The sequence below is a fragment of the Pezoporus flaviventris genome, unplaced genomic scaffold (genome assembly GCF_033815535.1).
Source record: "Pezoporus flaviventris isolate CSIRO_AGI_PZ_B2104156 unplaced genomic scaffold, CSIRO_AGI_Pfla_v1 ptg000025l, whole genome shotgun sequence".
Taxonomy (NCBI): domain Eukaryota; kingdom Metazoa; phylum Chordata; class Aves; order Psittaciformes; family Psittacidae; genus Pezoporus; species Pezoporus flaviventris.
The window spans coordinates 33,655,565-33,908,794 of record NW_026892573.1 but is presented as its reverse complement, the minus strand read 5'-3'; the positions used below and the strand labels follow the sequence as shown (position 1 = coordinate 33,908,794).

General features: G+C 49.3%; 4 protein-coding genes and 3 non-coding genes across 13 annotated transcripts; 6 read left to right on the top strand and 1 right to left on the bottom strand.

The window, feature by feature from the left end:
- The first annotated feature begins 6,808 nt into the window (after positions 1-6,808).
- Positions 6,809-13,530, top strand: RPS3 (ribosomal protein S3). Its single transcript, XM_061458155.1, has 7 exons — positions 6,809-6,965; positions 8,091-8,221; positions 8,452-8,545; positions 9,711-9,805; positions 10,429-10,616; positions 11,963-12,159; positions 13,462-13,530. Exons 1-6 carry the CDS (start codon positions 6,936-6,938, stop codon positions 12,154-12,156), a joined length of 732 nt encoding a protein of 243 aa, XP_061314139.1. The 5' UTR covers positions 6,809-6,935; the 3' UTR covers positions 12,157-12,159; positions 13,462-13,530.
- On the top strand, positions 9,964-10,110 carry LOC133271785 (small nucleolar RNA SNORD15). Its single transcript, XR_009744254.1, has one exon. It is a non-coding gene; the product is annotated as a small nucleolar RNA SNORD15 (small nucleolar RNA).
- LOC133271784 (small nucleolar RNA SNORD15) lies at positions 11,366-11,513 on the top strand. Its single transcript, XR_009744253.1, has one exon. It is a non-coding gene; the product is annotated as a small nucleolar RNA SNORD15 (small nucleolar RNA).
- LOC133271786 (small nucleolar RNA SNORD15) lies at positions 12,363-12,500 on the top strand. The gene has a single exon (XR_009744255.1). It is a non-coding gene; the product is annotated as a small nucleolar RNA SNORD15 (small nucleolar RNA).
- Positions 13,531-15,990: 2,460 nt separating the features above from the next.
- On the bottom strand, positions 15,991-23,217 carry SERPINH1 (serpin family H member 1). Its single transcript, XM_061458097.1, has 5 exons — positions 23,075-23,217; positions 19,363-19,976; positions 19,089-19,187; positions 18,457-18,689; positions 15,991-18,296 (listed from the first exon to the last, which is right to left on the bottom strand). Exons 2-5 carry the CDS (start codon positions 19,943-19,945, stop codon positions 17,994-17,996), a joined length of 1,218 nt encoding a protein of 405 aa, XP_061314081.1. The 5' UTR covers positions 19,946-19,976; positions 23,075-23,217; the 3' UTR covers positions 15,991-17,993.
- Positions 23,218-61,511: 38,294 nt separating this feature from the next.
- Positions 61,512-225,085, top strand: GDPD5 (glycerophosphodiester phosphodiesterase domain containing 5). Of its 7 annotated transcripts, none has more exons than XM_061458128.1 (17): positions 61,512-61,593; positions 119,714-119,888; positions 178,673-178,776; positions 183,268-183,361; positions 184,077-184,136; positions 187,568-187,666; positions 188,825-188,918; positions 192,980-193,125; positions 204,260-204,342; positions 207,409-207,559; positions 208,347-208,565; positions 210,262-210,419; positions 212,896-213,043; positions 216,600-216,682; positions 219,808-219,822; positions 223,456-223,583; positions 224,667-225,085. In XM_061458128.1, the coding sequence occupies exons 2-17, from the start codon at positions 119,772-119,774 to the stop codon at positions 224,780-224,782; spliced, it is 1,815 nt and encodes a 604-aa protein (XP_061314112.1). In that variant the 5' UTR covers positions 61,512-61,593; positions 119,714-119,771; the 3' UTR covers positions 224,783-225,085. The 7 variants fall into 7 exon arrangements, with proteins under 7 accessions (XP_061314112.1, XP_061314113.1, XP_061314114.1 ...); XM_061458129.1 differs by lacking the exon at positions 61,512-61,593 and adding an exon at positions 63,934-64,045; XM_061458130.1 differs by lacking the exon at positions 61,512-61,593 and adding an exon at positions 64,365-64,448.
- A 6,925-nt stretch (positions 225,086-232,010) lies between these two features.
- On the top strand, positions 232,011-242,260 carry KLHL35 (kelch like family member 35). The gene is made up of 7 exons (XM_061458095.1): positions 232,011-232,454; positions 234,323-235,213; positions 237,276-237,460; positions 238,008-238,126; positions 238,602-238,790; positions 239,406-239,594; positions 240,990-242,260. Exons 2-7 carry the CDS (start codon positions 234,324-234,326, stop codon positions 241,176-241,178), a joined length of 1,761 nt encoding a protein of 586 aa, XP_061314079.1. The 5' UTR covers positions 232,011-232,454; position 234,323; the 3' UTR covers positions 241,179-242,260.
- The last annotated feature ends 10,970 nt before the right edge of the window (positions 242,261-253,230 follow it).

The following is a 253,230-nucleotide window of genomic DNA, read 5'->3' as shown; positions in this document are numbered from 1 at the left end:
TCCTGGCCTTGGTTCCCCATGTTCCTGCCAAGCCAAGGAACAGTGAACCCTGTGTGTGAGGTGTTTGCAAAGGGCCTTTAAACGTGGCTCTGAGTCCTGCTCCTCCCAAGTGTTTTCCCACTCCATCCCACCCCGCTCTTACAGCTTCCTCGTGCTGCTCCAGGTGGGAAGGGGCTCACCAAGCAGGGTTAGGGCTCCCCGTGAGGCCGAAGGGGCAGGAGATGTTCCTCAGGGGCTTTTCCAAGCTGCTGGAGAGTCGGGAGTCGCTCCAGGAGCACCAGACGATGCAGTTCAACTCGAACGGGAGCAGCTGCTCCAAGTGCAGCAATAAACTCTGATCCTCCAGCCCGTGCATTAAACCTCCCATCAGAGGCAGGCTTTACACATGCTTTACAACCAGGGGCTTGCAATCCATCATATCTCTACTTGAATTACATTCCAGGAGCAGTCTCCATTCGTTTAATGCAGCGTCTCTCATCCGGTCCATCTCTGCCCCGGGTTGCATTTTCCACTGGTGATTGCTGGGCACATTCATTACCTCTGTGCTGTGCCTGGTGCTGGTGCTGGTTGTAGGGGTGGGGATTGGATGGACTTCCTTGCCTGGGAGCTTTGGATGGGGGTTTGGCTCTTGGGAGCGGGGCACAGGCAGCCTGTGCCTCGGAGGATGGCGATGGTCCAGGCCATGCAGGCAGCAGCATCCTGCAGATACAAGGCTGGGAATGTGCATTAAGCTGCTGTGTCTTGTGCCCTCATCCTGGATAGGCAGAGCTGATGGAGACAAGTCTGAATGATGTGTCCTATGGGGCCAAGCTGAGAGAGCTGGGCTGGGTGAGCCTGGAGAAGAGAAGGCTCCTGAAGGGGAGACCTGAGAGCAGCTCCAGTGCCTGAAGAGGCTGCAGGAAAGCTGGAGAGGGGTTTGGGACAAGGGCCTGTAGGGCCAGGCCAAGGGGAATGGCTTTAACCTGCCAGAGGGGAGACTGAGCTGAGCTCTTAGGCAGAAGCTCTTCCCTGTGAGGGTGCTGAGGCGCTGGCACAGGGTGCCCAGAGAAGCTGTGGCTGCCCAGAAGAGTTTCTGCCCTTGGCTTCCTGTATCTGTGATCCTGGTTCCCTCCTCTGGTCCTGGCAGGGCCGTGATGCAGCTCCCAGCCCGCAGCAGGGCCTCAGCTTGGGCTGAGATTCCTGCTCCAAGCTCTGTTTCCCATAGCAGACACCCTCCCCTGGGAGCATCCCATTGCAGGGGAGCTTCCTCACTGCTGGGAAATGTGGCTGGGAGCTGACTGGCATGAACTGCATTTCTTTTCCCCCTCCTTTATATGGATGGTTTGGTTGTTCCTGTAAGAGTGAGCAGCAGCTTTCCTGCTGCTGGGGGCAGCTCTGTCCTAGCAGAGACCATCTCAGTCTCCTCCTTGCCATTCCCATTCCTCAGGCCTGTGGGTGATCTGCTGAGCCCATAGTGGCCCTTGGCCTGGCATCATAGATGCAGGAGTCCCTGCCCTGACAGCACAGGGTTGTGGTACATCATCCTGCTTGGGAATAGCCTTGGGAATCCTATCCCTAGGACCATCTATCAGCCTCAGTCAGAAGCTTTATTTGCAGACAGATCCCTTGAGCAGCAACCTTTCCTCCATCTCCTGCTGCCCGTAGCTGCAGGGGGAACAGCTCATCTGCTGTGAAAGGGGTGATTTCAGAGGCAGGAATGACATTCCTCTAACACCCCAGAAAGCTTTTTGGGGAAGGAGGTGCATCCTCAGAGACAGAGCTTGGAAGAGAGGCCATAGTGAGGACTCAAGGGGCTCTCTGAGGGTAGATGGAGACAAGGTCTGTGCTGAGCCTGTCAAAATCCCCCCATAGCATGGCCCCAAAGGCTCTCACAGGGTCAGAATCAGAAGGAATGGGATGCTGCAGTCCCATCCTGGTGGGTACCAACTTTGTATCCCCAAATCCCACGGTTGTCTGAGCTCCAGGGATCACAGGGATGAAGCTTGACCTCACCTCCCTGCCTGCCATGGAATTCAGTTCGCATCTTGCTCCTTGTGCAGGAGGAAGAGGCTGGATCGGGATGCAGCAGCCCTGCCTCACTAGGGAATGGCTGTGTTGGTGCAGTGGGAAGGGCAGGTCCTGTGTTTGTGCCTGTACCCATGGGTCCTGGTGTGGTTGGGGTGACCCTCAGGCTGTTCCCTGATGCTTCATTCCCTTGCAGAGCCCCCACAGTCCTTAGGTAGTACAGGATCTCCCTTGGGATGATTTTGCCATGTGAAAACAGCAGCAGCAATGACACCTGGGGACATTCCCAGCCAGGACATTTGCTCCTAATGCCCTTTCACTGTTAGCCACAGCAAACACAGGGTATCCCAAAATCCAGCATTCCTGCAAGCCAGGAAAGCCGCTCTCTTCCCTGGCCCCTTCACTGCAAAGGGCTGCCAGCCCCTCCTGGATGCTCTGAACGGGAGCCAGATTCCCGGGGAGAAAACACTGGGATGTGGGTTTAATTGAGCCTGTGCAATGGCCTTGGGCTGCCATAAACCATGTTGCTGTCTGGGCAATGAAAGGGGCTGCGGGGAGGCAGGACAGCTCCTGATTCCCAAACCTGCTCCAAGCTGGCATTCCCACAGCGAGGAAACCTGCTGCTAACCCCACGGCACCTGCAGTGAGGACACAGGGGTTCCCTGGTGCCACCAAATGCCATGTCAGGGGGTAATATCCCCACTTCTTTGCCTTTGCTGCAGCAATCCCAGAGGGTTTTCCATCCACTTGGAACAAAGGGAACCTCTGTCTGGCCCCACAAACCTGAGCGACAGCCACCTACCATGGGATTTATGGATACTCCTGCAGATCCAAGCCTTACTGGGGCCGGGAGGCCATTGGGATCCTTTGATTTTCCAGACTTGATTTGAGCTCTCCGAGGTGAGGGATATAGGCACATCCCAGCTTTTGGGGATGCTGCCGGTCTCCCTTTCAGCAGGGATGGAGCAGGGAGGAATTCATCCCCTTCTGGCTGCAAACAGCATCTCGGAGCATCACCATGTATCCCTGGGAGCCGGCTGGAGCCAGGGATGGATGGAGCGGAGCGGAGGGAGGAATCCCACATTGCTATTTGTGGAAGGGACTGAAACGTTCCCGGCTCCAGAGGCTGCAGTTTGGAGCCCACTGGCTTAGCTGGGCCATGTCTGGGGAGGGGGGGGGGAACAGGGACATTCCCCTGCTGCCTAACGCCACCGAGGTCCCTGCTTTGTACCAGGGTGCAGCTTGACCCCGGCTCTGGGTGTCGATGCTGACCCTGAAACGCTGATACAACACATAGTTTCTCCTTAATAGGGCATGGAAAAGGGGATGCACGTCAAGGCCAGGCTTTTTTGCTCATGTTGTGCCTTTCCCTGTCTTTATGTGATCCAGAAATACATTGGTTGAGCCTCTCCTGGGTAAACTTAGCCTAAAAATACGAGGTGATCTTGGGCCAGATACTTCCTGCTCTGCAAGTATCGTGGTCCCAGGCTGGAAACCAGCAAGCAGAGTGGGGTTTGTGGAGGTTAGAAGGGTCTTTCCTTCAGAACGGTTTGAGATCCTGGTTAATCTGTTCAGATCCCTGCACAGAGACATCCCCAGCTCCTGGCCTCATGGGCTGCTGTGACCTCAAATGCAGCTGTCCCCTCACTGTAATGATAGGACAAGGGGGAATGGGTTTAAACTTAAATAAGGGAGATTTAGGTTGGATGTAAGGCAGAAGCTCTTCCCTGGGAGGGTGCTGAGGCGCTGGCACAGGGTGCCCAGAGAAGCTGTGGCTGCCCCATCCCTGGCAGTGTTCAAGGCCAGGTTGGACACAGGGGCTTGGAGCAAGCTGCTCTAGTGGAAGGGGTCCCTGCCCATGGCAGGGGTTGGGGCTGGATGGGCTTTAAGGTCCCTTCAACCCAAACCATTCCATGATTTTATGATCCAACCTGGCACGGTGCTGGGACCGTGGGTTCCCCAAGTGCCACCCCAAACCTCACCATCTCCATGGTCTTTTGAGCAAGGTGTTCCTCCCTAGCCCCATCCCCAGCCCCATCCCCATGCCCCTGCCCTCTCTTCGGTGCTCACAGGCTGCTGTGGAGCTGGGCTGGGACAGGGAAAGAGCAGGGCTTTAAATAACCTCCTCCAGAATATATATGTGTTTGTGTTGGATGGTTCCTGGGAGCTGGTTGACAGCCGGGCTCCAGGAACAGCAGGATGGGCCAGGGAAGGGGGGAAGGAGGGAGGGAGCTCCTCATAGCCTCTGTTGCAAGGGAAGTGTGGTCCTGCACCATGCTGGAGGAAAAAGGGAAGCTTTCCTTGGAGATGAGATGTCTCCTGCTTGCTTTGGGTCTCGGCGATGGGCTGGGGAAAGGTCACACACTGTTGCTGTGTTGGTCAGTCCTATGGGCCATCCAGATGGATTAAGGATGTTTGAGGTACATCCCTGGCCTGTTTGCTTTACTGTCTCCTCATAATGTGGCTACTCCATCCCCTTTTCCTACCTGCTTTCCTCCTGGGCATCCTTCCGAGCTTCCACAGCTCCATGCAGCCCAAAGCTCCTCTGGAGGATGAGGCTCAGGGGGTCCCTCTGAGGGGTGAGTTCAGAAAACGAGATGAGCAGCAACCTGCAGGCTGAAATGGGGGCACAGAAATTCGGGTGCCTTACACCCAGGTCGATTTATTGCAAATATAGACCTAGATGAAGCCTTAAGTGGTGATTTCTACAGCATTGAGAAGGATCAGCATCTATTCCACCATCTGGACATGAGCTGGTTTTGTCTCATCATGCCCAGGGATGCAGATGGAGAAGAGCACCAGGAGCCCACAGAGTGCTTAAGCAAGTATTAAACCAGCCCAGTCTGAGCCCTAGACCCTCAGGGCTCCTTAAATCCATCCCTGGTCAGCCTGGCTCCAGCCTGGCCACAGCCACAGTCCCTGGGGAAGAGATGGGAAGAGATTGATGGAGTTGTGGCTCCTAATTTTGGCCAAGAGGAATTTTCCATTGGGAACAGCACTGATGGGGTCTACAGGCAGTAACTGGCACTTGAGGAGCATGGGGGTAAAAGGAGAGAGAAGGATGGGGCCACCACTGGGGTTGGTGTGTTTTGGCAGCCCAATAGTGGGAGCAAAGGACAGCAGGAACAACAGGAGCTGGAGAGGGAGATGGGGGTGAGGAACAGAGTGTCCCTTCCCTCTGGAGAGATCACAGGGAGGTTGAAGGGTGGATGGTGTGGGAATGGCCAGCTTGGATCAGCCCAGAGAGGGGAAGGAGTTGCTTGAGGGAAGGATATGATGGTTGGACTCACTCCAAGTGCAAGAAGAGCGTTCAGAGGGGACACTAAATGTGTCTGCTCCATGGGCTGCTCCAGACAGGCTCTGTCTCACCGGTGCTCCACCAGCCCTCAAATCCTGGATGAATGAATCCCTGGGGAAGAGAAGAATGAAACGAAGCTTTCCCCACCCTGGCAACCGTCTCCACTGACATCTAGTGGCAAAACAAGGTGAGGAGGGAAGCTGTGTCCTCAGACGCTGCTTGCCTCTCCATTGCTCCCGTAGGCAATACCGGGCTGGGTGTTTGAAGATGCGTTTTACCGGTGCTGTACTGGTTATACTGGAATCCCCTGCGTGGTTTGCCTGGCTGCATCTCAGTGTGGCTGGAAAACACGAGCCCCAAAACCCCATCCTTGGTGTTAATGGGGTCCTGGTGGGGTTTAGACAAAGAGATAGCAGGAGGCAAAGCTCAGCGGGGGTGTGGATGTGGCCATCCCATTCAAGAGAGACATTAAACGGCTGGACCATGGATTCAGAGCTGGTGGTGGAGGTCCCAGTGCCCTCTGTCCTTCCCTCAAGGGCTGGGACCAGCTCCAGAGCAGAGCCATGCTGTTCCCAAAGCAATTCCGATTGCTTCCCAGCATGTTTAGGAGGACCTTCTCTTTGCTCATCAACTCCGCGTGGCCTGAGCAGTCCAGCCCAAAACCAGAGGTGGTGGCCAGGCCATCAGTGCCACCACCAGTGGCAATGCCCCTTGGTGGGACATGGTGGCCATCAACCTTCTAATGTCATAGAATCATAGAACAGTTGGGGTTGGAAAGGACCTTAAGATCATCCAGTTCCAACCCCCCTGCCACGGGCAGGGACACCTCACACTAAACCATGGCACCCAAGGCTCTGTCCAACCTGGCCTTGAACACTGCCAGGGATGGAGCATTCACAGCTTCCCTGGGCAACCCATTCCAGTGCCTCAGCACCCTCACAGGGAAGAGCTTCTTCCTTAGATCCAATCTAAACTTCCCCTGTTTCAGTCTGAACCCATCACCCCTTGTCCTATCACTGCAGTCCCTGATGAAGAGTCCCTCCCCAGCATCCTTGTAGCCCCCTTCACACACTGGAAGCTGCTCTGAGGTCTCCACGCAGCTTCTCTTCTCCAGGCTCAACAGCCCCAATGTTCTCAGCCTGGCTCCATACAGGAGCTGCTCCAGCCCCTGCTCATCCCCGTGGCCTCCTCTGGGTTCTGGGCTCAAAACACCGGGGATTGCCCCAGCCCGGGGCCGGACGTTGCCCTTGGCCCCGCTGAGCCTCATGAGGTAGCGGCCCCAGTTCGGACCCCTGAGGGACACCACTTACTACCGTTGTCCATGCAGACACCGAGCCCTCCATATCGCTCCCGTTTATCACCCTGCGCCCGTTTATACCGGTTTAGAGCCGGTTTAACGCCGCCTGTGTGCGTTCACACCGGCCTGGTAGAGCCGGACCCCCCCCTACGGCAGCGATAGGGTTAACCCCCCCCAACATGGCGGCGCTCCGGTGCACCAGGAAGACTACATTTCCCATCGGCCCCCGCCCGCCGTCCCACGTGACCCAGGCTGGCCAATGGAGAGCGGCGGAAGGCCGCTATAGCCCGCCCCCGGGGCCCGCTCCCTCCTTTCCGCCGGGCGGCGCGGCTCAAGATGGCGGTGCAGATCTCCAAGAAGCGCAAGGTGAGGGCGGCTGCCCGGGCTCGCCGCGGCTGCCTGGCGCCTCCATAGCGGCGGGGTCTGGTCGGGGGCGGCCGCGGGCCTCGCCGGGGCGGCGGCGTGGGTGGGGATGGCGGCCGATGCGGGAGGATGGCGGCGGATGCGGCGCGGAGGCCCCGCGGGGAACATGGCGGCGGAGGGAGGCCGTGCGCGGGTGCCGGTGTGAGGGGGTTCAGCCGCCGTGCCCCACACGGGGGGGGGCTTGAGCGGGGCTCTGGGCTTGTGGGCACAGCGCAGGCAGGCCGGGGTGGGGTTGGGGGCTGGGGGGCTCCCTTAGCTTTCCCTGTTCCGTAGTGGGAAGCGTTGGGAGTTAGGGACCCCCGGCTTTTATGGGTCAGAGGAGCCGGGAGAGTGCGGGGCTGTGCCGGTTCTGGAGAGGGAGGGAGGGAGGCCTTGGAAGCGCGAGGGCCCTGTGGGGCTGGTGGAGGGACGGACCCTTTTAGTTCTTTATTTATACGGAATCAAAGCACCATTGCAGGACACGGCAGTGAGGTGTGATGTCAGCCTTCAGCGTGAAGCGTGGCTGTAGCGAGGCAGTGGGGTAGGTTACTGCTGGACTCAGAATCCCGGACTGGTTTGGGTTGGAAGGGAACTTAAAGCTCCTCCAGCTCCAACCCCTGCCATGGGCAGGGACCCCTTCCACTGGAGCAGCTTGCTCCAAGCCCCTGTGTCCAACCTGGCCTTGAACACTGCCAGGGATGGGGCAGCCACAGCTTCTCTGGGCACCCTGTGCCAGCGCCTCAGCACCCTCACAGGGAAGAGTTTCTGCCTTATCTCCAACCTGAACTTCCCCTGTTTCAGTCTGAACCCATCACCCCTTGTCCTGTCACTCCAGTCCCTGATGAAGAGTCCCTCTCCAGCATCCTTGTAACCCTCTTCAGATACTGGAAGAAGTGACTTGTCTATGGGAATTTCAGGGAAAATGCTTTTATTTCTCCCCTCTGCTGCTTCCTTTCCACTGGGGGAGAGGCAGCTGGTCTGCAGGATGATCCCATGGATGGATGAATTGCTCCCAAACTCCAAATGGGAAGATGTTGTGTTCAGGCTGAGCACTTGAAAAGAGCTTGACTTGATCTGTTTGGTTTTCAGTTTGTCGCTGACGGCATCTTCAAAGCTGAGCTGAATGAGTTCCTGACTCGTGAACTGGCTGAAGATGGGTACTCGGGAGTTGAAGTCCGGGTCACTCCAACCAGGACCGAGATCATCATACTTGCCACCAGGTAACTGAGATCCTGCTGTTGACACATGGGTCCTGTGCAAGGCACTGTAGGGGACGTTGCTGCAGTCTGGAGCTTAAAGTGATCACTGGGAAGCAGATCCTGAAGTGATCTGTAGTGCTACAGGAGTGTTGCAACCCCTGGACTTATATGCCCAGTGTGGAAGCTCTTTGGGATGGTTACAGGCTCTGACTTGGAGACTTTTCTCAGGCATTCTGTCCTTTCTTTCCCAGAACTCAGAATGTCCTGGGAGAGAAGGGCCGCCGCATCCGGGAGCTGACAGCTGTCGTGCAGAAGAGGTTTGGATTCCCTGAAGGAAGCGTTGAGGTAAAACTGTCTCTCTTGTAGCAGTGTTAAGCGGGTTGTGCAGTTTGCTTTGTGCAGTGTCTGGATGGTGTCAGCTGAAAGGGGGGTTGACTTAAAGGTAACTTGGATGGTGTTTTACGTGCTCTCACAAATGCTTTGTTGGTTGGGGTGCTTTGAGTGCTGTCACTTTGGCTGGGTTTCTCTGATTTCCCAGCAAGGGTGCAGATAAAGCCTTCTAAATTTACCTCTAAATACGTTACAGAATGTTGTTGTCCCAGTATTGAGGTGAGAACTAGTCTAACAGCATAATGTTTGATGGTTGTGTGTTACCATCACCCTTACTGAATTCATAATGCTTTTGTCTTTATACTGTTCTGGTGCAGAAGTATCTCTGAGATTTGAGTATGATACTGTAATAAAATAGACTTTAAAGTGACACCAGACCATTGACTGGTCTTCTAATGTCTGAAGTTTGGTGCTCTTACCAATACTTTCCTCTAACACGGATTAGTGGCAGGGGGGAATGTGTTGTCTGGCGTGGTGCTCACATTTATTCCTGCTGGGCCAGCGTTGCTGGATCACATTATGCAGTGAACGTTGCTGATTATCTCCAGCAATTGCTTAAATAGACTGTATGGCACAAACCCTCACAGAGCACATCATGATTTGTCAGCTCTAGGAGTATCGTGTGCATGAGTTTGCGTGTTTACTTCTTGTGAAGTACCCGATTTTGGGCTCTTGGAGATGTTGGATTAAATACACCTCACGCTCAAAGCTGTCAAAAGTCAAACTATTTCTGGAGTTGGCTTTTAAACCTGAAGCAGACTTATGTAATTGAGGTGTTGTAAGAACTGTGCTTGTGATTGTCTGGATACCTCTGCCCCACAATCCCACGTGTTTTGGAGCTGTTTGAATCAGCAGCTCTTTGACCCTGAACCATGGTGGTTTAAATAGTCCCCTGACTTTCAGTGGAGTCTTGCTGGTGTGTCTCAGCTCTGCCAGGAGTAGGCGACTGGCACCAAAGGAGTTAAGGGTGTGTAGATCCAAGGATTAAGCTGTGGAAAGACTAACTGAACTGGGTGTAGAGGATGGAGGAACAGAGTAGTATGAAGCTCTCCTGTGTTACGAATTAAAAGTATCTTGAGATAACAGCCCTGTTTCTGAGTTTACTTCTCTTCCTTTGTAGCTCTATGCAGAGAAGGTGGCCACGAGAGGTCTGTGTGCAATCGCTCAGGCAGAGTCCCTGCGGTACAAGCTTCTGGGAGGCTTAGCAGTGCGTCGGTGAGTGGAGCAGGCCGAGCGTGATGGCACAGTGAGGAAGTGTGCCTAAAGCTTGCAGTTACTTATTTGTGGATAAATGGGTGGAGGAGTGAAACACAATCGCAAGCCTTCTGGCTGAATTATGGTGCAGGTGACACTTGGCCTTGCTGCTTAGATCCCTTCGGTGATGATAAGATGACGAGTCAGAAGCGGGTGCCTCTTGATGTGGTATCTCTGCAGCGTCATGTTCTGTGATGCTGCATGTGGTTCTTCAGCAGGAGCATCCTGTCATCAGTGGTTGATTTAGAGGCATTTGTCTGAGAAGGGATGGGAAGCTGCACTCCTGATGTGGCTGTATTAGCTGCCTCAGCAGTGCAGCTTTTCATGTGTCACTAAAAACATGCTTGTCACTGTTCCCACAACCTTACAGGGACCGTAAGTCAGAAGAGCTGTGTTTGACAGTGCTAAAACAATGTGAAGAGTTTTGCTGCTTTGTGTAGCAGTGGCAGAACTTGGGGTGCAGAGGGTTACATTCAGAAGGCTTTCTACCAACAAAAGTAGAAGTGCCATTGCCTGTGCTTGAAACTGGCATAAAACAGCTCCGTGGAGCCGTTTGGACTTGGCCTGTTGCTCTCTGCCTGCAGAGCCTGCTATGGTGTCCTCCGCTTCATCATGGAGAGCGGTGCCAAGGGCTGCGAGGTGGTGGTGTCTGGCAAGCTCCGAGGTCAGCGAGCCAAGTCCATGAAGTTTGTGGATGGTTTGATGATCCACAGTGGAGACCCAGTGAACTACTACGTCGACACAGCCGTGCGTCACGTCCTTCTCCGGCAGGGTGAGTGCATGGCGTGCAGATCCCTTTTGTAGCCGTGGTGGTTCCTTGTGTTGGACTTCAGAACCAGAAGATGTCAGCTGCTGGTATCCCATGCCTGCAGGTTGGAGGTTTCCCTCTCACCTGCGGGGTGGGAGCTCGCATGGTTTTGATGCACCACTGATCTGGCAGAGCAGTTCAGTTGTGTTCATTGTTCAGACTCCAAAAACCTACTGTTTTCCTGGCCTTTTGCAACTAAGCTCGTGGTGTGGAGTTTGCACATGACATCTGAAGTGGAACTTAATGTAATTGCATTTGTGTTTGGGGATGGGAAATGGAGAAGTGGCCTTCAGCAGGCAAACAGGCTTGGGTATTCATCCCACATCCACTTTTGTAGTGGTGGAGTTTGAATGTTTCCAGTTGAGCACGTGGCTTTAGCTTTTTCACATAGTGTCACTTGTATCCTGTGGCCTCTGAGGCTGGTAGTAGGACAGCTTACATGAAACACAGGTTGACTGAACTTGAACTGTTGGCAGTTTGAATTCTGGCTTTCTTGGCTCCTAGGGGTAGGCAGACAGAACATGGGAGCCACAAGACCAAATGCAGACAGTCTTCCCCTATAGCTGTGCCCTGGCGAGTCTTCCCAGCTCAACCAGCCAGGCTTGCTTACCCTTGTCCTTCCACCTGGTAAAACACACAACTAATGCATCTTAGTTTGATTTGTTGCTTAATTGATGTAGGGGTAATAGCACAGACAAAGCTCTTCACCTTCCCTTCAGTGATGATCCGATGACGAGTCAGAAGGGATGTCCTTGTGTCATTGCAGCCTGTTCAGTGCCACGTTCTGTGGTGCTGGGCTGAGGCTGCCTTGGGCAGGATGTCCTGTTCATTGGATGATTTTGAGGCATTTGTCTGAGAAGGGATGCAAAAACCCTCAGTGCAGCTTCCTATAGGAAAGTGAGTTACCCCAGGGAGGACAGGGTTTAAACCAGGGCAGGCATGACTGAGGGATAGGGCATGTTTTCATCCTAGTCCCAGGCTGAAGTTAGCAAAGGCAATGAACTAGATAAAGATAAAACATGCTGATTTAAATTCAGAGTAATGGGATTTCTAGGCTTTAGCACATTCAAGGCCAGGTTGGACAGGGCTTGGGGCCACCTGGTCCAGTGGATGGTGTCCCTGCCTGTGGTAGGAGGTTAGGACTAGATGATCTGAAGGTCCTTTCCATCCCAAGCCATTTTATGGTTTGTGTTAATCATCTTGCATCTTAGTGTTGTCAGGATGGTTTTGGTGCAGAAAGCATGTTTTGTGGGGTTTGTCCCTGCTGAATGGGTGCTTGATATTTTGTATTGTCCCGTCACTCTTTACAGGAGTACTGGGAATCAAAGTAAAGATTATGTTGCCCTGGGACCCAAGTGGAAAGATTGGCCCCAAAAAGCCTCTTCCAGACCATGTCAGCATCGTGGAACCCAAAGAAGAGATCTTGCCCACCACCCCCATTTCAGAGCAGAAAGGTGGCAAACCAGAACAGCCAGCCATGCCTCAGCCAGTTCCCACTGCCTGAGGGGTAAGTGCCTCTCTCTGTGTGGTGGGAGGCAGGTTTGGGGAGGGTCCATGTGGAAAGGGTGTCATGTCACCCAAGAAAGGCTGCTGGGGGGAAAAAGGTGCTGCCTTGAACCAGGCAGAGTGTTCAGCTGGACTCGGTTTAGAGCATTGCCCTGCATGAAGAGGGCATGGTTTAAGGCAGGCTGCAAACCAGCTAAGCACACCCTTCAGTGAAGATGAGATGACGAGTCTGAAAGGAAATATCCTTGTGCAAGTGCCCTGTTTTCACGTTGCGTCCTGCAGCATGAATTTGGGGACCTTGGGTCGCAATTTGATTGACTTAGAGGCATTTGTCTGAGAAGGGTTCAGTGTCTCGGGTGCTTTCATGTTATGCCACTGCTACCAATGTGCAGTTGACAGCACAGGGTATCTGTCCCGAACTGGATCCCGTGGGGGGTATACTTGGAAGCCAGTAACATTGAGCACAATGCTTAGGCTAGTTTTGTAAGTAAATAATGGCAAGTTTGAAACCCTCTCTGAATGAGGAGCTTCTAAGATGGAAATAGATAGCTTGAAATTGTCTTAAGAGCTGCTCTGAGTTGTTCCCAGTGAACATGTGCAGTTTGCTGGCTTTCTCTGAAAGCAGCAGGAAGGAGAGGGCCTAAGGTTGCTTCCAGGTTCCTCAGCTGCTGTTGAAAGCAAGGCTGTGGTGGTCTCTGACTGAATGAGGAGCTCGTCTTCATTTTAAACCCCTGATGAAGAGTCCCTCTCTGGTGTCCTTACAGGCCCCCTCCCAATATCTGATGGGAGCCTACAGAGATGCTGGAGAGGGACTCTTCATCAGGCACTGCAGTGATAGGACAGGGGGTGATGGGTTCAAACTGAAACGGGGGAGATTTAGGTTGGAGATAAGGCAAGAATTTCTTCCGTGTGAGGGTGCTGAGGCGCTGGCACAGGGTGCCCAGAGAAGCTGTGGCTGCCCCATCCCTGGCAGTGCTCAAGGCCAGGTTGGACACAGGGGCTTGGAGCAAGCTGCTCTATGGAAGGGGTCCCTGCCCGTGGCAGGGGTTGGAGCTGGAGGAGCTTTAAGGTCCCTTTTAACCCCTGTGATTCTATGAAGCTGGCTTTGTGTGAACAGGCAGAGTTCAGGGAGTTTGCAGGGCTCCTGTGGGGAAAAGGGGATCATTGGCTGAAATGCAGGAAGTGAGAGATTGGAAATCATGGAACAAACATGGAATCGTGTTTGTTCAGTGTTTGGGGTAGGAGAATGGTTACGGGAAATAGCTTGCCACCATCTCACTCAGTATTCTGTTTTTTGTTGTAGGGTTTGTAACATCTGCAACCAGAAGCTTGACTGTCCTGAAAACATCTCTTAATAAAATCACAAAAGACAGTGTTTGTGGAGCTCCTTTACTTGTTTTCCAAGATGTATTCCAGGAAAGCCTTGCTCCGCCTTTGGTATGGAAGGAATTCTGTTGCATTTCTTCCGGGTCGTGTTACCCTTTTGGAGTGAACTTAGGAGATCCTGATCTAAAAGTGGGGACAAAATGCTGATGTCTGGTAGAGCTGGAGCCAAGCAGGCTGGTATTAAGAGGGTCATCAATAACATGAACTAGAGTAGTGCTTCGAACTCTTCCCTTCCATACCAGTCCCTTACTCCGAGGTTTCCAGAAGGGGGAACTTCTTTAGCAGTGTCCAAAGTGGTGGTTTACACCTTTGTGGCTTCAATGTAAGTGTAAACTGAAGTGTTACTGTATTCTGCTGAATGCTTTTTGCACCCCTGTACATCCATTTATTTCCCTTGGCACTGAAAGGATGTTCAGTGTGCGACTTTCAGGCCTATAGACCACACAGGAACCTTATGGCTCCTGTTAGGGTCAAGTAACCTTTGCTGGTAGAGATGGGGAGTGAGACAAACTCCTGAGTAGGTGTTTTTACACAATAGCTGGGGAGAAGTGAGTGTACACTCCTGAGTTTCAAACCTATCCTAAGCTTTGAGATGGAAATAGATTGAAGCAGTTGGGAAAACACTTGTCTTCCTTTGAGGCTTCTCACAGTATTAATAACTGGCTTTAATAAGCTGTAGGATGACATCCTGAAGCTGATAAGAGATGACAAGGCTACCTAAGCTGTTGAAATGCATAGTCTGTATGCAGGGATGTGTTTCCACCTCTGTTCTATTGCTGTATGAATGTACCTGTTCCTGTCGTGGTGAAGCTAAAGCCTGTAGTTTAAAGCGATGAGACTGAGCATTTGGTTAAGTTTCAGGCAGAGATTCTGGTTCTGTCAGCTCCTTTCCCAGTGTGTTTCTCAGACTGCAGTGCAGTAATGGGAAGAGGCTGTTACACACCCCCTTAGAGATCATGTTGTGTGCAAGATCAAGACTTCCTGTCCCCATTTGAGAAATTCAGAACCTATTTGCTGCATCAGAACCTACAAATCTGCAAACTGTGTTGCTTGGGAATGGCTTTGACAGCCAGATTGCAATTTTGGGCAGGCTTCTCTGCAGGCAACTGGAACTCCAAAGTGACAGTGTCAGGAAATGCTGTCTGGCAGAGAGTGTGGGTATGTGAGCCTCAGCCTGCCTGTTCCCAGCTTCTCTGGCAGGTCTCCTGTCAAACAGTTGTGCTTCCTCAGGGTGTAAGGGAAAGTGATAGCAGATTTCTGTGCACATCTTTCCATGGGAAGCTTTTAGAAGTTACTCTAAGAGTTAAGCAATGCCAGCATCAAATTTTGACTTTCTAAATAGCAACGTGGATTTGGAAAGCAATTCCAAAAGGCAAGATGACAGACCAGTTTTGTCACATTATAGGAGCAGGAAATGCGTGAAAGCTGGAAGCAAGAGAAGAGTGCAAGGATTTGCACGTTGTGTCTAAATTCTAATACATCCCAATATGTGAGATGATGATCAGCTAGGGGTTTCTCCTGCAGTCCTCCAGTGAGGGCTGGCTCCTGGAGAGTATGAGACTCCAACTTAGTCTCATGGTGCTGATCACTGGTAGCATTAAGATGTTCAGTTGCTTGTAAGATCAAGGGATGTGCAAGTAGTGAGCTTAAGAGTTAGGATTGTGTACTTCTTTTCTTGCTAGATCAGTCATGTGAGAAGTTGAGGACAACATCAAGGATTTATTGCTCTGGTGGGATTCCCCTCTGGAGTACTGTGTCCAGCTCTGGGGCAACAATGCAAGAGGGATGTGGAGCTGTTGGAGTGAGTCCGGAGGCCATAGAGATGCTGCAAGGGCTGGAGCAGCTCTGCTCTGGAGCCAGGCTGAGAGAGCTGGGCTGGGTGAGCCTGGAGAAGAGAAGGCTCCTGAAGGGGAGACCTGAGAGCAGCTCCAGTGCCTAAAGGGGCTGCAGGAAAGCTGGAGAGGGGCTTGGGACAAGGGCCTGTAGGGCCAGGCCAAGGGGAATGGCTTTAACCTGCCCGAGGGGAGACTGAGCTGAGCTCTTAGGCAGAAGCTCTTCCCTGTGAGGGTGCTGAGGCGCTGGCACAGGGTGCCCAGAGAAGCTGTGGCTGCCCCATCCCTGGCAGTGTTCAAGGCCAGGTTGGATACAGGGGCTTGGAGCAAGCTGCTCCAGTGGAAGGGGTCCCTGCCCATGGCAGGGGTTGGAGGTGGATGAGCTTTAATGTCCCTTCCAACCCAAACCAGTCCATGATTGTAAGAAAAGCTGACCTTCTAATACTATTCATTTCCCTTGATTGACATGTTGGGTATTAGTGTATTTTTTTGTCCCTAACCACTAGATTAAGCCAAGTGAATTGGATTTAAGGATGGCAAAGAGCCTCTCCAAGCCTTTTTTAGGAGTATTTTGTCTCCATCCAAACCCTTCAAGTGACTGAGGCTGCCAGGGCTTCATTGAAAAAGTTTTATTGCAAAATTAGACAACTGTCACTGTGTGGTACAAGAAGAGACAACAAAAGCCATCAGACACCTGCATCCACATGATGCACATTATTCACAACATCCCACAGTGTGTTCCTGCCTTACCCACCCCTTTACCCCCCCCCCCTCCAATCCCAATCCTCCAGCATGTGGGTTTCAGTGCGCTGCTTCTCACCAGGTAGCATCTACCATGCACCCTGGGCTTTAGGCTTGCTGTGCATTTGGGTATATCCTTGTGGATTGCTTCCTACCTCCCAAAAAAGCACCTGGGAATATGAGCTGGGAAGGGGCTTAAGGACAAGAATCTCCCATTCTGGCTGGCTTGGATAGGAATTAAAGAAGATAAGCTTGTGTAAGCTTGCAGACCTGGAGCATGCATGGCCAGGTCCAACTCGGGGGCATGAGCTGCTGAATTTTTGCTTGTAGGAAGCACCTAATAAGAGTGTTGCTGATTTTAACTTAATAAATAAGTGGAAATAGTCCTGTTTACGGTCTGAGAATGCAGTATTGGGCTTCTGTGTAGGAACCTGACAGCAAGCACATTGGCAGGGAAATAAAAGGGAGAGAAAAGCAATGCAGTGGTGCTCCTTGCTGGGTTTGAGTTAACTGGCACTTGGATTGTGATGGATTTCTCCCAGTCATCTTGTCACGATTTGTTTGCAGTGTCTCTCAGTGCATAGCAACTTCAATGCTCATGGGATTGTATCAGTTACTTCCTTAAGTATTAACTTGATATCCCTTAAGAAGATAGGAATAGCCTCCAAGTCTAGGCTGGAGTAGGCTGTGAAACATGCTCTTTATCAGACATAAATAAGAGTAGAACTATAAATACATTTAGGTTTTCAGCATGCTGTTACCCAGGACAGCCATCAGGGAGCTAAAGCATCATGCAGAGGAGGAGCTTCACAAAAGGGTCAGGCAATGGCAGCTCTAAAGCTTTGTATTTAAAGAAGAAAGTGTAAGTGAACCTCCTCCAGCTCCCTGGGAGAAGCCAGCAGAGTCCCTTGACCTGCAACAGGAGCTGACAGCCACCAGCCCTGCTTGTAACTGGGATACCCTTTGCAGTGGTAACTCTTTCCCAGCCTCATCTGCTGATGCAGAAGCACCAAGAGGAGTGGAGTTCCTCTGTCTGCATGGTACAGGATGTTCAATTCCAGATGCTAGCCCAAGAGCCCCCCTGGTGATCCCCATGGGATGCAGGAGTGCTGAAGGGACCTAGCTCTGCTCTTAGGGGTGTCAGCAGACACCAAAGCCACTTACTTCTCCGTGAAGCATTAAGCAAAGCTGTGCTTGGCTTTGCAGTGAGTGTTTTAGCTATGGAGCTGATAGCTATTGCAGCTGGAGTCATCCAGAGCAGGGTTAGGCAGGACAGAAAGGCACAGCTCCATGCAGTCTCCATTCTTACATGCTGTCACGGTCCTGCTCAGCTCCCAGGACCACAGAAGAGGCTGGACCTCAGAACTGCCCCTTTGTGCTCTGTTATATACCACTGAGGATAGAAGAGGGAAGCAAGGAACAACTGCAGAGCAACCTGAGCAGCTTTGGTGTGGTGCCACATAGCAAAGGAGGAGAGAAGCAAGCAGCAGAGCTCAATGTGCAGAAGCATTTGAGATGGAAGCGTGAAGGGCTTGTGCCTTTGTAGAGCTGGTGGTAGCAGCAAGGTACTTAGCAGGAGGCTTAACTAATGCAAGGAGGAGGTAGGCATCAGCCTCAACATCGCAGCTGGGATGGTGCATGCCATTTCCTTTCCACTCCTGGTGACCCTCTTGTGGCAGGCTCCTCTCTGGAGGTGGGTCTGTGCAATGGGTATTCTGGGGTGAGGTAAAGTGTATGCTGGTTTCTCATCACAATGCACCCTGGTCTGAATAGCACCCATAGTTCGAGAAGGATACAAAATAGTGTTTCCCCTTTTTTGAAATCCCCCCACTAAAAAACACACAAACCAAAGCTCTTGGGGATAAACCCAACCCAACTACAACTCATCACGCATCTTGTCTCCTTTGGGCCTCACGAGCCTGCCAATGAAGAGGATGGAGTTGGTTTTACTGTCCTTGATCATGAAGATGAAGGGGTGGTCAGCATAGAAGAGCTTGGGGTTCCTCATCTCCTCTCGGCCATAGATGTCAGCATCGTAGGGGTTCCCTTCAGTGTCCCATTCCAGAGCAGCAGCATGGAAGACATTGGACAGGTAAAGGTCTTTCTTGCCAGAGATCTTTGATAAGTCAGCCTTGGTTTTGTCAATGGCTTCTGTCAGACCCAGATCAGCCAAGTGTTTCTAGGAGGAGAAAAGAGGTCAGAGATGACACAGTGCAATCCACTCCAGCCATGGTTACCCCAGCCCCCAGATGACAGGCATACAGAGCCCATCATCCCATTATCTTCTCTCCCAACCCAAAGAACCCTCAAGTCCCAACTATTTTAAGGACCTCTTTTACCTGAAGGTCATGGCTGACTTCCAGGACAACTTTAGGCAGTGAGATGGCCACTGATCTCTTCTTCATCTTGCCAGCCCAGGTCTTCAGCTGCTCCCTGTTCAGCAGCTTCTCAACCCTCTCCAGAGGCTCCACATGGTTTGGCATGATGAAGATCATGCTGGAGAGCTTGTGAGCCAGTGGCATCTCCACCACCTGGAGCTTCTCAGTCTCATCATCATAGTAATTGTAGAGACCTTGAAATCAGAAAAGCAGGAAATGGTGAGATGTGGAGCAGGAGCAAAGCTCCCCACAACCTTGGTGTGAATTCCCCCTGGACAGGTAGGGAAGTGAGTGTGAACACTGTTTTGGGAACTGGTCCACTGTTACTTGAGTTGGCAACAACTCCAAACTGCATCTCATTTGTGTGGTGAGCTGGGATTTACTCCTAACAGCCAAGCACCCAACAGTAAACATGGATTAGGGTTAGGGACAGAGACACTGAGTCAGCAGAACAAGCACACCCAGCTTTGTCCTCTCACACTGACTACCCACGAGGAAAACAACACTGGAAGCAGTTGGTGGAAAACCAAGTAACAGAGCAGAAACCTTAACTCCTGTTGGTCTTGACACGGGGATGGAGGTTTGCAACTCACCTGTACGGTGCATCATGGGGACCCCAACGGTGTAGGAACGGGACACCATGAAGCCACGGTTGTCCACCATCTTATGATGGAACTTCTCATCCCAGTGAGCTACAGGAGGGAGAAATTCAGCGTGTAAGAACAGGAAACGGGTGGCAGTTGCATGCACAGTTGCTAACTACGTGCTCTGAAAGAGAACACGCCTCCAGTGGACGCAGGACTTGGGCTTCTCTCTATTGCCTTAGGTTCTGGGTCACTTAGATCAAGAACAGAAGGTAGAACTTACGCTTGAAGAACATGGCATTGACGATGAGGGCTCCATCAGTCTTCTCCACATCCTTGGTGACCTCTGGGAGCTTCCCATCCGTGGTCTGGGCTGCCCACTCGTTAATGGATTTCAGGGCGCTCCTCTTGTCTCGGAAGTTGATCTTGGAGTGCTCGTAGTTGTAGTGTTTCTTGCTGTTCTTCACGAAGTCATCAGCAAAGTTGATGGAGGCCGGGCCATACAAGCGGTTCCCGATCTTCCAGGTGACGTTCCGGGCTGTGCTGTTGCTCACCTCGTTCAGGAGCTCGGATAACCCGCTGTGGACATAGTCGTCGTTCAGCTTGTCCGCACTGAGCACCGCCTTGGCTTGGGATGCGGTTGCGGCCTTGCCCCCGAGGGACACGAGCCCGAGGGAAGAGGCCACGACCACGGGGGACAGGAGGATGTTCTCCGTGTTCTTGTCCTTCGCCATGGCATGGTAGAGGTTGAAGGCCAGCGTTGTGCTGCGGTCAGCCAGTGTTGTTGCCTTGTCGCTCAGCTTCCTGTCCTCCGAGGGCACGGCGGCAGCGAGGCCGCAGAGAGCAAGGACCAGGAGAACCCACATGGCTTCAGCAGCACCCGGCGCCTCCGAGGACCTGCTGGGCAAGAGGAGCTCGTTGTCAACACAATTCAAGCCCTTCCTCAGCATTCACAGGCTCTTCCAGTGCAACCCAAAGCGATAACCAGAGCATCAGCAGCAATGCTTCACTTGGGGTGCAGTCATGCCAAGTCCTCCCTGGGCTTTCCCCATTGCAAGAGTTAACCTAAAAGAGTGCAGGCTGTGCTCTGGCATGCACAGCCTATGCGTTCTGAATGACAGCTTCATTTTTAAGCTATTTGACTTTATCCCTCTATGTTCATGGGCAGTAAAGGATTTAAAGAGGGGCAAGGGAATGGAAGGTACAGGTCTGATATGGTCTTGATAGGCCAAGGGGAATGGCTTTAACCTGCCCGAGGGGAGACTGAGCTGAGCTCTGAGGCAGAAGCTCTTCCCTGTGAGGGTGCTGAGGCGCTGGCACAGGGTGCCCAGAGAAGCTGTGGCTGCCCCATCCCTGGCAGTGTTCAAGGCCAGGTTGGACACAGGGGCTTGGAGCAAGCTGCTCCAGTGGAAGGGGTCCCTGCTTGTAGCAGGGAGTTGGGAATGGAGGAGCTTTAAGGTCCCTTCAACCCAAACCACTCTGGGATTGTCCCAACAGTAGCAAGTCAAACCTTTGTCCTGGTCAGAAGCTAGAACTGGGATGTTTCTGCTGCCCAGGACCACACAGCATAGTGCAGCCCATCAGTCCAGGGGCTACTCTGGTCAGTGCACAGCAGGGATTGTCCTCTTCGGGGACCTGAGCTTGGTACCCAAAGTACTCAGCTTTCTAGACACTAGATGGAGTGCATGAGCTTCCACCAAGCTAAGGCAGAGGTGGGGGGGCCTTGAGAAGCTCCAACACTGTAGGATCAGCTCCGTCCCACTAAAGTTTTGCCTGTACAGCTCTGCAAGGGAGGCACTGAGGCAGCTGAATGGGGTGGACCCCTCCTTTCCCCCAGCAGAGCCCCATCTCAATACGTTCATGCATGAGGTAGATTCATGTTATCACAACACATGCTCCATCCCCGTCAGGGCTCAGAGCTGCCAGCTTCATAGAATCATAGAACAGTTTGCGTTGAAAGGACCTTAAAGCTCCTCCAGCTCCAACCCCTGCCACTGGCAGGGACCCCTTCCACTGAAGTAGGTTGCTCCAAGCCCCTGTGTCCAAGCTGGCCTTGAACACTGCCAGGGATGGGGCAGCCACAACATCCTTGGGAGCCAGTTCTAGTGCCTTAAATCCAACCTGAACTTCCCCTGTTTCAGTTTGAACCCTTCACCCCTTGTCCTATCACTGCAGTCCCTGATGAAGAGTCCCTCCCCAGCATCCTTGTAGCCCCCTTCACACACTGGAAGCTGCTCTGAGGTCTCCACGCAGCTTCTCTTCTCCAGGCTCAACAGCCCCAATGTTCTCAGCCTGGCTCCATACAGGAGCTGCTCCAGCCCCTGAGCATCCTCGTGGCCTCCTCTGCACCTGCTCCAGTGGGAGCTTCGATGATCTCCAGAGTGACCAGTCCTAAATGCCGTGTCCAAAAGCTCTCTGGAGCTCACCCCGCTTACCTCCAAGGCTATAACGTGTCCCCAGCCCTTCCCTTCCCTCCCTCCTCATTGCTCACAGCAACCCTTCCCCACAGCACCTCCTAAGGGCTTAAATCCCTCCTGCATTCCCAAAGCGAGCCTTTGGATGACCTTCTCCTCCCACAGCCTGCCTCAGACCCAAGGCTGTGCTGAGCTCTCCTTGCTCCTCTCCTCCCACCCTGCTCCAGGCTGCCTTTTGCATGCAGGGACAAGAACGGGCTCTCCCGGGGCAGCTTCAGGGTTAAAGGCAGCAGAGGAAGCGAAGGGCCCGCTGGGATTACATATGGAAGGAAACACGCACGTAGCCCGAAGGAAAGCGAGTGCGCAGTTGCACCAGGGACCCTTTGCCAGCGCAGGGATTATGTATCCTCAGAGACTCATATCCTAAACTCCTTTTAGGAGCAAGCCTTCTGTTGAAGGAAGGAGCCATCCCGGCTACCGAAGAGCAGAGATTTGTGCAACAGGCTCAAAGCTGCACTTTCAAGGTGCAGAATAAGCACTTCAAGGTTTTTCTTTGGTCCTTTTTCTTTCTAAGGATACCTTGGAAGTGTTTCCTAGTGAAGCCAACGTTTGCCTTTTTCATTCTGAAAGAGAACAGATACATGGAGTAGTTCCCATAAGGAATGGGCGGCCCACATCGCTTCCATCACCAGCTTAAAGAAGGGTTCATTACTTCCGAGACCAGCCAGCAATGGGTGATGCAGTGCAGTGGCACCAAGAGAACTGCTGCCCATCCTTGGATTACGGCTGGGATTAGCGGTGGATCCATTACCAAGGCTGGAAACAGAGGGAATGAGGGGGGAATTCACCGCCGATAACATCCTCTCTCGAGCGTGTGCAGCCCGTGGATGGGACGCCCTGTGCCAACGTGGCATTCCACAGACCTCCTCGGGATGTCAGGGACTTGCTCTGCTGGTGGGATTTGGAGGGGGCATCGCCCATGACAGCCACCCAGAGGCACAAAGCCCGGCGAGGGCTGTGTTTCACCCACGAGCAGGATAGAGCAACGCATGCAAGAGAGCAGAAGGCTATTCCCGTGTCAGCACAGGGATGCGGCACTTTAAGGCAGGCAAAGGCCGGCACTGGTCCTGCAGGGAGCTCTCATCATGCGCTGGGCTGGTGCCCAGGGTCCCGGAGGCTCCCAGGCTGAGCTGTAACTGGAGCCGGAGCCGTCCTCTAACCAGGAATGCTCTGGGACCCTTTGGCCCAAGCCAGCGCTTCCTTCACCTCCTTTTTCACCTTTCAAAAGCTTCTCCAGGGTGCAGCCTCTGCCACCCTCTCTGACCACGTAAAAATGGTGATGGGGGGGGATCTTTTAACGCGTTTTCACTAAATACACCCCGTTTGTGGGGCAGCCTGTCCCCTATCCCCCCCAACTCCACCACAACCTATCCGCCATGCACCTCTGTGCAATCACACCCCATGCACCCCCAACTTCCCTGCCCTATGGGAGCAGACAGGACCCCGACGCGACCCCATCCCGCTGCTTGGCCGCATCCCTGCCTGGCATCAGCCCTACCCTAGGGTACCCCGTTCCCCTACCTGCGGGCTGGGGCGCTGCCCTGCGCGGCTCCCTGTGCACCTCGCGGTCCCGCCGGCGGGGGTATATAAGGGGTCGGGAAGAAACTTCTGGAAAGTTGGGAAAAGCCTCTTCAAAAGCGCCCCGGGAGGAAGGGGAGGATCAGAGAGAGGAGCCAGGCTGGGAGCCAATGGAGGGGAGCCGAGGCGAGGAGGGGGGGGCTGCGGGACGTGCGGTCCTGCTGCCCGCCCGCCCGCCCGGAGCTGAACGGGAGCAGCGTTCCCGAGATGAAGCCGTGTTTGTGCGTGGGTACGGGGCTGTGGCCCCTGTTATCGGCGTCTTATTGTTGTATCCGAGGGCTGGAGCAGCTCTGCTCTGGAGCCAGGCTGAGAGAGCTGGGCTGGGGCAGCCTGGAGAAGAGAAGGCTCCTGAAGGGGAGACCTGAGAGCAGCTCCAGTGCCTGAAGGGGCTGCAGGAAAGCTGGAGAGGGGCTTGGGACAAGGGATGTAGGGACAGGCCAAGGGGAATGGCTTGAACCTGCCCGAGGGGAGACTGAGCTGAGCTCTTAGGCAGAAGCTCTTCCCTGTGAGGGTGCTGAGGCGCTGGCACAGGGTGCCCAGAGAAGCTGTGGCTGCCCCATCCCTGGCAGTGTTCAAGGCCAGGTTGGACACAGGGGCTTGGAGCAAGCTGCTCTAGTGGAAGGGGTCCCTGCCTGTGGCAGGGGTTGGGACTGGAGGAGCTTTAAGGCCCCTTCAACCCAAACCAGGCTGGGGTTCTATGATTCTATGGGCATCCCCCTGCTCCCAGCACCTCCTGAAGCTGCCTGGTTGTTGGCACGTGAGGGGGGTGACCTGAGCCAGAGCAGTCACAGGCAGCAAATGTTTAACACCTCCACCTCATTCAAACCACATCTTCCCATCTCTCAGGTGATACCCGAGAGGACCTGCAGTCATAGAATCAGAATGGTTTGGGTTAGAAGGTACCTTCAGAGCTTATCTAGTCCAGCCCCTTGCAATGAGCAGGGACATCTTCAACAGGCACAGGTAGCCCTGATGCTTTGCTGTGATCTGATATCCAAGCTACCAGCAGCTGGGGACCTTCCTCATATTACTGTATCCCCAGAGGCTGGTTTTCCATCCATCTCTCCATGAGCATTAACACCCACTTCTCCTTTTCAATGAACATCTTCCCCAGTTCCACATTTCCCCCTGTACTTTAGGCATGCGATGAGCAGGTCACTTACGGTGTGTTTTTCACTGTATCATAACACAGTGGCACAGTCCTCCTGCCTGGCCAATGAGGCAGTTTAGAAAGGCATTAGGGCAGCAAATCCAGCCCCAAAGGGATGCTGAAGGAGTTAAATGCTCGTGCTGCCCAGCGGCAGACTGCCTGGCTGAGAGCTTACAGCAAAGTATGTGCCATAGAGAGTTTCTGTGCTGAGTCACAAGTCCTGAGCCCCACTTGCATTTAACCCTGGCACATTCTAAGCCAGCATGGGATGTTTTTAATGGCAGTCTGGGATACAGAAGTAATCCCGATACTGCCCATTAGATAAGCACCGTCCTCGTCGATGGTTATGTTAGCAGGATGCTGCAGCATTGTGTTTAACTGATGTCTGTGTCTTCCCTTGCTTCTATTCGCCATGTAATCTCATTCACCCTTCCTCATACTTTGGCTTTCCAAGTTTCTCCACTTCCCTTGGAAGATGGGTACCAGCAGGTTACTTCCTCTTGTTGCTATATAGAAACCAGCATCTGATTGTGTCTTCTGGCTTGGGATATTCTGTCCTTAAACCTGGGTTCTTGTCTTGCAAGCACCTTGCATCAGGATCATCTCATCATCTCCCGCACAACCCCAGTCCATGGATTCTAGAAGATGGCATCAAAAAGGGACATTTTCCTCCCAAACCATTCAGATGATGCCGGGTGAGCAGAGACTCCAAGGAGGAGAGGTCTTTAACCAGAGTTTTCCACCAGCTGCAAGAAACCAGCTCCCCAGCACCCAAAGAGCAACACAGTGTGTGTGCTTCTGTGTGTGTTCCTATGCTGGTTTCACTCACAGCACAGTTTGCAGCACTGAGACCTTGATAACAGCGGGAGCAGATAACGGGAGGTTTGTTCTGCTCACTGCGTGTTTCATCCTGCCTGGGAGAAAGGTTATCCCATCCAACCATTCCCAACAGCCCCACATCCAGCTCTGGGGCAGGAACACAGGAGGGACGTGGAGCTGTTGGAGCGAGGCCAGAGGAGGCCATGGAGATGCTGCGAGGGCTCCTTAAGGGGAGACCTTAGAGCAGCTCCAGTGCCTAAAGGGGCTGCAGGAAAGCTGGAGAGGGGCTTTGGGCAATGGATGTAGAGCCAGGCCAAGGGGAATGTTTCCAGCTGGCATCATCCTCCCTGGGCATTCTGCATTCAGGCAGGCACCTTATGCTGCAGTCTTTAATGGTAATGTGCCTAATGGCCTCAGAACCCTGATGTTCAGGGGTTTGCTTCCATCTGGGAGTGATTCAGTGCGAAGGAGAGGTTAAAGTACCTTAAGCATCCTAGTTTGTGTGTATTTGCAGCAGTTTTCCATCTTTGTATGTACATAAATGATCAGAACGTGGCCTCAGGGTTTTAACTGCACGTTTGGTGCTTTATTAGTACACTGCCACAGTATAAAAGTGAATTTGCTGATGGCGAGCAACCAATACCCGGTGACACCTCACTGTTGTGCAGCAACAGCATGGACCAGAGCTGAGGAATGGGAAAAGCTCCTTTAAATTCCAGCGTCAGCTGGTTTCCATTGCCAAGCTCTGCCTTGCTCCACCTTCAAACCCTTGCCTGTAACTACTTCCCATGTAAGATTCCTTTCTCTTCCTATGAGTAACATAAGCTCTTAAGCTTTTACTCTTCATGTCTTTCGATGCCTTCCAGCACCAAACCCTTTTGGTGCAGGGCTCTGTGCTTCGGTCCTTTAAACGGCTCCATCTCAAACCCAGGAATTTGGAGTTGGATAAAATTAGTTTTGTGATTAAGCATTAAGATATTGCAGCTTTTGGCCTGATTTTTGAGTGTTTATTCCGATTTCTTCCTTTCTATCACCAAACACCCCACACTACTCATTCACCCCCCCCAGGGAACTCAATCCTCAGTGCATTGCTGCAGCTCAGCCGCAGTAAATCGGCACTGATTTAGATGCAGACACTGATTCAGATGCAGCAAACGAGTGACTCCCCACAAACCCATCAGCAAACAGCTTCATCTGGACCGTAAAGATCTTTTTCCAGGGAAAAAAAAGTGCTGGGAATGGGGCTGATCTGCACTATGGGGGGGGAGCTTAGTTGCTCTCGAGTGATTTCCAAGTGCAATAGGGCTTTGCAAGCGCTCCCTGCCCCCACAGTGCCACGTCGGAGATCCTACAGCAATGGGATGCGGGAAGAGGACCGGGAAGGGGGAGCAACGCTGGGAGTTGCCTTCTTCCGTCTCCACTGCTCCTGTAATGAGAGGGCCCGGCTGCCAAAAGACACATCCACTGCTCCAGCACGGCTCCTCCCCTCCAGCCGCCCAGCTCCAAACCGCACTCGTGCATAGGGAAAGACTTGGATTTCTTTTGTTGGGAGCTATTTCCAGCGTGGTTTTGCTCCCTGGGGAGCTTTTGGGTTCGGGGGGGGGGAGCAGATCTATTGAGTTATAACGTACTTTGATTTAAATCCCCCCAAAACATCGTTGGATGGGGCTTGGAGCGAGCTGCTCGCTAGTGGAAGGGGTCCCTGCCCATGGCAAGGTTGGAGCTGGAGGAGCTTTAAGGTCCCTTCCATCCCAAACCGTTCCATGCTCTGATATCCCTGGACAAAGCAGACTGGGATTTGCAGCCTTGACCCAGTGCTCGGGCCGGGTGTGTGGGAGCTGCTGGGGTGGAGGGCAGTGAGATGTGAGTGGTATTGGGTGTCCTACCGCCAGCTCCGTGCCCAGCTGTGAAACATCTGGGCGTGCTGTTGTGGTTGGTTGGCTTCTCTTGTTTAAAGCATAGAGGGTTACTAATTCACTTGATTATATATTAAAGGAGCAATTGACTTCTACAGAGGCAAACCCTGCAGTCTAACAGGCTCTTTGGACAGAACTCCTTAAACACATGCACCCTTTCCTGTAGTGACCCAGGGCACTGGCCCTTGGTTTCATGGAATCCCAGCCTGGTTTGGGTTGAAGGGACCTTAAAGCTCATCCCTCCTGTTCCAACCCCTGCCATGGGCAGGGACCCCTTCCACTGTAGAGCAGGCTGCTCAGTGGCACTGTGTCATCTCTTAAGGTGCCAGGAAACAGCTGGATTTCTGCTTCCCAGGATCAAGCGTGGTCTGTGGTAGCAATGGAGGCAATTTGTAGGGCAGAGAACCTCAATCCCTTCTTGTACATCTCAGCTTTAACGGGGCAGGGGACTGAAGCTGCTCATCAGATCCCACACTTAGGAGCATGAAGCTCTCAGGAGCTCACTCTGAACCAGATCCCTGGTTTAAAGGACTTTAACCCAGTCCTTTCTCATGCAGTTGCATCCACAGGAGGCAGATGGGTCCAATCTAAAAGGCAAATTAGACTAATTAGTTCCAGAAGGAGATACTAATGGGGATGTACTTGTCATCAGGGACTGTAGGGGTAGGAGGAGGAGTGATGGGTTCAGACTGAAACAGGGGAAGTTCAGGTTGGAGATAAGGCAGAAGCTCTTCCCTGTGAGGGTGCTGAGGCGCTGGCACAGGGTGCCCAGAGAAGCTGTGGCTGCCCCATCCCTGGCAGTGTTCAAGGCCAGCTTGGACACAGGGGCTTGGAGCAAGCTGCTCTATGGAAGGGGTCCCTGCCTGTGGCAGGGGTTGGAGCTGGAGGAGCTTTAAGGTTCCTTCACCCCAAACCGTTCCATCCCATGATCTTCTTCTTACCTAATGAGCAGGAATGGGCAGTGAAGGTGAACCAGTGTAGGTCAGCCTGAGGGACCAGTCTGAGATCACCTCCCAGAGCCATGTGAAGAGCCACAGGAACCAGCCAGCATCATGACTCCTGTGGCAGGTGAGTTCCCAATAGCAGTCAAACACCATGGCCTCACCTGCAGGCAAATCCCTTGTGTTGGATGAGGGCTTCTCCATGCAGAGCCAGTCAGACCTCCCCTGGTTCTCTGGGTACCCACGTACAAAGGCTTTGGGGTGGATTCTGCTCCTCTGCTGAGCTCGAGGGCAACTTCAGGGTTGATGCTTTAATCTTCCCTTTGCAGCATCCTCCTTTGCCGCTTGCTCAGCTCAAGGCCTCACAGGATGAGGATGTCTTTGCAGGCAGTGAGTCAGGCAGAATCACAGCCCTTTTCCCCCCTTCTGGCTTGCAGCCGTGTCCGGTTCCCAATTTGGCTGGAGCAGGAAGGGACCAGCTTTGAATAGGCAGCACACAAAGGATGGCAATGAAGCTGAAAGGCCGAATGTCCCATGGATCCATGCCCTGGCCTGTTTGGGCTGCAGCAGCAATGAGCCAAACTCATCTCTGCTGTTCCCAGAGCTGGGGATGCTGGTCCATGGCTTTTTGGGCAGCCACAGGGTGGGTTTGTATACCCTGAAGGTGCAAATCCAGCCTATGGATGCACAAACCCTCTGCAAAGCTTCAGCCGATGTGATGGAGGAGAATAAGGAGCAGGGAAGCCCACTGTGATTGCTCTGGAAAGGGGGGAATTCTCCATCCGTGGTATCCCACAGGTGTGCAGTGATGCAGCAACAAGGAAGGGGAGCTCAGCGGGGCCACAGCTTCAGCTTTCCCACAAGGCACAGAGCAGGGAGACTCCCTTGATCCCAGTTTGTAATCCCTGCGTCATGCTCCCAGAGTTCAAAATCCACAGGCTCTGCAGCCAGCACGAGGCAGAGCGGAGGAATTCCTCTGGTGCTTTCGGGTGGAAAGAATGGCATCGGCATGGCCTTGGGGGAGAGCCAGGGTGGGTGATGGGAGGTCGGACTGCAACCCCAGCATCCCCATGGGGATGGGATATGGGGAGGGGAGAAGGGGTCCTTGCGGACAGGCAGGAGTTTGCTGTCTGGTGTCCCCAGCATGAGAAGGACACGGAGCTGTTGGAGCAAGTCCAGAGGAGGCCACGAGGATGATCAGGGGCTGGAGCAGCTCCTGTATGGAGCCAGGCTGAGAACATTGGGGCTGTTGAGCCTGGAGAAGAGAAGCTGTGTGGAGACCTCAGAGCAGCTTCCAGTGTGTGAAGGGGGCTGCAAGGATGCTGGAGAGGGACTCTTCATCAGGGACTGCAGTGATAGGACAAGGGGTGATGGGTTCAAACTGAGACAGGGGAGATTTAGGTTGGGTGTATTCTATGATCCATCAGACAACAAGCTGGGAGGACCCACGCAGCCCCTGGGTCCCATGCTCTTTCTGCACTGATACAGGAGCTCTGCTTTGGGGTCATGGTGAACCAAGAGGACTCATGACTACAGGGAACCCTTTCCAGGCTGGCTGGGTGAGCTGCACGCTCCTCCCTTCTGCCCCACAGTGACTGGGACCATCTGGAGCTATCCAAAAGTTAACTTAAAGAGAAAGGGAAGTGGTGACTTTTCCAGCCACGTCATCACCATGAGCACCCAAGGTCACCTCAAGGGTAGGCTGCGAGAGCAGGGGGAGCCCAGGGATGTGGGATGCTGTAGCTTCAGTTTCCCCACTATAAGGAGCTGAGGCGGGCAGCAAGGAATGTCCTGTTCGGAGTTTTTAACCCTTTATTACCAGATATGAGCAGAGAAAGCCCAGGAGTGGGAGGTTGATCTGCTCAGCATCATGCATGGAGCGAGGCTGCGAGGGGGAATCTCTGATGTCTCGTTAAAGCTGAGCTTTCCTCCTGTGCGATGTTAAAGCCGTTCCTGGCTAGCTGCGTATGGGGACTTTAAAGGGCTGAGCTCTCTGCTTCTCCTTTAAACTGAGTTGAAGCTGTCAGGGAGCTGAGAGAAGGAGCAGAACCGCATCCCTTCCCACAGAGCAGCGCCGTTTTGGCCTTCTTCTGAGGAAACGGGATGTAAAAGGAAGCCAGTTCTTCTGACGGAGCAGAAACGCCCCTAAAATGGACTCGTTTCTTGGCGAGAGATCCTCCTCCAGCCAATCTCCTGCTTCCAGCACAGAGCAGAGCAGGGGCGGGCAGCGGGGTGGGTTCAGCGTGTGCTGATGTGCACGCGTGTGCACGCATGTGCGGTCACGCTTGTATGCAGCACACAAAGCACGCCGCTGCCTGCCTCACCCCTCTTACTGCTGTTCCTCACTGTTGGAAACCATCCCCAAACTGGGCATGGGGATGGGATGCGGGAGCTGAATGCAGGACAGGGCCGGAGCTGGGATGGGGGGGGGGGGGGTTGGTTGCTGTGGTTTGGACTTTGGACGTGCTGGATGCAGCAGTTCTAAGGCAGGAAAGGAGGAGGGGAGAGCGGAGTCTGAGCACAGACACGAGGCACAGGGCCAGCAGGAGCAAACGGCATGTGCGGTTCTCATCACCCACACGCTGCGGATGCGGAAGCAAAGGGATGCTGAGGAAGGGGCTTTGACGGCCTCTTCCTCTTCCTGCTCCCCCAGAGGCAACAGAGAAGCTGATCAGAGATGGACAATAGGAGAAGGGGCTTCCTCCTTGCCAGTGGCCAGGGCTCTTGGTTGCTGATCCAGCCACCTCGCTGTGCTGATCTGGTGGGACCGAACCCGTTTCGTGCCTACATCTGGGTTGCTGCGCCTTTGGTTGGGATGACACACGGGAGGCCAATGGCACACCGGTCAGGTCCCTTCACATAGGTCAAAATTGAGTCCAGGACCATGGCCCTCGTGGCAGTTTAGGATGTATCCAGTCTCCAAGGCAAAGGGACTCAGAGGATCATTGAATCCCAGGTTGAAGGGACCTCAAGGATCATCTGCTCCAACCTTTCCATGCAAGGCATGACCCAGACTGGATGCCCAGCACCCTGTGCAGCCCCATCTTAACAGTGTCCAGCACTGGGGAGTCACCGCTTCCCTGGGGAGATTATTCCAATGGCTGCTTGTTCTCACTGGGAAAAGTTTCCCTCTTGTGTCCATTGGGAATCTTCCCAGCAGTAACTTGTGCCCATCGCCCCTTGGCTTTTCCCTTGTCAAAAGGGAATCTCCATCTTTATAGCCCCCCTTTAACTCCTGGCACATGGGGATAAGGTCTCCCTGAGCCCTCTTTTCAGGGGAGGATTGGGCACTGCTGGGGACAGGGAGGAGACACCTGAGGGGTTCTTTGCTCCCTGTGTCCTCCAGTGGAGCTTCATTTGGCTTTTCCAAGCGGTTTTGGTCCTTTCTTAGCAACTTTAGTGCCACTTCTGATGTGTGATGGGTACCTGGGATCACACAAAGTGTTTCATACGTTTAACCATGTGTTTCTGCATGTTTGAACTTCCTTCATCCCAGAATACTGGTTCTGCAGGCAGGACCATTAGCAAAAAGGGATGCCTTTTATACGTCCCGATGCACCAAACCCCCCTTAGTATGCCAGCAGGGAGCTGCAGGATGTGTTTTCCAGCTCCTGCATGGATTCGCAGGGAAAACTTGGCAGGAAAGAGGTGGAAAGCAGGATTTATGGAGAGTGCAAGGAGCCCACATGATGCAACCCTGACGCATTCTTGCGGAGCGACGCCTGCTGGTGTCATCTTTACAAGGGCCAGAGCATCCAGATGTCAACGGGCTGCATCCCTCCACGCACGAAAGACTTTTCCAAGGTCAAATATCCAGCCTGCCAGAGCGCCAGGGTTTGTGCTGCCATGGCAGGAGGGCTGGAAAACTGGATGAGCTTTAAGGTCCTTCCCAAGCCAAACCCGTCTGCGATTCTATTGCAGAGCACATTCGTGCTCCAGGAGGAATTATGTTCATTTGAGAAGCAAAAGCCGCTCTTAGCGTTGCATTTTTCCTTCTTTTATAACCCACAGGGAGGAGAGCTGTTGATCAGCCAATGAATTTTCTCTGTTTCCCATTTTGGAATTAACCACAGGGATGAGGCCTGTATTCCTAGAACGGAATTTAGTCTAGAAAGGGTTTTTGTCCTGGTCTTCCCATATAGGTCTAGCGGCTCACAGGAGTATTTAGTTGTGGGCATAGTCAGGCATGCAGGAGATGTCTGTGGCTGCACTGCTGCAGTAAGAACAGCAAATAAGGGTCCTGGAGCAGGGGGAGCTCTGTAGCTGTTCAATGGGAGATGGCCACGGTGATGCAGGGCTCAGCATCCGGGTGCTGAGTCACACGAGGGAAGATCTGACTCGTCCCATCCACAGATGTCCAAGTGTTTGTGATCTGACTGGGGAAGCTGGGGCTGCCCCATCCCTGGCAGTGTTCAAGGCCAGGTTGGACACAGGGGCTTGGAGCAAGCTGCTCTATGGAAGGGGTCCCTGCCATGGCAGGGGTTGGAACTGGATGAGCTTTAAGGTCCCTTCCAACCCAAGCCATTCCATGGATCTAAGCATTTGATGAAGTTGTGCAGGGCCGATTGATCTGGTTTAAGACTTGGGGAAACTGAGGCACAGAGAGCAAGTGAGGGGCAGAGGCAGAGACAGGCATCCTGCACCACTGGTTTGCACTGCTTTCCCTCTCCTGAATGATGCTGAGCACTTCCTAGGGGTTCATAGAGGCATCTTCTCACTCCCTGGACAGATAATCTGCCTGGAGGGCTGGTACCCAGGATGCTGCGCTGCTCTTTGCCACTTGTACTAAGCACTCCTGTGATTACCCCAGCTCAAATCTCACCCAGCAGAGATGGATCTCATGGCCAGGCAGGCTTTGTGGTCCTCACAACCCCGGAGCAGCCCTCTCTATCCTTATCTCCTCTCCCTGTTTCTGGCTATTCTGTTATAAACCCCAAGCAGGAGCAGGCTCTTGCTTCGTGTCTTTGTAGCCCCTTGCAGCACAGGACCGTGATCGATGGTCCTTTGGGCATCCTTCTCCAATGGGGACGCCTACGTTTTGTTGTAGCCAAGGCACTATCTGATTCCCACAGTGGGAGGAGATGCACAAACAGCCTCTCTTTGCACCTCCAGCCATGGGGCTGCCCAAAGGCAGTCCCTGCTCTCAGCCCAGCACACAGCATTCAGCATCTCTTGTGCAGCACCCAGGGTCTGACAGGCTGGAGGAGGCCTCGGTGCTGATGGATTTGGGTTTGCACACAAGGTCTCTTGTTCAGCCTGGGGCAGAGGTGCTTGGTGTGGGAGAGGTGGGGTAGGAGGGTTAGATGAATGGGGAGCGTTGTTTCATTCCTTCAGGGAATGCTGGGTCTTTCCCAGCCATGCACAGCTTGGATTCAGTCCTTAAAACCATTTGCACTTCTGGACTCTGGTGGCTTTGCCAGCAAGACCTGTATCTCCGTGCGCTCACTCCTGCTGTGGTACCCAGGGGGATGCTGTGGTTAGAAAGACACGTGTGAATCGAAGCCTTACCGATGCCCTTCTCCTGCATGGGTCTGGCTCAGCCCCATCCAGCTGGGATTTATTTCAAGCTCCTTTGCTGCCTGAACGTAGCAAAGAAGCAGCAAGGAATGAAAGGCAGCTCCTGAGCTTTAAGTTTTAACCCGTTACCCCTTGTCCTATCACTGCAGTCCCTGATGAAGAGTCCCTCCCCAGCATCCTTGTAGCCCCCTTCACACACTGGAAGCTGCTCTGAGGTCTCCACACAGCTTCTCTTCTCCAGGCTGAACAGCCCCAGCTTCCTATGCGATGCATGTGGATTCCAAAACAAAGCATGAGACGTTTCCTATGTGCTCATGGTTAAGTCTGGACAAGGGGTGATGGGTTCAAACTGAAACAGGGGAAGTTTAGATTGGATATAAGGAGGAAATCCTTTCCTGTGAGGGTGCTGAGGCACTGGAATGGGTTGCCCAGGGAGGTTGTGAATGCTCCATCCCTGGCAGTGTTCAAGGCCAGGTTGGACAGAGCCTTGGGTGCCATGGTTTAGTGTGAGGTGTCCCTGCCCATGGCAGGGGGTTGGAACTGGATGATCTTAAGGTCCTCTCCAACCCTATTTTATGATTCTATGGTGGGAGGAGTGACCTGCTGGAAGTGGAGCTCTGTTGATGGAGAGGGAGGTGCACAAACCCATTGCAACGTTACAGGCACGGCTTTGGGAGAAGTGGAGGTTTTGTCCCCGGGGCCATTCCAGGAGATGGAGTTCATTGCTCATTGAGGACAAATGAGGTCAGAAGGGGCAGTTTCCTTGCCAAAGGAGAAATCCCTGGCACTTAATGTGAAGGAAACATTTTGGGTCTGTATTTGTTTCGTTCTTCTGCAGTGGGAAAGGGTTTAATGGAGCCTCGGTGACCGTGTTCAGACAAAGCAGCAGGAAACAGGTGAAGGAGATGGAAACAAACTGCCTGTTTGTTTTCCCCCATCCATTTTTCAAGCACATCCCAACTCCAGGGCTGTCATCAGCCCCTGTGGCAGCAGCTACCCTGGGGAATTAACTGTTTAACTGTGGTTTTCTCCCTAATGGCAGCTCATAGAACAATTGGATCTGCTGGGGGCAATGTTGTGAATCCACTGAGTCACCACCACCTACCTCTGAATCAGTTCCCCACTGCCGCAATGAGGATGGCAGGATGAGCCCAGGAGGGTCTGTGGGCACTAAGGAAGGGGCTGTGAAGTGGGAGGTGGGTCACTGGGTGGGGAGATACCCAGAAAGCCCTGCAGGAACCATCTTGGGTACCACAGAGCTGATGTAGAGCGGTGCAAAAACCTTGTGGGCATGGGAAGAGCCAGGCATCATGGCACCATGGGATAGTGATAGTACAAGGGGGGATGGCTTGAACCTGCCCGAGGGGAGACTGAGCTGAGCTCTTAGGCAGAAGCTCTTCCCTGGGAGGGTGCTGAGGCGCTGGCACAGGGTGCCCAGAGAAGCTGTGGCTGCCCCATCCCTGGCAGTGTTCAAGGCCAGGTTGGACACAGGGGCTTGGAGCAAGCTGCTCCAGTGGAAGGGGTCCCTGGAGCTGGAGGAGGTTTCAGGTCCCTTCCAACCCAAACTGTTCCATGATGCCGTGGTCCTGTGATCCCAGGATATGCTCTCCAGCAAGTCCTGTAGGGCCTCTTTACCTGTGTTTCCCCATTAGCTGGAGAACCCCGGTGCTCTTGCTTAAGATAAAGAAAACATCGCATGCTTTGGTGTCACCCCTGCGTCTGTGGACCCACATCATCACTGTCCTCAGGGGTCAGGTCAGTTAAAACCCTCCCCCAGCCTTTCTCTTGGCCATCCCATCCCCAATCCCACACCCTGAATCCTGCTCTGGGAATACACCCCTGGCTGCGTGTGGCCACAGCTGACAGCTTCCCATGCTTCAAGGAGTGCCATAAAGCCACAAGAACCAGCACCAGCATCCCTGTGCTGCTGTCTCTGAGCTCCCCCCCCGCCCCGATCCCTGCTGGAGCTGGTGCCTCCACTTGGGAGAACAGTTTTCCTTAGGAGAACGCTCCAGGCTGTGCGTGTCACCATGGGAAAAGCTGCGCCGAGGCGGAAATAGAAGGGGTTAAAAATAGCAGAGCCAGAGGAGATGGGCTGGGTGAGACTCGGCGTAGGGATGGGAACACAGGGACCGAGTTAGCGCCCTGCAGGACTGATTCCCACCCTGCTCCTATACTGCGGGTGAGACACCAGCCCTGGGCAGGGCTTTCCCCTGCACGCACTCCCCCCCCCATGCCCATGGCACTGCTGCTTCTATCCCGAGGGGTTCCCCATGGAGCGGTGCCCAAACACGGCTCGCCCCCTCCATCCCCATTCTGCTCCCATCTCAGCGCATCCCTGCCCCTGCGTGCGGAGCTCGGGGCTGCGGGACCCTCACTGCTCCGTGCCCCGCTCTCGCTGCTCCCCCCACTGCCCGGCTCCTGCTCCGCGGCTCCGGCCCGGGCCTTCTCCCCCCCACCGTGCCCCAACCCGCAGCGCTGTGGGGCCGGGACCGAGCGGGACGAGCTCCGCATCTCGGGCTGCACCGCACAGGTGCCTGCGGGGCGCAGCGTGCGGCGGGGTGAGGAGCTGGGAGCTCCCATCGGCAGGGAGAGGGGGCTCTGCATCCACTGGCTGAGGGAATGATGCTCCTCCAGGTCAGTCCTGCCCGGGGCAAGGAGGAGAGCAAAGCAAAGCAGCCGGGGCCGGGCAGCAGATGGGTTTGACCTTCCTGGTGCAGGAAGGGGAGCTCAGGGGCTCATGGATGTGCGCTGGTCCCGTCTCGGCGCTGGTATCGCTCTGTAGAGGGGCTGTTACTGCTCTCACCCATGGATTGTGCTTCGGCTCCCGGGCAGCTCCTGCTGTCTGACCCCAGTGCATCACCCTTTGCCATGGGGGCATCATCAGGGACCCAGCACGAAGCCTCTGTGGTTTTGGTAGGGGTCAAGGATGAAGGCAATATGTTTCTCTTCAAGGCCCAGTTGGATGGGGCTTGGAGCAAGCTGCTCTAGTGGGAGGTGTCCCTGTCCATAGCTGGGGGTTGGAACTGGAGGAGCTTCTGCAGAGGGGCTGATTGTTCTTACTGGGAAGAGTTCTCCTCTTGTGTCCATTTGGAACCTCCCCAGCAGTAACTTGTGCCCATCACCCCTCGGCTTCCCCATGGGACTCCTTGTCCAAAGGGAATCTCCATCTTCTTTGTAACCACTGTTTAACTCCTGGCACATGGGGTAAGGATTCCCCTTCAGGAGCCTTCTCTTCTCCAGGCTGACCCAGCCCAGCTCTCCCAGCCTGGCTCCAGCCAGGCAGCACCAAAATCACCCGTGGGTCTCCATGAATGAGGGTTACTTCTGCCCAGCATCTAGCAGAGGGGGGCACAGATGTCAGCGATGCCCTGGGGCTCTGCATTCCTCTTCTTTCCTCATTCATCGTGGTAAGGAAGACACCGAGACCCTGCAAAGTATCATTTCAAATGGGATTTATTCGGGTTACCACTAGAAGCAATGACAGTGCGGATCACCCCATGCCCCTCGAGATGCTGAGCACCCCGAACTGTGCAGCATGAATGGATGCAACACCAGCACGCAGCGCGCCGGGAGATCCTAGGTGTCTTTTCAGGTCAGTGCTGCTGTTCCCCGAGAGGGCAGAGAGAGGGAGTCCTTCTCCTTCTCTCGGAAGCAACTGCAGGATCCTTTCCACTTGACGAGGGTTCCCGAGACTCCCGAAATCCCAAATTCCAGGAGAGCTCTCTGAACCCCTCTGCTTTTTCCCATGCAAGGAGGGGAGGAAGGAGGAAACAACATGGATCTGCAGGAGAACCTTGCAGGAAGAGTGTGATACAGGAGGGATCAGGAGCAGCTCTCATATAATGTCATAGAATGATCACAGAATGGTTTGGGTTGGAAAGGACCTTAAGATCATCCAGCTCCAACCCCCCTGCCATGGGCAGGGACACCTCACACCAAACCATGGCACCCAAGGCTCTGTCCAACCTGGCCTTGAACACTGCCAGGGATGGAGCATTCACAACCTCCCTGGGCAACCCATTCCAGTGCCTCAGCACCCTCACAGGAAAGAACTTCTTCCTTAGATCCAATCTAAACTTCCCCTGTTTCAGTTTGAACCCATCACCCCTTGTCCTGTCACTACAATCCATGGGTGAGAGCAGTAACAGCCCCTCTACAGAGCGATACCAGGGCCAAGAAGGGATCAGTGCACGTCCATGAGCCCCTGAGCTCTGGTTCCTGCACCATTTGCTGCCCAGCCCCAGCTGCTCTTTGCTCTCCTCCTTGCCCCGGGCAGGACTGACCTGGAGGAGCATCAGTCCCGCAGCGAGTGCTCCATGGAAAGGGGATGTCGGGTGCGAGCCGTGTTTGGACCCTGCTCCATAGGGAACCGCTTGGGATAGAGGCAGCAGTGCCATGGGCATGGGGGAGGCTGTGCAGAGGAAAGCCCTGCCCAGGGCTGGTGTCTCACCCACCATAAAGGAACAGGGTGTAAGTCAATCCTGCAGTGCGCTAACTCGGTCTCTGTGTTCCCATCTCTCTGTTGGCTGCTGGGTCTCCTCTAGCCCATCCCTTCCATCTCCGCTATTTTTAAATCCATCTGTGTTCAATGTTTTCTCTCTTCCCACCTTTTCACCCTTTCCCATAATCTTTTGGGGCGTAAAAATCATGGCCTGAGCATCTTCTGTGTATCACGATGTGCTTCAAAATCGATGGATGTATTGAAAGATGGATGTGCAGCCCTCCTTTGCTGTAGCTGTTAGTCACCATGCCATGGAGTGCCAGACCTCCTGCTTCTGCAGCACATCCATGTCTCCTTGAGGGATGTGCCAGGGTGCAGAGCCCAACCCAAACAGCCATCAATGCCTTTAGCAGGGAATGGGAATGCCTGGCTCCCTATAAGGCACTAGGAATCAGGAATAAAAAGGGCTGGAGGCATCCGAAGGGGCTTGTTTGTGGTCTCCCACCTAGGTCTGATCCAAACCTGCAGTCTCACATCAAACACCAACCAGACAGGGTTTGGGCTTGTAGGGAAGTGTTTAATTTTCTTTGATTGGTTTGATCTGAATGGGATGGAGCCAGGCTGAGAGAGCTGGGCTGGGGCAGCCTGGAGAAGAGAAGGCTCCTGAAGGGGAGACCTGAGAGCAGCTCCAGTGCCTGAAGGGGCTGCAGGAAAGCTGGAGAGGGGCTTGGGACAAGGGCCTGTAGGGCCAGGCCAAGGGGAATGGCTTGAACCTGCCCGAGGGGAGACTGAGCTGAGCTCTTAGGCAGAAGCTCTTCCCTGTGAGGGTGCTGAGGCGCTGGCACAGGGTGCCCAGAGAAGCTGTGGCTGCCCCATCCCTGGCAGTGTTCAAGGCCAGGTTGGACACAGGGGCTTGGAGCAAGCTGCTCCAGTGGAAGGGGTCCCTGCCCGTGGCAGGGGTTGGAACTGGAGGAGCTTTAAGGTCCCTTCAACCCAAACCAGGCTGGGATTCTGTGAATGGAGACCAAACATTTTATAGCATCATCGACTCACAGAATGGCTTGGGTCGGAAAAGTCCTTAAGATCACCCAGTTCCAACCCCCTGCCTTGGGCTCCTCAATGCCCCTCAAGCCCTGAGCTCTGCAGTGCATGATCTGAGCTGACAGCCCCAGTGGTGGTGGTGCAAATGCCAGCAAAACCTCCTGCCTGACCTGAAAAACCCCTTCAGCTCTGACACGAAGCATTTCATGCTCAGGGAATGGATATTTGAAATGAAACAGCAGGAGCAGCTCCTGCTCACGTCCCCTCCTCTCCTGACTCTGCCAGAGGTTAGGAAAATCCCTGTGGAGTAACTCAGACCTGCTCTAACAACCCCTTGCATTGGGATAACCAACTGAAACCGTATGTTTCCCACTATATGTGTATCCAGGACAGAGCCATTCGAGCCTGTCAGCATTATTACAGCTTGTCTATGGTGATTTACCCTGCATCCGAGTGCCTATGAGCATCTCTGGGTGCCTCTCGCTCCCCTTCCTTAAGGACACGGTGCTTCCCGCAGGGATGTGCTGCAGGAAGAGGGAATTAAAGGCACATGGTATTCACTGACACAGCTCAGCAGCACGCTGGCTTCCCAAGGAGCAACAGGGCTCGCCTTCCAGAGGGGGGGAATCTGCTTTACCGTGAGGTGGCAGCTTGCCCAGGGAAAGGCAATGCTGTGCCCTGCCTTGGAGACAGCTGGGATGTATTCCGGAGCCGGATTCCTGCTTCTGTGCCGCAGGGAGGTGGGATATGAGGTTGGGGAGATGCGCCAGGGTGTGCTTTCCCACTACAGCATCCCTCCTGTAGCCACTCCAGCACTGCGTCCCCAACCCAACCCACTGAGGCTCTGCCTTCCCAAAGGACCCGACACCAGGGCATACCCACCCTGCGAGCCCGTTTCCCTTGGGAAGTCTTGTTCCCCCTCTAAACCTTATGGCCTTTTGCTTGCAAACACTTTATTTCCATCCTCTTGGCTCTCCCATCTCTGTCCTATAAACGGAAAGGCTTAGACAGACACCGCTGCACATTTCGGGCTGTGTGACCACGGGACGGATTGAAGCAAACCCAGTCAGATGATCTATCCCAGCACACTCATTAAAGGAATTATTTTCCACTGACCTTCAATCTGTGTCTGCACAGGGATGGGGGCAGGAAAAGGGGGAGCTGGGATGTGTTCAATAGCTGGTGAATGAAAAGCACAGCAGTCCGTGTCCCAGGAGACGGGGCACGTCTTTGTCATACCTACATCACTGCCTGGTACACTCCTTATCAGGGCCTGTAGGGACAAGGGGAATGGCTTTAACTTGCCTAAAATGAGCTCTTAGGCAGAACTCCCCATGGCAGGGGTTGGAGCTGGATGAGCTTTAAGGTCCCTTCCAACCCAAAGCTTTCCATGATTCTGTGATTCTAAAGCTCTTCCAGAAGATGCACACTAGAAAGCAAGCCCAGCTGGTCGTGTAGTAGATGCATTCTTGGGTTCATTTCCTAGCTGCCTGAGCTCAGAGATGTTTCAGCCTCTTTTGATTGCCCCAGATGGATGCTCTCGTTTGGGTTGAATTGACACTGAGTTGCCCCACTGTAATCTGCAGCCTTGAAGTCTATAACTTGCCCAAAGAGTATTTGTAAAGGGATGGGGAAATACTCAAGCCCTGCTGAAGTTCCCTTGACATGCCACTCACAATTCCTGGATCATGAAGAATCAAGTCAACCTGTAGTGAGTGCTATTGATGGGTTCTTCAAGGCATGGCAGGTTTGGAGAGGGAGCATTGATCAATCACTTGCTAAACAGCAGGCAAAGGTGATGCTGTTGGTAGGAAGAAAAGGTCAGTGTTGTCTTGGGATGCTTGTCCTGCACGTAGTCCTCCTGCAGTCATGTACTTGGGGATGTAATGTTGGGGAACCTTTGGCTGTTGAGCTGTTTGCAGCCCAGTGAAGATACCAAAACAGGGGAGGGGAAGAAAATGATAGGGAATATTGGCAATCAGGAAAGTGGAATTTCTAGGGAAAGGTGGATGGAAATGGGATTTTTAGCCAGAAGAAACCGTGGAAACATAAAATTGCCTTCAAACGCATAGAAAAACTGGTACAAAGAGGAACGGAATAAACTTTTCCATGCCCAGGATGCACAGGAGGAGCTGCTACAGGTTAAATCCTACCAAGTAAGGTCAGATAGTAGGGGAAAAATATAAGGATGAAGAGGGAGGAGGCTGGAGAGGGCTTGCGCTTCCCATCACTGGAGGTCTTGAAGCACATGGTAGCTATGCCCATACCATAGCTGGGCCTGCCTGAGGCAAGGGATGTCTCCGTGGCTTTTTGAGGGCTGTGTGATTCCTGGTGAATATGGTTTGTTTAGTCTAGGGAAACAAAGGATGAGGCAGCACCGTCTATAACCCTACAGGGAGTCTGGAGAGGGAAGGTGGAGTATGCGCATTGGAGAGGAAATAAAGGGACTTTGGGATGGGATGGATGAGCCTGGGTGATGGCTCTGAGCATCCGAAGGTCCCAGTCATGGCACTAGCGTCTCCTCCACCTCCCAAAGTGGGGAACTGAGGAAACCCCTCACTGAGGCAGCTCCGCAGTCTCTGGGTGAGGTTACGTGCCCCAGTGCAACCGGGGGATGCACCCAGGTTTCCATTGAGCCCTCAATGAAGCTTAGGGCAAACATCTGATGAAACCATGGAAGTCCTTGAATTTTGTATGGTTTCAGCATAGGATTAGGGTTTTGACATAGCTCAGGCTTGCTGTGACAGTGGAAGATGCCTCCTAGTGAGCATTCAATCGCACACAACCCAACCAGCACAAGCCACGACTGGGGCTGCAAGCACCTGGTCCAGCTCAGACAGGACCATCCTGCTGCAGATGGCTGCTGTATCCCTGTATGTTTGTGACCTCCGTGGTACTTTGCTGCCAACGAGGTCACATCTGCACTCTTTCCTTCCACCTCCAGCTTTCTGAGATCTCCTTTCAGGTTCTGCACCTGAGGAATCAAGGCTTGCCCCTGAGGCATGGATATATGTGAAGGTGTCCCAGCCCATGGCAGGGGCTGGAACTGGGTGAGCTTTAAGATCCCTTCCAACCCAAACCAGTCTGTTATTCTATGATATGACTCTATCCCATGAGTCATGGGTCTGTGGCACTGTGGTCATCCCTGGATGTCTCCTTCTTAACACATGGCTGGACCCGTTGGCTGTGCACATGCAGCTCATCTGAGCTTCCAAATAGACTTGAGGTCCCTCGCCATGACTTACCCATCGGTGGTGACCATCACCAAGACAGTGTGCCCATGAGATGTTCTTCTCTCGATGCCCAGTCCCCCAACCCTCGTGATGGAGCAGCTCTCCCCAGTGCTGCAGGATTTCACCTCTCCTCCTTTCCAAAGCATCCATTTGGCAGCAGGGCAGAAACAGGGACTCTTGAGACACATCCCTGCACAGCTCCTGACATCTGGGACCAGAGGAGGTCTCTGCTTCTTGGCTGCTCTTGCCAAGTGCCTGTGATTCCTCCTTGTTGCTTTCCCTGGGGCTGGAGCTGGAGCGCTCCCATGGAGGTGATGGGGTGAGATGGAAATTCCTGCTGGGAATGAGTCACGCTCCGCATGCCTGGAAAAAGCAACCACTGGCAACTGCTTCCCATCCTGCTGCAGTGCTTGGGAGGGGAGAAGGGCTCGCCAGTTCCTTTGGGATCGCTTTTTAGTTGTTGGCTTGCTTTGTGTTTAATGGGATGCACGGCAGGGCTGAGCGTTCCCTGGGAGGCTGAGAGGGGCTTTGGACAAAGGGCTGTAGGGACCCAAGCCATTATGTGATTAAAGCCATTCCCCTTGGTCTGGCCCTACATCCATTGCCCAAAACCCCTCTCCGGGTTTCCTGCAGCCCATTTAGGCACTGGAGCTGCTCTAAGGTCTCCCTTTCAGGAGCCTTCTCTTCTCCAGCCCAGCTCTCTCAGCCTGTTTGTGGGGGAGCAGCAGAGCTGGGATCAAATCCCAGATAACTGCCCCATTCCTCAGCACTTTGCACCATGCCAAACACTTGTTTTCCTTCCTATCTTGTAGGAAGAGACGGCCTTATTCCATAGACACAACACCCAAACTGTTTGCTCTCAACCACTGATAGCCAAGCACAAAGGTTTATCTGTGCTGCTGCGTCTCGAAGCATCCTCATGGCCTGGATGCAGCACTTGTGATACCATAGAAGCCAAAACACTCCTGCCTAAACCCTCCCTTTGTCAACCAGCCAATACCTGGGATGGTTTAGGTAGAGAGGGAGCAGCATTAAACCAGCTTTGAGCGTGAGTTTTGGTTCTGTGATGGAGCTGCAGAGCATAATCTGTACTTAACTCCACTGGGGCGCAGGATTCGTGCACCAGGAGGGTAATGAACCACCCCCAAGGGCTGAAGCTGGGGCTGGTGGCTGGAACTTGAGGAAATCCTGTGAGTTTCTAATCTTAGGCTGCTTTGCTTGGGGAGTTTATTTCTTTAAATAGAAAGGCTTAAATGGGATTGACTCCTACAATCCCTCTGCTCTGGACTAGGCTGGAAGCTTTAGTGGCCAGCAATGGGCACGGGCACTGCGTTGCGGCACATCCTTTCCATGAAGGGAAAGCAAGGTTTAGGGGGGCTCATTTTCTGCTGGTTTGTCTCATCCAACCAATTTTGGCCCCAGCTTCAGGCCCGCTCTATAGGTAGTAACAGCCTCTGAGCCTTGTGAAGCTGGGCAGGTAGAGAGGAGTTCTAAATGGCACCTAAGGGAAAGGCTTGAATAGGAGCACAACCCTTGATGAGACACTAGAGAACCCACATCGCAGAAAGCCCCTATGGCCCGAGCCTGTCCTGTTTTGACACAGTTATACCACGAGTCCAGAACATCCCTCACTCTAAAGTGCTACTGAGCCCATGGTGGAAGAAGAATGCTCCAGAGATGCTATTGAAAGGATGGTTATAGATGAGTAAAGCTGGAGGCTTCACCTCCAGGTAAGACACTGGAGTACCTAATGGGGTCATTAATTCAGAAGAGCTTTATTAACAGTCATTCAATGAGGCAGGAAAGCCAAAGGCAGAAAAAGGCTCTCAGTGTTTAGAAATCACCCTGCTGAAGAAATCACATCCATCCATCCATCCATCCATCCATCCATCCATCCATCCATCCATCCAGTGCAGGCAGCTCAGTCTGGTGCTGAGCAGGTAATGTGGTAGCTCCATCTGGAGACACATCCCAGCTCCAGGCATCCCCTCTCTCTTGCTGCATTGTGTCCAGGCCTCTCTCCAGTTTCTCCTGTCCTGTTTGAAGCCCATGTGAAACAGAGAAGGAGGGAATGGGTGCTGAGGGTGGGTCATGGAAGAGAAGAAGGGTGATGGACCCATCGCTGTAGCTGCTCCGTAGCCCCAGGCCATGATTTCCAGACCATTGAGCAGCAGGAAAGCCAAATGTGATGTAAATAAGAAACAGCCCTGGCCATGGGGGAGCTTGAGACTGGGTGCATCTCTCTGACGTTGTCCATCTGCCCGTACAAGAAGCGTGGCAGACACCTGGATTGCAGCCACACAAAGGCACCCTCATCATGGGATCTTTTGGCTGAAATACCTGGGATGCTTTTTAAAGCTTCTTTGTTCCGGCTGGAAGGGAACATCTTGTTCCTCTGCTCTGACTCACGCACAGAACAGGTCAGAGAGTGTTGTCCCCCCCTCGGCTTGCAATGGCATGAGGGAATATCTTTTTTGGGATGACCAGTTATCTATCTGGATGGCCTCAGCACCCTCACAGGGAAGAACTCCTTCCTTATACTTGACAGTGGGATTGAGTGCGCCCTCAGCAAGTTTGCCGATGACACTGAGCTGTGTGGTTCGGTTGATACCCTGGAGGGAAGGAATGCCATCCAGAGGGACCTCGACACGCTTGTGAGGTGGGCTGATGCCAACCTCATGGAGTTTAACCATGCCAAGTGCAAGGTCCTGCACCTGGGTGGGAGCAATCCCAGGCACAGCTACAGGTTGGGCAGAGAAGAGATTCAGAGCAGCCCAAGGAGAAGGACTTGGGGGTGTTGGTTGATGAGAAAATGAACATGAGCCGGCTTCAGTGTGCGCTTGCAGCCCAGAAAGCAACCGTATCCTGGGCTGCATCAAAAGGAGCGTGACCAGCAGGGCGAAGGAAGTGATCCTGCCCCTCTGCTCTGCTCTTGTGAGACCTCACCTGGAGCATTGTGTGCAGTTCTGGTGTCCTCAACATAAAAAGGACATGGAGCTGTTGGAACAAGTCCAGAGGAGGCCACGAGGATGAGCAGGGGCTGGAGCAGCTCCTGTATGGAGCCAGGCTGAGAACATTGGGGCTGTTGAGCCTGGAGAAGAGAAGCTGCGTGGAGACCTCAGAGCAGCTTCCAGTGTGTGAAGGGGGCTACAAGGATGCCGGGGAGGGACTCTTCATTAGGGACTGCAGTGATAGGACAAGGGGTGATGGGTTCAGACTGAGACAGGGGAAGTTCAGGTTGGAGATAAGGCAGAAGCTCTTCCCTGTGAGGGTGCTGAGGCACTGGAATGGGCTGCCCAGGGAGGTTGTGAATGCTCCATCCCTGGCAGTGTTCAAGGCCAGGTTGGACAGAGCCTTGGGTGCCATGGTTTAGTGTGAGGTGTCCCTGCCCATGGCAGGGGGGTTGGAACTGGATGATCTTAAGGTCCTTTCCAACCCGAACTATTCTTTGATTCTATATTCAACCTGAACTTCCCGTTTCAGTTTGAACCCATCACCTCTCATCCCTGGGGAGGGAATGCAGGTTTCTCCATCATTTCCCATAGGACTTGCAGCGGGTGGTCACACACTCAGGAGCTTGGCAGCCTTTGCAGTGTGCTGTTTGCTGCAGAAAGCACTTATTTTTATCCCTGTATGCAATAATCATCTCCTGATGTCTGTGCTGAGATCTGTGACTGGGACAGCCAAGATCCCTGACTTCACAAGGTCTGTGCTGCCACCACCCTTTGCAGACCCCAAAGCAAGACACCAACCCCAGCATTACACATCCTCTTCCTCACCTCTGTGAATCCTTCTTCCTAAACCTATCCCCACTCCTTCTACTCAGCCAGAAGAGCATGTCCTGGAGGCCAGGTCCCACTGGGTGTTGGGTGATGGCAATTCCCATGCTGGGCAGCAATTCCCAGACCAGGTCATCTTATCCCTCTGTACATCCCTATCCAGAAGAAGAGTCATAGAATCCCAGACTGGTTTGGGTTGGAAGGGACCTTAAAGCTCATCCAGTTCCAACCCCTGCCACGGGCAGGGACCCCTTCCACTAGAGCAGCTTGCTCCAAGCCCCTGTGTCCAACCTGGTCTTGAGCACTGCCAGGGATGGGGCAGCCACAGCTTCTCTGGGCACCCTGTGCCAGCGCCTCAGCACCCTCACAGGGAAGAGCTTCTCCCTTATCTCCAACCTGAACTTCCCCTGTTTAAGTTTGAACCCATCACCCCTTGTCCTATCACTGCAGTCCCTGATGAAGAGTCCCTCCCCAGCATCCTTGCAGCCCCCTTCACACACTGGAAGCTGCTCTGAGGTCTCCACACAGCTTCTCTTCTCCAGGCTCAACAGCCCCAATGTTCTCAAGCCTGGCTCCATACAGGAGCTGCTCCAGCCCCTGAGCATCCTCGTGGCCTCCTCTGGACTTGTTCCAACAGCTCCGTGTCCTTCTGATGTTGAGGACACCAAAACTGAGCCCTTGCATTACCCCAGCCTGCCCCAGCTTCCCCACCCTGCTGATGTGTGTGCAACCTCTGACGTGTCCTCGAGGCCCAGGGAAGGATGAAGGGAGCGCTTTCTTCCTCCTACCACTCAGTCCTGGAGCACGTGAGATGTCCATCACAGCTGAGAGATTGTGATGAGTCAGCGTTTGCACATGCTGAATCACTGCAGGGAGGTGCAGAGAGCAGGGAGGGGGGATGCCCAGCCTCATGGGAAGTGTCAATGCCCCAGGAGGATCTATCTGAAACCAGCTTCCTATTGATGAAACCCATGGAGCTGTCAAGGGCAGGGCACCACCTTGTGAGCCTGCTTCGTGTCCAAGCTCCCAGTGCAGTACCAAGCTGGGTAGGTGTCTGTGAGAGCAGGGGAAACAAAGAGCGTGTCAATACTAGATAATGGGATCAGGTGTAGCCTGATGAAGTTTGCTGATGGCACCAAACTCAGTGGGGAAGTGGACACTTGGGAAGGTGAAGCCACCCTGCAGGGTGAGCTGGACAGCCTGGGAAGAACCTGATGGAGCTCAACAGGACAAGTGTCAGGTCCTGCCCCTGGGCAAACCCAATCCTGGAGCAGCTCAGGCTGGGATGTGCCTGACTGGAGCAGCTCTGGGAAAGGGACATGGAGGAACCAGCTCCATAGGAGTGAACAGTGAGCGGCTGCAGCAAAGAAACCCACCAGGGTGCTGGGGAACATCAACAAGGGCATCACCACAGGGATAAAGGTGTCACTGTCCCACTGTGCTCAGCGCTGGTAAGGCCACTCCTGGAATACTGGGTTCAGTTTGGGTCCTGCTGCACAGCAAAGCTGTGGATGGGCTGGAGAGGGTCCAGGGAAGGGACCACAAGGATGATCCAAGCAGTGAGGAAAGGCTGAGAGAGATGGGACTGTTCAGCTGGAGAAGAGAAGGCTCAGGTCCACAAAGCAGGGCTTTTGGGATGCCTTTTGAGTGTAACTGACTCCCAGTCCCCCACTGATGCAGTCTGGATCACTCTTCCTTAGGTGAAGATCCCGCTGGGTGTGTGTGATGGCTTCAGGCACGGGTTAGCTCAGGACTTCATCCCTGGTTCTCAAAGCAGGTTTAAGATTTCAAGGTGAGAGTTGCAGCATGGGCAGGTACCTCCATGCCAGGTACCCTTGCTGACACCCCCTGTACCCTAATACCATCCATCCCTCGATGAACAGCACCGACTGGACAGGAGGATGCTTTAAATATACATCCCTAAATCACCTGCTCTCTTGCCAAGCACTTGCTGGTGGCAGGGATGCTCCTAAGAGCCTGAAGGAGTCCTGGTCATTTCTATCATGCTCTTGATTCCCTCCCCTTTATTTCAGACATAAAATGGGAACAAAATGAGCTCCTAGGTTCAGGAGGAACAGTGAGGGGAGCCTTTCCCATCACAGGTATGGTGGGAGCTCATCCACACCATGGCAGAGCCCGATCTTCCTCCAGAAGACCTTCCCCCTTTCATCCTACCTAGGAGTTAACCTATTTGGTTCTTCAGATGTGGCTTCCTTTCCCTTCATCCTCTCCTATTGCTGCAAATCAGGCCACAGGCAGGACAAGGATGCAAGACAGGGTACAAACCCCAAAGAGGTTTAGGTTGACTTCTGCTCTCATCAAAGTTCAATGCTCTCATCACGCCCCCTGTTCTGGCTCAGGTCAGTAATAGAACCAGGTAGTCCTGGTGTTATATTTTCACCTCCATCTCCAGCTTGAATGGGATAAAATTCCAGGTCAGGAAGAGCTGGAAGAGCCACCCCAGGAGTTTCTGGTCTTAGGGTCTCTATTGCCTTTAGCAGGAAATACATTTACTGTTCTTGCTCAGAGCAGAGGCCAAGCAGGGAGTGAGGCTGGAAAAACAAGGGGTCGTGTTGGAGATTCCTTTTTCCCCTTCGCTTCACTCTGAAATAAAAACACATCTCAAGCTTGTTTTGGGATTAGCAGGAGAAAAAAAATCCATCCTGATGGGAACCATCTGTGGCCGGGAGATGCCGGCTGCTCTCTGCTTCCCACCCAGCACGCAGATGCTGGTATGCAGGGTGTGTTCCTCTCCCAAATATTATTCCTTTCATCCCTATGCTGCTCAGAGGAATCCCAACTATTTAAGGAGGCTTTACTCTCCTTAGGAGCCCAGCATTAAACAGCAGCAGCAGCTCATTACACCTATATAACATAATATTTGCTCTCCTCATTACAACACCGCTGCCCGGCACAGCTTGCTGGTGGCTGCTGGTCCCGCAGTGTAAATACTGGAAGCCTCTTTCCACCCCAGACGTTACCTCATGTTCCAAGCAAATATCTCGTGGCCTTTCCAACCTGTCCTGCAAAGCAGGAGGGGAAATCTGCCCCAAAGAGGGGAAACGGCCTTGCTCTGCAGCTGCTGGAAATCATAGAAACACAGAATGGTTTGGGTTGGAAAGGACCTTAAGATCATCCAGTTCCAAGCCCTCTGCCATGGGCAGGGACACCTCACACTAAACCATGGCACCCAAGGCTCTGTCCAACCTGGCCTTGATGGAGAATGAGTGTATTCACACCATATATATATATAGAGAGAGAGAGAGAACCGCAATGATTGCTGCAGTGGTTGCTAACCCGATGTGGGTTTGGGATGTTTGACAGTGGAATGGAACTGGTTCTGGCTTGGATGGTTGGTAATAGGAGGATAAAGAGGGGTGTTTACAGCACTGGAGATGCTGCAAAAAGCCTCCTAGCCCAGGAAGGAAAACTGAAGACAAGGAAAACCCAAGACCAGAAGGAACTCAAGATGAAACCAACTGAAGACAGGGCAGGTCTGGTCCTGGGAGGCAAGGAGGAGAGGCTGAATGGGTGTCCCTGCTCCCACCGTGCTCCCGGCAGGCGAGGGGGCTGAGATGCCTCCTCCTGGGATCAGCTCTTGGCAGGTTGAGCAGGAAGCTGGAAGCGAGACGGGACCAACAGGTTCTCCATGCTGCCAGAGCCTCTCAGCGAGCAGCTACAAACCTGGCCTGGGATCCACCCCCTGCTCAAGAGTGAAGCACTGAGCGGAGCTGGCTGCGCATGAATGGGGCAAAACGAGCACTTTTAGGGGCTTTTACAGAGCTGGTTTGAAGAAGGACTTCGGTGGGTGTCTGAGTAGCCAGGACATCTTCACAGTGAGTCCAGACCTTGCTTGGGAAACGTTTGGACTCATTTACACAAGTAATGACAGGAGCTGTAGGTCTTGCTTACAGTGGCTTCCTGCTTATCCCTCTAGGACAGCTGCTGCGTTGAGAGTGGGGACCCCCAAGTCATTTCAATCTACCAGGATTTAACCTTTTTTCCAAGGCCCTGTAGGGCCAGGCCAAGGGGAATGGCTTGAACCTGCCCGAGGGGAGACTGAGCTGAGCTCTTAGGCAGAAGCTCTTCCCTGTGAGGGTGCTGAGGTGCTGGCACAGGGTGCCCAGAGAAGCTGTGGCTGCCCCATCCCTGGCAGTGTTCAAGGCCAGGTTGGACACAGGGGCTTGGAGCAAGCTGCTCTATGGAAGGGGTCCCTGCCCGTGGCAGGGGTTGGAACTGGATCAGCTTTAAGGTCCATTCCAACAAAACCAGGCTGGGATTCTATGACTCAGCTCATGTTTCCTCCATGGAGCCCAGCAGGAGTTGGCTGGAGAGAAGGATGCTGCTCCTGCATCATTATCTCCTTGCAACTGGGGGTGGCAGGAAGTGTCCCAGTGTCCCAGGCACATCACAGGGGATGAAGGCAAAATGCCTTCCCTCTCTGATGTTAGCAAAACCCATCCATAAGACACTGGCCTGTCCCTGCAGCCGGGGGTGCAGCCCATGCTCCCGGCCCTGGAACATGGGATGCTCTGACACTGCTTCGCCCAACCCTGTTCTGACCACAGGCTGGGAACAGTCATTGCTGCTCTCCTCGGCCCTACCCATCCTTCCTGTCTTGCACCCCTAGGAATTTGGTGGTAATTGCTGAAACTCCCTTGGGTTTCACTCTGCCCTAGCACCACAGGACCCCACGGACAAGGAGCCCTTGGAGCTAAGTGCTGGCTCAGCCCTTGCCCAACCAGTGCTCCCAGTTCTAGGGGACTGTTTCGCTGCTGGTGACCGTGAGGAGGTAGCAGGAGTGCTGCCAGCAGAGCTTGGGTTGAGGGAGTGGATTCCTTGCTGTGTCCAGGCCTTTTGCCTCCTCCTGCTGTTTCACACCTATGGCTTTGATTTCATCTCGTGGAGTACAGATGCTGCCTAAGGACTCCAGGCTTGAACGCAAAGGTGAACTCGTCTAGTAGTGAGTGTGGCACATCAGTGATGCAAGCAGAGCAGCAAGGCAATGGGAAGAGCCGTGTGGCCTCGGTATTTAATGTGGTGCTAGAAATCTCCTGGGAAAGGTCTTCCTGGGGGATTGGATGTGGAGCTATTGGAGAGAGTCCAGAGGAGGCCATGGGGATGCTGCGAGGGCTGGAGCAGCTCTGCTCTGGAGCCAGGCTGAGAGAGCTGGGCTGGGTGAGCCTGGAGAAGAGAAGGCTCCTGAAGGGGAGACCTGAGAGCAGCTCCAGTGCCTGAAGGGGCTGCAGGAAAGCTGGAGAGGGGCTCTTCATCAGGGAACGTAGTGATGGGATGAGAGGTAACAGTTATATAATGAAAGAGGGTAGATATAGATGTGATATAATGCATTCTTTACAATGAGGGTGCTGAGGCGCTGGCACAGGGTGCCCAGAGAAGCTGTGGCTGCCCCATCCCTGGCAGTGTTCAAGGCCAGGTTGGACACAGGGGCTTGGAGCAAGCTGCTCTATGGAAGGGGTCCCTGCCTGTGGCAGGGGTTGGAACTGGATCAGCTTTAAGGTCCCGTTGTCCCAAACCGTTCTGTGACCCTATGTAACGCTGTGCACCAGAGATGGAGACTGGTCCCGGTTTTCTAGTGGTGCTTTTTGGGGGGGATGATGAAGTTTTCAAGTCCACCCAACCTTCAGCTCTGACGCTGACCCCTCCACTCTGCTTAAAATCCTCTTCATGACCGCAGGCCACCAAATGCTGGTGCTGTTCTGGAAGGAAAAATCTTTCCAAGATCTTATATCGAGGCCCTGATAGGCCAAATAGTCCCCAAAATGCCAATCTTACTTTAGTAGGGGAGTTTGCTTGTGCATTGCTAGTGATGCTCGGACAACTGAAATGTGATGCACACACACACACAAGCTGTATTTCACCCATCAAAAAGCAATTTCCAGATGGAATTTCTATAAGCCTCTGCAACAGCATCATGTAAAGACACATTATATGGTATCAGGAAGAAAACACATTGCTGCTTCATTAGGTGGTGGTGAAGGAATGGATTCACATCGCGTTTTGCGCACAATGAGGGTTTGAACTCGGGGGGTTTAATTTCAGCACTGTTTGTGCAAACACGCTGCAGCACAGACAGCTTTAGCCAGAGGCTCTGATGGGTCTTTCATTACAGCCTGCAGATAAAGCCCTTGTTATGGGGTCACAGAACAGAGACCTTCAAACCCTGCATCTCCAGGATGCAGAGAATCAGAAAACTGATGTTCTCCCTTTGCCTTGCTGAATAAGAGGCTTTGTTCAGGGATGCAGGGATACAGGTCAGGTCTGTGGCACAGCCACTTGCAAGAGATATTATTTCATCTACCTGCAATGAAGCTATGAGAAGAATGTGGCAGGTTCCTCTCGGCCTGCAGCAATGGAGAGCTATCCCCCAGAGGTGTTTAATATTAACTGGCCCAGTGCACATCTGTGAAAGGTTCGATTGTGTGCCTATCTGTGTGTATATGGAAACAGCACCTCCAAAGTCAGTGTTGTTGTCAATAGTGACAGGTTCCAGTGCTGGCCCAAGGAGGATGAGCCCTAAGCTCAGACCTTCCCATGCTGGGGGATGCGGCTGCACAGCGAAGGCATCATCGAGCAGCCTCCGATTAATGGTTCAGCTAAGAGAAAAGAAGGGGAGGGCAGGCAGGGAGCAGAAGGGAACAATGCAGCCCTGTTTGCATGTGGGAGCTCATAGAATGCTTTGGGTAGGAAAGGACCTTAAAGCTTATTCAGTTCTGATCCCCTCCTGGGGGCAAGGACACCTTCCATAGGCCAAGTGGGAGTTTGCTTTAGGATGGATGCGTTGGGAGCTCCTCCAGCAAAACCCACTGGGATTTCAATGCAGGCTTGGCCTTCACACTCATCCTCTCTGCCTCTTCGGGCCAGATGGTATCAGAAGCATTTTTGGCAAGGCTCCTCCTCACAAGGGCAGGGGAATCTTGCTTCACACAATGACAAAGAGATTTCTTTCCTTGCTGTTTCAGCTGCATTTGTTTAGCAAGTGGACCACATCTAGGAAACACTGTTAAACACAGTCATTTTGACTCATCAGCTCAGAGACAGCTTTACCTACGTGCCCTCCAGTTCTCACAATGCATCTGAACGCAGTCTGGCAGTGGGTGGGTAGTTATTCCCACCTACACCTAAACTCATGTTTCGAAAGAGGAGTTGCAGGCTTGAAATTGTCTCATTTGCCACCAGTTATGTATTCAGGACTGGATTTTCCTCCCTTAAACCGCCTTCATTCAGGGAATCACCAGACAGTGGGGAAGGTGATGGTTAAATGGCGTTAAAAAAGGGAGGAAAAGGATCCTCGGTGATGCCTAGATGTTCCCTTTCGGGAGCAAAGAGCTTCAATGTGATCTTAGTTCATCTCTTTTCATAGATGACATGATGTATAACCATCTTTGAGTGCTGTGTCCTCCTGAGCCTTGAGCACTGAGGGTGGAAGAGCAGGACAAAAGACCTGCCCCATCCGTATAGTCATTGCTTGATGCTGGTTTGTGTGGCTAGAGGGGAGGAAAGGAGATGGAGACTGCTCCTTGGTACCAAGAAGATGCTCAGGTGGGTCTCAGGGATGCCGTGCATCGCATCCAGTGACGAGTGCTGCTGGCTGGCTCAGTGTGCTCAGTCACTGTCCACTAGAGAAGATACCTCCCTCCTTCAAACACCATCGTGTGCACACCAGATGTATTCCCTCTGCTAACAGCATGTGGCTGTAGTCAACAGGCACGTGTTTCATGAGTGAGGCCAGCTGCAGGCCATAGGTGGATGGGGGGTGAGATGCCTGCTCTAGCTCCTGCCCCTCAGCTGAGCTGGGACCCACCAGTCCAGATTTAAACCCAGATACTGATTTTACTGCTCCACTAACAGAACACAGCCATGAACGTCTCCAGCATTCATAGGCCTTTGGTGATGAAGGTTGATGTGGGAGGCTACGTGGGATGTTGTGCTAATGCCTGCCTATTGTTTTTCCCCTGGAGCAGACCTGTATTTATCCTAAGCTTCACAATTAGAGCAGGAGCTGAGGGTTACAGATGGGTTCATTACTTCTAATCGTGTATTTAATGTGGGGAGAAAATGGCAACTAATAAAAGGGCAAAAGCTTGGGATACAGGACTGCGACTTCATAGAATCATAGAATCGTTAGGGTTGGAAAGGACCTTAAGATCATCCAGTTCCAACCCCCCTGCCATGGGCAGGGACACCTCACACTAAACCATGGCACCCAAGGCTCTGTCCAACCTGGCCTTGAACACTGCCAAGGATGGAGCATTCACAACTTCCTTGGGCAACCCATTCCAGTGCCTCAGCACCCTCACAGGAAAGAACTTCTTCCTTAGATCCAACCTGAACTTCCCCTGTTTCAGTTTGAACCCATCACCCCTTGTCCTGTCACTGCAGTCCCTGATGAAGAGTCCCTCTCCAGCATCCTTGTAGCCCCCTTCAGACACTGGGAGCTGCTCTGAGGTCTCCACGCAGCTTCTCTTCTCCAGGCTCAACAGCCCCAATGTTCTCAGCCTGGCTCCATACAGGAGGTGCTCCAGCCCCTGCTCATCCTCGTGGCCTCCTCTGGACTTGTTCCAACAGCTCCATGTCCTTTTTATGTTGAGGACACCAGAACTGCACACAATGCTCCAGGTGAGGTCTCACCAGAGCAGAGCAGAGGGGCAGGATCACCTCCTTCACCCTGCTGGTCACGCTCCTTTTGATGCAGCCCAGGATACGGTTGCTTTCTGGGCTGCGAGCGCACACTGAAGCCGGCTCATGTTCATTTTCTCATCGACCAACACCCCCAGGTCCTTCTCCTTGGGCTGCTCTGAATCTCTTCTCTGCCCAACCTGTAGCTGTGCCTGGGATTGCTCCCACCCAGGTGCAGGACCTTGCACTTGGCATGGTTAAACTCCATGAGGTTGGCATCAGCCCACCTCACAAGCGTGTCGAGGTCCCTCTGGATGGCATTCCTTCCCTCCAGGGTATCAACCGAACCACACAGCTCGGTGTCATCGGCAAACTCACTGAGGGCGCGCTCAATCCCACTGTCCGTGGCAGCGACGAAGATGTTGAACAAGACCGGTCCCAACCCCGATCCCTGAGGGACACCACTCGTTACTGGTCCCCAGCAGGACATTGAGCCATTGACCACAACTCTTTGCGTGCGGCCATCCAGCCAGTTCTTTATCCACCGAGTGCTCCATCCATCAAATTGATGTCTCTCCAATTTAGAGACAAGGATGTCATGTGGGACAGTGTCAAACGCTTTGCACAAGTCCAGGTAGATGCCATCAACTGCTCTACCCCTGTCCATCAGTTCTGTAGCCCCATCATAGAAGGCCACCACATTGGTCAGGCAGGATTTCCCCTCAGTGAGGCCATGCTGGCTGTCACCAAGCACCTTGTTGATTTCCATGTGCCTTAGCATGCCTTCCAGGAGAATCTGCTCCAGGATTTTGGCCAGGCACAGAGGTGAGACTGACTGCTCTGTAATTCCCCGGGTCATCCATTTTCCCCTTCTGGAAAATGGGGGTTATATTTCCCTTTTTCCAGTCATGCCACCTTTTTCCCGACTTGCCACCACTTGGCTGTGGGTACCCTTTGTGACCCTTGTCAGTTGTCTGCACAAAGTCATTCAGCACTTTCCACCTCACCTCCATCCAGGGGGCCATGGATAGACTGATCGGACCCATGTTTCTCCTTCCAAACCCTTTGAAGGGCTGTGGTGCCAATCCAGGCGCTGTTACCATAAGATATTGGTATAGGGCAGGATCCTTTAGGGTTTCTAGAGGGAAAGGAGAACACAAGGAGGTCTCCATCCTGAGAACTCTTGATGGAGACAGACATCCCCCATCCCTTGTCACTGGGCCATCATCATCACAAAGACTCCTCCTGGCTCCTTCAGATCTCTCTTTTGACAACCAACTTCTCCCCTTCCTCCATCCTTACATCCTTACAGCCGATGCTGCCTGCAACCCCCTGTTTGGACCTTGTCAGCTTTATCCTTACTCTTTTCTATGGGGCTCACAGAGTCACTTGCTGACGAAGTTCATCCTTTGCTCCTGAGGAATCGATCTGGGGGCTGGTGGTGGAGAGGCCGCCACGTGGGGAGATGGGGCTGGGGCAGCCAAGAAGATCAAAGCCCGGTTAACCTTTGCTCAGGTGTGCTCCACTTGCCTGTTCAAGGGCTCAACTGCACCTTTCAGATAGGACAGAAGAGAAAATGCCTCATGTGACTGACCTGATAACACACCTTCAGTCCTGTTCTGCCTCTATTTAAGCGAGAGAGCCTATATTTAACTGCCGTCCTGCAGCAGAGGAGCACCTAGTTTCCATCGAAGACATCAAACGGGGAGACTTCGGCTGCTGTCTGTCGCTTTCCCCACTCATTTCTCCTAACAGCTAAAATAAAATGCTTGTTTGTCTTCTCATCTGACTTTGTTGTTGACTTCCTGCCGCTCGCTCTATGCGAAGATGTGCTCAGGGCTAATTTTGTCCTGATGACATGCCACAAAGCATTTTATTCCGACGGTGGGGAAGGGATGCAGGAGCTGACTGTAATTCCCTCTTCCGGACTATGCCAGGACAAAATTAGTCCTTCTTGGTTTTATCCATGCCTATAGGGACCATCAATATAGTCACAGCGAGAAGCTTCCACGCTGGAAGACTCCAGTGCAGTGATCAGAGGAGAATGAGGGTGGCTGGGATCTGATTTACCTGCAGCAATAATTCATGCCGGTGGCTTTCCAACTATTTAAGTGCATTCATCTTATCTCCTGGAAGGGTTGTGGGGCTGCTGGTTAACCTACCACAGAGCAGGCAAACAAAGCTATTGTGCAAACAGGCCAAGTGTTTCCTGCCTTAGTGGACAAACAGTGTCTCCATCTCTAGTTGCTGGGTAACACCATTCACATGGGTTAGGTATAAGGAAGCTCTTCCCTGTGAGGGTGCTGAGGTGCTGGCACAGGGTGCCCAGAGAAGCTGTGGCTGCCCCATCCCTGGCAGTGGGGCTTGGAGCAAGCTGCTCTAGTGGAAGGTGTCCCTGCCCATGGCAGGGGTTGGAGCTGGATGAGCTTTAAGCTCCTTTCCAACCCAAACCCCGCTGGGATTCTATATTCATCCTCAATGATCTCTTCAGGGCTCACCAGCCCACCACTGCCCCTGCTGCAATGGCTACCTTGCATGGCCTTGTAATGAGCAAAATAAATGAAGGAGGGGTTGAAATACAGAGGATGTAATAGCAAAACAGCTCTGCATGTTCTCCCTGTAAGTGTTATTATGGTGAAATAATTGTGCCTAAGGGGACGCTTGCAGTCAGCACCCTCCTTACACTTATTAGAGGCACAAAGGCCCCGGAGAAAGAGGAGTTAGGGCAAAGCACCTTAATGAAAATGCTGGCAGCACAAACACAGGAAGGCACAGCTCTCCCTCCTGTTTGCCCTGCATTCCTTGAGTATTTGCATGGAAAACAATAGCATGTCCCTTACCGCTTCCTTCCCCTTGCCCAGGGCTACCTGTGGGGCAGGCGCGATGGGGATTTACCTCCCACCAGCCCTGCACAGGCAGACAGGCAGGTCTTGGCTCACTTCCTGCCTGGGTAAATTTGGCCTTGCTTTTCTCATGCTTCATGTTCTTCTTCTGAACGATAGACAGCATTGCAACTGCCCCATCCTTGCTCAGTGCCCTCCATCCAGGTGCAGCACTGGTTTCATCACTGATGAATTAGGTGTTCCTTGCTCTTCCCCCAAAAGCCAGCTATGGGGGAATCTGTTGTGTTTTTGCAATACCCTGTCTCGTTTTCCAGACCTCCCCAACCCTGAGCAGAGAAGCTGTGGCTGCCCCATCCCTGGCAGTGTTCAAGGCCAGGTTGGACACAGGGGCTTGGAGCAAGCTGCTCCAGTGGAAGGGGTCCCTGGGGGTTGGAACTGGATGAGGTTTAAGGTCCCTTCCAACCCAAACCAGGCTGGGATTCTATGAAACGCAAGAAACCAACATCCAAACTGCTCTGATATATTGGGGATGAACGAGATAATCTGTGACACTGAGAAAGATCCATGGATGGGTCATCAGATGGCCTTAGGCAAGTGTTTCTCCAGGGAAGACGTCCCTCCTATGAGCCTGGAAGTAGGAAAAGGAGGTTTCCCCTACCTACAGAAGAGGTGAAACCCCACTTTTTCTTAGAGGAGGGTGATGCTGTGGTCAAAGACCATTCATCCCCTTCCCTCTGTTTCCACTCCCTGCAGCATCTCCTTCACCATCCCCACACCCCAAATAGCGCCACACCACCTCCTCTAAGACCCTGTACGTGATGCCCTTTGCATTCCCACATCTCCAGCCTCGTATTTCCCTGCCAGAGCACAAAAATATTCCCTTCTGCACCGATTTCTCCTTTCCATAAGTGTGTAACGAAAAACGCTTTCAGGACGGGGTGTGAAATCTGCCTACGCCTGGTTTGAAGCAGCAGCACTGAGCTGGGTCCTAATGGAGCGGCTTCAAAAGTGATCACACACTGGGAATGTCACTGGAGTACAAAGGGGTTTAAGGAGGGTTTTAGAGGTGCATTGAACGTGGCTGGGGATATACAGTGAGGAATGAGCACAGCAGAAATCCCAGCTCTGCCAGACGGAGGCATTTAGAATAGCTTTGAGCATTCAAGGCTCTAAGCAGGATAAGGCGCTTTTAAACCTGAAAACAACATTCCCAATCCCAAATTCCATCTGTTTTCCTAGAAGCTGCCTCAAAATTCCTATGGAATTTCCTTCCATGGGCTGCTCCATGACTATCTCCATCGCCTGCACAGCCTTTAGCAGGGGGCATAGACAGTCTGCTCTTCATTCCTCTCCTCACAGCTGCTTGGAGGTGGCTTGAAAAGGAAGCCATCCCCATCCCTGCATCCCCGCAGGAGCCTGCGTGGGATTCAACAGGCCAAGTGGAAGAAACACGCTGCAAATGTGCAAACTCTGCTCCTTTTTGGAGGCATTTTGCTCAGCAAATGGATGCTAAAAAGCAAATCACTGCCTGACTTCCGTGCTTCTGGAACCTCACGACTTAGAGGAGGATTTCCTCCTGGTGCCAGAAGAAGTTATTTTTCCCTTGATATTCCCAATGGCTGGACTATTTCTGCTTGGAAAGAAAAGGAGACGATCCCTAGGCAGACACCCAAGCCTGTACAATTTCATCCCTGCTGTCTAAAGTCACAAGGACAGTCATGACTTTGTTATGTGCATCAGGCCCATACCCCCCCCCTCCGTACATCCACCTTTAAGCCTGTGGGAAAACAGTGCCTGAAGCTCTGCCATGGCCCCAGCAAGCAGGCAAGCAACTAAAATGCTCCCATGGGATGTATTTCCATCAGGATTTCAGATAACCACAGCTCTGAGGGACTTTGGAGTTTGAAATGCCTGCTGTCAGCAGCACTGTAAGGAAAAGCAGCTACCAGCACCGCTGCCCTGCATCTCTTCTGCTTAAGGATGGGAATCCCTGCTTCAGATTAGGCTTTATACATTGATTTTTCAGCTCCAGTCTTTTCCTTCAGGGGAGGTTTTCCTGCTGGTGGGTGCAGTTTCTTGGGTTGTTTCTATGTCTCTTAGGAAAAGAGAGACAGCGAGCTGTTGGCTTTATCCGGGTAAGGATGAGCCTGGATCTGTCTTTCTCTTGCTTGTGATTTTGACAGCACATCCCCTCCTTTTCACCCATCTCAGGGCTGGCTCCATGCATAGGCTCAAACGGTGGAAAATGGCCAGTTTCCATGGAAAAGAAGGGATTTATTGCTCTGAGGTGACTGTTTTGCCACCTCGCATCACGAAGGGCAAAAGATTCATGTCCGGGGTACAGTTCAGTTTTGCCCATGGTGCTGGGTGGCCCTGGATGTCCTTTGTGCCCTGATTCACCCGTGATGTCAGTGTGCAGAAAACAGGCCCCGAGCGTGGTGTAGACACAACAAAACACTCATCCTTTTACCCAAACTTTCCAAGCTTTCCTTTGTCCCATCTTTCCCCTCCCCACCTTTCCCCACAGGGGCTTGGAGCAAGCTGCTCTAGTGGAAGGGGTCCCTGCTCATGATAGGGGTTGGAAGTGGATGAGCTTTAAGCTCCCTTCCAACACAACCCATCCTATGACTCCGTGAAGCTGCTACAACTCAAGGACCCTGCACCAGCCTGGCCATAGTGTGCAGAACAGGTCCAGGGGTCCCATCCATCCAAGTGGGAACCTCTGCTGTGCAAAACATCCCTCCTAGCTGGCTTTGAGACACAATTGCCTTCAATAAAAGTACCCCAAAACTAGAAATGCGAATGATGTATTTACCCTCATGACCAGTCTGCTCCCTGCTGCCAAGCAGGGATTTACTGGTGCCCAGTTAGGAGCAGCTCGAGGTGTACAGAGCCATATATTCACTTGTGGAGGTTTTCCAGGTTGGCTTTTTATTTCAGCTACACCCTGTGTGTGTGTATGTACATCCTATGTGTGTGTGTACATCCTATGTGTGAATATGTACACCCTGTGTGTATGTACATCCTATGTGTGTGTGTACATCCTATGTGTGAATATGTTCACCCTGTGTGTATGTACATCCTATGTGTGTGTGTGTACATCCCATGTGTGAATATGTTCACCCTGTGTGTATGTACATCCTATGTGTGTGTACATCCTATGTGTGTGTGTACATCCTATGTGTGTGTGTACATCCTATGTGTGAATATGTACATCCTATGTGTGTGTGTACATCCTATGTGTGTGTGTACATCCTATGTGTGAATATGTACACCCTGTGTGTATGTACATCCTATGTGTGTGTGTACATCCTATGTGTGAATATGTACACCCTGTGTGTGTGTATGTACATCCTATGTGTGTGTGTATGTACATGTTGCTCCCCGGGGTGAACAACTTCCAGACATCATGGTTCAGAGGAGGAAGACGTTGGTGATGTGTGATGAAGGCCAGGTTGGACACAGGGGCTTGGAGCAAGCTGCTCTAGTGGAAGGGGTCCCTGCCCGTGGCAGGGGTTGGAACTGGAGGAGCTTTAAGGTCCCTTCCAACCCAAACCATTCTATGCCTCTATGTGTGATGCAGCTGGGGGTTCGCTGCCCGTTTGGGGCTCATCGTTTCCAAACCCCACAGTACATTACCAAGCCCCCCACGACTTTCCCAGCCCTTCAGGGCTCCCAGAGCCCAGCTTTGGGGCATCACCCCCATGTAGCTCAGTTACCCCCTTGGCAGCGATGCCCCAACCTTTCCCTTACCAGTGTAACCCCCAGACCCGAACCCTTGCGGCTTTGCTTGCTTGCAGGGACACCCCAGGACACACGGGCTCCTCTTTGGGTGCCTCCTGCTTCCCTTCCTCCTCCTCCTCCTCCTCCTCTTCCTCCTGCCGCCGGCTCTCCGGGGCGGAGCCGCCCTCCCGAGCCCCCGCCCCGCACCGCGGAGCGGGCGGCAGAGCCGAGCCGAGCCGGGCTGCGGGGGACGGGGACCCGGACACGGTGGTGCCAGCTCCCTTCGCTGTCCCTATCGCACCCCTGCCACCGGGGGAGGAAGGGGGTGGTGGGGGGGGGGGGGAGCAGCAGGGGTGTCCCCCTCCGCCCCGATCCCATCCCGGGGCTTAGCGACCTGGAGGCTTTCCCAGCGGCGGCAGGTAAAGGGTTGGACCGGTTGGAAGGGGAGGAAGGGGTGGCCCTTAGCATCCTGCATCCCCCCTGTCCCCGCGGTGGGGTGGTGGTGGTGGTGGTGGGGTGATGCTGAGCCGGGGCTTGTGTGTATTGTGATATTCCGGGTTTGACCCCCAAAAGGTGCTCTGTTGTCCGAAAAGGTGATTCTTTACCCCAAAAGGTGGTTCTTTGCGCTTTGTGCCCCCCCCCCAAAAAGGCGCTCCCCACCCTCATGGGTGGCACCCCTAACAGGGAGCATCCCAAGCAAAGTTATGGTGTGGTGGGATGCTGCTGTGTGATGGGGGGTATGAGTGGGCACCCACCCTAAGGTCAGGTCTCAGGGTACTCCCTTGGGGCTCCAGGACCCCCCAAGTTGCCAGGGTATGGATCCAGCCACCCCCTTTCTCCCCATTAAACCCTGCTTGTGTTACAGGTAATGCTTCATTTTTATACATGGCTTTCAAAAGAATGGCATCTGCAGTGTCCCACAGCCCCAGGGCTTTCCACTGGGATTGTCCAGCGCTGTAAAACCCTGAGACAGCAAAATCCCAAAGGAATTTATTGTTCCTTGCCCCGCTGCGTGAGCACCCTGTGCCTATCCAGCACCCAAACTCCCCTCACACGCTCTGAGGATGCATTAGGGATGTCCTGGATGGCTCTTAGGGACAAAGCCCCATGTTAAGGCCCCCTATTTCTTCCCAGCCCTGAGCAGAGAAGGTGAATATAAAGGGTATTATTTTGTCTGGATGCTTGGCAAAGGAATTGCTTGGAAAAAGGAATCATTCAGGAAAAAGAGGGGGGGGGGGGGAAAGAATCAATCTCATTGCTGCTTTATAGAAGCTCTCTCCCAAGTCCTGTCTATTCAGTGCTTGGAAAACTGGGCTTGGAGGAGTTGCAGTGGAAATGTGAGCCTTTCCTCTGGAAAAGGTCTGGTGTAGCAATTCCTGATGTTGGAAGCTGTGAAATTTCACCCCTGGCGAGATGGAAACGGGGGCTCTTCAGCCAGGCTGAAAACCTGCCTTTGTCAAACTCCCCATGTACCGGGTGTTTAGGGTTGGGTCTGTGTTATTGCTGCTCATCGTGCTGGCTTACGGGTTGTTTTGGGGCTGGGAAGGGATTACGGGTAGATAATCGGCACGGTGGTGACGGTGCTGCATGTGAAACGAAGCAAATATTGAGTTATGGTTCTCTTTGTCCCTCTACGAAGGGAAATGAGTGTTTGCTCAGTAAGCCCTGTGGGTTTTCCTCTGTTAGAAAGTTAGGCTCTGTGTGGAGAACGTTAAACCCTATCGCGTTGCTCGGATGCTGTGTTCTCATTGGGGTGCTCCCAGCAGCCAGGACATTTCGACTCGTGTATTAGGGAGCAAAGTTATTCCTAAAGAGCTTTTTTAGGGGTCGGAATCGCACAGTGGGGCGGGATAAATGCCTTTTGCCTTTGTTCCTCCATACATATTGCCAGCTTGCACTTGGCAGGTGTGGCTGGGGAAAAGCTGAACTAAATGGATTTCCTGCCTTGCATTTTGCCTGTGTTCACCAGTCATGATTGCTACGGGAAGTGGTCCATTAATACATTATACAGCCTTCATCCACCTGAAGCAGTGATGCATCCTGAATCCTTAATCCTGCTGTTTTAACCTCTTTTCCTCCATCATGACGTCTTCACACCAGTATCCCAGCACTGTTTAGCTCCGGAATATCTCTCTTTGCTTTAGAAGGTGTCAAATATAAGCTCTGCTTTAAGGCAGAGTTAATGTTAGAGTGGGTGTCTCTGTCAAGCTGTACTTTCTCTATCAAATAAGCGTGTTCCTCTCTTCCCTGGGATGAATCCCGTGCTTGAATGCGAAGCATGCCAACGAGCAGCGCCAATGAAACGAGTTCTGCTTGGATCCATCTATTTGGTGTCAAGTCGTAGGTTCAGCGGCTGCTGGCTTGGAATTAATGATAAGGGGGCTTGGTTTTGCAAGGCAACAAATTGCTTTTATGAAGCAGGGAGATTATAACAAGATACTGAGCCGGTTGCGGAGGCCAGGGACTATTTGTTGTAGTTTTATCCATGAGCTGCCATGGGAATTCGATCCTGCATTAAAACTGCTGTAGTTTTTCATGCTGCTCAATGCCCAAATCAGTATATTTAGGGTTTTGTTGTGTGTTTTCTTAAGGCGTGGGTGACAGTAACTCAGTTGCAAATGGTCTCCCAGGTTGAGCTGAAGATGCTGGTAGCAGATGGCTCCTTCACCCTGTTGTTTGCTACGAGGCACTTTGATGCTCACAGGTGGTGGAAGTTAGAGCTGGGTCCCCTTTTAACAGCCACACCTGCAGGGAAGATTGTCCTTTAACTCACTCTGGAAGGCTTCCTGAGGGTGATGATGAAAGGATGTGGTTGTACCTTTGAAATCCTCATGGCATTGCTGCTGTAGAGCTACGGGCTGGTGTGGGAAGGTGCGGTTATCACTGACATTAAGGGTGTTGTGGTTGGGTGAAGATGGGTGCTTAGGGCTCCTCCTGAGAGCAGCTTTCCTACAAACATGGGGTGTAGGAACTTGCTTTCCCTGGAGGCTGGTTTGGAGCTCCTTTCTCTTGGGAAGGTGCATCCAGAAAGGCTATTGCCCCATCCACAACCCCTTTAATGGGATGCTTTGCACCTTCTTGATATTGAGATGAAGGAATGGGATCCACCTGGGAGCCGCTTGGCTGTGGCCATAAAGAGGCTTTGGTAGGCTGCAGCAGCTGGTAATTAAGCTTTAAGGAGACCAAGTGGTGGTCGCTCACTCTTGTGCAGAACGGAGCTAAGTCCTTTTGGTGTGAGGAGGCTGCTTTGGGCTCTGCTGGTGCCGGCTGTGGGGTGAGTGATGTTCCGGCTTACAACAAACCGTTTGCTCTGGGCTGTTTGTTGCTCCTCAGTAATCGTTGTATGGAGCTGGTGTGAGGCTGAGCAGCTCCTTCTGCTCAGGAGAGGGCAGTGTCACACCAACGAGCTGCTTCCTTACCCACGCTGGAATACATGGAGGGGAAAAGCTTTGCCCACCCAGGGGTCCAAGAGGGTCTTGTAAGGGTGCAATGTTAGTGTGTATGTGGGACCCAGGCACCTCAGTCCTTCTCCATCCCTCCTCAAGCCAAATATTCCTCTTCCAGCTCTTCTCCCTGATGGTTCTCCCTTACCCTGAGTACGCTACTGGTGTTTAACAGACCTTGGTAGGGGTACTGTAAGAGTGATGCTGGGAAAAGGGATTTAAAAGGCTGTTTATAGCAGTTGCTTTTGCCTGCCAGCCCCTCTATAAACAGTGATTAGATACAGCTACTTTAATGCATGCCTTGACTTTCCAAGTCTATGAAGAAGCTGAGCGCTGGTGGTTTTGCCTTGGCTGCTTCTCCCTCTTTAGCTCACCACTGCGTCCTCCTCACTTCCTCCCAAAATACCCCCAGATAGTGGCAGGCTGCTGCCTGTGTGTTGGTTAAATAGCTCGTCGTTGCTCAATAACCTCAGAGAAAAGCCTTGGTTTTATAGGGAATGAAACAGTTGGGGAAGCTTTCTGCCAAGGAGTGGTTTCAAGGTCCAGAGTGCTCCCCTGAAGGGTATTGAGTGCAAACAGGACCCTCTTGGGGTGCTAGAGGGGAGTTCTTCCATGCTCATGTCTATCTCCATGCATCGTGTGTTGTCACATACTGAATCCGTTGCGCATCATGATTCAGCTCTGCCTCTCTTGCTCGCTTCATCTTTGGGCAGATTCAGCTTTCTAAAACTATGGGGTTTGGTGGGTATTCCTTGCACTGATTTATTGGGATTTGTGGCTGCTGGTCCAGGTGTTGCTGATGTGGGCTGTTATTTCCTTCCCGCTGGATAAAGGGTGGGATGGGGATAGGAGGGAGGCAAAAAGCCCCTTTCTTTGGGTGATGCACAAATCTGGGCTCCCACATCTGTGCTGCTGGCAGCTGATCTCTGTCTTGGAAATAGCTTGTCCTGATTTTACTGTAATTCCTTAGTCATGACAGAACTGAATCCTCCTGTTCCCGAACCACTGCGTCTCTGGCTGCTTGGGAGCCAGCTTTTGGGTCCAGGCTGCTGGATCCCAGAGTACTTGGAGGTGATGGGCTGCAAGTTTCTGCTGCTGTTGGCTGGGAAGGCTCAGAAAGATGTGTTTCACTTTCAGATTTACCATGTGGCACCGTGCTAAAGCAGCTTTTATCTTGCGCTTTTCCCCCTTCAAGCAAGCTTGCCTTTAATTTTTAATCTTTATTTTCTTTATATCTTGCCATTTTTTCTTAAAACTCTGCTGTAACTTGTACAACCTCTTTATAAATGTCTGATCCCCACACTTTTGCCTCCCTTCCCCCCTTTCTGAGCTGAAATGAAACTTCTCCCTCCCTCAGCCTGAGGTTAGATGCAGTTTTGGGCTCCTATTTACACAGCTTGCTCAGGGGAAGCATCTCGCATCTGACTTAAATAGCACAAGGTGATGATCAGCATTTCCTTTAGTAGGTATTTTGGGTGTAGCATTTAAAAGGATGTAATGGACTGGCTGTACCCTTCAATGTCCAAGTGTTGTTCTGAGCCACTCTAATAGATTATATCTTGGGCCACTTAACCTCCTATTGATGAATCTCTTGAGTTGACAGTCCCCTCATCATAAATCAGATTGCCCGAGTCTAAAATCAAGTCAATGGGCCTGTTGCCTACTGCAGAATTGCAGCAAAGCAGATAAAATAGATTACATTTTCAGGCGTGGAGATGGCTACAGCACCGTGGATGCCGGTTGGGAGTTGGTACCCAAAGGTGATAGGGTGATGCGCTGAGGGCTCTATGAGGGTGTTGGGAGGAAGGTGTAATCCTGGAGCAGCTCAGTGAAGAGCATGGGGAGGATTTGAGGCTTGTGCCTAGGATTCCTTCTTGAATCCTGTGCTCAGCTCTGGGTCCTTCACTCCAAGAGAGACATTGAGGTGCTGGAGCAGGGCCAGAGAAGGGCAGCGGAGCTGGTGCAGGGCCTGGAGCCCAAGTGTGATGGGGAAGGGCTGAGGGACCTGGGGGGTTCAGTGTGGAGAAGGCTCAGGGGGGACCTGATGGCTGCCTACAAGTGCCTGAGAGGAGGATGGAGCCAGGAGGGGCTGGGCTCTGCTCCCAAGGAACAAGGGATGGGACAAGAGGAACCGGCCTCACGCTGCACCAGGGTAGGTTTAGATGGAGCTGAGGTCTGGGAGCTTCCCAGGTCACAGTAACTGGAGGTTCTACTGGTGCCTAAACCCTGTCTCTGAGAGGGATGGGGAGGGTTGAGGCTTGTTTACAGGGACTTACCATGGTGGTGAGGTCACTCTTGGGTATTTGGGTGGATTTAGCATGTTTGCTTTTTATTTAAGAGGTAATTAATGCTTTCCTTGGGATTCAAATGCTTCCTGCATGCCTCAGCTGCTGATGTAGGAGGGAGTCATCCAACCCTTTGACCTTTCTTGGAGACAAAAAAGGCCTTTTGGAGAAGAGGTCTATGCACAAACCCAGCCTCTCTTCCTTGCCCCACTACTTCCTTGTATGAAGAAGCCCCATAAAGAAGTTCCTTGAGGCTGTGATCTCTTACAGGCAGTGGCCTGATACAGCAGTGATTGTTTGCAGGTGGTGTGGGCATTTCGGTGTCAATCTACCCACTAATTATCCATGGATCTCGTCAATGAGGCTTTTAAATGCCAGTTAAACCTATTGCAGATGGAAAGGGAGCAAACAGGCAGTGATTGCGGCTTGGGCTGGGTGTCCAGGCAGGAATCCAGCTGAGTGATTCGCTCCATTTCTCTTTATCTCTTTGGGTTATGATTTTTCCATCTGTGGCTATTGCTTGAGCGTAGAGATTCGCACTGTAATAACGGCTAAGCAGGCTTTGTAATCCGCGGCTGGTTTTGGAGCCCTGGAATCCATCAAGCCAAGAGGTAAGGTGAGACCTGTGGCTTCTCAAAAGGTCTATTTTTAGCCGTGTTCCTGTTCACATGCAAATGATGTTTATCATGAAGGACTGCTCTGCACTTCATACCCTGAACTTGGGAGCTGTTTTCCAGCTTTCACACAGATGGCAATGTCTAGATATCCTTGTCTCATCTTTCCCTATGCTCCCAAGCTGAGTCCTGCGAGCTCCTGAACCACTTGCAACCACGTGTTGCATTTGATGCTCTCTAAGTATATAGTGGTGGGTGGCTCTTATCTTAGGGGTGGGTTACCCCACTTCTTGAGCATTAGCCTCAAGAGTTGCTGGTGCCTGAGAGCCTGCAAGCTCCTTGTAGTTCTTGTCTCCTGTTTCTGCTCCTGCCTGAAACTTGGAAGCAGAATGGGTGTTAAAGAAGCAACTAAACTCATTTAGCTCCAAGTTAATCACTGGAACGCAGAGTGCTTGCGGTCCTCATTAAAAGCCTAATTTAAAGCAGAAGGTTGAGAGCTGGGCTGGAGATAGTTTCCCTTATCACAAGTGTTTCCTAATCTGTCTCCTTTGCATAAGGATTCTGTGTGTGTGTGGATCTCCAGCCTCTTGCTGTCAGAGGGCTGTGTGTTAAAGGAATGTGGTGTATCTGTGGGGAAGACAGCTGTATATGTTAAAACGTTATTGTGATGGGAATAGGTGGGCTCTGGTGTCTCTTGTGCTATCAGGAAAGCCCTTTTGCTTCACAAGGTCACGCTGCTGCGTGGATGCTTGTTGCTGAAAAACTGTGGGTTCTCCTTATACAGCTTTGCTTTGCAAAGGGAAACAAAGCTGCTTGTGGGTTTATAGCAACAGAGATGCTGTCCCTGAGAACCCGGGCAGGAGCGATGCTGCTGAAGGCCATTGGGGAAGAAATGTCCTTCCTTGAGTTGGTACCCAGGCGCGTAGCAGCCCTGCAGCGTGCTCTGATTTGAGCTCTGCTCCTGAGCTTGCATGGGGTATGGGAATTAAGATGGGTAGTGAGGAGCTTAAAACTTACCCTGTGGTTTGCTAGGCCTCTAGGGCTGGAAGGGAGGCTCTGGATGCAAGAGGGTCTTGGTGCAAACCATTCCAGAAAGCACCTCTGGGGAGGGTGGGCATCTCTCCTGCTGTCACAGGAGCAGCGTGAAGGCAGGGACCTGATGCTGTTAGTGTGTTCGACACCTCTAACTTGGAACCTTTAAACCCCAAACTGAGTAGTCCACCCAGAGCACCTTGTTTTAGTGACTGGGGTTTAGCATCCACCGACCCCTTTCTTGTGCTTTGCTTAAGGCAGAAGCATGTAACTGAAGCAGCTGGAAGCTGTGAGCATTGTCTGAAGCGAGATTGCAGAATCAGAGTGGTTTGTGTTGGAAGGGAGCTTAAAGCTCATCCAGTTCCAACCCCTGCCACGGTTTAAGCCATTCCCCTTGTCCCAAGCCCTTCTCCAGCTTTCCTGCAGCCCCTTTAGGCACTGGAGCTGCTCTACGGCCTCCCCTTAAGGAATCTTCTCTCTCCAGTCCTTAAATCCAAGCTTCTTGTGTAACAGTCTGACTGTAGCGTGTGCTGTATCGGACCCATGAGGCATCACTCTGCTCTCTTGGCTTCTCCCCCCAGCTCAGGCAAAACATTGGCTTTTTTCCCTATTTCCATGAACTTTGTATCGTGGCTGCGTGTTCCCTGGAGGGACGCATCAGGCTGACCCACTGAAGGTCTGGAGTCGGCTCCGCTCCTGGCGCAGTTTATGGGCTGGATGTACGGCTGTCCTTGTCTAGGGGCCGTGGAGGGTACATGGGGTGATGAACAGGGAGCCCCTGAGGTCACAAGCTTGGTCAAATGGGGTCAGAAGATGACGTGCCCGCTTGTGTTTGTGCGCCTTCCCTCCCCAGGCATTACGTGCTTCTCCCTATCTCTGCTGATATTTGCAGCCGTGATAAGGGAGGTTCAGAGCGCACAAGTGTGCTCTGCTGCAGCTAAAACCGACTGTGTGCAAGAGCCGTTCCAGCTGGGAGCTCATCAGCACCATTGAAACCATCAGAAAGCCGGAGAGATAGGGGTGGTTTGGGTCCTTCAGCGCGGAAACATCCAGCAGGGAACGGTGCTGGAAGTGCTGCTGCTCCGTAAGTCCCTCTCAAATGGGCTTTTCATAAAGGAAATGGGCAATTTGGGGGTTGTGAACCGGTCGAGCAAGTGCCTGAAATGCTTCTGTGCTGTATGAGTGTGCGTGTAATGAGCTGGGGATGGTAGCTGGTCTCAGCGTGGCTTGAAATGGAGGGGTCTGCCTTCTTGCATCTCTCCAGGTTGCTCTTGGCTTGGAGAAAGGGTTCTTAGAGCTTCTATGTAGCTATTGAACACCAGGGCAGGGAGGGCAGTTCTCATTGATGCTCTTTTAGGGCACTGGCTTTTGGAAGGATGGCAAAACCATGGGTTGAAAGTGGTAAAGGTGCAGTGGTATAGATCTGGGCCAGGAATTGTCTTAATTTGGATGGGTGTGATTCCCAGGAGCTCCCGTGTGTTACCTGGGATGAATGGGGGGGATGCTCCAGTCCGAATGTGGGCATGTCTTGTCCCCCTCAAATTGGGGCAGCTGACTCCATGCTTATGCAGGCATCTCCATCCTCTTGGGATCTGCAACAAGGAGCCTTCTCCAGAGGATGGATGCCCACAGCTTCTCTCTGAAAGTGTGACCAGGGTTCGTTGTGCTGAACTCCCCAGGAGAGAGATGTGGTGATACCTGCTTCACAGGAGGGTGGTGGGATCAGAAACTGCCTTTCCTTTTGGCATGAGGAAATGAATCTCCATGGAATGGAATCTTCACCCTCTATAAAGCTCCTTCCCCATAAGGGATGCAGTGTGGAGGTTGAAACCAGGCAGCCAATAAGAAGTCAAGGGACCTGGAAAGGGAACCTGTTTCTTTGGCTGCTCCCACTAGGAAGTGGAGCCAGGATGGGAAGGGACATTCCTTGCTTGCTTCCTTGTGGTTATTCATGACTCCTGCCAGAAACGTGCAGAAAGTCATGGGAAAAGAGGCTCAAACCTGATGTTCATCTGCTTTGGTCATGGCAGGAAGGTCCTTTGAGGTTGCTGCCTTCTTGCATGAGTGCCCCCTCTGCTGCGAGCACAGGACAAATTGATCCTCATTCTTGCCATGTGTATTAGGCCAAGTGATGGCCTGGCAGGTGATGGAGGAGGAAGGAGCCGGGACTTGGCGAGAGGGATGCTTGTATAGCACGATATATAGCAGAAACATGTCCACCCTCTGCAAAGCCATGCTCGAGGGTTTAGTCTGGTTGAACCAGGGTTGGCATGAGGAACATCAGCCCTGGTTGTGCTGCAGATAGGCTGAGCCGTTGAAAGAGATGGCTTTGGAGAGGAGTGGGAGCAAACACCCATTGCTGTTACAGTGCTGCTGTACACAAGGTCACTGTGACCGTCTGGCTCCCAAACTGGGCAGTTGGGCTCACTCTTTGAGCAAACAATTGCTGCTGCTCAGCCGTGTAATCAGCTAATAGGATTAAACACAGCATCCAGTGCTCCGAGCTTGGCTTTGTGATAGCAACCTCATCCAAAGAAGCCAGAGCTAAAGTAAGTGGAAATGGGACTTCCTGGGGTTATCCAATTGCAGTACTTCATGTAGCAAAGCCATCTGGCTCCTACCAGAGTTGATACCCTAATCATTGTACCTGAATTCACTCAATGTTGTGAAGCTGGGGAGAAGGAGCATCTCTTGGTACTGATTATGGCTCAAACACGTTGTGCTTGAGGCAATGTCTCCTGGGAAGCTTCTCTTGGTTAAATACTGCAGTTGGGAAACACAAACCAGCCTTTTGCACTGAGAGAATGTGATTGCAGTGATTTCAAACCCTCTTTTTACCTCGAGAGCTGTTATCGGAATCCCTGACCCGTTTCATACTACTTATAAGAAGTTCTCTGCTTCAAGTTGGAAGTGAAATACAACCATGGTGGGGCCTGGGGTTAGATCTGGGAGGAATGAAAACGAAGCGAGTGCTAGTAGGAGGAGGCAGCAAGAACAGCTTAAATCCTGTTCCATGTGTGCCATCCCCCCTTTAACCCTTCAGTCTCTGGCATCAGCTCTGGACCTCGTGCTCGTTTAATTGCTGATGCGGGGTTGTTTTTCCAACCCTTTGTTAGGCACCAGAAGATGATTGTTTATGAAGGCAAGAGGGACATGTGGGAGGGAGGAAAACTGCTCCAAGTGCTTGGTCAAGCTGAATGTTGCATCCTCCGTGTACATGTCCCAGCCACTGCTGCCTTCTGGCTGCTTTTGCCTGGCCACCTAAATCTTACTGGTAGGGGTAAGCCAAGGGGAATGGCTTCAACCTGCCCGAGGGGAGACTGAGCTGAGCTCTTAGGCAGAAGCTCTTCCCTGGGAGGGTGCTGAGGCGCTGGCACAGGGTGCCCAGAGAAGCTGTGGCTGCCCCATCCCTGGCAGTGTTCAAGGCCAGGTTGGACACAGGGGCTTGGAGCAAGCTGCTCCAGTGGAAGGGGTCCCTGCCCGTGGCAGGGGTTGGAGCTGGATGATCCTAAGGCCCCTTCAACCCAAACCATTCCACGATTACTGCTCTGTTTCAGCATTGCCTGAAGCTGATGAGATGTTCTGCAGCCAAACTGGCATTTTTTCCTGACAGACCCCGTAGTTCGGGCCCCATAGTTCGGGCCCCATGGTTTGTTTGGACCAGGAAGGTATGAGACAAACATTGCCTAAACCACTTGTGGCTGCCAGCTCTCCTGAGCCAGCTTTTGGACAGGGGTGTGAATAAAACCCTGTTGTGTCTCATGCACCATCAGGTTTAATGCTTGTTACATGGCAGAGCTGTGGAGAGAAATCATTGGGCCGAGGCAATGTAGCTGGTGTTAAAAGAATAAATACAGCTGCAGGTGGCTGAGCTTGGAGATAAATCAGGCTGTGGCTGCTTGAGTGGATCTGCAGGGATTGCTGAGGTGTCTGGGTTCCCCAAGGGCTCATTGTTACTTGGGATGTTTGGGAATTTGGTCCCAGTGCTGATCCCTGAGAACACCACTTATGACTGGCCACCAACTGCTTTCCATTAACCCATGCTGACTGGGCCTGGGGTGCTTATCGAGTACTTGGAATCATAGAACAGTTGGGGTTGGAAAGGACCTCAAGATCATCCAGTTCCAACCCCCCTGCCATGGGCAGGGACACCTCACACTAAACCATGGCACCCAAGGCCTCATCCAACCTGGCCTTGAACACTGCCAGGGATGGAGCATTCACAACCTCCTTGGGCAACCCATTCCAGTGCCTCAGCACCCTCACAGGAAAGAACTTCTTCCTTAGATCCAATCTAAACTTCCCCTGTTTCAGTTTGAACCCATCACCCCTTGTCCTATCACTGCAGTCCCTAATGAAGAGTCCCTCTCCAGCATCCTTGCAGCCCCCTTCACACACTGGAAGCTGCTCTGAGGTCTCCACACAGCTTCTCTTCTCCAGGCTCAACAGCCCCAGTGTTCTCAGCCTGGCTCCATACAGGAGCTGCTCCAGCCCCTGCTCATCCTCGTGGCCTCCTCTGGACTTGTTCCAACAGCTCCATGTCCTTTTTATGTCGAGGACCCCAGCACTGCACACAGTGCTGCAAGTGGGGGCTTATGAGAGCAGAGCAGAGGGGCAGGATCACCTCCTTCAGCCATCATTAAGCTGTAGACAGTCAAAGCCCTCTCTAACACACAGGGGTACCCCACCACCTCTCTTTCCTTGCCTGTCCCTTCTGATGGGTTCATAGCCATCCACAGCTGCATTTCAGTAAACTCAACTTTTCCAGTGCCTGCTCTATCGGGTGGGAATCTAACTCCAATGACAATTTCCCGGTCCTTTTAGTAGGTCAACTGATGGGAAGGCAACAGCCCCTCCTGCAGAGCAGAGCTGCAGCTCACTGTTGGCAGCCCTTCAGATGTGTGTGCCTTTCTGGTTGCAGACACATGGCACTCAACCACAGAGCATCCTCTTTGTTGGGGTGAGATGTCTAAACCAAGTATCTGTACCACTGAGCTTGTGATGAAGCTGAGATGTAAAGCCTTGTCTTGCAATCCCTGTCCCCAAATACACTCTGCAGGTATGCTTTCTTCTTCCATTAAGCACAAATGTTCTCCAAGAGCTGACATGGAGAGCTTGGGGGGTGGTTGAAAGACCCTATAGAAGGATCTGGGTGGCCTTTGTGGGGATGGAGGCGACTTGATGGAGGTTCATCTTTGGTGATGGGCTGGAATGGGTAGGCGGCAGTGCTTGCAATGGAGGTGGTGAGACATGCCTGGGAGGTGGGAAGTGCTGTAGGCTGAGATCATAGAATCAACTAGGTGGGAAAAGGCCTTTATGATCATCGAACCCAACCATTACAGTGAGAGAGGGACTGGGAAATGCTGTGTAGGAACTTTCGCCTGGCTCCATCATTTTAGTGCATAGTTTTTGTTCCACTGTGATGGTAACCTTGGTGTAATGTCACTGTTTCACACGAGCAGCTGTACAGTTCTGATAGAAAGAATGGAATATGTGGGACGGGACAAGAAAAGGGAATCTGCAATGGGTTTTTTCTCCTTCTCTTTTTCTTTCTAATGGTTTTTCTCCAGTGCAACAGCCAAATAATGAGCACTTGATTGGTGATTCACAGCCACCCCAGTGATGGATGGTAACTGGATACCATAAATACCTTCAGCTTTGGACAGAACCTGCCCAAAATAGCTGGGAGCTCTGAGGGTGCTCCTACTTGGCAAAGGGCTCTGCTCACTTTATCCTGATCGTGGCAGTGGGATGAGGTCACGGAGCATCTTTGGAGTCAGTAGGGTGCAAAGGTGGTAATGGGAAAACCTTGCTGCTGCTGCCACAGTGACACAGGGACTGTTTCACCTCCTTGTGGGATGCTCATGGTTTGCGGCTGCAACCCATTACCCCAAGCTTTGCATTCCGAGTGCTTTTTGGTACGCAGGGATTGGACTGGGAATGTAACAGAGGTCTTCAACCCCAGCAGCTCCTTTCAAAAGCGGCTTGTGATGATTTCGAGGCATCTATCCCAGTAACATCAGCTGGGGCGGGAGTAAGTTCCCAGTCGTATGGGTCTGATTACAGGACTTGAGCTATCTTTAGCTGCTTTTCCCCTTGAGAAGCATTTGCACATGGTGTAGAAGTGTCTGGCAGCTGAACCTGTCTCGGTTTCACCCCCACCAGCCTGGCGTAAAGAGACTCTGTGGGTTGCTCCGTGAGTAATACGGAAGGAGGGCAGCAGGGAATGTGTTGGCTCCTTGCGTGCGATATGGAAATGGCACTTTCCCATGTGGAGGTGGGAATCCGTGGGGGATGTCACTGCATGGGCGGATCTTAAGGTTGATGCTAAACTGTAAAGCATCGTGTTCATGGTGCTTATTCACACACGTTCCCGGTGGAGGTGGGAGCAGCCCGCGGGTTGCTGTGAATGGTATGACTTGGTTTCTCCCGGTACTGCTGGCGGAAGAGTGGTTTTCAGACTAAACATGGGTCGTTTTAGGACAGCTCCTGAGCTGTGATGGGGTAAAACACAGGACAAAGGGAGAACGGGTTCAATCAGGAGAGAGTTTGAGGCAGTTCTGTGCCCTCACCTTGACCCATTGCTACTGACCTGAAGGGGCTGCGAACCTGGTGAGTAACCCCATAGCATAACACACAGTGCTGTAAAATACAATGTGATGCTGATGGGTAGGATGAGAATGGGAGGTGAGGGGGTCCTGAGGGAATATTCAAAGTCCTCAAAGTACTTGGTCCCTCTGGAGCAAAAGAGGTGAAGAAAGTAAATCTTCTCTAAGATGCTATTTTCCAAGGGTCTCCTTGTTCAGGGATGGATGTGCTGGCACACGGGACGTTAGTGGGATTTCTCTGCTGTGAGATATGGGGAACTTTGTTACTCAGACTTGTGGTTTTCTGGCAATAGAAGAGCTTGCATTGCTGATACCGCAGCCCTTTTATGGGAAAGGCGAGGGGTGATGGGCACAAGTTACTGCTGGGGAGATTCCCAATGGACACAAGGGGGAAATGTTTCCTATTAAGAATAACCAGGCACTGGAATAATCTCCCCATGGAAGTGGTGACTCCCCATCATTGGACTCTGTTTAGATTGGGCTGGACAGCGTGCTGGGACATCCAGTCTGGGTCATGCTTTGCATGGAAAGGTTGGAGCAGATGATGTTTGAGGTCTATTCCGACCTGGGTATCCATGATTCTGTTCCTGTATCCTGGGTCTGATGCTGCACAGCTCACAGGCTAAAGCCAGTTGATGGGACAGTGGTTACCTAAATGGGGTGGCTGCTGAAAACATGGTTACAAATGTCAGTGGTTATTCTGGCTTGGAAGAATCAAGTGTCCAACACAACTTCCCATGCAGTGTTTGCCTGGTTGAGTGGGGCTGAGGAAGATGCTGGTGACCATTCCAGTCTTAGTGACACTGTTCCTGCCCATTGGCTGTAATGGGAGCAGCATCAAACTGCATCCAAGCTGTCACTCAGCACAATCACTCTGCAGTCAGTCACTGGCCTCCTGGTGCTACTTTTGGCAGTGGGGTAACTTGGCTCCACAGCCTTTGTTCAGCACGAGCAGATTTGTCACCCAGGAGCTTAATCACTCGTAATTACAGTGTTGAATATCACATTTCTGATTTCCTGCAGGCCTGCTTGCTTCATGTTTGGCTTTCCATCCTCCTCCAGCTCACTAATGCAGCCTCTCTTCCTTAAGACTACTGATAGTGCTCTAGTCTTTCTAATAGCACTTCTTTTTGGGTGAAAGGATCAATGCTGCTGTGGCTTTTGCTCTCCCACCCTGGATGTTAGTTGTAGATGGTTGAATTTCCCTCTTTATTCAAGATGTTTGACTCTTACTTAGTGATGAGACCCTTAGTGACACGGGTTAGTGACAGACCTGGCAGTGCTGGGGTAATGGTTGGACTTAATGATCTTAAAGGTCTTTTCCAACCTGATTGCTTCTATGGTGCTGTGGATCACATTGGACTTGCTGCATGGGTCTGAGCACCTAAATAGCACAAGGATATTGCCTTGCACCCAGCTCAGAATAACCCTGAGCAAATCCAGGCACTGACTTTGGCATCACTCGCCTCCCTGCTCGTGGTGTGGGAGAGCTGTGCTGCAAAGGCAGAGCAGCAGAGTCACAGGTACTGAGCAGAGCGACCTCAGAGGAGTCTTTATCTGAGTGGAAACAGATGGAGTTTGACTTAGTTTTAATGATGAGACTGGAATAACTCGGTTCCACAGCAGAGGAAGTGGAAATGTCCAGCGCTGCCATGAGCAGGAATTGAGCTCAGAGGAGAGCCATGCCTGGCACGTACCTTGACTACTTCCACACTTGAGATGCTTGGCCATGAGAAAGCTGCACATGTCATGCACTGCCTAGGCATCCATTGGGGAATGTGCTAAGCAGGGCATTATAAAGCATCTTAATGAACGTCTGCCTGGTGACAGATCCCATAGCTGAAGGCTTCCCTTGGAGAAGGGATGTCGCAGCTAGGGTATGAGTGAGGATCTAAAGGATAAGAGCCTTAAGAGGTCCCCTCTTCCCATGTCACTTGCTCGCTATTCATGCACAGCACTTGGGCAGTTGTCTCTTTGGGATTGGGTTTATTTCATGTGGTCTCTTTGTCCTTTCAATTCCTGCAGAGTTTGGGCATTCTGCTCACCATGTATTTTGGACAGGGGGGTTCTGGAGTGCTCACACAGTCACTACTGGCTCTATTTAGCCCCTTTGTACCACTTCCCCCCATAATTTCCAGTCTCTCCCCTTCTTTTCTGTGCTTGATGAATGAAGTTTGTTTTGCAGAAGGGTCAGAGCTTGGCTCTTCAGAGCACCATTGCATCCAGGGCATCCAGCAGTCACTTGGACTCCAGTGGTCTTCAGAGGTCTCAGCTTTATGCCTGGGTGAAGGATCACAGTGCTTTGGGTCATGGTTAGTGGCAATCTATCCATTTGATTGTATTGTGGCCAGAAAGCTGCCTGTTGCTATTTAATCACAAAACACCAGGTTGGAAAGGACCTTGAGGATCATCTGTTCCAACCTCTCCAGGCACAGCATGACCCAGACTGGATGCCCAGCACCCTGTGCAGCCCAGTCTCAACAGTGTCCAATGCTGGGGAGTCACCACTTCCCTGGGGAGATTATTCCAATGGCTGCTTGCTCTCATTGGGAGGCATTTTCCTCTTGTGTCCATTGGGAATCTCCCCAGGAGTAACTTGTGCCCATCACCCCTTGGCTTTCCCATGGGACTCCTCGTCCAAAGGGAGTCTCCATCGTCTTCGTAGTCATCATCCCTGGCAGTGTTCAAGGCCAGGTTGGACACAGGGGCTTGGAGCAAGCTGCTCCAGTGGAAGGGGTCCCTGCCCGTGGCAGGGGTTGGAGCTGGATGGGCTTTAAGCTTCTTTCCAACACAAACCCTTCTGTGACTCTATGAAATAAAGGCATGACTTGAAGATTGCTACCACATGTGGCTGGATCTTAATAGCCCCTTAATATGTTGCAACTATTAACTAGTATTAAACCCAGGTCTCCTGCATCAGCAAGTGTGGGCCTCTCCCAAGCCATAATTAATGTTTAACCCCAGTAATCCTGCTAATGTTTGCCTTTTGCCTTAGAGGAAGGAAATGTGATCCTAATCTTTAGATCAAATGGCATCTGTGCTTCCACTGACTGAAGTAAAACTGTAATGTGCTTAATGAAGCCTAGGAAGATGTTTGTGATAATGGGCAGAAAAGATCTGCCTTTATAGAACTTTTGCCTCCCAAAGTTGTTGTAAGAGTTCCTGTTATGCTTTATAATTTTTTTGTCATCCTTTGAGCTTTCAGAAGAGAAAATACCCATGGAAAGCAGATGTCAGGGTTCAATTCATAGAATCATAGGATGGTTTGGGTTGGAAAGGACCTTAAGATCATCCAGTTCCAACCCCCTGCCATGGGCAGGGACACCTCACACTAAACCATGGCACCCAAGGCTCTGTCCAACCTGGCCTTGAACACTGCCAGGGATGGAGCATTCACAGCTTCCCTGGGCAACCCATTCCAGTGCCTCAGCACCCTCACAGGAAAGAATTTCCTCCTTAGATCCAATCTAAACTTCCCCTGTTTCAGTTTGACCCCATCACCCCTTGTCCTGTCACTGCAGTCCCTGATGAAGAGTCCCTCTTCAGCATCCTTGCAGCCCCCTTCACACCCTGGAAGCTGCTCTGAGGTCTCCACGCAGCTTCTCTTCTCCAGGCTCAACAGCCCCAATGTTCTCAGCCTGGCTCCATAAAGGAGCTTCTTCCCTTAGTGTTTGGGTTCAAAGTGTTCCCTTCATACCAGTCTCTGGCTCTGTGGGAGATGGCAATGAAAAACTGCAGGTCAAAGAAGCGGAGAGTATTTTGTCTTTCCTTTTCAAACCTCGGTTGTCAGCCTCTATAACCCCAGACCTGGGCAGTGTTTGCTTGCATGGGAAGCTGGTTGCTATAACGGGATCCTTAAATACCTCTAGGAATCACCCTGGTCACACAACTCTAACTTGGAGCAGCGGCTGTTGGACAGCAGCTTCTGGGGCAGCTCTGTTGCTCCTGGGTTTGGGTTATGTGTGTGCTGCAGGAATAGCTTTTAAATGCAAGTGTCTGTTGGTAACTTGGGTGGAGGTAACTGGATGCTGGAGAGGGACTTTTCATTGGGGACTGTAGTGATGGGACAAGGGGTGATGGGTTCAAACTGAAACAGGGGAGGTTTAGGTTGGATATAAAGAGTTCTTTACTCTGAGGGTGCTGAGGCGCTGGCACAGGGTGCCCAGAGAAGCTGTGGCTGCCCCATCCCTGGCAGGTTTTAAAACCTTGAGGTTTTTTCCAACCTTGTTGATTGTGATTTCACCCCATATCTTGCCAGTGCAAATGAGGGGTTACCTAGGTGAAGAAGGTGGTAACGTGGCTGATACCTGGCTGCAGGACCCCGAAGACCAAAGGGAATATGATTGTTTCCTAGCAGGCTTTTGCACTCCCACTTTTGGGCTGAAGTCTTGGAGAGCTACAGAAAACAAGAGGAAGGATTTTTATCTTCATTTAGAGATAAGGTGATTTAGGTTCAGTTACAGAACATCTTTGCATTGGTAGTGATGTGCTGGGTCACGGCTATGGGGCCTCGGCAACACTCCAGGTTTGGAGAGCCACTTGGACAAGCCTTATGCATGACTGACAGATTAATCCCCTACAAAGAGGTGGGTGACATCTCCATGGTCTCCCCAGCACGGTGCTTCAGATGCATCCCTCTCCTTGATGCTGTCAGGACAGCTTGGATAAGTCCACCCATCTGGTGACTGCTGGCACCTTCTGCAGGGGAGATGGAGTCAGATGATCCTTAACATCCAACCTAAAGCATTCTGTGACATCTCATGTCCAGAGTGCCTATAGGAACCTGTGAGAAGATATCATTGAGGAAGGACCTCTTATTGCTTCTGTAGCATTGAAACGCACGGGGATATTTGTAGGGAAAAGCTTAAAGATAATGGGGCATGTGAATGGTAACAGCTTCCTTTGGGAAGAGGTGTAAAGATGTAATGTGTCTAGCACTAAAATAGGGGATGGAGAAGGGTGCTTTGAGGCTTTTGCACCATTTGAGATCATTTAAAGTCCAAGCACACAAGTGCTTTGCCTCTGCCAGCCACCATGGGCTTTAACCATCCGTTAAAGGTTGCCCTGAACTGTGATTTGAGAGGGATTAGGAATGATCCAGCCTTGTGAAGCTGTGCATTCCTGGTTGGTGGGGCAGGACAGGGCAGAGAGCTGAGATCCAACAGTGGGTTATTACACTGTTAGTAGAATCATAGAATAGTTTGGGTTGGAAGGGACCTTCAAAGCTCATCCAGTTCCAACCCCCTGCAATGAGCAGGGACACTGTCAACTAAATCGGGTTGCCCAGAGCCATATGAATGTCTCTAGAGATGGAGCATCCACCACCTCTCTGGGCAACCAGTGCCAGTGTCTTACCGGTAGTAAAAGGCAGGGTTGCTTAGGTGGGATTAGCACTAAATGCTGTGCACAGAAGGCTGCTTTGAGGTTTCAGATGCTTTGAACTTACATTTGAAGGAGAAGGTGTGGTAATGTCTTTGCTGAGTGTCAGTAAGAAAAGGAGCCCCAAACGTTACGGTTATGGCGTGGTTGTTATGTGCTAATAGGATTTAATTTCTGCAAAGCTTTTGATGCGAGGGGAAGAAAAACTACCTCAAAGGGCCCACAGGTATTTTGGGAAAGGCTTAAGTGGAATGAAATTCAGTTGTGATTATGTTACAGCAGGGAGTTAACTGAGCTGGAGCAATGAGCTTTACCATTGCTAAATAGGATGTGCACAGCCCCGTTTCTCCTGCCGGTGTAGATATCCTTGGGGTCTTCCATGCTGGGAAGAGGGAGATCCCAATGAAATGGGGAATCATACAATCATAGAATAGTTAGGGTCGGAAGGGATCTTCAAATCATCTAGTTCCAGCCCCATGGAATGGCAAGGAATGCGTTGGGTGTGCAGGTTTCCCCACTGCAGCTCCTGAAAAGCTTGTGGGTATCCTGCTACCCCACATTGGGTTTGGATTCATGACCCAGCAATGAGCTGCTGCGTTTTGCTCCTGTTTCCTCACACCACCAGGGCTCTTGGGAGCCATTGAACAATGGAGAAAAAGCATGACCCCGTTGTCCTGCGGCCTGTTTTGCTGCGGGAGGTGGAATAAAGAGCCAGGTTCAAATTGGAGGGGAAGGGGAGCGGGGAAGGTTTCCTTCCTGGGGAAAAGGGCTGGGAATACAGCTTGGGAAAAATCAAAGCGGCTTCTCTTCCCTCCTGGCTCAGAGCCGGGGGGGGGGGTGATGTCAAGGTGGAGCTGAGCCTTCCCAAAGCCTGTGTTGTGGGGCTTTTCCTCCTTTATTTGAGGGTTGGGGGATTAATGTGTGTGCTTTTCTGTTCAATCTCTCAAACAATGCTGCTTCCTCTTCCTTGGAGCAATTGTTCCCTGTGTGCCTGACTTCCTTCCTTCCCCTTCCTCTCCATCGTGGGAAGCGCTCTCCTGATGATGAATGGGCTCAGCTTTAGTCTCTGGTTTACTTTCCTTTGTCCTGCTCAGGTCCCTCTTTATCATTGTATAATTGCTGTCTGGATCCTCATCACAGGGTCCGCAAAAACAGATGCAGGAGTGAATGCTCCATCCCTGGCAGTGCTTAAGGCCAGGCTGGACAGTCTTGGGCAACGTGGTCAAGTGTGAAGCATCCCTGCCCATAGCAAACCTCTACTTCTGAAGTATATCGATTCCATAAACCATCTGCTGTAGCAAAACCTAGTAGAATTGCCTTGAATACTGTTGATAAGAAAGATATGGAGCTGTTGGAGCGAGTCTAGAGGAGGCCATAGAGATGCTGCGAGGGCTGGAGCAGCTCTGCTCTGGAGCCAGGCTGAGAGAGCTGGGCTGGGTGAGCCTGGAGAAGAGAAGGCTCCTGAAGGGGAGACCTGAGAGCAGCTCCAGTGCCTGAAGGGGCTGCAGGAAAGCTGGAGAGGGGCTTGGGACAAGGGCCTGTAGGGCCAGGCCAAGGGGAATGGCTTGAACCTGCCCGAGGGGAGACTGAGCTGAGCTCTTAGGCAGAAGCTCTTCCCTGTGAGGGTGCTGAGGTGCTGGCACAGGGTGCCCAGAGAAGCTGGGGCTGCCCCATCCCTGGCAGTGTTCAAGGCCAGGTTGGACACAGGGGCTTGGAGCAAGCTTGGTCCAGTTGACGATGTCCCTGCTTATCACCAGGGTGGTTTGACCAGATGAGCTTTAGAAGAGGTCCTTTCAACCCAAGCCATTATTTAATAGAATCACAGAATGGTTTGGGTTGGAAAAGTCCTTAAGGCCATCAGTGAATATTGCATTTGTTTCCCAAGGAAAAGCTGCCATCAATCGGGCCTTGACAGAGCAGCACGAGAAGATGCTGATCTGTTCACTAAGACTTCACTGGGGGTGCATTGATTGACTTGAACCTGAGCAATTCAGTGCCATAGGCAGACATAGTAAACCCTTGGCTATTACAGGCTGAAGGATGCAAATATCCCCCTGATTATGCAGTTACTTTGCTATGACCTAATTCTTTTTCCAAATATCCCCTGAACTCCATGACACAGCAGATAAGGACTTCCAGGTCCTTTCAGCATTTATCAGAAGAGCTTCCTGCAGGGAGCTGCTGTGATTTTTTTGGTGGGAAGGAAGAGGAAAGGAGACTGGTGTGACTGCTTCATGATAGGCTTTGGTTTGCTTGGCTCATGGGGTGAGCTAGGAAAGGCAAACTGGTGGGGTTTGCCCTCTCCTGCCAGGTGGAAATCACATGGGCTCATTAAGCAACAGCAGTCCTTGATAATGCGTTCGGAGGGATTATATCATGTTTCAGCAGAGCATCCAGGATGCATTCATCCGGGTGGTAAGGCCAACACCCACTGTAAACAGGGTTTTTAACAGTCTGAGCCTGTGTGAAGTGCTCTAATGGGAGGCTGCGAATAAGCAAGAAGCTCTGAGGAGCCCATGGTGGGTGTTTAAAGGCAGTGATAAAATACCTTGTATGTTCCTTAGGTTAGATATAAGGGATCCCCTCCCTGTGAGGGTGCTGAGGAGCTGGCACAGGGTGCCCAGAGGAGCTGTGGCTGCCCCATCCCTGGCAGTGTTCAAGGCCAGGTTGGACACAGGGGCTTGGAGTGTGAGGTGTCCATGGCATGGGTTGGAACTGGGTAAGCTTTAAGGTCCCTTCCATCACAAACCATTCTGTGGGGTACTTTTATGGAGAGAGGTGAACCTAAATCCTTTCACTTGCAGCTTGTATGCAATGGAATGATGTATTTGTGTGTTAAAGACTTCGGGATGGTGTTGATCTGTCTTTTTGCATGCACGCTTTGGAGCTCGATGTTGACCTCGTGCAATTGATGGCTTGCTTTGTGTTCTCATTCATCAGTTTGCAGAGCAGCAGCAAAACGCTGCAGCTACAAGGCCCGTTTGGTGCAAAAACCACCACTTCTAGTAAATGAGAGCCTTGGGGTTGGAATTCATAAGGAAGAAGCAAGTGGAAAGTGAGAGCACATCTTTACTTCCCTGCTGAAAATCACTAGTGCAGGGGAGGAGAGGGTGTTGTCTCCCTGGAGTGCAAAGCTGATGAGCATCTGAAAGCCTTCCCCTTGGCAGAGCTGGAGATGAAGTTATCTGGTGGGGTGGGTGAGTATTCCACTGCAGGTGGTTTAGTCCAGCCCTGCTGCAGCAGCTCATCATCATGGGACTGGTTAGTGCCATAGCTGTGGTTTTGGAGAAGGGTTTCTCTTGGAAACCTCAGATTTATGCGTTGATTTGAACTGGGGGTTCCTGCGGTGGAGGTTTGCACTGCTGGATGCTCTATGGGAATGTGGTCCTCTAAGGAAAATACCTCATGCACTAATGTGGAGGATGAGGCCAGTTCTTCTGGAAGTTGTTAGGATCTGGCTTGGATCCTACAGCAGATCTCAGTGTTATAACACGTGGTGAGGACTGTGATAGAGCTGTAACAAATAATCGGCCACATCTGTGAACTTAATCACCAGCTTCTGCTTCCAGTACAGTCCAGAGGGTGAGTCTGGGATGCAGTTACCACTGCAAAGCTCCTACTTTGACAAGGAATGTGCAATTCCTATTTTCTGCCTTCAGTGGTGTTACTAATGGCTTGGTTGAATTGTTTCTAGATGGCTTTGGTCTCATGGATGCCCTGCCAAAGCCAATGCAGCTAATGAAAAGTGGGGAGCAGTGGGGTGACTACTAATGAAGAGCCATCAAAACCCAACCGTGGCAGAGCAGTGGTGTGGTGTATATACATTTAACTCTGTATTTGTGGAGTCATCAGTTCTAGTATTTCTAAAGGAATTTTGGGGTTTGATTTAAAATGGTTCTCTTTAACCTCCTTTCTTCACACATTAAAAGGCTGGGGGGGGGGACTAGAAATGCCAAGGCACTAACCAAGGCATTGGGCAGTCCAGGTAAGGTGGAACCTCACCTAAACATGACTAATTTAATATCTTTAGAGAAGCAGATGAAAGCTTATAGGGGTGTAAATATGTTGTCTGGCCCTAATGTGACTTTCTACATGAGTAGAGGACAAGAGACTGGACTTGCCCAGGCCATAAAGATGAGTGTAAAGACTCCTGAATGAACTGTAGTAGTTTCCCATCCCTGATCATGTTCTTTCTCATGCCCCAGGTTGTGGCCAAGCTCACTCCCAAGCACCCTGGATTTTGGGAATGGTGAGGAGATTTTGCTTGTGGGAGATATCAATGGATGGATGCTGCATGGGGCAGGCTGTAGGGAGGCGAGAGCATCTCCAAGTCTTTCTGGGCCCATGGGAGTGGAAATTACATCCCAACACGTGTTTTGCCCCCAAAATATTGGGTTAAATTTATGTTGTAGAAGTACTACAGACTAAATCCAACACTTGCTCTGGCCAAGGTGTTTCTTACGGTCTTATTTCTCCTTTGGGTGCTTGCCTAACTGGCCAAGGGTACCATGAGGTGCAGGTGACCTCCCTCCTACATGCATAGGAATTGAGGTTGTTGTGTCATAAAGAATTCGAACCAATGCACATTCTCCCTCTGACTTTTCCTGTGAGCTGTTAATGAGGCATCTGGTTTTGTTCCTATTTATTTAAAGAATAAAGGGGAAAGAAAGACCTTTTTGTGCCCTTCTCAAAGCACGTGGGGATTAGCAATTGCAAGTAATCCTCTGAAACGATTATTGACTGGGAATTGCTTGGAAATGATGCTCTCTGCTGACTTGACAGATAGGCCCCTGAAACAGTGCAGCCTAAGCTGTACCTAAGGATCTGTCCTTGCCATGTCACAGTCACTGTGAGGCTTTACCTGCATCTGCAGTGGTCGAAAGCCAGATGTATTTTTAGACAGTATTTAAATAGACATTGTCAGAGCTGTTTAGTGCTGTCTCATGGGGACAAGAGTGGTTGCACAGAGGACTTTGCTGTTGTACTGAGAGCTCATTTGGGCAGTGTGGGAAGCACAGAGGGGATGCTGATGCGATGGGAACTGGGACTGTGGTGGCGGCAGCACCTAAAATGCTAATCTTGATGGTGCTGAGCAAAGCTGTTGGGTTGTTCCTTGGTTCCTTATCACTGCTTTTAATTAAATAAAGAGCATGGAGCTGTTGGAGTGGGGCCAGAGGGGGCCATGGAGCTGCTGCAAGGGCTGGAGCAGCTCTGCTCTGGAGCCAGGCTGAAAGAGCTGGGCTGGGTGAGCCTGGAGAAGAGAAGGCTCCTGAAGGGGAGACCTGAGAGCAGCTCCAGTGCCTGAAGGGTCTGCAGGAAAGCTGGAGAGGGGCTTGGGACAAGGGCCTGTAGGGCCAGGCCAAGGGGAATGGCTTGAACCTGCCTGAGGGGAGACTGAGCTGAGCTCTTAGGCAGAAGCTCTTCCCTGTGAGGGTGCTGGCACAGGGTGCCCAGAGAAGCTGTGGCTGCCCCATCCCTGGCAGTGTTCAAGGGCAGGTTGGACACAGGGGCTTGGAGCAAGCTGCTCTAGTGGAAGGGGTCCCTGCCCGTGGCAGGGGTTGGAGCTGGAGGAGCTTTAAGGTCCCTTCCAACCCAAACCAGGCTGGGATTGTGTGATTCTATGAAATGCATAGTGAGGATCTCTGCAGGTGCTTGGTTCTGAGCTAGAGAACCTCACTGGTTCTTGCATTGACCTGGTGCTGGCCAAGCTGGAGTGTCTGGGGCTCAAGACGCCCTTGTTTGACTTCCTCTTGGAGGTGGGCTGAGATCTCCCTCCCCTTAGGAGGTGATTACATGGTGTTTATGGCATCCCTTGCTGGAGGTGGATGGGAGAAGCCCTATAGGGATCACCTTGGGCTCTCTTCTAAGTCAGTGTCCAAGACAAGCTCCTGTGTCATCTGCAGCGGTGCTTGGATCCCTGGAGCCTGGTTTGAGTCAGCAGTGCTCCATGGGTACAGCTGTGGTAGTGGTGTTGTTCCAAAGTGCTGAGCCACTTCCTTCCTTCCTTCCCAGCTCCTGAAAAGAAAACAAGGCAGTTGATGTAGGTTCCAGATATGCTGCTGACTCTGCATGAGTCGTTTGCTCTTCTCCTGTGTCCTTTCCTTGTTCCTTAGCTTGTCCCTGGAATTTTGGCCCTAGGGAAGGTCCTTTTGGAAAGCCTTCAGTGCAAAGTGGATCCAGGGGCATAGGAAAGAGCAGAGGAACAGAGTCAATGCGTCATGCCAATATCAGATACACATTTCCAGCCTCCACGCTTGTTGCTTGGATACCTCTTGCAGTAGTTGGATAAAACTTATATTCCTGTTTAAATACAGCTGGTTTATTTATTGATTACAACAGGTCTTGGTGGAATTTGCTCTTAAAAGTATCTCCCTTGAAAGTCTATGAACTTGGTGTCCCCTTGTTGTGTTTTAAACCCAGCTGGAAACTCAGACACCCCAGTATCCTATTGTAGACTCATTTAGGTTGGAAAAGCCCATTGAGATCTATGGTAAGGAGTTTTGCAGGTGAGTTGTTTGGTGATGATCACTCCGTGTTGGTGGAACCATATTGTAAAGAGCCCTGGAGGCTTTTTACCTCCTTGGGTGAGCTTTGCACTGCTACATCTGTGTTTTGGTCCCCAGAGGGACCATGTGCAAAAGCACCAGCCATAGATTTGTGCTGCCATGGATGCAGCTGTGGATGACCTTTGTGTCATGGCATGGAATCATAGAATGGTTTGAGTTGGAAAGGACCTTAAGACCATCAAGTTGCAAGCCCCTGCCATGGACAGGGACCCCTTCCACTAGAGCAGCTTGCTCCAAACCCCTGTGTCCAACCTGGCCTTGAACACTGCCAGGGATGGGGCAGCCACAGCTTCTCTGGGCACCCTGTGCCAGCACCTCAGCACCCTCACAGTAAGAACTTCTGCCTTATATCTAACCTGACCCCCTCTCGTTAAAGTTTGAACCCATAAACCCACGTCCCTTAGGATAGGGACTGTGTATGGCATGGATGCGGTTGGTGCGTGCTGCTGCCGCAAGCCTGGCTTCAGCTCCCGTTCAGCCTGACCTTGCTTGTCTGAATCACCCCATTTAATCCCTTTACTTATTCAAATCGGTGTCAACAGCCAGTGTCTGAGCAGAGATTAGCAGCGGATGAACGAGTCTGCCTGCAAAAACATGTGGGAGAAAATGAGAGGCTTTCCAGAGCTGAAACTTACCCCCAAGTTCTTGCTTTGAGCTCTGTGTCTGTACCAGCTACTGAGGAGAGCTGCCTCAAGGGATATCTAATAGAAGGACTCCTTCATCCCTAAGTAAATCACTTGGGTTCACTGCTGGCCCTTCATGCTGGGGCAGACTGGGTGCCTTTGAGGTGACAGCTATGGGGTGGCCGGGCTGTGTGTGCTACTCCTGCTGATCCATGCTAATGCTCTGTAGAGTCGAGCCTGGCTTGCTAATAATAGGCAGCTTTGTGGGAGATAAGCACCACACTGACCTTATCAGTGCCCATCGCCTTTGGCCTGAGGGGTGCTTGCGTTCAGCTTGTGTTTCAGCCCCTATGTGGAATGAGGAGGGGAAATAAAGGTTTTAAACGACAGGAGGAACATTTGGAAGGGAAGGGCTGCTTAGGGATGCTTAAGGGTGGGTATGGCACAGCTGGAAGCACCACTGAAACGCCATGGTGGCTTGTGCTGGCCCAAGTCCTGCCCCCCTTGGGACTTTCTCACCCCTTTGGGATAGATGATGGTGATGTGACATGTGCTTGATTCTCTGCATCACATTGGGACCTCAGTGAAGAAATGAATCTCTGCTTTGGGGCTGTGTTGGCCAAAATGGATGGTAACAAACCCCCTTGTCTTTTAGGTTGCTCTGCATCAGAGGCTGCACTGTAGAGTCCTGTTCATTTTAAGCAGAAACAAGCTGCTGGTCCTGTGTGTTCTTCTGCATTGATCCCTGTGGGATGAGGGGTTCCTGTGTTGCCCAGATGAATGGGTAGAGGGACAGAAACTGTTTTGTTGTGCAGAATGACATGATTTAGCCTCTATACTACACACTAAACACTGATGCTTGTAAGCACCATGCGTAGGCAGCTCTTTGCCCCCTTTGTGGGGAAGAGCTGATGCTCAGCATCCAACACTATGTATTTAAAAGGGAATAGCCAAATGAAAGGCTGGTGTTGACTTCTCATTAACACCAGCTCTCTGCACCTGAGTCATCTGCTCTCCTAAGTGCCTCCAGTGCTCCATGTGTTCTTTCAGTACCTGTGCCTTCCGGGTATGAATTTAGCACAAAATGGTGCTTTTCAGAGGGTTCAAAAGCTGCTTATGGAAATACTGGGAAGAAAGCTAACATGAGGGCAGGCTTTGAGAGATGGGAGAGTGTTTGCTTCTGCCTTTCCTTTGGTGGAAAGGATCTGAATGTGTTTGTAAAGCTGTGTGTTGGTTTTATTAACTAATAGAGTCAGACATCTCCTGTGCTAGTGGGATCTCGCTCGTCTGCTTTCCTAGGTGTTTGGAGAAATAAAATGGGAGGATTAGAGCAAGGAAAGAAATGGATGAGTATTCATCAGGAATAACGGCTTTATTCCCTGGTGCTCCTGCCTTTCTGTTATCTTGTTCTGCCTCTGCTTATTCCTGCAGCAGCAGAAGGTCACGGTGACATGTATTAAGATGCCAGCCATCGTGTGTCTTGGTCACACAGTCCTTGGAGGCTGATGCCTTGAGGAGTCCTTTATGGCTACATGCTGCTGTGACAGCAGTGATGCCTTTGTGGCAAAGGGAAGTTTGGATGTGTTTAAGGATCTTGCTGCGGTGCTTATCATGAGTGAACCGGCTTCCGTGGATGCTCTAGACAGGTGCTGCTCCAGGGATACGTTGGAAAGTACTGATATGTACACCTCAAATGTTTCCTGGATGCTTGGGATGATGTGATGCTTTAATCATGGAATCATAGAATGGTTTGGGGTTTGAAGGGACCTTAAAGCTCATCCAGTCTCAACCCCTGCCACGGGCAGGGACCCCTTCCACTGGAGCAGCTTGCTCCAAGCCGCTGTGTCCAACCTGGCCTTGAACACTGCCAGGGATGGGGCAGCCACAGCTTCTCTGGGCACCCTGTGGCAGCGCCTCAGCACCCTCACAGGGAAGAGCTTCTGCCTTATCCCCAACCTGAACTTCCCCTGTTTCAGTTTGAACCCATCACCCCTTGTCCTATCACTGCAGTCCCTAATGAAGAGTCCCTCTTCAGCATCCTTGCAGCCCCCATCACGCACTGGAAGCTGCTCTGAGGTCTCCACGCAGCTTCTCTTCTCCAGGCTCAACAGCCCCAGCTCTCTCAGCCTGGCTCCATACAGGAGCTGCTCCAGCCCCTGCTCATCCTCGTGGCCTCCTCTGGACTTGCTCCAGCAGCTCCACATCCTTCTGATGTTGAGGACCCCAGAACTGCACCCAGTGCTTCAAGTGGCGTCCCACCAGAGCAGAGCAGAGGGGCAATCCTGTCTATTACTTGTCATAGAAGCGCTGGGAGCTGTCAGCATCTAAGACTTGTTTTTACCCTGTGAATGGAAAACTGGGGCTAGAGATAGAGAGGTGTCACGCTTGATGTCCCCAGCCTGGGAGGAGGATGGTAGGAAGGCACTACAGCGCCTTCAGAAGGGGCAGCCCACGTGTGTACCCACGTTGTACGGCTGCCTGGCTCCCCAGAGCGCCTCCTGAGCTGTAACTGCCTGACGTCAAGTTGGGGGTCAGGCCAGGGCACTGTTTACATCCTGTAATTAACATCTGTGCAGTTAATTACCGGCGCTGGCAGACCTGGAGACGCTGGATGTGGTTGGATGCCTGTCCCGGGGATGACGGGAGGCTAAGAACAAAGACGTGTTGACTTGGACTGTCTGTGCTAATGCCTCCTCCTCCTCCTCCTCCCCCCTTTCCAGCCTATGTTTGCAGTGTATAAATCAACATCTTTATAAATCAGTGCTTTGACTTTAATTTCTTCCTCCTCTTTGGCCTCTTGGAAAACAAGATTTCTCCAACACTGTGGTTTTTCTTTATAGTACCTGGACCTGGGAGGCAGATTAAGGCACATTTAGAGGTAGGGCCTTGAACACAGCATCTCTGTGCAAGCCGGTGCTTGGTGGGACATCAGAGCTGCTCACAGGAAGCCAAGCTGAGACCTTGGGAGGTTGCACAAGCATTTCTTTGACTCTCGTGGACTTGAGGATCTTAATTACTGTTCAGTGCAGCCCACAGTCTAATATTGGGCCGGTAACTGTGTTTTGAAAAGCGTTAATGGCTTGCTGGTGTGATTAAACTTGCAAAGCAGGAAGTGTTTGTGATGGATTGATTCCCCCCTGCCACTGTCTCTTGTTTAGTGAATGCCATTAAGGCTGCAAAACAGAATGTTGGCCCTGCCTGGTTTAATTCAGATTAAGCATTCAGAGGATGCAGTTATTGTATTTCACAGAGGGATGGAGGAAGGCAAATGGTGATGATGACTTGAGATCCGCTCTTCCATTGCGTGCACTGCAGAATGTGGACCCAAGATATCCCTGGGCTCCCTCAATCCTATGTGAATCCCAGACACTGTTAGATACCACTGGCCGCTCTTAGAAGCGGGTCTGCCTTTGCTGTGAGGATGACTTTGCTGATGTGAAGATTTAAACCCTATTTGTGTGCTTTGCTCTCTTGTTTTGATTGATGGCTATTAACCCTCCCTGGAGGTGAAGAGAAATCCATGCACTCCCTTTCATCTCTAAGCTGTGTATTAAGACTCTAATTGTGAGTCTAAAAAGAGGTGGTGAGGAGCAAAATACTTCTTTTCTAGCAATATAGAAGTGATCTTGTTAAAACCAGAGGTGGTTAAGCCTCCTAAACCAGCTAGGTCTGTAAGAGTAGAGACGCAATGAATGAACACTTACCCAAATATGTTGGGGAGCTAATTTATACCCTTATCTCATTAAAAAGGTTATGGAAGGGTTGATGCGCCCTCATGTCCCACAGTGCTGAAGAGGAAGCAGGTTCTAGTCCAGAAGCTGGGTGGTAGGGCAGTGTTGAAGCCACTCAGGAGTCCTGCTTGCAAGGGTCTATGTGACTCATGCCACTGAAGGTGGTACAGGACATCCATGGAAGAGGTTGTTGGTAGCTTGTGGTGTGAGGTTTCGGGATGATGCCCCAAAGGTAGCCCATGGGCATTAGTGCATGAGCCCGTATATATTCAATGCATTGGGTGATACGGTTTAGTGTGAGGTGTCCCTGCCCATGGCAGGGGGGTTGGAACTAGATGACCTTAAGGTCCTTTCCAACCCTAACTGTTCTATGATTCTATGACCGAGATCTTATTTCTCAGCTAACTATTTGCATTGCCAGCATGGCATTGCTGGAAGAGAGGCCAGGGGTGATATGAAAGAAGGATTGAGTGTCCAGCCTTTTGGGACAGATTGTAATGTGCTCATAGCTCTAATTTCCACCTACCATTGCCCTTTTGAGCCTGATGGGTGGCTGTTGGGGTATTCTGACATCCCCAGTCTGAAGTCCACAGTAGCCTGGGATTTCTGTCTTCAGTAAAAGCTTTGCCTTCAGTTACGAGGAAAAGCTTGAGGACATCAGTAGAGCAAAGTGACCCATGGTACCAGCAGTGCTTTGTTCAGTTGGCAGCACAGCTGGTATATTGGATTTCCTGTGCCTTTCCTAGAATTGCCATGTTCCTCAAAGGATGAGGATTTTGAGACCCCACTCGAAGCACTGGGTGCAGTTCTGGTGTCCTCAACGTAAGAAGGACATGGAACTGTTGGAGCAAGTCCAGAGGAGGCCATGAGGGTGATCAGGGGCTGGAGCAGCTCCTGTATGGAGCCAGGCTGAGAACACTGGGGCTGTTGAGCCTGGAGAAGAGAAGCTGTGTGGAGACCTCAGAGCAGCTTCCAGTGTGTGATGGGGGCTGCAAGGATGCTGAGAGGGACTCTTCATTGGGGACTGCAGTGACAGGACAAGGGGTGATGGGTTCAAACTGAAACAGGGGAAGTTCAGATTAGGTATAAGGCAGAAGTTCTTCCTTGTGAGCGTGCTGAGGCACTGGAATGGGTTGCCCAGGGAAGTTGTGAATGTTCCATCCGTGGCAGTGTTCAAGGCCAGGTTGGACAGAGCCTTGGGTGCCATGGTTTAGTGTGAGGTGTCCCTGCCCATGGCAGGGGGTTGGAACTGGATGATCTTAAGGTCCTTTCCGACCCAAACCACTCTATGATTCTATGAAGGATGGAGAGCAGGGTCAGCATAAACTCTGTTTGCCTGCTCCTGGGTTGTCTGTTGTATTCCTGCAGTAGCTATTGCTGTTACAAGAGAAAAGCCCCTCTAAGTTAAGGTACGTTTCTACCACTCTGCAGCCTAGAAAACTAAACTGCCTCTGCTGGGCCCTCTGCATGCACACACAGAAAGGCCATTCTTCCTCATCCACAGCCTACAAGTGATCCGCTGAAGACTGGGACTGGGTCCAGGAGCTGATGTGAAGCTGTGCTTGGGGCTGATAAAAGGTAGAAAGTGGTGCAGGAGAGATCCTGCCTGATTTTCCTTCCGCCCATCATGCCCTTCACAAACACAGTGCAGTGTCAGAGGTGAGAATTGGGTTCCTTGACCAGTTCCTGTCGATACATGATCAGGAATGTCTCTACTTCTTATCCCTGTGGATCTCCCACTATCTCCTTGGAAATGGAGGCAGCAGAGCATACTTGTTTCTTTTGAATGTCTGCTTTTTGACTGGCCACGCTAAGACTTAGGCCAACTGCTTCATTTGTCAAGTGCTCTCCTATTCCCATGTGGTATCTGCCATGTCCAAATCCCTTGACTGCTTATGTTACACTTTCCCCCCTCCCATTCCTCTTTATCCATAACTTGGGTATCTTAAATTCCTCCAGCCTAAAGAATATCAGACTTAAAGGTCTTTATTGCCCTATGGGAGCACCATGCTGAACATCTCTGAAACAGAGGTGTCCACCTAGTGCTGGATTCCTTTCAGGTTTAACTACTTAGACCCTGATTAAAGCATCTCATCAGCTGCATTGACTTGCTCAGGTCTGGCTTGAGACCTTGCTGCATGTATGTGACAGCAGAGGCAGCAGTGTCCTGCCAGCAACCTTGAAGGACCTGCCAAACCCTTGCATCCATGTGAAGAACAGCCAACAGCAGCCAACAAACCTGATGGGATGCTCCTGGTTAGGTTACATGGCCAAATGGGTTTGGCAGGTGGCTGGCAGGGCAGTAGTGATGCTGGGGACAAGCACTTTTGAGTGCTGAAGTATTCCCAAGCTCCCTGTCCCTGTGCTATTGGTTCAGATGAGGGAAGCCCTTGGGAGCTCTTCTAACATCCTCTTGCTACCTAAACCCAAAGCAACAGGGGCAGAATGTGCTTGGTGACTGCATCCTGGCGCTGAGAGGTCTCTGGCTCTTGGTTCGAGTAGAAGTGCTGTTGCTGGACCAAGCAAGAGGCTCATATGTGTTGTGGGAGGAAGACAACACAGGTTTGAAAGTCTCTTGCACATCCCAGGTACCTGCCTAAACCTGTAGCCTCTTTACAGACTGCTTTTGGTGGGGAAGATTGAGTGATCCCAGCTTTTTCTCCTGTGGGGTGGGAGAGGGAGATATTTGCAAGCTGCATCCCATGAAGCTAAAGGAAGCTGTTCTGCTTGGTGTGCTGAACTGAAACACAGCCAAACATCCCTGCCTGCAGCCCTACAGGAAAGAGATGGGCAAGTGAATTATCCAGGTGGTGTTTGACTGTTCCGATCCATGGGGAAGAGGCCAGAGAGAAATGATGGATTGGCTGGCAGGTTGTGCTTCAGGTGCTCTCATAGGTGGTGAGGAGCAGGATAACCCTCCAGCAGACAGGATGTGGTGTTTGGATGCTTGGGAGGCTGGAAGGACCCCAAATACCGTGTGTGTGGTTCTTGTTTATTTAAACCTCTGAATTATACCAGGGGTGCTTCCAGAGCCCAGGGTAGCCGCATCTATTAATGAGGGATGAGAGCTCTAAGGACTTGTGCTGCTTCACCTGCTGTCCTTCAGGATGAAACCAATCTCTCCTTAATGGGTGCTGATGAACAGACTCTTTCTTCACATCAGGGTTATCCAATTCCTCGTAAATGGTTTCCTTCCTCTGTTTTCCTGTAACACAATTCCTGAACAACCTTTAAATCTCAACTGCCTCTTTCTGCTCAATGCTCCCGTGATGCTGATAATCCTCCTCTAGTTTATAGCCCTTCACCTCCAGTTATTTATGTGCATATAAACAGAGGAGCAACAAATCTGACTTGCCACCGCGGGCCTCTGTGACCATTTCAAACATAAACTTGGCTTAGCTCTGGGTCCTCTCTTCCTCTTAGCTGCACGGCTGGCTTTCCACATAATAAATTCCCAGCATTTATTGGTCTTTTGACACAGAGGTTTCCCGAGGGAAAGGCAGGAGATTGGCTGAACAAAGCCTTCTCTATGATGGGAGTTTGGTCAGAAACTGTGATTGCTGGCCAGTACAGCAAGGGTTTTATGGCTCTGTCTATAGCCACATTTATGGCAACCAGGAGGTTTGGGAGATGCCTAGTAATAAACCTTGTGAAGAGATTAATGTGTATAAAATATGGTAGTATAATATATGATTCAGTTTGAAATAACTGATTAGAAACCAGTGCAGTTCTGGGGAGGCATCACTGGATGCAGTTTTAGAATCCCAGACCCGTTTGGGTTGGAAGGGACCTAAAAGCTCATCCAGTTCCAACCCCCTGCCATGGGTAGGGACACTTCCACAGGAGCAGCTTGCTCCAAGCCCCATCCAACCTGCCTTTTAGGCTGCTGTGATGTGGGACTGTCAATGCCTCTCATGTTCCCATCGCTTGAAATCTGGGAGCATCTTTAACCCCCTCGTAGGCACCATGTACTAGTGCTAGCACTGCAATGTGCTGAGACTTGAAGCTGTTAGAGACCTGTGACTCTCAGTGCTTCTCTGCTTGTCCCAAGTTCTTTCCAGCTGGCTGCAATAAGCAGGACCATCCGATAACCTGCACCCAAGCCTTGCTCTAGCAGCACTAGCATCAAATGTGGATCGTTGGCAAAAGCCATCGTGTGCCCCATGTGATTAAGATGTGGCTGCATAAGATGAGCTGGACTTCTGATGTAAGATTTCTAGCTCTTGCTTCCTGGTTGCATTTATTCTGTACCACCTTGTGCTGAATGAGCTTAATCCTTTAATGAATATAATTTGCACTAACACATCTCAGACTCATCTAACCTATGCTGATGGTTGATTGGCTCGTGTCTGTGTGAGATCTAGTGGTTTTCTTTCACCTGAAAGGCGTTCTCCCATAGAAAGGTACATGGAATAGCCTGGGAGGAAGGCTTCTCATGACTCTTAAAGGTCCTGCTCAGTCTTTCTGCAGGTACATAGGAAACTTGAACCTTCTGAGATGGAAAGGGCTGGAGAGTGGATCTTGCATAAATGCCACTGCTTCCTCTTCACCTCTGGTTGCAGTAACTGCGGTGAGAAGTGGCTAGAGGTCAGTGGCTCTTGGGTGAGTAGCCCAGCATGAAGACCTGATCTGAGAGCCTTATCTTGCATAGTAAGAGTGAGGAAGTTCCTCCAGTGCTGAGTGAAACTCTTCCTGTTCTGACTCCCTGCTCCTCTCCTCTGGTAGTTTCCTTGCATCATTGTCCTGTTACACTGGGAGAGCAGATGGCTTTCATGTGGATCTTGGTCAGAGGAGACACTGCTGTCTATGGGTGTCCAGTTGGTGGTGTAGTCAAGCCAATGTGCCTATCTCCCCAATGGCTTTGTCCCTGTCCCCCTTCCCATCTTGGAGGCTGGTTTTGAGGGAGGCTTTATGAAGGCATCTGACGTATCAGGAAGATGCTGCTCTTCCCCACCCTGCCTGAAGCAGAACTGAAGCAGGTGCTGGCAGAGGAATCCAGTGGGAAATACTATTGGTATTAGAGCTGAATCCAGGTCCTTCAGAGACCCTGACTCCATCTCCTTGTGGTCTCATTGCCTGGGCAGAAGGACGATGGTCCCTGTAGGGAGCAGCCTGTGTCTGGAAGAGGCATCACTGCAGAGGTTTTGGCAGGGCTCCTGCTCATCTCCTGTGCTTGCAGAGGAGCAATAGCAGCTGCCTCGTGCCCTTTCCCAGCCAGGAGGGAGAAGTAGGTCAGGATTTGCATTCTCTGCCTGGTTTCTCTGCATAACATCCACACTTTTGTCTTTTTAGGTCCTCTTTTGAAACAAGCCGTTCCTGTACGTGCGTGTTCCTTGGGCTCCCCTGAATCGGAGGGCAAAGACTTAGATTCAGATGTGTAATTGAGCTTTAATGTATAATTGGGTTTTAATGTCTGTCTTTGCTCCAAGAGCACTTCTGGGAGACTCCGAAGGGCTGATTCCAGCATGTAAAGATCTGAAATAAGTGATTAGGGCAGTGTCTTCCTTTCTGGCTCTTGTATTGCCTGGATAAGGATTTGAACGTCCTCATGTAGCTCTTTTTGCATGACAAGAGCAAGTAATTGGGATGAAATCATCTATGCTGCAAATGTGACGGTGAGATTCGCTTTTCAGCGCTTCTCTGTGTGGTTTAGTGCTGGTTTGCAGCGTCCTGATGGTGGGGGAAAAAGATGGAGTGCAGCAGGATTGTGGCAACAGGAGAAGTGCTGCAGGGCAGTCAAAGGGCTATTTTGTTGTGGCTTTGTGTACTGGGAGAGCTTTGTGGCAACAGCACCCTGATATAATAGGTGTGCTTGGGCTGATGGTGATGGGGCACCTAGTGCAGAGGCTGGGACAGGAGAGGGGCTGGCTCATGGTTTGCATGGTGGGGAGCATCCTGGAGTGAAAACTGGGGCTGTTGAGCCTGGAGAAGAGAAGCTGTGTGGAGACCTCAGAGCACCTTCCAGTGTGTGAATGGGGCTACAAGGATGCTGAGGAGGGACTCTTCATTAGGGATTGGAGTGATAGGACAAGGGGTGATGGCGTCAAACTGAAGCAGGGGAAGTTTAGATTGGATACAAGGCAGAAGTTCTTTACTGTAAGGGTGGTGAGGCACTGGAATGGGTTGCCCAGGGAGGTTGTGAATGCTCCATCCCTGGCAGTGTTCAAGGCCAGATTGGACACAGGGGCTTGGAGCAAGCTGCTCTAGTGGAAGGTGTCCCTGCCCGTGGCAGGGGTTGGAGCTGGATGAGCTTTAAGCTCCCTTCCAACCCAAACCAGGCTGGGATTTTTCAGTAACCTGCTGAAAATGAAGAATGGAATGTGCTGAAATCGGGTGTTTTTTTTTCATAGGGGAAGGTTTCAGCCTACAGTGGAAAGAAAAACCTGCTGCATGCTTCTGGTCTCTCTTCATCTGTGTAGGTGATTTATGCTGTGGACTCCTGTGGTTGTAGTCTCTAGAGGCCTTGTTAGCTTTTTGTCAGGGTGAAATAAAGCCGCTGGTGTGGCCTGAGGACAGATGTATGGGTAAAAGTGATAGAAACTGTATTAATGCAACCTAATTGTTATAATGGATTTTCATTATAAGCAGGGATAATACTTCACTGAGACTTCAGCTTTGTGTCTTTTGCACATCTAGCCAAAAAATAACCCAAGGAAGCTTCAGGGTGGTTTACCTGCTGTATATGCTTTATGCAAGTGAAACTGCCACCTGAATCTGCCTGGGGCTTGTGCAAGTAGCAGCCGATGTCAAGTCTCTTCCTATTTGTGCCCCCCTTTGCTAATGTTCAGCTGCCAAGAAGTGTCAGCAGCTTGGAGATGTTTCTGTACCGGAGGAACCTTTTGGGAGTTGAACTTCTCTCCATCCTGCCTTGCTGCTTGATCTCTCTCCTTGGGGCTTTTGCATGTCCAAGGCTTGATAGGAAGAAGGCTGCTTAAATATGAATACAAGATAGAGTCTGAGTCTTTTCACAGGGCTGGAAGAGCTTAATTTGAGGGTGGGTTTGGGAATTGCAGCGATTGCAATGAAAGCACCTTTGATTTCGTTGTAACCACTCATAGCTGCCATCCAGCCTGCTCTTGGTGTTAATCCATACGGATGTCCTGTTGCTCCCTCTGGGTATTAGGTTTTTGATAGTGCTGTTGTCTTTTGAAAGCAGCGTGTCTACCTGCTGGGAACTGCAATTCAGTGTTGTGTGGCACGTGGGTGTATGGGAGATCATTTGGGGAGGAGAGGTGTTGCAGAAAGGAGCTATTGTCTTCTGCTTGGAATACCCTCAGAGACGAATCACATCCTGCACTTGTGCGTGCATGAACACAGCTAATCCTGCCCACTCAGGTCACTCATCCGGCCTGATTTGTATGCCTTGTCAAGGAAACTTGGTTTTGAGGCCCTAATATGCCTCCTCCATCATGTGTTCCTGTTTCCAGCACACGAAGGTGGGGTTGTGTGTTGGTTTTGCAACAGTGGGATGTGGCTGTAGTCTCTGGATGATGCTGTGGTCAAGTAAGAGTGCTGCAAAGGTCTCTTATTACCCTTTGCTCGACGTCCTTGTGTCTATAGGGAGCTTTTCTCTCCGTGTTATGTTGCATCTGACAAATTCACAACCAGTTGCGGTCCACAGTTCTGGTGTCCTCAACACAAGAAGGACATGGAACTGTTGGAGCAAGTCCAGAGGAGGCCACGAGGATGCTCAGGGGCTGGAGCAGCTCCTGTATGGAGCCAGGCTGAGAACATTGGGGCTGTTGAGCCTGGAGAAGAGAAGCTGTGTAGAGACCTCAGAGCAGCTTCCAGTGTGTGAAGGGGGCTGCAAGGATGCTGGGGAGGGACTCTTCATCAGGGACTGGAGTGATAGGACAAGGGGTGATGGGTTCAAACTGAAGCAGGGGAAGTTCAGGTTGTAGATAAGGCAGAAGCTCCTCCTTGTGAGGGTGCTGAGGCGCTGGCACAGGGTGCCCAGAGAAGCTGTGGCTGCCCCATCCCTGTCAGTGTTGAAGGCCAGGTTGGACACAGGGGCTTGGAGCAAGCTGCTCTAGTGGAAGGGGTCCCTGCCCATGGCAGGAGTTGGAGCTGGAGGAGCTTTAAGCTCCCTTCAACCCAAACCACTTTGATTCTAAATAAACCAATATTATTCCGAGCTAAACTCCTCACTTAGCTCTGTTCAGCTGCTGATGCCCAAGTGGTATTTGTACATTCCATCAATACCACACAGATTGCTGCAAAGAATGACTGAGGAATCTCCGTTAATCTGCCATCCTTTGCCTAGATCTGGAGTCTCTTCTCCTCGTTGCATGGATAATGACAGGCAAAATGTTTGAGCTGTTGTGTAGGTGAAGTCTTGGCCACCTCCTGTTCCTAGTTTTGCAGCAAGTTTCCACATTGTGTTAGTTTAAACCGTCTTGGGAGAGGATTTCAAAGCTCTGCAAGATTAAAAGATCCAACGAGTTTCTTCTGCCTCCAGGACCTAATTTAACAGGAAGTCGATGATGAGCTTTGGCTTTGTTGGGCTGTCTTGTTTGTAAGTAGGGGGGTGATGAATGGATCCCATTTCAGTTCCTTGTAGGTAATAACTGCCCCTGGAAATCCTTTTAGCTAATAAACTGCATTATAAATTAAAGCAAATCTTTAGGGCTGTCATAATACAAAGATGGAGACCATCAGGAATACAGCTTATGGCTGCCAAGCTAAACATAAAGAACTCGATAGTGGGAAGCTATTCTGAAGAGTACTTGTTCCATAAAGGAGGAGAAAAGCTGCTGACAGCTCCTGTCTTTGAGGAGCAAGTGCTTCAGCCTCCACAGCAGAGGGTCTTCATTACAAAGAGTGAATGTGCAGTTACAAGATGCAAATCTCAGCCTCCTTGCCAAGGTTATTGACTCTCCCCTTAAAAGCTCTCATTTCCTTGTGCTTCTCACGAGTGTTGTACTGGGGATGTGGCAGGAGAGTTACCTGTCATAGCAGTGACAGAGGTTAATGCAGTAGAGCTGATAGGGGAGAAGGATGACATATTTGCCTCCTGAAACTAAATTCAGACGTGTTTTAATGGTGTTGTTGAAGCTGGGAATGTCTGGTGGGTGTTTGCACTGGATCTCCTGGCGCTGATCCTGTACCTGCCTTTTAGCTCTATGGTGAAGTGGTCAGGTTTTATTTGGCTCTTCAACAAAGCCTGTAAGGACAGGCCAAGGGGGGATAGCTTTAACCTGCCAGAGGGGATTCTCTCATTTACTATGAGAACCCTACTGTGTTGCTATGGGATGGATGTGTTTTGGTGTCATTCTTCCCTATAGAAGTCTCTTGGGACAGACAAAACTCTTTGGAGTTACAGAAGAAAGCAAAACTGTTTCCCTGTATGAAATAGTGTCTGAGATATGGCATGTTCCCCTCTGTGCTTCTTGCCTTAACAGGGTGGTGCGAGCTTCGTGGCACCACCACTGAGTCTGTTCCCATCTGCAAGTGAGCAGTCTCATGTCTTGGAATCTCTCATAGATAAATGTGGAGGCAGGGACTCAAGGTGTGGAGAGACCAAGCCAGTGTTGTGAGCATTAAATACATCCTATGGCATCCAGCTGTGTTTTGACCTCTGCTGCCGTAGCGGGGTAGTTGGATTAAGTTGGCCTTAATCCAGCGCACAGCAGGGAGTTGCCTGTGCAGTGACTTTATAATGGGCCCTCTAGCAGCTTGTTTTGAATTGGCTGGATGTAAGGCTGGGTTTACCCTGGGTCTGGGCTGTAGACAGCAGAGTAGCATTGAGTTGTACTCATCTTGAAGCTGGGTGTAATTTAGCTATGTGCTGGCTGTGGAGCTCTTATAGCCATGACCAGTCTGCCTGCCAGGATTATGTCCTTATAGAATGGTTTGTGTAGGAAGGGACCTTAAAGCTCATCCAGTTCCAACCCCCTGCTATGGGCAGGGACACCTTCCGCTAGAGCAGGTTCCTCTTGCCACGTGGCTAAATTGTTTTAGGCAAAACTTAATGACTTTCTATGAAGCTTAAGAGCTTGAGAAACAACTTCCCTGGAGCCCTATTGGGAAAGATCCCATGCTAGGGAAAGGTGCTGCTTACTGAGCACCCCATTACCAAAGAACTGGCTCTACCCTTCTCAACCATGTCTAAAACGTGTCTGTATCTGTGATTGCTTTGTGTCTGTACGTGTGATCATTTTGGTGCTTGGCCTCCAGGCACGCTGTTGGGCTTGCAGATGTTTTAAGTATAGAGCCTGGCATTTCATCTGCGGGCTTGAAACACAACAGCTTTGCCATGTCGGTTAAGGAGAAAACCCAAGGGCTTCTCAGCGCCTATGTTTAAATGTCTACTGTGAGCTCAAGGAGAGATTGAAGAGAAATCGCAATTACATCCCCATAAAGACTGAGCAACGTGTTGTAGAGAGAGCTCTTGAGCTTGGGTGTGCCGAGCAAGCTGCATATGCTGGGTTCAAACCCAGTCCTAAGCGGCAACGATGCTTCTGCAGCGAAGGGAACAAAACCTTATTAAGCTGATAAAAGAAACATGAACAGCCCATTGAAAGCCAGAGCTAGACGAGACACGGAGTTGCCTTTGTGTTCTCCCTCGAGAGGGATGCTGTGAAGCCAAACAGATTGAGGACCGCAGCGTAGGTGGTGTGTGAAGAAGGCACTTGCGTAACGTCACCGGAATAGAAACGGATGTGTGATGCTCTGCTCTCATCCCTGGTGCTGAAGCGGGTGGTATCGGCTGTAGGCAAAAATAAGGGAAGGTTTTAACAGGCTTTGGTCAATCAGTACTCAAGGGAAGGGATAAAGGAGGAAATGTGGAGTTCTTGAGGGCTTGGCAGAACACTGAACAGCAAACAAATCAAACTGAAAATGCTTGAAATTCAAGTTGATTTTATGAGATATCGGGAAGATCTAGGGCTTGGAGCAAGCTGCTCTAGTGGAAGGTGTCCCTGCCTATGGCAGGGTTTGGAACTGGATGAGCTTTAAGGTCTCTTCCAACCCAAATCATTCTGTGAGTGGGACTGTGTTTTCTATGATGCTGCGAGGGCTGGAGCAGCTCTGCTCTGGAGCCAGGCTGAGAGAGCTGGGCTGGGTCAGCCTGGAGAAGAGAAGGCTCCTGAAGGGGAGACCTGAGAGCAGCTCCAGTGCCTGAAGGGGCTGCAGGAAAGCTGGAGAGGGGCTTGGGACAAGGGATGTAGGGACAGGCCAGGGGGAATGGCTTGAACCTGCCCGAGGGGAGACTGAGCTGAGCTCTTAGGCAGAAGCTCTTCCCTGTGAGGGTGCTGAGGCGCTGGCACAGGGTGCCCAGAGAAGCTGTGGCTGCCCCATCCCTGGCAGTGTTCAAGGCCAGGTTGGACACAGGGGCTTGGAGCAAGCTGCTCTAGTGGAAGGGGTCCCTGCCTGTGGCAGGGGTTGGAGCTGGATGAGCTTTAAGGTCCCTTCCAACCCAAACCAGGCTGGGATTCTAGCCTAATGAAAGGCTTTCCAAGCCGAGGCAAAAGGACTTTCTCAAGTCTCGCAGACTACTCAGCAGCTTTCAGTTGCCGTGCTGCTCAGGGCTAAACAGGCAGTCCTGGAAAGCAGCGTGATCCAAACCCCCAACTTGCTGGAATATCTAAAATTGCTTAGAAAGCTGAAAGTTAATAACCAGGGCTAAAGAGGGAGAAAATGGTTATTTACAGCAGCTTGGCCAGCATCGCTAGCTGAGGGGTTTATGCTGGAAAGGACACTTCCAGAGCAGCCACACTCTTTTGGAGCTCATATGTTGGCTGTAAACCTCAGGCTGTTTTACAAGGTGGTGAAGCGCTTGGTTTCTTTCATGGAAGCATTCCTTTAGAAAGAGAGGAAAAAGGGAAAAAGGCTCCATTCTCCTGAGCCCTATTTCCAAGTCACTTCTGAACACAGCATCACCTTTCGCCAGGTCCTTGGGATGTGCTCTCCATAGCCAGGAGGCAGAGGCACCACTCCAAAGCTCCTTTCCTGTATGGAAGCTGCCTTGGCATGGATCCGTGAAAGGAATGCAACACTTCCAGGTTTTCAGGTTCTGGAAAGCCTTTTTTGTCACCTTGGCCCCTCAGCAGTGGTTTGTTCTATTTGCTTCCTGTGTTTTCTTATACATGGTGGTGGCAGGTAGACCTGACATCACACATCTTACTGTCCCCAGCTGAACGTTCGCATACATGACATCCACTCTGTACTGCTGAGCACTCTGCCCTGCTAAAAACCTGCTTATTTCCCCCCCTTGCCGTGTCACAGAGGTGCTTAAGAAAAATGAACTTTCAGCCTCTCCTTTTTCTGAGGCCTTTTCCTAGAAAGCTGAATGTTTTACGGGAAGGGGAAGGGAAGCATTGGGGCCGTTTTCATCCTGGCGTCTGGGCTCCTGTGGGGCTCGTGCTCAGCTGCTCCAGATGTTTGGATAAGCTGCTCTGGGCTGGAAGCAGTGCCCACAAACTGCATAGCTATGTATTAATAGACCCCTTGGGGTCTTTCCTCAAGATCATGGTCTCTACAGCATGAGGCTGAGGATTATATTCAATGACCTAAATGGGCATTAGTGCTTTGAGGCATGCCCAATGGAGGACTTAGAGCCAGCATCCCCTGACACCCCAGGCTCATCGTGACCTGGCCACAAATTTGATTTGAATACTTTAGCCTGACTGATATCAATCACCAGATGGATGTGAATAAGGAAGGGGAAAGATGTAGCAATGGCTGTAAGGATGAGCAGTGATGCTCAGCATTTCATAGAATGGTCTGGGTTGGGAGGAAGATTAAAGCTCCTCCAGCTCCAACCCCTACCACGGGCAGAGACCCCTTCCACTAGAGCAGCTTGCTCCAAGCCCCTGTGTCCAACCTGGCCTTGAACACTGCCAGGGATGGGGCAGCCACAGCTTCTCTGGGCACCCTGTGCCAGCGCCTCAGCACCCTCCCAGGGAGGAACTTCCTTATCTCCAACCTGAACTTCCCCTGTGTCAGTGTGACCCCATCACCCCTTGTCCTATCACTGCAGTCCCTGATGAAGAGTCCCTCTCCAGCATCCTTGTAGCCCCCTTCAGGTACTGGAAGGCTGGTTCAGATACTGGGAGGCTGACAGCACGAGTTACAGGATACCCCTCCTCTTTATGATTTACTACCTAAATAACTCCTGTTTAGCTTTGAGTAGAGTTTCACTGGAGGCTGGGCGGAGGGAACGTGGCTACAGCTGTCCCTGTTTCACTCTAATGATGATTATATTCTGGGGGTGCTGGGATGGAGTGGGTTAATGCTCATTGTATTAAAAGCCCTCTAAAATGATTGAAAGCACTTTGACAAATAGGTCTTGGATTTGCATCACTAAATGAGTTTATGAATCCCTTGTGACCGGTCCCTTTTATAAGGAAAACAAGATAGTAGCTGATGTAACTGGCAGATGGAGGGGTTTTGTTTTGATTAGAACAGGGCTCTCCAGGCAATGGTTTGAAATGACTGAATCCTCTGTTAACTGTGGGAGTCAACCTACAGAGGGGCAGTTTCCTTCCTGCCTTTGCCCTCTCCCCTTCCTTTGACGTGCCACTTCTAATGTCAGAGTCACAGTGACCTTGGCCAGTGTTTTGAGATGCTCATTGGAAAGCCAGGAGCATTTGAGACTTGCAACCACTTGCCAAGTCAATTGGGGCAAATTCCCTTTTCCTGTAAGGTTTATGCTGCTGCAAACAGAGTAAAATCCCTTCATCCTTATTCACGTCGAAGTGAAGATCAACGCCGCGTGGTGAAAGAATACACACATCAGCAGTCAAGACAAGTATTTACCTGACGTTGAGTACCTGTGTGATGGGGTGGCTGTAACCTGCCTCTTGTTACCAACTTCTTCCCTCAGATGCAGTTTTCATTCACTGCTCAGTGCCGAGGCTGAGCTTGTAAACCCTCTGGGAAGGAAATTCTCCTGTCTCCCTCCTTGCATTGAACACACAGATTCATCCAGAACTGGAAAGAATCCAGTAATACCTGGAAGGAAGCTTTAGGAAAGCGAGACAAATCGGTGTCGTATTGAGCATCTTTGTAAGAGAGGAGGGGGTAAACTGGATGTGTTAGCCTTTCCTTGGTCAGAAGTCACAGTATTTGCCGTGCAATAGGGATGGAGGAAGGGATGGGGGTTGTGTATGTATCATTCCTTTTGTTGCCATGTTTTTCAAGTGATCAGAAAGCTGCAGTGAAGGCGATGAAATGGAAACAGCCAGTTGTATCCGTCTGCCCTGACAGCTCGTGAGAAGGGGATTATCTTCTCAGACTGGAATAGCTGTGGGGGGGAACACGTTCAAGTTGGAATCACTTTATGGGAAGGGCTTCCAGGATGTGCTGTAGCTGCTTGCTTGAACACAAACAGATGTTCCTGTCATTGTGGAGCTGAGGCTCCTGCGGTGGGTGGCACTTGATATTTCATTGCATCTTAGACCCATCAGATTGCCTGGGTGGGAGGGGAGCTCAGGAAGACTCTGCTCCATCTCACCCTGCTCAAAGCAGGGTCAGCACTGAGCTCAGACCAGCTTTCTCAGAGCTTTGTCTTCAAAACCCCCAAGGGTGGGCTTTGTGCAGCCTTTCAGAGATGCCTCTGCCATTGAGAGCCTTCCTGAGTCAGAAGTGGTGTCTTCAGGTCTGGGGGATGCGGTGCATGGGTCCACCGTGAACCTCTGTTTTCAGCGCTCATGTCACATCTGGTGTTGATAGAATCAGAGTGGTTTGGGTTGAAGGGACCTTAAAGCTCATCCAGCTCCAACCCCTGCCACAGGCAGGGACCCCTTCCACTGGAGCAGCTTGCTCCAAGCCCCTGTGTCCAACCTGGCCTTGAACACTGCCAGGGCTGGGGCAGCCACAGCTTCTCTGGGCACCCTGTGCCAGCGCCTCAGCACCCTCCCAGGGAAGAGCTTCTGCCTAAGAGCTCAGCTCGGTCTCCCCTCGGGCAGGTTCAAGCCATTCCCCTTGGCCTGGCCCTACAGGCCCTTGTTCAAAGCCCCTCTCCAGCTTTCCTGCAGCCCCTTTAGGTCCTTTTATCTCCTAACCCAGGCCATCTTTGATTATTGAGCTCTCCTGGGCTGCTTCAGTTAGCTCATAGCTTTTGAGTGCTCTATCCAAAAGGGAATACCTATAATGCCTTCCCAATGTCAGGTAATCTGTTTTGATTGCTCTGAATCAGCCCAGTTGCAATGAGAAGGAAACAAAACCACAAGAGTCAGAATATCTCTGAAATCATGGAGACAGAATTGATTTCTTGCTCTTTCACATCACCAGGTCCTGCTGACTGTCGTCTTTTTGATTACTTTGGCCACAGCACATCCAGTGTGCTTATAGTAGGAAGGAGTTTACTGTGTGATTAGAGTCTTATCAAATGGATTCATGCATCCTCAATGTAGGAAGCCAAAACGGTGTCTGGCTTGTAGAACAAGGGAGCTACAGAGGAGCTGCGAACCCTTACGGAGCACTGAATATTTGCTTTGGAAACGGAAGGAGAAATGACATCTTGGAAGATGTGGAGGCCTTGTTGTGGATGTGATCAGCGAGGGTACTTTGGTGCTGCATGTGCTGGCCGTGTGCAGAATGGGAGGTAGCGGCAAGTATGTGAAAGCAAGTTTTGCTCCTTCATTAATTTGGCTTAAGAGCAATTTTTAGTGAAGCATGGTTTCGTCTTGCAGCCGTATGGAAGGAATCAATCATAGGAAATAAAAAGCTTGTAATGCATTTAACTAGGACTTTCCACCTCTCATTAAGCCGGAGACATTCATGCTTAATTCTCTGGATAGCGGTTGCACAGCAGATGTGCAGGGTATCGATTGTAAAGTGAGGCTTGCTGGTTGTGTTTTCCCCTCTCTTACTGTTTCAATTAGCGTGTGCAGGGGCTGTGGAGGCATTTTGCTCCTTCGGAGATGAGTGCTGTTGGTGTGGCTCATGCAGGTCTCCTTTTCTTGCTGGCCTGAGCCAAGTTTACAGCAGTGAAGCACGGAATGCGTCTTAGGGAAAGCAGATGACAAGCCCTCTACAGCAACGTGTTGGACAGGCTTCTGCTTTAGCTGCTAATGCCTTCCAGAGAGGACTAAACCTGCCCCTTGGAGGGCCAGCTGATAGAATTCATATGTGCTTACAGTGAGCTCTTCAGGGGTGTGTGTAGGAAAAGGGTCATCGGGGAGGTGGAGGGGAGAGAAGCTTGTCTGTAAAGGAAACTGCTTGTCAGCGTGTGCATGTTGAAAACCAGCTCTGTTTCCACTTAATTCCTCAGCAAAACCACACGCTAAAAAGGCATCAGGCTCGGGGTAAACTTCTGTTTCACAGTTTGGTGAAGGAGTCTGTGGGGAGGAAAAATATTATGCAATCCTTTTAATTTCTTACGCATCTTGCAATCTTGTCTGTGTTTGAGCCCCTTCAGTGTTCTTCAGCATCCAGCTGTGCTTTCCTAGGTCTTGCTGTCTCCTTCCACTGATGGCTTTTCCTTTCTTCTCTTGCCTTGGCTGTCTCTGTTCTCATCCCTGCTGATGTGATTTCATCACCCAGACCATGCCAGCATTGCAGTGCATTCTCCTTTATATGATCTTTAGGCAGCAGAGGTTGAACATGAGGTCTTTTAGTCCAGACACAGCCTCTCTACCCTTCCAGTTCCTCCCAGATGTATTTGGTGCTCTTCTACATGTCTCCCTGCTTCTGTGGTTCAGCTACGTCCTCTTCCATGTCTTCTGATAAGATCAACAGCCATTCCTGGTGTTGTCTGGGCCCTTGCATTGTCTTACCCCAGCTTTTAATTGGTGTGTTCTTATCATAGAATTGTCATAGAATTATCCCAGATTGGGTTGGGGACACCTTAAAGCTCGTCCAGTTCCAACCCACTGCCGTGGACAGGGACACCTTCCACTAGAGCAGGTTGCTCACCTCCCACTAGGTCATGAGCTCCTGGGGGATAGAGTGAGATGGAAAGGAGCTGAGCAAAGCGTGCTGGTCGGGATGTTTCTGGCACGCTGCGACTCCACCAGGCATGGTGCCAAGGCAATGCTCATCACTGCTCTGAAGGGCTGTGCTGCGATGATTTAGCGTCGGCCGCGTGTCTTCCTCCTTGGCTTCGCTGATCGTTCAGGACCAGACATGTACTGGAGCCACTACGCCTGGGGAAGTTGGAGGCACTTAGGATGGTGCCTAGTAAAAACCCTCTGCACCCAGCCTATTTCTGTTGTTGGTGTTGGCTGGAACCCAGAGGTTCCTCCCTGTGGTCTCTCCGCCGGTTACCGGCAATGGCATAAACAGTTGACTGTTGCAACATGGAAACGCCTGACTGCTGCCCTCCCTCTTCCCAAACATCACCATCCCTCCTGGCTGGAATGCTGCTTGAATGCAGGGAATCCTTAGCAGAGTGACTGGCATCCCTTGTGGTTGATTTAGCTTAGGGTTTCAGAGACCTTGTTTTGAGCCGCTCTGGGATGTCCTCATCACTTTACTATTTAAGGCATCAGCACCTCCTGATGCCTGAGTGAACTTGTTAATGTGGCCTCCAAACTTTCTTCTGTTTTTTTCTTTCCTGTATTCCTCTCCTGCCCCCTGTTCTCTGGGAACTTCATTCCAGCTTTGCTTACAACTGGATTCATCATCATTCCATTGCTGTAACATAAACGTTTCTGTGCCTGCTGAACGCGAGCTTATCTTGCCTAATGTTTGCTGGCCTTTCCTGTCAAGCACGAGATGCTCTCCTATGACACTGGAATGGGCTGCCCAAGGAAGCTGTGAATGCTCCATCCCTGGTAGCGTTCAAGGCTGGGTTGGACAGAGCCTTGGGTGCCATGGTTTAATGTGAGGTGTCCCTGCCCATGGCAGGGGGTTGGAACTGGATGATCTTAAGGTCCTTTCCAACCAAAGCTATTCTACGGGTACTCCAACTTGGGCCTCCCCTATGACATAGACTCAGAGATGGAAGCAGGTTTTTACAGACCTACCAGTTACCCTAAGGTGCAATCAGCTCTATCCATGCCCCTTAATGCATTTTTCTAGCTTCTTTTGGGTACTGTGGACTCCCCCAACCATCTGTCTCTGTAGCAGTTAATAGCTGGCTTTTTCTTCCAGGAAGAGCAGGGTTTTACATCTCTTGAGCTGCTTAAAACTCCTCTTTGCTACTTCTAAAAGCCAAGAACCTCTTTAGACTTGCAGATGTGAGCGATTCATGAGTTGTTGCCCATCTTTTCATCAGCCCCCAGAAGATCAAACTCCCTTCATACTGGGGTTGCCAGGAAGTCTTTGGCAGAGGGGACCAAAAGCATCCCATGTTTCCTCTTAATGAAGAGCCCTCATGTTCCATCTGTGTTTTGCCTCCTTCTTCCAGTAACTTCAGAACCTGTTTGTGGTTTCACCTGATTCTTTAAGCTATTACTTACGTTTAAGAACAGTGGAGGTGTGAGATAAGGCTCACAAGGCTTGTTAAAAATAGAGGAAATGAGCCAAACAAGGCAAAAGGGAAGCGATGTTTTGAGCTCTCTCTTGGTGAGCCACAGAGGTTTATTGCACAAGAACCACTCCTACAGCAGGAAAAGCTTTGAGCCCGGTTTGTGTTTTGGTCACTCGGAGCTAACTGTGAAGCTGAGGTTGGGAAGATGGTCTCTTCTGCTGCATTATCCTGCTTTCAGAGCTGTTGTGCTTCAGGACATCAACCATTCAACTCCAAAGCAAACAGCGTGGACTCTGTGGACTTTTCCAGCTAGGGAGGCCTGGGAGATGTTGGACATCTTATCATCCCAGTCCCAAGTGACTTTAGCCTCCTTTGAGGGGAAATCTTTGGTCTGCATTACTACTTGTTTCTGTGATTCTCAGGCTCTCTAGACAAGCCAGCACCCCAGGTAAGAGCATGTGGAGCATCCTCATGGTTTTTCTATCTACATCCAGCGTTCTGCTGGCTTTCTAACTGCTGGGCATGAAGTGGAACTCATTTCAACTGGTTGCTCTGATTTCCAGTCAACAGGCAGGCAAGGCTCGTGGGGTTCCTTGCACGTGTTTGTCAGCGCTCATTGGTTATCTGCTGGGTCTTCATTTCTGAAGATCTCTCTAGGAAGGATAGGAACTGACTGTGAGCTGGATTTTGTGCCCTCTCCATCTCTAGAGGTCTGCCAAGACAAACCAAGCAGCTTGGTTGTCTTCTTGGACATCACATCTGGCAGTTGGGGTTATGGCAGAACCTTATTCCCACTGTCTTTTGAGGATGCAAGCTCTTTAGGTAGAAATGGAACTAAATGGGGAATGCTCTAAGCTTGCAGCATCATCTCCTTGAGGACATGCCTGTGGGATAAGTGTGCTGTGATGTGCAAGTGCAGTTACAACCTGAAGGTAGGCAATGTGTGACCAGCATCACAGCCATCACAGACAAAAATGGAGCATGTTAGTAGTAATGTTAAGATCTGTGTTAATGGGTACTTGTTGCTTCCCTGCATCAGGGGAGGCAAGAACCTTTCCCTTCTCAATGGCTTTGACTGTCACAGGTGTTAAAGAGGAGAGATTTAGGTTAGATTTAAGGGTGAAGTCCTTCCCTGGGAGGGTGCTGAGGCGCTGACACAGGGTGCCCAGAGAAGCTGTGGCTGCCCCATCCCTGGCAGTGTTCAAGGCCAGGTTGGACACAGGGGCTTGGAGCAAGCTGCTCCAGTGGAAGGGGTCCCTGCCCATGGCAGGGGTTGGAACTGGAGGAGCTTTAAGGTCCCTTCAACCCAAACCTTTCCATGCTCCTATGCTGGCTTTTCAGAGCTGTATTGAGGCATTGACTTGCAAGGTTTTACAGCAGAAGCAGAGATTGCATTTGTTTATTGCTCTTTAAGATGCTTGTACAGGTTTTTGTAGTGTCCTGTTCTGCTTTTCAACCCTTCCAAAACGCTGGGCAGCCAATATACCCCCTTAGCCCATGGAAAACGTTAAGGAGTTGGATTGCAGAAGGCTTTAGTACACACTGTGCTTATTTATTTAGGGAGATTAAAGTCTAAGTTTCCCTTTTGTAATCCCTTTGAAGTGTTTATCTTTTGAAGTCTGAATTTTCATCAACTGGAAGCATACAACCCCTCCAACTACACCATGCCCTAGTTTCAAAGCATTCAATGGAAGAAAGAGAACTTGAAGAACAATAAACAACAGGGCAGACCCATAGGGGCTACACGTCAGCCAGATCCTGAGTATTTGGGTCATCACTTGCCACTTTGTGAATCAAAGTGGCTCTGCGGGCTGTCTCTCTGGATTAGGATGTAGTCATAGGGTTTTGGCAACAACACAGGCATCAGGGTGAAAGTGATGTTCCCCTTTGGAGGTGGTAGATCAAGACATGGCCTGTAAACCTAACTTGCTTTTTTACTTTATTAATGTTTCTCATTATTTTCTGTCACTTGGGGCAGCAGCACTTGGCCTTTAGGACAAGGGTGCTTTGCCAATGTGTGCTTTCCTGTCTCAATTCTCAGCCAAAAGACTCCACTTATGTATTACATGTATATACACTTCCAGTGCCTAAAGAGGCTTCAGGGAAGCTGGAGAGGGGCTTTGGCCAAGGGCCTGTAGGGCCAGGCCAAGGGGAATGGCTTGAACCTGCCCGAGGGGAGACTGAGCTGAGCTCTTAGGCAGAAGCTCTTCCCTGGGAGGGTGCTGAGGCGCTGGCACAGGGTGCCCAGAGAAGCTGTGGCTGCCCCATCCCTGGCAGTGTTCAAGGCCAGGTTGGACACAGGGGCTTGGAGCAAGCTGCTCCAGTGGAAGGGGTCCCTGCCTGTGGCAGGGTTGGAACTGGAGGAGCTTTAAGGTCCCTTCCAACCCAACCCATTCCATGACTCTGTATGCACATAGCAAGGAACACTTTGCTGCACATTATCTTTGTCTGTTTGCCAGACAATGGCAACTTGCCTTTTAACCCATCTTCTGCTTGTATTTGTGCAGAGATTCTGCAGTGTTATCAATATAAACCTGAATGGTTTTAGCCTGGGAAAAGTGAGTAGGAGAGCTCTAACCCAACCCAGTTTCCAGTGGGAAATAACAAGGCATTGGAAAGAATAAGCCCAGTGAGAGAATAACTGTTGGGTCATCCAGAGGTATTCTGTGATCGGGGGGTCATCGCTTGGGCACCTTCCACCACTGAAATGCATCATCTCAGCAATGAGGCTGTTTATGGCTTTGGGGTGTTCTCAGACCGCTCCTGCCTTGAAATGAAATCTTCATCTTGGAAGTTGAGATGCTCTGGGTTTGGGCCAACAAACTGTGGAAAGTACTGCTCAGTATGCGAGTGTGCATTTCGATTTCCTCCTGTGGGAACGGCTGGAGCAAACATCCCTCTGCAAGAGCTGTTCTGTTATTAAACAGATGCGAACATTGTCCCTCTTCCATTTTCATCTTCCAAGTCAGGGGAAGTGAAATTGAGTTACTTGGGATGAGCTCAGTATATTAAAGACTGTAAGAACCATGAAGAGTCCATGGAAGTCACGAGAGTTTACATCAGTTCCTTCTAATACTTTAAATCTCTTTAGCTCTGGCAATAAAGGATCCTTGAAGTTCTTTTTCTGTGTGTAGAACCAGAGGGTTTGCTCTGGAAGCGCTTAACTTCTATTGTTTAGAAAGTACTTAAGGAAAATCAGGATTTTCCAGTATAATTAATGAAACAATTGACAAGAAGGCTTACAAGAACACCAGAAGGGATAATGGGTTAGCAGTGATGTTCTCACCTAATGGGTATAGGTAATTATTTGCTTAACAAGGTTTGAAGCATAACTAGCTTGATGGAAGATTTAATAGGGATGGAGATTTAGAAGTTGTACAGAGATGCCTGAGAGTGATCCCATGAGTCACCCCTGGAGGAAAAAAAGCTTCTTTTAATGTGGAAATCAGCCGAATTTGTCAAAGCTCTGTTAAAATGGGGTAGCTAAAAAAGATAAATCTCAAACAGCCTCAGGGTCTCTATTTTCTGCATTTATTTGCATTGCAAGTGGGGTAAGTTGCCTTGCGCCTGGTTTTATGGGATACCTTGGTTTTGTGTGCCTGCTGCTGCAGTGGCATTTGGCCTCTCTAAATATGGGGGTTGCCCATGTGATGGTGTTTCTGTTATCTGCCTCACTCTCCCAACAAATATGCCTCTGAAACCATGGGAGCCTCCTCATGGAAAGCCAAAGCTTTCCATTTGGTGGGTCTTTCCAGCCATGTCTTGATAGATGGAGATGTAGGAAGACCATGAATGTCCTCCACATATCAATGCATGGAGATGTAGGAGGCGTCTTCCTCTTCCCAAGTGCTTGGGTTTGCACTTCCCAGCATCTCCATAGACTTCAGAAATCAAAGCATCCTTTGCTGTGTTTTGGCTCTTTCTTGGATGTGCTGATCCAGTTTAGGAGTAGTTTGCAGGCTCAAGTAAGAAGTTATGTGCTCGTTGTACCAAACCAACTAAGGTATCTGGGAGATGGCTGAAGGCAGCAGGTCAAGGTAAGGCAGGCAGGAGCCTGTAGCTCTCGTATCTCCTTCCAGCTTCTCCAAACCATGCTGACCACACCGTGTGGGTATTCAGAACAGCGCTGTGGATGGTGTCACTGGATGTGCTTTACTCTGCTTATCTCTGGGCTATTAAAAGACTTATCCCAGGATCCTGAGTGAGCTCAGTGTGGCCTGCGTGAAACTGGGTTGATAGGCATAAAAACCTGGAGGGAATGGCTTGGACTGTACCAAGCCTTATGGAAGGGTTGGACGCTTTTAAACCTGCTGTTCCATGTCTTCATTCACGTCATTCACTCAGAACACTTCAGGCCTTGTGCTGTTGCTCTTCCCCTTGCTTAAAATGATAGCACTGAGGTGGTTTAACAACGGTCCCGATTGCTCTGTTCCCTCTCCACTCCAGGTCTGAACATTGCTCTAAGGCTACAGGGCTGGAGGAGTTAACCCAGACAAAACCCAACGTTTTTTAGGCCAAATCTCCCCAGAGAGCTTCCCTTTTAGATCTGCCACTTGAATTCCCTCGTCTCTCTTCTCTCTGATGCCCTTTGGAAAGGAATAACGTGTCACGGGGCTGTAAGGGATACCTACAGCCCAGTATCTCAGGAATGCAGCGTGTGCTAATTAGGCATCCTGGAGCCTTCAGGAAACGCTCCCATTGTATTTGCAGATGGATTCTACCCTGCTCCTCCTTTCTGGCCACACTATCTGGCAAGCTCAGTTATTCAGCTCGGAGAAGCCTGTAGCCGTTGGTGGATGATGCGTCTTTGAAGCCAAGGTTGACTGCTTGTGTGGGTTTTATCCCTCCCCTCCCTTCTGGTGCGTGGTGCTGAATGTGAATAATTAATGTATGTTGTCTTGCTTCCTGTTTTCATTTCTGTATGTAATGCTAACCAGCAGAGGCTTGAATCATTCATAGCCTGCTCTCTCCACCTCAAAGCTGTAGATGTCATGGGAACAGTGATTCTAAGGTGGCACAGGCTTTCTGCTTCTCACCGTTAAATCTGTTTCTGGAAGCAGGAGAAGTAAGTACTCAGTCCAGCATCTAAGCCATGCAAGGACCTCTAGGCAGATGGTATCAGTGGGGTTTCTCTCGAGCAGCATCTTGCCTTGCTGTGCTTCAGTCTCTTCCTTCATCTCCTGTTACTACTCAGGTGTCTGTGCGAGCGGTGGGGAGGATGGGTGCTCTGTGTGCTTTCCTTTCTGTCGTGGGCTTCTAAGCATCTGCTTATGATCCTTATGGAGAAGAGGGAATGATTTTAGGCTTCCAGGTTGTGGCTCCTGCAATTCAACTGTGTTTAGGAATGTTCTGGTCTTTTAAGGTCATCTTGGATTTCTTCTCTTTGTGCTTCTCCTGACTGCTTCCATGGAGAGCAGCCTGAATGTACGGGTTCCCTTAGCATTGACCTGTGTTGGGGTTCAGTGAGAGGAACCTGGGTGGGAGCTTCACTTGTTAGCTTATGGAGCCTTCTCAGCTCTGTTTTCCCTTGGTTGTTTTTAGTGGTTTAGCTGTTTTAAGCTGCTCTTAAAGCCTCCCAGCAGTGCCTTGTGGTGATCACGTTGGGGACAGGCGTGCTCTTGGTTTGGTTGCCCTTTTGTACTGAGGACACTTATGTCCCTCCTTCATGCTGCGAGGAGTTTGGGAGATGCTGGATTAGATGCTGCTGTGGGAGGCTGGTAGATGCTCCTCAGAACTGGGCAACAAGCTCAAGGCTTTTGCCTCGACCCTGGCTGTTGGTGTTCTTGGTGGGATTCACCTTCAGGGTGAAGAGTAATTGCTGGTCCCCCTCCATTCTGAAGTGCCCTTGTACCTTATTAAATCAATGCTGTTTGAAAAGGCTTTGGTGCCTGCACTATCTCTGGTTGTGCAGCAAAGTTCATGCCTTTAGCTGATAGCCTTGGCTATGCAGTTGTGAGAGGGATGTTGGTATCTGGAACAAGTTGATTTAGGGATCCTGGTGGTAGCCCTAAGAAGAGAACTCTTCATGTACCCCCTGACTTGTGGGGCTTGCCCAAACTCACCCTATTCCCTTCCCAGCCTTACCAGTGGCCTCCTGTGAGTTGTGCTGTGAAGTTTCGGCTAGGGACTAAAGTGCTGGAGCATCAACTTTGTTAACGGGATGATGGATCTATAACACAGGTTTATTATATCTGAAGGGCAGCCTCTGCTCCAGGCTCCTGGCACTTCAGATGAATTGGATTTCGGTTTGAAAAGTCAGGGTTTGCAGGCTTTGACACCCTGTATGCATGTGGCCGGTGTACAGGATCGCTTCTCCAGGCGTTTGGACAGTAGCTAAGGCCTTCCCAGAAGAATGGAGTGATAAGATGCTTGAGTGAGCTCCTGGTGTTTGAGCTTGCAAGACAGTTCTTGTAGGCTAACAAGTACATTGTCAAAGCTTTTACACATAGAGATGGTTTGTCTGCTCTCATAAAGAGGTGGGAATCAGGAGAGATGCTGTCTTTTGGAGTTCAGTTCATGAAGAATTCCTTGTAATGCCTGTAGCTTGGCTAGCTTTGCAGGTTGGTGATAATGGGGCTTGGCAGTGCAGTTGTTAATAGGCTCTGAATAACTTCTACTTCCTACTTACATCCCACAACATCTTGGACATCATTTAGGATCTTCAAGGCAGAGAATAGCTTTGTCCAAGACCCTTAAATAGCACCGAACTTTGCATGGCCTCGGTGTTTCTGACCTATTCTAACTGCCAGTTGTTCCTGCCTGTAGCGTGCTGCCGGCACATGGGGAAGGCAAACCAGGAAACTCATCTTGTAGGGACAACCTTGAAGCAGACACAAGCTGAAGATAGGAAGCAACTTGTGCAGTGACTAATGCTGAGCTTTATAAATAGCATGAGAAGGGATGAACCACGGGTGGGGAGGTGTCCTCAAGCATGAGGCCACGGAGGTGATACAGCAACGCTTAGGGGCAGATGAGCTGGGAGAGCATGGGGCGATGTGATCAGCAAACAGCTCTGGCTTCAGACTGGATGTGCTTGTGACTCTGTCCTGCATGTTCTCCCTGAGGGGCTGAGCAAAGCCACGTAGGGATGTGGATCAGCAATGAGCTGATGTGCAAGTCCTGTGCATCTCATGTCCTCTGCCTGGGTCAAGGCCTCGAGCAGTGCCAAGAACATTATAGAGAGGTTTGCTGGAAGGATAAAGCAGTGTTATGTGTGCTTGTGTTAGAGGAAAGCAGAGGACCTGAGGGTTTTGGGCTCTGGTAATGGTCCTGTGGGCTTTGAAACTATAACCACCAAGTAGCAAGATCTGTCTGCCTTGAGGATGCCGAGTCCTGAATAGAGCAAGTCAGGGCAAGGCTGTCCTAAGCTGTCAGCATGAAGCACTGAGTGTAAATGGATACAAGGAAGGACACAGGCTGGAAGGATTGAGCTGTCTGTGTCCTCCCTGGCATTTCTAGCCTCAGCCACAGTGATTGCAATGCCCACAGCATCCCCTTACGCATGAGCTGTAATGAAAGGTATGGTCAACCCCATTCTTGGGTGCTTCCTTCCATGGGATATGGCTGCCCCATCCCTGGCAGTGTTCAAGGCCAGGTTGGACACAGGGGCTTGGAGCAAGCTGCTTTAGTGGAAGGGGTCCCTGCCCATGGCAGGGGGCTGGAACTGGATGAGCTTTAAGGTTCCTTCCAACCAATTCCATGATTCTATGACATGGCCATTACAGGCTCTTAGGTGGCTAGGCTACCTCCTTAAGCCCTGTCCTGCTTTGCTGATGCAGTGAGGGTGTTGTTACTCATAGCTTTACGTAAGACCTTCACTTTGGGGGTGCTCTATATAAAGGAAATGAAGTGATTCCCCTAGACAGGATGCAATTGTCTTACTGCCCACAGATCATGCATGCTCTAGAAAGGAAGCCAAGTGCTTTGTAAGCTAAGCTGCTGTTGAGCATCACTCACAACGCACTGATTATCCCCACCACAGCTGTGGGTGTACTCATGTACCAGGAACCTGTGGAAAACCCCTGGTAGGAGTTGAGGGCTGCGTGTTGCCATCAGAGAGGCAAACATCTGCTTTGAGGTTGCCATCCCCACGCACTGACTATGAATTAGTAAGAGCACACAACTACTTGGTCTGTTCTTGATATGAATCTCAGCAGAGACAAAGCAAGCATCTAACTATATATATACGTATATAAAAAGTCTTCTGACGCACAAAGCATGTAATTGATGGAGCCAAGTACTTTCCCTTGAAACAGTGATAGAATCACAGAATCAACCAGGTTGGAAAAGCCCTTTAAGCACATCCAGTCCAACCATTCCCAGCACTGCCAAGGCCACCACTGCCCCATGGCACTGAGGCCTCGTCTCCACGGTGTGTGAACCCTTGCAGGGATGGTGACTGCAGCCCTGCCCTGGGCAGCCTGTTCCAATGCCTGAGCACCCTCTGGGGCAGGAATTGTTCCTCAGCTCCATCTAAACCTGCCCTGGTGCAGCTTGAGGCCGGTTCCTCTTGTCCCATCCCTTGTTCCTTGGGAGCAGAGCCCAGCCCCTCCTGGCTCCATCCTCCTCTCAGGCACTTGTAGGCAGCCATCAGGTCCCCCTGAGCCTTCTCTTCTCCACACTGAACCCCCCAGGTCCCTCAGCCCTTCCCCATCACACTTGGGCTCCAGGCCCTGCACCAGCTCCGCTGCCCTTCTCTGGCCCTGCTCCAGCACCTCAATGTCTCTCTTGCAGTGAGGGGCCCATTGATCCAGCCTGTCCAGATGCCTCTGTAAAGCCTTCATATCCTCCAGTAGATCGATGCTCTTGCCCAACTTGGTGTTCTCTGCAAATTAACTCGTGTTTCCACACGTGGCAAATGGAGCACTTGCACTGCAGTCAGCCTGGTCTTTTGGGAGTGAATGCTATTTAGTGGAGAGGGAATCTTTCGCCAGGGTAAAGGCTGCATCCAGCTCTGCATCCCTCTGAGTGCTAGTTTGATGTGCTTGTGAAGAGAGAAGGGAATATCTGCCTTTTCCAGCATGCACAGGAGTGCGAGTTCATCATCTGGGACTGTTTTGCAGGCTTTGTAGGGTGCTCAAGATAAATTGATTTAGCTGGGCTGGGTTTCAGCTTTGCAGAAGTCTCTGAATCCATTTTCAGGTTGTGCTTGCAGGAGCTCTGGTTCTTTACTTTTCAGTCACTCATAAAAATCTAATCATCTGGGTTATGAATTACCAGCTTACTGCTCTTGTCCTGCTGTGGCTTTTCCCACTGATACCTCCTGTGAATCCATTTCCTTTTAGTGCTGTGGGAGAAACTGCACAAGGAAATGAAACTTGCAAATTGAGCCAGGCTGAGAACATTGGGGCTGTTGAGCCTGGAGAAGAGAAGCTGCATGGAGACCTCAGAGCAGCTTCCAGTGTCTGAAGGGGGCTACAAGGATGCTGGGGAGGGACTCTTCATCAGGGACTGCAGTGACAGGACAAGGGGTGATGGGTTCAAACTGAAACAGGGGAAGTTTAGATTGAAGATAAGGAAGAAGTTCTTTCCTGTGAGGGTGCTGAGGCACTGGAATGGGTTGCCCAGGGAAGTTGTGAATGCTCCATCCCTGGCAGTGTTCAAGGCCAGGTTGGACAGAGCCTTGGGTGCCATGGTTTAGTGTGAGGTGTCCCTGCCCATGGCAGGGGGTTGGAACTGGATGATCTTAAGGTCCTTTCTAACCCAAGCCAGTCTGTGATTCTATAATTCTCCTCTCGTTGAGCAACAAACCAGCGATGGTGACAGGGCTGGAAATGATGATCATTCCATAGCCAGAGGATACGGTTAATTATTAAATTGCTTTTCTAATGCATTGAGATATTACTTTAGCATCTTAAATCCCCTCCTTTTTTTACCCCCTTTTATTTTCTCCTCTTGCAGGGCGCTCCCAGGACCTGATGGATTTCTGATACCCCGCTCCTGAGGGGCTGGAAGGAGCATGGTTAAACACCAGCCGCTGCAGTACTACGAGCCACAGCTATGTTTGTCCTGTCTGACCGGGATCTACGGCTGCCGCTGGAAACGGTACCAGCGGTCACATGATGACACCACCAAGGTGGGTAGTTGATGTTGAGGTGACCGCATCACCTCTTCTTGGTGACTTTGGGTTGTGGATGGGTTTTGGTCTCGGTTGGTATTTGATTGTTTGTTGGCTTGTATAGACCATTGGGTGAATGGATGGAGGTCTATGAGAGACCATCACCATGCGGTTGATGATGGGCACGGTGATCAAAGGGATTGAATGGTGTGGTTACATCTGCCTGTATTTTCCTTTTGGTACTAGCAGAGACTTCTGTTTTGCTTGTATCTTACTGATGTGCTTGCAGTTTCTTTGAATATGTAGGACCTGCATTGCTGCAGTGCCTCTAGCTTCTGTGTGTGAAATGAGTTTTGTCAGTAGGGAAAGGCAGAAGGAGGTGAGAATTCGCTAGGGATAAATGGGGGAGATGTTACAGATTGCTCTTCCCTCCTCTGGATAAATGCAGTTTTAACGAGATCTGGTAGAGGGAATTTGGACTTGCACCTTCCCTCTTGTTTGAGGCTGTGAGGTGGGGTTTCATGAGACCTGATGTGTTTATAGGAAGAGGCATGAAAAGTATGCTGTCAAAGCTGCCCTGTTACATCTTTTGGGTAACGGTTGCGTTCTACTGTTCTTCTGTGTTCTCTCGTTCATATAATCATGAAATGGTTTGGGTTGGAAGAGACCTTAAAGCTCATCAAGCTCCAAGTCCCTGCAGTGGCAAGACCCCTTACACTAGAGCAGCTTGCTTCAAGCCCCTGTGTCCAACCTGGCCTTGGACACTTGCACCCTTGTCTGTTTTGTTCTTATTCAGTGTGCTTATTACTTAAAGAAGAAGAAAAAACCCCAAAGCCAAAACTTAGCTCATTTCTTCTAGCAATGCTTCCAGAGATCCCCTCATTGGTTTTGAGGGTTAGTTTTGCTCCGGTGACACCTTCTCTGCTTTGTTTTTAAGCCTATAACCAGAGATCTTCCTGTCTGCGGAGTGCTTTTCCTCTGGGAAAGAGGCTGTTAAGGAGAAAACACTTCTAGGCAGCAGATCCCATGCCAGAAACACTCCTGGTTCCGAATTGCATTGACTGCTGGTGGCGCAGCTTGGCCGGGAGCTCCTGTGTGGGTTGAGGAGTCATGGCTTGTGTTTGTGCAGCATAAAACACATTTCCTTTTGCAAAGTAGAAGTGTTTGTGCTGGTTTTCCTCTGCTTCCACTCTGGCCAGCTCAGTCTGCATCCACTTTGGAGCCAGAGGAAGCTTCCTTTGAGTAAACACCCGGGTACAGCCGTAATAGAGGGAATAAATGGGGTTTAAAGACTTTGTCAGGAAAACAGTGGGACGTAATGTCTTGGCATCTGTGCCTGTACTAACTTCAGTGCTCAAAATGCCCAATCCAATATGCCTTATGAACCAGAACACTGTGCTTCTTAGATAAAAATCCATAGTAAAATTACCATTGACTCAATGTGTCAGTGAAGGCTGCCTCCACTTGCACTGATTTATTTCACCGGTGGCAGCCTTCCAGTTCTGCTTAGAATTCCAATTGTTTTTCTAGTGTTCAAATATTTGTGTGTTTAAAGGTGCCTGATCTAGGCTTAAAAATACGTGTAGTCTCTGGGTTGTCTATTGAAGACCATGAGGCCTCAATGTCCACTTTGTTGAGCAGAGAAAGGGAGATAAAAGCTGTTTGCAGGAGCAAGAGAAGGAAGTCTATAATTAGCTCCGTGCTGTGCAAAACCAAGGTATGAAGAATCTCTTCCCATCTTGCTGTCAATAAAGTGCCTTTCAGGTATTGATGCTGGAATGAGTGGTTCTAGCACTGTATTTGGAGGGGAAAGAAGGCAAAAGAAGGCTAATTGTCCTCTGGACATGTCTATTGGCATGTACCCAATGACAAACATTGAGTACTGCAGAGCATGGGTGGGAACTCTAGAGTATGTGTAAGATGAGTGAGAGACCTTTTCCTTCAATTATTTTCAATTTCTTATATTTTAAATTTAAATTTTATTTTCATTAAATTAATTTGAAACTCTTTAGATTTTTATTCTTGTTGAATTTGAGTTTTAATTTTTGGCTATTTTTTTAATTATTATTTTGAACATGTTGCAAAATAGTCCGTGGCTGTTTGAGCAAGCAGGTAACTTCTATAGGCTGCCCATCAGTATTTGGCATCCCTTTGCCTCTCTCTGGTGGGAGGGAGTTTCATGGTATCACTCATTCAGGACCACTTGTCCTGCAAACTCCAATCTCTGCTATTGAGTGAAGCTCTGAAGCATTGATGGGCATACCCCAATGTAGAGGGTACTCCCAGTATTGGTGTTGAGTGATCTCTGCCCTGCATCAGAGGACTTATGGAATGTGTGAGAGCACTTGCCAAGATCCCAAGGTATTAGATGGAGATGGGAAGTTTAACATATTCTAATTGTCTCCAGCTGATATATATCCAGCTACAGCACTTGGGTATGTCTATAAAGGGTAAAAGAGGAAAATACCATTCTATAACTTAGGTGCCTATTTGCTCTACACAAAGGCAGTGGTGTGTTGATAATACCTGTTGTATTGCCCTTTATCTAACTCAGCCACTGCAAGCCAGGAGTAGAGGCCATTGTAGTTAATACATGTTTTCCTGTGCGTGGGTACCATAAAAAGGGGGTATGGCATCTGAGAGGTTTTAAGGCTTGCAAAAACCAGAGTTTCCCGAGAAGGAAGGAATACGTTGCCCAAAGAAGTGCTAAATGCTCCATCCCTGGCAGTGTTCAAGGCCAGGTTGGACACAGGGGCTTGGAGCAAGCTGCTCTAGTGGAAGGTGTCCCTGCCCGTGGCAGGGGTTTGGAACTGGTTGAGCTTGAAGGTCCCTTCCAACCCAAACCACTCCATGATTCTATGAATAAGGCATGCACATGTTATGTTTCTACAGTTTAATAATCAGAGAACATGGCATGCATTCAAAGAGCAGCTTTTTCAGTGTAGGCTACAGCATGGTTGTTATCTTTCTTTTTAAAAGATCAGACTTTCTAGAACAAAAGGCTTTCCCCTAAATTTGGGGTTTGAGCCAACTTTGCATCCTTGAAACCTTCTGTATGTGAATGCTTGTTTTCTGACTTGTGCTCCGGCTCAACAGCCAGTTTTAATGATTCCTTTCCTTTTCCCCCCAGATATATGCAGGTCAGGCTTTCTACTGTGTGTTAAATTTCCATGACAATGAGAATTGTAATTGTAAACTTGAGCTCTCCGTTTCTTCAAGAGGCTGCTTGCTAGAATTGTAATTATCTTTGGCTTTCCTCTCTCCTTTCGAGGATGAAAGAGGGGGCTGAAGGCACCCAACCTGCACGCTTGGTCTCCTCGTTGCATTTGGAGAGCTGCAGAATTCCTTTGTCTGTTGTGTGCCTTCAGCTTTAATGGCAAGAATCCCATGTTTTTTGAATCTTTAATGTGGTTTATTTGGGGTTAATCTGTTTTAATGGAAGGCATATAAAAAAGATGTGGTCTTGCTGAGGTTCAAACCATTATAATCTCTGTAGCTGGTATGAGGAAGCAATTCCTGATCTAACTACAAGTATTCAACCAAAGAAGTTGTTATGAAATCAGGGCATCATCTTAGCAGAGCCTTCTTGCCCTGAACACAAACTGAGGGACAATAAGCTTTGGCATGTCGTTGCCATATGCTCTGTTAATGGTCTGAATGAAGCTCAGGTGGCAGCTTCCAAGGTACCTCCTAGAGCCTGTTGATGGATTGGCAGCAATTAAAGCACAGCACTGCTAATTGCAGTGTATAAGCACAGTGCTCGGCACACAGTTTGCATGCCTCACCCCGAATGAGCTGCTGCTGGGGATTGCAACACCACAAGAGCTCTTGCCCCTGGGGTAGAGTCTAGGGCTGGCTGCAGCCTCCTAAGCATCCATCCAGAGATGCTGCAAGATCAGTATCCACGTGGGAGACGTTGATGGGTTGCATTATATAAACATGAAGTTGAATCTATCAACTAGTTCTTATTGCAGGGGTTTTCTTTTATTGCTTCCCAAACTGTGTTGTCTGTACACAGTAAATACCCCACCTGGGAAATCAGCCTGGGTGGGAGTGGAGAAAGAGATGTTGTATGGAAGAAAATTGCCCTGATGTTTTTTCTCTATCCATCTCTATGTATAGGCTCTGTGGCTGTTGGGTTTTTGCAGTTACTGTGTATTGAAAACTCTTGGGATCTTCATCTTATTCAGTTCCCTGCCATACAGGATAAAATACTATCACCATTTACCAAGGACTTGGCTTCTCTGCTTAGTGAAAGGCATGGCTGCTGCCGTGCTTCCCAGCATGAACCCTTCTGAGATAGAGGTTGAGGCAGACAAAATGTAACTGGGATCTCTTTTTGTCTCCCCCACTTCCCTTGGAAGCTTTTTATCTTTACAAAAGTACCTTTTCCTTCCATAAAATTGCCAAGAATAGGCCAGGATAGGTGCCTGCTTTGGTTACACATGGTAGGAAGGGCCATCACCACCTGGGAATGAACCCAGAACAATAGAATCAACCAGGTTGGAAAAGACCTTTAAGATCAAGTCCAACCTTTGCCCCAGCACTGCCGAGGCCACCACTAACCCATGGCACTGAGGGCCTCGTCTACATGGTGTGGAACACTTCTAAGGATGATGATTCCACCACTTCTCTTGGAAGAAAACTGGCAGGACTGGATCCCAGATGACTGAAGGTACCGGAGCGGGGAGGGTGTCCCACTAGAGGGGGGTCCACACTCATGTTAATAAATGGGACTGCTGCTGGTGACATACAAAAGCCCGTGATCAACACAGCCTCCCATATTTATCTTGCAGCGTGTGAAGTGCCATAGAATCTGAGAATAGTTAGGGTTGGAAAGGACCTTAAGATGATCCAATTCCAACCCTCATCTGTCACCTTGTTGGTTTTCTCCCTATAACTGGGTAAACTGAGGCACAGAAATCAAGCTGTTGAGGTGACTTGGTGGTGGCCACCACTGATGAGTTTGGAATCCCAGGAGTCATCCTAACACGAATGCTTCTCTTTGGTACATGTGAATGCACTTAGGGGTTTCCTGATGGCACTGTCTCTTGACCCTTGGTTTGGAGGTGAGGAGCTAGGAACAGCGTCTCCTATGGCACTGTGGCCAGTGCCACCAGGAATTGCATTTAACTTGGTGGGTCTCAGTTGTGTTCTTGCAGCTTTAAGTTGTCTGCCTGCTTATTCAAGCTCTGGGTAATATTATAGAATCATAGAATCATTTGGGTTGGAAAGGACCTTACGATCATCCAGTTCCAACCCCCCTGCCATGGGCAGGGACACCTCACACTAAACCATGGCACCCAAGGCTCTGTCCAGCCTGGCCTTGAACACTGCCAGGGATGGAGCATTCACAACCTCCCTGGGCAACCCATTCCAGTGCCTCAGCACCCTAACAGGAAAGAATTTCCTCCTTATATCCAATCTAAACGTCCCCTGTTTAAGTTTTAACCCGTTACCCCTGTTACGGCAGGGCTGACCTTTCTACAGGTGATTGAGTAGCTCCTACAGCAATAACCCACAGGGTTTCTAATGCTTTGTCATTACTACTTCATCCAGAACCTTTGAAGCAATCCACGTGCAAGCTCCCGGTGATAAAGGGCCAGACCAGCCCCCCTTACAGACACAAAGGTGCCTTGTGGCTTTTCCAACATCGTGGGTCTCCTGGGTTTTATTCCAAGTGTGGCATTTCCTTGCTGGAGCTGCCAGATGTGCTCCCTCCAACTGCTTTTCTTTGTGTTTCACTAATCATCTGGGTGAAAAACTGCTTCACTGCAGCCCATCATCCTGCTTCCTGTTCGCTCTTGCACCCTTACAGGAGGATACAGCAAATGCTGCTTTTCCTGTTCTCCTTGAAGCGACTGTGTTGCCCTAAAGTGTAATTGGGGAAGGTGAGCTCAGTGTTACTGATGTCAGTAGGTTCTTTGCCTAAAGAAGCCTACTTACTTGCAGCACTGTGTTCAGTTCTGGTGTTCCCAACATCAGAAGGACATGGAGCTGTTGGAGCAAGCGCAGAGGAGGCCATGAGGATGCTCAGGGGCTGGAGCAGCTCCTGTATGGAGCCAGGCTGAGAACATTGGGGCTGTTGAGCCTGGAGAAGAGAAGCTGCGTGGAGACCTCAGAGCAGCTTCCAGTGTGTGAAGGGGGCTGCAAGGATGCTGGAGAGGGACTGCAGTGATGGGACAAGGGGTGATGGGGTCAAACTGAAACAGGGGAAGTTTACATTGGATGTAAGGCAGAAGCTCTTCCCTGTGAGGGTGCTGAGGCGCTGGCACAGGGTGCCCAGAGAAGCTGTGGCTGCCCCATCCCTGGCAGTGTTCAAGGCCAGGTTGCACACAGGGGCTTGGAGCAAGCTGCTCTAGTGTGAGGCCTGTGAAGCTCCAAATTCAGAATAGCAGATCAAAAGGAGATTGTAGGGATGGGTCTTTACTCCCCCCCAACCCCCCAGTTTCATCTGGGGTCCCAGTGCAAACCAACCTGGAATTAACAGCTTAAACCAGGCCTGAATAACTGGTGTCTGTAGTCTGTGTAGGCAAGCAGATCTGATGGCCAAGCACTGACTGTGCGGGACAAAGAGGCTTTGGGCTACTGAGGATGGGATGGGGGAAGAAAAGCAGAATGGCACCTGAAATTTAGAGAAGAATATAGGGATACATGGGACCTTCAAACCCTTTACAGAGCCCTAGACAAGCCAGGACAAAGCTGGACTTGTCCTGTTAGTGATATTCCATGTTTCTTTTGTCTTTATTCCAGCAGCAGCAGCCTGAGGAGGTGGCTCTTGTATTCCCCACCACCCTCCTCCCTTTATCTTTGGTTTCCAGACAGAAGTGTAGGCTGCCTGTGCTTCCCAGGAAACCCATTGCACGTTATCAGGGGGTGTAGCAAAGCCTTTCCTAGAGAGTATTTGGAAAGAGATGACTTCAACCTTGCCGTGCTCAGCCTGGGGAAGAAGAAAGGCTGAGAGCAGATAGGGTGGGTGTCTTGAAGCTCTTGAAGATAAGCATTGCTCTAGGAAGGAACTAAAGGCTCAGATAGCTGGCTATGAGGGTACTGGCTTCTGCTCTATTACTGGAGTGAGCTTGTGGAGGGGGAGAGGGCTCAGAGCTTGATGGTTTCCAGGGGTGGCTGATGGGAAGAGATGGGAAACTGCAGCCTGCTGCTCTGTGCTCCGTGCTGGGAAGGCTGAGCTGAGACTTGGAAGTTGTGGCTGTTGCCAAAACAGCATCCAAAAGTGGCCTCAGGTGCTTCTGGGTATGTTCACCTTGATAATGTAGGCTTTTCTCTCTGTATTCCTTCTTGGATGTTTATGGCTATGGAAGTGTTTCCATGACAGTTTTAGTACTTGGAGAAGAAAAGGCTTGATGGATCTATTGCCTCCTGTCTTAGTCCATTGACCAGCTACAGACATGTTTAAGGCAGAAGATACTTCAGTTGGTTCATCCATCCCTCTACCACTTCTTACCACTAGACAAGTGGTGGAACAGAGCAGTTAAAGCAACCCAGGGAGGAACAGAGCTACCGCTAGTCTCTGCTCACAGTACTGGTGCTGGGTTGTAGAGGGTGATGACGCCAGTATAACTGGTACATGATAAATGTTGTAGGTAGTGTTATGGCACGTATCTGCTGCTGTTGAGATACCAAAACATGTTCTTTTATGGGCATGTTGTGGTCACAGCAAAGAGATGGGGGCTATTGGAACATGTGAGAGCAGTGGAGAAATACAGCAGAGCCCAGAGCCAGATGCATCTGTCCTGTCTGCAGGCAGCATCATTTAAGTATCGGTGGTGCTCACTTAGCAGGAGATATTGGAGAGCTGCTGTAATGGAGATTGAAAACCAAATTGCCCCTGATGGTTTAAATCAATGTTTTATGCAGATGCCCTGGTTGGCATGTGGTATGAGAGGTGAAGGCTGTCTCTTTGTTATGGCCTATGGGGCAGTTGACGATGCTCACTGGAAAGCAGCAGCATTGTTGGAGTTGCTGCACCACTGTTGCTCTTCTGGAGATGGTGTTTTTACATCATCCATCTCCTAATCCTATGTTTAAATAAATGCAGGTTGTCTGAACTGGATAAATACAGAAGGGGAGATGGGGGGAGTATCTACTACTTGTAATGCTTCTCCCTTCCTTTAAAGTATCTACTGCTGCTCATGTAGCTACAAGCCAGCATAAATGAGATATCAAACCCTTCATAATGCATTGGGCATTTGCTGTGGAGAATTTACTCCCTTCAAGTGGAACATGAATGATTCGAGATGGTCCATCTGGTTATAAAGCACCACATAGCCTTGAGCTGGGGCTTCTGATGGCTTTCTTGGGTCCCTTTGTGAAAAGGCAAATGAGGAGCTGTGATCCATCGACATAATGGATTGCAGTGCTGTGATATGTGTGTTAATTCACTTTATAGTGAATTACTCTTGTAATTCCCACTTGGCAAGAGCTGCTCAATGACCTGAGCAGATGATCTAAGCCACGTTGAGGTGATTTATCTGGGTGGCTATAGGCTTTGGAAGTGGGTCTTCGTTGCTAATCCCCAGATAGCCAAAGGTCACTGGTCACAGAAATTGCTTGCTTTGCTGAAAACCGCTATTAAAGGATGGGTTAATCTGCCCGTTTCTATGCAGTTTTGATTTGTTAATGTTCATAACCACAGTACTGGGTTTTCTTAATGGAAAGAGGCTCTTTCAGAAAAGCCTGTTTGATTTAAGGCTGGGCGCCAAGGCGTTCGATGCTGCATGCTGGACATGAGCTGAAGCCCCATGAATGGATGTGTCTGATTTATAGGAGTGATGGGCTGAATGCAGGCAAATCCAATCATCAGATTAAATATTGATTTATGTTCTTTTTCATTTTCCTCCATTGAAAGCAGATCTACCCTGTTTCCAGGGCTTTACACATCACTTAAGCATCCTTTGCATTCACCTTTGAGGCCTTCATTTTACAGAGGGGCTGTGAGTGATTGTGGAGGGAGAGTGTTAAAGATGCTTGTAGCTGCATGTGACAGCTGAGCCAGGCAAGAACTGCATTTGCTGGGCATGGTGCCATAGGAGCAGGCTTTGCAAGGAGTGTTACTGGGTCTATCTGGGAGTGGTTTGGTCCTCTATGAGAGGAGCAAGACCTCTCATAGGCTGGGCAGGAGTCCCATGGTAGGCTGGCAAGGAGCAGAGAGGTGTGTTAGCCTGAGAAACTGGGCTTAACCTGCAAGGAACTTGCTTATCATTGAGACCCACATCCTCAGACAGCTCTAGGAAGGTTAGGATGAACCTGCCACAGGGTGATGCTGAAGTCATTCCTGGTCACCTCTAGATCCTACCATGGTGTTACAAGCCCAGAAAGCTGTTTGCTTCATGACTGCTTGACCAAAAGGCCAGCATTATAAATTACACCCTATTCAATAAATACAGTTTCAGCCTTAATAGGTTTGCATTGTGTTTTTCTTCCAAAGCCATTCTTCAATATAGTCGGCTGTTGACTGCAGGTATTGTGGCCTCCATAAATCCCCACTTGCTCCGTGTGAAAGATGTTTCCTACTTCATTAATGCTTGTTTGAAAGATAGGGAAATCCCAAGTGCTTGAAACCCCAGGAAATCCGTGGTGTTTGATAACTGGGCTGCCTGGTGCAGCCTGACACTGTCAGGGTGAGGATGTTGGATGCTATGTCCTTTAGCTTAGTCCTGATGTAGGCAAAATGCCTGTGGGAGGGAGTCTGCAGAACCCATTAGTTGTTGTGCCTGGGTTAGGATTAGGGGCTCAGACTGGGTGATTAACGTGCCCTGGGATTTATAATGCTTTAGAGGTGTCAAAGGCTTTTACTGCAGAGCATCTGCTCAATGTGTTTCAGGCTATAAATAGCCATCATTGAGCTGGGGAAAATGGGGGAGGCAGGCAAACATGGAAAAAGAGGGAGAAAAGGGGGATTTTGGGCCATGGACCCTTAGATTCAGCCCTGGGCTTTGTGAACAAGAGCTGGTGGCTCTGTCCGGTTTTCCCTGGGTATATGGGTACAGCAATGTCCTTCTAGTCTACAGACAGTGGTGCAACCACTGTTCTAAAGTCTACACCTTGAGAGACGCCGGGTGAGAGATGAGACTTGGATGCTCAATCAGCTCGTGGTTTAACCGGTTGCTCCATGTGGTAGAGCCTTTCCAGGCTGTCCCATGAGTCCCCTTGTACTGTTTTTGGCTGGGATAGAGGTAATTTTCTGCATAGTAGCTGGTACAGGGCTATGTGTGCAGTTCTGCGGTCCTCAACGTGAGAAGGACATGGAGCTGTAGGAGCAAGTCCAGAGGAGGCCATGAGGATCATCAGGGGATGGAGCAGCTCCCTTATGGAGCCAGGCTGAGAACATTGGGGCTGTTGAGCCTGGAGAAGAGAAGCTGTATGGAGACCTCAGAGCAGCTTCCAGTATCTGAAGGGGCTACAAGGATGCTGGGGAGGGACTCTTCATTAGGGACTGCAGTGATAGGACAAGGGGTGATGGGTTCAAACTGAAACAGGGGAATTTCAGATTAGATATAAGGCAGAAGTTCTTCCTTGTGAGCATGGTGAGGCACTGGAATGGGTTGCCCAGGAAGGTTGTGACTGCTCCATCCCTGGCAGTGTTCAAGGCCAGGTTGGACAGAGCCTTGGGTGCCATAGTTTAGTGTGAGGTGTCCCTGCCCATGGCAGGGGGTTGGAACTGGATGATCTTAAGGTCTTTTCTAACCCTAACTATTCTGTGATTCTATGTTTTGGGTCTGTGACCAGACCAATGTTAATAATAAAAGGATTTTTTAGGTGAAGAATGCTTACAACGCATCAAGGTAGAATATTTACTGAATCCCTTCTAAAAATGGGGGAGAGGTTGTATTTCTGCTTGCTTTCCAAAACAAATGTTTTCCCTCTCGCCTGCCTAGTTGGTGTTAGCACTGGAGTTAGATTTTCTCTATTGAATTGTATAAATCCTGTTACAAAAGAGGCAGTGGGAACCTGTACTCTTGCCAGTGTAAACTCCATTGTTAGTAGCTGCGCTAGCACAGATTAATTCGGTGCGTTGCTGTTTACTTAGATCTTTAGTTTTTTACCATGTCTAGAGCCATAAGAGTGTGAAGTTTGAAGACAGCAAACGACAGGAGTGAAATATTAACACCATGAATGTTTGACTTGTCTGTTCTGGTGTCTGAAGTCCTCTAATCTCAACAAAGGTAGTGGAAAATGGTACAGTCGTAGGATCCCAGACTGGTTTGTGTTGGAAGGGACCGTAAAGCTCCTCCAGCTCCAACCCCTGCCACGGGCAGGGACCCCTTCCATAGAGCAGCTTGCTCCAAGCCCCTGTGTCCAACCTGGCCTTGAACACTGCCAGGGATGGGGCAGCCACAGCTTCTCTGGGCAACCCACTCTCTGTGGAAGTTGATCAAGGATGCTCATGGGTCCAAAATGATCACCAAAATTAATTTGATGAGAAGGAAACCTGGCACCAATGGGAGTAAGTGATTGAAATGGAGGACATAAGAAGGAGCAGGATGAGCTTGTGAGGATGCTCCTTTGCTAAGTGTGTGCAGAGGGAAGTTACACAAGCAACAGTCTTAGTAGATGCGGTCTCCTGCCTTCCCCAGCCTGCATCCTGTAACTTGGGACACAGCCTCCTTCTCCATTTCACTACTGTTTGGCTCCATCCCAGCTCCCAGCCAGCTGTTCCCATCAAAACTGTGAATGGCTGCAAAGCAGCATGTGAGATGTTGATGGAAACTAAAAGGCTGCGTTCCCACAGGGCCCTGCTTGGGGACTGCTGATGAGCTGCGCTTCACAAACAGCCTCCCCGGGTGTCCTCTCTGTTTTCAGCCCTGCCTTAGATATTTATAAGAACAATTTAGACTTGGCACCACTTTAGTGTTGGTTTTAAGTGGCTGTGAATAGCAGCCTCCAGGGAAGGGGAAAAACAGAGTAAAGACATCTCTGTGATGAAGAGGTTGAGCTTCCGTGGAAGCCACGAGTGGAGCATGAATGGTCCAAGATAAGTGGTGTCCTTCATCTATAGCCCTTTTTGGAGATGCGTATTGGTTTCCAGTGGGGATGTGTGAGTGGGTTTGAGTGCTCCATGGGGCTGCTGGTATTTTGCCAGCAGAAGGAAAGATGCAGTGATGGAGAGCTCAGTTCTTGCCAGATGTGATGGGTGGGAGATGCTCCTTTGAAGATCATGATAAGCTGACGTATAGGTTGCTGCTGTAGGGAGACAGAGCAAGCTTAGGGTGGGAAGGCTTCAGAATAGTGATGGGTTGCCAAAAGTTGGGGAGAAGAGCATGCTTTGGGGGGTGAAAAGGGAGAATTAGTGGGACAAGGTGAGGCTTGATGTAAGAGAGATGCTTCCATGTCCTTTATCATCAGGGAGAAACCCAAGTGTCTGCTGTGCTAAAAAGCTTTTTGGAAGCTCAGTGCAACTCTACAAGGGTGCTCGAGTGAAATAGTGGAATACTTGCTGGAGGCTGCAGAAAGGCACAGATTTGAGCCTGCATAGTGTTTATTTCTACTGGTTTCTCTGCCCAAAGATATGCGTTGTCCTTCAACCTCATCCCTTTGTTATTGGATTAATGCAGGATTGAGAAGAAGACTTGAGAAGAGTAAATTTTCAGTGAATTACAGTTGAATAAGTAGCTGATTTTAGCAGCTGCTGCTATCCTGTGTGTTTATGGAAGGGGAGAAACATTAATATAATGGGAAGGAGAAGGCCTACACCAATACTTTCTTTTCTCCCATCTCTTCCATAAAAGTCCCATCTCTGCTGCTGGTAACTGATTTAGAGGTGCTGCGACAGCTTCGAGCTCCTTTGCAGAACGTGCTGGTTTGCATGTGGGAAGATCCTGTGCTGGTCTGCATGTGGGAAGGTTCTTTGGCTAAAAATGGCAGGGAAAAACCAAGTCCTTTTGCAGGACTGTCAAATTGTGATTAATGGAGCCATGAAATGAGCCTTGCTTGGAAAACTCGGCAGAAGCAGCAGGTTTTGGAGCCCTTGAGTTCCTACAGATGTTGGAAAAGAGCATCTGAGAAGAGGGCAAGGTATGGTACCCATATGAGAGAGCCTGCAGTGAGGAGAATACTCATCTGTCTGGCTTCTAGCCCATGAGCATAAACTCAGGTAGCAAGGGGTGGATATGCACTCATTTCATCCAATGCTACACCCAAATAGCCACAGGATTTTCCTCCTCTTGTCCAGCATAAGGACTGGTCTATCTCAGTGCTCTCTGGCTTAGACCAGAAATTGCATCCTGGATTTAAGAAATCTCATGATGAAAGATCTAGCTTTTTCCCCAAACTCCCTGGTTTTGGCACCTTTTTTTGGATGGTTTCACTGAAAAGTCCTGATTTGCTGCTTTCTTTTAAGCTTTGATTTATTTTCATGGTTACACTGAATCTCTTGGCAGGTGAGCATGCAGGCTCTCACAAGGTGTTTGTGGGCTGTAGCTCTAAATGAGGCACATCTTGCCATGTCTAAAGACGAGTGGCATCTGCATCCTGCTACAGATGTGGACGTATTAAGGATTAACTTGTAGCTTCTGGTGCTATGTTGTTGAGTGGTCCTCAATGGTCTTGATGCTATTTTGCGTAACAGGATAGTCTCACACTATTTTTGACCTGCTGTTTTAGAGAGTGGATTGTGCCACATAGTCTCTGTGGCCTTAGGAAATACCGCAGGGATGGTTTCAAGTCTGCAGAATCCATCTTTAATTGCACTGATGGACACAGTTTGGCTGGAGTAGGACCTAACAACTTGCAAAAGTGGATTACTTGCATCTATTTCTTGTTTTACTGCAGGCAATATTGAGGATTCTTCATCTCCAAAGCCATCACATGGCTTTCTGGAAAGGCTGCTTAGAAACTATGTTTAGGTGCAGCACAGTATTAAAGCAGGTGACCCGCAGTGGCCTTTCGTGTACAGAAGTCAAGCTAGATGACTTAATGGTCCCTTTGCTTTTTAAACCAAACGTTGCATGTGTTTCATTTCATGATGTAAAAAGCTTCTAAATCGAGGGCAGAGGTTACATTGCCAAATACATTGCAGCTGCTCATCCTCATTTGGATGGGGAAGCTGCTGGAAGTCCTGGAACGGAAAGGCTTGGAAGCAGAAATGCATAATAATATCTTTTAATACAGATATTCACAGTCATGGTTCTATTCTGGGAGTCTGGCCAAGTCTCTAAGTAGAGGAATTGCACATAGCTCCTGGTCTTGCCCTTCACCCCAACAGCATCCCACAACAGGTACAGCCCGAGATTAATTTCCTGGCTGGAGTTTCCAATCCATTTATTAATAACTCAAACTATGAGCTGTTTCAGGCACGTGGTTGGGTTTGCATTAAAGGGGGCAGAAGGCATGTTTCCCTATGGGGCAATTGCTCTTTGGAGTTTAAGTAAATCTCATTAAATTAAGACAGCCACCGCAAACTGAAACGCTGCAGCTTTCTTGCAGCTCGTGTGTGGGATTGAATCTGATGGCTGTGGCTCTGCCTTCCTCTTCACCAGAAAAAGGCTGTAACAGCTCAGCAGACGCGTTTCATACATGTGCTTATTGCAAGCAGTTGTGGCTGCCCCATCCCTGGCAGTGTTCAAGGCCAGGTTAAGTGGGGCTTGGAGCAAACTGCTCCAGTGGAAGGTGTCCTTGCCCGTGGCATGGGTTTGGAACTAGATGAGCTTTATGGTCTCTTCCAACAGAAACCATTCTGGGATTCTGTGAGGCTGGAAAACTCATAGGAAGGACCTGGGAGCACAAATTGGGTTTATGGTCATGTTTTGGGAGTTGTTCTTTCAAGCTGCACTTGATAGAGGTTGAGCAAACACCCAGGATGGCTGCCACATCAGCTCTGTCTCCTGACCTAAAGGCCTGTGAGCTTGACTGTATGTGTGTGCACATGTGAAATCTTGATATTAGGTATTACAACATCAGATCTTAGCTGTAGTTGCTGCAACCTCATTTCCACTGGGCTCTGCTAGTAAACCGTGATGCCAGTGTTGTGCAATGCTGTTGGCTGCCTGTTTTCTGAGGTGCCATCTGCAATTCAATTCTCAGTCTAATAAATACATTAGTGAGGTGAGGAGAGGAGATATTGATGTGCAAATGTGACTGATGATGTTGAATCCTTGGCCTGTAGAAGGGGCCTTCATATAGTCCTGCAAACAAGATTGGAACTGGTTACACCGTGGTGGAGCGCAGACAGATCTCTGCCTTGGCTTGCTAATATGATGTAAAAGCCCAAGAGCCATGTGGATGTCTGAGTTACACCTTGTTTGGTGCTTGGGTGTCCCTGCTTGTTGCTGGAGGGTGCATTAGAGCACCTTTGAAGGTCCTTTCCAACCCAAACCCTTCTATGATTGGGTGTCTTGTGGTGCACGCAGGTTTCTGATGCCTTCAGAAGTGTTGCTGGGGTGTGGGTAGAATGATGCTCTGCACCATGCATGTGTACATGGAGGGTTTGGTTTCTGGTAGGTACCTCTACAGCATTCAGCGGTTAGTGGAGAGCACCATGAAGATACATGGAGATTTGACCCTCCTGGCATCCAGCACAAGGCATTGTAACCTGCTAACTTAGAATCACAGAATGGTTTGGGTTGGAAAGGACCTTAAGGTCATCCAGTTCCAACCCCCCTGCCATGGACAGGGACACCTCACACTAAACTGTGGCACCCAAGTCTCTGTCCAACCTGGCCTTGAACACTGCCTGTATTGTTTTAGGGATTACTTGGCTGCGTGTGGGACCTTGGTGGAGATCCAGACTACTTCAACACTGAGGTGTGAGACTCGAGTTCCTGCAATGCTTGTGTCTTTATGAACTGGGAACCTCTGTGCTACTGGTGTGTTGCCTTTATTAGCAAAATCAATGAAGAAAGCTGAAAAATATAATGAGTGTTCTTCATTGTTGGCTGTGAAGTGGATCTACAATTTTTGTCTGCTTTCACTGTCTTTTGAGGTGCTGGAACAGGCTGCCCAAGGGTGTTGTGAATGCCCCATCCCTGGCAGTGTTCAAGGCCAGGTTGGACACGGGCTTGGAGCAAGCTGCTCTAGTGGAAGGGGTCCCTGCCCGTGGCAGGGGCTTGGAACAGGATGAGCTTTAAGGTCCCTTCAACCCAAAGCATTCTATGAGTCCACCTGGAAAAGGGGCCTTGAATTTGAGGGTTTTGATTCAGCCTTTTTCTCCAGATTGTTTCCAGAAGAACTACTGCTGTGCTCCGTAGTGTGATTTTAAGGCTATAAGTGGCAGCTGAAGATGGGCAAAGAGAAGCTGTGCTTGTGTGTGGCTGGAGGTTTTAAGGGGTTTATTTGGTGGCTGGTCCTTGTAGCTCATCCCTGAAAATCAGTCTTTTGCTTTGTGCCACCTCTCCAGTGAGCTGTTAAAGGAGAGGAGCTGCTGAACTGGTCTGGACCCATCATTTGTCATGTTCTCCTTGACGTGTAGTTTTGAGCCTTTATTTGGAGCAGGCTTATTTGCAGTTGACGTCAGCCAGCACTTGAGAATCAATTGACTTCAGTGCAGTAAAAAGAGGCCCTTTTTCAGGGACAGTTATGGAAAAGAAAAATGAAACAAGGGAGGCCTTGTTTGAGGTCTTCTAAACTTGGAGCGTTGCAACGCTTAGAAGTTGAGTCAACTTCCTTGTGTGCTTTGCTGAGGCCTTCGTGGCCAGTTGTGAAGTTGAAGTTTACTTTTGGGTGACAAAAGCCAGTTACCATCAAATATGACTTGTTCAAATCGCTTCATATGATCCAAAGTTGTGCCCTGCTCTAAGGAGAGTAGCTCTTTCCCATCAGTTGGGTGTCTGAGGTTGCTGGGGTCATGTTGTCATAGCCAGCTCTTGACCTGAGGGCGATGTGACTGGAAGATGCCTGGTGACTTTAACCTCGCCTTATGTGTAAGTCTTCTTTCTGGGCTGAAATTCCAACAGTGATGGAAAACTCAACCATTTAATGGGATCAAACCAGTTGGGTGCTTAGCAAAAGGGAGAGGAGGTAGACCCAGCTTCTCTTCTAATCCATTGCAGGTGAAACCAACCCTTCTCTTGGTCCCAGATGCTGGTTTCACCCCATGACTGCCGTTTCGTTCTTGCTAGCTGCTCTCTCTTCATGCTTTACATTTTTTGATGTAGCTATGCTGGTCTTCCTGGTAAAACAAGCCACCTCCTGCTTCCTCTAACACGGAACACATTGCTGTGCCTTACTTTAGGGCTTGCTTAGTTTGTAACCACCTAAACCACATATCCTGAGCAAACCGCACTGCTGCGAGCTGCGCCTTGTTGTCTTGGGGCTTTCCTTCCCCAGTAAGGTCAAAACCTGAAGTTGAATTGTGTGGGGTGATGTAGCTTTTAGCTGAGTGATACCTGGAAAGGATGTTTCGTTTCATTGCTTCTCTTCCCGAGGTTGATGTGAATCTGTGTGTGTTTGCAAGAGCTATCAACAACACACCCAAGCCTGAGCAAGCTCTTCTGCTGCAGTGCTCTGCAGCCATCAGGGGCTCCTGCTTCTTCAGCAGGAAGTGATAAATGGCAAAACACGAAGTGAAACCTGCCTGGATGCTGCTGTGTTATTCTCCAGTGTGTTTTATCTCTGCTTTAAGTATGGCACTGCTGAGGATACAAGGCCTTCAATAAGCTATTGTGTGATGAGCAAATTCCAGCACTTAAATTACTCCCATGATGGCTGATTGAATTTTTCTTATTTTTCCTAACATTCAGCCCTTGAGAGGTAAAAATATTAAATCCTTAAATCCTGCAAGGAAAACGTCTGCTTCCTCTGCGCACGGATGCTGGCTTTGAGAACTCTGCTGCTTCTGCAGCTTGTAACTTCATTTGGTTTCCCTTTGGCAGTGCACTGAACCCATTTCAATCTTTTACAAGGAAAAATAGGTAAATCCCTTCCATATGTCAAGCATTAGAAAAAGACATGGCTTCTTTGACTTGCACAAAGTGTCCTGTTGTCTGGCAGATACAGAAACAAGCGCACCCTTGTTTCTGGGGAAGCCAAGCTCTAACCTCATGCTGATAGATCTGACATGTCACTGTCCGCTGTTTCAGATAGTCTGTTCACATTAGCTGGGTATGTGGAGGCTGGGGAGAACCCTGATCTTATTGATTTTCCCCTTAAAAGAGAGGCTTCAGTTTTACCCTGCTCTAAATCTTTCTGTTATAGTCCTTCAGGTCACTGGGTTGCTGCCAAAGGATAGGGGAGAAGCCTATTAGCCTGCTCAATAGCTTTTGTTAACAGATGTGTCTTTGCCCTCTGGATCTCATCACGTGGGATAAATAAGCCTGTGTATTGATGGGCAATGTCTCATGGAGCAAAGTGCAAGCACATAGGACTTGCCTACTGGGTCAGACAAAAGGTCGTCTTGCTCAGCATCCTGTCTCTGCAAGGGCCCAGCAATAGGTGTTTGGGAAGAACAAGAGAGCATCCTGTTTGAGAGGAGCAAGGCATCATCCTGTTTGTGCTCTGTGCCCCCTTCTTCTCTCTCCTGCCTTCTAGCAAGCCATAGTTGAACGATAAACCCAGCATCACTCCTTGAAGCTGCCTGTGCTCATCAGGAGGGACCTTGTGCCAGCAGCTTGCTCCAGAAATGCTGTGAAACAGAAAATGGCTTGTGATATGAAAAATGAACATTGCATCATCTTGAAGGTTTCCTGGGACACTGGAAGCTGGCTTAGGAGTCTTTGAGTGAAAAACTCCTGGAAACCTGGAAGATGGAGACCTCAGAGCAGCCTTCCAGTATCTGAAAGGGGGCCTATAGGGATGCTGGGGAGGGACTCTTCATTAGGGACTGTAGTGATATGACAAGGGGTGATGGGTTCAAACTGAAACAGGGGAAGTTTAGATTGGATCTAAGGAAGAAGTTCTTTACTGTGAGGGTGCTGAGGCACTGGAATGGGTTGCCCAGGGAGGTTGTGAATGCTCCATCCCTGGCAGTGTTCAAGGCCAGGTTGGACAGAGCCTTGGGTGCCATGGTTTAGTGTGAGGTGTCCCTGGCCATGGCAGGGGGGTTGGAACTGGATGATCTTAAGGTCCTTTCCAACCCTAACTCTTCTATGATTCTACCATTCTATGCCTGAATTGGGGTCTTTGTTAGTGGATGTGCTTCTGCTCATAGGGCTTGCAAGGGGCTAGGGTGTTGCTTTCCAGCCTGGTATCTCTTCCTTAATGGCAAATGATAAAACCAGAGGTCAGGCCTCTTGTGCTGGTGACCAGGCTTTCAGAGTAACTGGAAAGGAGCACAAGCATCTGTCACTACCCACTGGTCCCTTTAGGGATGCTGTGCAGTGATGAGTACATGGAATGAGATATGAACCTTGGGCATCTTCCACTTCCCGGTACAGTGGATGGTCAGTCATCCAAGAGGAAGATGCCAGCAAGACAAACAGGGCCTTGGGTAGGAAGGATAAATAGGGGTGGGAGTTTTAAGGGTGTTATGAACAGTGTTCCACAAAAAATCTGATTAAAGATCAGAATTGAGATCCATTGATCTAAAAACCCCAAACCAACCCAAAACCCTCCTGACCAACCCAAAACACCCCTGAATACAGCAAGAGAGGGGTTGGAGTTTGAGTGCAGGTGATGGGAAATTCACTTGGGTAATTTGTGTCCTTAGTAAAGGAGTTTTCTATTTGACAGCTATGGGAATTAATAGATCACAGAAGGATGAAGGAGCTACAGGCTGTCCACATAGAGCTGAGCATCAGCCTTGGGCCATGTAGTCCTTAACATGAGTTCTGTAACCAAGGCATGGGCAGTTGGCTAAGGGAGCATGGGTTGTGTGGTGGTATGTTTGATAGGGGGATGAGTGCTGGTCGGATGTTTCACTCCCTCCTTCCCTTTGTGGCTCTTTTTACTCCTTTATAGCAGTTTTTACCTATATGGTTGGCTTGAACTTCCAATTCTTTTTCTTGCACTCATGAGATTGCTTTTCTTTTCTATGTGCTTGCTGTCCTGATGAACTGAGACTTGTAAAACCTCAAGGCAAAGCCTGGGGAAGAGGAAAGGGTGGGTGAAGGGCAAGGAAATAAAACAGTAGTGAGGAGGGATGTGACTGATCCAATAGTTGGCTGCACTTTTTGACTTTAATTATCTGATGTCCATCAGCTTGCCTGGAAAGTGAGTGGAAAAACCTTTCCCAATGAATAGATATTGCTTGACCACCTCTTAAAACTGATAACCCCCCTGATGTTTCCTATTGAGATTGCTTTGGATGGACACACAGACTTCTTAGAGTAATAAAATGGTATTAGGGTGATTTCTGAGGACTGGAGAATCAAATGAGTGGTTGGAGATGGTCCCAGGGATCTCCTTCAATAGACTGTATTTTCACATATGTCTCAGGGTAGGATATTGTTCTGCTGCTCTGAGCCTTCCTGTACTGTGCAACTCTGGCAGAGCTTACATGGGAGTAGAAAGAGGTTCAGGATCATCACCTCTTGGCTGTGTTTTTGCTGGATTTCTGCTACGAGTAGTTTTTAGCTCTGCTCAGGGGGCACCATGCGGAAATATCTTCATAATGCTTCTAGGGAGCACATGTCTTATTGAGTCTGAACTTGTGGATAAAGTGCTTTTTCTTCCAACTTCTTGTTCACATGTGGCTCAGTCTGATCTTTGCATCTTCTTTGCTCAGAAGCATGAACTGGGCACCCAAGCTGCAGGTGCCCTCATCTAAATCAGTGCAGCTCACACCCTATACCCAAGCTGTAAGCTGCTCGTGAGTGGTTTGACTTTGTGTTCTAAGAGAGATAGTGTAGGTAAAAAGGATAAGGTTGTTGGTGCTGTAATGTGCAAATTATATGAAATAAACCTAAAATGCTTATTTCATGATGGATTTGCCCAGCTGGTTGAGATTTTGAGTCTGGATCAGTTCTCCTTTTGACCTGTTTTCTGCACCCACATTTGTCCGTACCCAAAGGATATAATGCTCTGATGTCCTGAGACTATATATATAGTCTAGATACTCTTAAGGTCCTTTCCAACCCTAACTATTCTATGATTCCATGATTTTTCCCATGTTTTATAAGTGTAGGGGAAGGCTGCTCATGCATCCATCCTGATTCCTTAGGGATGCCACAACAAGTCTGGTGTAAAACAGCTGTGTTGAGGGGAAAGTGTCATGAAACAGTGGGAGAGGTTGACTCCAGGGCATGACCAATGCAGAGGCACCAAGAGAGTATTTATAGGTCTGTTTTCAGTGGAAGTGCTGGTTAATAACAGCGACGGCTTGGATCATGCAGGAGAATTTGGTAGCTGAATAGCTCCCAAGAGGCTGATAGCATCAACACATTTAGAAGCAGAGATGAGCGGTGTCTGCTGGCCTGGGTCATCTTTGCAATGCTTGGCATGGAAAACATCACAAGGCACCATCAAATGTGTGATGTGGGCAGCTTGACTCCTCCAAGAGTGACCAGCCCGTTTCTCCCTTGCAGTAGAAATTCCCTCCAAAGTCATAGACTTGGTTATTCATCTTTTTCCTTTTTAATCTCTGTTTCTGATTCTGGAATACAACTCCTGGTCTCAGCAATATCCCTTTAAAACTTCCAGCCAACCTGGGAAATAGTCATTACTGTAATAAAATAAAAGCCCTCAGTGATGGATATGATGGGGCCTGGGGTCTGACCCTTGTCTTAGGGGTCTTTCAAGGTATAAATGTACTGTTTCTTTTTCATCTGCTGATGGGCAACACTGGCCTGATATCAATGAAGCGATGTTTAACACTGTCAGTGCTCTGCAGATATAACTGTGAAGGTGCTGAGGTGGTGGTGAGCTGGTGAATGCGCGCATGATCCATTGCTTGGGGAATAAATGTTGCAGTGGCCAAAAGGGTGTGCTTTTTGCATGTATTGCATGTATTCCATCCCTGGAAGTGTTCACACACCGTGTAGACGAGGCCGTCAGTGCCATGGCTTCGTGGCGGCCTTGGCAGTGCTGAGCAGTGGTTGGACTTTATGGTCTTATAGGTCTTTTCCAACCTGGTTGTTTCTGTGATTGTATGAATTGAAGCTGTAACTGGCTGTGTTCTATGCCACCCATGGTGAGGCTGGAAAACAAGTTAGGAATGCATATAACCTGTCTAACTGTCAGTAAACAGGTTATATGCACTATTGAACACCTAAGAAATCAACACCTATTGAGTTCTTTTGGCTTTTCTAATATTTGAAGCAGAATGTATCTCACCAAATACGTGCATACATGGAAGTTTATGAGGATTCCTTCTGCTTCTTCATGTAGCATGTGGCCAAATAATCTTCCTCTTGGGTTCTTGTAATGGAAGTGTTCAAAACCCTCCTGGCGTATAAAAGGGAGTAGATGTGGATACAGAGCAGCAGGGAGAAGTGATATGTTCTGTCTCTGAACATGACAGTAATGCAGGATGCTGCAAAGGCTCTTCAAAGGCTGTTGGAGAACAGAGTGGCTGCAGGAGGATGCTGATGTGTAAATGCACTTATGTGTGACATATGGGATACAGTGTACTAAAGGGCTGTGATATGTCCTGGAGCAACTTTCCAGGCCTGATGTCTTCACAGTGAGACTGAATGCCCTCTGGGGAGATGCTGTGGTTGAATTGCTGCATTGCTGCTCTCAGATAGAGGGATCAATGGATAAATATCTCTGTGGAGCAGCCTGGCTATATTATTTAGTGCTGTCTGTGATTCCATTTCCCCTTTCCTGGAAAATTCTGCAAAATTCACGGAAGGGCATTTTCCTGCTCTGGGAATCAAAGCTTTCCCATGCTGAGCTTGCTCCTTAGAAGCAGATTGATGCGAGAGCATCTCGGCAGTTACAGCTGGGGAAGAGCAATGAGGAAGGGACCATCTCCCTCCCTTTTCTCTCCATCTTCTAGATTGATTGAAGCATAAGTGGCTTTCTTAGTCTGCCCTGGCTTTGCCAGGTAAGGAGTTGGATTGGGAGCTCTGGCTGAGGACAAGGTGTCTGGTGCATGGGCCGCACCAAGCTCCCAGCTCGGTTTATGGCAGATGCTCCCTGGAGGCAAATGCATCTTGTGACTCACTTGCAAACCTGCACCAGCCTTGGAGAACAGGATGCTCCAATTATATTTATTGTCTCTTTGGCAAAGCACAAGCTCTTGGGTCTAAATGAGAGTCCTTGATTGTGAGAGCCTGTCCTCATTAACATTGCCATTGCAAATATGTGGTGGTGGTTTGCTGGAACAGGGTCTAGGAGTGGGGAAAGCTCTGGCTGAGGCTCCCTGCTGTTGTCTTGGTTCAAATCTTCCTTTTGCTGAGGGTTTTTAGCCAGCTTGCATCCATTTAGCATGTTTCTCCTTCAGTTTTGCTCCTAGTGTTGCATCCTCCTTGTGTTTCAGCAATTTCAGCTTGAAATGAGTTGGGAGGATGTTCTTTTTTAGTCCTGGACCACTGCTAAAGGGATCAGTGTGTTGGAAGGCTCATCTATACTGATGCTAGGTGTGTTTTAGTCCCTGTCTGTATTGATCTGTCAGGGTGTTTTAAGACAGCTGGAGCTAAACCATTCTATTTCACAACAGGGTTAAGGTTCAGGAGAGCTCTCCACCCTCTCTGTCTAGGTGTGATTCATGAGATAATTCACTGTCCGTGCTCCCAAATTGTCTTCCTTATCAATTACCACTTGTTTTGGAGCCTGTCATTACGTGGGTTGGAAGCTGGGCTTCCCCAGGGGAATGTGTTTGCCTCCGAGGCTGCCAACAGTGATGGATGGGTTCACCTCGAGTTGGGTGTGGGCTAGAAATACTCCTGCTGCTTCCTTCAAAATGATGCTGGGCAAGCATATTAAACGTGATGGATGGTGGCAATCTGTCACTGCAGGTATTAGGGTGACAATGTGAATTGCTGGTTGTTTTTCTATGACCTTTCAGTGTTCATTTTTCTGTGCATGAGATGCTCTTGGACCTGTTTTGTTGTCAGGGTTACCTGACTCTCACCCCTTCGGCTTATTGAGGGCTGTCTTATAAAGCATTCTAGGACATCTTTGGAGATGAAGACCTCTCTTCCTCTCCTCCCTTCACTCATTCTGACTTGTCTGCAAAGGGGGATAGTCATCGTGCCCTTAAGATGCTGCTTTTAAGGGTGTTGCTTTATCTTTGCTTTCTAAATGACTCCCATCAGCAGCACTGGAGGGTGAATTGTGGAAGCATCTGCTGGTGTTTGCGCATTAACTGGTTTATGAGCAGTCAGTGCTGAGAGTGCATTATGAGAGGCCAGCACCCAACTTTTTATTAGTCCAGGGCCTTTGTGCCTTGAAAACAAATTAAATTTGAGCTTCTCAACACTTGCAAACAATGTTTAAAGCTATTAGAGAGTCAGAGGAGGCTGAAATGACTGCGAAAGCCCCCATTATTATCCTTACCGCTGATTGAAGTGGTTTCAGAGGTGCCTTGTAATGCTGAGCGTAAGGGCTTAATAAAGCAAACAAAAAGCAGTGATTGGCTATAATGGGTTTTCAAGCAACTTCTGGGCTTTCCTCCTTCCTGACGTGTGAGGAAAGGCTGAGAGAGGTGGGACTGTTCAGCCTGGAGAAGAGAAGCCTTGGGGAGACCTGATCCCATGTGCCAGGAATTAAAGGGGGGCTACAAAGATGATGGATGAGTCCTTTTTACAAGGATTTCCATGGAAAAGCCGAGGGGAGATGGGCACAAGTTGCTGCTGGGGAGATTCCCAATGGACACATAGAGGGAAACTGTTCCCAGTGAGAACAAGCAGCCATTGGAATAATGTCCCCAGGGAAGTGGTGACTCCCCAGCATTGGACACTGTCAAGACTGGGCTGCACAGGGTGCTGGGCATCCAGTCTGGGTCATGCTGTGCCTGGAAAGGTTGGAGCAGATGATCCTTGAGGTCCCTTCAACCTGGGTTTCCATGATTCTATGGCTTTTCAGAGGTCTCCAGTGTTATTGACAGGGTGAATGTGGTGCAGGAGAACAGGTCTCCAGCCCCAGTGCTGATGGGCAGTGATACCTTCTGCAGGGATGGCTGTGGATGAGGGGACATTGTCTCTGCTGGGAACAACCCCTTGGAACCCTACACTACTACTTCCCCTCCCTTCTTCCTTGCTCTGTTTTTCTCCCTCTTTCTGTGTTCTTCTTTCATTGTTTCTTGCTTACAAGGAGAAAAATAGCAAAATCTCTCCTGTAAGACCTGCAACGCGAGTAACATCAGACTGCTCAAACGCAAACCCTTTAACTCCGATACCTCATTTGCACTGGAGCTGCTGGGGACAATGAGTTCTTGTTCTCTTCTACCTGATGATGCTGATTTTCAGACACCACCAAACTAAGCGTGTTTTTTCCCCTGCTTTGAGCTCTGTAAAGAAGAGCACTTTGACATTGATGGCTCTTCGCACAAACAGGCAAAGTGCTATTCATATTTTTCTATTTTAAGTGTATGAGCAACTTCTTCAGGCCCAACTTACTCAGATGCTGCTGTCAATAGGTGTTAAAATTGGGTGGAAAGTCCTGAAGAAGATAGATTAAATAGGTTGCCATTGTTTCTTCTGTCTATGTTTGTGGGCCCTCTTTGGAGCAGATTAAAACCCATCTGAGCTCTGCAGTTCCAGCTTCCCCTCTCCCTGTGTATCCCTTTATCCATGGTGAAGGGAAATGCTGATAACAGCATTAAACCCCCCCTGTGTCAGGAACCAGAGGAAAGACAAGATTTAGCAAATACAGCTCGAGGGGTACAAGTGAATTGAAGTGATTAATATGGTGTTAGACTTCTGTAGGTATTAAACGCCCTGAGCTCTTGCATAAATGGAGCTGCAGGGCACAGAGAGTGGGTTGTTCCTGCTGAGGGCTGTGTTGCTGCAGTGAATGCAGGGGTTGGCTTTGGGCAGATGTACATTTGGAAGGGTCAGGGGTAGCTGTGCCAAATGGGGGCTCTTTCATGACCTATGACAGCAATAAGTCCAGCTGTTGTATTATAAATATTATAGTGGATATTATAGAGTGGGTATTGCCACCCCCATCATTTCTAGGCCTGTCTGTGCAGCTGCTGTTTGTGCCCAGGTTTAATTATAGCAGTGGTATCTAAAGATGAGCACGTCCCTCTTTGTCATACCACCCCCAATCAGCACCCACAGAGGAAATTCCCCTTTTCCCTCCTGCTAAATGTGTGACTGTCAGTTGAGAACTGTGTTTGCTTCCCACATAGGCCAGCAGTGAGAGCGAACCAGTCCATCGCTGTGTGCAGGGAGGTCAAGGACACTGGATGTCCCATGTCATCTTTTGGATGTTTGGCACATTTGAATGGCTGCACTTCCCAAAAGAGCCTTGGAGGCTTCAAAAGGGATGGGGGTAATGATGTCTGTATGCTGAAATGCTTGTATGAGGAATAAAAAGCTTATAAACCCAAGGCTGTCCACTCAGCAGAATGGAGTATCAAGTTCATTTTACAAATGGCAGTTGGACCTTTTAAAATCCGCTCTTCTCCATGAAGAAATGCATGAGATACAGAGAGCAGTGGCAAAACAATGCATGTAAGGACATCTTGGAAAAGGAGGGGGGTTTGGGATCAGGAGAGGGCTCTAAATGTGGAGCTGAAAGGGGACATTTGCAAGTAATGGTCTTCAGCATCATGTCTCTCCTGTCGATGGATGAGGCCTTTGAGATGCGTGATCAGCAGATGCATTAAAAGCCACTCAGATACCTCTGGAAGTAAGTTCCTAGGTGAGAAATTGATATCTTTTGAAGGATGGGAATGATGATGCTTTTGTAATGGAGGCTTTGATCTTGGAAGGTTCCTCTGATACCTCCTACAAGCTTGAGGCTGCTTTACAGGATGCTAGGACTGTTCAGAGGGTTGTGAGAGGTGTTTGGTTGGAGGCTGCCTGCGGTACCCACAGTCTTTGGTACCGTATGGCTGTTCAGGAACATATATAGAGGAATTGTAGTGTGTTGCCTGTTTCTTGGCTATCTGAGGTGTGTGTCCCTGGCCAAGGGAGGAGGCTGAGCCACATGCCTGGATAGAGAGCCCAGGGTCTGGTTCAGCATAGGAAAATAGGAGCGTTGCACAATGTCCACCCTCTCCCTGGAGCTAGCTGGGAATTGTTCATCTCCTTTATAAAGGAAGAAGCTGTGGCTGCCCCATCCCTGGCAGTGTTCAAGGCCAGGATGGACACAGGGGCTTGGAGCAAGCTGCTACAGTGGAAGGGGTCCCTGCCCATGGCAGGGGGTTGGAACTGGATGAGCTTTAAGGCCTATTCCAGGCATGGGGCTGGATGGTCAATACCAGAGTTCTTGTCCTGTTCTGCCCTAGGATAACATGGTCTTTGCATGCAGCTGTGCAAAACATATCTCCTGGGCTGGTGCACGATAACATCTGGGTAAAAGCTGTGTTCTTTTCCTCTGTGTGAACAGGGATCTAGTGTTGTCCCAGCCCACGATGGCTGGGTTCAAAATCCCAGGCTTAAATAAGCTCTATTCTGTGCTGTTCTCTACATCCCGGCCCTGCCTAATTCATGTCTTCTGCCAAATAGGCTTATGCTCAATAACATGTTGACTGACCTATGTTTTAGTAGCTAAAAGCTCTGGCTTTTCTGGAAAAGGGCCAATGAGCATCATGAAAATGCTGCTGTTTGTTAGCTGCACTGTGCTGGCTGGTGGGTCTGGTCCTTAGCTCCTGATTTGTCACTGCTCTTAGAATAGAATCATAGAATAGTGTAGGGTTGGAAAGGACCTTGAGATCATCCAGTTCCAACCTCCCTGCCATGGGCAGGGACACCTCACACTAGACCATGTTGACCAAGGCTCTGTCCAACCTGGCCTTGAACACTGCCAGGGATGGAGCATTCACAGCTTCCCTGGGCAACCCATTCCAGTGCCTCAGCACCCTCACAAGAAAGAACTTCTTCCTTAGATCCAATCTAAACTTCCCCTGTTTCAGTTTGACCCCATCACCCCTTGTCCTGTCACTGCAGTCCCTGATGAAGAGTCCCTCCCCAGCATCCTTGTAGCCCCCTTCACACACTGGAAGCTGCTCTGAGGTCTCCACGCAGCTTCTCTTCTCCAGGCTCAACAGCCCCAGTGTTCTCAGCCTGGCTCCATACAGGAGCTGCTCCAGCCCCTGCTCATCCTCGTGGCCTCCTCTGGACTTGTTCCAACAGTTCCATGTCCTTTTTATGTTGAGGACACCAGAACTGCACACAGTGCTCCAGGTGAGGTCTCACAAGAGCAGAGCAGAGGGGCAGGATCACCTCCTTTGCCCTGCTGGTCTCGCTCCTTTGGATGCAGCCCAGGATACGGTTGCTTTCTGGGCAATCTCTTGTCATCAAAGAGTGTTGATGTACCTCAGTGCTTGTCTGTACATCCAGCCTGCCCCTATTTTAATTGCAAGAGGATTTCTTCCTCCTTCCTTCCTCTTTCTTTACCAAGTTTCTCCTTTCCTGTAGTGTCTGTGCTCTGGGGGGAAGCATGAATGACATATCGGTCTGTAAAGGCCTCTTCTACAGCTTTTCTCATCTGATGTGTGGCCAAGGCTGTTGGAAGTGCAGCTTTCACACCCTTTGTTGGTGTTCACTCTGCTTTTCCCATGGTTGATGGATCTAGTGTCACCCTTTGAGTGCGCAGGATCAGATCTGCCAGACCTACAACAAATATTCAAGGTAAAAGGCTCCCAGTGAACCATTTTTTGCCCTTATGGTTTTATGAAGGCAAAAATCTTGCAGAATATATGGGATTTGCTTCTTCCTGTGCATTGACTCATTCTTGACTCATACAAGAGGACTTCTGTGTTCTGCCTAGCTGATTGACTGCGGTGTTTTAATTTAACAGGGTGGTTTGGGGTTATCAATGAGCAGTCTCTAGCAATGTGAATGCTGGCTTGTGTGTTGTGTGAAGAAGGCAGGACACAGATCCTGGTGTTTTTTAACACTTTTTGGCTTTTCTCTCTATATAGACACATCTCCCTCTCCTGATGTCGTAAGACTTCAGCTGTCTGAGCTGAGTTATAAGTATTAGTGCTGTAAGTAGCTTAGTGCTCCATAAAGACCTTGCTGTATTGTCCTTTGCTGAATATCACCAGTGCGTGCTTGGAAGGTGATGGGGGCAAGTTTTAGTCATGCATGGGCTGTCTTCTCTAAAGACAAGACAGTAATAAGTTCTTTTTTGGATGAGTTGAGCAGCGATGGATGATTTGAGCCCTCAAAGGGGGTCATTTGGCTAAAGAGAGTTAACATGTGTATGAGTTTGTCTGGGTGTAAGCTTGGTTGTCCATGCCAATAGCCTCTCCTATGAGACATAGGATGGATTCTAGACACCAGGTTAGAGTCTGGGGAACATGTTTGTCTCACCCTACGGTAGAATCGTGTAGTACCTAGAGTTGGAAGGGACCCATAATCATCGAGTCCAACTCCTTGTTCCTCACAGGACTGTATAACACTAAATGGCACAAGATTACACTGATTTCAAGGGTTAGATCCTCATACTCCAAAGACATTGGGGCATTCCCAAGCATCTGAGGTTGCATCCTAATTTAAGGTAACCCACAGCTCATTGTGGCTTCAGGAAGATGTTAGGATGCCTGCTTGATTCTGAAAAGTGGGTTGCTTCTTGTATGGATTTGGATGATGGTTTCACTTCCCATGTGTGGAAAAAGTTCCCACTTTTCCCACTTCTGTGCTGTGGGGTAAAACTTGGAAGAGATACCGTGGAAGCTGCATTAATAAACAGCCTTAAAGAAGAACCCCAGCTCTTATTTAGGACTTCTAGGGTTTTTTTTGCTTCCCTCTTCCAGTTGTCTATGGAGAAAGATGTCATCTTTGAGCCTAACTTCGTAAAATGTCCATTGCAATTTCTTGGTTAAAGTAAACGGGTCCCAAGTGGTAGGGGAAAATGCCAGAAGTCCGAAGGCCAGGTCTCAGTATCACAGACAAACAGAAGAGGTAAGTAGCCTAAATTTACTGGGATTTTTATTCTGTATTGGACTAATCACAGTTGCAGAACTGCTTCTTGTATATGGCTTATCTTAATGGGATACCAGTTGCAGGCATCGGGTAGAGAAGCATGTATCAGATTGAGCTGACAAATGCCACGTTGCACACTGGGACTAGATGTCTAAAAGAGATGATGATAACCAGAGGTGTGTTTAAAACCACAAGTGCAAATGTACCTGCCTTCAGTTGGTGCCACGTATTCACTGGAAGCACTGCCTGGATGCTGAGCCAAGTTGGTGTGGTCCAAATACACGGCGAGGAGCAAAGACACCTTCAAAACCAAAGGTGCCCCTGAGTAAAAGCAGTGCCCTTGACTTGTCACCATGCACCCAGTGCTGGAGCTGGTGAATGGATTGGCATGGGATCAGCTGGGTGCATCCAGCTGGGGCACACAGATTAAGATGCACTCAAAATAATCAGGCATCCTTCAGAAAGCAGGGCAGTAAATAGTTGAAAAGACTAATTTAATCATTTCCTATCTGATGAAGACCAAAATCTTTTCTGTTTTGAAGTAGGGATCATGGTAGTTTAACAAATGCATGAAGGCAGCTGAAGTAAATGTACCTATAACTGCAATCACGGCACTGCATTTTAGTCTCAAATTGTGCTGCTTTATACCCTGATGGATCAAAATTGAGTGCATTAGGTAAAGTCCAGATACAGCTTGCAAGCCTCTTAACTTCAGATGTAGCTGCTCAGAATATCACATAATGGGAAGTGGATTCTTGTGTAGCACTGGCTTTGTGTCAGTCTTTCTCCTTGGTCTTGGTTAGAGTGGGAAAATGCAGCTAAATCTCCCAAAAAACTTCAGGTTTTGAGAATTGATAGAGGGAAATGATAGATGTTTAGACAAGAATTCATCATGATAAAGTAGCTATGATTATTATAACCTCTTGAATATGCAACAGGGGTCATTCTGGTAACTGTGGAGAAGTAAAATAACATCTCAAGTTCAGAGAAGAGAATACAAAGTGTGAAAGATACTTTTCTGTGGGGTTCTAGGAAGAATCTGCCTTGAAAAAGGAACTTGGGAACCCGGAGTTTTGTTTTCCAGCCCTACATCTCAGTTTGGAGTTTTGGGTTTTATTTTAAGAAGTATTATTCCTAGAATCAGACCTTGCCTTTTTGGGTGAATTTGCATAGATTGGAGAGAATGAGCGGATGCCCATCCTCCTGAAGAGCATGGTGTATAGAGAAGAGGTCATAGAATCATGGAACAGTTAGGGTAGGAAAGGACCTTAAGATCATCCAGTTCCAAACCCCCTGCCATGGGCAGGGACACCTCACACTAAACCATGGCACCCAAGGCTCTGTCCAACCTGGCCTTGAACACTGCCAGGGATGGAGCATTCACAACCTCCCTGGGCAACCCATTCCAGTGCCTCAGCACCCTCACAGGAAAGAACTTCTTCCTTAGATCCAATCTAAACTTCCCCTATTTCAGTCTTAGTAATTCATGTATTACCATCTCGAGCTTTGTTTAAACACTTTAGTCTCCGATCATCGTGCTGGCCTGAAATAGGATAATGGGTTGTTTTTCTTGCCTTCCTGGAATTTTGCTTAAGGAGGATTTTAGCTCTGTTATTAAGCCCTATTTACTGTCTAAGGACACTAACATCGATGATGAAAGCTTGTGAAATAATTCATGTGCTGCTTGTGTGTTTGGCTACTGCTTTAGATGTGTTCTAGCTTTCTACAGTAGATTTGTTTTCAAACAAATGGTGTTTGAAAACACCATTTTGGTGTTGGTGGCAGGAGGGTTATATACATATGCACCTAATTATCTGCAGTGGTAGGGAAGGAGTCCTCCATTGCTGCGTGCTCTATCATTCCTGTCTGCAGGACTGCAGTGATTTATCCTCCTTGGGATCCTGTTGCAGTCCAATTCCAGATGTCAGAATTTGCTGGAGTTTAAAAATGATCCTAATTTACTCAGAGGTCCAGAGAGGGCGTTGGGATTGATTTGCTGTCTGTGAATAGAGACTTCTGTGGGCTGTAAGCTTGAAAGACAACTTCTGGCCCACTCTATCTTTTCAAAGGCTTGGTGAGCATTGAAAACCAAGTTATCCAGATCAATCTCTTCTGGAAAATGTTGTTAATCCTGTAGAAACATTGGGAAGGCAGTGGAGAAAATGGAATGTGTTGGTTATCTACTGTGAATGTGTCATCCTTGGCAGTGCTCAAGGCCAGGTTGGACACGGGCTTGGAGCAAGCTGCTCTAGTGGAAGGGGTCCCTGCCTGTGGCAGGGGTTGGGGCTGGATGAGCTTTAAGGTCCCTTCCAACCCAAACCAATCTGGGATTCTATGATCTTGATGCAACTGCTTGTGCCTATAAAATGTACCTACTGCTGTCATCAGAGAGCCAAACGAGTGCAGGTATCTGGTAATAGGCTTGATGTGAGAAGCAAATATTTCTAACAGCTTTCAGATCTCCCAAGCAATGTCGTGCCTTTGTGAGCAAAGACGTGTTCAGGGTTTTACACCTGGAAGTTTTCAGGAGTCCACCTCTTGTACCCCTGTTCCTGAGTTGCAGGTAGGGACAAAAATCAAATAGAGATGCAGTGGAGATCTGCTTGTTTTTTACATGAAGTTGCTAGTTATGAGTCCTCTGGAAAAGCTTTCCTGGCATTGGCTTTTAGGGAAAATGGGCTGTATTTGTATCATTTGTATTTGTATTTAGATTGGATAGAAGGAAAAAGCTCTTTCCTGTGAGGGTGCTGAGGCACTGGAATGGGTTGCCCAGGGAGGTTGTGAATGCTCCATCCCTGGCAGTGTTCAAGGCCGGGTTGGACAGAGCCTTGGGTGCCATGGTTTAGTGTGAGGTGTCCCTGCCCGTGGCAGGGGGTTGGAACTGGATGATCTTAAGGTCCTTTCCAACCCAAACTATTCTGTGATTCTACAATCAATTGTACTATTTACCCGTGTTCCCTTCATCTCCTGTAGTTATTGCATTTTACTTAAATGCCAAATCTGGGTTTGCTGTTCCTACTGCACTCATTAAGCAAGAGTAGTTATGGTTGGGAATGAATCCTTGTACTTCATGGTGCTCCCTGTTTGCAGATGAGGAGAAACGAAGTGCAGAGGGGTCAGGTTGTACGGAATCAATGCTTGTACTATGTGTTGCCTTTTGTGCATGAGGAGGAGAAACCAAGTGCAAGGGGATCAGGTTATATCTTAGGAAGTTTGCTGGGCTTCCTTGCTGCAGGCACAACCTTTGTTTTGGCTGTTGAGCAGCATTTCTTCGTGGCTGGAGGCAAGCATGGTCTCCTTTCACATCCCTAAGAAACAGGGAAAGAAGAGGATAAGATCTTCTGCAGAAAGTGGGGGGTTCATCCAGGACTTGTGCGTGGTCCAAACAAAACATCATCAAGGTATTGCTCCTGGGCATTCTGCTGTGCTGGAGATCATGGTTCAGTGTGTTGTTAGTGTGCTGGTTTTCCTTCTCCTGACTTGGTGTGCAGAGATGATCAATGCAGTCGTTTTTAGGATGCTTTTATTACTTATTGGCTGCTATTTGAACCTTGATCCAGGTTTATAGATTCCTTTGCCCTTTCTGTGACTTCCCCTCTCAAGCATCTGATGCTGGTTCATCCTTGGGAAAGGCTCAATTGCTTTCATTGAATGTTATAGAATCAGAATGGTTTGGTTTGGAAAGGACCTTTAAGATCATCCAGTTCCAACCCCCTGCCATGGGCAGGGACACCTCACACTAAACCATGGCACCCAAGGCCTTGTCCAGCCTGGCCTTGAACACTGCCAGGGATGGAGCATTCACAACCTCCCTGGGCAACCCATTCCAGTGCCTCAGCACCCTCACAGGAAAGGATTTCCTCCTTATATCCAATCTAAATGTTATGCTAAAACAACTGTGGTTGAAGAGCACAGACCTGCTGGAGCAGGTACCCATGGTGATGGGAGGTTAGATGAACTGAAGTATTGGGGGGTGCTTATAAAAGGATTTTAGAGCTGGCCCGGTTGTGGACTAAGCAAGCAGTTAGTATCCTTCCAATGTCCTCTGTGACAAGGCCAACTGTATGAGGTTCAACAAGGCTCAGTGCTGGGTCCTGCACTTGCATCACAACAACCCCATGCAATGCTCCAGGCTTGGGGAATAGTGGCTGGAAACTGCCCATGGAAAAGGCCCTGGGGGTGCTGATGGATGGAGCTGAACATGAGCAGCTTGTGCCCAGGCAGCCCCCAGCATCCTGGCCTGGATCAGCACCAGGGTGGCAGCAGGGCCAGGGCAGGGATTGTGCCCCTGCACTGGGCACTGGTGAGGCTGCACCTCGGATCCTGAGTTCAGCTCTGGGCCCCTCACTGCAAGAGAGACATTGAGGTGCTGGAGGGGGGCCAGAGAAGGGAATGGAGCTGGTGCAGGGCCTGGAGCCCAAGTGTGATGGGGAAGGGCTGAGGGAGCTGGGGGGTTCAGTGTGGAGAAGAGAAGGCTCAGGGGGGACCTGATCGCTGCCTACAACTAATTGTAGCATAGCTCTTTTAAAGTAAAGCTGAAAGCAAATCCTCAGTGTAATAAAGAATAAAGCAAGGGAGGTGCCAGTGTCACTGTTTATGGCATCAAGATAATTATACTTCCAAAGCAGAGTTTTAATTTGTACCTTGCTAGGGTTGTGGACTTTAATTTATAACCCCATAATTTATAACTCCATAAACCTATTTGATAGGTGCTCAAGGCAGGTTGGTATGTTATTTTCTAGACTAAAGGGTTTAGTAAGCTCAATAACATCTTCGGCACAACTGCTTTTATGGGCTGGTTTTACCCCATTTGGCCCTACCTTGTCTGTTCCCAGTGTGCTGCTGTGTTCTGAATGTATTGCCACAACCCAAGAATAGCTTGCCTGCTTTCACTTGATGGGGTGAAATGAGCCTGTCTGCGTGGTGCTATGACTGGCTTTCCAACATCTTTGTGCTGGAGAGAGGTGACTCTTGGGAGTAGGTGCGAGATGACAGTGATGAAAGGGATGCTGTGCACTCTTCAGAGTGGGCTGATTTCTGCCTTGATCTGTAGCTTTTGTACATCCTTTTACTCTGTAAATTGGCGGACAGAGCACAGCTTCCTTTGATGCTCTTGGGTGCTTTCTGGGAAGTAGCTTGGTGGAAGAAACTCTTGGAACTTTTTGTTCCGAGGACAGGAGTTCTTATGCTCCATAGGGAGCACAGCCAAAGCTTTCGGTCACCCTGACCACATAGCTCTACTCTGAGAGTCTGGAGATGATGCTTGTGCTGTTCACAGTCCAGCATGGTGAAGATGTGTGAGTTAGGTTTGAGGAATGAAGTCCTTGAATGACCTGAAATCCGGAGAAGGATTGGACTAGATTGTCTGACCATCGATATAGGAAGGCGTGAAGCTTGCCCTAAAGTCATGTCCTGTTACTTTCAGAGGTGTTTGGGAATACTTAGCCCTTGCAAACAAGCTTTCTGCAAAGTATCTCTGTGAGCCTTGCTGTTGCCAAGTCTGTAGCTGGCGTAGAAATGGAGTTGTGCTCTTTATAGAGGCTGCTTTGCCCCAAATCCAAGATCTGTCCCTCCTTTATTAGCAAGAGCTTAGTGTCTAACCTAGGACACCAACCAAGCTATGCTTGGTCGAGGTGTAGACATAGTGGTGCCTACTGAAAAGGTGAAGCTGAAGTGCTTGGAAGATAGATGGGCTCATCATTCTGAGCCCTTTCTAATCCATCTAAGGGATGCTTTGCCTCAGCTGGAAGAGTTCACATTTAACTCTGAGCCTTGACATCCCTGCACAGAATGGTGGAGTAGTGAGGTGCTTAACTCTTGACTCCATCATTCCATGGCAGGGGTTTGGAACTGGATGAGCTTTAAGGTCCTTTCTGACCCAAACCAGTCTGGGATTCTGTGATTCTATTGTGTGATTCTGACGTGTTTATTTTATGGTCTTCCTTGCATGACCCCAGACAGCTACTGCATCTGCCTGTTTCCTGCATACACATCTGCTGTGTGAAACAGCAGTCACTGGGGAACGCTGTGTGCTAATAACTCGGTTTCGCAAACAGCGTTAAGCATATCAAGAAGATAAAGATTTGGCCACAAAAAGTAAATCTGCCAGTTCCTCTGAAGTCCAACTTGTTCACTGGAAACCTTCTAATGCAGCCTACTGGTATCTGAAGGGGGCTGCAAGGATGCTGGAGAGGGACTCTTCATCACAGACTAGTGGTAGGACAAGGAGTGATGGGTTCAAACTGAAACAGGGGAAGTTGAGGTTGGATGGAAGGGAGAAGTTCTTTACTGTGAGAGTGCTGGGGCCTTGGTGCAGGGTGCCCAGGAAAGTGGTAAATGCTCCATCCCTGGCAGTGTTCAAGGCCAGGTTGGACAGAGATTTGGGTGCCATGGTTTGGTAAGAGGTGTCCCTGCCCATGGCAGGGGGTTGGAACTGGATGATCTTAAAGTCCTTTCCAGCCCAAACCATTCTATGATTCTATAACGCAGACAATTCGCAAGGAGAGAGCTTCAGTCTGTCTAATGAGTACGACCCAAACTTCCTGATAGGAGTTGGAGGACCACCACCAGCAAGGAGAAAGCCCTTGGGGCACTGTTTTGCCAGGCATTCAAATGATTACTGGATAAATCCAGTGAATAGTCCATTAGCGCTGGGCATAATTGAATGCAAAATTGGTCTAGGCTGGTTCTGTTCCGAAAACTGGGTTCACCCCTGGGCTTTGGCTGAGAGGTGAGGGAATTTGGCTCGTTATTTCCCGTTCATTTGGTTCGTAGTTTCCCATTCAAGCAACCTATGCCTCTGGGTATTTCAAAGCAGAAAGGGACCTTTCCATTCCCTTGTTGCATTTTTCAGGCATGGATGTGTCAAGCCAAAGGGAGATGTACTCCAAAGTGTACCCAAGAACATGATATGAATCATACAAAGGACGAGAAAGCCCGATCTGCTCATTTTAATGGTCCAGCATCAGTTAAAGTGGAATCTTGGCTAAACCGGTGATTTAAGTACCCATCTCTGACCACAGTTCTTTTCTTGGGAATACTAACATCCATATGCAGTTCTCCCTAATATCCATATGCAGCTTCCTAATTTAAGGTTTGACCGTGTGGGGGGGGTCACATTCCACCTTTTCCTGTCTCACCTCCTGCAAGCTCAACTGTAAATTAGGTTGGGCTGTGGTCACAGCCTGCTTCCAGGCTGCTGCCCTGTGATTTACTGGCAGTGATTTATTAGCAGTGATTTATTAGCAGTGATTTATTAGCAGTGATTTATTAGCAGTGATTTATTAGCAGTGGTTTATTATCAACACTGTTTGTTATTTAGGTTTGGATGGCATAGTGCAATCATTTCCTTGGGTGGGACTTTTGTAGGCATCCTTGGCTGGAGAAATTAGTTCTGATTTTGTTTCTTTAATGCATTAACCTTAGACAGAAAAGCTCATCAAAGTTTCATGCACTTTTGCTGATGGAAATGATGTTTCTAATGCCAGGCAGGAGCTGGCTGCATCTTTTTATCCTTTATGTTGCTCCCAGGGCTACTGGCCACAGCTATCAAATGCTTTGGGAAATGAGCCCTTAGATATGAGGCAGGTAATTGAATATTCAGCTGTCTTTTAGGTGCAGGTTGATGGTGCTGGCAGTACTTGGACTTTCAGCATCTAATGGCGATCATCTGGGGCTAGGATGTCAAGGGAGATGATGGAAGAGCCTTTGCTTGAATAATTCAGGCAAAATCTGAATGAAGACCAGTGAGGAATAATCCTGTCTTACTGGAGATGACAGTCTACATGCATGTGATTGGTGTGCCCAAGGAGATGGGGTTTGGGGCCACCTTGCTTCAGCGACCAAAGCTCACCCTTCAATCTATCTTTGTTTTGTCTTTGTCGTGAGTTTCCTAATGGAACATGACCAGTTTGTGTCACATTAAATGTGATGAGAAGATTGCATCCCTTCGAGTCAGGAGATGCTGTTTGTACTTAGCTCTAGAGTTGTTGCCTTTCCTTTTACTAGCCTCTTTTAGTGGTTGCAGCATGTTTGGTACTGGAGTAAGTCCAAGGCAAGTCTCTTGAGCTTGTAGACTTAAACAGCAGATGCACCTCCTACCTCTGAGCTTCCTTGCCTGTTTTTTAGATAGGAAGGAACAAAGAGTCCTTATACATCTCCACAAAACACCCATGCTAATCTCTTGGCAGATTGGAAACATTAATAACCTGACTGCTGGAGAGTGATTTTTATCACTTCTATTAAAGAAGTCGGAAATATGGCTTTGCACGTGCTATATTTAGAGGTTCCATCAGTCCCACTGAAACGGGAGCTGAGGTGCCACAGATAATCCTGATATTTCCTGTGACAAAGAAACCTGGATTGTTTGGACAGGCATCCTGCAGGCAGTTGCCAACCTCGTGTTTGGCTGCGGGTTGGTAAATCAGGCTTTACCTTTCCATTGCCCTACTCTTTGTGTAGGCAGTGTTGACTGTGTTGCCGGTATGAACAATAAGCAGATGTCTTACACCTGACATGCCTTGATATAAATAGTTGTAATTAAGAACCGTGGCTGCTGTAGCTATTAGCTGAAATATCAGGCATACTTTCCACACCAACTCGTTCTTGCTGGAAGAACTTGGATGCTCTGAGCTGCACTGAAGACCTCAGGGCCTGAAAAGGCCCAGCTAAAGAGTAAAGCCAAACCTATGGCCCGCTGTAGAGCATTCATCACCCAAAGCATCTTCTTCAACAATACAATCTTCTATATAGGGGGTTTGACATCAAAGACCACAGAGATGACAGTGTGCACTCACAGCCCAGACAGCCAACTGTATAGTGGGCTGTATCAAAAGCAGTGTGAGCAGCAGGCTCTGCTGAGACCCCACTTGGAGTATTGTGCACACTTCTGGTGACCTCAACATAAAAAGGACATGGAGCTGTTGGAACAAGTCCAGAGGAGGCCACGAGGATGAGCAGGGGCTGGAGCACCTTCTGTATGGAGCCAGGCTGAGAAAGTTGGGGCTGTTGAGCCTGGAGAAGAGAAGCTGCGTGGAGACCTCAGAGCAGCTTCCAGTGTGTGAAGGGGGCTACAAGGATGCTGGGGAGGGACTCTTCATTAGGGACTGCAGTGATAGGACAAGGGGTGATGGGTTAAAACTTAAACAGGGGAAGCTCCGGTTGGAGATAAGGAAGAAGTTCTTTACCTTGAGGGTGCTGAGGCGCTGGCACAGGGTGCCCAGAGAAGTTGTGAATGCTCCATCCCTGGCAGTGTTCAAGGCCAGGTTGGACAGAGCCTTGGGTGCCATGGTTTAGTGTGAGGTGTCCCTGCCCATGGCAGGAGGTTGGAACTGGGTGAGCTTAAGGTCCTTTCCAACCCAAACCATTCTATGATTCTATGCCTTTTCAGTGGCTCTGGAGTTAACTTCCCTGCTGCAGGTTTTGTTGCACAAGCAATTATAATTGTGCAAGAAGAGGAAGAGAAATACTTTGGAGAGGTTTATCGGGGTAGGCAAATCTTAAATGAGAATCTGAATTTTTTTTTTCTCTTTGCCATGCATTTATCTCCTCTTGTTATTCCTTCAGGTCCAAGATATTTGTCATGGTCTGAACAGAATAGGAGAAAAAACTGCTTCTGATAGCAATGTTGTCAGTAGGCCTTAGAGCATCTTGAGTGTCTGCCAAGGTTCCCATCCACCGTGTAACAAGAAATCGCTTGAAGAGCTGCTTTTAGTATCCTGAAGGGGAAAATCTGCCTGTAGCAACCTGGATGACCAAGCTGGATGCTTGGCCTCTCTGTAATGCTCTTTCACTTGAGGAAGGTACCTTGCAGGGTATCCAGGTACTGAGGTGTTAATGCCTGGATGGGGTTTCGCATCCTTGCTTCTTACCTGGCAATTCTGGATCTACACAGGGGGATCAAGTGCTTCCTCAGTATGTTTGCAGATGACACCAAGTTGGGTGGGAGTTTTGATGTGCTGCAGGGTAGGAGGCTTGGTCTTGGTGATCTGAAAGGTCTTTTCCAACCTGTTTGATTCTATGTTCAGTAAGACATGAGAATAGATTAGTGCCATGCAAGCAACAGCCCAAGGGGAAAGTTTATGCCCATTAATCATCATGGGAAGCTCTAATGAAAGATCAGCCAGATAAATTGCCTGGTAGAGCTTTCTAGAAGATGAGAGAGAAGATGATATACCAGGATCTGCACTGCAGGGCTGGGATGTTGCTGGGATGTCCTCTGCTTTTCCCCCTGTTGTTTGTATAGCTTCATGGGTTGGGTTCTCCTGCATCTCCGATTCATTGCAAGGAACTAAATGATGGGGAAAGCACCATTCCCTGCCTGTCTGGTTCATCCGTGAATTGCAGGTTGGGTTTGTGGGTTGCAACAAGGTGCCTGGTTGATGAAAACCAATATAAAGGGGAAATAATTGGTCTCCTTTCCCACCTCACTCTGTGCAAGGACGAGTCGGCACATCCACAGAGCACTAATGCATGCAAAGCCCTGCAGTCTCTGCCTCTGCAGTTGTGCCCTTTATCCCTTAGCTGCAAAGATCAGTATTTACACCCAAGGAGGCCACTCCTGCTCTTACTGAGCTGTTTGTCATGCTCTGGTGCTGGTGGCATTTAGGCTCCTCTATAAATGATCTTGTTTTTATGCCAATAAAAGCTACTTTGTGAGCTCCTAAGTGGATAGTTGGGGAAGTGAGTAATGGATATACGTGTATCTATATAAAAGTTCTCTGGGCATGTTAAATGTGTGCTAGGTTTGGGAAGAGCTCAAACTCTGCTGTTATTTATAGAAACTCATAGGATGGGTTGGGTTGGAAAGGACCTTAAGATCATCAAGTTCCAATCTGCTGCCATGGGCAGGGCCATCTCAAGCTAGACCGTGTCACCCAGTGTCAAAGAAAGACATTCCTTTGCTCCATGAGAAAGACATTCCTTTGCTCCATGAGAAAGCTGGTGAAGGATCGTTGAATGCAGGCTTTATAGCTTGGTACAGTGAAGTTTGTGCCTAATTCGGGGCTCTAAGCAAATAACTCCCTGAGTCTTTCCCACAGCAGGAGAGGGGTTGTGTGTGGTTCTGATCAGAGTACCTTTGGGATGGTCTTGTTGACACTGTGGGCAGTGGCTGTCATGATCTATTCCTGTGCTTGGAAATATTTATTAGCATGTGTCCTAGATGGGAAGCCAAAAGCCATGTTGTTTGTCATCTATAAAATCCCAGGCTGTAAAACAATGATGCTTTGGGAATTCTTTCCTTGCATACTTCCCCAAGCTGTTTTTCCCATGTGTTGTATCTCTCTGGTCCATCCATATCCTGGTCAAAACTGGCTTTGTCTGCAGCTTGATAAATACCAATGTTATGGATAATGTGAAAGCAGGTTGCTCATGGAACGTGTCCCATGTCATAGAATGATTTGGGCTGGAAGGAGCCTTAAAGCACCTCCAATTCCAACTGGGACCCCTTCCACTGGAGCAGCTTGCTCCAACCCCTGTGTCCAACCTGGCCTTGAACACTGCCAGGGATGGGGCAGCCACAGCTTCTCTGGGCACCCTGTGCCTTACCACCTATGTCATGTAGGAGAGGTGCAAGATGTATTTTACAACCAGTGAGTGGTGAACCAGGAGAAATCCTCAACTTTGATTCTCTGGGTTGTTTTCAGTGCGAGCTCTTTTGACTGTCCAGGAAATGTCCTCTTCAGGTCAGCTTCCTAAAGGAGAAAGGAAAGTCAGGCTGGCTGCGATGCTGCCATGAAAACCCTCTCAACTACAGCAAGCTGCAGAAACAGCGGTAATGGCAGAAGTGCTATTTCTGTACCACCTTCCATTGGAGGAACTGAAATGCTTTAATCAACGTGCAGCTCTTGATGAGAGGGATAATTATTCCCACTTTTACAGAGTTGAGAATGAGAGATTCAAATGCCTTTTCTGACGCTGCAAACTGTTTTATGGCAAGGAAACCAACTGAGCTTTCTCTCCAGAGAGCATCCTCCCAGGGTGCTTTGGTTGTCTCCAGGGCCAGAAACGTTAAGTTTGACTTGGAATGGTTTCTGGAACGGTGAATGAGGAATGTCCCCCCACTGGGGGCTCTGCATCTCATCTCACTCGTGATGTCCCCTCCTTGTTGCTTGTCTTTGTGCTTTTTGCTGCCGTTGGTCATGCAGTAAATGAGTAAAATCAGATTTAATTGGGCATGACCTTTATTTGGGCATTTAACAGCTCACGTGCTGACCCTACCATTGGAAAACACTAGGAAACAAAGCGGTTGCAATGCTTTTTCAGCATGTTCATAGAGCAATCAGGGTTTTGTTCCTGCATGGAACAGGACGGATGTGACTGACTTCTCTGATCTGCAAGTTGCCTGCTTGCATTTTAGTCATTGTGATGGGTACTGAAAGCATAGAGCTGCATGGCGATCTCTTGGCTTCCCTCTAGACAAGCATGACAGAGTTGTTCTTACATGATTCGACTTGGCTATGCCAGTTATAAACATCACAGAAAACGCCTGTTCGCAACAAACGCGAAGCGTGATTTGTCAGGGATGCTGGAAAGCAGAAAGGGGACCTTGTGTAAGTCAGATCTTCAGTTTCTTTGCCGCAGCTTTTATTAGCCTGTACTTTTTGCTTCCTGTCGTCCTCATTTCTGCGCCTTCCAGATAGTGCTTTCTGAATATCAGAAGCATTAAGATACCTACTGCTTTATGGCTTCCCTTGGTCATCGAGTCCAGCTGACCCATTAAGCAGCACAGCTGGATAGTCAGCCCTTGCAAATGCCTTTTTAAGCTGTCATTGCTTGTCATTTGTGACACTGATTGAGAAAGGAGGAAGAACCCATGTGGATTTGCACATGGGGAATTGTTCTGGTTTGCCTTTCGGGACCGCTTTTGTTGATGCTCCGGGTTTAGTTTTCCCCCTCTGTGTCTGCTGGTGCGGGCCTGGGTTCTGCAGGTGGAGCAAATGACCCCTGTGAGAGTGATGGTCATAAAAATGATCACTGTGAGGGTGCTGAGGCGCTGGCACAGGGTGCCCAGAGAAGCTGTGGCTGCCCCATCCCTGGCAGTGTTCAAGGCCAGGTTGGACACAGGGGCTTGGAGCAAGATGCTCTATGGAAGGGGTCCCTGCCCGTGGCAGGGATTGGAGCTGGATGGGCTTTAAGGTCCCTTCCAACCCAAACCATTCTGTGATTCAAAGGTGAAGAGACCTCACTGATATCAAGAATGTCACTCACTGCCTCCTTTACTTTGTAGATTTTCTTCCAGCACTGGCTGGTGATGTTATCTCCTTCTCAGCTAGCAAAGAAATCCTTGGAGAGGGGCGTTTGTGCCAAGCATCATGACAAAGCAGCAGGGTCAGATTTTGGATTGCAGACACTTGCTGCTAAGGGTAAGACACAGGAGACATAAACTGTCCGAGGAATAAGCTTAGTGGCTGCTTTTTCTCCTAGTCCAATCCTTTGCCCTCGAGTCTGTTTGCCACCTGTTGCAGACTATTTGGGATAGGACTTTGCTCTGAACCAGAACGTTTTACAACAGAATTCCTGTAAATGCTCCTGAAACACAGTCATTCTCTTTAAATAGGGATAAATATTCAGTATTTCTCCTCTCCACCATTCTTCCCAATGAAAACCATGCTTATTAAACTCATAAATACCGAACAGAAACGAGCTGGAGGCACATCAGAGCCTGGGATTAGTCTGATCTGATCAAACTGCAAAAGCAGTCTGGGTCAGCTGAAATAGGGTCAGCAAAGGTAAATGCAGAGCTATTTCCTCTGGTGTTGAATGATCTGTTGGGATGAGGGTGCTTGGAGGTGTCTGGGGTTTTAATGACTGCAACCTTTCTAGGCCTGGTATAGGAGCCATCTAGCCAATTGGCTCATTTCCAACCAGGGCCAGAAGCAAACCAGTAGGAAAAGACCTTCCAGAACCCCCAGGATGGGCCCAAAACGGTCCTCATTCTGCTAATCTGTGTTTCTGAGATTTCTTGAGTAAGAGGTGGTACTGAGGCCATTGCATGGAATGGTCTTCATTGTCTCTATTCTTAGTTAACTTACATGGTCCTTTTGATTATGAAACCTGCTTTCATTCAGCCCATTTTTAATCTTAAAACCCATTGCCTCAGGATATTGGTGCTTTAATTAAAAAGTGAATCATAAGCTGAATAAGCAATTCAACAGCATCATGTGCCTGTGAAAAGGGCTATCATGAGGCTGGCAGAAATAACATCCTCAGGAGACACTGAGGATGCAGTCCTGCTGCTTGACGCTGATGAGGGCTCAGCGGGGATGCTGTGCCCAGCAAGGTGCTCACTTCAGGTGGAGCTTGGACCTCATCCAGTTGGGCTGTGCAGAAGTGATAGGCTGTATTAGTTTGTTTTTCCTAGATGAGGCTTATCAGTAGAGACTGAAAGAGCTGGTCCTATTTAGACTAGAAAAGATAGCTGCCTCCCCTTGGCTTCCATATAGTCAGGATTTGGTAAAGAGGAAGGGAATAGTGCATCATTAGCATCAGTAATAGGTTTGTAATACTTGAATCCTTCCATTAGTATGGCCAGAAGCACTGGATGTGTTGTTTGGGAAGGATCCAGTAGATTAAAACCACATTGTCAGGAGCTCTGGAGGAAGAGTAAATCATGCTGTGGGGGGTAGATTGGGGGAACCCCTATTGCTCTGCCCTGTTTTCCCATGAATAGGAGGCTCCCTAAGGGATTTCTGTTCACCTCTGTGCTGAATAAATGAGGGAAGATATAATTGCAGGAGGCAGAGCTGGTCCAGGACATTATTATTCCTGCAGGAAGTCCCTTGGGTCCATTAGTAGCCACAAACAGCCCTGGCTGCAGCTGTGAACTGCCTCTGGAATGGCACAGGAATTCCCGTTGTAGCACCATCAGGAGTTGCCAGTGTTGTTTCTGTGATGAATAAAGCTGCTGGGGGGCACTTAGATGTTGTTTCTGTTCAGTGAGGCACACCTAGAGAGAAACTGGTCCTCTGTGAAGGACAAAGGGGGAAGGAGGGACAGGCAAGTATGTGTCACCCCTTAGTCTGGATGCCTTCATCCCTTTGCTTGCAAGCAAAGCTGCCCCATTGCTCCTCAGCTTTGCAAGGCTGCAAGCTCTGAATCCTGCAGGGAATTAGTGCTCCTGCCTGCCTGCCATTTGTGGTGGTGGTTTTGGAGGCTGGGAGGTGTTTTACCCAGTGTAATAATGTTATTTATAGAGCTTTGGCTCTCTCTGTTACATCTGTTATCTGCATGACGGCAGCCCCAGTAGGAGCACGTATTTCAGTAATATGGTCCCTGCCACGTTCTTTGACCTGCTAAATTGAATTGTAAATGGAGCATGTCACAGCTCAGCAGTCTCATTCATGGCCTTCCCTAACAAGGTGTGCAGGGAGCTATTAGCTGATTCTGTACCGTAATCAAATGAGATTTGTCTACGATATGCAATGACTTGCTTCAGGAAGCACCTGGTTAGCTTTTGAAGCCTCAGCAGCCACAAGGGCAGGTGTATTTAGTCTTGATTCTTCAGACCCGTTATACATTAGGCCAAATTTCTTCCTTTTTCTTCCCATTTATTTATTTATTGGCAGATGCAGATGTATTTATGGCCAGATATAAGGCAGAAGTTCTTCCCTGTGAGGGTGGTGAGGCCCTGCAACACGTTGCCCAAAGGAGTGGTAAGTGCTCCATCCCTGGCAGTGTTCAAGGCCAGGTTGGACAGAGCCTTGGGTGACATGGTCTAGTGTGTGGTTTCCCTGCCCATAGCAGAGGGGTTGGAACTGGATGGAAGATGGAAAGGAACTAGTTGTTTCCAACCCTAATTATTCTATGATTCTATGCCTCTTCTGCAAGACCACATTGTGTTACTGAGGAGTGCTGCATCAGCCAAAACCCTTGTGGTGTTTCTGAAGTGGCCAAACTGGCTCAAATCAGTTATGTTGACTAATGTTGCCTTCCAATCAGTCCATCTCCTGCTTGGAGAAGGCTGCACCAAATGGAAGGAAGAGCCCCATAGAATCATACAGTGGTTTGGGTTGGAAAGGACCTTAAAATCATCCAGTTCCAAACCCCTGCCATGGGCAGGGACACCTCACACTAAACCATGGCACCCAAGGCTCTGTCCAGCCTGGCCTTGAACACTACCAGGGATGGAGCATTCACCACTTCTTTGGGCAAGCTGTGCTAGTGCCTCCATACCTCATGAGATTTGAAGTTCTAAGCACTGACAAGGAGAAGAGAGAAAGCTGAGGGTGTGTTCAAGTGGAGTTTAACACCAGATGTTCATTGTCTTGGTTGTTAGATGGAGAGATAATGAAGCCTTTGGCAGGATACAAAGTCCTGTGAGAGCTGAGTGATGCAGCACAAACTGGTGTAGGAATTGCAACACAGGCGCCTTGCTTCTGCTCCTGATGTATGTAAGGGCTGGTAGGTCAACATCTGCTAGTCAAGGATATTGATTTTCTCACTGAAATGCTTTAAATCCTTGCAGTGCAAAGTACTTTCCCTTCATTATATCTCTTTGCAAAACAAGTTTCAGCCATTAGGTGTACTTTTGACAGTGAAACCAATTACATCCTGGACTGTAATAGTGACAGCGACTAGAGAGATGTGGGTTTTCCTTTTTACTGACACTGAGAGATCGCATCTGAGTCTGGTTTGGGGCTCCATAAAACCAAGGCAGGCAATAACAGACTGAAGTGAGGCCAGTGGGGCCAGCTGGGGTGTATGGGGAGAGGCTAAGAGATGGGGTTGTGCACCAGGAGAAGGGAAGGGAAGATCTTGCTGCTCTTTGGAACTATCTAAGGAATGGCCGTAGAGAAGATGATGGCTCTTAGCAAAGGCAATGGACGTAAGCCCCATCAAGGGAAATTCCTGTTAGCAGGAAAGTTTCTCCCCACGAGGGTGTCCAAACCCTAGAGCAGAACCAAGGAGAAAGTGGGAATTCCTGTTCTTGGAGACATTCAGAGCTTGCTGGGACGTTGCCCTGCACAACCTGAGTTGGCTTTGCTTTGAGTGGGAGTTTAGGGCAGAGCCTGCCAGAGGCTTTAAACATCCCTAAATGTTTATTGGGGCTTGCATTTCAGCTTTGACACTGATCAGACACCTCACACTAAACCATGGCACCCAAGGCTCTGTCCAACCTGGCCTTGAGCACTGCCAGGGATGGAGCATTCACCACTTCTCTGTGCCAGCGCCTCAACACCCTCACAGTAAAGAACTTCTGCCTTAGATCCAACATGAACTTCCCCTGTTTCAGTTTGACCCCATCACCCCTTGTCCTATCACTGCAGTCCCTGATGAAGAGTCCCTCCCCAGCATCCTTGTAGCCCCCTTCACACACTGGAAGCTGCTCTGAGGTCTCCACACAGCTTCTCTTCTCCAGGCTCAACAGCCCCAGTGTTCTCAGCCTGGCTCCATACAGGAGCTGCTCCAGCCCCTGAGCATCCTCGTGGCCTCCTCTGGACTCCCTCCAGCAGCTCCATGTCCTTCTTATATTGAGAACACCAGAACTGCACACAGTTCCAGCTGATCCTTGTTCTTGTTTATCCTCAGTTCCTGGTTCTAAGGGGCACAGCTGGGAGATGCAGTCATCTTTCATCTTCAGAGTTGATTTAATAACTTGCTTGGAGATGACGCTCTGCTGTTTGTTTGAATGAAGTCCAGTTGGGTAATCTGGAAATGAGGAATCGCGCCATCAGTTTTCCTTTTGTATTCACTGGATAAATATTAGTTTGTCTCCTTTCTCCTCTAAGCTAATGCTGACAAATGCCTGCAGGGAATTGAGTCTTGAAGATGTCAGAAGAGCATAGGGAAGACTCCTTAGTAAACTCCTCACTGTATCCGGGGATGAATTTAGACAACCTGAAAACACACTTGAGTAATGGTGGTGCTCAGTTTGAGTCCAGCTCTTGTGTTTGCTCTTGAGGTAAAGAGAGGTTATTTAGGACTATGTGGCCTTGCTCCTTTGACAAAATCCATTCATTTCCTAAGGCAGGTGCTCGGGCTGGTGGATATTTAGGGACTCAAGGATGTGTGCACTGCAGGAAGATAAAATAGCTGTTCTGTCCTGCTGCAGTTGCAAGTTTTGGATGTGTCTGTGAATGCTGTCTGAATTAAAGCCTTCAGCATGGAGACTTACAGTGTCTTAAGGGAAAAGGATAAATACATTGTGGCAGGGAGATGGAGATGAGGTTCATCCACAGCAGTTGCTTAGCTGCTCTGGTTAATAGAGCTTAGCTCCTCTGAAAGCTCTGCATTTTATCTGGTAGGTCCTTCAAGAGATGAAGGCTTGAATTTAAAAGGAGTGGTGGGAGAAGTGTTTAGGTGTATAATGATGGGGCCAAGGATGGAGGGAGGGATTCAGGAAGGCCTCACTGTAGCCCAAGAGGAAGCCAAGGGGCATTGCTACATCTGATCTGTGTGGAGCTATGGAGGTACTAATGTAACTTGGCTCAAGTTACTGCTTGCTGTAGTGGTTTTGCTGTAACTCCGATTTGCTCCTGCATGATATCCTTAAATAATACGGGTATCCGTGCCATGCACATGGATATGTCCCTGCCTATGGCAGGGGGATTGGAACTAGATGAGTTTTAAGGTCCCTTCCAAACCAAACAACTCTCTGATTCTGTGATCCTTAGGCAATAGGATGATATCCTTAAGTAAGCGGATCTGACCAGGGTGTATCAAATCCGCCAAGCAGTCTAAAATAGCTGTTGTCCAGAGATCCTAGCTCTGGCAGGGCAGAAGTGATGCGAGATGGTTTTCTTCAGCTGTGCGTGTGACCTGTGGTGGGGAGAAGACTGAAGCCAACAGAGCATGGACCCGACGTTGAGTTGTGTGCAAGTAAAAACCCAATGAGGTTGGTGGCAAGGATTATGGTAGGAGTCAGTTTGAGAGGCTGAGGTCTGTCCTGGCACTTGTCCCTGTCCTCAACATCGAATCATGGAATCAATGAGGTTGGAAAAGACCTTCAAGATCATCCAGTCCAAGCATTCCCCAGCACTGCCAAGGCCACCCCTAACCCATGGCACTGAGGCCTCATCTCCATGGTGTGTGAACACTTGCAGGGCCGGTGACTGCAGCCCTGCCCTGGGCAGCCTGTTCCAATGCCTGAGCACCCTTTGGGGCAGGAATTGCTCCTCAGCTCCAGTCTAACATGTCACATCACCCCTCCAGACTTCTGTGTTATCCCTTTTGACTTTTCCATACCACCCAGTCTGCAGCTTCATTTGTTCTGGTCCCATGGCTGAATGGGTGGAATTGATTTCTTTGTGTGTATGTGTGGTCAGATATATGTGCTGTTGCTCTCCATCTGCCTGTGCACATCCTGACCAATCTACTGCCAGCTTTTGCAAAGGCTCAGCCTCTCTCCTGTTTCCTCTGACCAGAAATTCCAACAGCCTCAAGTTGAGATGCCCTTTAGCAAGAAATTGCTTTAAAATATGGTATTTCCTATGAAAGGCTTCTGTTTCTTTCACAACTGGAATTTTCTGACAAGAAAAAGGGGAAAGGGGGGAGGGATGACATTGTCAAAAAGCTTCTTCCTGCCCAAGCTTGACTTTTATTTACTTATTTAATTATTTTGAATGAATGAACAGGAGGGTTACTGTGCTCAGGAGGCAGAGAATGGGTAGGGGTCGCTGCAAAGACTGAAAGCCATGGGTTCCTAGAGGCACTTCGACTTGAACAAGAGCCCTCTTCATGGGGGATGAATGACAATTCCTAAACCCAGTCTGTCCTTCCAATTGCTCCTTTATTTCTAGCTGGGGAACACAAGCTATGCTTGGGAGAGGTTCTCCAGGAGGCACATCGCCCACCTTACACGGCATGCTGTGGTCCTGGTTTGAGTGGTGGTACTTGCAGAGATGCTGGAGGGAGCAGAGTGGAAGTTGAGGTTGTTAACACCCCTTGTACACCGAGTTACTGTGAAAATCATGGGGGCTGGAGGTGGAACATGTTTCTACTAATGTTGACAGCAAGAGACCCATGGGGTGGATGGTGAGGAGATATTCACACTGTCTAGTGGAAGGTGTTGAAAGTGAGAAGATGGCTTCAGAGGCTCTTTATATAGCCAAAAAGAGGAACAGCTTCCTCCAGAGCAAATTTAGGTCATTAAATCCAAACCTTTGTTTGGAGCAAGCCTCTGGTTGAGTGGACATGGAGACCACTGTAGCCTTAGATGTATGTGTAGATAATATTCTTGGCCAGGGTAGCTATGGATAAATACAGTTCCTGGTTTTAATAGTGAGGGGTGATTTCCAGCTGTGTTTTTTCAGTAACTAGTTCTAAGAAATAGGCTTAATGTCTCTGATCTCAGAAACCTCTGACCAGAGCACAGATCCCATCAGGGGGTGAAATGGAGAACCAGTTTTAACTAGCTTGTTAGGTTGGATTATTCTGCCCAATTTTCATTACAGTTCGGTGTTAATGTGGAGAAGTGAGTCAGATGTTTTTATGGCTTGTTCTAGGCATGGGACTGTAGAGCACTCAGGTTTTGGATCTGGAAAGCTGACTGGTTTAAGACGTTGAAAGTACGGGTGTTTGAAAGGAGGAATCCCAGACTGGTTTGCTTTGAAGGGGCCTTAAAGCTCATCCAGCTCCAACCCTTCCATGGGCAGGGACCCCTTCCACTGGAGCAGCTTGCTCCAAGCCCCTGTGTCCAACCTGGCCTTGAACACTGCCAGGGATGGGGCAGCCACAGCTTCTCTGGGCACCCTGTGCCAGCGCCTCAGCACCCTCCCAGGGAAGAGCTTCTGCCTAAGAGCTCAGCTCAGTCTCCCCTCGGGCAGGTTAAAGCCATTCCCCTTGGCCTGTCCCTACATCCCTTGTCCCAAGCCCCTCTCCAGCTTTCCTGCAGCCCCTTCAGGCACTGGAGCTGCTCTCAGGTCTCCCCTTCAGGAGCCTTCTCTTCTCCAGGCTGCCCCAGCCCAGCTCTCTCAGCCTGAAGAAGAGGATCTCTGAACAGTTTTGGCAGAATAAACCTTGGTTCTGCTCGAAGTAGCAACGAGACAAGGGGGGAGTCCAGTCTACCAATAACATTTAATGCCGAGTGATTCCCTGGTGCACCGTAATATAGAAGTTAACAGAATTGAGGAAAACCGAATTGAAGGGAGCTTGGTTTATCCGCTGTTCTGAAATAATGAATCAAGCAATAAAAGGTTTCTTGGTTCAAAGCCAGAGTGCAGGGAAGAGAGCTGGAGTTTTTCTATTGATTTCAGTGGCTCCTCTGATCTTTTGCCCTTCAGCCTCCCCACTGTCACGCTGCCTTTCCGGTGGGGAGCAAATGCTACCTGTCTTTCTTGTCTTTGCTCTTCAAATGAAGGTTGGGTCTTCACATCGTGGTCTGTGGTGAAAAGCTATTTTTCCCCCTTGCTCTGTGGTTGAGGGTTTTGGGCTTCTCTTTGTGGTGTTTCTTGATGTAAATCCCTCTGGGCTAAGGAAGCTTTGAGTCTGAAGGGAATCAATAGTTGTGTAGTTTTTTCTTTGTCTTCTTTTTAACTGTTTGAGTTAAAAACTGTCAAAGTTCAAGTTCCTCTTTCGAAGAAATGTCTTCTGTTACTAAAAGACCAAGGTGTACCCATAACCATAGAATCCCAGAGTGATTTGGGTTGGAAAGGACCTTAAGAACATTCAGTTCCAACCCCCTGCATGGGCAGGGACACCTCACACTAGACCATGTTGACCAAGGCCTTGAACACTGCCAGGGATGGGGCAGCCACAGCTTCTCTGGGCACCCTGTGCCAGCGCCTCAGCACCCTCATAGGGAAGGACTTCACCCTTAAATCTAACCTGAACTTCCCCTGTTTCAGTTGGAGCCCATCACCCCTTGTGCTATCACTCCAGTCCCTAATGAAGAGTCCCCCCCCAGCATCCTTGCAGCCCCCTTCAGACACTGGAAGCTGCTCTGAGGTCTCCACGCAGCTTCTCTTCTCCAGGCTCAACAGCCCCAATGTTCTCAGCCTGGCTCCGTACAGGAGCTGCTCCAGCCCCTGAGCATCCTCGTGGCCTCCTCTGGACTCCCTCCAACAGCTCCATGTCCTTCTGATGTTGAGGACCCCAGAACTGCACACAGTGCTGCAAGTGGGGGTCTCACATGAACCCAAAAAGGAAACTCACTCAGGTTGTGAATATATGTTTGTTCTTGTCTTCTTTTAAGCCCCCTTATGCTCTCTGGAGGGCTTTCATGGGGCACTGTGAAAAAGGTCATGGTACCCCACTTGCTCCACTCATCTGACTTAAACTTCTTCCATGAAACAGTAGGTTGTTCCCTCTGGCTGGTCTTAGTGGTGGCTTAGTGTGAAGTTGTTCCTGTTTTCTGGCTTTTACCCTTTAAAGGAGAACATATTTTAATCAGGAAAAGAAACCTGCTTTTTTTTTAATGCATCTCCATTTCCAATCAACCACATCCTCACCTCTATATTTAAGGCCCTTGGGGTGATATTTTGCTCGCTGTGGTTTCAGCTGCCTTGGGGACCAAATGCCACAGAGGGTTTGATGTGAACGTTGGCACTATCCCCACAGTTGGATGGGAATCAAAAGGGGGACTGTAAAACCCATCTGTTTCCATCTGTGGGCTGCCATGATTAGCTCTACTGGTATAAACTGGAGTGAGCTTGCAGCAACGTTGCAGCATTGGCATTTGATTTCCTTCCTCGGAAAGCTTCTAGGGATGCATGAGTTGGAAATGACCCCACTTCACCCACGTTGACTGATTGCTGGAGCGTTGTTTGCTATGAGCTAATCCGGGTAGGAATGGAGCTCTAATCTGTGCAGTGCTGGCATTTCCTCTTACCCAGTCGCAGTTCAAAGCAGGCTTCTCTCTTTCCAGTTCACTTTGAAGCTTGACGTTGCTTCAGGTTGCCAGGGAGGATGCTGGAGGTGATGGGTTTGCTTTAGGGGGGGTCTTGCAGTTGTATCCCAACGCCAGAAGGTGTAGAAGCATCTCAAGGATGCAAACCCTGCTGTTAGCTTGGGATGAGCTGACAGATCTCAGCAACCACCGTAGGTGGAGGAGGGCATTTCAGGGCTAGGGTTGACTGGGGTGACTCCAGCGATGTCTGTGAAGCAAAATGTTTATGCTCTGCTTCACCCATCTGCAGGCTGCCAGGAAATGAGCTGGCTCCAGCCTTGGCTTGAATGGAGCAGCCCTTGAGCCAACAGTGCTCTGCCCCTTCTGAAAATGCAGCCTCCTCCTCCAGCTGGGTGCAAAGAAAGAGTAAGAGGGGCAGCTTAGCTCATTGACCAGCATTTCAGTGGCTTTTGGGAGTATCTATGTTAGGAAATAAGCAATTTAATGTAGTCTCACATGTTGTATCCTTTTGGTTTGCATCCATGCCCCAGACAGGGCTTGGGACATACTGATAGACCCATCTTAATTATAACAATGCTTAAACCTCATGACCAGGGCCATGTGTGAATGTAGTGATAGCCACTTCTGATCAGTGGTGTCGCACCCTGGGCAATCTTGACTTTAAGAGCTTAAATGCTCTTTCTCAGCTCTATGTGCAAATCACACTCTGTTTACATCCTGATGCTGTGCTGATCTGCTTTTTGGGAAGATAATGGGCAATTGATGATCCTGGGCTTGATAAGGACTCAGGTAAATCATCAAATGGACATGGTTCTGGCTTCTTTAGAACGGCACAGCATCGAGTTGAGTTCACCCCATAATTCAACAGGGAATGACTGGAGCAGGCAAATGTGCATTAGCTCTGTGTGTGGCTGGTTTTGGCAGAGGTTTGATTTTCTAGTGACAGCCAGAGAACCTCCTCTAAAGGAACCTATTTAAAGCAATGGATTTGGTGGTTAAAGAACTTCTTTGGTTTACAAATGCTATTGTACAAAGAGATGTCGACCTGGCAGTGTTCCAAGCTGCTCCAGTGGAAGGGGTCCCTGCCCATGGCAGGGGTTGGAGCTGGAGGAGCTTTAAGGTCCCTTTCAACACAAACCATGCTGTGATTCTATGAAATAGCCCTTGTAGGTGGCAATGTGCATGTGAACGAACTCCATAATCCCTCCTGCAGATCCTACAGGAAAGAAAATAATCCTCCTAAGCCTCTGCTCTCCTGCTACCAGTACCAGGTTGTAAATAATGCTACAAACTCCATCTGGGTTGGGGAGTTGCAGCTAAAGAGGCTGGTCCAAAACTAATCCCCAGATAGGGAAATCTCGTCTGTGCTCTGTGATGTGACTTTTGTGGCTGTTTCAAAGAGGTCAGATTAAAACCTGCATCACAAAAGCAGGTAAAACGCATGAGCCACCTTCACAATGAGTCACAAACTGGGTCGTTGTGTGGTAAATTCCTTTAATTTGGGGTGGGTTTTTTTGCCATTATCCCTTACTTTGAGAATTGGTTATGCTCCCACAGGTGGGAATTGGGAATGCACAAAAGTGGTGGAAAATGTGGCTGAAATACTGATTCTTTTTAATTCTTATTTTTTACGGATCCTGTGATTTTAATGCATCAAGAAATCGCTGACAAACTGAAACTTGGCGACAGGTCTCAGTCTTCATTTGCTTCCTTTTGGGGCTCTTCTGATTAAGTCTTTATATAATCTTGGAATAAGAAATCATATTTCCATTGCTAGAAGTGGCCCCACACCAGACCTGAGGTCACAAGCACAGTGGTACATGTAAGATGCCTGGTTTTGGTAGCTCTTCTGCAGCCCAAAAAACTTCAGCTTGTGCCTGATCCTTTTAAATATTCTCATTTCAAGATCACTTTTTTCTTACTTTAGTTGATATTCTCTCCATTCTTCTTTGGGCTGTGGCCATCTCATTGAGTGTGCTCCGCAAAGGCTTCATGCATGCACCAGTTAGCTCTTTCTGAGGTTAACTGAGTGCATAGAGCTTGTCCTCTGTAGACATTTAGCTGAAGGATAAAGGTGACTCTTCATTTATTGATTTTCCTTTAAAGTTAAGTGTTGATACAATGAGGTTAACACCATTTAATACCATTCTTTAAGACATGGCTGTGTCTTCATTAGCAAGTGGTATGGCCCAAGAGAAGAGGTTTGTGGAGGGAGATAGTTGGTGCTGAAGTCCTGATGTCCATAGAGTAGTTAGGGTTGGAAAGGACCTGAAAACCACCTAGTTCCAACGTTTTGGAGGTGGTGGTGTAGTCATTTAGGATTCGCTCCAATCTGGACCGAATACCCACTGGTAGTTGATGTACACTGAGTTCACTCCTGGAGCACATCTGGTTTTGCTTCACCCAAAGCCCTTTAGTGGTGTGAACCAGAGTATAGAAAACAGGACAAAACATGAAGCTACTTCCAAATTACATCCTGGTAGGAATGAAGGTGCTAATACCTGTACTTGGTCAGGTTCATTTGCATGACAACACTGAGTGCAGTGTGAGCTGAGCATGTTTAAGCTTAGTGCAAGTAAGTGGTAACTAGTGAGCACATCCGTCATATCCTGGTGTGAAGAGGGATAAACTGAAAGAGAAGGAGGGAAGGTTTTCTAGAAGTGCCAAAATCTCAGTGCTGACATTCCTATCAAACCTCATGGAGCTGAATATGGACGTCTTCTGCAAGCACCTTCAAACCTTCTAGTGGTTCTGCTTGAGCTTCCATAGGTGAGGTGGCACCTCCTGCTTGAAGCTGTGATTGAGTGATCAGGATGACTCCGCTTTTAGCAGTAGAGGCTCGAAGCTGTTGAATGGTGCAGATTTCACCTTGCTTTAAAGCATATGGAAGCTTGTGAAGCAGGGGTCTCTAAAGCTCTTCTGATGAGGGGTGGTTGGAGGGAGGTTGTAGAGGAGACAGGCTACATCCAATATGTTGTATACGTAGGTCAGGTTGATGTAGGTTCGGATTCGGGCTCAGTCTGTGCTGAATAGCATCAGTGGTGCTGGGAAGATGTTCCCTATTCTTGACCTCACTGAAGTATGCCAACCCTCAAGGGATTGGACTGGGTTTACACAAAATCAGCCAGGCAAATATATCTGGCAAGTGCAGCATCAAGGAGCGACCTAAAATAGCTTTTTGGAGAGCTTTGACACAGGCTCTGCTACTTGCATGTAAATGAAGGAGAAAACACACACAAAAAAATAGATATATGAAACATAAAGCCCAAACATGTTCTGAAATGTTTTCCCTTGGCTTATCAAATCACTGTCATCCAGTGCATGAAAACTGGCCAAGTTTATCCCATAATGACCTTTAAAAAGCTGGAGGATTACTATGTTTTATACAGCAATATTGGTCCAGCATTTGAGATGCTTGAAACCTCACTCGCCTTGCAAAACCTGTCCAGTTAACTGATTCAGCAGTGTTGCTGATCCGTGCAAGGTGTTAGACCCAAATGGGGAGACAAAAAACCAACTAACAATAGGGGAAAGTGAGGTTTGAAAGCTTGGAGAACCATAGACTGGAAGGCACCAGGAGAAAATAGTCATAATCTGCTGAACGGGTTAGGAATTGCTTCTTCCTGGGGAATTTTGGTGGGAGGGAGTGAAGGTGTGAGTGGTTTTAGGTTGGGGTGTTTATATAATCCAGATGTTCCATGGGTGGATTATAATCTGGAACTCCTGGGTTGCAAAGGGTTGGCTCGGCTGTGCACTGGTGGTTGATGTGGAGGAGGTTCGTCGTGGAGGAGGTTCATCGTGGAGAGATGTTGCAGCCTTGCTGTTGGATTTGGGACTGGGGAAAGCTAGTGTTGGTTGGAGGTAACATAGGTGCTGTAGATGGCATCCTGCTACCAAAGGTGGGGGTTCTGGGGAAACTCCGCATTCCAACCACAGCGCTTTCCTTCCAGGAGGTTACTTAGAGAATCGTAACATCCCAAACTGGTTTGGGATGGAAGGGACCTTAAAGCTCCTCCAGCTCCAGCCCCTGCCATGGGCAGGGACCCCTTCCACTGGAGCAGCTTGCTCCAAGCCCCTGTGTCCAACCTGGCCTTGAACACTGCCAGGGATGGGGCAGCCACAGCTTCTCTGGGCACCCTGTGCCAGCGCCTCAGCACCCTCACAGGGAGGAGCTTCTGCCTTATCTCCAACCTGAACTTCCCCTGTTTCAGTTTGAACCCATCACCCCTTGTCCTGTCACTGCAGTCCCTGATGAAGAGTCCCTCTCCAGCATCCTTGTAGCCCCCTTCACACACTGGAAGCTGCTCTGAGGTCTCCACGCAGCTTCTCTTCTCCAGGCTCAACAGCCCCAATGTTCTCAGCCTGGCTCCATACAGGAGCTGCTCCAGCCCCTGCTCATCCTCATGGGCTCCTCTGGACTTGTTCCAACAGCTCCATGTCCTCTTTATGTCGAGGACCCCAGAACTGCACCCAGTGCTGCAAGTGGGGTCTCACCAGAGCAGAGTAGAGGGGTAGAATCACCTCCTCTGACCTGCTGGTCACTTGTGCGCATAGGTGCAGATCTATGGATAGGGTGGAGAGAGTATAGTTTTTGCAAGTATGGCAGAGCAGTTTGACCATGTGGTTTTGAATGCACCTAGTTGTTGCCCTGTGCAATTCCCATTTTACCTCCTTCTGGTCCCTTTTTTCCCATTTATTTGGAACATGAAGACCCTCATGGGATGGAGCTGGTATGGAGGTTTGATAGAAGTTGGCTTATAAACTTGAGCTGAGTTGAAAAAGATGTTTTAACCACAGCCCCAGCCAAGAATTGGGAATTTCTAGCAGAAGACATCACTTTTGGCACAGCAAAAATGAAATAATTCCAAGCCTTTTTATTGCTTTCTTTTTTTTCTCTTGGCACTTCTTATAAAACAGAGCATCCAAGGAAGAGCTGTATCACAAGATAGGTATCCAGGGTGATGCATGATGGAAAACAGTCAATATACAGTTAAGTAAATAGCTTCAGCCCTTAAGATGGAAAAGGAAGGCAAAAACTAGTAGTATTTCATATATCACCAAAGCAGTGTTTGCATTGGTTATGTTGTTCTGCATAATTGAAAAGCCATGAGAGTAGAGAAAAGGGCATTTTCCGAAGAGATTAATGTTGTGCTCGGGGTCTGGAAGGAAATTATAGTAGTGGAGTTACTCATTCACTTTGTCAGTTTTCATCCCTTCTTGCTCATTCTGGGAAGAGAAGCTTCATATTTTCCATAAAGGATGTGTTTCAGTGGTTTGTTCCAATCAGACTGGATGCTGGTTGGGAACAGAAACATGTGTGGCCTATTGAATGCCTGCAGAGTAAAACCAACAAGTAGAACGTGGAAATGGGGCTGCTTAGGGAGAGTTTGCAGCACTGTTCTCTTCATGGATGTCTTTGTGTTTTGGGATTTCAGTCATGCTTTTGGATTAGGTCACTGACCATATGTTTTTTCCTCTGTGTGTGTAGAGTATTATTTGGAACATGCATCCGAGCTGAATGGTGGTGTAAATCTCCATTAAGCAATGCTGCTGTGGTCTCTCCTCCTGGAAAACACTTGTATATGTGGTGGTGGTGGGAATGGATGAATGTTGTGGATGGGTGGTTGGCTTTGCAGGATCTGAGTGGCTTAGGGAAGGAGTAAGGAAGGGTTTGTATATGTGTGTGTAGTAGCAGCATCCATAACCTGCTATGTAGACTTTGCCGTTTGATAGCTACTCGGTCATTTAGGCTGAGAGTAAGATGTCAAGTTGCACCTCTCACATGTGAATGGAAAAGTTAATTCAACAATTGCCTATAAAATACCCCAAACACAAACAAGCCAAAAAAACCCAGCTCTGTATCCAAAATGTTCCCTCATTGCACGTGCCTAAAGAGCTGGAGAAATGCTGAACTGGCGCTACATAACGTGGATCTACATAATGGACCTCTTTGTCCAGGGCTGGGGACCAGGGTGGCATCTCCTAACTCCCCCAGGTGAAAAAGGTCCCAAATCTACCCTTGGAAATACCTAGTTAACTCCATCCAACCTCCACAGCTTCTAGATGGAATGTTGGACAATATGGGGGCACTGTCCCTGCAATGGGCCAGTATTAATGCTCATTTCTCTTTCTATCCACAGTGGGAGCGGCTCTGGTTCCTCATCCTCACCTCATCCTTCTTCCTGACCCTGGTTTGGTTTTACTTCTGGTGGGAGGTTCACAATGACTACAATGAAATCAACTGGTGAGTAGAGCTTCCCCATTGCAGAGGAGCAAGCCCTTAACAATTTTGGCTGCCATCAGACTCCTTTAAGAGTTGTTTGACATTGCCTTGGATGCATTTGAGTCTTTCAGATGGAGTTGTTAATGACAGTAAGGGAAAGTGAGGTAGGAAGTGAGTCTGCAGGAGAGCATCTATTGCTTATCTTCACTGATAGAATCATAGAATGGCTTGGGTTGGAAAGGACCTTAAGATCATCTTCCATAAGAAACCAAAGTTGGGGCTGGAATCACGTCGAAGCATTTGGTTGCGTTCAGTTTGTTTCTTTCTCTGGCCTGCTGTTTTGGGAGGATCCTGAGCAATTTGGCTGCAACTTTCTGCAGAACATAAATGGCAAAAAGCTCAGCCTCAAGCAGACATGGGTGTGGAAAACTTGGCAACGTTGGAAGGAGCTGAAAACGAGCTTTCCAGAGGGATGTGCTGGGCAGTTCGGCTGTTACCAGCTCCCTCCAGTGCTGGAAATGATCCTCCCTTTCACTGTCTCGGCAGCATCTTTAAACCACTTTGACAGTACCTTGGGCTCTCTTCTAACCAGACTGCCCTGACATCATCCTCTTGTGGGCTATAGCGTGTAAACTGTGGTTTGCACCGCAGTGGGTAGTTGATCCCTTAAATACATCACATGCTTTAGATGCTGATGTTGTGGGAGGGAGGGTGTTCACCAACTCAGTGTTCACCAACTCAATGATGTGAGCTGGCTTCTCCTAGGAGTGTGGTTTTCCTCTTTGCTCAGACCCACACTCTTAGAACTGAAGCCATCACCATTGCTCTTGGTTATTTGTAAGACTAGAAGGAAAAAACCCTTATTTTAAAGGGCATTTTGGAACTTCTTTCTCTTCCAGTTTATACCAACAGTAAAGACGTGAATGCTTCTAGTCCACTCCAGTGCAAAGCCAAATCTGTCTGAGCTTAAAGTGGAGAGAGGGCTAAATAAAATCATGTGGGGATGCTGTGACTGGGCATTGCAGCTGCAGTGATGCAAAGGTTTGGGTTCCCAAATACTCACGCCAGAGTAGGAGGAGATGTGCAGGTCTGGTCTGGATGCAGGAGGTATTTGGGCTTTGAAATCACAGAATCCCAGACTGGTTTGGGTTGGAAGGGGCCTTAAGATCATCCAGTTCCAACCCTACAACTGAGCACAGCAATTGCTGCCTGTGATTCAGGCAGCAGGTTCGGTGTCCAACAGTGGATGCACCTATCCCTATAAAACCAATTTGGCCTAATTAAACTGTGGCAGTGATTTAGCTACATAAAGATGGAGATTTGGCCTTCCAACTTGTAAAGACTTAAGGGAATATTCTGCGATTGAAATGGGCTTTACAAAGACAAGGAAAATTATAGCCTGGCATGTATTGCTGCAGGCTTTAACCTTTCCCTGTGAAGCTGAACATGCAAAGAGGTTCTTGTGGCTCTGAAATTTAGGTAAATATCTTCTTTTTTTAATTCACTGCCTCATCTTTTTGATGTCTGCATTTAATTGCACTGTACTTCAGCTCTCCAGTGTGCAAGTGATGTACTGCAACGGGAAGCTCAGCATTGGTTAATGGAGGATGTGGGGAGATGGAGGGATTAATGGAGATGCTGCATTTGGGAACCTGGCTGTGTTCCCTCTGGAACAGGACTACAAATACAAGTCTGTGTAGCAAATACCTTGTTCCTTAGTCACGGAGAAGGCTCATGTGCTTCATAACTGCCATGGAAACAGCGTTTTAAAGCAGTCATTTCCACATCAAGTGAAGACCTGACACATCAGAGGGCCGCTTGAAGGGACATCAGAGCAAAAACTTAAGTGTACTGAAGTTGAGCTAAGGAAGCTTTTAGTGGTGTCATAAGCAAAGACTTCAGAGGAACCCTCTTCTCTTTCTTCCCTCTTGTTTAGTTATAGCATGTCTGAATCCCTCCAGATCCCTTTTATTATGGCTCTTTGAGTCCCTAAGCAGAACCTGGATAATGGCCACCTTTGGACCCACGGATTTGCTCTGTAGGTGCTATGTGAGAGCATTACTCTTGGACAGAGTAGATGGAGCAGTTGCCAGGCCAGAGTTTGTGGCTGATGAATGATGCTGGATTTGAGTAGTGGGGTGGAGGTTGAGTCTTCAATATGCTCACACACAGCATTAATCTATTGTAACCAAAGAAAGGCAATGAAAACCCTGGGTGCTCACCTTGGTCTGTTCATGACCCCTCACTGATGAGTGGGGTTGAGGAAGGCCAGTGGGACCTGAGCCCCACATTTACTGTGAGGGTGCTGAGGCGCTGGCACAGGGTGCCCAGAGAAGCTGTGGCTGCCCCATCCCTGGCAGTGTTCAAGGCCAGGTTGGACACAGGGGCTTGGAGCAAGCTGCTCTAGTGGAAGGGGTCCCTGCCCGTGGCAGGGGTTGGGACTGGAGGAGTTTTAAGGTCCGTTCCGTCCCAACCAGTCCTGCTGCATCATCCACCCTGTAGCCATCCTGCCCTTGCTGTACAAGAGGATTAGCATGGAGATGAAGTTAACCAAATTCAAGTCAAGCCAGTGATGTTTTCTCTAAAAATCCAGTGGAAAAAAGTTTAATCCGGGTCAGGCTTGAACTCTAAGAAGTTGCAATAAAGGTTTTTGGGTTTGGCTGCCTCTCTCCTGGTGTGGTGGGGCCTGGGTGTCCTTCTGCATTTCTGGCCAGGGAAGGTATTTGACTGAGTCTCCTGCATCTTGCTTTGCTCTAATGTGCTTTAATGTCTTTTTAATCCATCTCCAGAACAGTTTTACTGGGAAGCATATTGCTATTCACATGCAGATCTGACATTTGAGACCCAGTGCTAGGCACAAAGGACAGTGTTGCTGCTGTGATACCTGGTGCTCCTGTTCATAAAGCTTTTACTGCCCATTGGCTTCAAGGAAATAATGAGAGGCAGGATGCTGAGCTGAACCTGCCTTCTGAATATAGGGTTGGGAAACCTGGTAGCTGAGAGTGGGGAAGATAAATAGAGGACAGGAGGGAAGAAAAAACCCCTTTAGCAGGAGGATGAAGCCTATTTCTTTGCTTGTGGGTTGAAGAGTTGGTGGGGGAAGAGCCTTGCGATCCCAAAAGCTAAGGTGGGGAGTGAATGTGGGTTTCTCTGTTCATAAAGCAGTGCTGTGACCACCAAGCTATAGGAAAAGCATTTGGCTTCTATGGTTTGCTGCTGCTAAGCTTTGAGGTGGCAACTGTTCTTACCTGTGTGCAGGGAACCTGGGGAATTCACTGGGGAGGGATGGCCTAGAGGAACCAAAGAAGCTGTTTTGGAGGTACATGCTGTGGAGATACACCTGTAGGATGTCGTCTATGCTTCGGTATTGCTTTAACTGGGCCTAAGTTCCTGCTCTGACCGTCCAGTGCATCAGGACATGGCTGCTACCTCTTGCTGAGGTTGGACCACAGATCCATTGAATGGTCCATGTCTTACTTAAAGCTTTAAGGTAAACACAAGGACCAAGAGAAGGGAACCCACTGAGCCAAAAACCCCCACAAGCATCCTTCAGGATGGGCAGATGAACCCTTTGGTCAATTGAAGATGTGACCTCCCTACAAGTGCCTGAGAGGAGGATGGAGCCAGGAGGGGCTGGGCTCTGCTCCCAAGGAACAAGGGATGGGACAAGAGGAAACGGCCTCAGCTGCACCAGGGCAGGTTTAGATGGAGCTGAGGAACAATTCCTGCCCCAGAGGGTGCTCAGGCATTGGAACAGGCTGCCCAGGGCAGGGCTGCAGTCACCTCACACCCCATGGAGACGAGGCCTCAGTGCCATGGGGCAGTGGTGGCCTTGGCAGTGCTGGGAATGGTTGGACTGGATGAGCTTAAAGGGCTTTTCCATCCTGGCTGATTCTATGAAGAAGATGCATTTCCTCCAACAAGCCCCGTGGACCTTCTCTACAGCCCACTGGAATAAGAAACACCATCTCCAATAAGTCCAAGAGGACCAATTTCTTCCATCACTTTGTCCCGCTACAAAGAGCTCTCACCTTGATGATACAGCACAGCTTTGCACAGCAATATTAACTTTCCTCCCCTGCCCTTGCCACCATCTCTATATTGTATTTATTAGTCTAAAAGCACATGGGACAGTGTTGGACCTATTGTTTAGGCCGTGCATGGGGTTATTTTTCCTCTTGTTTGTAGGGAATATTTGTGGGAAAACTCAAGCCTTGATTCCGTGTGGAGGTTTTATTGTTGTTTCATGGTGGTTTTTCCTTTTACCAACATATCCTTGTTGCTGTGTTTTGACAGATTTGTCCAATTCCTCTTTGCAGAGTTAATTTACCATGAGGAATCAAAGCACAAACCCTGGCTTTTATTTCAGAGTGACTTAAGCTTTTTTCTCCCTATTTCTCCTCTGTAGAGTGGGAGCAAAAAGACCCATTTTCTAAAGGTTTACCTAAACCCTGATGAAGTTGCTGTGGTGTTAAATCTCTTCTTAACCTGTCCTTCACATTCCTCTTTCAGGTTTTTATATAACCGAATGGGATATTGGAGTGACTGGTCCATTCCAATACTTGTGACAACTGCTGCTGGCTTTACTTACATTACAGTGTTATTGGTGAGTAGAAGGAAATGTTTCCTAGAGAACTGGGTCCTTGTTGTTAAACGCACACAAACTTCTCTGTCCAACTCTCCACCTTGAGCAATTTTCCTTTCAGAAGTGATTTCTCCTCCTGTCTTTGCCTTAAGTTGCCTAAAATCAATGGAAAGTGAAAAATACACACCTTGACCTCAGATGATCAGGAGCAAAGACAGAGACCCTCATACCAGTGGTACAGTTGGCCTGAGGAGAAATACATCTCTTGTTCCCCTTAGTATGGCCCAGTTTCCACTCTGGTGTCTGCCAGTCACGAGTGCAAGTTGTTTCCCCTCATCCCAGCATCCAGAGGGTGCTGGGACCTCCCAGGTGATGTCCATGCAGGCAGCATCCTGGTACCCTGCCCCATGTAGGCACTGATCTTTGAGGTGATGTCCGTTCAAGTACCATGCTGGTACCTGGCCCCATTCAGGCACTGCTCCCTGTGGACCCATGGACCAGCGTCCCAAATCCCTGCCTCTTGGAGGTCTAAGTGTTTCCCTCCACATCCTTGGTTTTGTAAAGGATCTCTTTGTACAGCTGAGCTAGATGGTGTCTTCTCAGCCATCCTCGTGCTAGCCCTGCTTTCTGTCCTGGCCTGTTGGGTTATCTTTATGGATGCTGATATGTTCCTACATGTTCAAACCCTTGAAGGTTCTGATGTGCCTATGTCTGACTCTTGGTTTCTTCCTCCCAGATACTAGCGCTATGTCACATAGCTGTGGGACAGCAAATGAACCTGCACTGGCTTCACAAGGTAAATGAGCTCTTTTCAGCTTGGAAGTGAGTGGGAGCTCTATAAAACAGGAGTCTCAGGAGTATGTGGTCATGGTCTTGAGAAGAGCATATATTGTAGATGTCTTTGGTTCATGTGTCCTCATCTCAAAGCAAATTGCACAGTTGGATCAGTCAAAGACTTTGGTGAAGTGCTTTGGGGTCCCTGCTGACAGACAGAGGGCTGCTTTTGGAGATGGATACACACTGAGTCATCAGGTCAGCCTGACCTTAGTCTCAGCTCGGCGTGGTTCTCCATTCTGAACCTCTCTGGTGCTCCTTTCTGTGCTGAGCTCAGCCCTGGATGAGGGGCTGACCAGATGTGAAGCTGTTGAGGTTGTGCTTGGAGGAACTGAGTGGAAAAGCCTTGGGAGAAGAAGTAGGTGTTTAAACTGGGGCTGTGCAACGTGCAGGTTGTGGTTTGGTGGAACCCAAGGTCCTGATTTGTGTGTAAAGCAGCTTGAAAAGCATTGCTGTGAGGTGTCCCTGCCCATGGCGGGGGGGTGGAACTGGATGATCTTAAGGTCCTTTCCAACCCAAACCATTCTAGGATGCAGATCTGCTGTTAGGAGCGCAGAAAGGGAGAGGAAGGGTATGTAGCAAGCTGCAGGGAGACACGGTGCCAAAGAAAACGGCTTGGCAGCTTTCCATTGTAACTGGCAGTCTGCTATAAGAGGTAATTAAGGGACCAGTCCTGAATGTGCTGATTACACAGCTCCTCCTGAAACTGCTTGTTCTGCACGTGACAAGGTCTTGCAGGATCAGAGCCTGAACAGATGTACCAGCTCTATCCAGTACACAGGCACAGGGAGAGCACCGACATCCCCACCCGCTCCTTTCTTTTGCCTAGAAACAATAGGAATTGTGCTTCCTCTGGAGGAGGGGGTGCAGAAAGGGAGCAGGGACTGTCTGGAGAAGAAATTGCTGGTTCTTGAGCCCGACATATGTTTCCTCATTGGGAGAAGTGGTATTTTTCAGACACGCTCCAGGTGGCGGGTGGGTTTGGATGAGTAAGTCCCGAAGAGGAATGTGTTGGTGGAGATCAGTTAGTTCTTGCCTGCAGAAACCCACCTTTCCTTCCCTTCTTCCAAATAAGTCCACTTTCATCGCAGCTCTCTCTTCCCTTCCCCACATTTCCCTCTGCTTTCTAAAGAGGTTGAGATGAGAAACTGGAATAAGTTAATATTCTTCCCTGCAACTGTGCTGAATTACCTTCAAATATAGCATAAAGCCTGTGGGAAAGGCTGGTATGTGCAAACCACACAATTCCTCCCAGCTTTCTCCTGGAATCCTGCAAAAAAGAGCTGAGGATTGTAAACCAAGGTGGAGAAACACAAGCGAAAATAAAAGCAATAAATAGGAGCTGATGGGAGGAGGAAATGATGGAATGGAGATACTTCTGTCCTGACACCTCTGTGCCTCACAGGGCAGTGATATCAAGGGGAATTAGGGCTGTACTGAAGAAATCTGGTAGGCAAAGTCTTTTCTTGCTGCTGAATTTGGAGTTCAGCTTTAGGGGGATATAAAATGGACCAAAAGTAGATTCAATACAGGTTGTGTGCTGGTCCTTTATGATCTGGCATCTGCATTGCTGCCTCTGGCCTCGCTCCATCAGCTCCACATCCCTCTTGTGCTGCTGCCCCAGAGCTGGATTGCAACTGCAAGGGGTATATCATGAGTAGAGGGGAAGAATAGGGTCAGAAGGTGTCTTGAATGCAGCCTCTTAGCTCGGGGATCCTCTCCTACCCATTGCAGTTGCTCTCTTGGACCCTTCTGCTGCCCCATGTGCTTTGTTCATATTCCCCAGAAGCTGTAGGCTCAGAGCAAGCTACTGCTGTCCTTTGGACACCTCTTTTGCTGTTGGCAAGTTTGCTTATAGAATCATAGAATAATTAGGGTTGGAAAAGACCTTAGGATCATCAAGTTCCAACCCCCTGCCATGGGCAGGGACACCTCACACTAAACCAGGGCACCCAAGGCTCTGTCCAACCTGGCCTTGAACACTGCCAGGGATGGAGCATTCACAACCTCCCTGCACAACCCATTCCAGTGCCTCAGCACCCTAACAGGAAAGAACTTCTTCCTTAGATCCAATCTAAACTTCCCCTGTTTCAGTTTTAACCCACCACCCCTTGTCCTGTCACTACAGTCCCTGATGAAGAGTCCATGCCCAGCATCCCTATAGCCCCGCTTCAGATATGGGCATTTAGGAAAGGAACAGCAGGTATGAACTGATGCTAAACTAGAAAGAATTCCTATCCTCATGTACAAAAGTGATTTCTGTAGATGTTCGGGATGGGGGTGGGGGGTTTATTTGCTTGCCAAAGGTATTAACCCAGTCTGAAATTGATGTAGAGATGTCCTATGCATCCTAGCTGATCAGTTCATTGTTGTGTGTCAGCCAGCCTGTTCTGCCCAAGTCTCCCACACAGATTTGGGATCTAGACACTACATGAGACAGAGGCATAGAGCAGCAGCGTCCTTTGAATCCAGGAGGTGTGTGGAACAGTAGAGACTGAGATACCAGACGGTGAACTGTTTCTTGATAGACAGCCCAGATTTTGGGTCTTTACAGCTGGAGTTACTTCGATGGCAGCTCTTGACAGCTTGAACTTTTTACCTTCAAAACGGGGATGACATTTTCTTTTTGACTGCTTTGCTCAGGCTCTGTGTGCTTCCATGTGGAAGGAGAGGGAGGCTGATAGGCTGGGTTTGCCATCTCGGTTCAGCCACTGTCTCACCCATCACCTCTTCTTAAGCCACAATACCTGTTGTAACTCCTCTGTCAACATGGCTTGGATGCTGTCTGCACAGATGCAGGTGAAGCCACATCCATTCACAAAGCCGTGCTTGAACCATCTCTAGACGATTTAGTGATGGAGATGCACAGCCTTGCTTAACTCATATGATCACCCTTTACTGATGCGCAGTGTTCCTTGTGCTGGGTGTGCTCAAGCTCTATGTCTGAACAGAAGTGTTGGGCAGTCAAGCTGAGCAAAGTCCACCAACCTCCCATAGCCCTCGTGCATCAAGGACTGCTGTAACAGGGGCAAGAGAGTCTGTGACCACCTCCTCAAGTTGCCCAGCAGAACCCAATCTCTATTTAAGCTGGTTTTGATCCAGCTCGTTGTCAAAGGAAATCACCTGATCTTTCCATACTACTACTGGCCAGAGTAAGGGACCATCCATGAACTGTGTCCTCCTGGGACTGTTCAGCCCAGTGTTACAGCTCCAGTGGTGGAAAAGGGGAGGTTATGCTGGGACAGCACACAAGCCTGACCTCTTTCCTTGTGGGTCTTAAGGCTAGTTGGTTTTAGACCTTTTATTATTATTAGGTTTTATTTTACTATTAGATTTTATTATGAGATGATAATGATAGGCTGCAGGATGTGTAAATACTCTCATTTGTTGCAGATTGGCCTGGTGACAACCTTGATAACTACCGTGGTGACCATGTCATCCATAGCACAGCTCTGGGATGACGAATGGGAGATGGTATTTATTTCACTACAAGTAAGTTATCTGCAAGGATGCTTCTCAAGAGGAGAAATGGGCCACGTGCAGCTTTCTACTCTATAAAACCCTGTCTTGATGTTTGTCACTTCCAATAGTGAAGTCTTGGCAATGAGAAAGGTGGCAGCAGAACTCCCATGGAGTCCTCAAGGCCACTATCACTTTGTCTCCATCTCCTGGGCTCATAAACTCAAACCAGGGCTTGGCTGCAGACTTTGAGGTGGAAAACACTGAGTGTGACTCATAGCTGCTGGAGGGAGAGGGCAGTTCCTCCCCTTGTTTTGGCTAGCAGTGCTTGGGATGTTGGTGTCCAGCCTGGAGCGTTATGCTCATCCCAGGCTCGTGGGAGGAGTACTCTGGGTTTGTTTTCACATCGCGCATAAGTTTGTATGTATCTAAAAATGAACGCAGCTGCTGTGTTCTTGTGCTGTGGGGTGGGGAAGAACAGCACTGACACGAGTGACTAATGCTTCTGAGAAGTGCTTCTCTTCCTTGGTTGGCTCCTGTTGTTGTTTTGAGTTTAAGATTTAGACAGACAATTGGAGAACAAAAGCATTACTCAGAGGATGCTTCTCAAGCTTTCTCTCATGGTGATACAATGTGATGATACACAGTATAGTGTGTTCATAGAATGGTTTGGGTTGAAGGGACCTTAAAGCTCATCCAGTTCCAAACCCCTGTCATGGGCAGGGACACCTTCCACTGGAGCAGCTTGCTCCAAGACCTTCCTAAGAAGATTTTTGTTACTGACCCAGCCTGGCTCCAGAGCAGAGCTGCTCCAGCCCTTGCAGCATCTCTGTAGCCTCCTCTGAACTCGCTCCAACAGCTCCATCTCTCTTCCTGCTTTGACTTCTGGGCAACCTGATCTAGATGAAGATACCTCTGCTTATTGCATGGGGGTTGGAGAGGTGAGCTTTGAAAGTCCCTTCCAACCCAAACCATTCTATGATTCTTAGAGGCTTGAGTACCAAAGGCAAAGGTAGGATTTGGAAGAAGAGATACCCAAATAGGATGCAGGAGCCTAATGTGGGAGTCGTGCAACATCCAACTGGAAACGGAATGCTCTGATGCCCTCTGGAACCTGAGAGATCAGTGGATTTCCAAGGTGGTGTTGTGTTTGCAATACCTTTTTTTCTCTCCTGTTCTTGTATCCTGCAGGCCACAGCCCCTTTCTTGCATATAGGAGCACTTGCAGCAGTCACAGCCCTGTCGTGGTTGGTAGCGGGGCAGTTTGCACGCACGGAGAAAGCCAGTGAGTACCACTCGTGTCCTTGCATGATGCTCGGGGGCTGGTGGGGCATCGGGTCCTCTCCTTGGGGGGGGCAGCACTGGTTCCTTCCCAGGGCTCAGCATCCTACACCTCAGCCACAATAGGGAGGTGCATGCTCTGCTAGAGTAATCTGTGTGAAACTGGATTGGTGCATCTGGTCTAGGAATAGAATAATAGAATGGTTTGGGTTGAAGGGGCCTTAAAGCTCATCCAGTTCCAGCCCCCTGCCATGGGGAGGGACACCTTCCACTAGACCATGTTGCTCCAAGCTCTGTCTAACCTGGCCTTGAACACTGTTGAGGATGGAGCACTCACAACTTCCTTGGAATGCATCCAGATCCCATGGCTGTCAGTCTGTAGTCAGAAGCACACCTGGGCTGGAGACAAAAGGGCTATTTTAAATGATGAAGTGAATAAAAGCATTGAGATTTCGATCAGTCTGTTTTACAAAACATAAATGCACCCTCTGCCGCTAACATGCAGTATTCTCTCTATCTCATAAGCTCTTCTTCCTTCCCCTGGCTTCTTGTTCATCTGCATTTCTGGCTTTTGAAAGTCTTAATGGACTTGTTGCTTGTGGTACCGTAGCACCCAGAGGGCTCGGTAGAGATCTGGTCCTCTGATGGTTAGGTGCTTACTTAAATGCATATAAACATGGTCAAAGGTCTAAGGGAGAAGAGCTGTGAAGGTCACACTGAGCCCAGCTCTTCTTGTTGATGCTTCTCTCCACTGAAGCTCTTCTGTGCATCTCCCTTGTCCCACCTCATTGCCTGGGGCTCTCCCAAGCCTCAGCTGCTCCTCCGGGTTTTCATGTGAAATAACTTGATCCCTGTGCCCTCAGAAGTGTTTTTCTTCAGGGCATCCATGGATCTTCCCAGACATTAGTGCCAGCTCGGGAACAATGCATTTGAATGGATATTTAACCCCCAGCGAAAAACAAGCCCTGGAAGAATTTGGCAGCACTTGAGAGACTTCCAAGAAGTGGGAGTGAAGAATGAGGAAACGGTGTCTGAAGATGGAAAGATTTTGCTCGCCAGAGAGACCTTTTTAAGCAAGAATTGCTCTGTCTTGATTTATAAATATGCCAATAAAGTTGTACCCAGTTCTTCTTAAGTATGGCCTAGCATGTAATTAGGCTGCCAGTTGAGGGGAGGATTTGTGGTGATGCCTACAGCAGAGATTGCATGTGCTCCTTCCGAATTCCTTCTGCTTTTTAACTAAGCCAGGAAGCTGTTTCCCCTTCTCTTCTTCTGCTCCTGGCTTTGTGGGCTTTGGTGTTTGAGGAAAGCATTTGATCTTGAAGTCATTTGGGGGTCATTTTACTTGTGAAGCGCATCTTACCTGGAGGAGTTCACAGGCTTTTTGGTGCAGATACACTTGATGTGGCGGTGTTGAAAACGGAAGAGAAGAACTGAAATCTCTGTGAGAACCCACAGTCACTTGTAATGGGAAAATACAGTTTCATTCACTAAGAGCAATCCCCTGGAAATAGCTGGGGCAGCTGCATTGGTGCAAGTCTGTTCTTGCATCAAGTTTCATTTCTTTGAGGCGTGAGTCATGAGCAACCATCTTCTTTTCTGAGCAAATTCCTCAATTTTCTTTTAATTTATGTTCATTTCCTCTATGCTACTTTATTCTCAACCTGGAGAATAGATGCTTTAAAAGTCTTTTCAAAGGTAGTATGCACTGGAATGGGTTGCCCAAGGAAGTTGTGAATGCTCCATCCCTGGCAGTGTTCAAGGCCAGGTTGGACAGAGCCTTGGGTGCCATGGTTTGAGGTGTCCTTGCCCATGGCAGGGGGTTGGAACTGGATGATCTTAAGGTCCTTTCCAACCCAAATTATTCTATGATTCTGTGATAGTAGCTTGTTTTCAAAAGCTTGCTTCTGAGGTCAAATAGAAAACATTGTACTCAGAGCAGCCCTTGAAGCCTTGAGTAACAAATGTGAGCATGAGAAACCTGCTTTTCTTGGAGCCCAGACTAGGTTGAAATGGTAACTAGGAGCAGGAGGAGTGGGGAAAGAAGGCTTGCATCTAAGTATTGGGGTTGTCATGTTGTAGACAGTGGGAGATTTATCTGCCCTGCTTGCTTGGTGGTCACCAAGAGAGCTTTTTCCATACAGACCATCAAATTGTATATATGATGCATGTATTTCATTCTGGGGGGTTTTCTGTGGATGATCTCAGTTGCCACATATGTGTGGCTGGGTGAGTCTTCAGCTCCATTTTAATCATACAATCCCAGACTGGTTTGGGTTGAAGGGACCTTAAAGCCCATCCAGTTCCAACCCCCTGCCAAGGGCAAGGACATCTTCCACTAGAACAGGTTACTCAAAGGCCCTGTCCATCCTGGTCATTTTAACATGACCCATGCTGGGGCATCCTCTCCTTGTGAGTGCAGTCCAGTGACCACAGTTTTTGGAAGCCCATGCATTTCACATGGTGCTTGCCTTTAGTCTGAATCTGAGACAGGTTGGACACATTGGCTTGGAGCAAGCTGCTCTAGTGGAAGATGCCCATGGCATGAAGGTTGGAATTGGATAAGCTTTAAGGTTCCTTCCAACCCAAACTATTTTATGATTCTACGTGCTGTTTAATCCCTTAGTTTCAGTACTAGGATGGAAGGAACCAGAGTCTTTGCATAGCTGAGAGTTGCTGACAATGAGGTTGGTTCTTTTCAAAGCCTGGTTGGTGCGTGGTGTTCTTGGGGTGAGCAGAAATGGGGTCAGGACCACATCCTGTGTCCATCTGGAGGTTTTGATGCTGGTAGAGCACAACTCCAGAGTACCGTGCCTTTATGGTGCAGGACACAGCATGAGCTCACTTAGCACGATGCCATTGAGTGCCTTGAATGCTCTCTGGGTGATTGACCTCCTTTCCACAGGGGGAAAGATTAGCTGGCAAAGTTACTCGTGTTACTTTCTGGCTCATAGGAACATGCTTGAATGAGGCTATCAGGTGGTGGAAGCAAACCCACCTTGTTTATGGGTGAAACCAGATCAGTTGTGGTCAGGACCAGACTCTGTCCTTCCCCTTTAAAACCCCACCTTCTCCATCATGTACCCATTGCAAGAATTTGATTTAAAGGATATTTTGGAGGCTTTCCCTCAAGTTCCAATGCCTGAATGAGTTTTCAAAAAAAATCATAATTATTAAAATAAGAATTCAAGTTTTTTGCTTTAATATCTGTGGTTTCAAGTGACTCCAAATCGCTCAGGAGTTCAAAGGTGCCTGTTGTTCTTTATAAGGAACTCACGTCTGTGGGGTACAAGGGTGTCTCTGTTGCACTGTCAGCACCTTTGAGAGATTCCCAGAGACTTTGGACCTTGTGGGAAGTAGCTGGTAGCTGGGAGATGGGAGGCAGAGCTCTTCATCTAGCCCCAAGCATTGCAGCTGATACTCTCTTAGCTGCATTTGCTGGTGCTGTAATACAGTTGCTTGTGGAGACTTTGGGTAGAGCAGCACCATCACACCCCAAGGATTTCTTTAAACTATCCATTTTATTCAGTAAATTATTATCGCAAATTAAAAGCAGCTCTGCTGGCACAGATCTTAATGCAGAAGCAGTTAAAGTGGCTCTACCCTGCCTGAAATGGGTGGTGTTGGTGAACCACCAATGGAGACACAGGTGGTGTAAATGCAAGTGATAAATGCACCATCATGATAACCATGGCTTATTTATAGGTGTATTTACCTGGTGCTCTATTTCTGCTGTCAGGAAGGGCAACACTTGGTGCTGTTCCACCCGATGGACTGGAAATCAGCAGTGGTTTGGGCTACATTGCAAGGACCATGGGAGGGGGCATGGGACTGGGTGATCTTAAGGTCCTTTCCAACCCAAACCCTTCCATGATTCTATGACTTTAAGCAATTCACTTAACTTGTTTCTCCAATACAAAATGAAGTGAAAACCTCCCTCAGGACTTGATGAGCAAAAAGATCTCTTGTGTGGAGGAAGATGAAGGTGCATTGACTTCTCTCCTGTGGTGTGAGAAGATCAGGACCAAGGTTGTCACCAGTTCTTTCTCCCTCTTTCCGTCTCAGCTTCTCAGATGTTGATGTTCACGGCATACCTCGCAGTTGTAGTTGCACTTTACCTCGTCCCCCTCACCATCTCATCCCCTTGCATAATGGAGAAGAAGGCTCTGGGACCAAAGCCAGCCATCATAGGTCACCGCGGAGCACCAATGGTGAGTAGTCTGATATTGTTAGTACTTGTTGTCTTGTTCTACCATCCTTTGCACAGGCAGAACTGGATCTGATGGTCTCCAGGCTGCTCTCCAGAGAATATATATGACAAATACAGCTTTGAGGCACCCCTCCTGGCTAGGATTACAGTGGTGGTAATTCAGTGCATGAGCCCAGAGTCGAGTCACGCCCCAGCTGTTCCAGATGCCTTTCAAACAAAAGGCTTTGCTAAGGGTGGTTTGTGCCACTGCATCTTTCTGGCTGCTGGTTCTGCTGGTTTTTGCTCTCCATGCTTGGCCCTCGAGCTGCAGCAGGAGAAGTTCGTGGTATTCTTTATTACTTTAGAGCTCGAGGGCTCTGCCTCCATGTCCTTTGCAGGACCTCACCAGCCATGGTTAAACTCAGCTCCCAGCAAGATGCCTCGAGTATGTGGCAGTGTGCAATAAGATACAAACAAGCTGTGCTTGACCCTGTATGACTGCATGGTGCTCTTGCATTGCAGGCCATCATGAGACAGGGTGAGGTGATGAAACATTCCTGTCATCTGCCTCCGGGTAGAGCTTGAAATCGTAATCGTAGAGTTCTTCTCTGAAGTTTCTGGACATGTGCAGGCTAAATATGGAGTGTAGTGGCTGGGATAAGGCTGTCCTGTAGAATTTAGGTCTCCAGTTTGGGTGCTTCTGTACCGACGTGTGTTGAATGGTTGCACCTCTGTCTCTTTCTGCTGGTTGATTGTCTTCAGACTAGACAGCCTACTGTAGAGTAGGCAAATGTACTTTATATATGTATATTTTAAGGCGCCTAACTAATTTTTTTGCTGACATTCAAAGCAGTAAAAATATCTGTATGGACTGTCAGAAGCTATTTGGCATGTTGGGATGTTCTTGAGCTGCTCTCCAAGCTCAAAAGTGCGTGCAAAGAGTTTGCTAGGGGACATAAATGCCTAACACGACACAAGTATTTTAGTTCACTTTAATGATGACTTTCTTTAAGCAGTCCCTTGAAATGCCAGCTTAATTTGTGTCACTCTTTACTACATTGCCCCTGGGTGGTGGAATGAAGTTCTAGGCATGGGAAATGGTTTTTCCATGCATGGTTTGTACCTACCATGAAGGCCAGAAGCAGCCAAGTGAGAACCTGGGGTCCGCATGCTTCCTGTGCATTAGGAAGTCACAAAAGCTGTTGGATGAGCTCTTAGGCAGAAGCTCTTCCCTGTGAGGGTGCTGAGGCGCTGGCACAGGGTGCCCAGAGAAGCTGTGGCTGCCCCATCCCTGGCAGTGTCCAAGGCCAGGTTGGACACAGGGGCTTGGAGCAAGCTGCTCTAGTGGAAGGGGTCCCTGCCCGTGGCAGGGGTCAGACCTGGAGGAGTTTTAAGGTCCCTTCCAACCCAAACCACTATGGGATTCTATGGTTCCAGTGCAGCTCCCAGGCTTGTGTGCCCCTCATAGCCTTCTAAAGAAGGATTTCTTCTGCAGTTTAGTTTCTATCTTCCAGCTAGTTTACATTAACCTTATCTGGAGTTAGAATCCCAGCAGAGTTTGGCCCTTTGCTTTGCTTCATGTTCTTCGGAGCCAGCAAGCACTCCTTGCAGGGTGGAACAAACCTACCTAGGAGGATGCTGCCTGCATGTCGGGGTACTGAGTTGCATAGGCTGATCAAGAGCCGGGGTGGAGAACAGTCAGTGCTGGGTGTGGAACTGTGTCATTCATCAGGGTGCTGAACTTCCCCTTCAGCATTCCCAATACACAGAGCCAGTTGTCCATTAGCAGCAGATGGTTTGCTCTGACACCCACAAGAAGCAAGATTGGAGGCTACCAAGTCTTGTTCCAACCTCCAAGCAATAGTCCACATGTCCCACGATGAGTTGGCAATGGGTTTATCCAACTGCTTTGCCTTTGCTGCATGTGTGGTGAGTGCTCTTGAGTAGCAAAGCTGAGGTGGGATGAGAGAGATGAAGCCCACAGATGGTCAAAGCTTCCTTCTACTTCCATCTATGCTCAACTTTTCCCTGTAGCAAATGACAGCTTGAGTTTGAAGAGCTCCAGCTGCGGTACGTAGTCCTCAGGTGGTACTAAGTCATATTTGCTTGGAAACTAGTGATTTTCAAGCCTTGCCAGAAAGCATTTCTGCTCGTTCAGTCTCGTTTCACAGGGCTTCTTGCTTTGCTTTTGCTGTTGAGCCCAACTGTCTGCAGATTGTGTTTGGAGAAACGGAGCCAAGTCAAGCTGGAGAGGAGGAAATAGCCTAGAGAAGAGTCTGGAGTCTGGGCTATAGGACACAGACCTGCCTTGGGCAATGTCTGCAGCGCCTGGGAGTTTGGGGCCTGAGGTGAAGTTAGATCTGGTGGGACTGGAGAGGATAAAAAGCAGTGCAGTATTTGCCTTCAAATCCCCTGAAGCAAGGCAAATGTGATTCTCTGTGCAGGCAAACGTGCTCTGATCGAGCCTGGTAGCTGGCTGCTTCACCCGTCTGGCAGGACGGGGTCCAGAATAGCATCATAGACTGGTTTGCATTGGAAGGGAGTTTATGTTGCGTTTGTACATCCAATGTTCTTGTACTAGAAAGACACGAGTACAGCTGACTGCTCTTCCGACAAAAGCCACTGAAGGAGATGCATGGCCTGGCTGAAGATGCTTGCTGTCCTGAAATAAAGGGGGTTTGGGGTACATGAGGCAAAAAGTGGTGAAATGGAGTTTCCTAGGAAAGCTGTGGATAGTGATCCATCAGTGCATGCAGTCTGCTCCTCAAACAGGGGCAATGATATTCCTCTGTGCTCCTCTCTGCTTCCCTCCATGCATGCACACACCCTGTCTCTCTTCTCTTGTCCCTTTAAGGTATTTAAAAGCATCATTCATGGTGTCTGTGAATGCAACTCAACTGCTGTTCTTGTTCTGTGGAGGAAAGAAGTGAGGAGCAGAGGCCATACGGCTCATAGAATTTGTCTTGGAGCACTCAGGAGGGAAAAAGCCCTTGCATTTGAAGTGGCAAGAGAAAATACCTCCCATATGAAGTTAGGCTGAGAAAGTTGGGGCTGTTCAGCCTGGAGAAGAGAAGCTGCATGGAGACCTCAGAGCAGCTTCCAGTATCTGAAGGGGGCCTATAGGGATGCCGGGGAGGGACTCTTCATCCGGGACTGTAGTGATAGGACAAGGGGTGATGGGTTCAAACTGAAACGGGAAGTTTAGACTGGATATAAGGAAGAAGTTCTTTCCTGTGAGGGTGCTGAGGCACTGGAATGGGTTGCCCAGGGAGGTTGTGAATGCTCCATCCCTGGCAGTGTTCAAGGCCAGGTTGGACAGAGCCTTGGGTGCCATGGTTTAGTGTGAGGTGTCCCTGGCCATGGCAGGGGGGTTGGAACTGGATGATCTTAAGGTCATTTCCAACCCGAACTCTCCTATGAAAATAGGAAGCCATCCTGGCATCCGTACCCAGATGAAGCGTGTCTTTGTGGTGCAGGAGAGCTGCTGGTCCCACACTGGCTGACCCTTTGTTGTAGCAGTACCACTCCTCCAAGCCACATCCCTTCATTATCATCCTATTCCCCCTCCCAAGCTTTAATTCTCTCTTAGAAAGGCTCTTCTGCTTGACTCCTCCTACCTTCCCTTGCCTAAATGTCATCCAGTCCTGGCCACTGTTCGCTATGCTAATGTCCATTGCCAGCAGGGTGCTAGCTGAAAAACCTTTCTCCTAGCAGGTGCTTAGTTAATCAATCGGCTTCTTTTCAAAGGCTCTTTTAGAATGAATTATTCATCCTCCAGATCCATTTTTGCCCTTCTGGACTCCCATGAGGAGAGCATCAAGGTTGTAGCAGGAATGTGCTTGGAATTGAGGGTTCCATCCATCACTTGGTGTGTATTGGTTGGAAAGGGTCTTGTCCTGATGGGTACAGCAATCGTCTGACACCCCAAAACATGAAATATGTATTTTTGCACATTAATATGTTGAACTTTTCTGGTGATTTCATAAGCAGGTATCTGTTGTCTTTGGTCTTCCACCTTTTTTTATTCTTCCTCCAGATATCTAATTCCTTTTTGTCTCCAATGACAAACAGACTTGACTGTGTTCTCCCTGTGCTGGCACATATTGTCCTTATGCTGAGAATAGGTAAAACAAGGGTAGAAGGTAAAAGCTGGGAACGAATCTGAGATGGGAATGAGGAACTGTCATTTGCCATTTAAAGTCTTCTCCCAAGTGTCTTTCTTCACATGGTGCTTCAGGTTGAGGCACGTTGTCTTTGCTTTTGAGATCTGAAGGTGGTGTCCAAAGTGTTGATTCCTACTTGCTTTTAGGTTGTTAGTCCTATATACATTCCATATAAAAATCATTAGGCTCCTCATGATGGCCTTTGATTTCAAATGGTAGGTAAATCACCCAAAGGATTAATGATAGCAAGGACTTAGTTGAGCAAGAGCTGCATCTATCTCCTTGGAAACCTTCACGAAGTGTGGAAACTCATCCCTTTACTGGGACCAAAGAGGTGGTGGTTGGTCCAAAACCTGTGCAAACCATTCAGACGTGTCAGAGGTAAGACCAGCTCTTGATTTCAGAGCTCGAGGCTAAAAATAGCATCAGAATGAACTCTTTTGGCAAACCACACGTACAGCTGGGGTTTGGCATGTCTTAACAGCGACGGATGCGGTGCTCATGCTGTTGAGCTCCTTCCTGCACGACACATGATGCCCATCTCCTTGCTGAGCACGGACACTGTGCTGAGAGGAGGGTTTTCAGCCATGCTGACTCATTGGCTTTGCACAGTTCCAGAGTGGAAAAGTACCCATTGCAATAGGACAAAGCGTGTTGGTGGGAAGCCAGCGTTTAATTGCGCTGAGGGTTGCCTGTTGGGTTATTGCATGGGAATGTTTTGCCTCAACAGGGAGCGTGTCCTGCTGTTCCTGGGAAAACTCCAGCAAATATGGCCTTGCACATGTGGAGTTCACAGAATCCCAGCCTGGTTTGGGCTGAAGGGACCTTAAAGCTCCTCAAGCTCCAGCCTCTGCCATGGGCAGGGACCCCTTCCACTGGAGCAGCTTGCTCCAAGCCCCTGTGTCCAACCTGGCCTTGAACACTGCCAGGGATGGGGCAGCCACAGCTTCTCTGGGCACCCTGTGCCAGCGCCTCAGCACCCTCCCAGGGAAGAGCTTCTGCCTAAGAGCTCATCTCAGTCTCCCCTCGGGCAGGTTAAAGCCATTCCCCTTGGCCTGGCCCTACAGGCCCTTGTCCCAAGCCCCTCTTCCAGCTTTCCTGCAGCCCCTTTAGGCACTGGGAGCTACTCCAAGTTCTCCCTGGAGCCTTCTCTTCTCCAGGCAAACTTGTTTTGGTTTTGGGACTTTTTGACACCTGAACCAAAGCCTCCAATATACGTTGGTGTTCTCCCAGAGATGCCTTTTTGTCATCTTGTGGTGCCAACTATAGATAGAAACAGTAATGAATACTTCTGGTTCAGATCATGGCTTATTGGAGAGCTTTCAACTGTTGAAGAAGAGCTGGTTATTTCTTTCTATCATTTGAGAGGAGATTTTCTTCTTGATGGTTTTGAGGGCCTTTATTTCGTCTTATTTTGGGTGCCAAAACTTTGCTACCACCTCTTTGGGATGACTTTGAGGGCTCTGAAGTACTTTGGTTTGTACTGTTTGTGCTGCTGAAAAGCATTTGCTTTGCTGTATATCTTGTGCACAGCCACCTACTAGAAATATGGCCAGTTAACCTGTCTGTTGGTCTAATCGATAGTAACAATCACAATTAGCATCTTCTGTCAGACCTGGAGAAAGGCTTGTGTTCATTGATATGCAACTGCCTAAGGTCAGGAAGTCTTTCATTAAATCAAACTGCAGCTTTTTGTGTGTGCAGTACAACAGTAATGTGTTATCTCCTGCATGTAGGTATATCTGAAGGTGGCTACAAGGATGCTGGGGAGGGACTCTTCATCAGGGACTGTAGGGATAAGACAAGGGGTGATGGGTTCAAACTGAAACAGGGGAAGTTTAGGTTGGAGATAAGGCAGAAGCTCTTCCCTGTGAGGGTGCTGAGGCGCTGGCACAGGGTGCCCAGAGAAGCTGTGGCTGCCCCATCCCTGGCAGTGTTCAAGGCCAGGTTGGACACAGGGGCTTGGAGCAAGCTGCTCTAGTGGAAGGGGTCCCTGCCCGTGGCAGGGGTTGGAGCTGGATGAGCTTTAAGGTCCTTTCCAACCCAAAACATTCTGTGATTTCTGCTTACGAATTTATCCTGTTGGCCAAAGCAATCCTTTTTCATTTGCTCTTTTTGTCTTGTGCTCTTGTCACTTCCTTTTGATCTACTTGAGCTGTTCCCAGAAATGGCAGATGCGGATTTCCTCTAAAATACCTTGAATTCATCGGGATTAAAGACATATTTCATTTTCTGTTTTAAACAGTATTGTTATTGCCTCGTAGTGACCTGATACAATGGGGCACGAATGCTGAAATCCAACGTCCTGGCAGATCCCACCCCATACAAGGAACACCAAAGGGTGTCTTTTTATGGAAGGAAAATACAGTTTTCCAGGTATTACCTTGTGTTATCAGCCCAGTTATTGTCTCATGAGGAGATTGAGACTGGAAAGGAGAGATAAAGAACATGAAAACACCAAAAATGATGCTCATGTTTACAGAAAGATGAGAAAGTATCTTTAAAGCCTATTGATGGAGCAAGCATCCAATCCTTTAGTGCAGCTCAGCGCACAGTGCAGGGGAATGACTTCAGTTCTCCTGTGCAAGCTTCTTCGGTAGCATCCCCAACACGCAAATGATGCAGTGATTTGTGATGGTGGTTTCTGGAGACCTGGCTAATTAAAGGAGAAACACAGTGTAGTGATGTCCACCTCTGGCAAGGCTACCCTGCCCTGACTAGCACGTTGCTATAATCTTCATTAAGGAAGGTCCAAAGCTCTCGACTCCGTTTGAACACACTTGCCATTGACTTCTAAGCATAAAAATAGTCAGAATGAGTCAATTCAAGGGTAGTTCTCTAGGAATCACTTGCTGTGTCTCTGTGAGCAGAAAGCAATGGAAGTAACCTGAGTTTTGCAAGGGATGAGCCTATCAAACCAAGTGTGAACAGCCACTTGAAACCTCGCACAGGGTCTGTCTGGCTTGCAGTGGGTGTTGGTGTGGTGTATATAGGAGAGAGGTTTGGGGGTGAAATCCTTGCATTGTGTCCCAGGGCTGCCTTTACTTTAGCACTGGGTTACTTTAGTAATTGATTGCATCCAGTCAATGCACCGATGCAAACCTGGGTTTAGGTTTTAGACACTAGAATGTATTGGATCAAGGAGGAAACTTATACAACAAACTGGACGGAGCCAGAGAGTAATCTAAGCAGGAAAATTATGCATTTATTTATAGTTATTGCAGTTTTGCTGCGAAGCCTTTTAACAAAAGCTTAGCATTCAGCAAGTAATTCCTGTGCCAGCAACTGTCCCACTTGGCTGCATCTCTACTTAAAACATGCTGATTTGGGGCTTCACTCCCCCCTTCTTGTAGGGAAACAGGCTGGGATGATGGAAATACATCTCAGATTTTCCCTTTTCACAATAGATTCATATTGCAGGGGATATGAATCCCCCCCCACAAAAAAAGCCTGCCTCCAAAGTAGTGCCAGGAGAGCCTCTGGGAATAGGGACAGGGTTAAAACTGCTTTCCTTGCTTTCTGCTTGACCTTTACTAGGTTACTCACTCATTGGTGAGTGGCTTGTTCAGTCCCTTCAAGGCTAGGATTGACCAAGAGGCTTGGAAACCAGGGAGGGCAGCTTTCTGCATCACTGATGGACTCATTTGGAGATGCTATTATTTATATCAAGATAAGTGGCTCTGGCCAGGTTAGGAGCTTACCCACCACGTGCTCACAAGAAGATGACGTCTTTGCCTGCGAGGCTTACGTATAATCTACTTTTCAAAAGCTTCTGACACACAGGGAATCAGGCTGCCGAGTAATAGCATTGTGGTGTTATAGAGACTGCCCAGCACACATAGGGCATGGCGTTACGGAGAGCTCTTCTGCTGACATCCGTGCTGTTTGCTGATTCAGAGCAGGGAGAGATGTTCATCCATCCGTGATGCTCTTCACTTCCAGTGGTCTTGTGATGAAGATGAGCCAGCCATATGTGGAAGTTTGCAGTTCAAGTGTGATATCTAAACTATCAATGCAAGATCAGTACTGTGTCATCAGAAATGGTCACAGATAGGTACTGGAAGTTTATGCAATTCATAGTTGAAGTTATATACATAAAAACCTAAAGGGGGGGGGGAAAGGGAAACTTCAGGTGCAATATAAACATGTTATATGTTTTATATATAGCAGCTTTCCAATACCTAAAGGGGGGGTACAAAAGACCTGGAGAGGGGCTTGGGACAAGGGCCTGTAGGGCCAGGCCAAGGGGAATGGCTTTAACCTGCCCGAGGGGAGACTGAGCTGAGCTCTTAGGCAGAAGCTCTTCCCTGGGAGGGTGCTGAGGTGCTGGCACAGGGTGCCCAGAGAAGCTGTGGCTGCCCCATCCCTGGCAGTGTTCAAGGCCAGGTTGGACACAGGGGCTTGGAGCAAGCTGCTCCAGTGGAAGGGGTCCCTGCCTGTGGCAGGGGTTGGGGCTGGAGGAGCTTTAAGGTCCCTTCCAAACCAAACCAGGCTGGGATTCTGTGATGTTACAGCTTCAAAGTGCGTATTCCTATAGAACAGTCTCAAATGTTGTTTCCTCTGCACAGCTGCATTTTCAACCCAGGGCTGACCAGAGTTTTGTAGGTTTATCTATCTCTCATTAGGGTTATATTCCTGGGAAAGGAATAGATGTGCCTCATAAATGACCAGCCACACGCAGTCCTCAATGGGATCCAGTTAAGTTTCACCCTTACTGAAGAGTGAAGCTTAGTCTGCAATCTCTGTAGGGGCTAGAGATGAGGCAGGAGTGGAATACTCCACTCCTGGGGCTGGGATCACTTTAACTCCATGGGGTTAAGCTCAGTAGCAGCTGCCTTGAATGCTGAGGATGATGGGACTGTCATAGTGCACTGAGTTTTAAAACTCAGTGAGTATCTCAGTTTTTGGCTCACCGCAGGCTGTATTATAGCGTTACATGCATGAACATCACTACTATAGGATCATATAATCAACTAGGCTGGAAAAGACCTGATAGATCATTAAGTCACATAAAGAGATGGTGCTCAGGCATTGGAAGAGGCTGCCCAGGGCAGGGCTGCAGTGTTCACACCCCATGGAGACGAGGCCTCAGTGCCATGGGGCAGTGGTGGCCTTGGCAGTGGTGGGCAATGGTTGGACTGGATGAGCTTAAAGGGCTTTTCCAACCTGGTCGATTCTGTGATTCTATGGACTTGTGTTGCATCTACCCAGCATCATCCTGACAGGCTGGTGGTCTTGTGTTGCCCTTTGGTTTCTCTAGCTCAGCTATCTATTGTTTAAAGACTACTCACTTTATTGCCCTGTGATTGCTGCCGTCTCCATAAGCAAACATTGAGCATTACCCTGTGGAAAGGGCATCACCTTGCCCTGTTCCCCTTGGGAGGGGAAACCCAAGATGCTGAAAGCCACCCAAGGAGATAGAGCAAATCCGATGGGATCTCCAGATCTTTGTGCCTGCTGCTCCCTGCTGACAGCTCTGAGCATCGTGCAGCTACTGCAACAAGCTCTTTTAGCCCGACCTTGTGTGACCCAGCGCTGGGTTGTACCAGTGTGTGTGATGGGGGTGTTGACTCTGCCTTCACCTAGACAAGCCAGGCTTTGACTGAGAGCCTTTTTGGGAAGATAACGTGGCTCTGTGTCGCCTTGGAACAAACAGAAATGAACCAGTATTGATGGTGGCTTGAGCCGGAGGAGTTGAGTGGAGAGATACCGGAGCTATGCGAAGGTTGTTGCTGACATTAGCTCTGATGATTGTACCCTAAAGCTCTGCTGACCCAAGCACTGAAGGTGATCAGCTTATAAAAAGCAAGTGATTTTCAGAGACACCTTAAACTCTCGAGTGGGTTTTTATTGTGCATATTTCATGGTGTATTTAGGCCTTAGTTTTAATTATTCCTCTTCCGAATGCCATGAAAATCATGGCTTGTGAATGCTCCTTGCGTCTTGATGGGAACCTACTGATGCTGGTGGTGCAGAGATGGGTGGAAAATGGGGTTAGAGGTGCCCTAAGCCTGAAAGCAAATTGGAAACCAGAAAAGCTTTAAAACTAGCTTTATTTTGATGTGCTTGTGTTTCAGTGCAGAAAACTTGGCAGTATTTCCTCCATAGTTGTGGTGGTTTGTATCTGGTGTGCCCGGTATTGGTTTATGGCTATTTTGGGGCTAGCTACTGTATTGGTTTGTAGAAAACCAAAGTGTTTGCTTTCACGCTGTGTTGCTTTTAAACAAACCCAAATCTTGTTACCATCTGCTCCATTCCACAGGATGAAATACGAGGTAAGTTATGAGTCCTCATCCACAATAGCCATGGGAATACATTTTCAAGGCTTAAAGATATTTTTCTAGTTGCTAAACTAACTAGACCATTTGTTACTAGAGGAATGATCAGATTTTGAGTCTGAGCAATAGATGACTTGATTGAATGAGTAGATGTGGAAATAAAACGTGCTACAGAACCTTTGTTGCAGTTGTTCTCCATGGTATGGATAATACTCTGGTTTATGGGCTTTCTTCTTGCTATAATGATGTTGTAATCGCTGTTTACTTAGAGCAGTAGGAGAATGAAGAACTGTTAAGCTATTTTAATAGCTGTAGATATAACCCATGGATAGAGAATTGGCATCACATTAACAACTGCTTCATAGGGATCTCCAGCAAGCCACTGTTGGGAACCACGCTGATGAGGAAATCTCTCATACACTAATATTGCACCAGACCTTGAGCTCATGGGTTTCTGGTATTGCAGGTCATAATAGCTCTGCATTGAACTCTCTGTGTGAGAAGACCATCAATGGAGTTAAATGCACTGGTCATCTTCAGACTTCAGTAAGATGCAATCCTGCCTGAGGGATGCTGGTACTCCAGTGTAACTGGAGTCTGCAAACCAAGATTGTCTTGGCTCCCTAATATGTCTAAATCTTCCTCTCAGCATCCACTACTTCATAAACTCTTCACTGAGTATTAATCTCTCATTGTTTTTTATTTCCCCCCATAGCTGGCACCAGAAAACACTCTGATGTCCTTCCAGAAGGCAGTGGAGCAGAAGATGTATGGAGTCCAAGCTGATGTTGTACTGAGGTAAGCCAGTGTGCTCTTCAGTCTGAGGCTCTCAGTGGATGGCCCAATCCATGCAGATGGGTCTTTCCTATCTGCTGTGTGTCTGGTTACTGCTGCTTTTTCCCATTGAAAGGGGCTCTCGTGATCAACACCTCTGATAAGTCCTAGCTGTGTCTCCATTTCTAATGCACAGAGGATGCTAATGGTTTCCTTGAGATGACGATTGAAGGTGAAGTTGTCCAGGTGGAAGAGCCTGGACACCTTTCCTGTGAAATTCATCTTTGTTTGCAGGAAGACAAGACCAATTTAGTGACATTTAGAGAGGGTTATTTCAAGATCTGTTCATTGTTCCAGGAGCTTGATAATTCTTCAATACTCTTATTCCTTCTCTGAGCTATGTTTTTTGCATGAATTACATAGATGTGCAAGAGGGCATAAGTGGCGCGAAGGGAGCTGTAATGCCTTATCTTGGTGATCACAGAATTCCAGACTGGTTTGGGTTGGAAAGGACCTCAAGATCATCCAGTTCCAACCTCCTGCCATGGGCAGGGACACTTCACACTAGACCATGGCACCCAAGACTCTGTCCAACCTGGCCTTGAGCACTGCCAGGGATGGAGCATTCACCAGTTCTCCGGGCACCCTGTTCCAGCACCTCACCACCCGCACAGGGAAGAACTTCTTCCTTGTATCCAACCAGAACGTCCCCTGTTTCAGTCTGAGCCCATCACCCCTTGATCCCTCAGTTTCTTTCAGTTCCAGTTATAAACACAAGAAAGACTCAAAGCTCCTATTTTTCCCTGACCACGTTAGAGGTTGGTGTTGATGGAAAGATCTTTTTGCCTGGTGGAAGATGGGCTTCTGAAGGTTAAATGTTACGGGGCTTATTTTTATCTTTGTATAATTGTTTGAGAACAAAAGCTAAAGTAGTTTCTTCCCACTTGGGAGTGGAAGGTCGCTGTGGAAAGATGAAGTGTGAATTGGGATGTATGTGATGCAATTCCTGTTCTTTCCAAAGTTAGTTCATTAACAGTTGTGAAGGGACAACTGCTTGCCTGCCCAGACAAGCACTTCACTCACATGGCCGAATCAGTTGCTTCTGTTAGCACAGGCCAAGGAGAAAAGTGGACTTTTGGGAGGAGGAGAGCTGGAAAAGCTCCAAGAGCTTTCCCTGTTGCCACTCATCAGCTATCCCAGAGGAGCACTCCAAGCATCCATAGCTTAATGCCCTTGATGGCCCACTTATCTGAGGCCCTCTCAAGGAGAACTCTATAAAAAGAGGACTCCATTGACCTTCAGACCAAAAAGTGAGTTATCCATACAGCTGGCAGCAGCTTTGGGAAGGGTTTGTGCACAAGACCTATTGCTCTCCTTATCCCATTGAGAGATGCTCTTTGTGCCTGTGTCTTGATGGGTCCAGGATATCCCTCCTGGGATGTCTTCATGTTCTTCTAGGCATGTATTTGCCGTGGGTGAGCTGCTTGGACATGCACTCAGACCCATCACACCCTGCTCCTTACCCATCACAGACCCTAAATGGGGTGGCCCTGGTTATAAAGCCAACTTCGCTTCAAGCAGCAGCACAGTCTCCCTGTGTGTTCCTCTCATCCCCTACCTCCCCTCGCATCTCTTCTAAAGCTCTGATTTCTGTCTCTGAAGTACTTTTAGCCAGCCTGTGCCTGTAATAGGTTGTGGTTAGACTTGAGTAGCGCTGAGTGACTCTGTAAAGGGAAGGATTAGAAAGGAAAGGAGCAAATGTGAAGTGCCCCCATAGGTTTTCCACACTGCGGAGGCTTAACAGTATCTGACGATGCTGTGCTATGAGATGTTAAGACTTGAGCTCCTATCTCCCTTAAACACTCCACACTTTTAATTCTGCAGTTGCTTAGCTTATTTTCTTCTTTTTAACTGTATTTATTAAAGCCCCTTGTGACTGCAGCAGCGCAGTGTGCTGCTGAGCATGGTATTGCTGTGTCAGCATGGTGCTGTGGGTTTGGGAGGAAGTCGTTGGCACAGTGCATGCTAGAAATAGCAAACAAAGATGCCAGTGGCCTTTGTGATAAGGGACTTCTGCAGGCAATGGTGAAGCAGAGGCAGCATTTGCTCCATCATCTACAAGTGAGGTTTTCCCTCTGGCTCTCGGGGTGAGTGCTGTGACTTGGCTCCTCATTCAGATGGGGTTTGTATTGAAACCTCATCTCATTTCCAGACCTTATCTGAATCTCCCATGATGAAGACGGGCTCCTTGCTTAGGAAAATGTCCTTGTAATCAGGCTGGGTTTATCTTGATTCCTGAGTGCAGACAATATTCCCCTGCACTGGATAGAAACCATCACTGCCTTGTGTGGTGTTATCACTGATTCAATCACAGAAAATGGAGTGGAAGAAAGCTTAAAGAGCACTTTTGGCTTCCCAGAACCATTTTTAAGCCATCTGCATGGCTTATAAACCACAGGACATGCATTTGGCTCTTTAGTTCCATCTGAAAGGTGGGATTTCTTTCAGATGCATGGACTTGTGTGAGCGTGGCTGCTTCCTGAAATCCATTTTCAACTGGGAAGAGGCAATTTCAGAACAATTTTGGTACCTTGGAACCCTTGCATCTTGCTGAAAGCCTGTCACCACTTTGTTCTCTGTAGTCTGAGAGCCCTTGGAATCTTTCTCATCATCTACTATTAGCAATTTGGGAATAGTTCGGGGTGTGTCTGTGCAAGCAGGGTATGGAAAACCTCTGATATTGGGAGCTACAGATCCTGCAGAAAGCTTTGGTTCCTGTGAGTGTTCAAAGTGGATGTTCTTGTCCAAGCTACTAGAGTTTAGCACTCTAGTAGCCATCTAGAGATGGATGGGGTCAGTCAGTGTATGAATGACTGCAAACACCTAGCAGGTATCTAAGAGACTTTTCCCTCTGGGTGCATCAAAGGATATTGAGGCTGCTTGGGATGTGTTAAGCTGGTTGAGGTCTTCACAACAAGTGTGATGTGAAGCTGTGCAAGAAGCTGGAGTGGGAACAGGCATTTATGCAGTACCGTGTACATGGTTGTGTCTTCTGACCTTGTAAATAGGGCCTTCTGCCTGTCTTTGCAGCTATGATGGAGTGCCATTTCTGATGCACGACAAGACACTCAGGAGAACAACGAACGTGGAGGAAGTGTTTCCAGAGCGGGCCTACGAGCACTCCTCCATGTTCAACTGGACTGACCTGGAAAAGCTCAATGCTGGAGAGTGGTTCCTACGGGTGCGTATGGCCATGGCGAGGGTGTCCTTGGAGCCAAGCATCATGGACTCCTTGACTGGTTTGGGATGGAAGGGACCTTAAAGCTCGGGGGTTGGAGCTGGATGAGCTTTAAGGTCCCCTCCAATGTAAGCTTGAACATGGCTTGCTGAGGCATTGCTGCAGGTACTGGTTTTCTATGCTTGCTTGGGTTCTTGCTCGGTGGAAGCCTGAATCCACCATGGCTTCATCGCCATTCTGATCTGAGCTGATCTGGAGGTGTGATGGGGATGTCTGTATGGTATGTTACACAGAAACTTGCACATGTGGTTGTGGGAATGCAGGGAAACTGCTCCTTGCCAAATGAGAAGAGCCCAAACACCCTCTGGAAGGATACTTTTTGGGATGTGCTTTGATGTTGATGTTCCTGAATGTCCTTAAGGGAGGAGCCCATCTCTTTTAACAGCCCTTAGCTGCTCTCTGGTCACTTGGTAATTGTGAACATGGTGTGAGAAAGTACAGTTTGAGTTCACTACCATGGAAAATGACATTACTTACCCTATAGCTCTGCTCTTCCTCTGGAAATGGGGTGACCTGTCCAGAACACCTTGCTTTCAGTAAGGATCTGCCACTTCTCCTTAAGTAGGGGAACTGAGGCACAGAGAAACTCTTGAGCGAGCTGCAATATGATCACCAACAGTAGCTGTCCACGTGCCCCAGTGTTGCCAAGGTGGGGTAGAAAAGGGTCTTCACCTGTGTTGGGGTAGTGTGGAGTTCATGGCACTAAGACTGGGATGTGCTTTGCTTCCAGAACGACCCTTTCTGGACGGCTGGGTCTCTCTCAAGGTCTGACTACTTGGAAGCTGCCAACCAGTCGGTCTGCAAGCTGGCGGATATGCTGGAGGTGATCAAGGACAACACATCGCTCATCCTGAACTTCCAGAACCTGCCATCAGCTCATCCCTACTACAGCACTTACATCAACGTCACCCTGGAAACCATCCTGGCATCGGGAATTCAGCAGCAGGCTGTGAGTTCCGTGAGGTTGGGTATGGTCCCAAAATTGCCCTCCTTATGGGTTTCCCTCAATCCTTGAGTGTCTTCATTTGGGTATCAAGTCTGGTGGGATCCATTTTGAAGACTTAATTGGAAATGCCACTCTGTGCCAGGAAGTCATGCTGGAAAAGACTGCGACTCCAGGCTGGTGGCCCTAGAGGCTGCGGTTACCATAGACCTCTGAAAGCTACCCAAGGTGACTGCTGATGCAGCAGTATACCCTGGTAGTGAGAAGCCCTGAGAGAGTGTTGTACTAATGTTAGTATAGCTGGTAGATGGAGGGAAGTGATTATTCCCCTTACTCAACAATCGTGTTCAATGGGGGGCTTGTTAATACATGGCAGATAAGCTGGGGTGAGACCTGCAGAGGCCACCAGCTGGGTTAGGGGACTGGATATAGCAAGAAGTGCTGAGGGAACTGAGTCTCTTCATCCTGGAAAAGACAAGACTTTGAAGAGCTGCTTTTAGGCCTCTCCAGCACCAGCAAGGAGGTTGTTGGGAAGCTGGACTGAAGCTCTTCACCGAGCTGCATGTCAGGATGGGAGGCAGTGGTCATAAACTGCAATGGGAGGTGTTCCTGCTGCGTATAAGGAAATGAGCTTTCCCTGTGAGGGCAGGCAAGTGTTGAGAGGGGCCCCGAGAGACCCAACTAGACATTAGCTGGATAGAAGGCAGAAGCTCTTCCCTGTGAGGGTGCTGAGGCGCTGGCACAGGGTGCCCAGAGAAGCTGTGGCTGCCCCATCCCTGGCAGTGTTCAAGGCCAGGTTGGACACAGGGGCTTGGAGCAAGCTGCTCTAGTGGAAGGGGTCCCTGCCCGTGGCAGGGGTTGGAGCTGGAGGAGCTTTAAGGTCCCTTCAACCCAACCCATTCTATGATGATTCTGTGATGAGTGTCACTAGATTATTAAACAAGCAACGCAGTGCACAGTGATTCTGCAGAGATCATCAGGTTGGGCCCAGCCTCTGCATGACACAAGCCATAGAATCATAGAATGGTTTGGGTTGGAAAGGACCTTAAGATCATCAGGTTCCAACCCCCCTGCCATGGGCAGGGACACCTCACACTAAACCATGGCACCCAAGGCTCTGTCCAACCTGGCCTTGATCACCAGCACTGCCCAGCTTGTTTCCTGCATCCACTTCACATCCGTCAGCTGAGCTTGTGAGCAGTAATTCATTTGACACACTCTCAAAGCATGGTATGAGCTTAGAGACATCCTTGCCCTGGGCTGCGGTAGACATAGACCCTGATGAAAGAGGGTGAATAAACCTAGTTGTAACCACGGGGTTATGAAAGGTTTCTCTTGTGCATCATGTCTGCACTGTCAGTTTTAGCCTTGTGTCCTTAGTTCTCTTCATGCCCTGAACTGGACAGGAAAATCAGGATTTAAGGATGCTTCACGTCTCCTCATGAGCATTTAGTGTAATCCCTTCATACCTCAACCCTTTTTACCTCCAAGTGAGTTTTGCACATCCTTTGTGCTCTAGAATAAACCTGAAACGCATTTGATTCAAGATGTGGGGGCTGTAATCGTCTCCGACACCATTTGCCTGACGAACGAGGCAGTCCCTCCTGTGATTTAGCTTCTGGCTTGGTGTAACCTGGCTGCCTGCAGTGCTGCCTCGTGTGAAGAGCTGCATGAACCACCTCTACCATGCTCTGTGTTGCAGGTGATGTGGCTGCCGGACGCGGAGAGGCAGCTGGTCAGACACATAGCACCGGGCTTCCAGCAGACTTCTGGCCTCAAGCTGGATGCAGAGCGCATGAGGGAGAAGGGCATCGTCAAGCTCAACTTGCGTTACACCAAGGTCACGAATGAGGATGTCAGGTACAGCCCCTCTCGTGGCATAGCCCACGTGCTCCACAGTGGGTGTTCACAGCTCTGAGCATCCTCCTGCGTCCCTGGCCCCGCAGCATCTTCCCTGCTCGTCCCAGGCTGTTTTATCTGCACAGAGTTACCTTTTCAGATGGTTTTGCTGTCGAAAGCTTGAGCTGTGCAAGCTTATCCCTACCCCTCACCTAGAATGTTCCCAGGAGCTGATTCAAATTCATTATGTGATGATCCTGTTTGAAATAAAACATAGGAATTGTTTGGTTCTTAGTACCCTGTCAGCTCTGGGGAAAAGTGAAGGCTTTTCACACCAAGTACCTCCCAGTGCTCTTTCATCCCCATTAGCTCCTGACCTTTGCTTGTCTTCATCTGCTCCAGAGTTATTATCACAGCATCTTGATTACTCCAAAGTCTGGGTATGCTTTCAGGAATTTCTTATCGCAGTTTGACCATCCATTTCATTACTGTCCTGTGGCATCTATTGAGACTGCTCCAGTCTCCTCTTTAATGAGATTGGCACATTGTGGGGTTCCTCCCAGTATCTCCAAAGCAGCTGGTTTATTTGGGAGCATGTTTGGGCTGGAAGTAGGGAAGAGCTGAGCCTGCAGCTGTTTGGGTGTGTGGTCCTATCCAGTGTCACCCAGTGGTGTTTTCCCATGGCTGTCAGCAATCAGTCTAGCTTTTCACCTTTAAAACTAATGCTGTGCTTTAACTGCAGGGTAGTGCCTGCCTGGTTTTCATCCTGTTTCATGGAGAGGACTATATTGAGGTGCTGGAGCAGGGCCAGAGAAGGGAATGGAGCTGGTGCAGGGCCTGGAGCCCAAGTGTGATGGGGAAGGGCTGAGGGAGCTGGGGGGTTCAGTGTGGAGAAGAGAAGGCTCAGGGGGGACCTGATGGCTGCCTACAAGTGCCTGAGAGGAGGATGGAGCCAGGAGGGGCTGGGCTCTGCTCCCAAGGAACAAGGGATGGGACAAGAGGAACCGGCCTCAAGCTGCACCAGGGCAGGTTTAGATGGAGCTGAGGAACAATTCCTGCCCCAGAGGGTGCTCAGGCATTGGAACAGGCTGCCCAGGGCAGGGCTGCAGTCACCTTCCCTGGAGGTATTTAACAGATGAATAGATGTGGCACTTAGGGACATGGGTTAGTGGTGGCCTTGGCAGTGCTGGGGTGAAGGTTGGACTGGATGAGCTTAAAGGGCTTTTCCAACCTGATTGTTTCTATCATTCTGAAGGCCTTGTGGTGCCCATCAGCATTGCTGCAGTCCTGCAGTGCAAGCCAGAGGGAGCTCAACAAGCCCTGGTTTAACACAGTTCTTTCAGTCCCCCAGACATCAGCCTCTAGATGTAACATTGCTGCAACCACCCTTGAGCATCCCTTAGCCTTTGAAGCGGCTTGAGCATGTTGTGAGCATTGAGATGTCCACATCTTGTACAGTGCCCTTCCACCTCAAAGTGCTTTCCTGATATTAAACTGCAAGGATTAATCTCTGTACTGTCCATGTGAGGGAGATTAGTGATGCTTCTGCTGCATAGAGAGGGAGACAGAGTAATTAATGCAAATTGTATGGGTACAAGGAGTCCACTGTCAGTGCTTGTTTGCTGCTGACAGCTCCTGTACTGCAGCTTGGGGCTTCAGCTGCTTGGAAAATGACCTCAGGAAGCTGGAAACTCTGCAACTGTCCTCAAAACAAGGGCATGGAAGTTGTAGGAATTGATGTTGGAAAGACGTCTCTCAGTTTTTAATTAAGCAAACTGCCAGTGAAGTGTTACAGGTATCTGAGCCAGATGTGGATTTTACATCAACGTGATGAGGCGCTTGGTACACGAACGCACTGCTCCATAGAATCATAGAATAGTTAGGGTTGGAAAGGGCCTTAAGATCATCCAGTTCCAACCCCCCTGCCGTGGGCAGGGACACCTCACGCTAAACCATGGCACCCAAGGCTCTGTCCAACCTGGCCTTGAACACTGCCAGGGATGGAGCATTCACAGCTTCCCTGGGCAACCCATTCCAGTGCCTCAGCACCCTCACAGTAAAGAACTTCTTCCTTAGATCCAACCTGAACTTCCCCTGTTTCAGTTTGACCCCATTACCCCTTGTCCTATCACTCCATTCCCTAATGAAGAGTCCCTCCCCAGCATCCTTATAGGCCTCCTTCAGATACTGGAAGGCTGCTCTGAGGTCTCCATGCAGCCTTCTCTCCATCATTCATAAGGAAGTATCTGATGGTTTGTGGCTTGGGTTGGAGAGCATCCAGGTGGTGAAGAAACCTCTCAAGTTCAAACCATTTGCTTGCAATGCCCTTGGGTTGCTTATGAAGTGACTCTGCTCTGTTATAAATCTATTCCAAGCAATCCAAACCCAATACATGTGTGATAACAGCAGTGGCTGATGGCAACGGCTCTACTCTTAGAGACTAGGGCCTGATGCTTGCTGGGGGACTCGCATCTCACCATTGTCTGTCTCCTGGCAGGGACTACACCATGGCAAACCTGAGTGTGAATCTCTACACTGTGAACGAGCCCTGGCTGTACTCCATCCTGTGGTGTGCTGGTGTCCAGTCGGTCACCTCCGACAGCTCCCACATCCTTCGCAAGGTGCCTTTCCCCACCTGGCTGATGGTAAGAACGATGGGATGCACTGGAGGGGTGTGGAGGTGGTCACTGACCTCTGCAGCCACATCTCCGTTGGGTTTGTTCAGAAAGGTTTGGTTGGGTTCAGTGTGCTTTTGTGCTTGAATGTTCCCCCTCTGTATGCTTGAGCCCCAAGGTAGTAACAGATCAAGCTCCTCTTCCACAATCCTTTCCATCCGATGGCCTCGTGCAGGGTTTGGGTGGGATTCTTGGAGATTGTGTTGCATGCCCCATTTAACCCACGTGGTTTTTCCATTTGCTCCTGATGGAAGAGCATCTTTCCAGGTGTGTTGAGCAGCTGTTAGAGTTGCAGCAGAATCAGACATAGTGGTGAACCAGCAAAGCTGGCTTCTGTGTCTTGGTGAGGCTGCAAAACCAGCTTTCTTACCTGGTTTTAATACAAGATGAGGCCAAGTCTTACCTCTGGCTACCCCATTGCTGGACAAGATAAAAACAGAGACCAAAGGGCTGTCATATTGCCAGTAAATGCTTTGAAAACACCCCTAGCACTTTGGGTCTCTGAATCAAAACTAGCGTTCATGTTGGACAGGAGAGAGAATGATGGAATAGTTGCATCAAAGCATTCCCAAAACAAGAGCTCAGCTGCAGAGGAGTAAGTGTGTGTGATGGAGGGGATATTTTCTGCTGACAGATCCTATCAGGAGTAAGAGACAAGGCTGCTCTGGCAAATCTGCTTGGGAAAGAGGAGAATAAGATGAGCATAAGGACGGTTTAATGTTGATGAGCTATGTGCATCTTTAGCTGGAGGAAGGATCGCAAGGTGGTGAACATCTATGCGTGATGTTCGGCTTAACCTACTGCTGTGTCTGACTCCACAAACTCACACTGGCGTGTGCTGAAGCTAGAGCTTGGAAATGGCTTTATAAAGGCTGAATCTGTTGGCAGCAGAGATTATCATAATGTGAATGGTGCTGCTGCAAACATCTGTTCTCCACCACAGCTGGCAGCCTCACTGATGATACTTGGAACCCTCCTCTAAGGGGTTTCCCACCAGCTCATCCCTCAGCTGCAAGTGCACGCTCTTACATCGCCAGCAGCATGAAGATCCCTTGATTTCCTGCATACTGAAGTGCCTGGGTGCTGTAATGTAACCGACTTTGCCATCTGAGCCGCTTCCATATGGGACATGGCTTGGGAGCTGGAACAGAGCATTGCTCCTTCCAGGTTTTGTATGCCCAGCGCCCTCAGGGGCTTTGCTGGGCTTTATCACCAGCTGAGCAGTGCAAAGCTGTTCTGCTTCCCTCACCCAGGGCCCATTTGCAATGGCAAAAATACATTTAACTTGTGTTGCGGTTAAACAAGAGGGCAAATTGAAGCGAAAGAGTCTCTTTTCCCTCCATTCTTGATGGAAAGCTGCTGGCAAGAAGAGAGCATCAAACATGGCATTAGAGCAGGGCTTTGTAAAGCTTGAGCTGGAGTTCAGCCCCCAGTCTGCTGTTCTTAAAGCAAGTACCCAGCATGGGACCCCCTCTGAGAGTCTCTCAGAGCTGGGGTTTGGGTTGCTCTCTGCCCAGTTGCACTGAATGGATGAAGGGTTTGATGGGCTGCAAAGGGGAGGATTACAGAAGTAGGATTTATACTGGGTAAAGCTTATAAAAGCCCCAACGTAATCCCCCTGGAACAGCCTTGTTTAAAGAAGAGGAAGTGCAGGATTCCAGATATATTATGTTATATATTCCAGATAGAATATATGTTATATTCCAAATATAACAGATTCCAGAGCAGGTCTTGCTTTGGATGGACCTGGACAAGTTGCCTCCTCAATAGATGTTCGCTGACCCGTGCTCCCTCTGCAGGACCAGGGAGGCATCTGCTCGCTGGGCACTCAGTAGTGATGTGCGCAGGGTGAATGTCTTTGGTTTTCCTCGTTTGATCGCCTTGAAATTCCTTTTTTTGTCACTTATAAAACCTCGGTTTGGTACCAAAACCTTCTAACTTTGAGATTGCTGCAGGACTTCAAAACGTATACATGGAACCAGATGTTGGAGTCTGCCCAGCAAACTCATGTCTGCCTATTGCTTGGGCTATGTCATAGGAAACCCAACTTCTGCCCCCCAGGAAAACCTGCTGTTTGGGCTCTTGAGTTGCAAAATACCAATGGTTGCATAAATGAAAGATGTAGATGGGAGGGTTTTGTTCTAACTTAAAACTCCGGAGCTTTCATTCAAAATAGTTCTGATGGCACTTTCCTGCCTAGAAAATGTCAGGAGACATCAGTTTTGTGTCTGCTCATCTTAATACATCCAATAAATGTAACGTTTAATGTCACCCTTCTGTAATTCAGCTGGAAAATACAAGTATTAAATCTTCATCAGCAGCACTGGCTAATTAAACCATTGTCATGCTAATTCCATGGTACGCTTCCACAGGATAAATTGAGACACACAAAGATTCGCTGAGGTGGGGGGAAAACCCACATTGATCTCTGCTGGGAGACAGACATAGAGGAGTTGATGGCTCCCAACTGGTTTTATCCATATCACACTGCCATTGTGTGAATTCATCTTTATGCATTATGTATTCCTTGTCTGTACTGAAATATTACTGTGTGCTTTAGTGGTGGTGGTGGTTATGATGGATCTGTCAGTAACCTTTTCCTGGCTGGGAATAGTTCAGGTTTGGGATAGGAGAAATTCATTAGCATCACTCTCATGATACCGCATCACCCCTGTGCTGGGCTGCAGCCCCAGAGTGTGAGCAGCAGCTCAGGGAGGGGATCCTGCCCCTCTGCTGTGTGAAGGGGAGACCATGGAGCTGCTGCGAGGGCTGGAGCAGCTCTGCTCTGGAGCCAGGCTGAGAGAGCTGGGCTGGGTGAGCCTGGAGAAGAGAAGGCTCCTGAAGGGGAGACCTGAGAGCAGCTCCAGTGCCTGAAGGGGCTGCAGGAAAGCTGGAGAGGGGCTTGGGACAAGGGCCTGTAGGGCCAGGCCAAGGGGAATGGCTTTAACCTGCCCGAGGGGAGACTGAGCTGAGCTCTTAGGCAGAAGCTCTTCCCTGTGAGGGTGCTCAGGCATTGGAACAGGCTGCCCAGGGCAGGGCTGCAGTCACCGTCCCTGCAAGTGTTCACGCCCCATGGAGACGAGGCCTCAGTGCCATGGGGCAGTGGTGGCCTTGGCAGTGCAGGGCAGGAGTTGGACTCGATGATCTTGAGGGTCTTTTCCAACCTGGTTGATTCTGTGATTCAGTGTGCACTGTCTGTATGCATCCGTGTTTTCTGACAGACTTCAATTTCCCAACAGCATCTTACCCTCACCTGAAGCAACAGCTGAGATAGAAACTTTCAGCCCTCCAAGAGCTTTAAGTGTCAGCCCATGAAAGGAGGGAGCGTTTAAAATTGTTCCTGTTTGTGGCTTTTCCTGATAACTTCATTTTTAGATGATGCATTTTAGAAATGTCATAAACGTTGTGATTTATGTGCGACTCCTGCAGCTCTTTCTGCCCTGCTGCTAACTTTGCCATTGTGTGGTCTGCCTCTGATTGAACAAACCAGAAGGTACAAGTTCTGCCTCTGTTCTTTGTCTTCCAGCCTCCAGACGAGTACCGCCTGATCTGGATCACGTCTGATCTCATTTCATTTATCATAATTGTAGGAGTTTTTATATTCCAGAAGTAAGTAGCATTGTTACAGCTCCATTGTCGTGTTATTGGTGACATGTGCTTTTGTTCAGAGCGTGGGGTGGAGGTGGGAAAGAGGAGCAGCGTGCTCCAAAGGTGCTTGGATTGCAACAGCAGGGAAACTCTTTGTTATAACCCCTTACAGTGACTGCAAATGGTAATTCCATTCTGAGATGTGGCACTGAATTGGATGTAGTTGCTACTTTGTGAGAAGAAAGAGATCTCAAGGTAGCTGTGATAGGCACTTTGCTTTACTCATAAATACTTGTGGGAGAGAAATGAAATGCTTTACGGTAATAGACATTAAGAAAGAGATTAAAATGTAGTAAAGAAAGAGTCATAGAATCATAGAATGGTTTGGGTTGGGTTGGAAAGGACCTTAAGATGATCCAGTTCCAACCCCCTGCCATGGGCAGGAATGCCTCACTCCAGACACTGTCACCCAAGGCTCTGTCCAGCTTGGCCTTGAGCACTGCCAGGGATGGAGCATTCACAGCTTCCTTGGGCAACCCATTCCAGTGCCTCAGCACCCTCACAGTAAAGAACTTCTTCCTTAGATCCAATCTAAACTTCCCCTGTTTCAGTTTGAACCCATCAGCTCTTGTCCTATCACTGCAGTCCCTGATGAAGAGGTGATGTTCTGAGATTCCACCATTATAGTCTTCAAAAAGAACATGCTACAAATTTCTTACATCAGTTTGTTCCTTTTTGGGTGAAGAAATACAACTATGATTTAGCAAATCAAGTCAGTTGCTTAGTTTGATGCCTAGGGAAAGTCTCTCCATTTTCCATAGAAAAGGGACAGCAAGGGTTTGATGAGGGCCTTGCAGAAGCCTCTCTGTTAGCCAGGGACCCTTGAAAACCAATGTGGAGCATAAAGCCTAGAGGCAGAACAAGTTCAGACCCTGATAAATCAGGAGGAGGTAAATCAACTTCCTAATAACAGCGATGGCAAAGCTGCTCTCCTCCTGATTGCACTGGAGGAGTCCACAGTGTTCCTACCAGTGATGTGCCTTTTCTCCTAGGGAGGCATTTTAGCTGTCAGTGGTGACAGGGTAATAACCCTCTCTGGGAAGAAGTGTGAGCTCAGAGACGCAGTCCCTGTCACTCTGGAATTGCATCCCTTATTCCCCCGGCTCTATAATCTCATCTGCTTTGGCATGCACAAACGACTGTCCTGAAGACATCAAGGGACCTCTGCTTCCCTTCTGCCTTGAGATCCAAACTGCCTTCACGTTAGGAGCAGCAGTTTAATTTGCTCCAGCCTCCCGAGCTAGTGATTTTGCTGTCATGTTGTCCCAGTTCATTTGCTCTCAGCAATCTCATTCCTTCCCTGGGTACAAAATTACCCATGTATTTTTGCTGTGTTACAGCAGGCTATTGCTCCTGCCAGCACCTTCTATGAGTTTGACTTCAGGGCACACGTTGGATCTGTTCATAATGGTGTCTAAATGCACAGTCCAACGCTGTTACCTGTACCCAGCAGGTCCCCGATTCCAGCGTGTGATAATAGAGTGAGCAGCAGATTCATAACTCAGATTAGATTAGGTTTCCCAGCAGTTAATGAAACCACTGACTAAGATGAGATCAAAGCTTTCCTAAGTAGTCTTGTGATCTGAATTGTGGCCCATTAAACCTCTCCTCCAGAAGTTCATTGCGGCTGTGTTGTCTGGAAGCTTCCTCCACTCCCTCAAATACATCAGTTGGTTTAATAAGAGATGTCCCTGTTCTTTAGACCCTGTGTTTCTCTATCAGATGCATAAATGCAGGGAGGAGCCTGGAGGCAGGGAATGACCTCTCTGAAGAGCAGGATTTGAAGGCCAAGTTGATATTTGCAGCCATTTCCATCACCTCCCATAGTCAGTTTTAGAAGGGTTTCCTGAATGGGACCCAGGAGAGCACAGCTGAAGGAATTAACCTGATTCAACCTCATGAATGGGAGCTATAGGTCTCAGAGCACAGTGAAATGATGCATGCTCAGAGAGGGAGCAGACACAGCTCTATGGACTTTGCAATAGTTGGTCTTTTCCTCTCTATACATATGTAATTTCTTCCAGTATGGAAAAGGTTTGATGGAGCAGGGCAAGAGGAAGCAGGGTAAGGAAGGGAAACTATTATTGCAGGATTTCTCTTCCACCTTCAGCGTGTGAGAAGAGCTGGAAACCACCCCCAGCTTTCCTCAGGGTCCATCAGAACCACTGAGCTCCCAGCCTCTGGACCTCACATGGAATTGCAGTAGTTCAGAGAGGTCTGGCCGTGTCCATCATAGCAGGGCTGAATGTCGTATGTTGGATCTCTGCTGTAGAACAACTCATAGAATAAATCATAGACTGGTTTGGGTTGGAAAGGACCTTAAAGCTCATCCAGTTCCAACCCCTGCCATGAGCAGGGACACCTTCCACTAAAGCAGCTTGCTCCAAGCCCCATCCAACCTGGCCTTGAAACTCTTGAGGGTTGCACTAGAGGACCTTTGAAAGGTCCCTTCCAACCCAGACAGTTCTATGAACTCAACCTCAAGTAGTAGGAGGAAGAAGGAGAAACTCTAGTACTAGAAGCTGGACTTTCTGCAGCAAAGGGCTTGCTCTTCCAAGAGCCCTGTGCAGGGCAGACCCATTTCCATGCCATTGCAGTTTCTCCACCACATGAAAGCATTGGTAGCAGTATTGAGGATCTATCAAAAACAAATCACAGAGAGTTGCCCAACTACTACCTGCTGATGTGATTCAGTTCCGGGAAATGGGGTTTGGCATTTGGCCTTCAGTGTTGTGGTTTCTTGTTCTGTCGTGTTATTCCAAGTCAATTTTGGGGCAAACCAGAGCTGCTTCCTTCATGCAAGGATGGAGGGGGTGGGTGGGAGCAGAGCCACCGCTTCGATGTGCTCGTCCTCTCTCCTACGCATGGCTTGGCTCTTCTCTGTAGCCATGGGTAGGGATTGCTCCTGCTCCTCTGCTTCAGCCCCAGTGACAGGATCGGGGCAGCCGCTCCGAAGGGGGAATACCAACTGTGATGACTTCTAACTGATCTCTTTTTGCCTCTTTGCCTTGGTTATTTTCTTACTGCTCTGACTGTTGTGCATGTTCCTCCTCTTTCTCTCTCTGCTGCATTCTGGCATCTCACAGCTATCACATGATCAGGTAATTCTGGTGCTTTCCTCCTCTTTCTCTTTTCCATTCAACCTTCCTTTCTCTCTTTCTTTCTCCCTCTTTTCTATGGCTTCACTGCAGATGGACACAGTTTTTATGATGCTTTCAGGCATCTACCTTCACATCGGGGACTGTAGGTGTCTGAACATTGCATGGCCCATAGCCATGAAGCTGGTGGATGTTTTGAAGGCAGTCTGACCTGATGCAGTGATCTAAGTTGCTGCCTTTTAAAACAGCCCTATTCTGAGGTCCTGTAGCATGTTATGACTGAGAAAATCCCATTGGATATAATGCTCTCTCCATGGAAATGATCCCATGCAAAACATCCCCTTCCTTCCTGCATTTACCAGTGGGTTTTGGCACCAACCTCTGCTAAATTGGCCACTTCCAAAGAAAATAATATAACTTGTTCAATACATAAAGTAGCACTTCTCTAGCCCTGGGAATGAATTGATAAGGCTAATAGCTGGAAGGATTTGGCTCATCAATTGCTGCACTTGGAACTTGGGATCTTTGAGTCTCTTTCAAGTTATACCACTGTGAAACTGGGAATTCAGTGTGAAAATAAATAGGAAAAGGAAGAGAATGGGCCTGGGATGGTGGATTGGAAGTGTCACCAATTGGAAAACCAGATTTCTCCTGGTATTGGCTGTTTTCTCCCCCGATGTTTGACTTTTCTCCTCCCCTTGGAGGGAAGCGCTGTCACTTTCCTGCAGTAAAGCCTTCACCGTGTCCATACTGGGAGCAAACTCTTCATGTGTTTCCTTCTCCATTCCTTCCGCTGTGTGCCATGGGGTTGGGTTCCTGAGGACGTGGCTTCGTGCTTATCTGCCCCTTTCCTTCTGCCCACCCATTGCCTCAGGGTGGGGTTGGTCATCTGCATTGCCTGCTCCATGAGGTTCCTTGGACTCAGCGTCTCCCCAAGGCAGGACTGGCTATGGGGCTGAGCTGAGCCCTTCTATGGGCACAGGGAAGTTGGGTGTTTTCCCCTGTTCTCCTCCTCTTTGCTCCCTGGCTTATGGATAAGGAGAAGACAGGCATGGAAGAGTTGGGCTTTAGGCAAGAGCATTGCAGGATGGGGACTCTGGTTGCAGCTGGCTTGGCTCTTTGCTCGCTCCATCTTACCACCTTGGTACCAAACAACCCCATTTTCTCCCCTCTTTCCCACCCCATTTAGCATCTCCCCTCCAAAGCAAGGGTCCAGCCGTGGCCCTAACACAGTGTGTGCTATCTCTGTGTTGTTGTCCCAGTATTTTTTAGTCTGTTCCCACCCCGTGTCCGTCTGGTCCGCTTTGACGCCAACCTCCCAGAGCAAGACCTACCTGCTGTCTGTCTGTCTGGCCTTTTTGCACGCTGCTGTCCTAAACGTGGTCCATCACAACAGAGCCCAAGGGGGTAGGAGAGGTGCTGTTTTCTCTTAAACAAGCTTTCTTGGAGACCCAAAGGCTACCGAGCACAGCAGAGGGTATTTCGTATGGTGTTGATCGGAGTTGCGTTGTGGTTAAACGTACTGGTGGCTCTTCTAAGGTAGTGTTTTGAACTACCATGGGGTTACCCTCTCCTAGCTTGGTCAATCAGAGCAACACATCCCTATGAGAAGTCATTGGCCCCTTGTATGTATTTAACTGCCCTGGGTCTCACTGCAGCCACCATGGCAGAAGGAGAGGAGGAGAAAAGCCCTTGGTCCCTGCACCCCTTTGAGGCTGGGCTGTTTGAGCCTCAAAAAGGCCCATGTTCTCCATGGGGTGTCTAGGACCTATGGGCAGGAGATCATCGTGCCTTTGGGCAATGCAACCCAGCCTACTGCTGAAAACCCTGATGTGGTGGGCAAAGACTCATAGCAATATAGCTTGACCCCAGTTATAGTTTAAGGAGGGGCTTGACCCCAATTATAGTTTAAGGAGGGTCTTATCTTGTGAGATCCTATGCACTTGCAACCACGTTAATCTTAGAGGGATCTACCTGCATGGGACAGTAAAGGTAAAAATGGTCTTCCCGGTCAGAGTGGCTCAGTTTAGATGATGATAGAAGACAAATATTGGGGGGGGGGGGGTGTATTTTTAGTTATACTTTAATGTCTTTGCCTCCTTGTGCTTCCTCTGTGTTGCTTCTGTCTGTGGGTCTGTGACTTGTGTTGTGTTGTCATCCCACCCCTTCTTTTCTCTGTAGTGGAGCATCCGCCTTCATCTGTACCCCACTCAAAGCCTGATGGTGCAGTGTCACCCGTGGGATTTGGGAAGGGGATGGAAACCCCATGGAATTGACGCCAGCTGGGTCTTCCTAGAGAAAGTGCAGACCCTCTTTTGTGGCTGTTGCTTTGTCAGGCTGATGCTGTGGATCCAGACTGGAGATGTGTGGGGTTTCTCAAACCCTCTGCTCCTGGGGGCTGGGGAGGGAGTTAGAACTTTAAGAGAAGGTGGTTGTGACCCTTTAAATAAATAAATAAGTCGAAATAGTTTGACAAATCACCTCCTTTTATATGGGGAAGCCACTAGATGGTGCCAGAAGATCAGAAACCCCTTAAATCCCTGCTCTTTCTTCGTCAAACAGCCTCATAGCATCACTGGCTGTGGCAAGGAGAATGGGGTTTACCTGAAAGCCTTCCTCGGTGGAAGGAGGATGAGTTGGTAGGGTGTGGGCTATGAAAGCCTGGCTTAAACAGCATCCCTTTGCAATGGGATCTGGGGAATGGCTGTGTTGTCTGAGCCCACCAAGCCCTGTTGTCCCCTATTGCAGCAGCTTACGCTCCTCAGGATCTGCAGCCGAGGGTCTGCTACAGGGGTGCTCTCAGGCTAAAAAACAGCTTTAAAAACAAAATTCCCCTTAAATTTGGTGCCATTTCTTGTTGCTATCAGTAATGCTCTTTACACACATTCAGTAACGAGAATAAAGTCTGGCTAATGTTAAGTCAAGCCAAGTTCCCACCAGCCTCATATTGCTCATGTGGTGGAAACTTCAGGTGATGCTGAGTTTCCTCAAGGCTTAAAAAGTGGCAGGTTTGTGTAGCAACATTGAAGTAAAGGCTTAACATTTGGGGACACTTAAGTGATACTTAAAGTCACTGTATGTGACCAGCTCCCTGCATTGGGACTGCTTGTACTTCCCTGCAGAGCAGCTCGTGATGGTGTCTCTGCTGTGCCTCAGGTTTGAGATCTTAACTTGTCTTTGAGCTCTCTTCTGCATAGAATTGTTTGGGTTGGAAAGGACCTTAAGATCATCCAGTTCCAACCCCTTGCCCATGGGTATGTCACTCGGTGAGGAAAACATTATGGTTTCTTGGTTTGGTGTCTTGTTCTCTTCCCGTTTTCCAACCCTAAGAGTCAAAGTAGCCCTCCTTCCTTTGAGCAGATGGATAGCTGATGCGATAGGGGTTTGGGGCATCTGCAGTCCTTGGTGGAATTAGGGTGCTCAAGGTGGTTAAAGATGACCTGCTTGTATGTCTGTACCCCTCTGAGATAACATCCTCATCTCTAAACATCCTCCTACCATGCGGGGTTGTGTAGGTGCAAGGGAGCGAGGGGTCTGGGGGACTTGTTGGTCTCTACATTGGTGGCCATCTACTGAGGATGCTCCTGTGGTTGGGGGGGGACGACCAGTCTCTGATATCTCCCTCTTGTCTTGCAGGTGGCGCTTCGGAAGCATCAGGACCTACAACCCAGAGCAGATCATGCTCAGCGCTGCTGTCCGCCGGTCCAGCCGGGACGTCAAGATCATGAAGGAGAAGCTGATCTTCTCAGGTATGGATGGGGCTGGTCAGAGCCCTTTGCTCCATCACTCAGCTGACACCCTGCTCTCTGCTGGTGGAGGAGGTGGTCTTGATACAGGTGTCATCTCCTGATGAAGACGGGAGGACTGGACTGACCCTGCTGCACTGAGCCACTTGTGGGTTATGGCCATGGTCATTCCAAACTAGTTCAGGTCTGAGCACTGATTTGCTCTAAACCCTGCATTTTAATTCCTAAGTTATGCCATACAGCTCTTGCAAGGTCTGAAATCAGAACCAACCAGGTTGGAAAAGACCTTTAAAGATCATCAAGTCCAGCCTTAACCCCAGCACTGCCAAGGCCACCATTACCCAGTGTCACTATGGGACTCATCTACATGGCTTTTGACCACTTCTAGGGATGGTGAGTCCACCGCTTCCTTGGGAAGCCTGTTCCAATGCCTGTCCACCCTTTTGGGAAAGAAAATGCAGAGGTAGGCTCCAATTTGGAGGCAGCCCCTGTTCAGAACTGGTTTCGAATGGGTGCAGTGTAATTAAACCTTGGGTTAAATCTCTGTAGGATCATTTTAGGCTGAGAAAGTTGGGGCTGTTCAGCCTGGAGAAGAGAAGCTGCGTGGAGACCTCAGAGCAGCCTTGCAGTATCTGAAGGGGGGCTATAGGGATGCTGGGGAGGGACTCTTCATTAGGGACTGTAGTGATAGGACAAGGGGTGATGGGTTCAAACTGAAACAGGGTAAGTTTAGATTGGATCTAAGGAAGAAGTTCTTTACTGTGAGGGTGCTGAGGCACTGGAATGGGTTGCCCAGGGAGGTTGTGAATGCTCCATCCCTGGCAGTGTTCAAGGCCAGGTTGGACGGAGCCTTGGGTGCCATGGTTTAGTGTGAGGTGTCCCTGCCCATGGCAGGGGGGTTGGTACTGGATGATCTTAAGGTCCTTTCCAACCCAAACCGTTCTATGATCAGATGGATCCCATGTGCTGGAATAGCATCGCTGCTCGATGCCTCAGCTTCCCCACCATGGGGTACCTCCCGGCTGTGGTCACTTGGTGTGACCTGGTGGGTGGGATTTGCATCTCTCTAACCACGTCCCTGCTTTCTCATTGCCTCCCCAGAGATCAACAGCGGCGTGGAGACCACGGATGAGCTGTCTCTCTGCTCCGAGAACGGCTACGCCAACGAGATGCTCACCCCCACGGACCACCGGGCCACCAAGCTGCGGATGAACTGAGGGGCTCCGGTCCAGCCCTTGGCACGTGGCATCCCCTGTGCTCACTCCGGCAGCGAGAGCCGTGCTCTCCTGCTCGCTGCGGGATGGGAACCTGTGAGGAACTGCTGGTTGGGCAGAGACCCCTTCCCATACCCCCTCACTCGCTGCTCCACCTCCCTGGTTGTGAGGTTGGGGGGCTCCTTTTTTGTAAATATGTAGAAAATCCGGACATTTTTGTGTCTCTCTTTTGGGTTTTTGAGTGTAAGTTTTCCAGGGCATGAGTGGAAATTCTGTGTTCATTAAATCCTCAACCTTGAATCTTGACCCGACAGCCTAAATCCTCTTGGGGGGGGGGGGGGGGGGGGGGCGGGGGCTCTGGGAAACCCATGTTGGATGTGTCTCTCCTTTCTCCCCATTGCCCTGCTCCTTTCCTTCCCTTGGTGCAGCGACTGTGTAGCTGAATGTTGTGATGTTCTTGTGAAGTGTCGTTTTGTTATGGGTTTTCTCTTGATTTCCTTCCCTTTCCCCCTTTCCTGGGCAATGAAGTTTTAGCTCTAATGCAACAAGAAGCTGTTTGGAGAGAGCTTTCCTAGGAGAGGAGATAGCACTCAGAGCCAGGGAAGGGGTTGCACTGGCTCAGTCACTTGGACACCTTCTCCTTATCCCATCCTCCTTTCCCCAAAGCCTGGATGCTCAATGATGGCTTGCAATAAGCAATGCCATGGGCACCATCACCACTCGGATCTGGCTAAAGTGCCTGCCACTCCAAGTGGCACCTGCAGTCGCTCTTTGCTTCCCTGTCCTTGCACCCACATAGGAATAGGAGGTGACGGTGCAGTGCGAGCTTCCCCTTCTCCAGGCCAAGGAGATGCCCATGGATGAAGGAGCTGTATCCAGTTTGGAAGGTGAAGCAGCCCCAGAATGCAACTTGTTCCTGCAAGGAGACCTTTCCTCCTTGCTTTACAAGCAGGATCTTTAGAGCTGCATGTTCTTGTCCTCCAAAGGAGCGATGGGCTTGCAGCAGATGCTGACAGGCTCAGGAAGGTGAGAGCCCTCATCAGCGTGTTTCCAATGCAAAAGGCTTTAAACCAAACTCCTAAACCAGAGGTTAAAAGAAAAGCTTAGAAACCAAGTAAATGACAACTGAAGGGCAGCTTCAGCTCTTGGAGACCTTCAAGTCCTCATGGAGAAGAGCCCGTTTTTGGGTCACTTTGCTGTTCACACAGAGCCGGTTCCCAAGGCAGCTGAAGCCAGCCGGAAGGCTGCTGGAGCTCTGAATGGATCTTGGCTCAGTCCCCGTGGCCTTTTGGTCTCGGGTTGCTTCCTTCCTCGCTGGATCTTGATCGAAGCAACGTGAGAAATCCCACTTGAGGTCAAGCTTCCTTTGAAGCTTGGCGTGCTCTGCCTTGAAAGCAATGGGACCATCAATGCCATTCACCATGGGGGGAATGGGAGCAGAGCCTCCGGGTGCTGGCCAAGCTGGGAGAAGTCACCTTGCAGAGGAGAAGGTGGTCTTGGGGATGCTGATGTGCATCACGTTTGATACCCAAAGCTGGCTTGGAAGGGGTAAGAATAAACCACAATAAAAGCAGCTTTGAGCAGTTTTGGCAGCACTGAACTGCTCTATCTTAAGCTGTATTCAAGCAGCATTTTGAAACCCTGAAGTCTTGGGTTTAGTGTGTAAGAACTGGGGGCAAAAGTGGCCAACTTCTTTATGTAAAAGAAAAATATCCCTATAGATAATGGATAAATACAGATTGTGATGCTTTAGTAAGCAATGCAAATCAAGACTTTGATTCTCTTGCATCTCCCCTGGGTTTACCTGAATATAAGTGGAGTAAGACCCTGGTCCATGCTCTTACTTTCCCCAAATACCTTCCTTCTCTATGGTACTCTGAAAACCAGTGTGGTTTTCTTCTGCACAACTACAAGGTTTTGGTGGCTTTGAAGGTGGCTGAGAACAAAGCTGCTTCTCCCTTTAATGTGGTGCTGTCCGAAACATTCCCAGTGGATTGTCATTGCCAAGTGAGAGATGTTCAATCTCGGCATCTGTTGATAATCACCTGCATGTTCTGTTTTTATCCTTGGAGATGACGTTATTGAGAAGTGCTTCGAAGCTTGGAAGTGTTAAAAGCAATCCAACAAAGACTTAAATTCACTGGTTTCTTTCCTTATTCTAAGGACAAGACCCAAACTTCATGTGTGATGCACTGACCGTTGCCATTATCATCCTCAGTATTTGCTACCTTTATTTTTAACAAAAAAGGATGATTCTTTTGGGATGAAAATAGAGCTAGACCAAAATAAATTCTGCAATGCTCTGTGAAATAAACTGTCAGTATTCCCCTGCCAGCCTGTGGTGATGTTTTGTGTTCTGGGATCGCTTGTAGCATGGTGATGCCTTGATCTTCATGCTGTTGGTTCTGCTTCAGGAGACCTTCATAAAGGTCTGGCCGGAGGGAGGGGTGGCGATGCACTGTGAGTGGTGGTACAGTTATGTTGCATCTTTTCCTGGTGGCACAGAGCTGAGCTGTGCAGTTAACGTGCCTGAGGAACAGGATCCCCTCCAGGTGGACCTGGACAAGCTTGAGAATTGGGTCCAAGTGAACATCATGAGGTTCAACAAGGCCAAGCGCAGGGTCCTGCACCTGGCAAATGCTGGTATCCATGCAGGCTGTGGGATGAAGGAATTGAAAGCAGCCCTGAGGAGAAGGACTTGGGGTGTTGGGTGAGGAGAAGCTCCCCATGACCCGGCTTCAGTGTGCGCTTGAGCCCAGAACCCCCCCGTGTGCTGGGCTGCACCCCCAGAGCGTGAGCAGCAGCTCAGGGAGGGGATCCTGCCCCTCTGCTGTGTGAAGGGGAGACCTGAGAGCAGCTCCAGTGCCTAAAGGGGCTGCAGGAAAGCTGGAGAGGGGCTTGGGACAAGGGCCTGTAGGGCCAGGCCAAGGGGAATGGCTTGAACCTGCCCGAGGGGAGACTGAGCTGAGCTCTTAGGCAGAAGCTCTTCCCTGGGAGGGTGCTGAGGCGCTGGCACAGGGTGCCCAGAGAAGCTGTGGCTGCCCCATCCCTGGCAGTGTTCAAGGCCAGGTTGGACACAGGGGCTTGGAGCAAGCTGCTCCAGTGGAAGGGGTCCCTGCCCATGGCAGGGGTTGGGGCTGGAGGAGCTTTAAGGTCCCTTCCAACCCAAACCAGGCTGGGATTCTCTGGTTCTCTCTCCTCCCGGTTCTTTAGGACAGTAACTGTAAAGCAGTCATGTAGAGAGGAGACAACTGCAGACCTGAGCTGTGAACAGTAAATGTAGAACAAGTTTTCAGTGTCTGTGGCCACATGGGGACAATGATGCACCCACAAAACTCATCAGGCAGCAGTTTTAAACCCAAAAATGGCTTAAAAATGGGAAGCAATTTATTTCTAACACACATTATGCAAGTCATGGCCCCAGGGTGCAGTGGGAGCCACAAACCATAAGCAAGTTCATGGCGCAATAAATGGCTCATCCATCCATTAGCACTTATTAAACGCAGGAGTCCGGATGCACGGCCCTGCTTGGGAATTCCCTGAGCGGTTCTTTGCTAATTATGGATTTTATGGGACCTTTTGCTCTCTTTGGCCTATTCTTTCCCCAGTATCTGCTCCCAGCTGCACGAAGAGGGTGCTTTGGGTGAGAAGGGGATCACGTCTGGGTCAGTATGGGGTTGTTCTTTGTTAAGCATCTGTTTCCTCCAGCCCCTCAATGGCTGCATTTGACTGATAGGCTTGGATTTGCCTTAATCCCTTTCAGCTATCTTGCTGGTTGATGATGGGTACTCAGTAGTGTGTCAGGAATTTGACTGGCTTTGGGGCTATCATTGGGGTGTTACATATGAAAGTGCCCTAGGGGAAGGGGTACAGCTCCTGATATCAACACTATTGAATAATCCCTAACTGGGGGCTGTGGTTGCTGTACCCTAGGGAAAGATACTGAGAAGCTGAAAGGAGGGAAATGAGAGCTGTGTCTGCTGCTCAAATAAAGGAGCTGAGGATTGGTTGCTGGCTTGAAGCCCACATGGCTTGGGACAGCCAACATTGTGGTCTTGAACTCTTTTTTCTTCCTTTCTGAACCTGCCCTTATTTGTAAGAGCTTAGTGGTACAGCTGGGATAGTTCTTGTGGTGTCTGGGAACCTTTCCAGCCCCTTACATTTGGCAGTTGCAGTGCTGGGGTCTGCGAGGTGATGCTGACGTGACCATACCCTAGGCATACACAGTTATCTGCCATCAGAAGGATCTTATGAATATATATATATCCTGTCCATAGGAAGATAGGCTGAGAGCAGTGGGGCTGTTCAGTCTGGAGAAGAGAAGCTGTGTGGAGAGCTCAGAGCAGCTTCCAGTGTGTGAAGTGGCACTGCAAGGATGCTGGGGAGGGACTCTTCATCAGGGACTGCAGTGATAGGACAAGGGGTGATGGGTTCAAACTGAAACAGGGGAAGTTCAGGTTGGAGATAAGGCAGAAGCTCTTCCCTGTGAGGGTGCTGAGGCGCTGGCACAGGGTGCCCAGAGAAGCTGTGGCTGCCCCATCCCTGGCAGTGTTCAAGGCCAGGTTGGACACAGGGGCTTGGAGCAAGCTGCTCTAGTGGAAGGGGTCCCTGCCCGTGGCAGGGGTTGGAACTGGATGATCTTAAGGTCCTTTCCAATCCAAACCATTCTATTTCTGCTCTGATCATTCTATGATTCTATCTCTGCTAAAGCCTTAGCATGATGCAGTGGGTAGGAGCTTTCAAAGTTCCAATGCAATGTGAAATGTCTGGTCGTGATGTGAGCAGCAGCATGAGGCTGGAGGCTGGCTCCTCTTCTGGACTCTTGGTTCAAGCAACCTCTTCTTGGCTGGAGCTCCTGACCAGGTTTCACCCTCAATGTGAGTATTAACCTCAGGTGAAACAGGAAACTAAGCTGAGCTTTTTCCCTCTCTTAAACCTCTTTGTTTTCTTCCTCTCTTCCTTCTGGCCCCTGTTTGTGTTCTAGTTACTTCTCTGCCCTTACTCCTCTACTTGGCTGTCCTGCTTCACCATCTTCCCCCGGAGACTGGTGCCTGCCTTTCACTTCTGCTGCCTGGCTGATGGTCAGAAGAGGGTCTCCAGACTCTCTCCATGGCAAGGTGGAGCCTTGGATGGTGATGCCAGGAGTGCACAGACAGCTGTCCTGGATAGGATGTGTTTCCTTCTCTCGGGCATGTGGTGGGGAGGTACAGACCAAAGCCTGATCATCTCCACCGAGATGTTTCCATAACATCCTTTACTTCATTTACCCAAACCTCTATTCTACGTTTCCTTTTTGCCATTCTTTCTCCTTGTTTTCTCTTCAGTTTAGCTGCATCACAGTTGGACATCTCCAAGTTACTCTTTATAATTTCCATTTGTGTGATTATTTTACCTACCCGTTTAACAGTGCTCTGCTGTAGTTAAAGTCATTTCTGTTCTTTGTGGTAGAGCATTGCCAGTTAAAAATGAAGCTGTTTTCCCCTGAAGTACTGAGATTAGGCTTAAATGGATGCTTATTACTTGAATAAAAGCAGGGCTTAGAGCAGGCTGCTCTAGTGGAAGGTGTCCCTGCCCGTGGCAGGGGCTGGAACTGGAGGAGCTTTAAGGTCCCTTGCAACCCAAACCAATCCAGAAATAATTCAGGAAGATTGGAATAACAAAATGACACCACAGGGCAACTGTATTAGTGCACCCTGTTGGGTATTAATGCTTAAAACTGAATCTAGTGATAGGTTAGTGCCATGGGTTAGTGGTGGCCTTGGCAGTGCTGGGGAACGGTTGGAGTTGATGATCTTAAAGGTCTTTTCCAACCTGGTTGATTCTGTGCCCCTTCTCCTTCCTATTGCTTTCTCCTCATACATGCACACTGCTCCTTTGGGCAGCTTCAGTCCTACATTCACATAGAGCTTTCCCCAGCAGATGCCTGGAGTTCTGCTCTTACATACTTGCAATTCCTGTTTTGCATCTCTTTAGTTCTCCTGGCTTTCTGCCTTTTGGCTTCTATGTGCCAGGGGCTGAGTATTTTCAATGCGAATAAAGGATTTTAGAGTCCTAATTCACTGTCAGATCACTGCTTCTGGTGTCTGTGTCTACCTTGAGACCAGACCCAGAGCACTGGGAGGAAAAGAGAGGTCAAGCCCTGCCCCTGTATAAGGTGTCCTTCCTCTGATTGTTGGCCAGCATCCCTTTCACCCCTAGCGTCCTTTTATCCCTCCTATGTCCTGCAGCTATGGGGTACTTAATGCTTTTTGTTCCACAAATATGGGTTGTAGCACAGCCTTTGCACAGTGACAACCACTTCGTGCGCACATGGGGATACCCAGGGCCAACTGCAGTGCAATCTGGCTGTAGAAATCTCCTCCATGAGCAGCTTGGCATGGTCATGGGGGCATCTGCACCCTGCAAAACCGTCTCATTGTGGTAACTGTGTGTTTGCAGCTCTTAGTAGCCGGTTCCCCCCACCCTTGGGGTGCACACACTGCTTGAAGCTGGGGTTGGTAGCCCATGCTTTATGGCTACAAGGAGATGACAGCTTTGCAACCTTGCTGAAGAGATTCCAACCCTCTGGACACCTTTTTTGTTGTGCTCCTCAGGGCAGGATCAGCGCCGTGCTGCCCCACTGTGTCCTGATCCTCTCTATCCACATCCAAGCACAGGCATGGTCACAGTGCCAGCTCTATCAGGGTGGAAGGTGCTAAGAACAAATACCCCAATCCTCCCAGCCCTCTGCGCAGGCTGGGAAACCAGTCCTTTCCAGGTTGCCAGTGATTCATATGCAAATGGTGGGAGCGAGCCGGATGCCAGCTTGTGCCCTGCATCCCAGCGATGGGAGAAGAGCAGAAAGGAGCCAGCAAGCAAATGCGATGGTGGTGCCCAGCAGAAAGGTGATTTCAGAGGGCTGGTTATTGTTAGTGTTTCTCTTCTATCTAGTGAGGAATACTACAAGTTGCTCCAAGTGATGCTGGGCAGTGGAGGGAGGGCTGGCTGCAATCACGTTAGAGCTGACAAGGGTTACTGCGTGGAGCTTCCCCAGGGCTGCTTTGATCCCTGCTATGGGCGCTTCAAAATGGGATGGAGTGAGAGGGGAGGGTGCAGAAAACCACATGGGATCAACCTCTCCTTCTGCTCTCATCAGCCTCAAGGACTTAATTATGCTACATTAATGAGGGGCACTGCAGCTCCTCCCTGAGCCGCTCCGTTCCTGCTCCAGGAGCCTTTTTTTTGCTCATAGAGCCGTATTTTATCATCTTTAGTGTGCTTTCCAAGTGACACGGAGCCTCTATCCAATGAATCGCTCCACCTGGACCGCAATGTGCTCTCCAGATGGCTCAGCCCCTCTTAAGCTGCCCTGGTGTGATGCATTTTCCCTGCGCTGGGATGGGTTTTCCCTGCATCCCGGCTCCTCCCTGCCTGGCCGTTACTGACAGATGCATGGCTAATGCCCTGTAGCTCTCTGGCATGTCATTCAGGAGAAACAAAAGCAGATTTTCTCCCCCCGCCAGCTCGCAGCAGTGAGGATAAAGGGGATGCTTTTGTGCTTCCCCTGCAGAAGGGCTCAGTGTGCTTTGCAGAGGGGATCTGGCTCTGTTCAGAGTCCTAATGTGGATGGGAGCGCTCCGGGAATGAGGTTGAGTCTTTGCTAGGTCCGACCTGGAGAACACAACTTGTGAGCAAGGTAATGTTGGACTTCTTGCACTGGGGAGTCTTGCAAAGTATATATATATATATATACACATATGTAAGTAATGCAGGATTTGCTTGTATGTATTACTCGCATGGAGAGGGTGTCCTAAAGAGGAGTATGGGTGATGGTAAAGGGGCAAACCCACTCTTTCTTTGGCATTGGCATCATCTCTCTCATGGGTAGGCTGGAGGGATGTGAGCTGGGAAAAAGCATTTGGATTAACTGGGGAGGGAAGGGGGGAATGTCTCTTTGTAAACTTAAGCTGCTTCTTCCCAGCATGGAGCTATGCGTGACCAGATGGATTGGAATGTGTGTGGATCAGGGAGAGAAGTGGGGATAGCAATGTTTGTTTCTTTCCTGGTTGGAGCTGTATGTGTCAGGAAATGAGTCCATCCCACTCTTTGCAAAGGCATCTCTAGAGACCTGTCTTTGTTGGGATTTCTCTAAAGCACTTTGAACCAACCATCAGCTGGTCCCTTCTTTACGCAGGCCTGAGCATCCATAAGAAGAGTTTGGGATGTTTAGAGCCTTCACCCACTCCTATGGGATTCCTTAGACATGTCATTAGGGGTTGTCACTCTGCTTCCCTGCTCTTTAGGTCTCTGCAGCATCCCTATGGTATTGGCAGGGGTGTTTTCCCACTGCTGGGGGATTCTGGAGGCACAAGGGATATGGTGGGGTGAAGATCCTCAGGACTAGGTTTAGTTGTTCCACACACAGGCAGAAGGTGTCCTCTGGAGCCAATCTGAGCATCTTTGGGGTCTGCGGTCAGATGCAAGGACTCAATGGGAAATGCAGGTGTAGGGAAAGAGATGAAGAAGTACAGCTAAGAGACAGGGTTTGGCTCATGAGAACATCAATGTAAACCTCCTCAAGGGGTGTGCTGCCTGCCTTCCTGCAGGGGAGTGTATGAACACCACGAAGCCATTGGTGTCCAGCACCTTGTCACCCCAATGGGGACTCATGCTCCTGCCAGAAGCTCATGGTGAGATGCTCCAGAACCTGACTTAAGGGGTCCTTAAGAGCAGAGCCTGAACACCCCCCAGATGTCTCTTTGCTGTTACAGAGCCTCAGAAAAGCAAGCCAAAACCTACATGGCCATGGTAGAAGCTGTGATCAGGTGTGCTCTGATGGTCCTCACTGGCACCCCTCTTCACTTAATGAGTGGTGCTGACTCTGTCATGCTTTCACAGCATGAGCTGTGGCACTGCTGTGCTCCTTCAACATAAATAAATGCTAGAGCATCTCAAGTATGGAGCCAGGCTGAGAACACTGGGGCTGTTCAGTCTGGAGAAGAGAAGCTGCGTGGAGACCTCAGAGCAGCTTCCAGTGTCTGAAGGGGGCTACAAGGATGCTGGGGAGGGACTCTTCATTAGGGACTGGAGTGATAGGACAAGGGGTGATGGGTTCAAACTGAAACAGGGGAAGTTCAGGTTGGATGTAAGGCAGAAGCTCTTCCCTGTGAGGGTGCTGAGACGCTGGCACAGGGTGCCCAGAGAAGTGGCAAATGCCCCATCCCTGGCAGTGTTCAAGGCCAGGTGGGACACAGGGGCTTGGAGCAAGCTGCTCTAGTGGAAGGTGCCCCTAGATGGCAGGGGTTGGAACTAGATGAGCTTTAAGGTCCCTTCCAACACAAACCAGTTTGGGATTCTGGTGTTGAACATCATAGAATCATGGACTGGTTTGAGTTGAAGGGCTCTTAAAGCTCATCCAGTTCCACCCCCCTGCCACAGGCAGGGACACCTTCCACTAGAGCAGCTTGCTCCAAGGCCCTGTGACCAACTTGTTTTGCTGGACATCTCAGTCAGGTGTTTTAATAGTGCTCTGTTCTTGTGTCTCCTTCCCTGCTTCCCCATCAGGATGCATCGAATGCTGAAAGAAGAATCAAGCTTCAGGACAAGCAGCCTGGAGAAAGTGACGCGGGACCCGAGCAAAGAAAAGCTGCACATGAAGCTCTGCAGTGGGTCCTGCCACGCCGAGCAGATCCTCCAGACACTCAACTCCTACAGGCAGAGCGGCATCTTCACCGATGTGGTGCTGTTGATCGATGGACAAGAGTTCCCCTGCCACCGTGCCACTTTGTCAGCCAACAGCACCTACTTCAGGGCCATGTTTGGTGGCAAGCTCAAGGAAGGCCACCAGGATATCATTAATATCCAGAAGATACCTGCTTCCACTATGTCTCTCCTCCTTGATTATATGTATGGGGGGAGCATCATCATTCAGGAGGACAATGTCGAAAGCATCTTGGAACTGTCTGACTTGCTGCAGATCTCCAAGCTTAGAGATGCCTGTGTTACCTTCCTCGAAGGCCAGCTTCACCCATGCAATTGCTTGGGCATCATGAAGTTTGCCGATTCATTCTCCATTGCTTCTCTGACAGAGAAAAGCAAGAGGTTCATGCTGGAGTGTTTTGTGGAGGTGTCGTGCCATGAGGAGTTCCTGGAGATGGATGTGAAGGAGCTGGTTGAGTATCTGTCGGATGAGGAGCTGGTGGTCCCCAAGGAGGAAGTGGTCTTTGAGGCAGTCATGCGCTGGGTACGGCACGATGTACCTGGCAGGAAGGGAGCCTTGAAGGACCTCCTTGAGCATGTACGTCTGCCCCTCCTCAACCCCACCTACTTCCTGGAGAAGGTGGAAATGGATGGGCTCATCCAGGACTCTAAGGAGTGCATTCCTCTACTGCATGAGGCCCGCAAGTACTACATCCTGGGGAACGAGGTCAGCTCGGTGCGATCAAGACCCAGAAGGTAAAACTCGGCATCATCTTCCCTAAACCAGAATGGCCTCAGCTGATCGATCTTAAAGTCTGAGGGGAGTTCTTGGGTTGTGCTATTTTCTTTTTCCTCTGATTGCTTCTTGTTTAGAATCATAGAATAGAATCATAGGATAGTTAGGGTTGGATAGGACCTTAAGATCATCCAGTTCCAACCCCCTGCCATGGGCAGGGACACCTCACACTAAACCATGGCATCCAAGGCTCTGTCCAACCTGGCCTTGAACACCACCAGGGATGGAGCGTTCACAACCTCCCTGGGCAACCCATTCCAGTGCCTCAGCACTTTGGTCTCCCTGCTTCCAGAATGAAGGCATTGGGGATGTTTGTCTCGTTTTAAGGATTCCTATGAATTATAATAATGCATGTGACACTTTTTGGAGGGCAAGAAGTGTTCTAGTTACACTGCTCTGGGTGTGCAATGATGCTATCCAGGTATCTGTTCAGGCTGTGGAGAGGAAAGGCTGTTTTTAGCTCTTGATCTGCTGTCACCAATGGGTAGAGCACTGGGTTGAGACCTGTTTTCCATTCCCTGCTCTCCTCTTATTTCACCTCTTTTGGTTTCTCTCCCACCTTCTTCATGCTGCAGGAAGGCTTGGGCCACGCCAGTCCTCCTGGCTATCAGCATGGTGCCTCGCTCAAAGGCATTGCTGCACTGTCAGGAACTAACATCCAGGGTTCAAAATCAGTTACTGTCCGAGACATTCCCAAATTATTGTTCTTTGCATTGATTTATTGATGAGCAGCAAGAAGATAAAGAGATGCTGGCCAGGGAGGCAGAGAAAAAGTGATTTCTAGCATGGGGTGCGTGTAGAAATCTGTGCCTTTTAGTGACTCTTTAGTTTGGACTTGACCAGCCACATTTGAGGTCTCTGTTGTTTCTTCATGGTGCTGCAGGTTATGATGTGCTTGGTAAGAGTGCTGACGGACACCTCTGCTCTGGGATGGGTTGTTGTATCAAACCAAGTTGGTTTGTGAGGCTTCCTATGCTTTTCCAGAGGACACCCAGGACCATGGGGCTGCAGAGCCGGGTCCTCGTGCTCTCCTATTCTTCAGCCCAAGGAGTGCAGGGTTTTATATTGCTCAGTGGAGCATCCTGGGCAGAAGGATGGAGATTGCCCCAGTTAACCTCAGAAGTCCCAACCTGACATTTAGAGCACGTTTCTGGCAGGTGGAAGAGATGGTTTGACACATGTTTCCTGGGCCTAATACCAGAACAAGCTCAAGGCCAGGTTGGATGGGGCTCGGAGCAAGCTGCTGTAGTGGAAGGTGTCCCTGCCCATGGCAGGGGTTGGAACTGGATGAGCTTTAAGGTCCCTTCCAACCCAAACCAGTCTGGGATTCTATAATATACAGAATTGCTCAACAACGGGGTCACTGCATCCTTAAGGATGCAAACAGCTAAAATCCGCTGTGGATAAATCCTACCCCTCAGCATCCACATTTTACCTCCCTCCTTCCACAGCTTTAGTCTCAACCTGCACAAACCAGGGCAGAGCTGGGGATTGCTCCAAGTCTTTCAAATCCTCTTTCACCCTCTTCCTTCTTCTTCCTTCTCTCCTCCAGAACCGCTCCTCTCTTGCCACCTACTACTTGGCAGGATTTCCCTTCCTCTCATGTCTGCCTCCTCTGCTCACTGCTGTTAGAGCTGGGGGGAGATTAAGATTTCTTGGAAGCATTTCTCTCTCTGGGCAAAGAGCTTGCTCAGGCAGGATGCCAGGAATGGCTTTCCATGCCTGTGGCTGTGCCTTGAGGATTACTAGGTTGGATTCTGCTGGAAAGGGGAGGGTGAGTGGCAGGAGGCAATGTCATGAGGGGTTTTTAAAGGTCATTCCCATTTTCTTCCCCTATGCAGTTTGGACCTCTTCCTACCTAAGCCTCTGATCTTGTCATGCAGATAAAAGGGAAGATGCAGTGGTGAAATGATTTGCCCAGGAAATCAGGAGAGGATCTTGCTCTACCGGTGTCCTGGGTAGGACGGGAGAGATGATGGAAAGATCTGGTCCAGAAACTTACCCATGCCTTTCGTGGTCTAGGTTCATGGAGCTGTCAGAAGTCATCATTGTCATTGGCGGCTGTGACAAGAAAGGGCTTCTGAAGCTGCCCTTCACTGACCTCTACCACCCAAAGAGCAGGCAGTGGACAGCCCTCTCCAGCGTGCCTGGCTACACCAAGTCAGAGTTTGCTGCCTGCACACTGAAGAATGATGTTTACATATCAGGTGAGACACCCTGCACCAAATGGTGCTTTCTTGGTTGCATCTTTGTTTGGATGCTGGTCCTTAGGTCTATTCACTAGGACTCGTTCACATGCATCCAGCTTTGGAGAAAAGCCACTTCTTGGTGAAGTTTATCCTTAGGTGGTTTGGATTCTATCCAAAGGAACAATATCACTTTTGAGTTGGAGGATGGCAGTATGAACAAAACCTTTCCCTCCTGTTGGGGATCTATTAAAAGTGTTTAGCCATGGAATGAGCTGGTTTTGGTGTGTGCCATCAAAACAGGGCTTCCTAAAACATCAGTCTCCTGCCTCACTTAGATATAATGCCTATCAGATGAGCTCTATATAAAGGATGGAGCTGTATAACAAATGCCTTGAAGTCCATAAAGTACTTCTCTTTGGAAGATCATTTTACATGGCCATAACCCAATAACCACATCCTGGCCCGAGTTGTTCCATTGCATGGAGAACCTATGAGATATTGTGGTGTAGTGAGGTGATGGGACTGCCCTTGGGACCACACCAACCCTCCATCCCTCTGTTTTCAGGAGGACACATCAGCAGCAACGATGTCTGGGTGCTGAGCTCCCAGTTGAACGTCTGGATCAAGGTTGCTTGTCTACAGAAAGGCCGATGGAGACACAAAATGGCAGCTCTTCAGGGCAAGGTAAGCGATGGCCTGAATGTGGCAAGAAGCCACATGGAGCACCCCAGCTTCTCCTGCTGCCCAGTACAAGGAGAAGCTGTCGGTGTGTGTTTGTCTTCTGGGCCATTTGGAGTTGGATTTGATGGGAGAACAACTAGGACATAATGGAGACGTCACTCTGTGTGTGTTGCCACCTGGTGTAGCCACAAAGGGAGTTGTAGCATTAATATTTATCATGGTGCAAGACTTCTACAGATAGCTGTGTTAAGTCTTTGGGTGAAAGCTCTACACTTTGGGGTTATTCATAGAACCATAGAATGGTTTGGGGTGGGAAGAACCTTTAAAGGTCATTTAGTCCAACCCCAAGGTTTTACCATGGCTTGATGTCCATCTTGCTGGCCAAGTCCTGGTCTCTCCTCCCATACACCATGACAGCATAGCCCCATAGGTGAGTCCAGGAGTTTCTAATCCACTTGCTTTGCTCCTCTTGTGGCAGATCTATGCCGTGGGAGGCTTTGATGGCTTTTATCGCCTCTCCAGCCTGGAGTGCTATGACACCTTCTCCAACACTTGGTCAACCTTGGCCCCGCTGCCTCAGGCCGTGAGCTCAGCAGCTGTGGTCTCCTGCCTCAACAAGCTCTATGTGCTGGGAGGTGCTGTGGATGACACTGCTAACACCGACAAGGTATTGCTGGGGCATCAAGGATGGATGGGGACATGGAAAAGGTTTGCCAGGGAACATGAAGGGAATGGGGCTGTCCTTAACCCACCAGGGCACCTTTTTTGGAAGACTAATGAAGTCTCCCTTACAATAAGATGGGAAGTCATGCATTTAAATGGAAGCCAATGAGACTTACAGATCAGAGAGGGAAGGTGTCAGGAGTTAGAGTATATCAGGCATGGTTTCCTAGAGCCTGATCATCCCTGAGCCACCATAGAACAAACCTCCAATAGTGTGGACATCCATTCAGACAAGCAGCAACAACAGTAACTTCCTGGAGGAGACCTCTGCAAGCCAAACATGATGCTTCTGGTCTCCTGAGCTGCAGGAAGAGCCATCAGCTCCATCTCCGAACACTTAACCATGTGCAGTCTGGGTTGACAACAACCGCTCTAGGGGCTTACATTTGTCTGGGATGCAAGAAGCAACACTAGAACCCCTCATCCCTTTGCTCTCTGGGTGCTGAAGCTCCCATCCATGTTTCTGTCCCTATGCCCTGCTGTTCTGGTGAATAGCAGCTTCATCCGAGCAGGGAGATGTGGTAAATCCATGTTCCTGGAGCTGTGTTTCTCCTCCCAGGTCCAGTGTTACAACCCAGAGGACAACAAGTGGACGCTCTTGTCTCCCACCCCTTTCTACCAGAGGTGCATCAGCGCCGTCTGCTTGGACAACATCATTTATGTTGTGGGAGGACTCCTCAGTAAAATCTTCAGCTATGACCCAAGGAAAGACAGCTGGAGAGAAGTGGCCACCCTGCCTGGGCCTCTGGTAAGGAATAAGATCAGGAAAGAAGCTCTAAGCCTTCCCTCTCTATACACAATAGCAGCCATTTGGGCTTTGCTGAGATTGAAGGCAAGGAAAATACATTGTGGGTTTGACTCTGAGCATGTGAATGTGCAGAGCAATTCATAGAATCACAGAATCACAGAATGGTTTGGGTTGGAAAGGACCTTAAGATCAGCCAGTTCCAACCCCACTGCCATGGGCAGGGACACCTCACACTAAACCATGGCACCCAAGGCTCTGTCCAACCTGGCCTTCAACGCTGCCAGGGATGGAGCATTCACAACTTCTCTGGGCAACCCATTCCAGTGCCCCAGCACCCTCACAGTAAAGAACTTCTTCCTTAGATCCAATCTAAACTTCCCCTGTTTCAGTTTGAACCCATCACCCCTTGTCCTGTCACTGCAGTCCCTGATGAAGAGTCCCTCCCCAGCATCCCTATAGGCTCCCTTCAGACACTGGAAGCTGCTCTGAAGTCTCCGCACAGCTTCTCTTCTCCAGGCTCAACAGCCCCAATGTTCTCAGCCCGGCTCCATACAGGAGCTGCTCCAGCCCCTGCTCATCCTCATGGTCTCCTCTGGACTTGTCCCAACAGTTCCATGTCCTTTTTATGTTGAGGACACCAGAACTGCACACAGTGCTGCAAGTGGGGACTCACAAGAGCAGAGTAGAGGGGCAGGATCACCTCCTTCGACCTGCAAATTCAAGCATATTTGTATATGCATTCATGATGCATCCACCATCAGTGTCCATACTGCTTGGAGGAGGTCTCTCACACAGCAAACCCATGTTTTCTTGCTGAAGCTGGGTCTACACTAGCTATTAATTCTAGATGAGTGTATCTGTAGGGTGAAACTGTTGGTGTTGAGGACCACACTGTGTCTTTCAGGGTGAGGGTTATACTGGCTCTAGTCTGGTCCATGGACTGAACACACAGTCATGGTGGCTCTGTATCTTGTTTTAGTGTCATCATGGCTGACACTAAACATGGATCTCCAAGGCCATGCTGCAATGTGAACTGTGGCACAGTGAAGAGCAGTGACAGGGTGCACCCCTTTAAGTGGCTTTGATGTGGAAGTGATGGATGCTTCTCTGGACTCCTGCTGTGCTTATGAGTCTGTACTGTTCCTGGGGGGCTGCCAGAAACAGCAGTGGTCCTACCACTGTCTCGAGGCATGTCAAATACCTGAACTCTTATTGAAACAGTAGGACTGCAGCACCCCAAGAGCAGAACATCACTTATCGTACCTCCTTCCCCTTTCCCCTTCCCCTTCCCTTCTTCTGGGCGTGTGAGATTTGAGCCCATTGCAATGACTTAACCCCATCACCTAAAGCTTGAGGCTTACTCCTTATCTCTAGGGCTTTCCTTCTGCTTTCCAGGAGAGCTGTGGCCTGACGGTGTGTGGAGGGAAGATCTACATCCTGGGTGGCCGGGATGAGAATGGGGAAGGCACGGACAAGGCATTCACTTTCGACCCGGTGACGGGCAGTGTGGAGCAGCAGCCGCCGCTGCAGCGCTGTACCAGTTACCATGGCTGTGTGACCATCCTGCAGCACACCAACAGATGACCACAGGGCTTCAACTGCATCCACTTCCCAGCCAGAGCTTCCCCTTGAGACAGTGGCCATGCAGCATGTGGACAGACCCCTCATCTTTGTATGGGGAAGGGCAGTAGAAGCCACTGAAGATGCTCCAGCCAGCCCCTGATGATGGCCTGAGGATGCCAATGGCTTTGATGCTGATCTAGGTGAGAGGATGAAAAGGTGCTGGGCTGTGTGAAGCTGCACTGGAGGCCTTGCCACAGCAGGATTCAAGCATCCTTGCAGCCCTTGGGACTGTTGAATTTGACCTTTACTTAGGTTTTTGTGGCTATAGATGACAGCTTTCCTTTATGTTGGTGGCAGAGGCTCACAGTCCTACAAGGACATGTAACTGCTGCTTTCTGATGCCAAGACTGTTGCAGTAACAAATTATAGTTACAGGATCCAATCCTTTAGCTAAAGCTATCAGGTATTTATCTCTGTAGAACCCTGGTTCAAACCACGGTGGTGATTTAAATGGTCATTAATGTCGATGAGGAATTAGACCCATCACAGTGGAAAGCTGAGATTGAGACTTCAATACTGATATTCCAAGAAAATCTCTGCACTCCATCCCCAAAACCCTGGTTAAATAGTGGCTCCTTTCTGCATGTACTGTATGAGGGTCTATTCCCTTAAAGCCTAGATTTCTGTCTCTTTTCATGTATGTTTTGTGGTTGGGTTGCTGTCTCACTGTGTCTTTGTCATTGAGAGGACAAGTGGATGATGTAGCCAAGAGCTCCTTCTTCAGAAAGCAGAAGTAGGGGGAATATTAGCACGTAGGGATGAAGCATGAAGACCTGAAGCGTGGTAGCCATAGAATTGCATCTGGCTCATTTTGGCTCTGCACTATGCTAGCAAGTATTAAAATAAACTCAACGCTTAACAGCTTTGATACAGAATCCTTTGGAGCCAGAACATGCAGCTCATTTGGAGGGTGAGCTTTTAATCACACACACTGTGCTGCTCCAAGCCACTTGGCCTCGGGTCTAGAAATGATCCTGAGTACATCTGATTAGGTAGAATAGCCATAGATTTTGGTGTCAGTGTCTTTACTCCAGGACTGGATGTGGTAAATAGAATAGCCATAGATTTTGGTGTCAGTGTCTTTACTCCAGGACTGGATGTGGTAAATTTGGATGGCTCCATGTAAATGTTTGTGTTGTTCAAGTCGCTGCTAATTGTAGAGTGGGGTCTCTTAAACTCCCATTATGTGTACATTGTGGGGTGTACCCCCTATAGCAGGCTGCTGGCTGGCTGCTGGCTTCTCTGCACCTTCCCTTCCTCACCCCAACGATGACTTCTTCCTGAAACAGGGGAAATGACTTTCTCCACTGGCCCAAATGCTCCCCTTTCAGGGCCATTTAGTTGTCTTCAATCAGGTTTTGACTGTTCCCCCCTATAGCTGGTTTCTATGAGGTCCTCTTTAGTATGTCTGTCAACTCTGAGATGTTCACCTCTTCTTTGTGATGATATGAGGCTTGCCTGTACACGGCAAACAGAAGTCCCTGCTGAAAAACCTAAACTGGTTGCAATGGGACACACTGATCTCCTCTTCTCTTTAAGAAGTGTATGTTCTTCCATTGCCCAAGAGACAAGCACGGTGTTTCACTGCATAAAACATACCTTATGCTCTTCATAGTCACATTTGGGAAGTCTCAGGGCTATCAGACTCGTTCTGATCATCAAGGTGCACTATTTGGATGTTTTCAGCCTGAAATTCTCCTTAAGGCCTTTGCATGTGGGTTAGCCCTTTTCTCAGGTCTTGAGCAGCATAATGTGTTTCTTAAGCAATATAAAGGAGAATCAGTGCTCGTATAGGTTATTCCCATGAGGGGAGAAAAGGAAATTTGTGCTGGTAAAAGGCAATTTCATTGCAATCAAATTGCATTCACAGTGGGGTGTTTAATGGGAATGGTTATATGGGGAGAAACTGGCACCTTTCCCTCAGCTGGTTAAATTGGCACAAAAGAAAGCAAAAGTACATCAACCCATGCTGTGATAGCCCTCAGGGCCAAAGGCCTCTATCCTCCTATAGCCTGATCTTCCAAGGACCGCAGTCCATATTTCCTCCCCATTTTTGCCTCTCTTACTGTTCCCCTGTGCCTTAAGCAATTCACTGCTTTGGTATGGGCACCCTGTCAAAGTGTGTGGCTTGGGACCCCCTATCACCACCTTGACTCATGATTCATATTGTAGAATGTTTGGTGTTGGAAGGGACCTTAAAGCTCATCCAGTTCCAACCCCTGCCACGGGCAGGGACCCCTTCCACTGGAGCAGCTTGCTCCAAGCCCCTGTGTCCAACCTGGCCTTGAGCACTGCCAGGGATGGGGCAGCCACAGCTTCTCTGGGCACCCTGTGCCAGTGCCTCAGCACCCTCACAGAAAAGAGCTTCTGCCTTATCTCCAACCTGAACTTCCCCTATTTCAGTTTGAACCCATCACCCCTTGTCCTATCACTGCAGTCCCTGATGAAGAGTCCCTCTCCAGCATCCTTGCAGCCCCCTTCACACACTGGAAGCTGCTCTGAGGTCTCCACACACCTTCTCTTCTCCAGGCTCAACAGCCCCAACGTTCTCAGCCTGGCTCCATACAGGAGCTGCTCCAGCCCCTGAGCATCCTCGTGGCCTCCTCTGGACTTGTTCCAACAGTTCCATGTCCTTCTGATGTTGAGGGCACCAGAAGTGCACACAGTGCTGCAAGTGGGGTCTCACCAGAGAAGAGAAGAACCTTTGATCATTCCATTCAGTTGAAGGATGGAGAAACTCTTATTCTTGTTTTGGCATGATAGAAAGAGTATTCACAGAGAAAATGAGAAGTGATTTGTCTTGGCTGATTCTTGCTTTCCTTGTTGTGACAGGAGTACACAAAGCATGAACCTGTCTGCCCCTACAATCTGCTTCTGTGTGAGACAACATTCCTCAGACCACATGTAAAGCACCTCCTTGCCGTGTTTACAGCAATGCACGCTCCTGCTGGGGGTGCTCTGTATAGCAAAAGATGTAGAAGGAAGTAGTGATCATCTGCAAAGCATGTGCAGGAATTCCAGCTTGGTGTATTTAAGCTTCTAAAAACAAAATAAACGACTCGTTTTGCACTCCAAAGCAGCGACTGTCGATCACTTCCAAGCAGCATTTAAACCATCCCTTCCTCTCCCCATTCCTTTGGGTTCTTTCCTGCTGCCTGTCTCAGCAGTTGTGTTATTTTGGGTACGTTTGCATTTTGAATGGGAGCCAGAGGGAAGAAAAAGCTTTCTGTGCACAAATCGCATGCATGGTGTAGACAGCAAGATCCTCGGGGCCTGATAACATTTATCCATGACAAACAAACTAGACGAGTTATAAATAACCTGGCAGACAGGGCTGCTGTGGAAAGCAAGCTGAAACGCTTCATAGACTTTGCTGCCTCATAAAGAAATGCCTTTTTCATGGTGGCGAATGCGATGTCATGCAACTGGGCAAGAAATAAATGCCACCCAGAGCTAAAGGAGGGTCCTGGGAAGCAGTGTCCAGAGGGGGTTTGGTGGCTACAGTGGAGAAATGACTAAAATAGTTTCCAGTGTGACACTTGGAAGAGAAGTGATAGTGGGAGGTGTGAGTAGAAGGATGGTGCAGAGGGTGGCCCTGGGTCACTGCTGTCACGGAAGAGGAGAAGGGACCATGGGAGCAGATCATAGAAACATGGAATGGTTTGGGTTGGAAGGGACCTTAAAGCTCATCCAGTTCCAACACCCTGCCATGGGCAGGGACACCTTCCACTAGAGAAGCTTGCTCCAAGCCCCATCCAACCTGGCCTTAAACACTTCCAGATTCACTTGCTGGAGCATGTGAAAACTGGGAGGAGCAGAGTAGAGCCATAAGAATTATTCAGGAGTGGGATTACATCGTGATATTTAGCAGAAAGAAGGCACAGCCACATTTGATACCAAGTCTGCCCATGAATGTCATGACCATGAGTACCTTCACAGACACTGCTGGGCCATTTAGCTCCCCAGCAAGCAAAATCCAATCATGGGAAGATCAAGTCATGTAAATCTAAATAGGTGTTTGTATGCCTGAGCTGAGGTCCATAAGCTTCAGCTTTCAGCCATTGGGAAGTTCAGTGTACTCCGAAGAGACAGAATCTGGAGCTTCATCCAAAGTCACTATGGAAAAGGGATCCCTCTAAAGAGCAAGTCAAGCCCTTTGCTTTAGGTATGTCTCTTGGAGCAAAATGGACTGGAGAGAGACCTTAATGACCACTTTGAAGTACCTACCTTTAGTTGGAAAAGGCTTCTTTTAGGATGAAGCCTCTTTCGTACCCTGCAAGTCCTTTACGTCAAGGCTAGAGGCATTTTTGAAGGAGATGCTTTAGTTCTACCCAAATGATCACACTCTTGGGAACTGTGAGAAACGAAACACTTGTCTTAAATAATTTTATCACAATTTTCTTTTTAATTCTGTGATAATTTTAGCATGTGTCTTAAAGAAAGTTTGAGCCTGCTGTTGTGTGGAGCGAAACCATCTGCCTCCAGCTCGGGTCTACTGAGCATGGAGCAGTCTCTAGTATGTGCTTTGGCAGAAGGTGAAAGCCATCAGTGCTTTGCTGTGGGTGCCTTAGGGAACATTTCTCACCACCCACTTCTCCCTACATAGTGCAAGGCTGAGATAGCTGCATTCAGGCAGGAGGCTTACTCCAGGCTTACTCATTGGAGATAACAACAGTTCCCCACTGTTTTGCCTTGGCCTGGCTTGGGCTAAGCCCACCAGTGACTTCCACAGACCCAGATGGAGATCAGTTTTAAGACCACCATTGACTTACCATCTACTTGGTCACAGAAACTATTCCATCCCCTCACTCATGCTGTGTTTTCACCTCTCTTAACCCCAAACCTTCCTTCTCTAGTTTTCTCTTGTCACATACAGGCTTGCCTGCCAGAGATACATCCCTTGCCCCATGACATCCCCCTGGCCTGTGCTGTTCAATCTATTCCTTTTCCTTCTTGCCCAACCACTTCAATCCCAATGCATGTGCTGTCTCTAATGAAACTATTTACTCATATGGTAATCATTGTTTTTAATGCATAGAGCCAAAAAAAAACCCAACTTCCCAGCATGAATGTGGCAGCACATCACTATTCTCCAGCCCCTGGAGATGCTGAAGCTGTCTTTGCATTTAGCTGTGCAGTTGGCAGGAGATGATAGCGTCATGGGGCAGGAGGAGGGATGCAAGTCCCATCTGAAAGGATGAGGTAGTGCTGATTATCTCAGATTAAGGGTCACATCAGCCAGCTGGGAACTGCTGAGCAGAGATAACAGCAGCTTCAGCAGCTGTCTCTCTGGCTTTAAATATCCCTGCAAGAAGGAATGGGAGGAGGGAACTGTGTCAGATTTATTGTGACCAGATTTATTTCCTATTAGATGCGAATAATGGTAGGAACAGCAGGGTCAGTCAGACCCAGACCTGGCATTGAATTCCCACTTCATGTGGAATAAGGTGTTTGTAATGTGTCGTGGTTTAAGCCCAGTTGGGAACTCGGCAACACAGCCCTCGCTCACTCCCTCCTCTTCCTCCCCCTCCTCCAGGAGGGATGGGAAGGAGAATTGAAAGAATGTAGCTCCCACGGGTTGAGATAGGAACAGTGCAGTAACTAAGGTATAACACAAACCACTGCTGCTACCAACAATAATAATGATAATAGAAATAACAAGGGGAGAGAATACAACCGCTCACCACCCACCGACCGATACCCAGCCCAACCGAGCAGTGATCCAGCCCTGCAGGGTAACTGCCCCCAGTTTATACAGTGGGCATGACGTGCTGTGGTATGGAATACCTCTTTGGCTAGTTTGGGTCAGGTGTCCTGTCTCTGCTTCCTCCCTGTTTCCACTCCTCCCTGGCAGAGCATGAGACTCACAAAGTTCTCGGTCAGAGTAAACATTACTGAGCAGCAACTAAAAGCATCGGTGTTATCAGCACTGTTCCCAGGCTGAAAGTCAAACCCACAGCACTGCACCAGCTACTAAGAAAGAGAAAAATGACTGCTACTGCTGAACCCAGGACATAATGATAAGGATTGAATCCTGCTTTTAAGACTCTTACACACACTACAGCTCTTCATGGGAATGAGCCCTGGTTTGTGTGTATATACTCAGCAGGGGTTGTCCAGCTGTTGGGCTTTGCCTGTCAGTTCTCAAATGCTTCATCTCAGATGTGGTGCAATTGCACCTGAGCAAGCCCGTGTCTAAATGAAAGGAGACCATTTCAGGGATGGTGATTCCACAACTGCCCTGACGCAGCTTGAGGCCGTTTCCTCTTGTCCCATCCCTTGTTCCTTGGGAGCAGAGCCCAGCCCCTCCTGGCTCCATCCTCCTCTCAGGCACTTGTAGGGAGCCATCAGGTCCCCCCTGAGCCTCCTCTTCTCCACACTGAACCCCCCCCCCCCCCCCCCCCAGGGCCCTCAGCTGCTCCAACTCACCCCAAAAGCCCACCACAGAGCAGAAGGGGTGGTTGGAGTTGGGGTTGTCCCTAAGGACCGCACTGGGACAGGTAGGCAGAGGTGTAACATCTCTGAGAAAGGTAATTCTTGTCTCACAGAGCCAACCAAGGGCACCCACTGCTCCGCATGGGAAGGTTGTTTGGGATCCTATCCAGCCTAGGCTTGGCAAACACTGCCCATTGACGGCCTGTGCTGGGTCTCTCTGTTCGGTTCCCATTAATCTCTGCAGAAAGGGGATTCAGACGCACGCCTGGGCTGTGGCCAAGCCTTTGTGCCACTGCTTTGGTGGCAGAGCCTGCTTACAATGAGCTGCCAAGGCACCAAAGGAGGCTGAAAGCCTGTGTGCAACAAGCCCCACCGGCAGCAGGAAGCAGGGGCTGCTCTGCATGGAGGAGCCACCACTGCTCCAGAAGGTTATTCCATCCACGTAAGCTGCTTGGGCAGCCCTCTCCTCCATGCAGGGATGCTCAAAGGAGCTGCAGGAGCTGGAGGCAAAGGCTGAAGAGGAGGGTAAAATCCAGGATGTGGAGCTAAATGAAGGTAATTCTTTGTGATAAAGTACCATCAGGTGCATAAGAGCTAAACTGTGGTTGATTCAGCAATTGAGGTCTGCTTAGCACTACAAGTGACTTCCACTGTCAAAATATGCTTTGCTCCTTTTAATACTCCTGTGGGATAGGGAAATACCCCAGTCAGAGATGGTATTGGAAGCATAACAGACAGGTAAAGACTCAGCTCTACAAAGCTTTTGGGTGCCCTGACGTATTTCTTCAGTCACTAAGGCCAGATAAAGGCCACAGTGGCTTGTCCAAGGGCTCAGGTAGGAAGTAGAGATGCGACAAGAGTTTCCCCACCTGAGTTAAGCTACTTTGTAGAGGTATTAGTATGAAAGCCCCACAGTCAATAAGGATATCTGGATCACTTTCTGGTGACACTTTTGTCTCTTCACTGAGTGTAGAAGTGTGAGTATCAAATAGGGTGATGACTTAGAATTTCTCCACTGCTTAGAGCTGCATCCATCAGGGTCTGTAGCAATAGGACAAGGGGTGATGGGTTTAAACTGAAACAGGGGAAGTTCAGGTTGGAGATAAGGCAGAAGCTCTTCCCTGGGAGGGTGCTGAGGCGCTGGCACAGGGTGCCCAGAGAAGCTGTGGCTGCCCCATCCCTGGCAGTGTTCAAGGCCAGGTTGGACACAGAGGCTTGGAGCAAGCTGCTCCAGTGGAAGGGGTCCCTGCCCGTGGCAGGGGTTGGAACTGGATCAGCTTTAAGGCCCCTTCAACACAAACCATTCTGTGAGTCTATGATTCCAAATCTGATGTTTAGTGTTACTACATTTGACCATCTATCCTGCTCCCAGGGACCATTTCTCTTCATAAGCAGGTCCATTTTTAGTACATCATTTCACACATACATAGATTAAATCTGCTATGAAAATTGGATGCTGTACACTTTGGGCCCGTCCCCTTAGCCCTGGAAGAACAGAAATCTGCAATACATGACCTGGGTATATTGGAAAGTCTCTGGATTGATCTCAAGCAAACCAGGCTGCATCAGATTCAGTTTTAAGTAAAAAACATCAACCAAGAGAAGTTTCTTATAGAAAGTCTACATATTCCCTATTTCACTCCCCTTCTTTCCTTTTAGGAAGACTATTTCAAGGCCAGGTTGGACAGAGTCTTGGGTGACACAGTCTAGTGTGAGGTGTCCTTGCCCATGGCAGGGGCTGGAACTGGATGAACTTTAAGCTCCCTTCCAACCCAAACCATTCTATGATTCTATGATTACTGGGACCCTTTTAAGCAAGAAGCCAGGATTGAACCAAGAACCTGTAAAGAAACATAAAACAAGCAAAACAAAGCCAAGTTCCTCAGAGGAAGAGGTTTCCTCCTCCTTCCATTCCAGTCAGTGCACTCCAGAGCCCTGGTTTCAAGAAGAAACTACAAATACTGGAGGAGATTTATGCTTTTGGGAGGCACTATGCTCATTCCTTCCCTTTTCCTCTAATTAAGGCATTCCAGGAGTTATTACAGGAGGTGTTAGCAATGGTATCAAAGCTCTTCATAGCGACTAACTCAACCCCCTCAATGACACTTAAGGCCTAATGCAGAATATAGGAAAGTTATTAAAAAGCCTTTTTCTGACTCTTATTTTCATGATAACACAAGAGAGAAGAAGAAAAATACCTATCAATGTACATGGATAGATTCATATTTAGACCATGACACGGTAGATGATGGGGACTGTATGGTGAGCCTTTGGGGTTGCCTTAACCCCTCTGCACCAGGCCCATCAATCATATTAAAATAGGTACCCACTGCCCCACATTTATAATGCCTTTAACATCTCAATGCCCCTCTTTTAGTGGAGTTTGCTCAACTTCCGTGCAATGAGAGTATGATAACTCCATAGCAGGAAATATCTGTCTCCCGTTGAACCTGATGGGATATAGGTGCCGAAGGGATTGTTGTTCTGCTTTGTTTGCTCAGGGTTGCCCAGCAAGTCAGTGGCAGAACGTGGATTTCAATGCACATCTCCCATAGTTTGTGCCAGGGCTTGCACAGTCTCAATTCTTTCAGCTCTTGTAGTTTGCTTCTTGCATTCAAACACGAGCTCGCCTGGTTACAATCCCTCCCACTGTCTGCACTGCTTTGGCAAAGGAGAACTGAAATGGGCTTTGCATGACTCCAATGCAAACCCACAGGCTGGCTGGGGGAGCTGGAAAAGACACCACTAAACAGGCAAAGGCTTTTTAGCTTTATAAAGAGAAATGTGGTGGCTAAAAGTGGTGAATAAACCAGCCAGAAGTGGTTTAAAGACAGTAAATAAGAAATGTTTGGTCATTTTCATAAAGCACAAACTAGAGGACATGTAATTAAATTACCGAGTTGAAGCTACAAACATACTTGATGATCTTAAAGGTCTCTTCCAACCTAGTTGATTCTATGCTGTATCCCTTCATGCCATTAACCAGTGAAGCTATTGCTAACAGTTCTTGGGGTCTGAAGACTGAGATTTCCAAGGGCCCACATAACTGCTGCTCCAAAGACCCGGAGCAGCCTTTGTTTCAGCTGCTGAGCAGCACCAGCCTTCGCTCTACGTGCAATATGAATACTGTAATGTCCTGCTGGGCTGAGCTGAATTTGCCTCGAAGAGATGATGCGCCCTTAACCAGCTTTTCTGCCAGAGATAGAGGGATGGGGGGTGTACAATGAGATATAAATCAGCCGTCTCCACTGCGCCCCTCAGATAGATGAAGTGAGGGGAGTGATCCCGCTTATGGCCCTTTGATTTGAATGCAGTGTAAACAACACAGATTTATTCAGGCCAGGGGAATACCGAGCAGCTGATCACATGCTAAATATTAATGCCCAGCTGGGGGATTCCTTGGAACAGTGTTTTTCCAGCCCTCTGTAATGAAGCTGGCAGCAGACGCTCTCCGGAGCTCATTAATGGGGTGGGAACGTGCCTGTAAATCCAGACTCGCATGGGAAGAGGATGGGGCTGGATTTGCTTCGGCTGCAGATGAGGGTTTTGATAGTGGAAAGGAAGCTTTTCCAGCTCTGAACTGGTGAGACTATCCCCCTTGCTCTGTGACCAAGGTTCCTTGGCTGGAGACAGTTTGCTTTCTAATGGAGGGGCAGAGAGGAGAGCTGATGGCTTTGACTGCAAGTCAACAGTAGATAGAACAGATGATGGAGGCTCAGGGCATTCCTTCCCCCTTTCCCTGTCGCCTGCTCAGTCTCCGGTGCCAGGCCTTGATGCAGTGTTTCTGTTTCCAAAAGGAATGCCCCCTCCATCAACCTGGGATGATGGTGACCTCTGAGAGAAGCACTGATGTTGCCTTGGTCAGCATCCAGCCGCCCTTCTCAGACAGACGGGAATGTGATCAGCACACAGTGTATTATATGAAACACCTTTCTATAGGGCTTTCATACAACCTCACTCTTTTCCTGGAGTGGTTTTGATCTCAGCCTGTTCCCCCCTGATGGGGGACAATAGATCTTGGCTTGGTTTTGGTTTAGGTGTTGACACATGGGTATGCTTAAACCTGGCTGTGTTATAATCAGCACCTTAGGAACTGCTCTGTCCAGGGCTGACTCTTTCAAGAGGGCTCAGCCCATCTACTGAGACACTGGCAAAGGCCAGAGGATGCTCTTCTCTTAGCAGAGGTGGGTTTGGAAGAGAATTAGTGGAAGGGTTTGGCCAAGCTCCATCCTTGAAGGTTTCCAAGCCACAACTGGATAAATCCCTCAATCCAAGCCCCAGAGCTGTGAGCAGGAGGCTGCACCAAAGGTCCCTTCCATCCTGCATTGACTGTGATCCTTAGGGTCTGCCATTGGAGTTTGACAGAAGAAGCTATTAAACAACAGGAAGAGCATCTCTCCTCCTCCAGATAATGTAAATGTGCAAAAGGAGACCATCCATCCACTGCAGACCAAGGAGTGATCTGCAGGTAGAACTTGGGGTTAAAATGCCCCCAAATACATATGGATCCCATGCTGGAATTCCCACTTTCTAGCCTTTGTTCTACTGCTGTTAGTCACGCTGCCTGAACACATTCCACTCCAATGCAGATGCATTTTCACTTCTTTTAAAGGCCTTTCTTCTACGGGAGGTTTAATCTTCCCCCACCTCCGTGTATCCATGTCCCCAACCTTTATCTACCCCTATAATTGCATAGATACTATGGAGAAATGTTGCTCCCATAAAGGCCAGCGAGGTCAAAATGGAAATGCAGGGATCTCAGCATGACATTTATTTGTCCATCAGCTGATACACACGGAAAGTGTCAGAAGAGGTGATTGATGGGCTGAGCATTGCCCAGCCATGTACAGTCAGAGGCAACAGCCTCTTTGTGTGCAGACCAGTCCCCAAATCGCTGCTAAATAAAGACACATGCAAGTAAACGAGAGAATTCCCTATGCGTGTATTCCAGATGAGAAGGAATAGATGTATTTATTCCTTCCTTTGTCAGTCTTTAACCCATGTATTCCAAGAAATACGGAGGGAGTGAGGAAAACAAAGTGAATAATAAGAAGGGAATGGAGCTACTCCACTGGGAATTCATCCAAACAGATGGATCTCCCACTGTATGAATATCTGATCATGTTTCTTGCAGGGAATGAGGAGGAAAGAAGCAGGAATAGCAGCAGATCAATAGCTGGCACCGAGAATGATGCCATCAGCAGGATATGGGGTGTTTGATCATGGTTTGGTTTATATGACACCAGGCCTGTTGGTAGCAGACGGGATACCCATGTCTCAGTGGGGAGAAAAGATCTTTGTACAGGAGTTTAGCTGGGTTCATTAGAAGAGATTTGAGCTAGATTTGAAGGGGGAAAGGGATAAACCCATGCTTAATAGAGGTAAGCCTGGGGACGGCATGCCAATGTCTGATGGTGTGCGAGTGAGGTCCTTTGATCTGCTGTCTCAGTGGAGGTAGGGGATTGAGATCCGTGCAGCAGCAAAGGTGCAGGGTTATTATGTGTTAAACACCGCAGAAGTGCCTGAGAATGGTCACATAGGAATTAGGGGCTTCTCCCCCCAAAAAGGTGGTGGGATC

What these genes read in the sequence shown, in the direction of transcription:
- GDPD5 (XM_061458128.1), top strand. Translation starts at nt 119,772, where the DNA reads ATGGTTAAACACCAGCCGCTGCAGTACTACGAGCCACAGCTATGTTTG. An exon ending in CACATGATGACACCACCAAG is followed by an intron (nt 119,889 to 178,672) that starts GTGGGTAGTTGA and finishes TTCTATCCACAG; the next exon opens with TGGGAGCGGCTCTGGTTCCT. An exon ending in CTTTCCCCACCTGGCTGATG is followed by an intron (nt 213,044 to 216,599) that starts GTAAGAACGATG and finishes TTTGTCTTCCAG; the next exon opens with CCTCCAGACGAGTACCGCCT.
- SERPINH1 (XM_061458097.1), bottom strand. Translation starts at nt 19,945, where the DNA reads ATGTGGGTTCTCCTGGTCCTTGCTCTCTGCGGCCTCGCTGCCGCCGTG. An exon ending in CAATGCCATGTTCTTCAAGC is followed by an intron (nt 19,188 to 19,362) that starts GTAAGTTCTACC and finishes TCCCTCCTGTAG; the next exon opens with CTCACTGGGATGAGAAGTTC. An exon ending in CCCCATGATGCACCGTACAG is followed by an intron (nt 18,690 to 19,088) that starts GTGAGTTGCAAA and finishes TCTGATTTCAAG; the next exon opens with GTCTCTACAATTACTATGAT.
- KLHL35 (XM_061458095.1), top strand. Translation starts at nt 234,324, where the DNA reads ATGCATCGAATGCTGAAAGAAGAATCAAGCTTCAGGACAAGCAGCCTG. An exon ending in GAATGATGTTTACATATCAG is followed by an intron (nt 237,461 to 238,007) that starts GTGAGACACCCT and finishes CTCTGTTTTCAG; the next exon opens with GAGGACACATCAGCAGCAAC. An exon ending in CCACCCTGCCTGGGCCTCTG is followed by an intron (nt 239,595 to 240,989) that starts GTAAGGAATAAG and finishes TCTGCTTTCCAG; the next exon opens with GAGAGCTGTGGCCTGACGGT.
- RPS3 (XM_061458155.1), top strand. Translation starts at nt 6,936, where the DNA reads ATGGCGGTGCAGATCTCCAAGAAGCGCAAG. An exon ending in TCCCTGAAGGAAGCGTTGAG is followed by an intron (nt 8,546 to 9,710) that starts GTAAAACTGTCT and finishes CTTCCTTTGTAG; the next exon opens with CTCTATGCAGAGAAGGTGGC. An exon ending in TCACGTCCTTCTCCGGCAGG is followed by an intron (nt 10,617 to 11,962) that starts GTGAGTGCATGG and finishes CACTCTTTACAG; the next exon opens with GAGTACTGGGAATCAAAGTA.